The 288,358-nt window shown below is 39.7% G+C and overlaps 3 protein-coding genes across 7 annotated transcripts in view; 1 reads left to right on the top strand and 2 right to left on the bottom strand.

Moving 5' to 3' along the window:
• Nucleotides 1-70,526: 70,526 nt before the first annotated feature.
• LOC108707757 (involucrin-like) lies at nucleotides 70,527-78,976 on the bottom strand. Of its 2 annotated transcripts, XM_041581200.1 has the most exons (13): nucleotides 78,918-78,976; nucleotides 77,428-77,481; nucleotides 76,600-76,701; nucleotides 76,160-76,252; nucleotides 75,381-75,473; nucleotides 74,825-74,917; nucleotides 73,754-73,846; nucleotides 73,234-73,326; nucleotides 72,788-72,880; nucleotides 72,310-72,405; nucleotides 71,794-71,967; nucleotides 71,020-71,086; nucleotides 70,527-70,794 (listed from the first exon to the last, which is right to left on the bottom strand). In XM_041581200.1, the coding sequence occupies exons 1-13, from the start codon at nucleotides 78,957-78,959 to the stop codon at nucleotides 70,781-70,783; spliced, it is 1,107 nt and encodes a 368-aa protein (XP_041437134.1). In that variant the 5' UTR covers nucleotides 78,960-78,976; the 3' UTR covers nucleotides 70,527-70,780. The 2 variants fall into 2 exon arrangements, with proteins under 2 accessions (XP_041437134.1, XP_041437133.1); XM_041581199.1 differs by having other exon boundaries at nucleotides 70,527-71,086.
• Nucleotides 78,977-128,552: 49,576 nt separating this feature from the next.
• Nucleotides 128,553-262,264, top strand: frem2.L (FRAS1 related extracellular matrix protein 2 L homeolog). Of its 2 annotated transcripts, XM_018247633.2 has the most exons (24): nucleotides 128,553-133,850; nucleotides 138,406-138,495; nucleotides 183,514-183,660; nucleotides 186,540-186,770; nucleotides 192,100-192,225; nucleotides 194,220-194,471; nucleotides 229,149-229,298; nucleotides 229,989-230,198; nucleotides 230,367-230,564; nucleotides 231,172-231,336; nucleotides 231,424-231,606; nucleotides 232,459-232,589; nucleotides 232,947-233,105; nucleotides 233,553-233,856; nucleotides 234,142-234,273; nucleotides 235,189-235,520; nucleotides 251,300-251,492; nucleotides 254,227-254,331; nucleotides 256,882-257,009; nucleotides 257,927-258,061; nucleotides 258,678-258,804; nucleotides 259,795-259,982; nucleotides 260,168-260,314; nucleotides 260,866-262,264. In XM_018247633.2, the coding sequence occupies exons 1-24, from the start codon at nucleotides 128,873-128,875 to the stop codon at nucleotides 261,379-261,381; spliced, it is 9,327 nt and encodes a 3,108-aa protein (XP_018103122.1). In that variant the 5' UTR covers nucleotides 128,553-128,872; the 3' UTR covers nucleotides 261,382-262,264. The 2 variants fall into 2 exon arrangements, with proteins under 2 accessions (XP_018103122.1, XP_018103123.1); XM_018247634.2 differs by lacking the exons at nucleotides 258,678-258,804; nucleotides 260,168-260,314; nucleotides 260,866-262,264 and having other exon boundaries at nucleotides 128,554-133,850; nucleotides 259,795-259,964.
• A 12,437-nt stretch (nucleotides 262,265-274,701) lies between these two features.
• stoml3.L (stomatin like 3 L homeolog) overlaps nucleotides 274,702-288,358 on the bottom strand; it is a 22,054-nt gene continuing 8,397 nt past the window's right edge. For 2 of the 3 annotated variants that reach the window (NM_001096223.1, XM_041581115.1), the window contains 7 exon segments: nucleotides 274,702-274,994; nucleotides 276,283-276,417; nucleotides 276,560-276,763; nucleotides 276,993-277,075; nucleotides 278,206-278,278; nucleotides 278,366-278,469; nucleotides 281,096-281,179. In NM_001096223.1, coding sequence (NP_001089692.1) covers nucleotides 274,803-274,994; nucleotides 276,283-276,417; nucleotides 276,560-276,763; nucleotides 276,993-277,075; nucleotides 278,206-278,278; nucleotides 278,366-278,469; nucleotides 281,096-281,159 — 855 coding nt within the window. In that variant the 5' untranslated portion in view covers nucleotides 281,160-281,179 and the 3' untranslated portion in view covers nucleotides 274,702-274,802. 3 annotated transcript variants of the gene reach the window in all.

The raw sequence follows: 288,358 nt of genomic DNA, 5'->3' as shown, positions 1-288,358 counted from the left end.
TTCTAAAAGTCTCTCGAAAATAATTTACACACCACATCTAGTAGGCTAAGCATATAAGCAAAACGTTATTACAGATACAGTTTGTAAGAGAGTAAGATATACATCACCATTTGAGTATGGGAGAGAAGCCTCAGACAGTGCACAAAGGCCCTGGGCAGTCCGTTTGTTTACTCCGCAGGAGGACCACTTGGTCAACAACAGATGTTGCTTCCCATGTACTCATCAGGAGCTAACCAGGCTTCCAACAAGCACACCCAAAGCAGAGATCTTATCGGTTATTAGTATTTGAGTACATATTCTGCCCCTGAATATAATAATCATTTGCGGTGGCCTCAAAAAAAATCCAACAGATTTAAAGCAGATTATGCAGTTGGCCTAAATCAGAGCCAAACAACTTACAAGAAATAAGGCTGAAAATAACTGCTACGCTTGCGTAACTAATTACACTTATCACAAGACAAATTTGTGGCATTGCCCTTTAGTAAATATGCAAACCATGGTCATTTTGGCACAAGGAAATTCGCTACGATAACAGGAAATGAGTTATAGACAATTTTAAGAACTTTAGTAAATGGATGCCATGGTCATAGCCTGACAAAGCATGTTGGTCTTAATGTAGACAAGATGTATATATAAATTTTTTTTTACATCTTGATACTTTTCATGAACGTTAAATTCATTTTTACTGCCTAAGCAAGCCCACCTCATTTAAGGAGAAGAAAATTGTACATCACTGGGAGGTGCCAAATGTTGGTGAAACCCTGGGCCAATGCTTCTGTTAGCAGAAAACTGCCCGTCCTGGGGTATTTCTGTGCAAGCACCACGGAGTGATACACGTACTACTAGTTCCATGTTTGCTCGGGTGTGCATGCTAAGTAGAGTGAAAAGCTGGACTTTTATCATAAAATCCAGTTTTTTCACTCTTTTGCGCATGCATTTAAAGGAGAAGGAAAGCTACTTAGGCATTTTATTGCCAATAGATTAGCTGCAATAGTGCAAGCTTGAATGCTATATTTATTCTGTAGAATGTTTTACCATACCTGAGTAAAAAGCTCTAGAACCTCTCTGTTTTTTTAGGATAGGAGCTGCAGTAATAATGTGGTGTGACATCACTTCCTGCCTGAGTCTCTCCCTGCTCTGGGCTCAGATTACAGTAGAGAAGGGAGGGGGGTGGGGAAGAGGAGCAAACTGAGCATGCTCTTGCCCAGGGCAATGAGGTATAAGCAGAAGGCAGGAAGTCTGATACAGAAGCCCATGAGTACACAATAGAAGGAAAGAAATGCTGTGTTTCTTTTGACAGGGGACTCAGAGCAGCATTACTTTGGGGGTTTACTGGTATATTTAGATGGACCTTTCTGATTAGGCTTACTTAGTTTTAACCTTTCCTTCTCCTTTAAGAAGAAGTAGAAGAAGAGGATTGCTCCGTGGTGCTCGCATGGAAGTACAGGCATCCAAAATGCTCGGGACCTGGGGTTTTCCGGATAAAAGGACTTTCCATAATTTGGATTTGCATACCTTAATTCTATTAAAAAAATCATGTAAACATTAAATAAACCCAATAGGCTGGTTTTGCCTCCAATAAGGATTAATTATATCTTAGGTGGGCTCAAGTACAAACTACTGTTTTATTATTACAGAGAAAAAGGAAATAATATTTAGAATTTATTTTTGATTAAAATTGAGTCTATGGGAGATGGCCTTCCTGTAATTCGTAGCTTTCTGGATAACGGATTTCCGGATAATGGATTCCATACCTGTATCAGGTAAGCTATTACAATTATTGGGGGGGTGGATAACATTTGGCACCCCCAGTGATTTTAACTTTTCTTCTCCTTTAGGGTGGTGACACACGTTAAGATTCCGGAAAGATTAGTCGCCCAGCAACATATCGCCTCTTCTTCGGGCCAGCGGGATGTAAATCGCCGACGGGATGGCATTCGGAATGCTTTGATTTCCAAAGTGGCCTCACCAGGAAACTTCAAGCGACTTCGGATGACTCCCCCCATTTAGGGGAGATTAGTCGCCCGAAGAAGAGGCGATTTGTCGCTGGATGACTAGGGAATCTTATCGTGTGTCACCACCCTAAAGTACAGCTTTTTCATTAGAATAGAAGGGTTTATGCTGAAGGACAAAACATACTGTTTTCTGTTAAAATTAAAGTGCATTTTTTCCGAAGGCGTTTTTAAACCATCTGATAACTATTAAATGCCCAGCCAAATATGTAAATGCTCGAGTCAAGTCAAGAGCGACTGCTTCATGAAATGCAAAATATATCTCTTCTCGCAGATGACATAGATACACAGATGTGTTTGTACCTATGCTTGATATGCCTGACAGTGCATGGCTTTCCTTCCACGCTGATTACCAGATTAGCATTTTTTGTTAGAAAAACAAGTCACATTCTGCAAGGTACTGGTTTTGACTCATTTTAATCAGATTTTTTTTAAGTACTTAAAGCCAGTTTCAGACATGTTTTCTATCATTCCCTTCTTCCTTTTTGTTGATATTGTTTCCAGAGGGTCCATGAATCAGTGCAGAAATCAGTAGACCCCGACTGTGCACTGATGACGAGCAAACACTGGGATCCGGTTTGCTTCTCCTGCTTCATTGCCTCATAAGTGTTAGCCAGATTTTTTTTTTAATCTCGTCTCTTTATTTAGCATTTTAAACACATATTCCATAATAAACTGTAGTATAACCATCCAACAAAAGACTTTTGTATTATCAGTTATATCGTAGAAAAGAAAAAGACTGGGGCCAATTTAATAACATTTGGATTTCTTTTTTTTCTTCTTCACAGATCGTATTTTCTCTCAGTGAGTGGGGTTTCTAAACATATCTAAAACTCTTAAAATGTGATGAGATTTGTTAGGTATAACAACCACAAAAAACAGTAAAAGCAGTTGAGGTCCTAAGTCAATGGGGCTGCCCTTATCCTATTGAACCCTTTTTCTTTTTTTAGACATTGAGACTTTTAAGGGTTTTCAGATTTTTTTTTCCGCTAGTAACTGTCAAGAAAACTTGATGTTTGAGAGGATTTTTGGATTTTTTAGGGCATCGGTCAGCATTTTTTCCATTCTTACTGTTTTATTCAGATTTTTTAATACATTTCATGGCATTCGTGGTACAGGAATGGGACCTGTTATCCCGAATGCTCGGAAACCTGGGGTTTTCTGGATAAAGGATCTGTCCGTAATTTGGATCTTCTTACCTTAAGGGCAGAGACGCGCAAAGATTCAGGGAGATTAGTCGCCCGACGACAAAACGCCTCTTCTTTGGGCGACTATTTCGGGTGCATTAGTTCCCCGAAGAAGAGGCGATTAGTCGCCGGGCAATTAAAACTCCCCGAATCTTCACGTCTGTTTCTGCCCTAAGTCTACTAGAAAATCATATAAACATTAAATAAAGCCAATAGACTGGTTTTGCTTCCAATAAGGATTAATTATATCTTAGTTGGGATCAAGTACAAGGTCCTGTTTTTATTATTACAGAGAAAAAGAAAATCTTTTTTTAAAAAATTGGATTATTTAATTGTAATGGAGTCTATGGGAGACAACCTTTCCGTAATTTGGAGCTTTCTGGATAAGGGGTTTCCAGATAGCAAATCCTATACCTGTAGTGGTTAATGCCACTAAAATTTGACCATTAATAAATGGGCCTCCCCAGGCATTTACATGACAAAATGTTGCAGGTTAGAATACGTTTTCCTTCTCATGATAAATAAGCCCCACATCATGTAATTCTTGTGTTTTGAAGTTCCTGTGTTTGGAAAAGAGCCCAGGGGTTTTTTTGTCCTTTAAAATTGCAGAGAGTTTGTATGATCTATCTGGGGGTTCAGCTGGCTAATTGAGAGAATCAGTGGCAGCCAGTTTAATGCTATTACCCAGCAAACTGCTGCCAAAATCTGGGATGCCATTTTATTCTGTTCACGAGAACGATTTTTGGAAGGAAGTATTATCCTCAGGATCAGAAGAAACTTCAGTTTAAAATAACAGGGATATCAATTGGAAGGTTTGGGACCAGAATGCTTTCACTATAGGAGTGAAATAATCCCTTCAAATCCAACAGCCTCAAAAACAATTAGGAGGATTATTTGTGGAGATTTTTACCTGAAGTGGGAGCTCAGTGTCACACTACGGGGGGAAATTAATTAAGGGCGAAGTGGCTAACGCTGGCGTAATTTCGCCAAAGAGATAGACTCTGGTGCAACATCGCACTCTAATGCCAGGCGAATTTTTGCTCTGGCGAAAGAACGTTACTACGCAAATTCACTACGTTTTTGATTTTACTGACCATTACCTCTATCGCCAGACTTGCATTCGCCACCTCAAACCAGGCGAAGTGCAATAGAGTAGATAGGAAAAATTTTTCTAAGTCCTAAAAAACGCTGGTGTCTTTTCCTTTTTACAGGGTGATAGGCTGAAAAAGATTGAATTTTTTTTTTGGGGTACCCTCCTTCCCTCATACATTTGATAACTAAACTGTGGGCACATGTGTAGGGCATTATAACAACTTTATATAATTTTGTTAAGGTTCCCTGGCCTTGTGTAGTGTAATGTATTTGCTGCAGCATATATGTCCATTGTACTTTAACTGCACGCCATATGCAAATTAGCCAACGCTAGCGTAAACTTTGAACTGCTGAGCGTATTTTCGCTAGTGCAACTTCACCAGCATTCCTTAACCTGTGCGCAACTTCGAATCTTCGTAAATTAGTAAATTGAAGTGTTGCGATGTGTGCGAAGCCAGAGCTGGCGAATTTTCACCGGTAAGGGAATTTGGCCCTCGGGTCTATTTACTAACATTTACATTTTGTTCACAAATTTAATTATTTTTCTCTGAAAATTTGTGGGTTTTATAATTTCCATAAAAACTAAAAATTTGAGATTTATGAACTGTAAAAACCACGAAAAACTCTAATACAAAACTTTGCATGCAAAAGTAGTCGAGGCCCTATAGAAGCCAGTGGGCGCTGTGCTGATACCGTTGGACATTTTTTAGCCAATCAGACAGGTTTTAGTTTATTTTTGCTAATAACTGTCCGAAAAACTTGACTGTTTAGAGGTTTTCATGGTATTCATATTTTTTTTTTTTTGGATCGTTCAGCACTTTTTGTTGTTGTATTTTTATAATCAGATCTTTTAATAAATGACATGCGTGGTTTTAGAGAAAATTAATTTATTTGTGGTTTCAAAGAACCTCTTAAATGAGAATACTAATCAATGGGCCTCCAAATGTGAAGATCACAATGAGAAAGAACCCTTTGCATTTATCTTACGCAATTTTTCATACATAAGTTGCAGAGTTGTAGCTGGAGTATTTGCTGCTATTCCTCTGGTATGTAGCACAAAATGTTGATGAATTGATTGGAATTCTGGGAAGGACTTTTGCATTGTGGGTAACAACATTGAAAACCGTGCTGATGTTTTGTACTTTCCATTGCTTAAATAAATGAGCCTGCCACTTGATATTTAAACAGAGTATTTTAAAGGATCATTTTTTTTTTCAGACTTTGACACTGGTTCTCAATCTTGAGACCTGCCTTTAGATCTGTTACTAGCTGCTTGTGATTTTGGCTGCATGAGAGATAGAAGCATATTTATAGAATGCTGGGGTATATATATATCAAAGGGTGAAGTGGAACATTTCTGTTTACTGCAGAATTATGTCACTTTTGCGGTTCTGTCGCAACTTTCCAGTTCACTGGTCCAAAACCCACTGTGCCTAATTTGCTTGCAGAGCTAGATGAAAAAATTGCCAAATATAAAGTGTTTGTGTCTAGCACCCATGCACCTTTTGTACTTATTAAAGGGATACTGTCATGGGAATTTTTTTTTTTTTTTCCAAAACGCATCGGTTAATAGTGCTGCTCCAGCAGAATTATGCACTGAAAGAGCAAACAGATTTTTTTATATTTAATTTTGAAATCTGACATGGGACTAGTTATATTGTCAGTTTCCCAGCTACCCCTAGTCATGTGACTTGTGCTCTGATAAACTTCAGTCACTCTTTACTGCAAGTTAGAGTGATATCACCCCCCCCCCAGCAGCCTAACAAAAGAGCAATGGGAAGGTAACCAGATAACAGCTCCCTAACACGAGATAACAGCTTAGTAATAAATTATCCAAAGTCCCTGGGGTCCCCCTTGTTCTCCGACTCACAGACCAGAATTTATTTTGATAGATGGGAGTCAGTCAGCACTAAAGTAAGCTCAGGGAGACAAGTACACAGCACCAAAATAATATAATGTAGTGCGTTCTATATTCTCAGTAAAATTTGTTAGGTGAGCATCATTTTTAAATGTGGGCAGATTTGTGTATTGTATTTCATTGTATTTTAGTGGTTAGCAAGCTCAACGAAATAGACAGGCAGGGGGTTGCCTAGGCGACGGGCATAGAAAGGAGGTAGTCTGTGTTGACGCGTCACTATGGCAACCGGGTCCTTAAGAGAGAGTGTGATATACTTTATCAATAGTAAAATCCAGGTCCCACTGCGACACATTCAGCTACATTGAGTAGGAGAAACAACAGCCTGCCAGAAAGCAGTTCCTAAAGTGATGGCTCTTTCTGAAAGCACACGACCAGGCAAAAAATACATAGTTGGTTCCTTTATGTGTTGTGCCCATGTCTTTTTGCTCTCTTAGATTGTGTATAATTATTCTGTGCAACATGTGCCATATTTATACATAGAAACAGTGGGAGCTGCATTATTTAGAGGGCATGCTTTCAAAATGGAAGTTGCATTTGATCTGCTGGGTGCAAGCCTGGTGGGCCTATTGAGATAACCTTCTGGAGGGATCCTGGAGCTATGGCCAGGTCCAGGGTGGTCAGAAGTCCAGGGTTCCCCAACATCAGTATGCACAGTTGCACACCATTCATCAAAGGCAGGATGAACATATTGGCATGTGGAAGTGCAAATGTTTGTAGACGAAGAAGACCACCTGCAATTGGGGTGCATGTATTGTATTAATTGAGAATAGTCTCAATCATCTCTTGTTTTTTCTTGAGACCCCTTTGCTAGTGTTCTTTTCTTAGAGAGAAAGTTTTATATTTTTCATGATCATGAAACTCACAGATCAGAAGTGATGAAAGAGAGGCAGTTTGGTCTATCAGTTCAATGCTAGCACTAAAGGACACAAGAACGCCCTCTCTTAGATCCTGCTTCTCTTGGATATTTCCCTTATTAACAGTGATGGATCCAAACCATTGTACAGATGCCTGTGGCCATTTATAGACAGTTGCAAAGTACAAAAATATGGCTGGGCTCAGCCTTTTTCATAAGGCCATTATACGTATATCCATCTTAACATCTTGTTAAGCTTATGTCGTACAGAAAATTATTCACATCTATCCCAAACTTCACATTTATTGGAGGTTACCAAATCCTTGCTACGGAATTGCTCGAAGCTTTTATTTTTACTTCAATTCCAGAGTGACATTTTTACATTTTGCAGACTTCTGTTATCCCAGGCCAGCTTTACCATACAGTATATCAATGTTCTTGTTATTTATTCCCTGTCCCAGTGACCTAAGGTTTAAGAATTACAGAATGATCATAATGCTGAGCTGCAGAGCTGGTGTACAATAACAGAGAAGCACCAGAGTCCCCAAACTGTATTAGGAGCCTCTGTGTTACCATAGTGTTTTGTGATAAATAAAATACCAGTCTACACAATTCTCTACTGTAATATAAAGATTATACAATAGCTGGAAAACAATAGGCAAAAGATCACTAGCATTATTATATATTAAAAACAGAATTAGCTTTGCTAATTTATAATTGAGCTTGGACAATAAATATATAATGTTTTTTAAACATATAAGCTCACAAGCCATATCAAGGCCCTTGAGTAGACATGAGGGCTACATAAGAGTACTGGTGTTCTTAGGGGCAGATTTGTCAAGGGTCAATTTAGAGTTCATGGGAGTTTGTAAAAACTTCCATGAACTCCCATGAACTCGAAATTTAAATTAAAAACGACCTATTGAAATCTATAAAATAAATAAATCTAATTTTTTAAAGAACGAACTAACAACTGTGCATGCGCCGAAAGTCACGAAAGTTTTCCAGAAATGTTCGTGACTTTCGTTGCATGCGCAGTCGTTACCGGAAATTTACTCTCAACTGCAGTTAAGCACTAAGATGTGTTCATTTTCCCTAAGGTACAAGTAAGTATTTCTCCCCAGGTATATCTTAAGCTGGGGTTTAAAGGCTCCCCAGTGAATCACTGTACCAGCAATAGGATTTTTTATATGTCAAATTGCAACTAAACTAGCCTTCATTATGTATCTACTCTTACAGCTTAGTCCTACTCCTGGTCACATGCCCCAGCACCAATAATTCCATAGATATCAGTCATTTCTAACCAGACCGTATGCTCCAATTTAGTCTCCTGAAAATGCTGCTGCTCATTTACTTGTCTTCCTTCTTGTCTAACTTCTTATGCAAAATCTTATGCAAATCCCTTTAAAGGGATACTGTCATGGGAGAAAAAAATTTTTTCAAAATGAATCAGTTAATAGTGCTGCTCCAGCAGAATTCTGCACTGAAATCCATTTCTCAAAAGAGCAAACAGATTTTTTTATATTCAATTTTGAAATCTGACATGGGGCTAGACATTTTGTCAATTTCCCAGCTGCCCCTGGTCATGTGACGTGTGCCTGCACTTTAGGAGAGAAATGCTTTCTGGCAGGCTGCTGTTTTTCCTTCTCAATGCAACTGAATGTGTCTCAGTGGGACATGGGTTTTTACTATTGAGTGTTGTTCTTAGATCTACCAGGCAGCTGTTATCTTGTGTTAGGGAGCTGCTATCTGGTTACCTTCCCATTGTTCTTTTGTTTGGCTCCTGGGGGGGGGGTAAAGGGAGGGGGGTGATATCACTCCAACTTGCAGTACAGCAGTAAAGAGTGATTGAAGTTTATCAGAGCACAAGTCACATGACTTGGGGCAGCTGGGAAATTGACAAAATGTGTTTGCTCTTTTGAGAAATGGATTTCAGTGCAGAATTCTGCTGGAGCAGCACTATTAACTGATTCATTTTGAAAAAAGATGTTTTTCCCATGACAGTATCCCTTTAACCGCTCCCAATTTCCTCTGAAATTAAGCTCAGAACCAACACTAATATTCAAGGCCCTTAGCAATTAAACAAACGACCAAATTACCGCTGGCAGCGCTGGAAAACGTATCCACGGGAGACGGTAGGAATAATATCAATGTCTGGCTTTATTTAAACATACATTGTGGTTTCATAGTAGTGGGAGTGCTAAAAACTAACGCGTATCGTGCCCCACACTGGGCACTTCTTCAGAGTTAGCAATTAAACCTCTACTTAAATCTTAGCTCTAATCTCAAAATAAACTCCATCATGGTTCAGGTATGAGGCCTGTTATCCAGAATGCTCGGGACCTTTTCTGGATAAGGGATCTTTCCATAATTTGAATCCGTATACCTTAAGTCTCCTAAAAAGTAATTTAAATATTAATTAAACCAATTAGGATTGGTCTTAAATTTATTTTAAAAATGGGAATTATTTGTTTAAAGTGGGGTCTATGGGAGATAACATTCTGTGAAATTCTGAGCTTTCTGGATAACGGGTTTTCGGATAATGAATAAAAGCTATACCTTCACTTTTCTTCTCCTCCCATAACCTCATCCCACTCTTGACTAAAGATTTATCTTGAGCTTTTGTATTTGAAATTCCCTTCTGCAATCTGTTTGTATCCCCCCAGTCAGTCCCTGAAGGTTTACCTATTTAAAGAAACCTGGATTATCTGGTCAATATACCATACTTAAATCACCAAATCTATCCAATAACCTTATGTGTCAATTATACGCTCCTGTGAGCAGGGCCTTCTAATCCTCCCACTTCGTTCTGTAACCCTTTGTTACTCGTTGCGAAGTCTGCCCTTCGTCCCACTTATTGTTCATCATTCCAGCATCAGTTGGCCAAAACATATCCATGGCTGGTGTTTGAGGACCTGGAACTGCACATCATTGTAGCAGACTGACCAGTCATATCAGTGTAATCAACGTAGGAGGCCAATAGAACTGATCAGACCTGTTACTGGTTAGTTTTAGATCTTTAAAAATGATGCCTAAACAGGGTGCTATAAATAAAAGCAAATATTGACTCAACATATTAGGGCTCATTTTTTAAGGCAGCTCTAAATGCAACTGGTTTATAAGGAACACAGCTTCTTTGTGCCTTGTTGATGCAATTCATTAAGGTTACTTGCATCCAAAGATGCCCCGTATACCTTATAGATCCTAGCTCCCTGCAAGTGCGTATTGATGGAAAGGAACACTTTAGCAACTGTTACCTTCAAACTGGCAGTATTTACGGTGTTCTCTCTGAATCAAGTGCATACATTATTGTAATGCAGAACTCAAATGTTTTTTTGTTTTGTTTTGATTCATTGGGTGCTATTGTGGCAGCCACAATAATGGTGGAATTGTGGGGGGGAATGTATTGCAATATGGGTAAAATGTTGCAATTTGTGCTGGAAATTCCACTGCACTGCATTCATAAATGAGTCCTATTGTGTCAAGGCACATTGTAAGCTAGGTAATATTTCACACAGGTCAGGTTTGTCTGCCTAAAGTTCCTAAGGTAAGGATTTACATGACAGTTTATTATGGCCAGGGCTGAATTAAGGGCCTTTTTATAGACCAATATGCACCACTGCTAATGGACATTGTTTAAATCAAAAGAAAATGCAATTTCTAAACACTCAAAATATCTTTTAGCCCTATTACTCCATAACCCTCACCTGGACCCTCCCTAACACAGTTCTTCTTCTTCTCATCTTCTCGTTCTGCTCCCCCCAAGCCCTTCAGACTTTCATACTGCTGATGATTTCATATGAGATACCAGGAAATATTTATTACCAAAAACATAGGGAACTGAAAAGAGTTAAGGACTGACAGCTATTTAAAACCCACCACTTGAGCTGTCACCATGTGGTTCTCTCTTTATTACTAGCAGGAATAAGAGAGAGAGAGCAAAAAGGTTGACTTCTATTTCAGTGTCTTTCAACTAACCTAAACTGTCACATCTCAGCTCTCTCCTGCTGGGAAGAAAGTATGCTGGGTAACTGGTAATAAAATACTCAAGGACACTTGCTGTGGAGTTACAGCTCTATCTGTCCCATTATTAATCCATAGTTATTGACGCCAGTCTTCCAAAATACAGGACATAGGCATTAGGGATCTCATCATGTTTCACTTCATTAGCTATACATTTAAGAGAATCTCACAGCAGATACTGTATCCCATTGAGGGCCTGTTATTTCAACCTAATGTTTTATTGAACTGTTTTCAAATCTGTTGATAGCAGTTTTTTGGAGGTACATTGATGCACAATGTGGAGGATTCTCCTAAATTATTGATATGGTGTTCTGTTGATTCCTGATGGTGGCCCTGCTGGTATATATTTCCCCCAAAACACTAAAATATTTAATGCAAATGCACCAGGGAGAGTGACTATTAGCTTTATGTCTTGGTTTTCTCTATGTAATAGAGCAGTTAAGTACTTCCTTCTTCAACAATAGAGATGTTTAGGCTTTTAATGCCCAATATATAATACAGGAGCACACTATTATCATTACATCTGATTCTGTGATAGTATGTAAATAATTGGCAATTATATAATTGTGAGATACCCCATCAGGTGTGTGTTCCTACCTTTAGGCACATTGGTTGGTGGGTCCATTCAGGAGGCCTTCTGCTTACATGCGCTCTTAAGTCACTGCATGAGACATGATGCAATAACATCACAGTATGTAATGACATCACAAGTGTGCCTTGTTTATAAGCACAAGTCTAATTTTATAAAGATGGCCATAGACGCACAGATCCTATCGTACTTATCGAGGATTCATACGATTCCCGGATCTTGTGTGGAGAGTGCCAACATCTTTCGTCCGGCGGAGATCGTCATTTCGTCGATCGGTCAGGTTTGATTTTGACCCGACCAATGCCGCCGGAGCCCATTGCACATCGTACGATACGGCCATACGGCCGAACGTTCAGTTTACCCCCGATATAGCCATGATCGTTAATGGCATATCGGGGAAAGATCCGCTCGTTTGTCGATGTCGTCAAACGAGCGGATCTTTGCGTCTATGGCCACCTTAAAATTATTGGTTCCCTTCCCAGTCTTCTTATCTTCCCTAGCCTTCTGCCCACATGCGCACTTAAGTCACTGCATGAGTCGTGATGCAATAACATCACAGTATGTATATCTAGTATAGGTAAATTTAAAACAACTGGACTTGCTGAAGACGTTTCACTACTCATCCGAGCAGCTTCTTCAGTTGAGTAGTGAAACGTCTCTACTAGATATACCATGACCTGGATGAATGAAAATCTTCATAGTCATCACAGTATGTAATGATATCACAAGTGTGCCTCGTTTATAAGCACAAGTCTAATTTTATAAATTATTGGTTCCCTTCTCAGTCTATCACATGTATCCCTTATCTTCCCTAGCCCTTTAAATCATGCTCTCTCTGGCTTCCGGTTTCTCAGATCCGGCTAAAACCTGTGTTTGTTAGTTTTGACTCCTGCCTGGTTACTGGCTCTGATCCTTGCTGTCTGTCCTGACCTTGGCCTGTTCCTGTTTTCCGCCTCCTTGTCTGCACTGCTTTGATCTTGAAGTGTGCAGGCTCCTTGTCTGCTCTGCTTCAGAAAGTTCAGGGGCTCCAAAAGGGCGCTGGTGAAGACCAGGGTTGGCAGGGGTTTCCCTGTTACATGGAAGGGTTTCTCTCTCCAGCTGTTTCCCAGGGTTCCTTGCTAAACACACCATTATATTAATCATAAGTGCTAATATAATAGTTACATAGGTAACACCCCATAATAAACAACTGAATTCAACTGCTCAATGCAGTCAAATCAATTCTAATTGGCACAGTAAAAAACAAAACAAATAAACCATATAAAATTTGAACCACTTTCAGGATTCCCCAATTCAAATGTCCTTAAATCTGCCCCGATATATTATTATCAAAGGGAGGTCCGTGCTGCCCACATACTCAGTTCTTGCATGGAGGTTCTCACCTTGCACTCTCTCTTCTACTTGCTCTGCCAAAAAACTGTTGGATAAACTCTATTAGTAGTCACGGCACAAATGTTTTGCTGCAAAATCCCTCAACCTTTACCTAAAACCATATGCGACTGAACATTGTCAGGATACTGTGGGAAACATTTTCTTAGTAAAGTGAAAGCACTGCCAGAGCATCCAATGCCTTCTGCCAAAGAACAAGAGAGCGGATGTGTCAGCTTTTTTATAGGCAACTGACAAGCAGAGTTAAGGGAAAAAGCATATTCAGTGACTGATTAGGACTGACTGGCCGTAAAACAGAAAGTTTCACAGTTTGGGAATTTTTCCTGGACACGGTGTTTGCTCTGATTGTGTGTTTAGATGCCAAGACAGATTCTGATTTCAGGCTAAAATACAATTATTTGGCTTTCTGTGCCTTCTTGTTGAAGTTACTGTATAAAGCGCCTGTACAAATGAAATCAGATTTTTCTGCCACCCTAGTGAGAAGCCTACGAGCCGAGCCGAAGATTGTGCCCGGAAAATGAAATAAGTCTTAGCATGAGCGGTCTGATCTTTTTGACTGAGCAGATGGACCAGTAGCTTCTTAGGAGGATTAATTTTCTCATTTTAATGAATAAAATACTTCAAAGGCTTTTGCTGTAACTGCTTTTGTTATTACAAGACCTTCTTTTTTTTACTATTCATGCAAGTTTGTTATTCATTAAGTACTATCTATGTATTGGAGTATATGTTTGGGGAGGCAACAAGTAGATGGCTCCTCATGGAAAAAAATATAACAGTATATTTAGATATTACAGATGGTCTCTCTTTGAGAAGCATAAACCTACCCCAAATTTTATTATTCACCAGCTATGTTTCATAATGATTCATTGTAAGGTGTAATGGAAGGTTCAGCCAGAGCAGATCCAGGGAACCAAAACTCTTGCTCGGTCTTTTGGATTTTAGGCACATAATTGAGAATTTCAACCAACGTTCTTTAAAACATCAATGTAATTCAGGAATATATATTGTGACAGGGTGTTTGGGAAACACCACTGTCTTAGAGGAAAATGCACATAAAAGAGTGTGTTTAAACTGCATTGTATGTGCTGCAAAGGAATACTCGGCTCAGATAGGGTTAATATTCGCTCTCAGCCAGGTAATTAAGTGGCAGATGAGAGAGGATCTATCTGGCAATGTAAAAGGGCTGTGTGAGCACAGTTCAGGGCTCTCCAGGGAAGTGAGGGGCTGTGAGAGACGGAGCTGGGCAGAAGGAGCTTTGTGGCCAGCAAGAGAGTTCCAGAGCTTGGAGCCTAAAGGTGGCCATACACAGGCCGATAAAAGCTGCCGACAGACCGAGTCGGCAGTTTATTGGCCTGTGTATGGGGGCCCCCGACGGGCTTCCCCGATCGAGATCTGGCCGAAAGTCGGCCAGATCTCGATCGGATGGGATTAAAAATCCCGTCGGATCGCGGCCGCATCTGTTCGTTGATGGGGTCCCGCGATCCGACCGCCCGTTTGCGAACGCTAGGATACGATCGTTGGGCCCTAGGGCCCACGATCGGATCAGCCCGATATTGCCCACCTCAAGGTGGGCATATCGGAGGGAGATCCGCTCGTTTCGCGACATGGCCAAACGAGTGGATCTATCCATGTATGGCCACCTTAAATCCCTTGTGGGGAAAGAAAGAGGAAAGGACTGGCTAGTGAGTCTGAGTCCCAGGAGGGTAAGCCAGCAGGGCTGAGTGTGAAGCCCAAATACTTCAAAGTGCAAGAGGGTGAGAGTTTCCCTTATTCAGAGCATTCTTGATGTAATTAAAAATGGATAACACCATCACACTCTATTGTGTGTATTGTCATGATCAACGACAATATCAGATGACACACAAGTACATAAGGATTACTAGTGCCAAAGCTTATCACCGGAATGGTGTCAGTGAGGCTCAGTGGCATTAGCACCTTAACACTGATGACTAGCCACACCCACTAGATTCCAGACTTTCCAGTGTGTCTGATAGTGGGAAGTGATACTTAAAAACAACAAAAACACTGACACCCATGGACGTTGCTATTTTGTTTAGTTTCCATTCTGCTGGTCAGTATGTCCCTGGTAAATGCTCAAGATAACCTTGTTCCTAATCTGATTAAAGATTTAAGATGGCCTTACATTTTAAGATTGTTCACCAATATGCCCACCTTCAGGTTCTTGATCCTACTGCTTTGCCAGCATCAAGGGCCGCATCAACAAGCAGAATTAGACCTCAATCAAACTTGCCAGATATTGGTCAGATTGGTCCGTAAAGAGGCCACCTTAAGCCTGTTCCTATCTCTGCTTGTACACTACCTACCCTAACCAATTGCCTGGACTTAGAATTAAGCTTTGTTATCCCTTCCAGTACCTTGCTGCTTGTATGTACGTACCTAGCCTGTCTTACATAGTAACATAGTAAGTTAGGCTGAAAAAAGACACATGTCCATCAAGTTCAACCTTTTAACACTTTTTAACCTGCCTAACTGCCAGTTTATCCAGAGGAAGGCAAAAAACCCATCTGAAGCCTCTCCAATTTGCCTCAGAGGGGGAAAAAATTCCTTCCTGACTCCACAATGGCAACTTGACTAGTCCCTGGATCAACTTGGACTATGAGCTATCTCCCATAACTCTGTATTCCCTCACTTGCTAAAACGCCATCCAACCCCTTCTTAAAGCTATCTAATGTGTCAGCCTGTACAACTGAACTACAATTCCACATCTTCACAGCTCTCACTGTAAAAAACCCCTTCCGAATATTTAGACAGAACCTCTTTTCTTCTAATCGGAATGGGTGACCTTGTGTCAGCTGGAAAGACCTACTGGTAAATAAAGCATTAGAGAGATTATTATATGATCTCCTTATATATTTATACATAGTCATCATATCACCCCTTAAACGCCTCTTCTCCCGCATGAAGATCCCCAATTGGCCAGTCTTTCCTCATAGCTAAGATTTTCCATACCTTTTACCAGCTTAGTTGCCCATCTCTGTACCCTCTCTAATTCAATAATGTCCTGTTTGAGTGATGGAGACCAAAACTGTACGACATATTCTAGATGGGGCCTTACCAGTGCAAGAATGACCCCCTCCTCCCATGACTCTATGCCCCTTTTAATACAGTTCAAGACCTTATTTGCCATTGATGCTGCTGACTGGCATTGCAAAGTCTTGTCTTGTTCTTTTTCTATTACCTACCATGCCTTGACTCTACTATTTCTTTGCCTTCAAGTTAACCCTACCTGTGCTAGTACCTACCTTCTGCCTTGCCTTTTAACCATGCATGTGCCTATAGTATTTCAAGTGTACCAAGAACATATTCATTGGTTCTCACTAAACACTTTAAGGAGCCAAAGACCCCTGTTTCTTCACCTCATCAAGGCACACCTAAATGAGTGCAAACTTAAGGGTCTACTTCAACACTGCAGAGAAGTCATTGATTTTAAGCCTGAAATTCTCAGGTTATCACGACTAATGGTTTCTACTTTGCAACTAGGTGATACATTGAGGCAACAGTTCAGCATGGAGGAGCATAATGATTTAGGGATGTTTTGATGGTATTAAAATAGGGAACCTGCATAAAGGGGCACCATGCCATACCCTCCAGTATCAGAATTACTGTCAACTCTTTGGGATGCCACAGGATAATGATCCTAAGCATCCTTCTACGTTTTGTCAGAGCTACGTGAAAAAGAAGGTGAAGAAAAGCTGAAACCCCTCATCGCTTTGGAGAGGTCAAGGCTAAAAGGCAGGAGTGAACTTCCAGCCAAAATCTTACTTAATACTTAATAAAATGGCCAGAATTTGTTCTGCTGTCATCACTGCAAGAGGTGGCTATTTTGATGAGTTCGAGATTTTCACTGTTCTTGTTTACTTAGGTGATATTTTCCATTGGTTTTTTGGAAATGAATTGCTATTCTATAACTGCATTGTACAAGGCTCTGATAAGTTCTTAAACTGTAGTAAAACACAAAACTTAAAGTATCCTTTTCATTAGCATTATAAATCTCTTCTAGAAATAATATTTAAATGTTTATGGTGTCTATTGACTTTTCATGTACTTTATTAGAGATTCAATACAAATTTATTAAGGCTTCATTCATGAAATACAGTGCCGGGGCTTTCTAGTAGAATACTCCATGATATTTTTTACGATTTTACTGTTCTGTATAATTCTTCTTTGCCCTTTGGCATTCCTCAAGGTCCTTCTCTTGATCTAGAAACAACCCAAGTCATTTATGAACAAGTTAAGAGGACATAAAATTCAGTGCATGAACTTTAAGAACTGAAAAATGCTTTAGCTTTCTTCATGTAAAACAAATTTTCAAATAAATTCAAACTTTAAGATGCCATTATTCTAAAATTTAGTTAAGCAACAAAAATCAGGCAGTCCAGGAAACCTTCATACTGATCATTTATTAGTGGACAAGCACAGCAATTTTACTTTTTGATAAAGAATGTTGTTCAGAACATGTTGTTCTTCCTTTTTAAGAATGTATTAGAACAATTGAAGCAACTATCTAATGCTGCGGTGCTATTTATTCAGAATTGTCAAGGCCGCCGGGAGCATGAAGGGACGCGTCTGCTCCCGGCGGCAAAGAATCCAAAATGGCGGCGCCCAGTCGGCCCGGTTGCATGCGCAAACACGCCGGCGCAAGGAGCCAGTGACGTCACTATGGCGCCAAACTCACTATAAAAGGGCGCCCAGGACACCAGAAGGGCGCCCAAGAATAGGTTTTGCTACCCTGAACCTGGGTTCCTGTATTCTTGATTCCTGTTTCCTGTATCCTGATTCCTGCTCCTGCCTTGGTTTTGACCCCCTGCCTGGACTCTTGTTATCTGATCCTGATCTGCCTGCCTTTGAACTCTTGCCTGGACTTTGACCTTGTATCTTGCTTAACCCTTTGGATACCGCGACCTTGCACCCTCAAGAGGGCTTCCTCCTGACTACCTCCCTGGAGGGAGCTCCCGGCTCCCTGACAAGAATATCTGTGTGCATGCTAAAAGTCCAACACTTAACCTAAAATTATAATAATGCTAACATTAGGAGCTGTTCTCCTTGTCTTGAACATTACAAGATATTTTAAATACTATCAGTTTCCTCTTTAAATTACAAATAATAGCATTTTTCAGCTGAATGCTGATTCAGCTGAATCCAAGTGCCTGACCGATCCAAATCCAAACTGTTAAAATCATATGACTTTAAGTCACATAATTAATGAAATTGCGTTTCCGTGAGTGTTATGTGATTTGGCAAATCCTGTGTGAAATATTCTGGATTTGGCCAAATCTCAAAAAAGTTGATTCGGTGCACCTCTACCTTAGATGGACATTATACTTTCCATAAAACTGGACTAATTTATTGCAGCAAAGGAGAAATACTTGCCAAAAATGGACACAGACACCATGTTTTGTGCACTTTGTGCCCTGAAACAGATCTCTGACATACATTCCCCCAATGAATTTGGGGCCACCGTATTTTTGGGGGCAAATGTCACGTATTACAAAACCGAATTCTAGGGGAGTGACTGGATTCCTGTCTAGGCTTGATTTAATGCCTATGGCTTTGGCCCAGGTCCTCAGCTGCTCGGTGCCGCCAGGACTTACTGCACGAGAATCCAGCAACTCCCACAGGCAGGCAAGGGCACCACATGTTTACTGTAAGAAGGAGCAGGTAAGGAAGAAGATGAGCATAGTCAGACAGATCAGGTCAGAACCAGATAACAGGAGCAGAATGGTGAGGCAAACTCAAGGTCAGGAACAAGCCGGGGTCAGAATGGGGGACGTGAGCAGGTAGCAGGAGTCAAAGGAACAAGCAAAGCAGTATTAAGAGCACCAATGCACTTGACCTATAACAGGAAGTGAGTCAGTGCAGAGCAGGGGATTAATGGATAATAATTAATTAGGGTTGAATATCGAGGGTTACTAAACCCTCGAATTCGACCCCTCGAGGTAATATCCTACAAATTCGAATATCGAATTCTTAGGATTTACCCCAAATCCTACGATCGACCGATCGAAAGGAAAAATCGTTCGATCGAACGATAAAATCCTTCGAATCGAACAATTAGAAGGATTTTAATCGATCGATCAACGATTTTCCTTCGATCCTTTTTCCTTTGCGGTAAATCCTACGAATTCGATATTCGAATTCGTAGGATTTTACCTCGAGGGTCGAATTTGAGGGTTTATTAACCCTCGATATTCGACCCTTAGTAAATATATCGAATTCGTAGGATTTACCCCAAATCCTACGAACGAACAATACAATCCTTCGAATTGAACGATTAGAAGGATTTTAATCGATCGATCAAAAAACCTAAGAAACGTGATGAGGAAGGTCCCCATAGGCTAACATTGTAGCTCGGTACGACCCCTAAGCTTAGCTTCTCAACAGCTGCTCAGAGCCCACTGAGCATGTGAGTGTCACAGACACTTTCCAAGATGGTGACCCCCTGTAACACATTTGAAGTCCTGGATCATTGTTGCTATAGAAGCTGAAACTTTAGGCTAATGCAATAAGGTCATTATATAACATTTGGCATTTTTAGCCATATTCATTTTTAGGGTTCAGTTCTCCTTTAAAGGCATTAATAGAATCATCCATTCAGCATTCCACAATCTCACTGTCCTCACTATGAATAACCACCTACACTGCTTCAAGGGAGAGTTCTGTTCATCTAGTCTAAAGGGCTGAACTGTCATCATTGTTCTGTTCTATGGAATAAAATAATCTCCCACTATCTGTCTATAATGTCCTCTGATGTACTTGCAATGAGTAATCTAAGTCCAGCAGACAAGCACTTGAGAGAAGTCAGTACTAGTGATTGAGCAAATCTGTATTGATTGTAAGTAATTGAGCTCCCTGTTTCTAAGCATTTTTGGTGAATCTCCTCCATAACTGAAACACACAACTCTAATTGGCAGTCTAACTGGGATTCCAGATACTGTATGTATGTATGAGATTGCAAATATGTATTAGCCTCAATTCTCACCTTAGCTGACCTTCTAGGTGGGCTTGTCCATCCATTACTCCAGCCCCCTTTGTTGTTAATTGTTAGTTATTGTACAGGTATGGGATCAATTATTCAGAACGCTTGGGACCTGGGGTTTTCTGGATAAGGAGTCTTTCTGTAATTTTGATGTCCATATTTGAAGTCAACTAAAAAAAAAAATAAGACTAATAAAAATAAACCCAATAGAACATTGCTTCCAATAAGGATTACTTATATCTTAGGTTGATCAAGTACAAGGTACTGTTTTATTATTACAGAGAAAAAGGAAATCATTTTTTAAAATAAATTCTGTGGGAGATGGCCTTCCAGTAATCCATAACTTTCTGGCTAATGGGTTTCTGGATAACGAATCCCATACCCACGCCACATTTCCACCAGCTAAGTGGCAGTTGTATTCAAAGGGCTATGTAATAATGGTTCTAGAATCTGATTTGTGCTGATTTACAAAACCCAACCCTGAGCCAGGGGAAGCTGTGACTACACCCCATAGCCTGGGTATCACTTGTTCCAGGGGACAAAAGTTTCCCTTGGTGGTTTCAAATTGTAAAAAAAAACCCCATAATAAAAAGTCAACCCCAATATACAATTTTGCCTAATAAAAGAAAACTTCTAAGCATCTTTCCAAGATACATGTATTAAATAATGTTGGTGCTTTAAAAGTTATTTGTAAACACAGATGCTACTGAAAGCAGCTTTTGCTTAACTTCTTAAACAAAGTTGCAAAAGTCTTGGTTCCCCAGCAGCAAAGACAGGTCTGTTAATCAGCTGCCTTGTCTTACATTGTATCAACAGTCTGAGACACCAGGGCAGAGAATAGAAAGGGACAGACACTGCTTTCAGTAGCAATATGTATACAAATAACTATAAAACCATAGAACATTTATAATGAATGTATATTGCAAAGTTGCTTAGAATTATGTTTTCTTTTATTAGGCAAAAATATTTTTTTGGGTTGACATTCCCTTTAAGTAACCTTACAGGGCAGATTTCGACTTCGACCATTGAATAGGATACTACGACATCAAATTTACTTCGACTTCGATTCGAAGTAAAAATAGTTAGAATATTCGACCATTCGATAATCAAAGTACTGTCTCTTTAAAAAAACTTTGACTTCAATACTTCGCGAAATTAAACCTGCCGAAGTGCTATGTTAGCCTATAGGGACCTTCTACAGCATTTTTCTAAGTTTTTGAAGTCTAAGTAAAAATCGTTTGGTCGCACGATAAAATCATTTGAATCGTTCGATTACACGGATTTAATCGTTCAATCGTTTGATTTTACTTTGACCGCAGAATAGCCAAATTCGATGAAAAAAAGTTTGAATTTGATATTCGAATTCAAAGTCTTTTAATTCGATGGTCGAATTTAGAAGTACTTTTAATTTCGAAATTCGACCCTTGATAAATCTGCCCCTACATGTTGAATATTTTAATTTTATAATGTCATGGAAAAGAGCTTGCCTTTATATACAATATGTAACATTGAAGAATGAACTGATATCTTTGTTATACGTTATGGAAAGAGGATTTGAAACCAGATATAAGAATAAAGAACATTAAGAATATTGCAATTGTTGAAATGATGAATGAAACAATAGCCATTGCATAAGGGGCAGTTACCTACTCCATGAGAAGTTTAATTACATAGGCAAGCATTAGTTTAATTTGCATTGAACATACTGTATACGCTATGATAAGGTCAGTGTTAATGAACAGAAGAAAAAACGGAATGAGCGTTAAATGGTTTGCTGCTGGATTAACTTAATTACCCTCTCTATTTATTACAAGCTGAGTTTTAGATTTTAAATATACTAAGGGGCAGATTTATCAAGGGTCAAAGTGAATTCGAGGGAATTTTCAAAGTAAAAAAATTCGATATTCGAAGTCAAATTTTTTGGATACTTTGACCATCGAATAGGATACTATGACTTTGAATTTACTTCGAATTCGATTCGAAGTAAAATATTTCGAATATTCGACCATTCGATAATTAAAGTACTGTCTCTTTAAAAAAACTTCGACTTCAATACTTCGCCAAATTAAACCTGCGGAAGTGCTATGTTAGCCTATGGGGACCTTCTACAGCATTTTTTTAAGTTTTTTTAAATCGACGTAAAATCGTTCGATCGTATGTTAAAAACGTTCGATTCGAAGTATTTAATCGTTCAATCGAACAATTTTACTTTGACCGCAGAATACACAAATTTGTTGAAAAAAGTTCGAATTCGATGGTCGAATTTCGAAGTATTTTTTACTTTGAAATTCGACCCTTGATAAATCTGCCCCTTAATGCTGTGAGCATGAGTCAGACACTTGTCGGAAAAATGGTTAATTTTGTCTAACTGTAGTACCGTACAGATAAAATTCCTTAGTGAGGCAAAAAACAAGAAAAAAATAATCCCTGCGGGTCTGGGTGCTTTTTTATCATTCTTTATCATCATCAAGTTTTTTTGTGTTCTCTTGAATTTTATGAATTTGTTCTCAAAACGAAGGGTAAAAGGCTTTTGAAACAATGAGCATGTCAATGGTCTCAGTAAACAGCAGTAAAATAAATTTCACATGTAAAACGAAAGTTAAACCATAATTGTGGGGGTGTTTCTGCGAAACAAAAGGGGTCTGGGGTCTGACTGCCAAAAGAAATGTTTTTGTAAAATGAGACAAGAGTTTTTAGTACTTTCGAAACAGTATCACAAAAAAACATAAACTGCATCATTGGGTAGCCTAAATCAGTGCACTGTGTATGGACTATAAGGGTGAGATTTGGAGTAAATGATTTGATCTCTTCGATATTCCCAGAACTAATGTCACAGAGATTATCATGATGATGCTTTTTATCTGTCAATGGTTGATGCGACAAAAATGGACTGAAGATAGGTCTTGAAATCTAAAAATTCATCAGATACAGGTAGGGGAGCTGTTATTTAGAATATTCGGGAACTGGAGTTTGACAAATAATTTAGATCTTCATACCTCAAGTCTACTAAAAAAATATTTAAACATGAATTAAACCCAATAAGACTGTTTTGTCAATTATATCTTAGGTGCTTTTTTATTATTACAGAGAAAGTCATTTTTTGAAAAAATCAATTATTTGATTAAAATGGAGTCTATGGGAGATAGCCTTCCCGTAATTTGGAGCTTTCTGTATAATTAGTTTCTGGGTTATGGATCACATACTAAGTATTAGTACCAGGACTAGAGGCTATGGTACTCAAGCCCTATTACCCCCAAAAAACAATTTTTTTAGACTATTTAATTGGGAACCCCATTTTACTTTCTATCCTCCTTTCTATCCATTTCCCGTTCCATTGTTCTGCACTTTTTGCCTTGTCTTCCCTTTTTACGCATGTTCTTTCAACCTGTATTTTCTCTATTCCTTTTTTATATTTTCTTACCTTTCTTTCATTTCTTACACTTTCCAAGCCCACCTGCCTCTTAATAATTTTATCATTTCATATTACCGTAGTATAAAAAATATAGCCACTTATGACCAGAGAATAGTTTTCCATGCTGTATTCTAAGACACTACATTTAAGAATTTCAGTGCCTTTTTCTAGGGTTCCAGCGTAATCCACAAATGTTGCACATAGATCATTCATTCAGCCCTAATAGAGGCCTACAGAGCAGCCTGCAAGGATAAGTAGCTGTCTAACATTATTATCATTATTATTATAGTCCTCATTCTCCGCAATGCTTTACAGAACAAAGACATACACATACATTATAACATTCCCCATATAATTCCCTTTATTGACCACATGGCTAGTTCTTACTTATTCTACTGTCTTCTCCCACCCTTCTTCTTATTATAGGGAATTACTTTCCTGGTTTAAGACAGAGAGTAGTAACACAGACTGGCCCAAGTCAGAAGCAAAGCTGTTTACCAAGCTTGGTTTTGCTGTAGAACTTCAGTTCCATACATATTGTAATCTATTTCACCGAGTGCCCTCTACTACTATATGTAGATTATTGCATTTACACATGGCAATTGCATGGAACAATATAATTTTTTTTATTTTTTTTAGTACGTTAATGTAAGAGACCTAAGGAGCATTAACTGATGTTATTAACATTCTATCTGAATACAAGTTTATGGTATTATGGTATTACTGTTGGGGTTGAGCTATTCTGGTGACAACCCATTACTAACACATTTTTGAATGAATTCATAATAAATAAACATAATTCTCTTTGAAATCCATGAGCACCCTTCTACTCTCTATTTCTTTGCAAGTCTGTTTTATATTCTTCTTTGGCAATGCACCGAGCAGCCACCTTGATCAATTACGCATAGCATTGATTATTATAAATATAGGCACAGGCTAGTAAATAAGTTAGATACATCTGGCATATAGCAATTATTTACTTTCTAAGGTTTATGCAGTTAAGTATAAGAATTAAAAAGGTTTGTAGAACAGAACTGAGTCAAACGTTAAATATTGGGTTGATAAAGTAGTCCTTTGCTCTTATTGTCTGTAGCCTGACTACCCTGTAGGATAGAGAAAGGGGCTAGATAATGACCCGCTACCTGGTGATACAGTATGAAAGAGAGTTGGGGTGCTAGTTATTATACAGATTATAGACCATGTAGTCCAGTAATTTTACATTTCATTTTAATTCAGAATAATGCATTTGATTAAATTAACAAGGCAAGGCATTTACATTTGCTTCATTATTAATTCTGCCAATGCTAAATATACTTTGGGGCTAGATTCACTAAAGAACGAAGTGGCTAACGCTAGCGACAATTCACCAGCGCTACCATTCGTAGGGACATCGGCAATTCACTAACAGGCGCAAGCGTCAATTCGCTAGCGAAAGAGACATCGGTATCGTTCGCTCGCACTCTATCGCCAGGCAACTATATGCTCTGGTGAAAGATTGCTACTCTGCAAATTCAGTAAAGTACGAATTTTACTGAACATTACTTCTTTTGCCAGATTTGACTTCACCACCTCAGACCAGGCAAAGTGCTTAAAAGAAGCTCAATCTTCCTCACTTACATCATATCTTGTGTGCCGAAAATGCACTAAAGTTACAAAACTGCTGGCGACTTTTCCTTATTTTAAGCGGGATTGTCTGCTAAAGTCCTAACAAACTTTTTTTGGATAAGCGGTTTTCTCCAGACATTTCATAACATATGGAACATTCATTTTACAGTGGGCTCATGTGTAGGGCATGGTATAAATTCTCTACAATTTTTTTTAGCTGACCATACATGATCAAATTTGGTTGGGTGGCTTGGAAATGTTTACCATACTGGCTGACTGTCAGGCTATGAAGGGAACTTCAGAGGACCCAACTGTGATCCTTATAGATTACAATCATTGGTCTCTGCTGATACCAAAAATGTTAGTAATTGTTCCCCCTCGTTTTGATCTGGTTCTTTGAGGTCTTGTAGAAAATTATAGCACTCGAGAATGTAGCTATAGGGGTTCCCAATCTTTTTTACCCATAAGCTTCATTCAAACATAAAAAGAGTTGGGGAGCAGCACAAGCATGAAAAAAGTTCCTGTGGGCAAATAAAGAGTTGTGATTGGCTATTCATAGCCTATGTGGATTCACAGACAAAAGAAGGCCAAACCAAAACTTGCCTCCAAGCCAGGAATTCAAAAATAAGCACCTGCTTTGAGGCCATTGGGAGCAACGTCCAAGGGGTTGGTGAGAAACATGTTGTCCCGATCCACTGGTTGGGAATCACTAGGGAAAAGGTGTGTCCCAGAAAAGGTGCAACACAAGAAGTTGTAACATTTATTTCTATAAAAAGGAGAACACAAAGGAGAAAACAGAGGGAATTAGGAGAAAGTGTGAGAAATTTTAGGACGATTATCTAAGGGGGTTATTTACTAAACTCCGAATTCAAAAATCAAGAAAAATTCGTGATTTTTTTTAATAAAATCTGATTTTTCTGAATTTATTAAACCCTGAGAATGTAAAAGTCAGAATCTGAAAATCCAGCATCTTAGACCTTGCATATAAATCAATGGGAGAAATCCCAATGATTTATTGAAGTGCAATACCCCAAAGTTTTCAGATGAAAATTCTGAAAAAAAATGGAATGGAAAAATCCAAAAAAAAGTGAAAATCAGATTTTTTTTTCCCCTCAAAGCAAATTTTGGTGAAAACGTAATAATAAATAAACATAAAAGCCCAGAGTTTGATTTGATCGGAGTTTGTTTAAAATTCGTGAAACGACGCCGGCGTCTGGTTTTTGATGCCGGCGTCCGTTTTTGACGCCGGTGCCCGTTTTTTGGGCGAAAATCCATCGGCGTCCAAAAAACGGACGCCGGCGTCCCATTTTTTTTGACGTCAGCGAATTTTCGCGCCCGTTTCGTGAATTTATTCGCCAGCGGCGAATCACGCAAATTTGCGCCTGACGAATAAATTCGCCCATTACTATTTGTAGCAGAAAATATTGAGATAAATTTGGACTTTGAGAAATAACCCCCTGAGTATCATGCATAAAGATATCACTAAAAGCCACAACATTACCAAAATGTTGCCATGTGTGACTAAGTGTAGCTTGATTTTGGTAGGAGTCCTAGCATTGGGGCATAGCCAAACATAGCAAGATAATGTATAAATTAGGAGAAGAACAAGACAGGGCAATATACTATAGAACATGGTATATAGTTTAGATGTACAAGTATTCAATGTATAATGGACAACAATGTTCTGGCAACATCAACTACCGACTGCATCTTAAATCTTTTAATATCTTCTGTCGTACTTATATCTTATAAGGTATCTAAGATACATCTTATATACCTTAAATCTTATTTAATTTATCCATATCAATAGAACTGTTACATAGTGTTTATGAAAATATATGAATACAACGTTCTTTCAAGGAAAGAAATGTGGAGGGAAGGAAGACGCATGGCAAGTAGCAAATGAGAGGGAAATAGAAGAGAACTGTGATTTCATTATTTATAGGTTGAGCAATAAAAAAGTGGAGAGATATTTCCCCTAGATAAACCCCAAACCATGGTCCAAATAAACACAGAGGTTGCGACTGTATAGTCTAAATTGTCTGAAAGTGTTAAACTTTAAAAAATGAATCCACTATACTAGTTTAAAGGAGAAGGAAAGCTACCAAGGTAGTTTATTGCCAATAGAGTAGCCACAACAGTGCAAGCTAGAATGCCATTTTTATTCTTTAGGATGTTTTCCATACCTGAGTAAACAGCTCTAGACACTGTCTCTGTTTGTTTAGGATAGCAGCTGCCATATTAGCTTGCTGTGCCATCACTTCCTGCCTGAGTCTCTCTCTCTGCTCGCTCATAGCTTTGAGCTCAGGTTACAGCAGGGAGGGGAGGAGGGAGAGGAGCAAACTGAGCATGCTCAAGCCGTAGCCTTGGAAGTTTAAGCTGAAAACAGGAAGTCTGATACAGACGCCCATGTGTACACAATAGAAGTAAAGAAAAGTTGTGTTAATTTTGACAGACTCAGAGCAGCATTACTTTGAGTGTTTATTTATGTAGTAATACATTATTATGATAAAACTTACTTAGTTTAAACCTTTTCTTGTCCTTTAATGACTTTTCAGCATACACCATGTCAGCATTCCCTTCCCTGTTTCAGCCATATAATATTCACACTGAGATATCATTCTGAAGGTGCATCTGTCATACCTACTGAGCAGCGAGGTTGGCAGCTTTACACAGTACTGATCTGGGTTGTCTTATCGGAGCTGCTGCAACTCGGCTGATCAAATGCCTTGTGTGGCGACTGGGAATGACAGTGCTGCTTGTGATGCAGTGCAGAGTGGGTAATTCACAACTAATGTTTAATAATTAATGGTTTTATTTTGATGGTTCATACTTAGCAGGTACAGTAAGTGTCAGGGAAAGCTGATGTCTAAAATGGTATTTGATTTCATTAGATTCAGTACGACAGTTTTGCTGCAGCAATTACACAACAGTTGTTTACTCCGTTCCTCCTTATTATAAACATTAGGATTAGATTTGGGGAAAATGTGCCGTGTAATGTTCAGAGGGATGTATGTTAGTGATATTCAGAGGGGTTTGCACAGAGGGCTAAATTAAACTACTTTCCAATCTCTTTGTGTTCCAGCCTTAGACAATCAATAGAAGCTTCCCACAGGCAGTATTTCATAAGCAGCAGCTTCCTTTCAGGTCAGCACGTCTGTAACATAAAGAAATAATCATATGCTTGTGTGTTTGCCCAGTGTGGATATGACAGTGTGCACAGAATAATAAATACATTCTCATGGAATATAGCTCCACAGCTTGGATACATATGGGATTCGTGTTAAAGCAGTCCTGATTCCACAACCAAAGTTCATGGTGACTTAAAATAACTAGGGATGCACCGAATCCAGGATTCGGCCAAGATTTTGCCTTTTTCAGCAGGATTCGAATTCGGCCGAATTCTTGTGCCTGGCCGAACCGAATCCTAATTTGCATATGCAAATTGTGGGGAGGTCGGGATTTCACGTGACTTTTTGTTAAAAAACAAGGAAGTAAACCAACTTTTTCCACTTTTTCCTTTCCCGCCCCTAATTTACATATGCAAATTAGGATTCGGTTTCGGTATTCGGCCGAATCTTCCAAAATGGATTCGGCCAAATCCAAAATAGTGGATTCGGTGCATCCCTAAAAATAACAAATCATGCCATGCAGCTACAGGCAGGCTTCTTGCCGAGGCTGCTGCCTTCTTTCTATATGCCATTTTTCAAACCAAGAAGCAAAGTACCAAATAATGAGACAAACTCTGAGAGACAGATGAAGAGGTCAAGGCACAACCACAGCGTAAAGCACATGCATAGATCTCAACCAAAAATGACAGGCAAGAGATCTGCTGACACCAGGCACTCAAAGTTCTGGTTTATAATACTGGTAAAGTGCGGCAATAGGCTTCCCATGAACTTAATCAAATGGCTTCATAATCTGACAGATACTTTGTTGGGTGTTTCCGTTAAAGATGTAGTAGGAAATTTGTATAAAATGCCATTGAGATACATAGCCCATTCCCCTCATTTAATACCCTACTTTGCCCCCTATTTGTGAATTTCGAATAGGTACAAATCGGCAAATTTGTGATAACAAAAGTATGCATACACCAAATCTGTCATTTTTGGATTTGGCCAAATAATCAGTCCTCCACAAAAGATTCTGGAAAATAGTCAACTGAATCCAATCACAATCTGAAAGTCGTGCAGATCTTGATCGGGCAGGTTAAAAAATCGCGGCGGATCGCGGACGAATCTGTGCGTTTATGCGATCCCGCCATCCTACCGCCCGTATCGGATGCATTATGATCCGATCGTTGGGCCTTAGGGCACAGGTATATTTCTTAATTGTAGACATTGATAACTCTGAAAAGGATAGTACACTGTATACCCTGGGGGGTGTAATTACTAACACTGCACACATTTGCCCTGGTGCAGAAAGCCCTATGTCCAATAAGCAATTAGCTTTGATACCGCTACTGCTTTTATAATACAGGAATGGAATCAGTTATCTGGAAACTTGTAATCTAAAAAGCTCCAAATTGCAGGAAGGCCTTCTGCCATAGAGGCAGAAGTGGCAGATGCTGGCGACAATTCGCCAGCATTACCGCCCGCAGGGACATTACTGATTTACTAATGGGCATAGGCACCAATTCTCTAGCAAAAGAGATAGACGCTAGCGCTCATTCGAACTCTATCGCCAGGTGACAATTCACTCTGGCGAATGGACGTTACTCTGCAAATGCACTAAAGTGCGGATTTTACTGAAAGTCACCCCTTAGCCAAACCTGCCTTCACCAGCTCAGACTAGGAGTGCATAGATCTTCCTCAATCTTCTGTTACTTACATCATATTCTTTAGTGGAAAAAGCATCAAAGTTAAAAAAAACACTGGCGTCTTTTCAGTGATAGCCTGCAAAAGTCCCTAAAAATTTTTTTTGGGTAACCGGTTTCCCCCATACATTTTCTAACACATGGAACATTAACTATACAGTGGGCTCATGTGTAGGGCATTATAACAACTCTATTGTCTTTATTAAGATTCCCTGGACATTTGTAATTAACAGTGGAAATGGAATGTATTTGCTGCAACATATAACATAAAGATGTCAATTCAACTTCAAATTTTGCGACGTATGCAAATTAACCTGAGCGCAAGACCTCTAGCTATTTTTGCCTGCAAACCCCGGGGTATTGCACGAAACCCAGCACATATCAAAAAATGTTTGGGACGTCTCCTATTGACTTATATGCAACCTCGACAGGTCTGAGATGCCAGATTTTTAGATTCAGACTTTTTCCATCCTCAAGGTATAATAAATCCTGAAAAATTTGTGTTTTTTTTCTTTCCACTTGTAGCGCTATAATAAACTGACTTTACTTTGGTCAGTTTAAGCTACTATCAGTGTGTGGTTATACCACAAATGAGGCCCTCTCTCTCTCAGGGGTAAGCCCTCGCAGCAGGGTGTAGTGCAACTGTAACCAGGTGCAATAGCACAATGATGGGCGTCAGTCGTTCTTTAACTTGTTCTTCTTGAACTGTCTCTATTTAACATAGCACATATCAGATTTCCACAATGGAGCTTAGAACAATCAGACAGCATAAAGGTAGCATATACTCACAGAACCAGTATAGGCTGAATCCCTGCAGGCTAGGGAATATACAGCAGAGAGTGTTGCTTGTGAGGGGTATTGCCCAGTTTTCAGGATCTCTGTCAGTGGCAGTCTAGGGGTATTCCTATCATCCCTAGTCTCAACACTTTAGTCCCTACTCCGGGTCAGTAATACCCTGGATCTTAATCCCTCTAATATCCTCGGTGGAGCCTTGAGCTGCTCAACTATATATCCTCTCTATCACTCCTAGGGGCAAATTCACTTAGCGTCGAAGCGCCGAACGCTAGCGTTAATTCGCTAGCGTTTGGCATTCTCGTTACTGCACAAATTCACTAACGAACGCTGGCGTAGTTTCGCTAGTGTTACTTCGCACCCTTACGCCAGGCGAATTTTCGCTAGCGATGTAACTACGCAAATTCACTAACTTGCGCAGTGTACTGAACGCTACCTTTTACGCTACCTTTTACGCTAGACTTCCTTCGCCACCTCAGACATGGCGAAGCGCAATAGAGTAGATAGGGATTGGCCTGTTTTCTACATTATGGGTGATAGGCTGAAAAAGATCGAAAAATTTTTTGGGGCTCCCCTCCTTCCCCCCTACATTTCCTGACTCATGGCAACTTACCTAGACAGTGAGCACATGTGTAGGGCAAAATAAAATTTTTATTTTAAGATTTGAAGGTTTTCTAGGCATTTGTAGTGCTGATACGTATTCCTCCATTGAAATTTGAATTTCGTGCCGTATGCAAATTAGCCTTCGCTAGCGTAACTTCGCTTTACATAGCGAATCAACGCTAGCGCAACTTCGCAACCTTACGCTACCCCTGTGCGCAACTTCGAATTTTAGTGAATTTGCGGAGCGCTGGCGAAACTACGCCTGGTGAAGTGCAATGAAGTTGCGCCTGGCGCAACTTCGCATCTTAGTGAATTTGCCCCCTAGAGTGATCTATAAAAGAGTATGCTGACTAATTACTAGGGCCAATGCGCCTAGGGTCAACAATACCCATTCCCTTCTTGCCTGCTTGGTTGGGCTAAAGCAATGGACCCAGACCTCATGGTTCCCAAGACCTTTATACTACTGCACAGTTCCATCTGGTGTACACTGTGAGAACTACAGGGGTTACATAAGCACAATGTCCCCATAAGGACCCACGTAGGTATTACTAGGTCTGTAATGTGTAAGGGAGTCTAAATTTTCACATCCCTACACACTAAAAATTCAGATTTTAAACTAAAAAAACATGAATTTTTGCGTTTTTTGGTATTCCCTGTTTAGTAAATAACCCCTAAATGTCATGCAGGAATCTGCATTTAAAAAATAATGCATGGCTATGTTCATTAGAGGATTGGAAACAATCGCATGCCCTGACCCATGAGGTTATGAAGAATGGATGGCTCTGGGCTAAAAAATGTTCTTTACTAGATTTGTTTTTAGTTTTTAAGAAAAAGGAGTGAATACTAAGATACAAAGCAAGTAACAGTACAGCACATGCACTAGAGGATCTGTAAAGCTAGAAGAGAGCAGCAATACAATCTATGATCTTTACACAGGCACACCATAGACTTAGCGTAATAAAGAGCGCGTGGGCACAAACATGTTGTAGCGCTTGAATAAATCAATAAGTAAGCAATAATGTTCTGCCTGATTCTCCCAGTGAGTTATTTATTTTTGGATTAGTGCCTTTAGCTAAGGTAGATGCTGGGGATTGCAGCAACAGCATTGAGTCAAAAACAGTGGGATTTCCCAGGAATGTATTGTTTGGAGGCTTAGGCTACATACATGAAAACAATGAAAAATGATATAGCCAAATGTAATCCCATTTCCTTATATTTCTTACAGGCATGCTATAATTCTATTAGTGTCAATAAGGGCATGTCTCTGTAAAAATATCATATTCTTTTTATCTGCAAGTTACTACAGTTCCATTATCTGGAAACCCCTTATCCAGAAAGCTCCGAATCATGTGAACAGGCCATCTCCATAAACTCAATTTTAAGCAACCAATTATAATTTTTTATTATAATTTCCTTTTTCTCTGTAATAATAAAACAGTACCTTGTACTTGATCCCAACTAAGATATAATTAATCCTTATTGGAGGCAAACCCAGACTATTGGGTTTATTTAATGTTTATATTTAGTAGACTAAATGTATGGAGATCCAAATTACAGAATGATCCCTTATCGGGAAAACCCCAAGTCCCGAGCATTCTGGATAACATGCCTTATATCTGTATTTCCAATTATATTTCCTATGAGATATAAGGGCTTCTTTTTTTAAATGGGCAAGGAGCAAGGTGCAAAAACAAAGCACTATGTTTGCCGTCCACCATGTCTGTCGGTATTAGATCCATCAAAAGCCTTACTGAATGCACACGGAACACTAGCACTGCCCCAGGGGTACACATGTGAAAATGTATGTCATTCTATTGGATTTAAATTATCATATCAGCACTTGCAATTTTTTATTACAAGTCAGTCTGAGAATCCTCCACCTTTGATTGATCCGTCGGCTACTCTGATGGGACTGGTAATCCAGAAAGAACAATTAATGTTGAATGAGTGGCTTGTAGAACTATTTCCTTCATGCACGAGGAATCAGTTACTGCACTGCCAAAGGCAAATGCAAGTATTAAAAAATGTTTGTGCTGCTTGGGTATATATTTCTGGAATCCATAGATTAGAATTTCATTGCTCAGTCCTGTCAAACCATGTTATGTGATAGCCATAAAAATGCATCCGTCATATCTGGTTTAGTTTTCCTTTGTGGGCTGTGCTTTTCCAGCTTGATTGTTTTGGCATATTGTTCAAAAATAGCCCGATCAGCCACATTCTGTCAGTATGTAAATGAAGCGATGAGTTGGAAAGAGTTTCAGAGGAGCTGTCTCAATTTAAAATGCTTTGAAACAAGCTAGCGGGGGACTTATAGACTTAATTATTACTTATTTTATACACTGGTCAAAGATGAAGACCAAGAGCTTTATTTAATTAACTATACTTGATCAAGGATGAAAATATGGGAAGCCTATAGTTGTAATTTTTACTTTTTTACTATTTTTATGGGAAAAATAAACTTCTACTTTATTAGTAAGAGGGTCCAATGTTCTTCTCTAAATGAGTATGTAGGAAAATAGTCTACGTAGGAAAAACCCAAATTTCAATTAAAATTGGAGTGTATAGTCCAAGCAGATCTCAATCAGGGATAGTCTTGTCTAACAATCAATTGATGGGGTGCTTCAAAAGAACCGGATGGTCAAGCCAGGAGTGGTCTAAAAATAAATAAGTAATAAGAAGGGCGCACTCCCCTCGTGTCAAATCTTCTCAAACAATTTATTAATTGTAGATAAAATGCACTAACAATATTTGCAGGTATCAATTGCGTATAATAACACAATTGGAAGATTCAATTTCCATCAGTGTGTCTTCCAAAGATTCAAACCCCAGTCCCTCTCTACCTAGTTGTAGCTTACAATGTAGGTTTCCTTCCCATTTAGTGACCCAAAGACCCTGCAGACCTCACTCCAGAGGTGACTTCCAGGTCATAACCAGCCACTTCATAGTTCATAGCACTAAATTGTTTAGAGTTTAAAAAAATGTCTTACAGCAACACACTCTACATGGCAAAAAAAAAGTGAATACAAATGTATTTTAGAATATTTCTTGGGACCTTGAATAAAACCATGAAAAGTCACCAGAAAAAAGTTGGCAAAGGCTGGTGAAGTTCAATAGGAATCAATGGGAATTGTCTCTAATAGCTTTAATTATATATGTATTTTCCCACCTCATTAAAACTTTCAAGTTTTTAGCCTCACAGAAAAAGAATCAAACAATGTGATTCTCACTGGTGTGCACAAGTTGTAGTTCTTTTTTTGCACTCACAGGTTTTTTTTTTTATTGAATAGACCTTCATGATTTATGGCTATGGATGCATCAAATCCAGGATTCAGTTCAGAATTTGGACAGAATTCGGCCTTTTTCAGCAGGATTAGGATTCACCCGAATCCTTCTGCCCGGTCGAACTGAATCTGATTCCTAATTTGCATATGCAAATTAGTGGTGAGGAGGGACAGTGTCGGACTGGCCCAACGGGACACTGGGAAAAAACCCGGTGGGCCCCTGCCGGGCCAGACCACCTCTCCAGATATCGGGATTTGAAAAAAAATTTGGCGCAGTGCAGTGCCGCCTGCGCATGCGCACGAAGGAACGATGTTGCACATCCGCACCGAGCGGCTCCATGAAGAATTCAAGCTGAGCCGGCACATCACAGTAGGGGGCGGGGGGCTGGAGGGGGGCCCTGGACAGCAGTCCCGGTGGGCCCTGGTCTCCCCAGTCCGACCCTGAGGAGGGAAATCTTTTGACTTTTTGTCACAAAATAAGGAAGCATATCCAAATTAGGATTCGGATTCAGTTCGGTATTTGGCCGAATCTTTCATGAAGGATTCGGGGGTTCGGCCGAATCCAAAATAGTGGATTCGGTGCATCCCTACTTATGGCACACCGGATGTGAAGAGGCATAATGGTCAAAAGTGGTTTCTAACTTGAAATCTGGGGACTCCTATAAAAGTCTGATTTAAAATATTTAATTTAAGCCACACCTACTTTTTACCACTCACTTATAATCACACCCACTCAAGGTAATGGCCACAAAGTTCCATAACAAAAAAACCCCCAGAAAATAAAAAAGTGTGTATAATCATGTTATTCTTTGCATTTGCTAGCAATGCAAAATCAGCACCCCTACAGCAGAATCATGGGATGGGCAAGCCAAAAACAGGGGCATTCTTGAGGGATTAGCTGCAGGCAGGGCCTTTTTCATGGGGACCAAGGTCCTTAAATGGGAACCAGTGGGGACCCTTTAGGGAATGCCAAAGGGAGGATTCCCAGAAAATCTCCACCTGACAATGCCAGATCATTTTCATAGTCATTTAGATTGGAAGTGGCTGTAGGTGGGAGCTGCTCCAGTTCTCCTTATTTGCCAAAGGTCTAAAACACCAGACATCGCTTTTGTTACATTTATACGTTCCAAATACCATCTGTATACAAGTATATATTGTAATGAAACTCTAAACTAAAATCACAATATTGCAAACCTGTATGGTTTTCGTACTTTTAGCAGTAAAAATGTAATCACCGAGCCTAATCTTGAACATTCATCAGCTTGTGCTAGAATTACTGCTAATGAGAACATGGTTTAATGATATCCTATTTAAAAATAAATTACAATTAAATGAACTTCAACACCACTAGCAGAAATAATCATAATGAGCAATCAGTTGTGCAAGCTACAATGATAGATTATTCACTGTTTATCATCACGGGTAATTTCAGTTCATATAGAGATTTAGAAAAACAGTAAAATTCATTTTTAAAATGATTTATAGTTATTGAAACATTCCAGGGGTGGTTATGTGTGCTCCTGATCCTGAATCCCTGGCACATGAGAATACCCACATTAGAGGAACCAATGGCCGTTTTCCTGGAAGTGGGGGTAATTGTTCCCGTTTACAATACTTTATTTAGAATATGCAGTGAGAGGCCCCACATAGAATATGAAGTGCAGTTTTAGGGGCAAATTCACTAACCTCCGAAAATTCGCCAGCGAAGGCTTCGCTCACATCGCAACACTTCGCCAGGCATAGATTCGCCAGGACAATAGTAATTCACTAAAATCCGAAGTTGTGTCCAGGGCGCTGAATGCTGACAAAGTAGCGCTAGCGTTACTGCGCAAGAAAAACGAAGTTGTGCAAGCGTTGGCTAATTTGCATACGGCAGGAAGTTAATAAAATAAAACCAGAAAACCTTAATAAAAGAAAATAGAGTTGTTATATTGCCCTATACATGATCCCAGTGTATAGTTTATGTGCCATATGTTAGGAAATGTAGGGGGGGAAGCCAGTTACCCCAAAAAAAATTTACAATAATCTGCAGCCTATCACCCTGAAAAATGAAAAGTTGCCAGCGTTTTTTGGGAACAATTTTCAACTTTTTTTTGAGGAACTTCTATCTACTCTAATGCACTTCGCCTGGTCTGAAGTGGCGAAGGCAAGTCTGGCGCAAGAGGTAACGTTCAGTCAAATCCGCATCTTAATGAATTTGCGTAGTTACATCCATTCGCCACATCGCAAATTCGCCGCCAGAGTCTATCTCCTTCGCTAACGAAGTTATGCCAGCGACCGTTAATCGGTGAAGTAACAAAATGATGTCACACTGGCGAATTTTCGCTAACGTTTGCCCTATATTAAATCTGCCCCTAAGTCTCTGGTATCCAAAAAAATACATGAATGAAATAGTCCATAGAAGAGCATCTAAGCTGATAAAGTGTAAATAAAGTCTCAGTTATGAAGGAAAGCTGGTCAAGTTGACATTACCTTTTAGATAGGAAATATAATCTAACCTGAGACTGGTTACATTATACAGAAGGCAATTGGGGTAATCTAATCTCAATATAATACTGGTATTGGATCCATTATCCAGAAACCCATTAGCCAGAAAGCTCAGAATTTTAGGAAGGCCATCTCCCATAGACTCTATTTTATCCAAATAATACAACTTTTTAAAAAAAGATTTCCTTTTTCTCTGTAATAATAAAACAGTACCTTGTAGTTGATCCAAACTAAGATATAATGAATCCTTATTGGAGGCAACACCAGCCTATCGGATTTTCTAGTAGACTTAAAGGGAAGTATTTATAAAATGAAGATTTCTAAATATAACCAATTAAAAATTCTGTACCATTTTTGAAATGATCAAGTTTATCTTCACTAGCCCTCACTCAGCAGCTGTTTCACTTCATTCTATCTTCATGCAGGAATTGGGTGTCCTATTTTTATTGAATGTTAGATCCAATATATATTTTAGGGGGGCTCCCTTTCCCAGCAAATGTATTAGAGCTACATTAACTCAAATAACCAACTCCAGCACAAACATAATGTAACAAACTAACTGACTTTGACACAAACCCTGCCTGCAGAGAGATAGGATTTCTGGTGATTTTAATAGAGTGAGTTCAAAGACATCTTCTAGGCAAATTGAGCCCCCGTCCCCAAAGGCTGTATTAGACTTAACTGTAATTTAATATCAGACTCCCAACTCCTACATGAAGACAGAATGAAGAAAAACAGATGGCGAGGGGAAGAGAGTGAAGAATAACTTAAAAACAGGCCAGAATTTAAAATTGATTATATAATTAGTGATGGGCGAATAAATTCAGCAGGCACGAATTTGCCGCGAATTCCCGTGTTTCTCTGGCGAATAAATTTGCAAATCTCTCCCACAAATTAGCCTGTGAAAATTCGCCTGTGGTAATTTCTGATTTTTAAAATAAAATAGGAAATGTTCCCAGTGTATAGTTTATGTGCCATATGTTAGGAAATGTAAGGGGGAAGCCAGTTACCCCCAAAAAAATGTACGATCTTTTGCAGCCTAGCACCCTGAAAAATGAAGTCGCCAGCATTTTTCGGGACTTTTTCAACTTTTTTTTGAGGAAGTCCTATCTACTCTATTGCACTTCGCCTGGTCCGAGGTGGTGAAAATTCGCCTGTGGTAATTTGTGGTTTTCAAGATTTTTTCGTGAAAACATTCAAAATGCTTGTTTTTTTCGTGAAAAGGTTCAAATTGCTAGATTTTGCGTGAAAACGTCCGAATCTCACGAATTTTTCATGAACTTTCCGCTTTCACGATTTTTCGTGAATTTTTCGCCGTTTCGCGAATTTTGCAGGAAAAGGAAGAGATCCACCCATCACTATATATAATTTTAGTATGATGAAATTTGGATTTTAGCAATAGCTCCCCTTTAAAGTATGGAGATCCAAATGTCAGAAAGATCTGTTATTCAGCCAAGACAAAAGAATGACGAATTATTATAATTATGTAAAGTATCAGTAGCAAGTCTTGCTTTTGCTGAGGCGTTGGTGACTGTTCTGCAGTAACAAATGCTAACGCTGTTAACTAAACTAGATTTGGCATAATTGAGCAAATCTATAAATGCTTGTCCAACAGGGAAATGGAGCTCTTTGCTCCAAAACATGGTCCAGCCCACTGGACCCCAGTTGGACAGGCCTGTTGTAATGGAATCATTTTCAGACAGGGCTAAATAAAACAGCGGTGTACTTCAGACATCCATACAATATACATAATTAATGTTCAGTAAGAAATTCCTGATTATATAAATTCTTACAGATGATACATGCCCAGATTTAAAATGTTTATGATGTGAAAACTCACGGACGAAATTCAATTTGAGATGCAATTCAATTTAGAAAAGTTTTATTCGTTTTAATATTAAACAAGCCTGTTATTTGGCAGAATATTTATCACAGATTCGACAAAATCTACTAGTATAGAAATAAATTATAATAGCCGTACCAGTTATAATATTTGATCTAAACACACTAATCTAAACCAAGATTGCTCTGCTCAACATTATAACTAAAAGACTTAGGGGCCAATTCATTAACTTAGAGTGAAGGATTTGAAGTAAAAAAACTTCGAATTTCGAAGTGTTTTTTTGGCTACTTCGACCATCGAATGGGCTACTTCGACCTTCGACTATGACTTCAAATCGAATGATTCGAACTAAAAATCATTCGACTATTCGACCATTCGATAGTCAAAGTACTGTCTCTTTAAGAAAAAACTTCGACCACCTAGTTCGCCACCTAAAAGCTACCGAACCCAATGTTAGCCTATGGGGAAGGTCCCTATAGGCTTGGCTAAGTTTATTTGGTCGAAGGATAATCCTTCGATCGTTGGATTGAAATCCTTCGAATCGTTCAATTCGAAGGATTTCATCGTTCAATCGAACGATTATTCCTACGATCGCAGTATTTGCCCAAAATCCTTTGACTTCGATATTCGAAGGATTTTCATTCCCAGTAGAATATCGAGGGTTAATTAACCCTCGATATATTCGACCCTTGATGAATTTGCCCCTAAATAATGAAGACAACTTATCATTATTGTGAATGGATTGATATTATGGCATATATAGTATATATTATCCATACATTTAAGTATGAACTGCCTCTCTTTGTCATCCAGAATTTTCAAATAAATAGACCATATTTAACTGAAATGTGTTCTCAATGCTTGGTTTCCGGTTCTTCATTGTATAGCGTCTGGTAGACAAAGGTTATATAAGTATGATTGTACATTCTCTAAAGCAGGGACATTTTCCATAATGCAATATAAATAGATTGACTTGCGAGTTGCTGTCATTAATAAGAAACAGAAATTCAATATATCATCTGAAAAGTTAAAGGTCGAATTTTTATTTGGCAATTGAAGAGAATGTGTTTGGTCTAGTAAAGCAAATAGTGGAGCTAATACTATATTCACTTTAGTTTTATCTCTGAAAAAATAATAGCTCAATTTTATTCCATAGCATTCTTATGGTCAGGCAAGACCATAAGAACTAAAAAATTTCTATATTTTGCTCTTTGCATTTTGGGCAAAATGAAACCGTAAGAGAATCAGATAATTTTTATATATAGTACTATATCCAAGATGTATAAGCCTATATTGTTGGTCCCAATAATTTTCAGAGTTAATAAAATGTTTATAATTCTGTAATGTCGATAAAAGTTGCTTAGATGTGATATTAGATTTCATGAAGGAAGACCGTTTAACTCCCGCCTTACTTAAAGGATTGTTGTTTTCTGAAGGTGAATTAAAAAGCATTTGGGAGATTAATGAGATTTTATTCTTTAAAGGTTCCTCAATTATTTTTAAGAAGGAATCAAACAGATGATGTTCAACCAGTTGGGCAATATTTCTCATCTTAAAGAAGAAGGAAAGGCTTCATGCACTTGGAGGTGCCAAATGTTAGGCACCCCAAGTGATTGTATTTACTTACCTGAAACCCCAGGCAGGTGCTGCTATCAGTAGAAAACTACACAGGCCCGAGGTTATACCAGTGAGCACCACAGAGCACCGGCTTCTTCTTGCTTCAAATTTCCTGAGGGAAACGCATGCGCAGTTAAACGAAATAGCCAACTTTTTAGTTAAAGTTTGTCTTTTCGTTCTACTGCACATGCGCAACCGCACAAAGAAAGCGGAAGATGGAAGAGGATCACTCCATGGTGCTCGCTGGTATAACCCCAGGTAAGAGCAGTTTTCTGCTGATAGGAGCACCGGCCCCGGGTTTCAGGTAAGTCAATACTAACATTTGGCATCCCCAAGTGCACAAAGACTTTCCTTCTCCTTTAATCAGTTTAATATCATTCTTTAGTTGGGAATAAGTCAATCTGTCTTTCTCAGACAGCCCGTGTGTATTCTTAACTGTTCTTCAAGACAGAGGATCACCAGAAACTGTGGTATTTCTAAATTAAAAAATATTTTTTCATTCCAACCAAGTAATCTTATCCCTTTCCAGTTTAGAATTTTCCAAGCTATGATTGTGAATCGCCTCTATAAGTTTTCACATGATAAACCCTGCGATAACTTTTTCTCACTGAACTGAATGTAGCCCAATGTGTAGAATAATAAATTCATTGTCTAATGATAATAATATTGTATATAGTGATTTGAATTTCAGTGGTCATATGTTTTTTAGGGTAAAGATGCCAATGTTATTTTGAGACAATATGTTATGTAATTATATACCGTTCCTATAATAATGTTCTTTTTCTCAGAAATAATAAAACAATTCCTTGTACCTGATGGTAATTAAGCTGTATGAATCCATATTGGGGGCAAAACAATACTATTTGGTGTATTAAATGTTTAAATGTCTAAAATCCAACTTAAGGACAGATCCTTTACCTGAAACACCCCAGTTCCCGAGCATTCAGGTTAATAGATCATATTTCAGATTTCCCGAAAAAATAAAAATATTGGCAGAGGGGAAAAAAAAACGATTGTCAGTAAGCAGAGTTGAATGAAGAAACCACACTTAAACCAGGCCCATAGGGTTCAGGCATATTCAGTTGGTGTCAAGCAGCAATTGCAAAATTAATCTAGTTTTGGTCTATTTTGCAACCATAGATCAACTTTTTGGAGAAGAGTTTAGGGGGAAATTTTCTTTTTTTGCTGGCTTTAAAATCTACTAAAATGATTTATTATCACACAGCTGGGAAAACATAAGTTTTCATGGCATGAGATAAGCAATGCTTAAAGGGATACTGTCATGGGGAAAAAAAATTCAAAATTAATCAGTTAATAGTGCTGCTCCAGCAGAATTCTGCACTGAAATCCATTTCTCAAAAGAGGAAACAGATTTTTTTATATTCAATTTTGAAATCTGACATGGGGCTAGACATATTGTCAATTTCCCAGCTGCCCCAAGTCATGTGACTTGTGCTCTGATAAACTTCAATCACTCTTTACTGCTGTACTGCAAGTTGGAGTGATATCACCCCCCTCCCTTCCCCCCCCAGCAGCCAAACAAAAGAACAATGGGAAGGTAACCAGATAACAGCTCCCTAACACAAGATAACAGCTGCCTGGTAGATCTAAGAACAACACTGAATAGTTAAAACCCATGTCCCACTGAGACACATTCAGTTACATTGAGAAGGAAAAACAGCAGCCTGCCAGAAAGCATTTCTCTCCTAAAGTGCAGGCACAAGTCACATGACCAGGGGCAGCTGGGAAATTGACAAAATGTCTATCCCCATGTCAGATTTCAAAATTGAATATAAAAAAATCTGTTTGCTCTTTTGAGAAATGGATTTCAGTACAGAATTCTGCTGGAGTAGCACTATTAACTGATGCGTTTTGAAAAAAACATGTTTTCCGATGACAGGATCCCTTTAATATGTAAGTAAAAAAAAATAAAAATGTGGCTGGCCAACCTACCATCTGTATATAAATTCACAGGTAATGTAAAAACAAAATCACCATCTGTATAAACACCCCTGAGATTCCATATTACCTAAAATATCTATTTTTTTAATGAATTTATGTAACAGTTCATATACTGTATCAGTCCCAGAATTCATAAATGAAAAATTACAAAAAAATGTAAAAATGTCAGATGCTCAAGTATTCCTTTCTACTTTGATTATTTTTTTTTTAAAATGGGGGTTAAGCATTTAATGGACACATCATAACATAGTTCGACATAGGAACTGTTTTATAAATTCATTGAGATATTTTTAGATATTTAGAATTTTTGGGGTGTTTACACAGATTGCGATGTTAGGGGCAAGTGCAGTGAGCAAAGTGCAATTTCAATTGCAATCACCATTTTACTGAACATAAAAGAAAAAGTTAATCAAGCTAAATAAGTTGCCTAAATTAGCTTCCTTCAATCTAATTTATAGGTAATATTATTTATGATGATATATACATCCCATGTTAGTACAGGGAATTCTTCATGGAGACTACTGAACTGCAAGTAGCACAAAAACAATCCTTCATGGAGACTTTCATTCCAGAAAAAGAGGGGGGGTCTTCTTGAACGAGGTTATTAAATATGATGAATATCTTACATTCGCCCCCAAGTAATAACTGATTTACCACTTAAATGTATGGATTTATGAGATGGGGTTTTAGCTAATGAAATTGCTAATATGTATTTATTCAGGAAGAAATGTTAATGCCTTGTTAGGCTCAAGAAGAAATGATTGCTTTTTTCAGGATCAATAGGAATGCAATCTTCGTTAGGTTGAACTTCGGCTTTTCTCAGAATGATTCTCTTGGATGTTACAGGTTTTGAAATGATCTTATAAAGACGTTCCAGTGTTCCAGGGCCGAATGTTATAGTGCAGCCATTAATGTTCAACAGTTTAGTGTACTTCACTGTCACAAAAGGATCATTAATACAGCAAAGGTTAGTATTGTCATTGCATTTAATATATATAGGGGGGTATTTATTAAACTATTAATAAAACTATTTATCGCATTATTTTATTAAATAAACAAACCATGACCAAACTATTCAAATTAATTGGATCGGGAAAAAAACTGATAAAAAATCCAAATCTAAATTTGAGGTTTAGTATAAATTTGAGGTTTAGTATAAAACCCCCTTAAAGATCTCCATGTAAGGCCTTTTTCACTACCTACTCTCCAAATATGGCAATTTTTATGTTTTATCTTTTACCTTTTGGTTAGTGATTTTTGTCCCATTTCACTTCGCCAGAAAATTATCGAAGCGGCAAATTTTTTTTGAAATGGGAAAAAATTCACGAAATGGCTTAACATTAGCGAAACACATTGAAGACAAAGAGCGTCATAATAATTTTGACGCGAGCGACAATTTTTATACACGTGACTATTTTGTCCAAATGTATTAAAGTCAATGGGCGTCCGAATAATTTTGATGCAGCAATTTGACATGCAGCAATTTTTTTTTCTTGCGCCGGATTTTTCCCCGTCTAATTTTTGCCACGGTTTCGCAAATTTATTCGCCACCTATCCATGACTGGCAAATGTATTTGTCCATAACTACTCTTGGTTAAATGTATTAGCGCCCTTGTATCGTCTTACATACGTTGCCATACATTGCAATATGGAGTTCGAAGAACCTCTGTTCACAGCTGCTGATTTATCAAATGAGTCGTAAAGTTCTCTTGCCAAGAGTCTTGCACGGATACTAACGTTTTCTTGGCTCTGGTTTAGGATCTCATTGTGGACACCAGACTTAGTAAGTGCCTTCTGCTCTCCAAAAGACTGCCACAAACCCCTGCTGTTCTCATCTCATAACTGGAGCCTGTTACATCCTGTGGATTTGAATCCTAGGGCCCAAGTGACTGGTTAAACTGGATCCCTGGGTGATGTTAAATATATAATCCATCATTTACTTTGGTTTGCCCTCTCATAGTAAAGTGAATTTATAGTCACTGGTTCGGTTAAGACAGGGATCCCCAACTTTTACAACCCGTGAGCAACATTCAGAAGTAAAAGCAGTTGAGCAAGACAAGCATGAAAAATGTTCCTGGGCTGCCAAATAAGTGCTGTGATTGGCCATTTGGTAGCCCCTATGTGGATTTTAAGCCTACATTGAGGCACTGTTTGGCAGTAAACCTGGTTTTTATACAACCAAAACTTGCCTCCAAGCCTGGAATTCAAAAATAAGCTCCTGCTTTGAGGTCACTGGGAGCAACATCCAAGGGGTTGGAGAGCAACATGTTGCTCACAAGCTACTGGTTGGGGATCACTGGGTTAAGATATGTTAGGTATACTTTGTATTATTGTTGTGTAACTATATGTTAATGAAGGGAATAGGGTTATCCAAAATTCTTCCCAAGTGAAATAAGAAATAGAAGCTAATAGCAATTCTGTGTGTTATTAAGCGTGTTATGTAGAGTGTCAAGATATTATATGACTATATCAAGCAATATTATAAGCAGAATATCCAGACAATGCTGTGAATATTAACAGTAGATGTTCTGTCTGTTGGCTACATAAGTAAGAAGGTCATTACTTTTTTGTGGAAAACCAGTAAACTGCAGTTAAGCTTCCTGCTATAACAGCCTCTACTGTTCTGGAAATGATTTCCATTGGATGTCAGAGCAAGGTCATTTGTTTCCATTCAGCCCCAAAAGCATTAGTGAAGTCAGGTGCTAAACAGGTCTGGGTCACAGTCAAGTTTTCAGTTCATCCCACTGGTGTTAAGTTGGGTGAGGTTAGGGTATGTCAAATTCTTCCACTCCCATCTCAGCAACACAATTTTGTACAGACTTCAATTTGTTTGCTAAAACATGAAAGAGAATTCTGTTAACTGTTGTCACAAAGCAGGAAATTGAATTGCCAAGAATGTCAGTTTACACTGTAGCCTAAAGTTTTGCTTTCAATGGAACCAAGGGCCCTGGCCTAAACTGTACATAACAGCCCCAGACTATTATTTCTTCCTCACCAAATAGGAAGTGTTCTCCTGGCATGTGCCCAACTCAGCAATAAGAGTTCCAACTGAGGACAGGCCATTTTTAGATTTTAGGAAGGTCTGGTTACTTTTGGCTAAATACTGTATATTCCTAAGTTGTAAGGTTTGTACTTAGTTTCTCTGTAAGTTCCTTTCTGTTCTAGATTTCTCTTCAAATGAAAACTGTGTTGATTGATTAATAAAGGGAACTTAATTGTAATTTCAGGGTATGAAAATGATTTCACGGGAAACAGTCAAGGACTTTGAGAACCAACAGGAACATTTATTTGTATAGTACCATGCAACTCACTGATTTTTAAACGAGCAGCTCATTACCCGTAGGTACAGTACAATGCTTCTCTCAAGAAGAATTTAGAATTCAGTATATTTATAGCATGTACCCTAGTACTATGTGTTGAAATTCAGAGTAGAAGCTCTTTTCGCCCACGCAGGTGTTATTTAAATTAACCTTATACAATGTCCTTTCTGATATGTCAACCATCATGTTGAATATTAAATAGGGGAAGAAAGAGAGAACAATTTTTTAACCACAAAAATGTTACACTGGCATATGCTGACTATATTCAGAGAGAAACATATGCCTGCAAAGTTTTATGTAACTCTCTGCACAAGTTACTATGCCTAAACTAAGTGGCTCCTTTTTGCAAATATTGGGATATTATAAATACTGTAACCACTCTTGTAACAGGTAAACCTGTGTATCATAGCTGATATATGTGTGCAAAAGTTCTTATTAGACCCCCCCTCCAATTCTGCTACTAATACCTCCCTTACCTGAATCTTGCTTCTCTAACTGCCAGTTGGCAGATTGGGTGTTAAAGCACACTTAGCATCCTACAGTGGCAAATGGTTAGAGTATTCGCTAATCCACCAGCAGAATAGAAAGGACTATTGCTGACCAGGTACCGATACCAGGTAACAAAGTAATTCATAATTACATAGTTACAGTAAGTTTAGTTGGTAGTTAGCAAAGTAAAATACTCATGTCCCCTCGCAAGTGCCTTTTCTCCAGAGAAAACAACCCCAAGCTTGACAGTCTACATGTAGTACCAGTCCAAAGAGTAAAGAGCATAGGTCACTTTTCTTTGCTGCAACCAACTGGATTATTCAGCACAACATGTTTCAGGCGGCAGGTACCCTGTCTCCAATGCAAACTTCACAAACAATGTATAATCATTACTATCCCACAGGAACTGTGCCAACCCTCTCAAACAACGGTGACCCTTCAAATAGCACATTCAATCCAAATGCCCTTGTACCATATTATCCTTGACTGTTGTGCGATACCTAAAAATCTTCATATCATACATTGTAAAGCTAAATGTCATGTTTAAAATATCCACAAATATCCATAAGGATTACACATCGTTTGTGAAGTTTGCACTTGAGAAAGGGTCTCCTGTTTGTATGTGTCAGCTTGATAGTCTGCCCTAATAGTTTCATTCTTCCATTCCTTTTACCAATTTAGTTGCATGTTTCTCTACTGCAGCGCCAATTTATCAGTATCCTTTTTAAAGGGGACCTAAATGCATGTTCGTCAGGTTCTATGAAATACATATGTGAGGAGGAGAGGGATAGAGGAGCAAACTGAGCATGCTCAAGCCCTAGCCTTGGAGGTTTTTGCTGAAAACAGGAAGTCTGATAAAGAAGCCCATGTGTACACAATAGAAGGAAAAAATACAGTGTTTCTTTTGACAGAGGACTCAGAATTACTTTGAGGGTTTACTGGTGTATTATATATAGACCTTTCTGATAAAGCTTACTTCATTTTAGCATTTCCTTCTCCTTTAAGCTGCTTGATTGACACCTGGACTCATTTCAACCAGATATTGGTCAGGTAAGCTTGTCGGAGGGCCTCCATACACCGCATGTGTCTGCAGCTTTTATCGGCAGATAGCTGCTCCTCTAGTGTTCTGCGTGCCTGCACATATTCACTAATGATTACACATAGAAGTATTAATTACATTAGCTATAGTAAAGTAAAGCATACAATATTAGGGATAATGTAGTCTGAGTTTTCTGGGTTTAATTTTTTTCCTAAACTCTCCCTGGGATTAGCAAGTGCATAAGGGCTGTTAATTTTTTTTTATAATATTTTCCCCAAAGGATTTTGTGAATTCCAATCTCTTTTTAAATCACATATTTAGATTTTTCGCTGCATTTTTAATTATGTGAGATGTAAACTCAATTTAGTTATGCCCTGAATCTAGAGCACGTTCAGGCAACACAGAATTTCTAATTAAATATTTACGAGGGCTGTGTTTTCTTTCCTTTTTTGTTATTTACTTTATCACTCAAAACCATCTTATTAAGATTATTCATGGGGGTTGAGTATTTTTTTGTGTGTTCTTTTGTATTCACTTATTTATACAGTTTGTCACAGCGATTGAACAATGTAAACAATAACTAAGTTAAGGTTAAAAAGTGACAGTGTCTAGAAACCCATTGCAACCATTAACATGTTTGCTTTAAAAAAGAACAATGCATTTTACCCAGTGATTGGTTGCTAATGGGTACTAGAAGTTAAGCAAATATTAATTGTTTGTATTGATTTGCAGTAACAGCGATTAAAGCATTGGACATGTCACTAATAAACAGATAAGGAGGGTAAGATATAGGCTTTATGGCCTCATACTAGCTGGACAATAACAACAACTAATGGGAGGTGTAAAGGAGCAGAACAAGGAGAATAGAACAGAGAGAAAGAAGAGAGAGAAGCAGGTAATGAGGAGATGTCAAGTACATAAATTATGGAAGCAATGAAGAGATACGACATCTGCACATGTAAGCATGAGTCATGAGTTACTTGGAATGGGGGAATGGGACTAGGGGTAGAGGCAGAGAAGGTATGTGCCTGGCGCCCCTCCAGCTTTGTGCCCTAGGCACGTGCCTACTCTGCCTCCTACCCCTAGTTCTGCCTCTGGACAGATCAATAATGTTCATATCTCTTCCCTGGTTGGTATATGGTTTTACCTACCACACACCATTTGGTGAACCTTAAGGGTGCCAACAGTTTGGTGCAGATTTACTTAGGGTCTAATATTGAGGGTTAATTAATGCAACTTTGCCAGTGTTCAGCGCTCTGGAAGCAACTTCGGATTTTAGTGAATTAGCGTTGTCCTGCCGAGTCTACGCCTGGCAAAGTGGCGAATTTTTGGTGGTAAGTGAATTTGCCCCTCAGTTTCTCTGCTAAATTTTTTATATTCATAGATTTGTCTACAGTGAGGCCAGTAGGGTTGCCACCTGTCAGGTTTTGATCTGGACAGCCCTTCAAAAAAAAAAAAAAACAGCTGTCTGGTTTTCCAAAGGAAAACCGGGCAGGATTTCCTATGATCGATGCGGAGGCCAATCTCCGATCACCACTTCTTAGCCCCGTCGCTAATGTCACAACCCACACCCTGAGTGTCACAGCCCCACCCCCTGCCTGGATTCAACCGGGCCAAAGGTTGCAACCCTAGAGGCCAGCCCCCTTTGGTCTGAAGCACTGACAGGTCACTTAGACTGAAGGCCAAGGCCAAGGCCAAGTGGGTGAGAATTTGAGATAATGACCATTTAGTCTTCTAGATACACCTGGAAGAAATTTAAGATAGTATTTGCTATCCTTCTTGGAACTATGGCTAAATGACTGATAAAAAAATATTTCCTATATCTGTATGATTGATAAAACAATATTTCCTATATCTGTATTTTTTTCATAAGCTAAATATTTGCATTATATTCATGAGCTAAGGGAGGTCATGGCCAGTGGCTGGACCACCAAGAAGCGCTTCAACCACTGGTGTTTTAAGTACAGTCAGGTCAGTTGTTAATCAGAACCCAACTACAGACCAAAATTCCGTTATTGGGGCTCATGAGTTATCTAAACAGCCATTGCCCTGCTGTTCCTTCCATAAGTAAGTACTGCAAAATGTATTCATTGAGCTAAGCGGTTTTAAATTGTCATTCGGAACAGAAGCATTTGTGTTTTTCTTTTTTCCTGAAGCCTATTATGGTTTTTTTTTAACTAGCATTTGCCTAAGAGCATTATCCACAGGAAAAAAAGCAAAATCTTCTTATTAACTTCTAAATGCTTCAGTGCAAGAAGACATTTAAGTTCCATTTCATCATTAGTAAGTGAAATAATAGTAAGAAGTGCAAGCTCCCGTGACTTGTGTGATTTGCTCACATCAAAGTATTTCGCAAATATATTCATGAAGAATTCAGTGTAGAACTGCAGCTAGGCTTTCATAGAAGCTATAGTTTTGACTTTCTATAACGCATTCTGTATTCATTAGTCAGATCGGCAAGTTAGAATTGTCATCCTTAAACGATTTGTTTGTGTGTCCTGCAGACTCTAATTGGAGTCACTTTGGTATGAAATATTTACATTATTGCTTTTTCCTGCGTAAATTGTATATTACTTTTTTGGTTTTTAGTTTTTGAGTACTGATGTGCTACATCAAAGGGCTTGTTCACCTTAAAAGAACTGTGAGTGTGATGCAGAGATAGAATTCTGAGTAGGTTTGCAAGTGCTCTTAAAACAGATATAAGAAGTAACCATTCCTCCCACCACTGGGAGGAACCAATCATAGACCCGACGCGTTTCACATCCATTTGACACACAGTTGTAGGTGCCTATGAATATTTGTCAACTGGACACAGAATGCGTCAGGCCAATTATTGAGTTTAATCACATGGAATAAAGATTGGTTTTACAATAAAGAACAGTGGTAGAAGGAATTTTTGTTTCCCATTTTTGCTTGTATGAACCACCTCAAGCTGGAGTTTATATCCACCACATCAGGTGAGTTCAAAAAGGCTTTATACTATTAATTCAAATGCTGAGTCTGAGGTCTGTGCCCACCTGAGATAATGTGTTTCGCAGCGCCGTTTCTGTATGCATTGCCGCCTGAGGCGGCTCCAGTAATGCCGCCCCCCCAGCCCGATTCGATTTCCGGGGGGGAGGCAGCAACGCTAGTGCGGAGAGTGCAATTGCGCTCTCTCGCCCTAGTAAAGCCGAATTTCCGGTTCAAAAACCGGAAATTCGGCTCTTAAAGGCACCAGGAGCGGCTATTTGCCGCCCCTGGAAACCTAGCTGGCGATGCCGCTGAGGCGAGCGCCTCAGCTCGCCTCATTGGCGGATCGCCCCTGGTGTTTCGTTATTCACTTTACTAAAACTATAATAAAAACGTAAAAAAATAATCATTTGCAAAACAGCGAAAACTCACTGAAATGCAAGTCTATGGCCGACAATTTTTCTGACGCGTAACCCATTGGATTCTATGGTGTCATGATCATGGCGAAACTTGGCAAAAAAATTCGCTCATCAATATATATAATAAAACTGAAGAGAACCTGCAATATCTATGACGCGAATTTGAGGCGAATTCCCGCAATTCGCCTCGGGCGAATAAAGTCACGAAACCGGCACGAAAATTCGCCAGCGAAAACTTCGTTGGTGAATGTGCACCGGCATCAAAAAAATGGGTGCCGGCATAAAAAAAAACGGACGCCGCCGTCAAAAATGAGACGCCGGCGCCGTTTTTCGAATTTCGCAGGAAATCTGCAAATTTTTCTACGAAACGCCACACAGGGGTGCTTCGCAAATGAGGCGAGTTGAGGCTGTCGCCTCAGGTAGCAGTGCCCCACTAGTTACCAGGGGCAGCAAAAATGCTACTCCTGGTACTTTAAGAGCGAATTTCCGGGGGAGGGGGGGCAGCAGCAATTGCTGCTGCCTCAGGCGGCGGAGGGGCCAGGATCGCCCCTGACGCCACAATTATTTGTATGCCAAACCCCATTCATGTTAATAGCAGCCTAAGGTGGGCTTAAAAAGTCGCTGCTGCCTGTTATGCCCAAATTATAACAGAAAAATGTGACAGTGAAAAAAGATACACAGCTTGATAAATACACTGCCTTTAATATGGAAATATGTGGTGTATTTGATAATTAATTTTCATATTGGTGTGTAAATGTGTCTTTTGCAGCAATTGTCTGAAATTGCAGGAAAAAAAATCTGGAATTTTAAGAAATATGCCCTTGTATGTTCATGCAGTAGGGAAATTAGACTATAAACTCCCCCGTCGAATTAAATGATGAGAATAATATATCATCTTCTGTAATTTGTTGATTTCTAAATGAACAACAGGTGTGTATTAATAAATAATTCTAAAATAATATGTTTAAGAAAACAAACATTGTACAGGTATGGTATCCATTATCCAGAAACCTGTTATTCAGAAAGCTCCAAATCTTGGGAAGGTGGTCTCCCATAGACTCCATTTTAATTAAATAATTCAAAATTTGAAAACCTATTTCCTTTTTCTCTTTAATAATAAAACAGTGACTTGTACTTGATCCTAACTGAGATATAATTAATTATTATTGATGGGAAACAATCTTAATGTTTAAATAATCTTTAGGTATGAAGTTCCAAATCATGGAAAGCCCCTTAGCCGAGGCATTCTGGATAACAGGTCCCATACTGGTAATGAAATTCCAAAGCCCTAACAAAATCATAAATGGCGTGAGGTCATTTTTTTCATCAGTTTCCACGTTTTTGAGACTTGATTTCCAGTATGATATGAAATGCTGAACACGATACTGAAATTCTATTTCTTAAATGTCAAGAGGCTCAGTTCGGTTTATAAGAGGTCAAAATCATAAATGGCATTTAAGGAGTCAGAGGCTTGGATAATCTTATATCAAAAACACATTTAAAATGAAGTAACAAGGGCACTGCTCCCCTCTCTTTTCCCACAGCAACATAAAAGCATAAAGCAACACAAAGCAAAATAAAAAAAAATACTGTAGCAGATGATTATGGCTTTCCAAAAATGTCTCATCATCAGGTCCGGATTTGTGGCGGATCCACAAAGGCCCGGGCCTAGGACGGCTGAATAATAGTGGCGGCATTCCGCCCAGTCGCTTTCCGGGGAGCACAGCCCCCAGCGCTCCGGTGCAGGCCCGCATGTGTGCTTGCACCGGCGGGGGGTAGGAACGTGCGATCTTGGGGCGGCCGCCCACTAAATCCGGCCCTGCTCATCATTATGTACCAACTCAGGTGCCATATTCCCTAGAAATGCCTTCCTTGTTTTGAAAAAAAATTCTCATTTGCTAAAATGTAATTACAAGTATGGCATCTGTTATCTAGAAACTGGTTGTCCAGAAAGCTCAAAATTATAGAAAGGCCATCTTCCGTAGACTCCATTTTATCGAAATAATCCAAATTATTTATAATTATTTCCTTTTTCTCTGTAATAATAAAACAGTAGCTTTTACTTGATCCCAACTAAGATATAATGAATCCTTATTGGAAGCAAAACCAGACTATTGAGTTTATTTAATATTTACATGATTTTCTAGTAGACTAAAGGTGTGAAGATCCTAATTACTGTTGTTATATTTGTACCTCTATGACCTCGTACGTAAAGCAAAACCACGAAATAGTGCAAGTTCAAATACAATGAGGTCGTTTATTGTGTCCAAAATACAAGACAATAGGTTTTGCCTGGGGAAGCAGTCGGTGTGTCACCTGGGTGGTACACGAATGCTTGCCAAAGATACTCCCACATAACATAAGTTTATATACCCATTTTGATGTCATAGATGGGGGTGATAACAAATGGGGGTATGCCAATACCATACATAGTCTGACTCCTCCTTGTACAATTAATGTCTAGATGATTTGCTTAGTCTTACAAGTTTTTCAGAGAATATTGCAACATATTGTTCTTAGTTACAACGGTCCACAGCCTCGCAATCAGCTATTGGCTAACCATGGCCATTGTGGTATTTCCAGTAACTTGAGCAACACTTCTGCAAAAAGGGGCCCCACTAGACAGGCTGACATTATGCTGGCACTCTGGAATTTAAGTAACAGAGTGGTGATCATTTATTTGTATGGCCTAGTATAAGCTATATGACTGACCATTGTCCACAGTAGACCATTAGCCCTTATAGTCCATCCTGCCTTGGACCCTATAGCGTTATGGCGTCATAGAGGGCGGGGGTGACAACTATCAACCCTCTGACACTAGCCATTCATCCGTTTTAGGATTTAGACCGTTCCAGATATATTTTATAATAACATTACTGAAAGATCCGTTATCCAGAAAACCCCAGGTCCTGGGCATTCTGGATAACAGCTCCCCGTATTTCTTTGGCCGTGTTTCTTTAGGTAATTTCTCAGAAGGTTTCCAGTAGTTTACAGTTTCTGAATTTGGAAGTAAATCTCTTACAATATAAATATGAAATAACTGTTTCTGGATTTGTGCAGAAGTTTTAAGTCTTGCGGTTCATTCTGGTTAATATAATGCATTGCATTAATGTGTTTTATTGTAGAATGCCCTTTGTTTCACATATAAAATACTGTTTGCTCCCCGTGGATAGAAACTATATATAATTAAATTGAGTTTTGATGAATACATCATGCACCCTCACATTATTCTATGTGCAAGTGCCATTATGTTCATGCTGATACAAATATTTTCCTGTGGCTTTTATTAAATAAAGTTACCTGGAGAGTGGGCGGCAAAACATTCTCACTACAACAATAAGGCAACGGGGTTTTTTTTTTTTTTTTACATAAACCACCTGTGTGACTTGTTCTAAAATTGTGTTTAAATTGTGTTTTTAAAGAGACTGATTTTTTTTTGTATAAAACGAATAGAAACAGTTATAAGAATCAATATTAAAACATCAGCACCCTCTGCTGGATATGGTTTGTACTTAAGGTATCCACTTCTTAAATATACGTTCTTTGCAAATGAAAATATAACATTTTGTTCTTCAATCATAGTTTGCATATGTAAGTTTCCTGTAATGCAATTGTAATAAGTATTGTAATCTATTATGAATTTAAACATTGCTAATATCTTGAAAAATAGAAAAAAAATAATTGGTGTAAAACTTTTTGAACTCATTTTTATAGGATTTACATTTTCTTTATAGTCACACCATCACAAAGATATAAAAATGTTTATAATGCTTTGTTCACCTACCATTTTTAATATTTACTCTTTTTACTATTACCTGATAATATAGATATTGTAAATGGAAATACATGGCAGGGCTTTTTTTTAATATGTATTAAAAAAAAAAAAAAGGTCAGAGGCATATGGGGCTGATTAAGGTGTTTTTAGCATTGTGTTTATTGTGTGGATTTAAAAAACATGATTATGAAGTGCTGAACCAGCCCCCATAGATAAACACTGAAGTTGCCCAAAGTACTTATCCGGCCATTTCAGTGTTAGTCTATGTGGACTGGTTTGAGCAGCATAGGGTCATGTTTTCAAGTAACTGAAGAAGGCCATGCTATACTGCCCAAAACAGCCCTGTGTGTGTTGACTTAAAGGGGTAGTTCACCTTAAAGTTAACTTTTAGTATTTTATAGAATGGCTAATTTCATGCTTCTTTTCAATTGGCCTTCATTTTTTATTTTTTAAAGCTTTCTTGTTCTGACTTTTCCAAGCTTTCAAATGGGGTCATTGAACCCAGCTCTGTAAGGATACACATTTAATTTTGATAAATCAAAATTTATCAATTTTTTTTTGTTAAACAAAGCGTGACCGAACTCCCATCCATGATTTTGTTTTATTTATCGATAGAATTAACCAGAAACCTGAATCGAACAATTTTTTCTGGACTTTTCTCCTGCATTGCTCAATTTTTTCTGGTCATTGCCCGAAAACCCCCAATTTTTCGGATTATTGGGCTAAACCCAACGCAAACCACAAAATCTTCAAAAGGGGATAGGGACATCTGCCATTGACTTCTACATGACATTAACAGGTTTGAGATGACAGATTTTTGGATTCTGGCTTTTTGTAGCATTGGGGATAATAAAACTCAAAAAATGTAAGTTTTTGCCCCAAAAAGCCAGACCAGAAAAATAACTCCCTTATTGTTATTGCTACTTTTTTATTACTCATCCTTACTTTTTTTATTACTGTGTCCTCTACTTTGCATGTTTTAGTCATTATTCAACTCAATGCATTGGTGCTATGGTAATTTGAGCCCAAGTAATCAGATTGCTGAATTGCAAACGGGAGAGCTGCTAAATAGAAATAACTCAAAAACCACAAATACTAAAAAATTAAAACCAACTGCAAATTGACTTAGAATGGCACTCTCTACATCATACTATAAGATAATTAAAAGGTGAGCAACCCCTTTAAGGCCATTGGTACACAAAGCATTGGCTCCACTGCTCTCAGCCTGCATATATTTTTTTTCAGGTTGAGAGAAGCAGATCCGCTCCCTCTGAGGCTCGCCCAAATACAGTATACGAAATCAGGCATTTTCAAGCTGAATGCCACTCCACTGCATGTGACTGCACACAAGAGGGAGTAGTTCAAATGAATGGAGATGGCGCACAGAGCAGATCCACTTCTCTGAAAAAATGCCCAGTCTGAGAGCAGTGGAGCCAACACTTCATTTGCCCATGGCCTAAGACTCCACTGAAACCAACAAACCAAAATTTGCTTAGGCAACAACTGAAAGATTCCTGAATGCAGCAGCGCTGATAGTGAACACACTGCAAGAAATACAGTGACTTCTACTTCAAACATCTTTACATATACAGGATAGAATTACCCAGTATGCCAAGACTAAATACATTTTTTGGTCTTCATATCCTTTGACCTTATTCTTGTATCATAATATTTATTTGTTTAATTTTAATTGAAAACCATATGTACACAAAAGATTTTGTCAATTCACATCTAAACACACTCTTACCATACAGACGCCTTACTGAATGCTTCCTCACTGTGCAGCTTTGGGGATCACTATGGCCGCAAACTCCAGGAGTGTTTGGGGGGAATACATGGTCCCTCCATGTCTAAAGGTGGCCATAGACGCAAAGATCCTATTTTCAAACCGGGGAGTCCCGACTTTTTTCGTCCGGCGGAGATCGGTCGTTTGGTCGATCGGACAGGTTTGATTTTGTCCCGACCGATCCCGGCAGAGCCCAGTGCGCTCTCATTGTAATCTGATCGTTCGGCCATATGGCTGAACGTTCAGATTACCCTGATATAGCCATGCCCGTTAGTGGCATATCGGGGAAAGATCGGCTTGTTTGGCGATGTCGCCAAACGAGTGGATCTTTTCGTCTATGGCCACCTTAACTCCAGGTGGGAGTTTCTACAAGAAAATATTTGTGAACATAGAATTTTTCTAAGGTCTACATATGTACTGAGAAAAGGGAAAATAAATACTGTATTGATTCTATTCTTGGCTTTACACCTGCAGAATATAACACGTATCTGACAAAGGTTATCAGAGATCAAACAATCTGCTTTAGATCTCTGTGTCTCATTACTAATCCCTGCAATTTAGTACTACAAACATCTTCAGGGATGTTGTCCAAGAAAGGAGCTATAAAAGTCAGGATTCATCATGTTTATGGTTATGATGTTTGGTTTCAATATCAATTAAATCTACTTGCAACCCAAGCAGTTTGGCTTGTCTAAAATTGTGTCATTTCTTATACAGATGAACAGAATATATTGGGAATATGGTCTTCATCTTCATGTTCTGTTTTGAATCAACTTGGCACAAAGACCAGAAAATTTCGTTCCAAGCTGATTCAATGCAGAAAAGAGAGGAGGCTGCTGCCCATGGTAAGGTGGAAATCAGCCAATGTATTTCATGTAATTGTCCCCCCTCTGTAACCCTAGCCTAAAACATATAGGGTTTTATGTATATTCAATATTGATCATTTTAATATGGATCGCTCATCTTCCCACAGTTTAAAGAGGTAATAAACTGTACTTATTACATTTCTTTATGAAGACTACTAACTAACTACATTATAATAATAATAATTTCTATTTTTCCAAAAGAAAAGTAAAAATTTCTAATTCCGTACTAACAATATAAATGGACCATACAAATATTCTTATAAATTTAAATGTATATTGTTGTCTATCGGAGTCCTGAGCAGTGCAGCTCAGACAAGAGGTTGCCAAATCATCTCTCACTAATGCCATTTAGTGTAGGAGGTTGCGAATGCTATTACAGAATACTAAAATAAACTCCATTGTCTGCCAAAACTGCAGCAGCTGCCACTATTAATTTAACATGTTCTATGAATCTGTGCTCTGTCACGGGGTCTTAAAGGTCTTTAACCTTGGGATAACTTGTCAGATCTCCTCCACAATGCCAGCTGATTTATAATGCTAATTTTTAGAGTATATTATTTTTCATTTCAAACAGTAAACATGTTCAGTTTGCATATTCTTGCTACAGTGATTTTGGCTCAGCCATTTGTGCTTTAGACATAAAACACATAATTATGTTGCCTTTGCAGACATTATCTTATCTTGCCTTTGCTCCTCTTCCTGCCATGCACTCATCACTTCGGCAGCTATAGTATTATGGTTTACAATGTATGGATTTTTAAACTGATTAACCTATGATAAAATATATGTGTGTATGTAATATAAATGTGTCTAGGCCAGTGGTCTCCAACCTTGGAGATGCCTCCTCTAGGGGGTTCAAATCAGTAGCAGTGTGTGGTGGGGGGTCCAGTTTGAAGGCCAGTTATAGTGACATTACTGTCTTGGGTATTTCCTTATAACTCCCTTAACCAAGAGCTAAAGTTAAACCAATTATACAGGTATGGGATCTGTTATCCAGAATACTTTGGACCTTGAGTTTTCCCGATAACGGATCTTTCTGTAATTTGGATCTTCATACCTTGTTTTATTATTACAGAGAAAAAGGAAATCATTATTAAAGATGTGGATTGTTTGGATCAAACAATCTATGGGAGACAGCCTTTTAGCAATTCAAAGCTTTCTGGATAATGGGTTTGCAGATAATGGATCCCATACCTGTGCCTCATGTACATTTTTAAATCAGAATCTACCAGTTCCGGGAATATTCCACTCACTATTTTCCTACCCCAACCATGGCATAAATCTGTTCATTGGCCATAATGTTTCTGAATCTCTTTAATTTTCCTTGGCACCCTATTGCTATCTTTATAGTTATTTTAGTTATAGTTATTTTCTACACAAACATCACAGCATATTCTTTCTTTTCAGCTGCTCCTGGTAACCATTGTTCCATGAAAGCTTCTGGTTGACTTAATTGTGGCCAATTATTCTGTGAACAAAGACCTTGCAACTGTATATTTAACTAGAACTTCATGTAAATCTGAACAGACTCTATTATGTTCAGCTTTTCAGGGGTCCCTTTATTTTATTGGCTTTTATTCTGCTTCAAAATGTTTGTTCTTTGTAAAGGAGAAGTTAATCCAAATTCTCTGGGAGGTACAAATATGTTAGGCTTCCCTCCAGTCGCTAAATTTATTCCCAGGGCAGTAACAAATGCACTGCTCTATCACTGCTCTATTTTACCAGTACTACCCAGGCTTAGACATTGGAATAAACTGAAAAATGACTGTATCCACCATGATTACCCTGCCTCAAATCTTTTAAATATAAAGAGTAACTCAAAAATATTTCTAAATTTGGTTTTGTAAGATTTATTGATAATAGAAAGAGATCTGAATAAATGTGTCTGTTTACCTGCAGTAGTGCCGATGACTAACACAGTTATATGATTTAGAACTGCGGGGGATAGACATGAGGCCATTACAAATGTGAAATAAGGTCAGTCGGGAATAGCAGATTTATTAGTCCAATGGGAAATAGGCAGGCGAGACAGACAAAGAGGTTCGTATCTGCTGTTACATTCATTTCTAATATTATGTAACATTGGCATAACAAATGTTTGCAACAGATAGCTAGAACTACACAGGTTTTATAGATTTTCTGTCTGGCACTTAGAAGTAAAAATGACAAAGAAATTACATTTTGATGCTCAGTGAGGCAAGTTCATCATAGTGTTGAGTGTATACGGTTTCTGCACACAGTTAAGTCATTTACAAATGAACGGACATCAGCAATAACATGCCCATTAGATGCACTTAGCTGGATTGAGCACCATCGGCCAAAAGACAAACATTAGATGCATTAAGTTGGTTTGGTAATCAATCCAAATATGCAGGTTTGATGTAGTCAACTGCCCTGAACACCATCAATTAAAAAATCCCCATAAGATGCTTTTGTATGAAGTCATTGACTGACTTCTGGCCTGTTCCTGACTATCCTTGTCATTGTACTTGATATCTGACTCCAACTCTGTTCAGATACCTTGTCTTTGGACTTTATGTCTGATGAGCTGGACAAATGCCAGAAAAATGTTAATAATGGCAAAAAACTAACAAAATTGCAAAAATCCTAAGTGACACCTAGAACAATTTTTACATCAAGGGGCAGATTTAACAAGGGTCAAATTTAAAATTCTAAATTGAATTTTCAATTTTTTTTTATGGTCAAAACTGTCAAATTTGACAAAGCAGTCTTTCAAATTTGATTTGAGTTTTTAAAAAAATTCAAATCATACTCTGACCCTTTAAGAATTTGAATTTGACTATTCGAAATCTAAAACCTGCCAAAAGTCAACGGGAGAGATGCAGGGATCAATTTGGAGATGTTTGCAGCCTTCCTGACATTCGAGGGTTTTTTTCAGAGGTAAAAACTCAAAATGAATTTGATTGAATTACAAATCGAATTTTTCGGGTCTAAAAATTAGAGTTTAATAATAAATTTGACTATTCGAATTTATGGGAGTTTTAAAAAACTCACATGAATTTGAAATTTGACCCTTGATAAATGTGCCTCCCTGTTTATATTCCCATCACTGTACAAATATTAATGTGCCTTTTTCATACTTATAGGCAGATTTATCAAGGGTCGAAATGAATTTTCGAAGTAAAAAACTTCGAATTTTGAAGTAATTTTGGGGTACTTAGACCATCGAATAGGCCAAATTCGACTTCGATTCGAATTGAAAAAACTATGAATATTCGACCACTCAAAAAAAAAAGTACTGTTTTTTTAAAAAACTTCTACTTTGACACTTCGCCACCTTAAACCTGCCGAATTGCTGTTTAGCCTATGGGGGACCTCCTAGAACCTATCTGAGGCTTTTGGGCAAGTTTTGAGAAGTCAAAGTTTTTTTTGTATTGGATTAAATTGTTCGATCGTATGATTTTACTTCGATAGAATACGGCTGTTTTTGCTGGAAAAAATACTTCGACTATCGATGTAATCAAATTCGATGGTTGAATTTCGAAGTTTTTTTACTTCAAAATTCGATCCTTGATAAATATGCCGCTTATTGTAAAGTCCAATTGTGCAGAATTATAGTGGGTCAAACAAACATAACTGCAGAAGACACAGTGTTGTCATATTTCATACATTTTTTCTAAAGAATTATTGTCATGGCAACCTTGATCCAAAAAGATACTCTTGTGTAAAAAAGCTAACAAAATGAATTATTCATGGCAAAATTTCACTCATGCATGTGACAGTGCCTGTGAGGCACATATTGCCATGTTTTGTGCATCTCTGATATGAAAATACTGCCAGAATATTCAGTTAGATCATTAGTGTATAACACAGGAAACGGAGAGCTACACGAGGACACAAAAAGAAGAGCCTTCAACAGAAACACCAGTGTGTTTACAGAAACAATGAAGGGATGGTAAATCAAGTATGGGCTTTTTGCTTGGTAAATAAACACGTTTAAAGAGCAGAGTCCTTAATAGAGATGTCGCAAACTGTTCGCGGCGAACTTGTTCGCGCGAACATCGGGTGTTCGCGCTCGCCGGAAGTTCGCGAACGTCGCGCGACGTTCGCCATTTTGGGTTCGCCATTGTTGGCGCTTTTTTTTGCCCTCTCACCCCAGACCAGCAGGTACATGGCAGCCAATCAGGAAGCTCTCCCCTGGACCACTCCCCTTCCCTATAAAAACCGAAGCCCTGCAGCGTTTTTTCACTCTGCCTGTGTGTGCTGAAGAGATAGTGTAGGGAGAGAGCTGCTGCCTGTTAGTGATTTCAGGGACAGTTGAAAGTTTGCTGGCTAGTAATCGTTTTGATACTGCTCTGTTATTGGAGGGACAGAAGTCTGCAGGGGTTTGAGGGACATTTTAGCTTAGGTAGCTTTGCTGGCTAGTAATCTACCTTCTACTGCAGTGCTCTGTATGTAGCTGCAGTGGGCAGCTGTCCTGCTTCTGATCTCATCTGCTGACTGCTGCAATAACAGTAGTCCTTGTAAGGACTGCTTTTATTTATTTTTTTGTTGTTTTACTACTACTACTACTACTACTATAAGAGCCCAGTGCTATTAGTCTAGCAGTGTTGGGGAGTGGGACTGGTGTGCTAATCTGCTGCTCCTAGTAGTTCAGCAGCACCAACTTTAATTTTTTTTTTTAATATTCATTTTTTTTTTATTTTACTTTTTTTTATTTTACTACCGCTGTAGTAGTGTATAAGTTGACCTTTTAGGCATTATTTGCCCTGTAGGCATTATTTGCACACTGTTTTCTTCAACCCGCCATCTAGCTGTGTGACCTTGTTCACATTCTGTCTAAATATCCATAATATTACCGTCTCCAGAAAAAACACCGGAGTGACTTTTTTCAAGCAGCATTCATATATTTTACGTAATCCGTATCCACCGCTGTAGTAGTGTATACGTTGACCCTGTAGGCATTGTTTGCCCAGTTTTTTTGGCCGCAGCCACTGAAGCACAGAGGCCAGAAAAAATATGCCATATAAATGCTGAAAATAGTCATTTTTTGCCATACGTTGACTCAACGTATATGGCAAAAAATGACTATTTTCAGCATTTATATGGCATATTTTTTCTGGCAACTGTGCTTCAGTGGCTGCAACCAAAAAAACTGGGCAAACAATGTCTACAAGGTCAACGTATGGCGAAAAATGACTATTTTCAGCATTTATATGGCATATTTTTTCTGGCAACTGTGCTTCAGTGGCTGCAACCAAAAAAACTGGGCAAACAATGTCTACAAGGTCAACGTATGGCGAAAAATGACTATTTTCAGCATTTATATGGCATATTTTTTCTGGCAACTGTGCTTCAGTGGCTGCGTCCAAAAAAACTGGGCAAACAATGCCTACAAGGTCAACGTATGGCAGTTGTTTAAAGAGAACAGTAGATTACTAGCCAGCAAAGCTACCTAAGCTAAAATGTCCCTCAAATCCCTGCAGACTTCTGTCCCTCCAATACAGAGCAGTATCAAGCAGATTACTAGCCAGCAAACTTACTATCATCTGTCCCTGAAATCACTAACAGCTCTCCCCCTACACTATCTCTTCCAAGCACACACAGGCAGATTTTTCAGATACATTTTTGCCCTTGATCCCCCTCTGGCATGCCACTGTCCAGGTCGTTGCACCCTTTAAACAACTTTAAAATCATTTTTCTGGCCAGAAATTTTTTTTTTAGATGTTAAAGTTCGCCTTCCCATTGAAGTCTATGGGGTTCGCGAACCGTTCGCGAACCGCTCGCGTTTTTGCGCAAGTTCGCGAATATGTTCGCGAACTTTTTTTCCGACGTTCGCTACATCCCTAGTCCTTAAGGTCTGGCTAGATGATGATCTAATTCTAATGAGTGATGTAAAAGCCTGATTGCAAAGGATTTGAATGGGACATGAATTAAAAGTAAACCTTTAAAATACATGAATGTAAAATTGATTAGGGTGCTCATCTATTGCAAAGTACATTCATGTAAATTCCAAGATACTGTATCAAGGGATAAATTTACTGTTAATGTGAATGCATTTTGTTACAACATCTGCTGCTCAGTTTCCAACCATTCTGAACACCAAGGGGCAGATGTATCAAGGGTCGAATTTCGAGGGGTTAAATCCCTCGAAATTCGACTGGGGAATAGAATCGAATAGGCAATTCGGGCGAATTTACGCGCTGGCGAATAGTCGAATGGGCGAATATTTGCCCGGCGAATAGTCGTACGATCGAATATTCGATCGAAGGATTTTCATGCGATTTAATTATCGATCGAATGCCCTTTTATTCGATCAAAAACTTAGAAAAAAAGCCTATGGGACTTTCCCATAGGCTTTTAAAGCAATTCAGTAGGTTTTAGGTGGTGAAGTAGGCAGTCGAAGTATTATTAAAAGAGACAGTACTTCGACTATCGAATGCGCGAATAGTCGCAGCGTTTTTTCGCTCAATCTATTCGAATCATTCTACTCAGGCGAATTTACACCAATTCGATAATCGAGGAGCACAAAATTTTTTTCCCCCCTCTATTCATTCACCCGAGCTTGGTGAATGTGCCCCCAAGTAGTCAAGGAAGTTGTCAGGAGAAATAAAGAGGCTGGGCTGATGTTCTTCTGGTTGAGAAAGGTTTCTAATTTTTTTCCTAACCAGAAGAACAACTAAGCAGCCCTCTTTCTTTCTCCTGACAACTTCCTTGTCTACTTGGTGTTCAGAATGGCCGGAAAATGACCATTGTAACAAAATTCATTCATATTAACAATACAGAACCTCTTAATACCTTGGAAATCAAAAAATAAATAATGACTGTGCATTGCAAAAGTTCTTAGAATAGCATCCTCGACAATTTTATATTGACTCATTTTAAAAGTTTACGTATCCATTAAGGAACATGAGTATGATAGAAATATAAATTAATATAAATATATAATATAATAGGAAGGAGCAGAGTCCTTAAGATCTGGTTAGGTAAGGATCTAGCTACCCTGAGAGTTTTCTGATGGAAAGGGCAACTCTTTCTAGTTTGAATGGTTGTAGGAAGAACAGATTCTAAACAAATTCTATGGTATAGCGTTAACAGGGAGATGGGAATAAAACAAGGGAGACATCTGAACTGAAGAAGAATTTTAGTAATAAGAGTTTTGTTTTTAAATTAGAGTTTATTCAAAGTAGATAAATCTATACTAAAATTACACAAATTGTAATTTTGGTAAATAGGCCTTCAAAAGTTAGCATGATCTCACATACACCTGATACAAATGTTTTTTTTCACTCTGCTGAACCCTGCTTCAGAAGACATTTAAAATATATTGAGCTTGAGTCTAGACCCATAAAAGTTTATGTATAATGCCCTGCATAGTGAGGCACCAGTGTAGTTTCAGTGCTGTCTGGAAATAGCCAGCATAATGTGCCAAATCTGCATTTTCTTTGCTTATGTGGATTTCACATGCCAGACACCTTACACTTAATACAGACCCTCACAATGTACAGGAGGAATGGTATTACTACATGCTGTGCCACATAACTGGTTGTAGAGTTACTGAAAATTCAGTAATGAACTTCCCGGTTGTGTCGCTTCATGTGATAAAAGCCAAAAATGTAACTAGGTCTAGTACAGGTAAGGGATTCATTATTCAGAAATCCATTACACAGCACATAGGCTCCTACCTGCCAGCCACTCACCTTTGACCAAACCTGACAGATGCCTTGTACTTGGTCCCACCTAAGATATAATTTACTTATTGGAGGCAAAACCAGCCTGTTGGGTTTATTTAATCTTTAAATGATTTTTTAGTAGACAGATGGTATGGAAATCCAAACTATAGAAAGATCCCTTATATGGAATACCCCAGGTCCAGAGCATTCTTGATAACAGGTCCCATACCTGTATGACCATCACCAGCTTGGTGATTAACTTCAGTGTTACAGAATTTATTTTGTCTCTTGCCAGAGTGAAGCTTCCTTCCTCAGTTGTGCAAAGGAAGAGGTTTATATTTTGTATTCATTTTTCTAAAGCAGTGCTGTCCGACGTATGTGGTACTGAGGAATGGAATTTTTCTGGCCTACATGGTGGAGGGCCGATAATGGAAGCCAGTGTTAGCCACTCCCTGTTTTTAAACCACACCCACTTTAAACCGCACCCATGTTACCACAAGAGCATGTCCGCATTAATGGTGGTAGCACACAAATAGTTGGTGCTCACTGCAGGGATATCAATTATCACTCATATGTGAAAAAAGTTGTCATATTAAGGCATACCCTTTAATCCATATGCCTCCTCCTCCCCTGTGAATAACACAGCACCGGGCCCCCAACAACAATTTTCAAATGATAACAAATCCTCAGAATAAACTCCTACCAGTCTTTCTGATCCACATGCAGAACAGAGCACACACAGGGAGTGTAGGGCAGGCAGAGTATGGCACACATAGAGGGTATAGGGCAGACACAACAGAGCAGAAGACAGGGAAACCTATCAGGTCTACTCTAAGATGTACTACATATACAGTGCTGGTGCCCCTTCAGTATTTTGTGTAAAATGTGAACAGGTGAACTATGTGGGCAGTTTCAGTTTGTGTGTGAACAGTACAGGGCTTTAGGTTATAGAGGTGTTACAAATGTAAACAATGCAGGAGTTTATAGTCTGAATTTGAGGTGTAAACAATGCAGGGGCCATTTAATCTCTGTAGTGATATATTTTTAAATTTACACATGGTAAGCAGACACAGTAGTTACATTGAGTAGGAGAAACAATATTTTATCTGTAAGCAGTTCCATTGTGATGTTCTGGCTCTTTCTGAAAGAAGATGACCTAGGATGGCTGCCTACGCACCAATATTATAGCTAAAAAAATAGATTTATTGGTTCAAGAATAACATTTTAAATGGTAGAATGAATTACATGCAATGTACACAGGGCAATTTAGTAATAAATAAAGTGGTAAAAAAATGAAAGCAGGTAGTACTAAACAGTCTTTTTGACTGAAAGAATTTAAAGAATAACATTGCAATCAGACTAGTTATACCCTTTGAACACCAACATTCTTAATTCATTGCCTCCAGTATCCTCTGAATATGTAAGTAAATATTTCCAGTATATAAATGACAGTATTGTATTTTATTTCTATCTGTTGCCGTTCAGCAGCTGAAAAGTCTCACATTTTGCTGAACTTCCCATGTTTTACATTCTGCAAATTAGCATTTTACATTTGAAAGTTGCTTTAAGCTCAGGAAGTATTGTGTAAAACAAAGTATTTCTGTTTCATAAACTGGCTATAAAAAGATGCCCTGCTGGTTTCTTATGCAGCAGAAACCAGAGAGATTAGGGCAGTCAAGTGAGTCCACAATGTTCTGAAACTAATTTCCCGGATCATCCATAATTACCCCATGACAAATGTTCTCTTTTTGTCAATCAATAGTCAAGCATGGAAAGTTTACTGCTGGGTGGGTGCCAAAAATAGGAAAAGCAACAGAAAGTCAACCTCATGGCGGCTACAGTAGAATGTCCTAAAGTTGAGGGCTGAAATTTATAGTTGCCAAGACCTGTACAGTAATATAGGATGCTTTTTAGTAGCCCAACATGGAAGATAAGGAAGATTTGATATCAGTAATAGATGGAAACTACAGTCACAATCAGCCGTTTTCATCCATTATTTTTATACAGAGTTGTATTATTTAAAAAGGAAAAAATGTGAGCAGAGGAATTGAAGGAAAATCAAAATCAGGTTTAAAAGTTAAAATTCCCAAATGCAGTCTTTTCTTATAGAAGAAATCTTTTGAAAACTCTTTCGTACCAAAAAGATTGCGGCCAGCAGAGTATAAAGAAAACTTTTTATTTTTACCATCATCTGTCTATTCCAATCAGATGTGAAGGAGGGGAATTGAAATGTATCACAAGAATATGGACATAGAGTGGTTAGAAGTCTGCATTGCAAATACTTCCATTACCGCTACATCAAACAAAATACCTTAGTGAACCTAAAAAGGCAGTAGTCTCGATGGTTTTGTGATACTACAAAAGAGTAAAGTGAAGACATTCTCTGTAGGGTGCAATTATCTGTGAGAATAGGCCCTGCATTCAGATCTGAGTGCATAAGCTTGTTGTATAGCTTTGGGGCTGAAGCTAGCTGTGGAATCTCTTGAGAAGAAATCTGACTTATAATATCTCTATAAGACCAGAGTAGCAAAAAAAGCAATATACTGAAATGAATTAAGAGATCTATCGATCCAATATTTCTTTGAATATGACATATATTGTGTTTCTTTGATGGCAAATATCATTTAATACATTTCCCAACAGCAAATATTCTTGGCCACTACTAATACCTCCTTACCATTACATATAATAACCCATGTGGGTGTTTTTCTGGGTCCTTACCAGACCCCTCCCTCCAAGGTTCCCCTTCAAGAACGTGGCTTGATTCACTGTTTTGATTTTGCATGCCCTTTTTCCAGTGTTGGACTGGGACACCAGGGGCCCACCCAAAAACCTTAGACCAGGTGAAAACTCAGTAATATTATTCTTCCTCTCCTCACTCAACCTCTATTACCCTATTCTCTCTTCTTTACATACTAATATTCCATACACAGTATTTAGCCTCTTTGTTCTCATAGAAATAGGTAATGACCATGAAATAGGCCAAATGTTTAGCAGCAAGAAGCCCACTGCTAGTTTTCCTAATATCTTGGGGGGCCAGTCCGACACTGCCTGTCCACCTCATTAATATACATACTGAAGAACAACAAAAGATTTCTGTTTATAAAAGCCCCATAACTTGTATAATGTCTGTTCTACTGTTTTTCTGATTCCTTAACCGTCTTTTGTTTCCTTTACCTCTTTGTGTCTAAACAGGGATCATGGTTTCAGCTAGAGCTGTGTGTAAAAGTGCTAGTAGTCCCCTCATCTCATGAGTGATCTAAATAATGGATCACTTGGGTGCCTCCAAGGAGCTAGACAGGGTGCATATTGAGCATGGCAAATAACTCCTTAGACTCCACCCAACAAGAAGCTATGAGAAATATGACCATTCAATGAAGCCTGAAATAGTTATATTAACTGATTTTACTTACTGATCACAGAAACTACTGATTTAGGGTGGTCATGTATGCACAGATTTGGCCAAGCCATCTGGTGAATGGTATTGCTCTACAATCTGGGCATGTATGGTCATCTTAAATTAATAGTATTTTTAAGAAAAAACAGTGGATAACAGTACTCTAAAGCCTTATCATTAGTATATTAGGGCTGAAATGTATTCTATTTGGTATCAATATTATAAATGTCTCTTTCTTATGGGTCTAGGGGCTGCTCCCAGACCACCAAAGTGACTTTATGAATGACCCATCTATGCACATTGTTTGTTTGAGGCCTATCCATTAAGAAATGGGTTCTCATATGCAAAGGGCTTTGGGCAAAGCACCCAGGCATCAATAAGCCCATTTGAGATCATTTAGCTTTATGCTTGTGAATTTTGGAGTGCCACCATATTTAAGCTAGAATTATAAAAAAAAAATGCTATATCAATGAGGTTTAAACCTTATAGGCACCTACCCACACAAAGGTAGAATAAATAGCTCATTCTGAAGCCATTCTATTAATTCCTGGTACTAACTACAAGCCTCACAATTGCAGGCCCCAAAACCAAAAATAAAAGATATAATGCATATCTATACACAGGCCTGGATTTGTTGAAAGGCCACAAAAAATCTGCATTGGTTCAGAAGCACTGGGGATTCGCAGGAGATACAATAGTTTTTTAATTTTCCTTTGCACAAATCCATAGTACTCCGGAACCAATACTGTAAATTTGCAAAAGGAAGGGGACAGGGCAGGGGCGATAGAGGGCAGAGAGCCTAGGGGTGCCCTGTCTATACAGCTGTATATCTATACACCATATCTTTGTGAATAAGAGTTTATTTAAGAGGAACCAACAATTACACAATACAATATCCTAGAACAATACCACAGAATTAGCTAGAGGGATTTGAGCTCCAATACACTGATCTGAACAAAATACATAGACATCATAGGAAACCAAAGTGGTATTTAGGGCATTCTTACAAAGAAAGGACAACATAAGAAGACTAAGTAGTACTTATATCTTACATAAATAATCCATTTGACAAAATATCAAAATGCTGCTTTCATTTAGGTCCAGTATGATGGGTGATTGGAAGAAATTGTTAACGTTGTTGTAATGTATATTTGTTATTGGTTTAGTGGTGAATAACATGGAAGTCTAATACTTATAACAGCTTACATTCGAGTAAAGGCTGGAGGGATGGAGAGAGATATACTATAATGTGATAAGCCACATGATGTCGTTTCCATGATTCCACAACATTTTATTTACATTTCCCTTATTGTCTTAACACATAGGGGCAAATTTACTTAGGTCGGAATTTTTGCTTCGGAATGATTCACCTCACTTCGCTCAAATTGTCAGGCATTTATTCTCAGCAAATATGCTTAATTAACAAAATGTGAAGGGGCATTTACTAAAGGGCAAAGTGGGCTTTGCTAGTGAAAATTTGCCAAAATGACAATTCACAGGGACATCGCCAATTTACTAAGATGCAAGGAGGACAATTCACTAGCAAAAAAGGTCCTCGCTAGAGAAGTTTTGTTATAGTCATAAAACGAAACACAAAACGCTGGAGTTTCTTTTATATTTTAATATGGGATTATGTTTAAAAGTTGTAACTGTAAAAACAGCATTTTCACCAATTAGTATGTCACTAATAAAGACATACTTATAAACTATATGCACCCACCATATATGTATTGACAAAAGCGTAAGTATCTTAACAAAGTTTCACTAGAAAGTAACACTAGCAAACATTGGCTTAGAAATGCCTGCACTGACACATTTTTGCTGGCGTTCATCTGCCGAGACAAAACATTGGGGCAAATTTACTTAAGTGCAAATTTTCACTTAGGAACGCTTTGCCATTTATGTTAACTCATTTTTCTCTCGGCAGATGAGTGCTGGCGAAAATTCTTTAGCAAATTTTTCTAAGCAAGTTTCGCTAACATTACTTTCTTCCTAGTAAAACTTTGTTAACATACTTACGCTTATGTCAATTTAAATATGGCGGGTAGATACAGGTTATTCTATATGTCTTTTTTGTTGGTGACCAACACTTTTTTGTGTTTGTCGCCAACACTGTCAAAGGTCACTGTGCAGGGGAACTTGAACTGAATTTATTATTTTCTACAGCAGAAAGCTAAAAGTCATGAGGTGAAATCCATCACAGCTGTAGACATTGTACCACAAAGAAAAATCAGCCCTGTCTCCCATATATTAGGATTGTCCCTCTTTTAAGGAAATACAGCATTGAATGTCATTTAAGAACAGTCATTGTATACATGTGTCAGTATACAATAAACCATTTCTTGGAAAACAAAAAAAAACAGACAAAAACAAATTAATGATAAAAGGTTTATTCATCATTTCAAAAGAATAGATGTTGTGATCTTCTGTTTCTTTCTTGTAGGCTACCATCGGGGACCATGATGTTATATTGGGGCCCAAAGATGACAAATGGGCCCTTGTGCCCCCGTCCCTCCCCCCGATGGTTGCCTCAGTTCTTTAAAGGAGAATTCAACCTGTAATAAAAAAACTGGTAGGGTTTTTTTATTACAGGTTGAATTCTTCTTTTATATCTCCAGCCTCAGTGTTTTAATACCTCCAGCCTAGGGAAAGACAGTTCAGTGTTAGACATATAGTAGTAGGTTTGTGTAGAAGAATTCTGAAATTCATTTGCATTTATAATTTTATCAATGTCATGTTTTAAGTCACATGCCTTTTTCTGTTAATTTAAAGGTTGACTATATCTATAATAACATTTTCTTCTATCTCAGTTTTGTAGGTTTCTCTCCATTTAGTGAGCTATAATGAAAATGAGCAATTTTCCTTACCTCTTTGACGCTGGAAGGTCTTTTTAGAGGCCTGTGAATACTGGCTGTGGCCAGCACCCATTTCATTCTAAAGGCAAACAAAAGAAATAAAGTTAAATAAAATAAATACAATTAACATTTAAAATACCCAACATAGTTATGAACAATTACTGATTCTAAATACAGCTACAACAGTATTTATCCACTTCTTTTCACAGTTACATGGTGATTAGGGGTCATTTATAAAGACTCCGAATGGAAGTACACAAGCACTAAGGAGCACAAAAAGCTTGAGCCTTAGTGATTGTACAGGGAGTGCTTTTACAACAACTCCCTGCCTTTCATGACATAAAAGACCCTTATTGATTTTGGGGAAAAAGATGCACATTCATCAGGTTATTGCCAGCATTCTGAAATGCTGGTAATATTTTTGCATCTGCTAAAGCCACAGATATTGTCCAAACTACTGTGTTTGTGCCCATATTCAAACAGAGCTAAAGAACATGGTGCTTAGTTGTTATTTTTTGCCATGTATTTTCTGTTTAAACCCTCATTGATCTAGCATTTTTTTTATAATTATATCTTAAATATGGTGGCACTCCAAGTTGCATCTGCTGCAGTTACACATGATGGTAAATATGGGTGTACCTTTTTTATTTTGATCATCTGTGTATTTTGAATTTGGGTATGGGGGTACAGGGGCCTACAGAGTAGTCTGTGTGGTTTGATTGAATGGGGGGGCTGTGTTGGGGCCAAATTAATTTTTAAATTGTTTAAAGTTAAATAAGCTCAAACCTCAAAACTCTCCTCCTGATCTTCATCATAGTCGTCACCATACTCTGCCTCATACTCTTCATCATAATCATCCTCATAATCGTCCTTATAATCTTTCTTACAGAGGTAACTGCCCAGAAATTCTTCTTCAGGGCATTCCTGGTCGATGAAGTTGCCAGTTTTAGTTGGTGACACCTGGTAAATAGAAACAATTTGTGAACCATCTTTATTTCTGATGAACAATCTGAAAAACAACTAAACTGAAGAAAGTGTTTAGAAGGTGAACAACCCCTTTAAGACAGAAAAGGAACAAATATTTGCCATGTGTTGAAATCTAGCATTTTTCTCGTGTGGTTTTAGCTTCTACTTGGTGTATACCATATTAGACTTGCAACTAAGCTGTTTTGTGATTAAATACTTGCAGTCTTTTTTACCAGGCTATTCCTATTTCCATGTAACATACAATCCAGTATTAATGCTCTTGGTTAGAATATTTGGTGCATAGAGGTTTACCTATGTAAATAAACATTTCCTTACCCATTGTTCTTGATGATGCATGCTCCTTACAGAGGCCTGGTAATAGCATGCACCAAAAGAGCGCCCGGTATAGCAGGGGCGGAGTTGTATTTCATTCTAAAGTCAAACAAAAGAAACAAAGTTAAATAAAATGAATACAATTACCATTTAAAATACCCAACTTATTAATGAACAATAACCACTTCTAAATACAGCTAAAACAGTATTTATCCACTTATCTTTACATTTATATGGTGATTAGGGGTTATTTATAAAACCCCCGAACAGAAGTGCACAAGCACTAAGGAGCACAAAAACACGAGCCTTAGTGATTAATCAGGGAGTGCTTTTATCAGTGGTCTAGCTTCACTCCACATCACACTTGCCAAAAGCAAGCATTAGGGCAGCTCTGTTTTGGCCTGTGCCAATTTATTGTCCATGGAATGGAAATAAGTTTAAAAGGGTTTAAAGTTATATAAGCTCAACTCTTGATACTCACCTCAACCTTTTGCTGGCTGAGGTTTCTGCCCAGATGGTCTTCTTCTGGGCTTTCTTTCTGGCTAATGTTGTTGCCAGTTTCCAATGATGACTCCTGGTAAATAGAAACAATTTGTGAACCATCAGTTCAGGTAAAGTGCTTAAAACTATCGTTAAAGACATTGATTATCACATCCATTTGGAAGTTGTTTAAATTAATATTATGTAGCTCAATGTGATGCTGAGTTGGTGACCTTTAAGTTGCATTTGCTGCAATTGGACATGACAGTAGCTATAGATACAATTTCATTTTATGTTGAGCGCTAGTGCATTTGGAATTTAGGTATGGGAGGGGGAACAGGGGCCTACAGAGTAGTCTGTCTGATTTGATTTTAAAGGTGTCTGTGTTGGGGCCAAAATAAGTTTAAAATGGTTTAAAGTTATATAAGCTCAACTCTTGATACTCACCTCAACCTCCTGCTGGTTGAGGTCTATGTCCAGATGGTCTTCTTCTGGACATGCTTTCTGGCTAATATCGCTGCCAGTTTCCAATGATGACTCCTGGTAAATAGAAACAATTTGTGAACCATCTGTCGAGGTAAAGTGCTTAAAACTATCCTTAATTGATTATCACATCCATTCAGTAGTTTAAATTAATATTACGTAGCTCAATGTGATGCTGAGTTGGTGCACTTTAAGTTGCATTTGCTGCAATTTGACATGACAGTAGCTATGGATACAATTATGCTTTCATTTTGAGCGCCTCTGCATTTGGAACTTAGGTATGGGAGGGGGAAGGGGCCTACAGAGATGTTTGTGTGATTTGATTGGATAGGGGGCTTGTGTTATTCTCTCACTTATACTTACCTGGCAGTTGTTGTTGCCAGTTTCTATGGGGGAACACGGGCCTACAGAGTAGTCTATGTGTTGGGGCCAAAATAAGTTTAAACGGGTTTAAAGTTATATAAGCTTAACTCTTGATACTCACCTCAACCTTTTGCTGGCTGAGGTTTCTGCCCAGATGGTCTTCTTCTGGGCTTTCTTTCTGGCTGATGTCGCTGCCAGTTTCCAATGATGACTCCTGGTAAATAGAAACAATTTGTGAACCATCTGTTGAGGTAAAGTGCTTAAAACTATCCTTAAATACACTGTTTATCACATCTATTCAGAAGTCGTTTAAAGTGGACCTGTCACCTACACATAAAAACTGCATAATGAAAGTCCTTTGCAAATTAAATATGAAACCCCCAAAATTTTTTTCATTAAAACATCCATACCTGTTATAAAGGTGTTTAAATATCTAAACTGTCAATCAAATATTACCTGCCCCGCCTCTATGCCCGTGGCATAGAGGAGGGGCAGTTAATTACTTTCACTTTCCATTCAGCACTTCCTACATGTCACTGCTCTCCTTACATTCCCCCTTCCCTCCTCAGGCTCTATAATTGTGTAGGGCACTGCAAATGGACATTAGGTCTCCCATTCTGGTGCATACACTAGATTTTGGAGTGATAAACAATTTCCCTTAATAACCGTGTCCACAAAATGGCTGCTGCCTGCTTGCTGTGATTGTATAATTCTAAGACAGAAGGAAACAAATTTTAAATAATAAATACAGTGTAAGTAACATTTATTTTGCTCAACTAACATGATAGAAAAGAATTTGAAATTATTTCTTAGGGTGACAGGTCCCCTTTAAATTAATATTATGTAGCTCAATGTGATGCTGCGTTGGTGCACTTTAAGTTGCATTTGCTGCAATTGGACATGACAGTAGCTATAGATACAATTTCATTTTATGTTGAGCGCTAGTGCATTTGGAATTTAGGTATGGGAGGGGGGACAGGGGCCTACAGAGATGTTTGTGTGATTTGATTGGATAGGGGGCCTGTGTTATTCTCTCACTTATACTTACCTGGCAGTTGTTGTTGCCAGTTTCTATGGGGGAACAGGGGCCTACAGAGTAGTCTGTGTGATTTGATTTTATAGGTGTCTGTGTTGGGGCCAAAATAAGTTTAAAATGGTTTAAAGTTATATAAGCTCAACTCTTGATACTCACCTCAACCTCCTGCTGGTTGAGGTCAATGCCCAGATGGTCTTCTTCTGGGCTTTCTTTCTGGCTAATGTTGCTGCCAGTTTCCAATGACGACTCCTGGTAAATAGAAACAATTTGTGAACCATCTGTTGAGGTAAAGTGCTTAAAACTATCCTCAAAGACATTGATTATCACATCCATTTGGAAGTTGTTTAAATTAATATTATGTAGCTCAATGTGATGCTGAGTTGGTGCACTTTAAGTTGCATTTGCTGCAATTGGACATGACAGTAGCTATGGATACAATTATGCTTTCAGTTTGAGTGCCTGTGCATTTGGAATTTAGGTAGCGGAGGGGGGGAACAACACCTAAAGAGAGGTTTGTGTGATTTGATTGGATAGGGGGCCTGTGTTGTTCTCTCACTTACACTTACCTGGCAGTTGTTGTTGCCAGTTTCTATGGGGGAATAGGGGCCTACAGAGTAGTCTGTGTGATTTGATTGGATAGGGGGGTGTGTGTTGGGGCCAGAATAAGTTTAAAATGGTTTAAAGTTATATAAGCTCAACTCTTGATACTCACCTCAACCTCCTGCTGGTTGAGGTCAATGTCCAGATGGTCTTCTTCTGGGCTTTCTTTCTGGCTAATGTTGCTGCCAGCTTCCAATGATGACTCCTGATAAATAGAAACAATTTGTGAACCATCTGTTGAGGTAAAGTGCTTAAAACTATCCTTAAAGGAAAACTATCATGGGAAAAAAAAAATTTTTCAAAATGAATCAGTTAATAATGCTGCTCCAGCAGAATTCTGCACTGAATCCAAGCCTCAAAAGAGCAAACAGATTTTTTTATATTCAATTTGGAAATCTGACATGGGGCTAGACATTTTGTCAATTTCTCAGCTGCCCCAAGTCATGTGACATTTTGAAAAAAAAACATGTTTTCCGATGACAGTATCCCTTTAAATACATTGTTTATCACATCCATTCAGAAGTTGTTTAAATTAATATTATGTAGCTCAATGTGATGCTGAGTTGGTGCACTTTAAGTTGCATTTGCTGCAATTGGACATGACAGTAGCTATAGATACAATTTCATTTTATGTTGAGCGCTAGTGCATTTGGAATTTAGGTATAGGAGGGGGGACAGGGGCCTACAGAGATGTTTGTGTAATTTGATTGGATAGGGGGCCTGTGTTATTCTCTCACTTATACTTACCTGGCAGTTGTTGTTGCCAGTTTCTATGGGGGAACAGGGGCCTACAGAGTAGTCTGTCTGATTTGATTTTATAGGTGTCTGTGTTGGGGCCAAAATAAGTTTAAAATGGTTTAAAGTTATATCAGCTCAACTCTTGATACTCACCTCAACCTCCTGCTGGTTGAGGTCAATGCCCAGATGGTCTTCTTCTGGGCATTCTTTCTGGCTAATGTCGCTGCCAGTTTCCAATGATGACTCCTGGTAAATAGAAACAATTTGTGAACCATCTGTCGAGGTAAAGTGCTTAAAACTATCCTTAAATATATTGTTTATCACATCCATTCAGAAGTTGTTTAAATTAATATTATGTAGCTCAATGTGATGCTGAGTTGGTGCACTTTAAGTTGCATTTGCTGCAATTGGACATGACAGTAGCTATGGATACAATTATGCTTTCATTTTGAGCGCCTGTGCATTTGGAATTTAGGTATGGGGGAACAGGGGCCTACAGAGGCGTTTGTGTGATTTGATTGGATAGGGGGCCTATTTTGGGGCCAAAGAAAGTTTAGATGATTAAAAGTTATACTGGAAAGTTAAGCTCAAACCTTTTCACTCTCCTCCAGCTCCACCTGGCTGATAGTATTGCTCAGGTCTTCTACCGGTGATCTTTCTTCCTGGTTGATGTTAGTACCAGTTTCCACTATTTCCTGTAAAATAGAGAGACAATGTGTGAACAATTTAGGTGCAGTGCTTACAAGTGTAATTAAAAACATGTTCTATCACATATATTCAGCTCCCTGGAGAAGCTGATAAAATGAATATTTTGTATCTCTATGTGACAATTGAATGGAAATTTTATCATAAATGTGTTGTTATTTTATATAATAAAATTCTTTGCTGATTTTAATTTGCTGCCATTAAAACAGTTGTTTGAAATTGTAGCACTGGGCCAACTAGTGAGGCCCCTCTTTACCTCTTGTGTTAGTTAACAGTTGTATTTTATCTTTTCTTGTATGATTAAAGTATACAACCATTTATTATAGAATCTTGCAGAATATATTGCATTTTATAAATACATGTTAATAATAATACTATAATAATAAGGATACATAAACACAGGGTGTGTAGGGATAAAGTCTGGTGTTGATCAAAGGCTAAGGGGCTATTCTATTCTTGCCAGGAGAGGAAAGTAGAAATAATGAGGAAATGTGGCCAGTTTGAGAATAAATTGACCAAAACCTCATTATAGTTTTCTATAGGATCAGCAGGAAGTGGAAATGTATCTGGTGCAGCTTTATCAAGTGTTGAATGAATGAATGAAGCTGCATATAAATCTATAGTGTATATAGAGTAAATAACATGGTTTAAATAGCACAAATAGTTGTGACAATTGTTTTATTTCTATTTATGTTTGGCAATTCATCTCCACTTACCACAGTAACTTCATTCAGATCTGTAGATTTTCTTGATTCTGTCTTGTTTTTATTCTATTGAAGAATGAAAAAAAGTTGCAATGAATTAATATTTTCTGAATGGAGTAAACTTAATCTTATCAATCTTGACCATTGTGTTACTTTACAGTAAGAAGACTCTGCTTCCCCAGGCAACAACCGGGCCCAGATCACAAGGTCTCCTTCCTCTAAAGTTACATGGAAATCTCCCCTCCCCAGTAACTCTCCTAATTGAGAGATGGCAGGGAGTGAAGAAAGCTGGGGGGCAGGTGGGAGGGGTAGCTGTGTGGACTGGCCCCTCTTAAAAAAATGTAAGACTTGCTATGGCATCTTACTGCAGAATCTATAGATTCCCAGTCTGGGCATGACATTTTCCCAGCATTTGTTCTTAGGATTCAGATTTAGTGGACACTTAGGGGCAGATTTGGTGGACACTTAGGGGCAGATTTATAAAAGGTTGAAGTCAAAATTTGAATGAAAAAAATAGCTAATTTTTGTGCACTCCGACTAGGGAATAGTCCAAATTCCAAATTTGAAAAAACATTCAAAGATTTGAATATCGAAATCTATCATGTACTGTCTCTCTTTAAAAATTCGACTTCAACCATCTAAAACCTGACCTGACCTGAAATTGCCATTTTAGCCTATGGGGGACCTCCTAGAACCTATCTGGAGTCAATTAATGGACTTTGAAAGAAAACGTTTTTTTTTGGAAAGACGTTGCATCTAATTCGATCGGATGCACTGTACTTCTAATTCAAAACTGACCTATTCGCCCAAAAAAAAAAAATTTTTTTGGATAAATTTCAACAAAACTACCTTACTTCGAAATTTAACCCTTGATAAATCTGCCCCTTAGACAAACCGAATCTGGACCCTTAAGGCCCCATACACGGGCCGATAAAAGCTGTGGATTCAGCCAAATCTCTCTGCCAGGCCAAACGAAAACTGAATCCTAATTTGTATATGCAAATTAGGGGCGGGGATGAACTTTTTGTCATAAAACAAGGAAGTAAAAAATATTTTACCCTTCCCACACCTAATTTACATGTGCAAATTAAGGTTTGGATTCGGTTCAGTATTCAGCCGGGGGTTCGGACGTATTCAAAATAGTGGATTCGGTGCATTCCTATCACACATTGACCAATATATATATATAAATCATCTAGTAACAGAATTTGAGGTAAATTTCCCTCGATATTCACAAATAGTGATGGGCAAATTTGGGGCATTTTGATTCGCCGAAAAATTCACAAATTTTCCACGGAAAATTTGCAAAACGGCAGCGTCCATTTTTGATGCCGGCGTCCGTTTATTGGCAAAATTGCGCTGGAGTCCAAAAAAACTGCATCCATTTTTTTTTGACACCGGCGAATTTTCGCGGCGGTTTCGCAAATTCGCGACTGTCGCATAAATTCGCCCATCACTATTCACAAATGAAATATGTACAGTACAAAGAATGAAGTCCTTACCTTGCGACAGCAAGAAAAACAAGCTTTTATTCTCTTCCACATTTTGAATTTAGAAAATTCTTTCTATGGAGACAAAAAAATAAACATCACATTTGTTATCACTTCTTTGCACAATCCCTATAAATGTATTGTATAACCACAAGTATGCATCTAAAATTAAAGTAGGATATATGCCAATATACAGTGCAGAGCCGAGCCACAGATGATGGAGCCCAAGATAAACTCCTGCCTCCCCAACCCTTACTTATAACCTCAGCCTCCACCTGCACCTCCCCTGCAACTTGTACACTAAATTCCCCATAACGAGACATCAGGTCATGAGTTGGGGGGATTTTGTGCACCAAAATTAGAGGTAGGCAGACAGAAGAGGTTATATGCCAAGCAACCCCCACTGCATGATTCCACTGCAGCAGGTATAATACATATACATACATGTAACAGTGGCATGATTGTACAACCAATATTTTACTACAGAGACTTTATTGTATGTCACTGATATCAGTATAAGGAATGCAACTTCCGCTTGTACGTGATATTAACTGATCTAGCTGAAGTCTTTCTGATTGTAAAACAATCCTATCAATTAAATATATTTTAGTTTCCACTAGTGATTGACAAATAAATTCGCCAGACACTAATTCTCAGGAATTTCTGCATTTCGCCATAAGCGAATTAATTCCCGAAACTGAAGCGACAATTCGCGGGTGAAAAATCCAGCACGTGAAAAAATATTTTTATGGGCATCAAAATTGACGCTCGCATAAAAATTGTCGTGCATCAAAATTATTTTGATACCCATGCAAATTTTTTGCCATTTCGGAAATTTCACTGTAAATTTGCAAATTTCGGCACAGATTTGCCCATCACTAGTTTCCACTCCTGTCTATTTAAACTAGTATAGTGATGGTGCCATAATATTAGCATAGGGAATGCCATAATATTAGCATAGGGAATGCCTCAATTATTGTATATAGGCCAAATTCCAAATTTCACCATGTGCAAATTTTTTTGCAAAACTGCAGTGAAAATTCACTGCGCCAATAAGAAAAAATGCCCATTGACTTTAATTCGCCCACAAAAAACCTGGACGCCCATTGATTTTAATGCATTTGGACAAAATTGTCGCACATATAAAAATTGTTGCTCGCTTCAAAATTATTTTGATACCCATTGACTTTAATGTGTTTCGGGAAATTTTTCGCTGTTTCACGAATTTGGCGGGAAATTCGAAAATTTCAGCACAGATTTGCCTATCACTAGTTTCCACTAGTGTCTATTTAAACTAGTATAGTGATGGCGCAACATTAGCATAGGGAATGCCACAATTATTGTATATAGGACTAAGTACAACAAAATCAACTTCATTCTAATCATTATAACATATTCTAAAATATTCACAGTATCATTAGCAGTCTCTAAGCCCAAAAAGTAACAGTATTAAAAAGATTATTTTTGCTAATATTTTCACCCAAGTATCCTGACTTCTACTCACCTCAGTCGCCTGAAAAAGAATCAGACAATCTGGGCTGCTGCTGTACACTTTAACTCTGTCCATTATGACATCACACTATTCACAGTGACATCACAAAGGCAGCCCAAGTGTGGGCTGGGATCATATTACTACTGCCAGATTCACATAATTGTGACATAATATGTACAGCCCAAGGTGGGAAATGTAGGTTATATAGGACTAAATATAACAAAATCAACTTCATTCTAATCATTATAATATATTTTAAAATATTCACAGTATCACTAGCAGTCTCTAAGCCCACACAGTAACAGTATTAATAACATTATTTTTGCTAATATTTTCACCCAAGTATCCTGACATCTACTCACCTCAGTCGCCTGATCAAGAATGAGCCAATCTGGGCTGCAGCTGTACACTTTAACTCTGTCCATTATGACATCACAATGACATCACCTAGGCAACCCAAGTCAACAAACGTGGCTTAGTATTATAGATAATGATTGGTGGGAGGAGTTATAAAATACACTGGTGAATTAGTATCATAAAAAAATGATGTATTTGGAATAATCTAATAGATTGTAAAATCTTTGGGTCAGTGACCTCATCCCAACTGCGTATTGAAAGCGCTAAACTCTTGAGTATAGATTTATCTATTTTTACTGTATAACTTAATAAAACTATATCTCTTTTTATAACTTGTAAAGCACTGCGTACAATTGTGGTACAGGTATGGGATCCATTATCCGGAATCCCATTATCCAGAAAGCTCTGAATTACGGAAAGGCTGTCTCTCATAGACTCCATTATAATTAAATAATCCAAAGTTTTAAAAACAATTTCCTTTTTCTCTGTAATAATACAACAGTAGCTTTTACTTGATCCAAACTAAGATATAATTAATCCTTATTGGAAGCAAAACCAGCCTATTGGGTTTACTTAATGTTTACATGATTTTCTAGTAGACTAAAGGTATGAAGATCCAAAAAATACCTAATGATCCGCTATCCGGAAAACTTCAGGTCCCGAGCATTCTGGATAACAGGTCCCATACCTGTACTATATAAATAAATACATAAATACATATTATTGATATTGATAGTAGATTGCTGATGTAGAAAATTTAGATTTTTGGCGACAATTTGACTTTTCACAGTTCAATAATAATGTCACACAGAGTAGTAATCATTTACTTATTGTGGTTCAGTAACTGATTTAATTCTAGCATTATCTTCTGTCATTTCTCTCATATAATAGCCTATGGACATTTAAAGGGCAACTATATCAACAATTTTTGGTTGAAGGAGACAATAGTTTTTTTAAAATATGACCACTAATTGTAATTGCTAATGGAATGTTTTAAGCCATTTACCTACAAAACATTTACGTAATTGTTTTCCTATTTATAACACATTAGAAATAGAGAGCAAAGGGCAAACAAGGGATGCAGTCCATCTTGTTTCTTTTAATCTCTCCCCCAGCCCTGCAAGTTAAATGAATTTCAGAGTTAAAGGGATTGTTCATCTTTAAATAAACTTTTAGTATGATGTAGAGAGTGATATTCTGAGACAGTTTGCATTTGTTTTTTATTATTTGTGTTTTTTGAGTTATTTAGCTTTTTATTCAGCAACTCTCCAGTTTTCAATTTCAGCAATCTGGTTGCTAGGGTCAAATTATCCTAGCAACATGCATTGATTTGAATACGAGACTGGAATATGAATAAGAATGGGCCTAAATAGAAAAATAAGTAATAAAAGTAGCAGTAATAGTAAGTTTGAAGCCTTAGAGAGCATTTGTTTTTTAGATGGAGGCAAATAATTCCCAAACTATAAAAAATAAATAATAAAGACCAATTGAAAAGTTGCTTAGAATTGGCTAGTCTATAACATTGTAAAAGTTAACTTAAAGGTGAACCACCCCTTTAACAGGGCAGTGCTCCACCCCATGAATACAGAGCTGCTTTCGCCAGTGGGTAGGTATCACCTGGGTCAGGTGGGAAGTACAGGGTCCCATTGTGGAGGGGCAGACACTTTATAACTTGTCAGTATAAATGAAGTGCAAGTTGTGGGACGAACCACAAACCTATGAGAAGCGAATGAATCCCCTCCATCCATTTTGTTCTGGCAGGCAGATGGGTCAAAAACATATAAGTGACCTAGAAATAAAATACAGTTGGTTTAACAAGATGGCATCACTAAATTACCCTAGCAATACAGAGAAATGAAAACATATATGAAATATTATCAAGAAAACTGTTCTAGCAAGTGTGCGGTAAATGCAAATGTTTGTGGTACTGCTGAATGCATCATGTATAGGAGCATTAGAACCTATATATATTAATTTATTTATTGATTGCAATAAACAATGCAGAACTGTGAGACTGAAATCACTTCTATATTATATTGTATCCCACCTTCTTGGCTCTTTAGACAAATGTTGGTATTTATAGGTATTCTATAACTTAGATACCTGTTCAAAGTCAGACTGGGCCAACAGGGCACCTGGAGAAAACCTGGTATTCCCCGGCTCTCATGGGCCCTGCTGACCCAGAACCACTAACGGCCCAGCCTCTGTGGAGCCTCCATCAAGGTCGGGCAAGTTGTAACTGGTTCAAGTTTGTGGCAGTGAGTAGTGTGAAGTGAGTAGTGTGTAGTGTGTAGTGAGTAGTGAGTAGTGTTGCAGTGAGTAGTTCATGACTGGTGTGATGGTGCAGAGCCGGGCCAACCCGGGCGGGTGCCCTAGGCAACCTGGCTGGCCAGGGCTCCGGCTCAGTTCATGCGCAAAACTGCGCTCCAGCGCACATGCGCAACGCTGTGTCCCACCACTCATACGTGAAGCTGCGTTCCAGCCCGCATGCGCAAAGCTGCATTCTAGCGCACATGCGCAGAAACACATTGACACGTTGAATAGAAGCGGCAGTCGGGTAGACACGGGACCGGACATGAGGTAGGCGACTGAGCAGGTACGTGTCTGGCGCCCCTCCAGCTTTGCGCCCTAGGCACGTGCCTACTCTGCCTACCCCTAGTTCCGGCCCTGTGATGGTGTTTTTGAGGTGGTGAGTGCTCAGATCTGACAGTTGCCTGAAGAAGGAAATTAAAGTAGAGGGTTGATGGAAAGGAGGAGGTCAGATGAGAAATAGAGTTTTGAATATGGATGCAAGGAAAATATTATTTAGTTGGTAGGAACTTTGTTCCTGAGAATATTCTGATAGATACAACAAGCAGTGTATAGTATATAAATTTGCTCATGAATGACCACCAGCCAAAGACCAAAGGTGTAGGAAATGTGGTCAGAAGCCATTTCAGTGTCTCCAATGCACCGATTTAACAGTTGCCGGGAGTGCTCTTCTGAGCCCTTGTGCAATTGAAGTTAACGTCCTTCCTTTGTTTTCAAGATATTACCAATTTTACACTTAAGGATCAGGACAGAATAACTGAGGAATACAAATTTACTGGCAAGTACATTTATGGTAAATTTATGGTAAACACTGGCCTTTAATGGTATTTGTCCAGTAAAACTCTCCAGGTGCCGAATTCACATGTTCTGAATCTGATCATCAATTATCCAACAATCATAAGTGCTGTGTGTGAAGTGCAATTTTGGATGCAGATTAGCATATTATTTATCCACAATGCAGTTTTTATCCCATAATTCCAGCATAAAGTTGTATTAAATCAAACTCAGTCGGACGTGTAGATGGTAACAAAAATCCACATTTTCAGAGTTGTGTTATGACTTTCCTATCCCAACCTGATGTTAGGAAGAGCTGCACATACACGATCTACAATAAAATCCTAACTGCACTGACAATCTGCATCATCAGACTGGGGAACTGGAGAGACCGATTACTGACACCATTATGGCAGCCCTTGCAGGAGAAATATAAGATAAATGGATGCTATTTAGAGTAGCACTAAGGGTGCTGTTATAAGTGATGTGCTGGTGCATTGTATAGACAAAATAAGAATACAAAAATAAGAAATGATATCTTGGAATAAGAATAGAAATGGAAAAGAGTATAGGTGAAATGTGCAAAGGGAGACTTTTTTTGCGGGCAAATTGACTTAGGTCCGAATTTTTGCTTTGGAGCGTTTCGCCACACTTCTCGCTTATCAGACATTAATTCACAGCGAATGCGCTTATTTAACAAAATGCAGTTTCATCTTGGCAGATGAACGATGGCAAATTTTAGCCAGCGAAAATTTGTCAGCACAGCATTTCTAAGCGAACTTTCACTAGTATTACTTTCTTCCTAGTGAAACTTTGTTAACATACTTACTAAGTGGCCACTTATTATTAAGATTTCCAAGGAAGCAATATAAAGACAAAAAAGATCCTCTATTGTCCTAGACATGAGCCCACCCTAAACAAATGGGGCATGAGCTTCAAATGGCTAAAAAAAAATTTTTTTATATATATATATATTATATATTTTTATGACTCTTTGCATACAGGATATAATGTCACTGACATAAGATTGTTGCTTTATCTTTTTATCAATTTGCCAGGTATAACCTGGTGAAACAGACTTTGGTAAAAATGTTAGGGGCCGATTCACTAAGGGTCGAATATCGAGGGTTAATTAACCCTCGATATTCGACTAGGAATTGAAATCCTTCGACTTTGAATATAGAAGGATTATTCCTTCGATCGAACGATTAAATTCTTCAAATCGAACGATTCGAAGGATTTAAATCCAACGATCGAAGGAATATCCTTCGATCAAAAAAAGTTAGCCAAGCCTATGGGGACCTTCCCCATAGGCTAACATTGACTTCGGTAGCTTTTAGATGGCGAACTAGGGGGTTGAAGTATTTTTTAAAGAGACAGTACTTCGACTATCAAATGGTCGAATAGTCGAACGATTTTTACTTCGAATCCTTCGATTCGAAGTCGTAGTCAAAGTAGCCCATTCGATGTAGCCCAAAAAAAACTTCAAATTCGAATTTTTTCAACTTCGAATCCTTCACTCGAAGTTAGTGAATCGGCCCCTTAATGTATTGGAAAATACAAATTTTGATGAATTTGCAGAGTAACAATCATTCGCCTGGCAAAACAGAGCAAAACTTCTCTAGCGCTGAGCGTTTTTGCCAGCGAATTGACCTCTTCGCCTAGTAAATTGGCCATGTCCCTGCATAAAAAAGCCCACTTCAGCCTTTAGTAAATTTGCCCTATAAAATCTTAACAAGGCACAAGGCCTCAACTGGATGATGGATATAAACACAATTCAGAAGCCAAAATGAACTGAGATTTCATTTGACATGAGTTATAACACAGAATACATGCTCTTTTTCATTTGATTAAAAGTAAAATCTAAAGAATATGGGTAGAAATGTCTGTCAAATACCGAACTATCCCAGAGGTTTAGCAGCTCTTTAGAATTTTCCATGTCTTCAAAGATGTCCACATCATCTTCCCATCTTTCCAGTATTATTAGGGATTTGCTCCTGAGCAGTAACTCATATCAAGCAATCAGTAATTAACGTTGTTTACCCAGCTGCAGGAAAAGCGATATAAGAATACATTTGATTGGTTGCCATGGTTTTCAGCCATAGTGTCCATGCTCAGTGTGCTCTGGGCTGTGGTTGATAAGGTAAGCTTAGAGGTTATTGGAAATCATACAAACATTAGCAGAAGTGAGATAAGATCTATCACAGGAGATGATGTTAGTTATGAAGGTAGCTAATGACCAGCCATGAATTGTGCATTTCATATTGTGTATATACTTAAATACAAAGTATAAGCCTTGACAAAGCTAACATAGCGAAACGCGTACGCCTTGACAAAGCTAACATAGCGAAACGCGCCTCGGCGTTTCATTTCCAGATCTGGTTATCTTTTAAAACTATATACTTAACTTGGGGTCAAACAATTTTCGGAGGGTGGTGGAAAGAATCTTTGCTCGGTTCAACTCCTTCTCTTTCTCTGCAATACTAAACTCCCAGGAGACCGTGGAATTGTGGTTTTATAGGATATCGTAGTCTCTCAAATCAGCTTAGGGCTTAGTTAATTACGAGACCACAGTCCCGGTTACTCTGCCTTCTCCACCTTTGTGGTGTCCCAGGGATAGAAAAAATTAGGTAGTAGTTTTGGGACAACTCCACCTTCTCTTTTTTCATTTTCCTCCTTTCCTCATGAATTTGAGCATTGATTTTTAGTTTTTATCCTATCTAATGGCAGCCTAGTTAATTAACGAATTGAACCTTATTAATTAGGAAGGATTACTAAATTCTTTCAGCACTGTAGCACTTTATAATCTAATGTATTCAATATTCTCATTTTAGTCAATCAATTATAACTATCAACTTATTTTCTTTTAGCATTACTAGTAATTTAGAAATTGGTGATCAATTTTGGTATCACTTTATTAATTGCCGAATATTATTGTGGGAAAGAAGAAATTTGGCCTTCCAAGCTCCTCACTAATAATCCTTTGCACTGCACTTTATAACTTATTGCACAGCACTTTATAACAATTTAATAAGTGGCATATTCAGCCTCATGCACTGATTAGTGGTGTTTATTCAAGTGTTTACTAATTAACTAACTATAAATAAGTGTGTCAATAATACTTTGTGACTGCCTGAGTTTAGTCTGTTCTAGTGGGGGTTCTTTTCTATTCTTTGGATATTGTGAAATTGTGTATATACTGTTTATTAGGAGTCTGCCCTTAAGCTCAGCAACTATTGGTAGCAGCTTTGAAGGCACAGATATTCACTGCTAAATCACTGTGATGGCCTTGGTTTGATGCAGAAGCCTAAATGGTAAGGTTTAGACTCTCTAGTCTAATTCTTAGTTTAGTATATTTGGGTTAACATGAAAAATCATTTTAAATCACACAATAGAGGTCATTCTTGACTCTGGGGGGGGTAAAGAGTGCCCAACTTAGTGCTATAGAAGTCCAAAATATAATGTACAACATTCAGGAGCTCAGAATAGAAAGCAGCATCTGGATGCACAGCACTGTCTTAGGGTAGACAGTAAGGACAGGGCCCCTATGTAGGGTTGCCACCGTTTTTTCTTGCCAAAATGGGCAGGGGGTGGGCCAGTGATGTCAGGGAGCTGGGTGGGTGATGTCAAGGAAAGGACTGTTTGCCATGTCATTTACTTCAGTGTCCTGTCCACATTTAATAATTTACCAAAAACTGGGCTATCCAGGTGAAACCCAGGCAGGTGGCAACCCTACCCCTATGTGGGCTGCATGTCTTACTGCTCCATTCCTTGTGCATCTGAATGAAGTGGGTGGGGGGCAGGTAGAGGGGTGACCACTTCTCTTTTATCCCGTGTTTAAACCAACCCAGTCAGCACTGGGTCAAAAGGCTGTGACTCCATTTGGCAGACAGACAAACACAGAGGGGCAAATTCACTAAGATTCGTAGTTGCGCCAGGCGTAACTTCACCGCACTTCGCCAGGCGTAGTTTCGCCAGCGCTCCGCAAATTCACTGGGTAGCGCTCATGGGTAGTGTAAGGTTGCGAAGTTGCGCTAGCATTGATTCGCTAAGTGAAGCGAAGTTACGCTAGCGATGGTTAATTTGCATACGTCGCCAAATTTAAATTTCAATGGAGGAATAGTACAATCACTACAAATGCCTGGGAAACCTTCAAAACATCAAATAAAATTTTTTTTTTGCCCTACACATGTGCCCACTATATAGTCAAGGTGCCATGAGTTAGGAAATGTAGGGGGAGGGAGGGGAGCCCCAAAACAATTTTCAATCTTTTTCAGCCTATCACCCATAATATAGAAAAAACGCCAGCGTTTTTTGGGACTTAGAAAAAATGTGAACTTTTTTTGAAGCAATCCCTATCTACGCGTTAGTGAATTTGCGTAGTTACATCCGTTGCGAAAATTCGCCAGGCGTAAGGGTGCGAAGTAACACTAGCGAATTTACGCCACTAGCGAATTAGTGAATTTGCGAAGTAACGAAAATGACCAACGCTAGCGAATTGACTCTAGCATTAGGCGCTTCGGCGTTTAGTGAATTTGCGAAGTACAATAAAAATGCCAAATTTAGCCATTTTCTGCTCTCTACATTTGGCTTCACAAATGAGCCCTTTTATCCATCAAGCCTGTGTTTAATACAGAATAGAACTAATGGAATTTAAAAAATAATGTCGAATAGATTTCCTCTAACACAACCTAATCTTAGTGAGCAATTAGCAGCCGTGTTAATATTTGCCATGGGGAAAGCTTGGCTGTTTTTGCGCATTTCTGCCTGAAATGTTCTTTTTTGCCAGGATTGGAGATGATGAAGCCCAGAGTGTAAGATGGAGACTTGCTAATGTCAGGTTGCATTAGTCAAAGTGATGATCTTTTTAGAGGAAACAAGGGCAGGTTTTATTTAAGTGGGCAAAAGACTGAACTGAATGGGCATGTATTTATTTTCAGCCTCATCTTCTATGTCACTATATTACCGTATATACTCATGTATAAGCCGACCCGAGTATAAGCCGAGGTACCTAATTTTACCTACAAAAACTGGGAAAACTTATTGACTCTTGTATAAGCCTGGGGTGAGAAATGCAGCAGCTACTGGTAATTTTCCTCCCATGCTACATATGGAAAAACAAGCAGTCCTCTCGATTTATATTTAAATAGCAATTCCATGCACTTTATTCTACACACAGCCCAAAAGACTGAGGCCAAAGCAGTGGCACAGACAGATTACACAGTGCTGGGAGTTGTAGTACATATAGGCCATAGGGTGAGGATGCCTGCTCCAGCAGTTCACAGCAAGGGAGAATACAGTAGGTGAATAACTTACATCCATGCAGTAGAGGAAAGGGAGGGAGGTGAGGGCACGGTGTAGGCTTTCCAGGAGATGACTGCAATGAATCCAGCAGAAAATCATTGGCTTATACGTTCCTTAGTAGAAACACTTTTGTTGCCTGTCATTCCCTTTTTAATAAGGCAGCTCCCTCATTGCGCAGCATAAAGTGTTCCTTGCAGCTGCATTGACACTGCACAGCAACATGATGGGGCTTGCTGTTATTATTTGCCCTGCAGGGGTACGAGCCAATCGAACAAGCTAAGCGATCGCAATCGAACAAGCTAAGCGATCCGCCCTTCCCTGACGTGCGGCTGACGGCGGGACTGAGTGATGACAGACGTCGTCGTAGGCAGTCAATCACGGGTCGCTAAGGAGCGGCTCTTCGAGTAGAGGGCGGTGCTATAGGAGGCTGCTGTGCTAGGAGATGCGCATAATCAGGAAGTGTGCGAGCTGCCGGGGGAGCGTCGCGTTGATCAACTAGGTACCGTAATGACTCTAGTATAAGCCGAGGTAGACTTTTTCAGCTTATTTTGGCTGCTGAAAAACTCGGCTTATACTCGAGTATATACGGTATATGCTATATAACACAGATATGGGATTCGTTATCCGGAAACCTGTTTTACAGAAAATTTCAAATTACAGAAAGGTTGTCTCCCATAGACTACATCCATATTTAAATAATCCAAATTTTAAAAAATGATTTCCTTTTTCTCTCTCATAATAAAACAGTTATTAGACTGTTAATTATACTCTGTCCGGCACTATTCTCGGATTTCAAAATATTACCCTAAATAGTCAATATATGGGATCCGATTAAAATGTTAAAAAACACGGGGAATGAATCAAAAAGCCCTTCACGCTGCTCACCCTTCAAAACTTGTGGTCCGGGTTTTTAACGCCCCGGACCCGACGCTATGATTCAATAACCGGTCAAGTTGGCTCTGGCTCCCCATACACAGTATATTCACTTTAAATGCGGTACAATGTAAGTCTTACCCCATCCACGTTGTGACCCGGGTGCCGCCGCCCTGAGTCCATCACTGAGGAGACGTTTCAACAGCACATCACATGTTGTAGCAGCGCACTCCGGTGTCTTTGAAGAATCGCACACTCGCTGATTATGGATAAAAGGCGTAAATCTTTATTTTAACATCTTGATTAACAAAACCCAGCACCTGAGGTCTAATAAAACTGTAACTTGTACTTGATCCATACTAAGAAATAGTTTCTGGATAACAGGTCCTATATCTATATATATAATGAATAACAGTTTAGTGAATTAAGTGAAATTATGCCTGATATTTCCTGAGTTTATTACATTAACAATATTGGGTGACTTATTTTAAAGGGGTAGTTCACTCTTAAGTTACATTTAGTTTACAATCTTTCTAGCTTTCCAATGGGGTTCACTAGCACCATTTATTAAAAAAATGATCTATAAGGCTAAAATGTATTGTTATTACTACTATTTTATTACTCATCTTTCTATTCAGGCCCTCTCATTCATTTTCCAGTTTCATGTTCAAATCACTGCATGGTTGCTAGAGTAAAATGGACCATAGCAACCAGATTGCTGAAATTGCTAACTGGAGAGCTAAATAACTCAAAAACTAGAAATAATAAAAAATTAAAACCAATTGCAAATTGTCTCAGAATATAATTCTCTACATCATACTAAACGTAAAAGAAATTTCTGCGGGGTGTAGCTGCAACTGCTTATTTTGTGCCAATTCTTCCTTGGATTGCCTGCAGGGGAAGCACTGCACACCTACACACATTGCACAGTTCCATGTCCCGTGACACACGCTCTAATGCATGGCCAGCATGCTAATGGAAACCAGTGAGGCTAGGAGAAATATATAGCTCCCAGAACACAACTCGCCTCCATTCTCACACTCTCTTCCTATGCTCTACAAACCCCCCTCCTTCCCTACCTGTCTCATTCTGGCTGTCTCTAACTATTCACCCACAATGATATGATACCTATAATTTCTGTAACCCCATCTAGGCTAGGCTAGACCCTTGTCCGGCTAGAAAACAGGCAGAGCATATGTTACATTTGACCCTCTCTCCACAGGTAGAGTTGCCACCCGGCCGGTATTTTACCGGCCTAGCCGGTAAAACACTTGCCAAGGCCGGGGCGGGTATTACAAATTTACTGGCAATGCAGTTGCCGGTAATTTGTAATACCCTTTAAAAAAAGCCCCTGGCCTGCCCCCAATTCACACAGAACTTACCTTTTTTCCAGCGCTGTGGACATCGCTGTGATGTTGCTCCGCCCCTTTTGCAGCATGCCATTTAGCCCCACCCCTTTTTGCATCACGGACAACCCCCTTTTGGTGCCTGCCCCCCACTGGCCGGTAATATTTTTCAGTAAAGGTGGCAACCCTATCCACAGGATGGGCTGCTCTTGCTAAACTAGTTCTATCTGTCTCACTTTCCTAGAAAGTGCTGTTACAGAGAACTACCCTGTCCTGACTTCACCTCATTCACGGGGTCCCTGTATCCCCAACTTCACTAAAGCCTCCCCCTTAACTGAGGCCTAAGCTCCCGGCTCCAACACATCCACTCCCTCCTAGGGCAGACGAAAGAGGAAGCTCCACCCTCTGCCCAACACTATACTGAAGTGTGGCAGGAACTAGTCATCAGCCTCTGGGCCAATGATACACTGTACACAATATGCTAATAAGCAAAAATAGATACATGGGCTTTTGCCCAGCAACTAGAGAACAAGGAAGTGTAGGCATTTAAAGCCATAAGGAGCGTTATTTCCATTCTCTTTTTTTACTAGTAACGATGCCACAGGCACTAACAAATTCCTATTAAAGCAGTCCATGATAGTCTTTTTTTTTTAGATAATTCTAAACATAAACCTTGACCAGCATTGGACTGGGGGGCCCAGGGCCCACTGGGCCTGCAGCCTCAGGGGCCCCACGCAACATCCCATGGGCCCTCCAGCCACAAAGTCCTCTCTGCACTCCCACCCGTAGCACACACGTAACTTTTGTCAGCACAACCGGGTTCAGAGAGGGAGTGCAGGGAGAGGGAGTGCAGGGAGTGGATCTGGGCCAGCAGATCTGGGCCAGCAGGGCCCAAAACAGCTAGGGCCCATTGGGTTTTTTCCCAGTGTCCTGCCGGCCCAGTCAAACATTAACCTTGACACATTGCTGTTTAATAAATTGGTGTAATAATCAGGCCCAGATTTGCGGCAAGTCCGCATAGGCCCGGGCCTAGGGCGGCAAAAAATAGGGACGGCATGCCGCCCTGCCGCATTATGGGGACGTTCGCGTCCCCATTCAACTACACCAGCGAAAACACGCCAGCGCGCTGGGAAGGCGGGCGCTAGGACTGCGCGGCCTAGGGGCGGCCGGAGAAGAAATCCGGCGCTGGTAATAATGATACAGCACATTCAGTTTTAGTCCATTTGTAAAACTCTCTCGATAAGCTCTGCACATAGATTTTATATATTGTGCTGTTTATAGGCTGTTCCTTGCACTGGACTTTCTTGGTTTGTATTTAATTGACTTTAGCTCTTCGTAGTTTCCTTGTAGACAATAATAAATAAATGAAAATAATAAAAAGCTTGGGGGTTTTTTTCTTCTTTTCCAGGGCATTTTGTGTAAACACGTAAAAACTCAAAATTTAATAAATAAAACTCAGTTTTCTGGATAAATGCTTGAAGGTAAAAGGCAATGTTCAAATTGTATTAACTAGTTACAGGTATTCCATATATTATGTGTTGCTGCCATCCAGTGTGGACAAAGAAATGTCATCTATACACAATCATAGTGGTATGTCTAAAGCTGAGTTACCTTGAATATAAAAGTGGTATTGCATTGAACAGCATGTATATTGCCTACAATTTTTCCCATAGCAACCAATCACATATTTGCTTTTGTTTTCTAACTTATAAGTGGCTGTTCAAATCTAATTGCTGATTGGTTGCAACATCACCGATGATCAGCATCAATAGGCCCAGCACAATTGCTCCTAAAGAATCAGTAGCAGACGTCACTTGCAGAAATTATAACAGACGGACTGTGTAGTTGCGCCTGCTTTGCAACAAATGCACACGCAGGTGTGTTCATTTTATTGAATCAGACACAACTGCAGTCAAAGCAGCGCAATAGCGCCAAGCGCATTGCTCCCGTGTGATCATAATAATGCAGGAATTTTGGAAATTGCGGGAAAAAAATGGCCAGTTGTGCTTGAAATTGCCCTTTGTTCACTGTACATAAATGAGCCCTATTGTTTCTCCTACTCAGTGTTATTTCACCAACTTGGGTGTCTCCTATTTCTCTTACTTGAGTGATATTTTCTACCACAAGGTAAAGTATGGGAGCGCATATAGCAATATAAAAGATTTTTGACTACATTTTGATCTATAAAATATTGAGAGTTTCTCCAGCCTTCAGGTATCCGCTTTTTAAAAAGGGTAATTAGAAGAGGAAGGGACAGAATAAAAGAACTTCCAAAAGATGGAAGAAAGATGAATATGGAAGTTGGAAAGACATCATACGGTTTATTTATTTATGAGCATGCCCCTTAGTGCTCATCTAATAAGTACTTGCGCCCCACGGAATGCGGCAATCTCCATGCTGAAATGAAAATCTGAATGTTGCATGTTAGGGGAGGAGAGGCAGCAGGAGGACAAATGCCATGAATATAACTCTTACTAATGTAGTCAGCACTACCACAGGGCCTGTTGCAGAGACCCATTTCAATTTCTTGTACATGTATGGGATCCATTATCCAGAAAGCTCTGAATTATGGAATGCCCATCTCCCATAGACTCTATTTTATGCAAATTTTTTAAAAATTATTTCCTTTTTCTCTGTAATAATAAAACAGCACCTTGTACTTGATCAAAACTAAGAAATAAGTCATCCTTATTGGAAGCAAAACCAGCCTATTGGATTTATTTAATGTTTAAGCAATTTTATAGTAGATTTAAAGTTTGAAGATCCAAATTACGGAAAGATCCGCTGTCCGGAAAACCCCAGGTCCTGAGCATTCTGGTTAGTAGGTCCTATACCTGTGTTAACATTATGTGGGGTGAGAATTGTGTACTCTTACGAGATTCCAGCAGATGGCACTGCAGCCTAGCCCATAAAAAGATAGCCTTTTTTTGTATCAGTAGCTTGAGTAGAGGCTGCGGGCCACAAATCATTTGTGCCAATGCCCTTAAGTGTTGCCAGTGTGCTACAGGTAAACCAGTGAAACATATATTAACAGCTGTTGATTTCATAATCTGTTGCCACACCACTTGCTCTGCAGCCTCTTCAATTTGCTCCCAGGTACACACAGGGAACAGAGACAGTGAAATTTTCTAGGGGATTTGGCCAGAATTAAATCAGTTATTCTTGATTTAAAGTTGCAGTAAGTGCATAAGAGAATAGAGAACACATTGTACCACAATGAATGTGTAGACAATTCCCTTTTAAGAGCTGAGGCCCTGCTTTAGGGATGTTACTTTTGGCCATTTTTTGTTCAGTGACGCAGCTGTAGCTCAGGGCAATAGTTTATTGTTTGTGGATGTGAGAAATGGTTGTATGGTAGTGTATGTTCACTTTACATTGATGACAGAAGAGTTGGAACCTAAAGCAACCTCTTTTTGCAAGTTTTGAGCCCAAGCCCAGGCCTGGAAGTCCTTAATTTTATTGATGACGTCCTCCAACAGTCAGGAACCCAGAGAGTTTTGTTACAGCTGCAGCTGAATTGATGCTGGATAACAAGACATATATGATTTTTAATGTCACTGCTATGAAACAGACGTATGGATTTTTTGTCCTTGTCAGCACACGCCACACACATCTGTGTGTCTATGGCCACCTTAAAGGAAAACTATACTCCCCAAACAATGTAGGTCTCTATTAAAAGATACTGAGTAAAACAGCTCATGTGTAAAACCCTGCTTCATGTAAATGAACCATTATCATAATAATATACTTTTTTAATAGTATGTGCCATTGGGTAACCATAAATAGAAAATTGCCATTTTAAAAAATAAGGGCCGCCCCCTGAGATCGTAAGATTCACTGTGTACACATACAAACCACATGTTAGGTCACATGAGCCAATTAACAGACAGAGTTCTGCCTTTTGCTTCCTCACTTCTTCCTGTTACAGTTAGTGTTGTAGTATTTCTGGTCAGGTTATCTCTGAGGCAGCACAGATAGAGTCACGAAATGGTGGTTCAAGGCAAGAGATGTAAAAGGGCAATATTTATGTAAATATATATTCCAGTTTGGTAAGATTCTTTAATATGTCATTCAATTTGATATAAACTATCTGTTGGTTAAGTATTCATTTTGGGGGTATAGTTTTCCTTTAAGTGTCATTGGTACTTATGAATGTTTGTCTGCTCAGAGTTATATTAGGGTCCAGTTCCATACAAGGCACCAGACCTCTGACCAGACCCTCACAATCTGGCACACTCACAGCACAATTATGGGAATAAGAGCATTTTTTAAAAATACAATACAAATAGGTGCCCATAAAGCTAATGTGTCAATAGGCACAACTGCACAAAAATCTGAATAGGAGTCAGACAGTGTCACCGAGCGCATCCATACAGCAGCATCAGGCCATGACTCCCATCTGGTCTGCAGGAGGCAGAGGCCTCATATGATATGATCATTGGTCGAGGTTCTATCTAAACAATGGGATCAGCTCTATTTGTCCCAACAATCAGGAATCAATTCAGGTAGGTTCCCCGAGAATAAACAGGTGAAAATCAATGGAGAATGCATTATTTTCATACTGATGATTTGAGCAAGCGAATGTCATTAACTGTAGATAAATGGTAAGTTATACAATTTGGCAGGGGAAATAAGAAATATATTTCCTTGCAGAATCTTCCATGGGTTACAGAAACCTTGACAGTAGAATAAGGAATAGAGTTCAATGCTGGGCAGCAAATGAAATGCTAATAAAAACTTGTATAAACAGCTGCAAGAGATAAGGATGCCATGTGGGTATATATATCTGTAGCTAGATCTCAGCCTCAATGTTGGGTTCGTTTTTGGCTCCAGTGCACAAGAATACACTATTCCATCATGATCGAGTTCAGAGGAGGACAACTAAGCTTTAATAAGGGGTGGAGGCCTAGAGCTTAAGCTATAAAGATAAGCTTTGACTTGTGTACTTTAGATACAAAGCACCTTGGACTGATATGATTAATGTATATGAATACTGTACATCCAGGCTCAGTCCAGGAACCTCCCAAGGGAACATTTTGGTGACACGGGGCCACAACTGGCAGATGATGAAGAAGATTTCAGCAATACAAAAGGAAGAGGTTCTTACAGCAATGGGATCCTGGAAATGCTTGTGCATTAAGTGTGACACATGATTCAGTAGGAATATTAGGGAAGCTATCATATTTTTAGCTGAATAAAGGCATCTAAGATTATTGATAAGGTCACAAGTCTGACTATTGATTCTCAGAGGAAATCTGTCTGATCAGAAAGGGATTGATTTACATTTTATTTCAATTCTCTGCAGCAATATAAATAGGGATCATACAACAAGTGTGGGATCCATCATCCAGAAACCTGTTATCCAGATAGCTCAGAGTTATGGGAAGATCATATCTCATAGACTCCATTTTGATCCCATAATTCAAATTTTTAAAAACGAGTTCCTTTTTTATTTGCTTGTACTTGATCCCACCATATAATCAATCCATACTGGAGGGAAAACAAGCTTATTGGGTTAAATCAAAGTTTCAATGATTTTTTTTAACTGCCTACAGTATAGAGATCCAAAATTATGGAAAACTTCTCTTATTTGAAAAACCCCATAACAGGTCTCATACCTACATGATGGCCTGATATAGCATATTTAGTATATTATAGAATGGCTAATTTTAAGCAACTTTTCATTTGGTCTTCATTATTTATTTTTTATAGTTTTTTAATTACTTCTTTTCAGCTTTCAAATGGGGTTCACTGACCCCATCTAAAAACAAATGCTATGTACAGCGCAGAAATTAGTGGGCTTGCGCCCCAAGGCCACACAGTCCTAGCCTTACCTTACCTCCCAAACTTGGCTGCCCTTTTATTAGACACCAGTGGGATCACCTGACTATAGTTGGGAAGGGTGGGAGCTACAACATGGAGCTGGTCACTGCTCCTGTATAACTATAACAAACAAGGGAAAGTTGTGCTCACAATTCACAAGAGGACGCAGCACACTGTTCTTTTCCTTTAACGGCCTCTCTCTCTATAGGGACATTCCCTGGAAGTGCCACTTAGGAGAACCTACTCAAGAACCTTCTCCTAGGGAATTGCCAACAGCATCATCTAGTGACTGGAACAGATATAACTATTTAAATACGGTAAATAAACAATTCTACCCCTTAGATGCTATAAAAATAAACTACAACAGTTGAATTCCTCTGGCTGCTAATCTTTGTCTATTCTTCTCTTTGATGTTAGGAACAGAGGTGTTTTACTAGTTCAAACAACGGCCATGAGAGTAGGGAGCAGGTTTATGGAGTCCTGTATATCTGCTCTTGTCTCTATGGAATGTCAAATGTGCTGAATGTTCTAGTTATAATCTCTGCCTTAAATTTCACAAGCAAACTGGCATAATCAACACCATAAATCAGCTATAAAACAGCTAGTATCCACTTATATATTTTTTACTGCATCAGGGCCGGAACTAGGGGTGGGCAGAGTAGGCATGGGCCTAGGGAGAAAAGCTGCCTGCTACCCCTAGTCCAGTCCTCTCTCTGCTCTGGTCCCCTCTTTTCTCTGTACTTGTGCATCATTTCGCCAATACACATCTATCCATGTATGTGCACAATCGTTTATTCACGCATGAGCATAAGTGTCCAATGACCGGCGAGGTTGCCTAGAGCACCTGGTCGGCCCGGCTCTGTACTGCATAAAAGCAATTTTTCATTGTAATGCTGCAATACTGTCATATTTTTGACTGCTCGTGTGAGGTTACTGTAAGTAAGATGTCAGAGCCCATTTCCGAACACAAGTGGAGTGTGCAACGTGCAATGTCAGGCAAGAGTCACCATATTTTTTAAAACTACATTGCAAGGTTTCCCCTCACAATTCCAGCATCATTGCAGTCAAGTGCAGTCTTGCATTCACTGCATTTGCTCCCGATATTTCAAACACAATTGAGTCAGCGTGGTCACTTGGGAATGGTATGCAAGTTGCAGCTCAAATTTTTGTAGTGGGCAAAGCATCATTTTGGACAAGTATGATGCACCCATTGATGCAACACGCTGAAGAAACCCTAGAGCTACCACCACTGCAGCCATCTGTGAGTGACTAAACCTGCAGTTGTGTATTGTAAATAAGCCCTGTCATCTGAGTTCCACCTGCTTTGTGGACCAAGGGCACAGTTTGTATTGATGGACTGTCTGCTGTATTCCTCCATGTGCCATATGCTATAGTACAATGATATGAAACCCAATTATAACCTGTAACGAGCAGGACCCTTGGATCCAGTGTCATACTGGGGGAGGTGGGGCCCACCAGAAAACCCAAACAAAGGGCCCAACCATGCTGATTGCATTCCCCCCCCCCCAACTAAGGGCCCACCACTCCTGCTAACCATCCTACCCCAGATGATTAACGCTTTCACCAGTGCACAGTAGATCAGCGCCCAATGCATTCAGACCCTCTAGCGCTCCACCGCTGCATGCACCACACAACCTGCCCATGTGCCTGGGCTGGGGGGTCCAACAGGGGGGACTGCTCTGCTAGTCCTAAACTGCCTGGATTATTTATGATATAAAGCTTCTTAACCTCTCAGTCAATGCTGTAAATCCAGTATATAAAATACAGCATTTTTAATGCCGATCTTTCCCAGGTTTTAGTACTCCTTTGAGTAAAATCAAAGCATTTATAAACATTACAGAATGCAATAAATGCAAAATATTTTGAAAGCAGTAATAGATAATGACCGATTGGCGAGAAATTCTTCAAGCAGCATAAAAAGGCTGATCCATTGCTCTGTGTTTAACATGCCATACATTCTTCACAGCTTTTCCAAAGTGATCTTATTGAGGGGGGAAATAGGGGCAGGATCACTGGCAATAATTCTATCTGCCTCCATTATTCCTTTTACGTTTCATGTAAATGAATGAATATTTTCTTAGCTTAGTTGAGAAAGGATTGTATATGCAATAACTCACTCTCACCTCAGCTTAAACACAGGATTAGACCTGACTCTGAAGGGAGACAGATGCTATCAGTTAATTTCATCTATATAATACTTTATGCATATACTAATATTTGTTGAGCCGTTGAATGAATGCAATCAATGAGTGTACATACTGCTTCTCAAAATCTGTTTTTAAGACATAGACACAGATTATTTGTCACGCAATACAAATAGCGCCATTACTGAAATGCACATTTTTGCCCGTATAGTAATAATTATACAGACCAGTAGAGGGCAATGTTACAGAAGTTAACAGAAAAGAAGAACATAATTCAAAGACTTGACCTAAAGGATATTTCAAAGTCAAAGTAAGGTTAGACCAGAGTTTTCTGAAGGTTCATTATTTTTATAAAATAAGGGAGACCTTAGTCAAATATAGTTAAGAGTTAATAAGAAGCAAGGTGCCAAGGCGCAAGTGTCAATAAAGGTCTCATGGAGCAAAAAGGATAATGCTGGGCTCTAAGGATAAACCTAGATAACCTGGAAACTATCTGCTTTATTTGGCATCTATTTAAAGAGTCTTGAAGAGGTGGTACATCCAGTGCTCCCTCTGTGTGTTGTGCCTACACATGCAACTGACCAGTGTATTGAAAACTAATGCCGTTTATGGCACTGTGGGTATCAGCATACCAAAAACGATAAATGCCTTTGGAATTACAATTGCTATTGGTGCCCAATTTGCCAAAGTGTCTGCCTCGGCAATTCACATGCAAGTAGAAGCACGCAGTATTTTGGTGTTCTAAGTTTTTAAGGTGGAATTCTCAGAAATATGCTGTAATGTGGGCGATTTTGCATTTATTGTACTAGGTTAGATTATAGTGCATAATTTGAGCCTAGCAGACACATATTATTGCAGAAGAATATGAAATGCAGGCAATGTGTGAATTGTTCATACAATGGAGTAAAGCATCAGACCCAGAAATAGTGGTAGGCGGCAGAGGAATATACATACATCACAATTTGGGGAGGGGGGCACAATTTTTAAGGCAGCGGTAGCAGACACAACTGATTAAATGAGCAGCGTGGGGCAGGCATATGGGTCACCAGGCAATTGGGTACTTGGTCCTGTTCTGCAAAGCATTTTAGTTTTCCCTTGTTACTGTCCTTTAGTGTTATACTTCAGTAAAAAGTGGTTTCACTCTAATCTGTCCATCTTTAACACCTCATTGCTTCCAGGGGTTCATCACCACTGCCTGTGCTGTGTATTCACCCCTATTGATTATTCAGATTTAGTTTTAGAGTGATGCCATGTGATAGAGTGTTGCATTTTCATGCAGACCAAATACCGATGCATTTCAAGGTAACTATTAATCAATCAATTTTGATAAAAGTCAATGGGGGACCGTTTCCGGCTCTTTGACACCATGTTTTGGTGCCATATATAAAAATACAGCACTGAAAATGCCACAAAGCACCCTGTTTGCCACTATCCCTAACTCTGTGTCCCTTTCTGAGTGGGTCCATACATTTCTTTAGTATAAAGGTTCATCCCATTACAAAGAGGCTTTTATCATTGGCAGAGCTGTGCTCTTGTACCCAATCTCATTTTAAGAACGCACTAACTGCATGACATGTACAGATAATGATCTGGGACTTGTATTTGTTCCTGGAATTTGCAGATCATTGTGAAGTTTTACAGATTAAAATATTGTTATATCCACAAAAAAAGCACTGATGTTTTTGAAAGAAGCTGTCATTGTGAGCAATTACTTGGACTTTTGGCATATTGCCAAGCATAACTCATTCCTACAAGCTTAATTTCCTTCAAGTAACTCCATTGCTCCCATACTAGCCCCTCTCAGTATCACAGCACTTCAGCTAGGTGTTTATCTGTGTAAGGTGTAACCAAAGTGCAAAAGCAATAACTCTGATTTAATTGTTCTAAATCAATTTCTATAGCTTGATGGAAGAGAGAATAATAGGGCATTATTTCCAAGAGTGAGGAAAAAGGCAAAACATAGGCAACAAATCGAATGAAGTGGCACGCATGAATATATAATGGGACTGAATGAAAAATCAGAGGTATAAACTACAATTCCATTCAACGTGACTATAGGATGTGAATGCAGCAAGCTGTGTCTTCATCCGACAGTCTTATAGGTGTAGTTTATACCTGTTCTGTCCCATTATATATTCATGCATGCCACTACATTTGATTTCGCCTGTGTTTTGTCGTTCTGACATGATCCGATGGAAAACGCTTGTGGAGTTCAGCCCTTAGTAAGTGTATACAGGGTAGTCAACACAAAAATGATGGTTTATTGCATTGAGTGATCCTATGAAGACCCTTAAAATAAATATTAAAGGGATCCTGTCATCAGAAAACATGTTTTTTTCAAAACGCATCAGTTAATAGTGCTACTCCAGCAGACTTCTGCACTGAAATCCATTTCTCAAAAGAGCAAACAGATTTTTTTATATTCAATTTTGAAATCTGACATGGGGCTAGACATATGTGTCAATTTCCCAGCTGCCCCTGGTCATGTGACTTGTGCCTGCACTTTAGGAGAGAAATGCTTTCTGGCAGGCTGCTGTTTTTCCTTCTCAATGTAACTGAATGTGTCTCAGTGGGACATGGGTTTTTACTATTAAGTGTTGTTCTTAGATCTACCAGGCAGTTGTTATCTTGTATTAGGGAGCTGTTATCTGGTTACCTTCCCATTGTTCTTTTGTTTGGCTGCTGGGGGGGGAAAGGGAGGGGGTGATATCACTCCAACTTGCAGTACAACAGTAAAGAGTGATTGAAGTTTATCAGAGCACAAGTCACATGATTTGGGCAGCTGGGAAATTGACGAGATGTCTAGCCTCATGTCAGATTTCAAAATTGAATATAACAAAATATGTTTGCTCTTTTGAGAAATGGATTTCAGTGCACAATTCTGCTAGAGCAGCACTATTAACTGATTCATTTTGAAAAATAATTTTTTTCCCATGACAGTATCCCTTTAAATGCCGCATTGGATAAGTTTATTTATAATAAAAAAAAATCATTGGATGGGCCCGCTGGCCCTCTCCTGCCCCCTTCAGGCCCATTCTCTTGCCTCCCTGCGTCCTCCCTCCCCAAAGCCCCTGCTCAAAGTTAGGCAAGCAGCTGGAGGAATTGTTTAGAACTATAGAGGAATTGGGGAATAAAGAGTGCAAAAGCCAGTTAGTAGGGATTTAACTAATACAGGTACAGAGAAAATGAAAACATTTACTTTTTTTACTCTTCATTCATTGCACCTAAAGAAAGTAATTAGCAGAAGTAGTCAAGCTCCTAAAAATGCTGTATATTCTTTTTTAATTTTTACCTTGTGCTGCCGATCACCATTATGTTTATATAATTCAGGAGAGGCCTTATTTTGTGCATTCACTTTATTCGCTTCAGGTCTATCCCTGCTTTCAGCTGAGTCTAGTTAACAATATAAAGGCCTACAGCAGATACGAAACAGTCAGTGCATATTCACATTCATTGATAACCTAAAACTGAAGAATGGTGTTTAAAAGAAGAATGTAAAACTCCCCTGTCATTAGGAAACACGTTTTTACCCAAGATCATAGGATCCATTGTTCAAAAGGACAAATGATGGGAATTGATTGCAGAATTGTTCACATAAAACCAGCTAAATACTTTTGGGTCTTTCATCTTCCTTCAGAGACAGCTGGTACCATCTACATAGTCTGAGTCCAGGGGTACCAGGTGGTCACGCTTAGAGCAAAATGAATGACTTACATCTGGGGCATTTAGAAGCATATTAATACATTTCAATTAATTTATCCAAAATGATGTACATAGGCATGCATACATTATCCACTGAAAACTGTATAAACTTGTTTAAAAGTCTCAGCGGTCAATCATATTTTGCCTGCCCCTCCTCTATGCCTGAGGCATGGAGGCGGGGCAGGCAATTACTTTCACTTTCTATTCTGCACTTCCTATATGTAACTGCACTCCTCTCATTCCCCCTCCATCCTCACCATCTAATTGTGTAGCCAGTGCATGGGCATGGGCATCAGGTGCCCAATTCTGGCACATAAACAAGATTTTGGCACGATGCAAAGCTTGTCCTAATAATAGGCACCTGCCTGCTTGCTGTGTTTGTGAATTGTGAAAAAAGAAGATTTAAATATTTTTATAGTGTTAGTAAAATTTATTTTGCTTGATGAACATCATGAAATAGGATTTGGAAATTTTTCTTAAGATGACAGGGCCCTTTAATTAGATTTCCCCTAAAGGGTGTTATTCTTGCTCCAGGTGCACTGGAGTCAATTGAGATTTTTTTCTTGCGCCAACTGTATTGAAGTCAGTGCACTTTTTTTGCAAAGTTTATAGGCGATTTTGCTCGCATTTCTTCTCACACTAAAGGCATTAGTGTCAATGGAAATTTCTTTTTGCACTAAACGCATTGGAGTCAGCGGGAGTGGCAAAATTCTAGTGCAAATTTGCAAATTTATAGTCAGTTGCAAAAATGCAAATTTCGCAGGCAATCTGTATCAAGTGAAAAAATCAGCATATCCCTAATGACAATATATGAATGAGCCCATGCTGCTCTTCTGTCATGTAAAACACATAGAGCTGCGGCACAGAGATACAGCACATTAATAAAACGGGGAGAGCAGCATGATATAAACATTTGAAATAAAGAATGTTAACAAAGCGGTGCTTTCCTATTTATCATAAACATTGGATCCCAAGGTCAGTGTTAGACCAATGTTACCTATTCATCACAAGCACTTTCTCTTTGATTTGATTTTTAACCCAAATATTGCTGTAATTCCATTCTGCAGAAGATATAAGAATGTAAATTGTGTTCACATTTTTGGACACAACAGTAAAATAAATCTTGTCACTAAAGTATCACATTCTTCACAGTTTGCTTTTAAGTATTTTACTCTATCACCATATAGAGCAACACCCTTACAGCCAGGCTTTACATAAAAGAACCTGAAGAATGTGATGCTGTAGTGATGATCAGGTTTGTTATTCCATGGCTATGATGAGCTATAATACATGTCGTGCTGAAGATGTATGAACTTTAAGGAGAGCTGTATCTTGATATATAGCGCTTTGCCACTGGTCAATTTAGTTGTTGCTTAGGGATAAGTAAACTTTTTCAGTTCTGTGCTGAAATTCACGGTTTCACCGTTGCCAAAATTTGTCACAGATCCAGTGGCGCTTGGTTTTCTAAGTTGCCCGAAGTTTCCTTGTGAGCTGTAGCATAGTGGAAAATAGTTTCTCTAACATAGCAGGGTAATGTATATGATATTGCAAAGCTAAAAATGCTTTGACTGCAATTTAATTTTGCCTTCATATTGACTCCAATGCATTGCATATACACTGAAGATGTGCTAGCGTTCATTTCTGCCTAGCGAAATTTCGCTAGGGATCTTGCACTCAGGTCCATTTAAATAGATTGGGACATTTAATTCTTTATGTTAAATGTTGGTGCATATACTTACAAAAAACTCTGGAGAAATAGGTAACGTAACGTTCACTAAAATCCACATTTTAGTGAATTTGCGGAGTTGCCTGGTGATAGAGTGTAAATAATCGCTAGCTCCAGTCTCTGCTTGTGAGCAACATGTTTCTCACCAACCCCTTGGATGTTGCTCTCAGTGGCCTCAAAGCAGGTGCTTAATTTTGAATTCCAGGCTTGGAGGCAAATTTTGGCTGCATAAAAACCAGGTGTACTGCCAAACAGAACCTCATGTAGGCTGCCAGTCCACATATGGGCCTTCAAATACCAAATTACAGCCCTTATTTAGCACCCCCAAGGACTTTTCATGCTTGTGTTGCTCCTCATTTTTTTTTTTACATTTTAATGTGGCTCACGGGTAAAAAAGGTTGAGCATCCCTGAATAACTGATACCACAGACTGGTGCTCCTGTTAGCAGAGCCAATTCTTGCCCCCCCCCCCACCACACCGAGACAGCTTTCTAGATGCCTTTGAGCTTTGAGCTCTCTGCACTAGAAGAGGCAAATTTCCAATATGATAAGTAGAAAATAGGCTCTTAAAGGTACTGTTCACCTTTAAATTTAGTATGATGTAGAGAGTGATATTCTAAGACAATTTACAATTGAGCTTAATTTTTTATTACTTGTGGGTTTTGAGTTATTTAGCTTTTTATTCAGCAGCTCTCTAGTTTGTATTTTCAGCAATCTGGTAGATAGGGTGCAAATTAACCAAGCAACCATGCCCTGATTTGGATAAGAGACTGGAATATGAATATGAGAAGACCTGAGTAGAAAGAGGAGTAATAAAATGTAACAATAACAATAAATGTGTAGCCTTACAAAGCATTTGTTTTTTAGATGGAGTCAGTGGGGCTCATTTATCAACACTGGGCAAATTTTCCCATAGGCAGTTACCCATAGCAACCAATCAGTGATCAGCTTTTTAAATGCCAACAATGAATGCAGCAAATTGATTGGTTGCCATGGGTTACTGCCCATGGTCAAATTTGCCCAGTGTTGATAAATGACCTTCAGCGACCCCCTTGAAAGCTGGAAGGAGTCAGAAGAACTATAAAAAAATAAATAATGATGACCAATTCAATTTTTTTTTTTAAATGGGCCATTTTATAACATACTAAAAGTTAACAGAAAGGTGAACCACCCCTTTAAATTTACCCAGAGGGGTAACTAACTGGGGGGAACCTGATGCCCGGGGTATGTTTATCAATTTGCCTCTTTGGTGCAGCACTCCTGAGTCCTGACTGCACCGGCCCAGGATACTTGCGTGCAATCGATCCTCTTCCATCCTTCTTCTTTCTTTAAGATCCTGTGGCAACACATTCTCAATACAGCGAAAAAGACAGCTTTTTTGTTTAGATTCACCTTTTTACTCCCAGTGCCTTGCACACCTCTGCAAAGAAAGAAGGAGGAATAGTATCGGCTCCCAACGGCACTGAGCTCTGCATGTAAAACCTCTGTGCATTAATTATAAATAATGCAGTGTTGCACCTCCTAGTACTTTTTCACTTGCATCCAAGTAATAAATGAACCCCACTCTGACATTTTTAATGAGGACAGACATAACTGTCTTCCTCCAATCTGCATGCACCAAAATATTTTGTAAAACCCACAGGGAATAGGGGGTCTTTGAATTGCCCCTACCAGAAACCTCTGCAATTAATTTCAGAATTCTATAGTGAATATTTTGGCTTATTCCGCTGTCTAATAAACAACATTATGAAAGTCAGCTTGCTATCTACAGAGTACATCAGAATGTATACATCTGGGGGTAGTTTTGTTTAAAGTAGCTTCTTGTAAAATAGAGTGTATATAATGCCTTTGTTATGACGACCAGCATTTCTCTGGTGGAGAGAAAGAATATCATTTTACAGTGCCACTATCATGGCATTATTTCATTTGATAGTCCTATGACTTTTTTCCATGTGAGTATTTTAATAAAATATATGTTTTCCAGGAAAAAATGTAATGCTGTTTTATTTTGCCAATTAGATATCTGCAGCGAACAACTGCACTGCTTTCTATCAACTATAAAATGTTACTTTGTCTTGTTATCCCTGTATTCTGCTCCAAAATCTACAAGATATAAATGGTGAAGACCAACTGCAATTTGGCAAAAATTCTACAAAATATCAATTGCTACCTCTCTTGTACTACATGATGCTAAAAAAAATGAAAGGTGAACTACCCCTTTAAAGTTAAGGCATATACCGCAAACCTTGAAATCCATAGATGACAATTATTTAGACTATTTAGGCAGCAATTTTGTTCCATGGTAATTACAGTACTTCAGAGGGTTTTACAGGAATGAAGGAAGATATGGTAGAAAATTCTTAGTATGATGGTCACTAGGAGATTAATGTAGTTGTTTGTTATTGCAGGCAGGGCACAAAGTGCCATCGTTTATAGCAGGGGGTAATGATAGAGCTGCTTTGCATCCACCAGTGCTGCTCTCTGCACCCAGAAACACATTTCCAATCTGGTGCAAGGTGCAGACAAAACCCACACACAAGGAGGCCCTGTAGAGATCTAGCATCTGATTCATATAGAATGACCCTTAAAGGTCACACCTAATAATGAGCTATCCCTTTTCACTTTGCCGAAAAATTTGATAAACTGTGGGGAAGATTGTGAAAATTTCCCAAAACACATTAAAGTCTAGGGGTGACTTTTTAGTAGCAAAATTAATGGGTATGGGTATTTTTTCTGCTTTGGGCTACCAAAAAAAATTGTGTTAATGAAATCTGCCATGTTTCACGTTTTTTCAAAATTCTTAAACCGGGGTCAAAATTTACCAAATTGCATTGGAGTCAATGGGAGGGCAAAATCACTCACTATCCTGCTACACACATGACTTACATTGTTAGAGGACCTCTTATCCACTGTGCCACAACTTTTTACATTTTTCAATCTATTCAATAAATTCGCCATCTAAAACCTGCAGAATTGCTGGTTTAGCCTATGGGGGACCTCCTAGAACTTATTTGAAGTCAATTGGTGGACCTCAAAATCGAAGTTTTTTTTTAAACACTTTGAATCAAGTTCGATCTTACTTCGATTCGAAGATCAAATACAGCCTATTGATCCGCAAAAAAGAAAGTTCGGTTGGTACTTTTTTTTTTTCGAATTTCGAAATTATGGGAGTTCAAAAAACTCCCATTACTATGAAATTCGACCCTTCATAAATCTGCCCCTTTATAAATCTCAAAATTTTAGAGCTTTTTTTTAGAAAAAAAATGAGAAAACCACATATTTTTAGAAATATGTGGAAAAAAATTAGATTGCTTGTAAATGATCCCCTTAGTAACTGTTGCTGTTTAACCAAAAAGTACCAAATACAGTTTATATATCACTAGCTTGCAAACACAGGCACAACTAATAAATCCGACTACCAACAGATAATATTTGGATGTTTAAATCCCAGTTACTGAAGGAGGGGGGAAGATAATATGATGCACATATATGAAAAGGACAATTGGAGAGCCTATTGAATCTTTTGGTGTAGTTTTATTGAAGCACTACATGTTTCAGTTTAAACTGCACCCGAGGAAGGACCCGTGTGGTCCGAAACATGTAGTGCTTCAATAAAACTACACCAAAAGGCTCTCCAATTGTCCTTTTCTTATATGTCACTATTTTGGAGGTGGCTACTCTTTCTACTGTTGAAGAGCCAAATTAACTCACATCTAATGAGCTGTGGATCCAGCAGGAAAACCCAAAATCTACATAATATAATGCACATTTTTTTCTTGCAAGTCTCTTTTGTCTACTTCAAGCTATTTTTGTCTATCATGCATCTATTTTTTTGTGAGCAAAACTGACCATATGCAGCGGCTGCTGCTGTCTGAGGCAGCAGCACAGATGCCTCCCCCTCCTGCTCGGCGCTTTCAACTTTTAGTTTCGGAGTGGGGCTACATCGCTAGTGTAGTCAGGGCCGCCATCAGGGGGGCACTGGGGGTACAGCTGTACCGGGCCCGGGCCTGAAGGGGGGCCCGGCTCGGCTGTGTTACACTTTTCAAATTAGCCGGGCCCCCCTTAACAGCGCCGAAGGTCACGGTGCAGCTGAAGATTCAAAGCCGCTAAGACCTGCTGCTGCTCACGCTGCTGAATTGTCACTCACTAAGCTCCGTGCGTGCGGCAAGTACACTCCCCTGCTCTTCCGGTACTGCTGCTGCTGACAGGCTGATGTGGGCGTGGAGAGAAGGAGGGAGGGGGAAAGGAGCAGAAGCGTTTAACCCTGCAACTCCAGACTGAGCAAGAGTCAGGTATTATAACATTGGCACTGGAAGCCTCTCTTTCCAGCCTGTATTTGTGTAATTATTTTAGCACCAGCCTAGTGTTGCTGCCATTCTATCCTGTTGTACTTATTATTTGGCAGATCTTTCTAGTGATCATGTTGCTTGCTTATTCTATCAGTTAAAAAAAAGTTTAATTTTTCTAATAGAACCATAAGCAGCATTACTAAAGAAATAAAAAGCCTAGCTTGAAAGTTAGTTAAAGGGGTTGTTCACCTTTACATTATCTGTTAGTATGATGCAGAGAGGGATATTCTGAGACAATTTGTAATTGGGTTTTTATTTTTTATTTTTTTTTGAGTTACTTAGCTTTTTATTCAGCAGCTCTCCAGTTTGCCATTTCTGTAATCTGGTTGCCAGGGTCTAAATTCCCTTAGCAACCATGCACTGATTTAAATAAGAGACTGGAATATGAATAAGGGAGGACCTGAATAGAAAGATGATGTTTTTAGCGCTGGTGTCTGTGTGGACTTTTTAATGTGGTGTGGGGTTGGTGGGTTCTGGGGTGGGCGGGGCCAGGGGGCCCAGAAAATTTTGCTGTACGGGGCCCCGTGATTTCTGATGGCGGCCCTGAGTGTAGTGAGCGCTATTGTGCTCGCTCCACAAGCAGAGCTGAATTTCCATGTTAAAAAACAGAAATTAGGCTCTTAAAGGAGAGGCAGCTTATTGCCGCCCCTGGTAACTGCTCGCTCCATGCCATCTGAGGCAAGGTTTATGATTTATTTGCGTTATTCTTCTGACTCTTTCCAGTTTTCAAATGGCGTTCACTGACCTCATCCAAAAAACTAATTTTCTGTAAGGCTTCAAATGTATTATTATTGCTACTTTTTATTACTCACCTTCTATTCAGGCCTCTCCTATTCACATTCCAGTCTATTATTGAAATGGATGCATGGTTGTTAGGGTAATATGGCCACAAGCAACAAGATTGCTGAATTTGCAAACCAGAGAGCTGCTGAAAATAAAGCTCAAAAACTCAAAAAACACAAATAATAAAACAATTAAAACTAATGGTTTCAGGATATTACTCTCTACCTCATACTGAAAGTTAATTTTAAGGTGACCAACCCCCTTTAATAACCCAACTAAGAAGTGAAAGGCTCAGGCCTGGATTTGTGGAAAGGCCACCTAGGCCCGGGCCTAGGGTGGCAGGATTTTAGGGGGGCGGCATCCTGCCCAACCACACCCACATTGGTTCAAAAACACTGGGGATGCGTTGGAGATACAATGATTTTTTAAATTTCCCCATTGATGATGAAAATTTGCACGAATAAAGGGGAGAGGACAGGGGCGACGAACGGCAGTGGGCCTAGGGGCGCTCTCTATGTAAATCCGGCCCTGGAAAGGCTAAGGATAAATGCATAAGGCTCCAAGTGCCACCTGATAGAACCTTCCAATGATAAGGACTTCCATAATACTGGATTGTGGTTTTTTGTTTTTTTGCATTGCTGAGGAAAGAGAGCACCTTCTATTAGTTTGTGAGATCCATCAGATCCATCAGTTCTAATGAACTCCATACATAGCAAACATATCAGGAGTTGATGTTACCTCTTAAGTCTAAGTTCCAACCTCCATCTTCTACACCATGCAAGACATTGTTATCTGTATTTCTAAGATAAAATATTCCAGTTGCTGTGTTTGACATTTTTCTTCTGGAAAGAAAAAATGTCTTTTAGACACCCACCTATAACCCCAACAGTAGTTAGGGTATTAATGTATTGAATGGGCAGGGCCGGCCTTAGGCCAATTGGACCAATTGGGCCCAATTGGGCCCCGCACCTCTGGGGGCCCCGCACTGCCCCTTTCCTTTCTATTTTGTGCCTGTATGCCCTTATTTTCCTAAATACTTGCTGTGTCAGTAGCCAGCAACACTTTGTCTAGGGGCCCCGCCAAAATGGTCCCAATTGGGCCCCACATTTAATAGGACCAGCCCTGTGAATGGGATAGGTATGTGAGACCTTGGTTAAAACAAATTGGAAACCACTACATGGGGGAGAGAAGCCATGCTGATCCATTACAGAGGGCTGGTGGGAAGGAAGACTAATCATATGAAGCATAGAAGCTACTGGAGAGGAGAGGTTGTGCTGATCCATTAGAAGGGGCTCTGGGGAAAGAGAAGCTCCACATTACAAACACTAATGCAGAAGATAAGAATGTTGGAGATAATTCATTATAATGCGAGAAGCTGAGTAATGTCATTTTCCCTATTCAAAGGGTTTTCTTGGTTTTCTATTCTGGAAAAGCATAAAGGTAACAAGATCTGTTTTAATTTAATCACTGGCTTTTCTACTTATTAGGGCTGTGACCATAGTATAGGCCCCAAACCCCTTGTGAATATACAGTTGTGGAAGCAACTCATCCAATTAGCACATCACAATTTATTTGTACTTAGTGTATGGAGTTTTTTGCCATGACTTTCGATATTTATCACACTGCAAGTGCCAGAAATCTCAAAATTGGAAATCTCACAATAGAAATGGGAAGAGTATTCTTTTTTTTTTTTTTTTGAAACTTGAAAACTCAAATTTTAATAAATACACCACCTAATGCAGGGCCGGATTTACATAGTGGGTGCCCCTAGGCCCACTGCCGTTCGTCGCCCCTGTCCCCTGCCCTTTATTCGTGCAAATTTTCATCGTCTGCACTGGAGCAATGGGGACATTTAAAAAATGATTGTATCTCCAGCGTATCCCCAGTGTTTTTGAATCAATGTGGGTGTGTTTGGACAGCATGCCGCCCCCCTAAAATCCTGCCGCCCTAGGTCCGGGCCTAGGTGGCCTTTCCACAAATCTGGCCCTGACCTAATGCTGTTAGGCATAATGCAGCATTGGCATGAAAAAGTATACTATGTGCTACACTCATTCCCACACTAAAGGTTATTTATCAAAGTCCTAATTTATCTCAATATTTTCTGCTAAAAACATCCGCTCCAGTTTTTTTACGCTTATTTATTATCACATTCAATTTTCACAAATTTTTCTGACTTTTTCATCCGATTTTCACAAATTTCACAAATTTTTTATAATTTTCACCCGAAAACTTTGGGGTAATGCCTGAAACCCATTGCACATCAAGAGGGTTATTTATCAAAGTCCGAAATATTTTCTGAAAAAAACTCCAACCAAATCCGCACAGGTTTTTTGGGCTTATTTATTAATAAACTTTCCCAAAAATTTTGTTTGGGTAAAAAAAAACGCTAAAAATCAGATTTTCATGGTTTTTTTTGTTTTTTTTACCTGAAAACTCCTAAAACCCAGCGCACATCAAAAAATCATTGGAACTTCTCCCATTGACTTATATGCAACCTCGACAGGTCTGAGATGCCAGATTTTCAGATTCAGACTTTTCCCATCCTCTGGGTTTAATAAATTCCGAAAAATTTGTGATTTTTTTAAGTCAGATTTTATTTAAAAAAAACACGAATTTTTTGTGATTTTTGCATTCGGAGTTTATTAAATAATCCCCCAAAAAATCATTGGGACTTCTCCCATTGACTTATATGTAACCTCAACAGGTCTGAGATGCCAGATTATCAGATTCTGACTTTTTCAACCTCAGGGTTTAATAAATTCCAAACAATTCGTGATTTTCTAAAAGTCCGATTTTATAAAAAAAAAAATCAAGAATTTTTCGTGATTTTTGGATTTGGAGTTTAGTAAATAACCCCCCAAATCTTTCCTTTCATTATCCTTGTACAGGTATAGGACCTGTTATCCAGAATGCTGGGGATGTGGGATTTTCCAGAAGGGGTCTTTTCATAATTTGGATTTCCATTTAAGTCTCCTAAAAAATTATGTACACATTAAATAAACTGTAAATACATATAAACATTACATATAATTGTTTTGCCTCCAATAAGGATTAATTATATCTTTGCTTGGATCAAGTACAAGGTACTGTTTTATTATTACAGAGAAAAAGGAAATCAGTTTTTAAAAATTTTAATTATTTGATTAAAATAGAGTCTAATGGAGTTGGCCTTCCCGTAATTTGGAGCTCTGTGGATAACGGGTTTCCATATGATGGATCCCACACCTGTAGTAGTCTGATCTAAGATAGTTGCTGATTTGCTGGTACTGCACTTGCAAAATCCAGAACTTGGGTGAGTACATGGTTCTCTGGACTCCGATTGTATTTTTCTGGTTAGATCACTTACCTATAGACTAAAATGACTTGATATATTGCATAGCCAACACGAATATTTTCCATTCTCTTCCATATCTGTGACTAACGGCAGGGAAAGCCCTCACAGCTAATCTCTTTTTTTCCAACAGAGCACTGGAGCAAAGAGCATTCTTTAAGAAAAATCTTTGGGCATGTAGCAACAAGGGACCCTGCTGTCGGTCCCTCCTCGACTCATATATTTTTATGTTTTGTTTTAGACAGAAAATGTGGAAAATCCTGTCTGGACAATATAAATAGTTGCAGCTGGTGTGTGTCGTTGTTTCCATGAACTTAATACGGTGAATTAGGCATAAGCCATGGACTAATGTCAACATAATATTTTTGCATGATATTTAAGGATCAACAAGCAATAGCAATGCTTCTGGGCCGTATGAACAAATCCAAGCACAGGCTTCCCATAATGGGAATAAAAAGGACAAATGTCAACTTGGCAGAAAAAGTATAATCTAAATATATAACACACAGTATAGAATTCAAATAATGGTATTAACTGATTAGAGAAACTTGTTTTAAATTGCAGCTTCCTGCAAATCACCAGGCAGGGGCATAACTACAGAAGAAGCAGACCCTGCAGTTGCAGGGGGAGGGGGCACAGGAGTAGACAGTGACTCTGCTGGCAAAAAACATGGAATCAGTTCCCATACAATGCAATTGTAATTATCTTCGATTTTAATCAGTTGTCCCAATAAAAAAACAGTTGGGGTTGTCACCCACCTGACCCACAAGTCCACTGTGCAGGTCTAGGTTTCTATTGAAGTGAATGGGACGTGACTAACTAAATGCTCAGAAAACAAACCAATATGCCATTGTCCTAAATAAATACACAAATGAGTGCAGATTCGGGGTCACTAGGGTCTAGTTAGAGAAATAAGGACTGAGGAGGAAACATGTACTTGCAGGATGGACAAGACAAGCACTGACACAGGCAGGACGGGATAGACGCAAAAGATTGGCAAAGTTGAAAGGGTTAAGTAAAGTTCTTGGGCAAAGTTCAGGCACAGATCAGGGCAGGCAGCAAATAAGAAGAGTAAAGATAACAGGGCAACGTCAAACACAGGAGTGAAGAAAGTAGTAGGAACACATAGAAATAGGGAAGAAGGACCTTAAATCAGGTTTTGGTGATAGTACAGAATTTATATACTTGTAGTTTGTGCCAAATATGCCTCTGATGCCCAGTAATAACATCATGCTGCACCAGTACATGCCCTGCAATCCCTCCAGGAAAAAGGCACAGTGTGATATTGATAAAAAAATTTAAGTGACACTACTCATTCATTCTAATTGTTCTTAACCCTGTGAAAATCTACAGATATAAGAAAAGTAGAGCTTGTCCAGGCTAACGTGTAGCTACTAAACCCCAATCAAGCTCTTATGTGAGGTTGGGGGAGGATTCAGCCTTCAAATTGAAACCAATGCTCAACACACACTGAACACATGTAATGCTATTATGCAGAGAAATTTTTCTTTTTAAAATAAGTTAGGGACCGCCATATGGGGTTTACTTTGACGTGGTATGGTGGCTTTTCAATTTTATGATCATAACTTTGGTAACTAAAAACCCCTGTTTTGTAAACATGCACTTGCATTTATACTGAATTATTTATGAGACAGGGGCCCAGGGAAGTGCATTGTAAGTAGCACTTCCATTATATTTAAATACATCTTGATTTAGCCTTGAGTGCTTCCACAATTTTCCCTCTAATATCTTATGTGAGGTTGGCCAAAATACAATTAGCATCACAATGGTCACTCGCAATATGACTGACCATGTCATTATTAATGATGTCTTGGCAGTAGTTTCTCTCATGAACATCTGTCTGCCTCTTTCAGGTGGCACAAGGTTTAGTATTTCTGCCTGTCATCATTGTTCTGAGGTACAATTCCATCCAGTCAACTATGAGCAAGGAGTTTGTATTCTCTCCCTGTGCCTCCATTGGTTTCCTCCAGGCACTTTCAAGGGCCTCACACATGCACCGATAAGCTGACACTTGGTTTGCAGGGGCCAAATTGGCAGCTTTTGTAGGTCTCTGTATGGTCAGCTTTGATTGTAATCGACAAAAAATAGAAGGAGAAGAACATAGTGTAATGGGACTCACTCCATTGAGACAGGAACTGATGTACAATGTATGTAAAGCAGAGCTGAATATGTTGGTGCTAACGTATAGTACTAAGAATACATTCCACTGCCATGTGTATGCATTTGCACAAGCTCTATCTGCCCTTACACGAGAATGATCTGCCTGAGCCTGTCTCTACACTTGAAAACTAAATATAGAAGGGCAGGTGAAAGCAGGGTTGGTTAGTGTGGGCCCCTAAAAATAGAAACATAATACTTTGATTATTAATATTACAATTTTCATGCAATTTTCATGCAACATTCTTTCCAAAAGTCATTTAAAAGGAGAACTCCAAACCAAAATGTAATAAAGAGGCCCACATAACACAGAAACCCCAAATATACCCATCACAGTTACCTGTTTCTTCAAAAAGTATGAAATCCAGCTGGTTAACAGTTCTTCTCATTCTGCATCATTTGAAATCCTGGCAGGGAAGGAGGGACTAAACACTGATGTTACAAATTGTAACAACTTCTCCACAGCTTACAGACAGCATGCAGGAACTACATAACCCACAATGCATTGCACTGTGATGTTCCGTTCCTTATTGAAATCACATGTGCAGGGAATTGTGGGGTTTAGAGGATGAAGGCTGAGGACAGCTGGCTGTTGATACAAAGAAACAGTAGTCAGCCAGCTCACTAAAGTAGTCAGAAAGATCAGCAGGAGAGCAAAGGGCTAGGCTTAGGGAACTGTTCCAAACCATTCCGAATCATGAAAAGTCTGCATATTTTTTTAATTGATGTATGTTGCTTGAAATTGTGTTTACGTTTCAAAAAGCTAAAGTTATGTTTTTGCGGAGTTCCCCTTTAAAGTAATATCTTACTCTGGAAGATTCCTTACCTAGACATTTTGGCTTGGAGTGGGAAAACCATACAGAATATGATTTCCTCTTGGAAAGTCCTTGTGTACTCAGCATACATGATCATGTGATGAGCACTGGGCAATGTCATACATAGCTGCTTTATTATCCGCATGTATATTTTAATGGAAGTGTATTACTTAAAGACAAGATTCTTTTCTCAACATGTATTTATAGTCAAAATATATGTGTATGTGTGTATATACAGTATATATACTGTATGTATATATTTATTTATTTGTATGAATGTATGTATGTATGTATGTAGAAGATGAATTCTTCATTGATACGTTTGCATGTGCATGGAGAAAACCAAACCATCCTTGCAGTGATCGCTGCTAACTAGGTCACTTGTGTTCAGCAATGTTCCTGCGCTACTTTTTGCCAACTAGGTCAATGAATCTGTCGAGTAGAGAGAACTTTACAAAGCGTGATGCTCACTATAGGAAAACCAGAGGGAACGATGGACTTAATGATATATAAATGTATGACATCAATCTTTCTCTATTTACAAGGATCTATGTCAATACAGACAATGTCTGCAGTTTGCAGAGTAGCAAGTAATGGTTGGTATCTAGAAGGGAACGAAGAAATTACTAATTTTCCAGGTCAGGTACGTGGTGCCAGTGCTGTGCCAGTTAAATACTAGGGCAACCCAGTCATAAACCAGTATAAAAGCATCTCCTGTGTTCATTTATATATTAGCCACAGACCATCACGTGTTACGGGTGTTAACATTCTCTAGGGCTTATTTACCTGCAAAGGTGCATTGTCCTAAAAAAAGATTACAAACTGTTCATCTATTTTTATATCAATGCCATTGCCATCTCCTGTAACAGAACAGATATGGTTATCCACCTGCATTACTGGCTCCACCCATTGATTCTTCTAATGTTCATCTTCTACATTTTAATTTTATAATACGTGAATCTACGAGAAATGGGGGTTTTAATGAATGTGGGTGAGGTTTTGACAACTAGAAATCCGTTGATGAATCCCCTGCTCTTGATAAGTGGCCAATATTGTGACAAACAAAATCAATGTTTGCTTTCACACTTGTGACAATAATGGTTCCTTTAACTCCCCAGAGCCCTCAAAGAAATGTATCGCCTTCCAGTAATAGGAATCTTTCTTTTCAAGTGGTCTCAGTTTGAAAACCAAGCAGAATCCATTTCTTGGGGGCAACATTATCAGCGCTCTTTGATGTGGTCGTGTTGGATTGCAGCTCTGAGAGACACACGGCTTAAGCACCAACTGGTCCGACTATTGAGTGGAGCCATCCTACACCTGTTGACTGACATCTTTAATGCTGCATACGAGACTCACCAGTAGAGAAAAGTTCAAGTCTTCATAAATAACGCCGCTTCCTCATCTCTTCCAAAACCAGACACATATGTTATTTATATTCTAACTAATTAGCTATACATATAAATGAATGCTGTAACTATCACTGTAGCAGACTCCAGAAACACAGGGGGGACCAGGGTCAGAGGGGGTTATACAACAGCAGAGGGGTGGTTAGTGAAGCAGACTGCACTACTGTTTGCACCAATTATGTGAATCGGAAGAGGACCTAAATTTCTGTTCTTGCTGGAGGGCCTGGACCCATGAAGTTGCACCTCTGATGTGGCTTGTATTGGCATTTTTAGACTGATGGCACATACGGCACCTCCTTTTCACTGAAATGGAAAAATGTGCCAATACATGTGCTACTGGAGGGAGGGAACATGGAACGTTAAACTAAAGAAGTAGGCTAGAAATGTTGTACATTATACTTTGGGCTTCTGTATAAGCCCCAGGCAACCAATGCCCTTTAGCAGTAAAGATCCAAAGATGCCCCAGTAGCTCCCCATCTTCTTTTCTGCTGATTGACTGCACATGCTCTGTGCTCTTGTCAGTTACCGAGCTTAGGGACCGACTCAAAATATACAGAACGCATAGAATATAAATGTCACAATATAAGGCTGATTAGTAATTAATACAGATAATTACTACATGACAGCACAAAAACCAGTGCAACTAGCATCAGAATTTAATAACAGCCCTGTAGCATCAGCTTATATTACAGGCCAACCTCATTTTCTGCTTGATAATTTGCAACAACCCCTAAGCTTAGCTTCTCAATAGCTGCTCAGAGCCCACTGAGCATGTGAGTGTCACAGACACTTTCCAAGATGGTGACCCCCTGTGACAAGTTTGAAGTCCTGGATCATTGCTGCTATTGAGAATCTGAAACTTTAGGCTGGTGCAATAGGTTCAGTATATAAAACATGGTATTTTTAGCCCTATTCATTTTTATGGTTTAGTTCTCCTTTAAAGGTAAACAACCCCTTTAAGGTGCTGCTATCAGCATAGCATCTTTTTAGGTCTTCTTTAAAGGGGTTGTTCACCAAACACCTTTTTCAGTTCAGTTGTTTTCAGATTGTTCCTAAGAAATAAAAACTCTCAATTGCTTTTCAATTTTTATTTTATACTGTTTATACAACATTGAAATATAAAGTTAAATGTTTGTGTCTCTGGTGTTTCAGTCTGGCAGCTCAGTGATTCAGCTGCAGATTCTGAACTTTTACAATTTGCTACATAGGTTTATATATTTCTCAACAGCAGCTGTGCAATATTCTATTGTATCTATTCTAGCCTTTAATGAAACTCAGGGATTCAGTGCTGCAGGGCCAGAGATAAAAAAAAATGTATCAACTAAGGTGCAGATTTACTAAGCTTGAGTGAATGGTTAGAATTTCAAAAAGTTTGAATTTTCGAAGTAAATTTTTGGGTACTTCGACCATCGAATAGGCTATATTCGACCATTCGACTTCGATTTGAACGATTCGAAGTAAAAATCATTTGACTATTCGACCATTTGATAAACAAAGTACTGTCTCTTTAAAAAAAACTTCGACTTCATACTTTAAATTAAAGCTACCGAAGTGCAATGTTAGCCTATGGGGACCTTCCAGAGCACTTTTCGAAGTTTTTTTTGGTCGAATAGAAATCCTTCGATTTAATTGTTCGATCGAACGATTTTTATTCGACCACAGGATTGCCAAATTTGTTGAAAAAACTTTGAATTCGATGGTCGAATTTTTAAGTTTTTTGTACTTCGAAATTCAACCCTTGATCAATCTGACCCTAAGGGGCAGATTTACAAAATTAGAGTGAAGAATTCGAATGTAAAAAAATTCGAATTTCGAAGTATTTTTTGGGTACTTCGACCATCGAATTGGTTAAATTCGATCGAATTCGATCGAATTCGAACGATTCGAAGTAAAAATCGTTCGACTATTCGACCATTCGATAATCGAAGTACTGTCTCTTTAAAAAATACTTCGACCACCTACTTCGGTAGATAAAACCTACCGAAGTCAATGTTAGCCTATGGGGAACGTCCCCATAGGCTTGCCTGTGATTTTTTGATCGAAGGATTTTCCTTCGATCGTTGGATTAAAATCCTTCGAATCGTTCGATTCGAAGGATTTAATCGTTTGATCGATCGATCGCAGGATTTGCGCAAAATCGTTCGAACGATTTTAGTTCCCAGTCGAATATCGAGGGTTAATTAACCCTCGATATTCGACTATTGATGAATCGGCCCCTTAATGTATCAATTTAGAATAGTTATAGAGTCAGGGCCCCGTTTAGAAAGACATAAGAAGGTGAAAAATTTAACTTTACACAACATTAGCAATAAAAAAGTCTTTATTTCTGGTGAACAGTCTGAAAACTGAACTGAAAAAAAGTGTTGTCTGTAAAGAGACCATTATTATTATTATTATTAATTGTGATGCACTACTGGGCACAAAGGCAAGCAATGCCACTTTCAATGTCATTAATAAAGCTTAAAAGAAATCCTGAGATAACACACCTAGATCATTGGTACAAGGGTAGAATGTCCAATTAATCATGCCCTGCATTCTCCACATTCCGCCACATTCACATCCCAGTAAAAATAACAGCACTGCCCCCATGCTTATATCCTCCATAGAAACAAACACAGGGCTTTGTGAATAAGTGCTGCCCAGCTTCAGGGACTTGTATGATATACAGTATAGTAGAACTGTGGCCCCCAAGCTGTTAAACTTTGAATCATTCCAAGCAGGCTTCTGCTGCTAAAGATGATGGGGCAGAGGATTTATATCAGCTGGAAGGTGGAGAGATTCACATCTTTACATTTCCCACCTTGAGCCAGTCACAGAAATTCAGTCTAATTGGATAGAGATCATGAAGGAACAGTCAGTGTATGTCTGCCCACTACATGGCTTCATCACGGTATGATGTACTATATGCCAGCAGGGCAACTAAAGCTTATTATCACTTGTTAGTTCCATTACTTCTTGCTGAATTCCTTTGCCTATGCTATTCACCTTGTAAACTGTAGGATCAAAAGTCTTATCCAAGAGCATTTTTCATTCTCGGCAGGATTTGAATTTGTCCAGATCCAAATACCTGGTCAAACCGAATCCGAGCCCTTGAAATTATGTGATGTAAGACATATGTGCGTAATATGTTGGCACTCTTAAAATACATGTTAATAACAATAATAATAATAACAGTGTGACAATGAATAGTGAATAGTGAATAGCAAATACAAATTAGGCTGGTTTGGATTCATTACAGCCAAATTCACTGTGAAGGATTTGGCATTTGACACCTTTAATTCAACTTTTAGTATGTTATAGAATGGTTAAGTCTAAGCAACTTTTCAATTGGTCTTCATTATTTATTTTTTTTATATTTTTTTAATTCTTTGCAGTCTTCTTCACTGACCCCATCTGTAACGCTACAAATGTATTGTTATTGCTACTTTTTATTACTTATTTTACTATTCAGATCCTTCCCTAATTATATTCCAGTCTCTTACTCAAATCAATTCATAGTTGCTATGGTAATTTGGACCCCAGCAACCAGATTGCTAAAATTGCAAACTGGAGAGCTGCTGAATAAAAAGCTACAAATAATAAAAATGAAAAGCACCTGTTTTATTTGGTGAACATTCATGATTGCAAACCCTTGTTCATAAATGTAAATTAAATAAAAGATATTTGAAAGAAAAATTGCAAATTTTCTCAGAATATCACTCTCTACACCATGCTAAAATGTCATTTAAAAGTGAACAACCCCTTTAAAGAAACAGTAACATAAAAAAAATGAAAGTTTTTTTTAAAGTAGTGAAAATTTCATGTACTGTTGCCCTGTACTGGTAAAACTGATGTGTTTGCTTCAGAAACACTACTATAGTTCATATAAACAAGCTGCTGTGGAGCAATGGTGGAAACTGAAAAAAGTCTATATGGCACAGGTTAAATAGTGGATAACAGATAACACCATTATGTTCTACAGAGCTTATCTGCTGTGTAACCTGAGCTTTTTCTGCTTTGAATGGCCCCCATTGCTACACAGCAGCTTATTTATATAAACAATAGTAGTGTTTCTGAAGCAAACACAGCAGTTTTACCAGTGCAGGGCAACACTGCATTATATTTGTATTACTTTAAAACTCATCTTTTTGATGTTACTGTTCCTTTAAATAGCAGAGACAAGAAAGCTTAGTTGGGCATAGGAAACTATCTCTCCCACTTGCCTATTCTTTCCTTATTTACTTCTTACTTTGCTTATAATACCTTATATTCTTTTTCATTTCTTGTTCCTTTCTTTAGCTCTTCTTTTCTCTTTTTCTTTTTTCAGAGCCAGCTGTTACTGTCCATCAAGACAAATTGCAAGTTCTGGTCCCTTGTGCCACATTCTCTTCCTTTCTTCTCTCCATTTATAATCCCTGCTTTCCACTCCCTCAGTTATTGCTGCACCACTTCCTCCCACCTGTGTTATTGTCCCTTTCTTTATATTCCTTTTGCTTTATTTACTCTTGATTTTTACTTTTTCTTTCTTTAGAATTGCGTAGTCTTGTCACCTCTAACTGCAAGTTTTATGCAAGCGACATTTAGAGAATGGGCTGTGAGAGATCACTTCTTGGAAGTTCTTTTGAAAAAGTGCAGAATTCTGCAGAGCCAGCACTTATACATGTGTATTGCCAAAGGCAGTAGCACTGGCAGTTCAGGTGGAAAATTCAGACAATCGGAAGGGGTTTCAGAAGGTTCAAAGTTTAATAAAATGCGACAGACTATAGAAAGATGAATAGATTTATACTGAAGTTAGTAGAGGTTTCAAGAGCGATGATTGCCCTAAAGTGTTTTTAAGTTTCTTTCTACCTCTGCTTTGTGCACAAAAGTCCCTCATGAGAGCAAGAACAAAGCCCTATGGTACAAGTGCTACAACAGGTGATAATACAACTGTACACATGGTTGACTTATACTATTATTCTGTATACCTGGTCATGTGGCCCCAACAATTAAATATATCTAAAGGGGTGGTTCACCTTTAAGTTCATTTTTAGTATGTTTCAGAATGGCTAAATCTTGGCAACTTTTCAATTGGCCTTTTTGTTTTTTCTTTTTTTGTACTTTTTGAATTATTTGCCTTCTTCTTCTGACTCTTCAAATGGGGGTAACTGACCCCATCTAAAAACAAATGCCTTGTATGTTTACAAATGTATTGTTATTGCTACTTTTTATTAATCTTCTTTCCATTCAGGCCTCTCCTATTCCTATTCCAGTCTCTTATTCAAATCAGTGTATGGTTGCAAGGGTAATTTGGGCCCTAGCAACCAAACTGCTAAAATTGCAAACTGTCTCAGATTATCACGCTCTACATTATTCTAAAAGTTAAAGGTGAACTACTGCTTTAAGTTTAAGGCAAATGTAAACACACATTCTCAAGCTGGACATACATGGAGAGACTGGATGGCTGATCTGTCCCTTCAGCAAGCAGTTACACCAATCTATACTTCTATTCTTTACAATATGATGAACCTTCCATCAACAAGTTTTAGGGCCATGGGTTAAGGGTCCCAGTTTACAGGGAAAGTTGAGAAACTGTGCCATAGAACACCCTTCCTTAAGGTCCCCAGAGACGCCAAATGATTTTAGCGAAGTCCGACCAATCCGTCAAATTATCGTGAGGTTAGTGGGATTTGAACGATCGTACATCTTACGATTTTTCGTCCGACATCTGTCAGAAAATTGAAAATTGATCGGCCAGGTTGAAAAATCTTTATCGGCCCCAGTGCAATCTATCTATGTTTGCAGGGCCAAGCAGGCAGCTACCCTCAGTTTTGCTGGCAATATCGCCAGAAATGGTCTTTTTAGTTGCAGGACACATCGTACATTCAAACAATCATTTCGAGATAATCGTCGTCTCACGATGACGATTGGATCTTTTAAAAATCTTCCATAGCTTAACATACAGGCTGATCCAATCAACATTTTCGTAGCCATTTCAACCTTCAGCTGGACAGCCCTGCTTTAGTCCATTAGTTACAAACGTGAACTTGATGAACTTTGGTCTTTTTTTCAGCCCAAATTAACTATGTAATATATTCTCTTTCCTGGTATAGATCATATTAATTGGCTAAGACGGTTGAAGAATGACATGCAATGCATTTATTAGGGTGATACATGAGTGTCTCCAGATGTTCAACCCACACATTACTCTTACATTTAATGAATTGGTAAAAACAAGTAGGTGTGTTTAAGCTTCCTTAGTTAAAACATCTCTTTCAACCTGAGAATAATCTTGCCCCCAGTTTGTTAGAAGTCTCTATAAATCACTGGTGTCAGTGGCAGCGAGGGAGCTACCAGAGTCAGACATAGCTTAGGCCCACGGGTCACTATGATGAGTCAGGCACACACCATGATATTGTTAATATGCAGAGCTACGCTACCCACAGGAATGACGGAATGTCAGACAAATAAATCTGGACAGCCAGGTCCAGATTGAGAATTGAAATAGGCCCTCGTATTTCAGGTACACAGAGGCCCAATCAGCCCACACAGAGGCCCAAACAGCCCCCACCAGCCCCCACCAGCCCACTAAAAACTGACTTTCTATGGCACCTTATAGCAGCCCCTCTGGCATTTGCCAGAACCCACAGATTGCCAGTCCGGGCCTGTGGACTGCAGAGGACTACTGGTTTATATGCAACCTTGACAGGTCTGAGATGCTGGATTTCCTGATTCGAAGTTTTTGGGATTTTTGCATTCAGAGCTTAGAACTACTGGCAAAGGAGTCTGGGCTGAGTCACCCGTGTTAGTGCCTACACGTTGGGTAGAACTTTAGGAATGGAGGTGCATGTAGTTGGAATATCTAATTCCTCAGAATAAAAAACATCTTCCCAATCCACCTTGTGAAACAAGTAAACAGAAGGTTTATAATTTGTCTAACATTGACGTGTTCCCTCTAGTCTAGTATTAAACCAAGGGAGGGTGAGGGGAACAGTTTATCTGCAGGACTAAAAGTACGTACATGTGATAATTTAAAAGCTGTTGCTTCTCACATTGTTTATTTATTCTGTAATATTTTATAAAAAAAAATAATAAATAAATGATTTGGGGTAAAAATCTAATTTTACTTGCCCAAGGAGTGATTAAAAAATTACATGTACCAAAATGCATACATGGATTAACGTTTCCTTTACAAACACCACTAGGTAATACTATAGTATACTAATTGATACAGTTCTTGAAGATTGATACCAGTTGAGGTACTGTAGCCCACAGTTATTTCAATAAGGAGAGTCAAAATATTTTTTTATACGTTATTCATGGAGAATGAAGGGCAATTGACGTGGTCTTGTTTACATGAGCTGTGACTATGGGACATTAGAAGGACACTAATCACATGGGAGGATACTAAATTCCAACCACACTGAACAACTTCCGATTTAGTGAATTATGGAAAAGAAAAGTGGAAAGTAATAGATAAAACACATCCCGCACCTTGTGCAGTGGGCGAGGGGCACAAATGCAGAAGACTTTCCTGGATTCCCATTCTGCCTCTTCACGTCCATTGGGCTAGTAATATTGATCTTCTTGCCCAGGGGGAGGACAGAATAACAGTGCTGCCTTGGATTGATTAGAGAGAGGAGTATAAAACCTGATCCTTTTGTGGTAGCTGGGAGTTCTAAGGAGTAGCCTGATGTACCTGTTAAAGTGCAATTGATGGACATGCAAATGTATTCCTGTGTCATGCCTTTTACTTTACAGTTGCAAGTTGTGTGCATTTGTGCAAAAAGTACTAGCTGCCACAATCCTTTCTGCCTCTGGAATCTGAAACATGGTTTTGCCCTGGTTGTGGGGTGACAATGGAATGCATGGAAACAGGGCCGCCATCAGGGGGGCACAGGGGGTAGAGTTGTAGGGGGCCCTGAGGGTAAGGGGGCCCGGCCATGCCACACTCACTTGATTAGCCGGGCCCCCCATCTTTGTGAGAGCTGCTGACTTTGGGAAGGCATGGACGTTTAAGGCGCCCTGGCCACTAATTTTCTTATAATGGGGGGGGGGACCCTGGCCACCAATTTTGGCCACCAATTTTTTATTAACATGTGGGAACCCTAGCCACCAATATTTTTTTTGTTTTTTTACTGTGTGGTGGGGGGCTGACCTGTGGGGTGGGAAAGGCGGACCTGTAGGTGGGGTTTGCGGTGGGCGCAGCCCAGGGGGCCCAGGAAATTTTGCCGTTTGGGGCCCTGCGATTTCTGATTGCGGTCCTGCATGGAAAGCATGGTGCATTGCACTGATATTTAAACTATGCACTATTAACAAATGAGCTGTGGAGTGCGCAGTCATAAGATGGAGACTTTCATGCCCATGTCAGTGGCACCCACTAGGATAAGCATAGGCAAAATATACAGGTATGGGATCTGTTATCCAGAATGCTCAGGACCTGGTTTTTTCCAGATAAAGGACATTTATGTAATTTCAAACTTTATACTTTAAGGGGTTATTTATCAAAGTCCGACTTTATCTCAACATTTTCTGCTGCAAGTTACGATCAAATCCGCTCAGGTTTTTTACGCTTATTTATTATTACATTTTCCTGAAAACTTGCTTTGCGGTGGGAAAAAAAATATGATTTTCATGTTTTTTTAGGATTTTTCTTATGCTTTTTGCCTGAAAACTCTACAAACGTAGGGTATTGTGCGATACCCAGCGCACATCAAAAAGTCATTGGGACTTCTCCCATTGACTTATATGCAACCTTGACAGATCTGAGATGCCGGATTTTCTGATTTCTGAATTTTTGGGGATTTTTGCATTCAGAGTTTAGTAAATAACCCCCAAGTCTGTTAAAAAAATTTAAACATTAGATGAAGGATTGTTTTTCCCACCAATAAGGATTCTTTTTTCATAGTTACAAGGCACTATTTTTATTTAAGACAGAAAAAGTTTAAAAGTGTTAAATTATTTCATTATAATGCAGTCTATGGAAGACAACCTTCCCATAATTTGGAGTTTTCTGGATAATGAGTTTCCAATAACAGATCCCATACCTGTATACGTCTTGTGGGAGGTTGCAACTGCTGTCAGCAAAAAGAAAAACACATTTACTTCTATATACTTCTTCAAATAAATAGGGTGGCAAATATGGGGAACACAACTGGGGTGACAACACTGTTGCAAATGAAGAGATGTCTGATTTCATAGAACTGAGCTGCTTGTTCTCAGGTTTTGCTGGCGGCCGGTAAGAGTAACATAATTTTTTATGCTTCTCTCAGCATCAGTTTCATAGCAGAGGCCTGAGGGAACAATGAGCAGAGAACACACCAGGCTCATACACATCCCACAGCTGCTTCACTGTTTGGTTTGTTCAACACAGATCTGGGTTTAGGGGGACAAGGAAAGTTAAACTAAAGAAGTAGCTAGAAATGCTAGCCAGTAGCTAGAAATGTTGTACATTATGTTTTGGGCTTCTGTACCAGCCCCAGGCAACCACAGTCCTTTAGCAGTGAAGATTTGTGTGTGTCTCTAAAGATGCCCCAGTAGCTCCCCATCTTCTTTCCTGCTGATTCACTGCACATGCTCTGTGTTGCTGTCACTTACTGAGCTTAGGGGCTGACTCTAAATATGCAGTACACAAAATGTCACAATATAAGGCTGATTAGTAATTAATACCGATAATTACTACATGGCAGCACAGAAACCAGTGTAACTAGCACCATGATTTAATAATCAGCCCTGTAGCAGCAGCTTACAGACCAACCTCATGCTTGATAATTTGCAACGACCCCTAAGCTTAGCTTCTCAACAGCTGCTCAGAGCCCACTGAGCATGTCAGTGTCACAGACACTTTCCAAGATGGTGACCCCCTGTGACAAGTTTGAATTCCTGGATCATTGCTGCTATTGAGGAGCTGAAGCAATAAGTTTAGTATATATAATATATATAATAGTATATATAATATGGCATTAAAGCCATATTAATTTTATGGTGTAGTTCTCTTTTAACTCACACACCGGCTGTGTATATCCAGCCAGAAGGAATCCAGGTAAGTTATTGTTAATGTACAGTCCATAATGTGTCTGATGCTGGGGGCCCAAAGCAATTTCCCTCTCAGCCCTATGTTACAGGAATCTTTATACTAAATCTCAGGGCAGCAGCCTAAGCCATCACTGATTGCAGGAGTTTGTTGTGTTTATGGGAAAATCTTTTTTCTACCTGTCTCTCACAGAAAACAAATCTGGAAACTAACATGTTTAGCCCTCAATCCACCTAATGTGGTGTTTGGCAGAACTGTAAATGAAAGCTCCAAGCCCCAAGAGGTTCTGCAGAGGCTGAAGCATTTGAAAAATCCCAACTGCACGGAATAGCGGGCGATTAGTTAGGAGGCTTGAGAAACTGCCCTAGGTCCCATGGTTCATGGGTATTTGGAAAGTCAAATCGGAGCTCAGTAAGTCAGGGTTGTTGTAGGTGGTGTAACAGTTGAAGCATCTCATAGAGATTCCCTGGTTTGCAGAGTAAATGCTACATCTACCCATAGACTCTTCTTTTTTCTGATTTAACCATTTGGGAAAAACTGGGATTTGAAAATGTAGCTCAGCTGGAGGGCTGGTGTTTATGATAAAGGAGATTGGTCAGGGGGTGGCACCCTAAAGCAGAGGTGCCCAGTCTGGGGCTCTTTAGTGGTTGTTCTAATACATAATCTACCAGAGGCCACAAACTGTGGGAATGTTGAGAGTTGTAGTTGCAACCAAACTTCCCCATAAGCCAAACTAAGCGTATGACATCAGAGACAGGCCAGGTATCGTATAAAGACTATGAATTAGAGGAGAGAGAGGCCCTGGCAAGTCTGGAGTCTCCCTCCTGGGGGGAGTTCTATAAATCAGACCTGCAGCACTTCACAGTTACATTTCAGAAAGAGCCGGACATTCCTTATGTTGTATATAACATTCTATGTCCTTTATCATTCGCTATCATCAAGGGCCAATGTGTCCCCTGGGAAAAGGCCTGAGCTTAGAGTCACCTGCCACTGAGTGACCGCACACCGCTGTCCTTTCCCCCCCGCAGGTCCCTCCCTCTGACAACCTGTTGCTGTTGATTGCCGCCTCCACCGTCCAATCATCGTGCGATAAACTGATGCGCCCTCCCCCCCGAGCGCTTGGGGAGTCTGGATGAAATCCCCGGCGATTAGTAGTGAGTAGTGCCTGGGACAGTCGCCTGACAGACAACGGGAGCTCGTCCATGCCCGTTGTGTAAGTGCGACAGTCGCAGCAGCTGAGAGAATGAGCTCACACAGGGCGCTGCTGCTCCTCGGGATATGGCTGCTGCTCCGCGCACAGACCGGGGTCGCTGACGACTGGAACTTGTCCTACGGAGCCGTGGAAGACACAGAGATCCTTGCGGCCAACAGCGGGATCCGAGTTCCGTTCGGCAGGTCAGTCTTCCTGGATCCCATCCACGACCTGGTGATCCAAGTGCGGCCGGGAGACAAGTGTCACGTGACCGTGTTGGGCAACGACCCCCTGTCCCAGAGGCCCGGCCGTCTGACCCCCGTGCGGTTCCCGTGCGAGTTCGGCTCCCAGGAGGTCAAGTACTCACACCTGGGCGCCCGCAGCCCCTCCAGAGACCGAGTGAAGTTGCAGCTGCGCTATGACAGCCCCACCCGCACCCTCATCATCCCCTTCCTGCTCGAGGTGGAGGTGCTGTTCACGCAGCTGGAGGTGGTGACCCGCAACATGCCGCTGCTAGTGGACAAGCTCCTGGGCACCAGTCCCCCCATAGACAGGAACATCCTGGAGTTCACGTACGACAAGAGCTCGGAGCTGTGCCGGGTGAGCCCGCTGCCTGGCCTCTCAGGACTGCCTCGTTATGGGACTTTATTCAACGCCCCCGCGCAACTAACTGACTGTGAGGAGTTCCTCCTGCGCGGAGCCCGCTACCAGCACACCGCTTCCTCCCAGTCTCCCAACCGAGACTTCATCCCTATGCAGGTGGAGCTGCACGACCGAGCCGGCAATGTGCTGAGACAGGAGCACTTCCACCTGCTGGTGCGGATCCGGGAAGGGCTGGAGAACACGCAGCCCAAGCCCAGCTTTGTGGCCATGATGATGATGGAAGTGGACCAGTTTGTCATGACGGCCATCACCCCGGACATGTTGGCTGCAGAGGACGCGGAGTCGGAGCCGGGGTCGCTCATCTTTAACATCACCTCGTCCTTTCTCCCGGGCCAGGGACAGATTGTCAGCACCGACGATCGCAACTTGCCCATCACGTCTTTCTACCAGCGGGACCTGCAGGAGCTGCGCATCGCTTACAAACCCCCGGCCCAGGACTCGGACAGAGAGCGCATCTTTGAGATGGAGCTGGAGGTGGTGGATACGGAGGGGGCAGTCTCTGACCCCTTCTCGTTTATGATCGTGGTAAAACCCATGAACACCCTGGCACCTGTCATCACCCGCAACACTGGGCAGCTGCTGTATGAAGGACAATCCCGGCCGCTCTCCAGCTCCCATAACCTACAAATTAGTGATGAGGACAACCTGGAGGAGGTTCAGGTGACAGTGCTGGATGGACTAAGACATGGACAACTTACCCTGATCAACTCACCTCCAGGGGGCTCCAAGTTCTTCACTGCCTCAGACTTAGACCAGGGAAGGGTCATCTACCAACATGATGGCAGTGACACTTACAGTGACAACATTGTGTTCCGCATGACTGATGGGAAACATGAGGTGGAGTTCCTCTTCCCCATCACTGTGGTGCCAACTGATGATGAGCCCCCTTTTGTCAATGCCAACACAGGATTAATGCTCTTGGAGAAGGACGTGGCCCCTGTCACCCCCTTTGTCCTCAGTGCAACAGACATTGACTCAGAGGACTCCACCATTCTTTTTACCCTGGAGCCTCCTTATTCCACCCTGGGTGTAATGGTGTTGAGACAGAATGAGATACCGGAGGATATGTCTCAGTGGCATCTCATCCCTGAATTGAACTTGTTTGAGAGAGTGGTGAAAGTGTGGTCTCAGCAGGATATTGTAGATGGCAAACTGTACTATAAACATGTCGGACCACACAATACTGAATCTGTGATGGACCAGATCATTTTTAGGGTTCAGGATGACAATGACCCTCCAAACCAGTCAGGGGAGCACACCTTTTTAGTAAAAATAAATCCCATAGATGACATACCTCCTGAGCTTTATCCTGGTACCACTCTTAAAATGTTAGTCCAAGAGTACCACCTGACCCCTTTTAGGAGGAAGTTTTTACGTTACACTGACCAGGATTCTGAAGACAGAGACCTGAAATACACAGTCATTTCCCCACCATCTGACACTGACGAGAATAACCCAGTTCTTATGGGATTCATTGTTCTGAAGGAAAACCCAGACCAGGTGGTGACTGAATTCACCCAAGCCCAAATCAACCACCTCAAGATTGCCTACAAACCCCCAGATTTGGAGCTCGGAATCACCCCACACGTGGTTCAGTTTCACTACACTGTGGAAGATGCATCTGGGAATGTAGCAGAAGGAGACTTCACCATTTATCTAGAGCCAGTAGACAACAAGCCCCCAATTATTATCAATACAGGGATCACTGTACAAGAGAGAGGAACTCACGTTATCACCAAAGCAGAGCTGGATGCAACTGATGCTGATACCGGTAATGACAAAATCTCTTTTACCCTTACTCAGTCTCCAAAATATGGCCAAATCCTATATTCCAGCCACGTCATGGAGGTTGGGGAAGCATTTGTTCTGGATGACATATATAAAGGAAGGATTGCCTATACTCATAGTGGGGAAGAGTCTGCTGCCGACTCCTGTACTCTGGATGTAAGTGATGGGGTTCATATTGTTACAATCATCATGAAGGTCATTGTGCGCTTGGTGGATGATGAGATACCTAGATTGATGCTGCCATCTGGTACTATAGGGTCCTTTTTAGATGTGCTGGAGGGGAGCTCAGCAGAGATCACATCAAATGTCATCCAGGGCACTGATGCAGACACAGATGACCTAATGCTGACATTTATTGTGGAAGATCCACCTCTGTTTGGAGAAATTCTTGTAAATGGCTTCCCTGCCGAAAGATTCTCCCAAAGGGACATTATTGACGGCTCAGTTGTATACAGCCACACATCAGGGGAAATTGGTTTGCAGAAAATTGAGGACTCCTTTAATTTAACCCTCTCCGATCTGTCAGAGGAGTGGACTATTGGAGGTAACAAAGTCAATGGGGTTCGGATTCAAGTGTCTATACTGCCAGTGGACAATCAAATCCCAACAGTGACTGTGGGGGAGCAGTTTACAGTTATTGAAGGTGAGAAAGATGTGATAACCCCTACACATTTAAGCGCTTTAGATGGGGACACTCCTAATGATGATATACTGTGTACCATAGTAGTTCAGCCATCCTCAGGTTACATTGAGAACATTTCTCCAGCACCTGGTTCTGAGAAATCCAGGGCTGGGACAGCTGTAAGTGCTTTCACCTTAAAAGATATCAGACTTGGTCATATTTACTACGTGCAGAGCATTCACAAAGGTGTAGAGCATGTGGAAGATAGATTTACCTTCAGCTGTTCTGATGGAATCAACTTCTCCCAGAGACACTTCTTCCCTATTGTTATTATACCAGCCAACGATGAAAAGCCTGACATATTCATGAGGGAATTTGTAGTCATGGAAGGAATGAGCCTTGTTATTGATACCCCTATACTGAATGCTGCAGATGCTGACATCCCAGCTGATGATCTCATCTTCTTTATCACAAAGCCCCCCAATCACGGCCACATAGTGAACCAGCTTACCAATGGAAGCATACCTGTCATCACTTTCGGTCTCGAGGACATCAAGGAGAGTTCCAGTATTATATATGAGCATGATGATACAGAAACCAAAGAGGACAGCTTTGAAATCAAGCTTACTGATGGAAAGCATACTGTGGTCAAAACTGTGCTCATTATGGTCATTCCAGTCGATGATGAGACTCCTAGAATGACCATCAATGATGGATTAGAAATTGATATTGGGGAAACCAAGTTGATTAATAATAAAGTCCTCAAAGCAACAGATTTAGACTCAGAAGACCCTACTTTAACTTACATTTTACGTTATGGTCCTGGTCAGGGTCTGCTGCAGAGAAGGAAGCCACATGGTGACCTAGAGAATATCACCATTGGCATGAACTTTACTCAGGATGAAGTTGATAGGGATCTAATACAGTATAGACACTTTGGCCAAGAGGGTATCAGGGATCTGTTTAAATTTGATGTTACCGATGGCATTAACCCTCTCATTGACAGATATTTTTATGTTACTGTGAGTAGCATTGATATGGTCTTTCCAGATGTCATAAGCAAAGGTGTGTCATTAAAAGAAGGAGGGAGAGTCACTTTAACCACTGACCTGCTAAGTACTAGTGACCTGAACAGCCCAGATGAGCACTTGGTGTTCACTATTACACGTGCACCTATGCGTGGGCACCTTGAATGCACAGACTTGCCAGGGGTGCCCATAACTTCCTTTACTCAGCTCCAGCTTGCTGGAAATAAAGTCTATTACACTCATACCTCAGATGATGAAGTGAAGATGGACAGCTTTGAATTTGAGGTCACTGATGGCTACAACCCAGTATTCCGCACATTTAGGATTTCTATCACGGATGTGGACAATAAAAAGCCAGTGCTAACCATTCACAAGTTGTTGGTGAGAGAGAGCGAGAATAAATTAATAACCCCGTTTGAACTCACCGTGGAGGACAGGGACACCCCTGATAACTTTCTCCGGTTCATTATCACTCAAGTGCCGGTTCATGGAAAGATCATGTACAATAATAGCAAAGCTGTGACTTCTTTTACCAAGCAGGACCTCAACGACAACTTCATTAGCTACAAACATGATGGCACAGAGTCTGGTGAAGATAGTTTCTCCTTCACAGTCACAGATGGTACCCACACAGACTTCTATGTCTTTCCTGATACTGTCTTTGAGACAAGACAGCCCCAAATGATGAAGATCCAGATCTTGGCTGTGGATAATGGAGTGCCCCAGATAGTGGTAAACAAAGGTGCCCCAACTCTACGCATCCTGACCACTGGCCATTTGGGATTTTTAATCACCAGCAAATCCCTGAAAGCTGAGGATAGGGACAGTTCCCACCTTTTTCTGCGCTACCGGGTTACTCAAGGTCCCACTCACGGATTTCTCATGAACTTGGGAAAAGGAAACCAAAGCATCAACCACTTCACGCAAGGTAACCCTTCTTCTTTCTTTTTTCAGTGCAGAGCACCACAGGCATTTGATCTATAGCCATGGGCACTAATGTAACATTCTTAAGGGCTTCCTTATCATTGAAATATATCTTATCTGCAAATATGGCAAGGGATAGTATATTTGTATAAGAAATCATGTAGGTATGTAGAAAGCCATGAATGATATTTTTCCTCTTAAATTAGGGATGTTCAACCTGCAGTCCTTCAACTATTGTTGAAATACAACTCCATGCATTCCCGTTAGTTTTCAGCTGAGGGTCTCCTCTGATGTTGGATGTCAAATGTCCTCTCTGCCCTACCCTTAAACTGCCCCAGACTCATGTTCTTCAATACAAACCATAAAGACTAGTATACTAGTGTTTCTTAACCTTTTCTTAAGGGATTGAAAGCTTCCCTAAACTGGACTAGAACAAGTAATTTATCTCATTTGAATTACTATTCTCTAAGGCATTAACTTTACATAGCTACAGGGGAAAATGGGACCCGTTTTGGCCCTACACTCATACATACTAGCCCTTTATTGCAATCTTGTTGGGTTTTGCTGAACTACAGCTCCCAACTTCCCAATAGTTAGCACTTGGATTTCTAGTTCATCAATACAAGGTTGGTGATGGCTATGCATAGCTTTTAAGTGGTTGCAAAGTCGGGCCACATAGTATTGGCACCCAAGGTAACACTACTTGGCCCAGTGCCCTGAGTGCATATCTCCGCTCTATCCCACCCCCAGCAGTGCTTGCTCACTACTGGCTTCCATCTCCACCGATCTCTCCCCTAGTAATTGCGCCCCCTATCTGTTTTTCCCCAGGCACATGCCTTTTATGCCTACCCCTAAATCCACCCCTGAGTGGTTGGTGGTTTCATATCCTTTATATCAAACTTACACATCCACCCCAGCATGTATATACGTCTTATATAAGTGGAATGCATTGCAGTAAAATATTAATGTAACTATTGCCGCTTAGATTTAGTATTGGTGATATAATAAATGTACCCACTTATTGAAAAAGGTGAAGAGCCAGGCTCTTAATATTCTGTATACTTAACTCAAGCTCTCTCTGTACTATGATATTACTCATTAATATAGTTACATCTTATATAGTAACATCTGCAGTATTTATTTAAGATTTGCAAGGAAAGGAAGGTTGTGTTTGTAAGATCATTAACCACAGACACAAGTTTCCCAAGATGCTTTAAAGGTTGCTTGTGTTTTCCTTTCATTTGCAACAATGTCAATGATTTGTGGCAAATGCTCTTTATCATATTCCTTCTGATCTCCTGACTTGAACTCTTTTGTAACAATTAATTTCTAAACCAACTTTTGAATTGGCAGAGCGTCAGAAGAAAATTGTTAGGGGCAAAGTATATTTAAGGATAAGAACAAAAAAAAAAAGGTGCTGACATCAGACAGGCTTCCCACTGCTGAATCAAGCCCGGGCTAGTGCTTTGTCATGCAGGGTTATGGTAAATTGGGAGTTTGGCTGAAAAGGGAATTTTCGTTTCTTGAAAGCAGGAATACTGTACTTTACTTAATAACTGTCCCTATATAAACAGTTGCTGCCTGCACAGGTCTCTCTCACCAATTTCTCCAAACAAAAGTGCTGGATTCCCCCCCCCCCCATACTCAATGTGGAGCTCCATGTCCGAGCAGTTCACATAGGGTTCCCACATCCCATGGTAGTAATTGCAAAGCAAAAGCTTGTGCACTGGAAGCTGCTGCGTCTCTATCCGTGTAGAATACGTTGTGTACTATAGTTCTTATTTTAAATCGAGCTCACTTTTAATTATCCTCATTAGAGTAAGTACAGTATGTGTTCAAACTAGAACATGGGTCAGGGCAGGTTAGTGGAAAAGATCTTCTTGGAAAGCAGAGTGGTTTGGAAGCAGCAGAGACAGTATAGTACATATATAGTGATACTGGCCATACAGTGGCCCATAAATGATGCTGACTTGGCCCTTCCAGACCAAGCCAGCAACTTTTTGGTCTATGGGGCCCTTGGGAGTTTCTTCTTGAACAATATAATTTGGAAAATCTCACCATTGCAGCGCGTCAATGTGGTCCTCGTCCATAGGGTCGCTATAGGTCCCTTTGTTTAATCTTCCCCATTTGGCCCACCATGTGACAAATCAGACAATCAGCAAAATCCGCTTATTTGGCTGGGTTACCAAACAATTGGATCTTTCCCCAATTTGGCCATCTCACATTGAATAGCCAGATCAAAGATCATGGATAATGGAAGCCTTGCCCTGCAAATATATTTTTGGCTGATTTAAAACCCTATTACTTCTTAGCCCATTCCCAAAGGCCTCTTTCCAGTCTGAAGGTAGAATTGCACAGAGAGATATGCTCATGAAGTTTGAACTCTTTTAGCCTCCACTCCTTCATCCATCACTCCCTTAGAAGGCAATTCTGATGGGCCATTTGGGATTCTAGGGGTATCTGGTTTGTCTCAACCTGCACATCATGTATGGCCATCGTACCAGTACCCAACTATCTAGCATGAGGACGAATTGTTAGAAAACCTTAAAGTTAACAACACATGCCCTCCACTAATAGCTCCCTTTTATATCTCCCAGGCCATAGAACAACGATGGTGTTGCTGTTTGAACTTAGACTGACTTTATGCAGAGGCAGTCAGGGAAGTTTGTAGATGATGCTCTCCTACTGCAGTTAGATCAGATAGAGGAATATTGTGTTCACATGTAACTAGTGTTGCCACCTTTTCTGGAAAAAAATACCGGCCTTCCTTAGATTTATCTTTTTTCCCTATTGATAACATTGAAATCAACCATGATTTTTACGGGCCAGGCCAGTAAAATACCGGCCAGGTGGCAACCCTACATGTAACCTCCATGGAAGATTGTTGCCAGAGGAGAGGTACGTTGTGGCAGAAATAGGTTCCAGGGGCTTCGGTCTCTGTATGTCTTGAAGTGGGTGCTGTTAAATCATCACCCTTTTTTATGGAAAGGATCCCAAAAGTTTTACTGGCACTAGTGACAAAACTGCTAATTGCACGTTTACCCAGTAACTGAATCTCTTCCATAATTGCAGAGCAGGTAACTTGAGACTTGAGCAAGGCCAACACACAGCGAGTGAAGTGCACAGGGGGAAGGGTGCTGACACTTTCTTTCTTTCACACTTGGATCAGGGTTGTCTCCTCTCCCTGGGTTCTATAGCAAGTGTCAGAATGAGAGTATTCACTATACTTTCATGGACTGTAACCACAGGGCTAACCAGTGTTCTTTTTTTTTATAACGTTGTGACACTGCAACTCCCTGCTTCCCCAACACCCAGAGCTATCAGTGGGATGCTTAGATTTGCAGTCCAACAACATCTAGTAGAAAGGTTTCTGTAAATATAAAACAGATTAGCTAAAAACAATAGTTTCCTACATCCAGTAGTGTAACTACTTCCCTATTAGTATCAGCAGCGGGGGCATCACGGCTGACCCGCAATATGTTTGACTGGGGTTTACGGGTGACCCAAGAGTATGTGCAGCACATGTCCTTTTAGTTATCAATGCACTATTCACACAGCACAGGCACTAGGCAGCTTTCATTTACCTGGATATTAGGGGCAGACTCAAAATATACAATTTATATACAATATAAAAGTCAAAATGCAAGGCTAATTAGTAATCAATTCAGGTTACATGGAAGCTCTGAAACCATCAGAATTAAATAATCAGCCCTGCAGCCTCCGCTTCTATGACAGATGAACCTTATTTTCTGCTTGATGATGTCCGTCGATCCCTAAGCTTAGCTTCTTAAAGGGGAAGGAAACCTAGTCGGCGCAAACCCCCCCACCCGTTTGTTGCCCATCCTCCCTCCTCCCCCCTGGCCTACCCGTCCCGCTGGGCAAATGCCCCTAACTTGTTACTTACCCTTCTGCGCAGGTCCAGTCCAGGGAGTTCACAGACGACATCTTCTTCCACGCGATCTTCTTCCTGCTGTGAATGGCGTTTTGGCGCATGCGCAGTAGGATCAATTCGCCGGTACGGATCTACTGCGCATGCGCCAAAAGTCACACGCATGCGCAGTAGATCGTACTGGCGAAATTATCCTACTGCGCATGCGCCGTTCAAAGCAGGAAGAAGATCGCGTGGAAGAAGATGTCGTCTGTGAACTCCCTGGACTGGACCTGCGCAGAAGGGTAAGTAACAAGTTAGGGGCATTTGCCCAGCGGGACGGGTAGGCCAGGGGGGAGGAGGGAGGGTGGGCAACAAACGGGAGGGGGGGTGGGGGGTTTGCGCCGACTAGGTTTCCTTCCCCTTTAACAGCTGCTCAAAACATACTGAGCATGTGCAGTGTCACTGACACTTGTAACACATTCCAAATGGGGAGCTCCTGTGAACAACTTTGTTATATGGCGGCTGAACCCCTGGGCCGGTACAGTATGTAAAGTATATATAAAAAAAAATATTTCTAGCCATAATCATTTTTAAATCCTTAATACATTGTTTTAATACATTGTAAAGTTTTAATAAATCATTTTTACATTTTAAATGTAAACAATAACCCTCTTGTTACTTTCCACAGGGGACATTGATGACATGCAAATCTGCTACGTTTTACGAGACAAAGAGAATGCAACCAGTGACATTTTCTACTTTACTGTTGAAGACAACGGTGAGTACATTGTGTATTATTGGTCCTAAGACGGTTGTTTTACAAAAGTTAGAACATCAGGGGAGAGTGTATGTGCTAATGGAAAATCGTGCAACAGCTGCCCTAAGATTGCCATTTCCCAAGCAAAGTGCTGCAGATCCTTGCGTGAAAATGAATCCTTCTTCACTGGGTGTTATATAAATGCAGATGATCAAATGTATTACTCTTCTCTGGAAACAGCTGAGTCTGCAAGAGTTTGACGTGCCACGGAACAGAAAATGAATGTGCGTTTTGATATAAATGACTGCAGTGCAGGGCAACAGTTGGATGTGCATCTGTGATCTTTTTAATCAGATTTTATTTCTTCTGTTGATAGACAAAGGTAGCGTTGGTGTTCAAGTGATCATGCTCTCGTCTTCTCCCAGCCTGGGAGAGAGAAATGGATGAAATGGAACAGACTTGTTGTGTGTGTCATTGCTCAGATGTTACATTTTTATTGGGTTATGTAATAAAATACACTTAGTTTGCCCATGTACAGTAACCCATAGCAACAAGTTAGAAGCTTGCATTTACTGGTCACCTGTTTAAAGGGAAACTAAGTGTCTTTTATTACATATGGATGTTAGTGTTGTTAAAGAGAAAAAAAGTAGAATCATTGGGGGTGACATTGTTAGATTTCCGTCGTACTTCCTACCTGTGGCCTGTTCTCCTCTCCCTCAAAAAAAGGTACTCACCTAGGTTTCTTTCTGTGAGCATCACTTTGCCATATTGTTCCGAGTCTTAAGGTGGCCATACACTATAAGATTTTCTCGTTTGGCAAGGCCACCAAATGAGGGGATCTTTCCCCTGACACCCCCACCAAAGACGGGTGATATTGGACTAATCCGATCATTCAGATTTAGTTCAAATGATCAGATTACAATGTTGGGAATAGGCAACGTTGCAGTCCTCAATAGGACATTAAAATCAAACCTACCTGATTGACATCTGCCTTATTTGTGATCAGATATCCGTTGGGGAGACCTGTTGGAGGGGCCCATACATGGGCAGATAAACTGCCAAATTGGTCAGCATCTTAAATCTGCCCATGTATGGAAACTTTTAGCCATCCCTTGTGCTATCCTAGGAGAGTCGACATGCAGTACAACAATTCCCTAACTTCTGTTATACGCATGCACCAAGGTGCATGGGGAATGCTGAGGGCAGCCCAATATTCAGTACCCTGAGCTGGTGCATATTTCAAAGAAGAGGAGCCCTGGAACTGGGGAAAATGAAAGCCACTAGAATTGTTATGGGGGGGTCTAATAATTGGCACCCCAGGTGATTACATTTTGGCTCTTTACTTATTAGACTTACTAGACTTAAAGAACTACAGATGCACTATGGGCAAAGGATGTGTAAACAAAGGTTGCTCCATCTTTTGGTGAAAAGGTTGAAAATAGAGCAAGATGGCACACACAGAATGTATAGATGGAGCTCTTATTCCTCTGCTTAAGCAGACTTGATTTGGTAATAGCATTCAAATGGAGCAGACATTATTGAAGTTTGTGGGACACACAACCGCAGTTTTTCCCTGTTTAGGGGTTGTTCACCTTCCAACACTTTTTTCAGTTCAGCTGTTTTCAGACAGTTCACCAGAAATAAATTTTATTTGTGACTGTTTAAAGTTTAATTTTTCACCTTCTTATGTTTTTCTGAAGCAGCTCTGAGAGGTGGTCACTGACTCTGTAACCTGTTCTTAATTCATACATTACTTTAGACATTTTTATCTTTGGATCTTTGTATGATTAGTCCGGTTTTGTGTAACACTGGATCTCAGAATGAAAACTTGGGTATTTTGTGTAGTCACATTGTCTTAAACAACACTGACACCTACACTATCTCTACTGAGATTGCTTTATGATCCCATTTTCACTGTATTTAATATTATTTTGGACCCAGAGCTAAGATATCATTTGACAAGTATTATATTTCACACATAACTGAATGGAATTGCAGCTGTTCCATACATGGCTGAAGATTGTTATTCCTTCTGCACCTGAATGAGTGCTGCTCGTGCTCCCATAACAAAAAAGTATTCCATGAATGGCTGCAGCTAAACAAATAACCAGATATACATACAGATGTGCAGGTGAAAGCAAGTCAAATATACCTAAGCACAAGCAAGTAGAATGCTTCTGTTCTTTCACCTTATTGTCCTGTCTGAGCTTTGAGCTCATGTTTGTAGGAGGCCAACTGGGTGTACCAATCTACCTCAATACGGGTCAGAAACTGACCTGAGCAGCTTTCCCTATATGAAGCCTTTAGTTTATTGAATCCTTGAGCGTTTGATGTGCCACTTTCTCCAGTCTGACAAGTCTCTTTTACATGTGGTTCACACCCACAATGACCGTATAGTAAAATACACACTGGTTAATGTCTTGGTGTTATTGGACTGAAATTAATATTTCAATAATATAAACCAGATCATAATACTATGTGTACACTGTGCTAGATAAATTCAATCCCTGGCCTGTGCCAGTTTATATATGTTAGATAGTCCAACATACATTGAAATAAGAATATTTTTTATCCGTATGGTGCCTGTAAGATAGAGTGATACTATTTGTCTTTGTTCTGGATACATTGGGAACAATACTGGCAGTCTTTTCGGTATCTGTTATTTCATTTCAGAATAAAATGCTTATCTCTCCATGGTTTTCTGCCTCCCCCTTTCCCAAGAGCAGACATCAAAGCCCAGTGCAGTGTGGCTCAGGTAGATACTGGCAGAATGTCAGCAGCATAGACATTGGTTTCTATGTTCCTGGGAAGAATCCAAATTCTGAATGAATAAACACACTACAGAGCGCATTCAAGGACTCTTGTCTGAGGACAAAAACTGCTCGAATGTTCTTAGAATTTCTTTATCCCTCTGTGCTCTTGACTTTGGGGACTAGTTGTTACATTAATGCAGGTTCAGGCACCACAATCTACCTGTCGGTGATCTTTGTGCCATGTCGTGCTGCCCACTACAGAGCAGCTGGTCAGTTGATAAAATACAGATGAGTGAATTTTTGAAATAGTTTCTAATTGCACAACTCCTTTTTCTTTCCTTGTTTGGTTTCCACCGATGCCAAAAGATTCTGCTCGGTGTCATGCTGTTCCATGTATAATAGGCAAGTGATTGCTCAGCAGTGAATGCTGGTAATTTGGATGCTCAATTGACCAGATCTCACAATACCGTTCATTTTTAAATTGGAGAAACAGTATACAGCACCGGAGAAAGAGGAGAAGGGGCTCAGGACAATGCAGGAATTTTATCCCCACCACCCCACCGTGTAAATCAATAGCCAAACTGCTATCCTTCAGCTATTCAGCAATAACAAGTGTAGCCCTGCAGTCCTACTTGCTAATGGTGTAATGTAATTACAGGTGAAATGTTTGCTCAAGGAACGCTAACTAATAGCAAGCAATAAGATGTTGCTTTAGCGGGGCAGTGTACCCCTTTATGCAACGTGCTACTCGATGCTCCAGGTTGTGAATTGGGTCAGCACTGGGTCTGCTGCTTCGGAGGGCAGCAGGGCCAGAAGCACCCTTGGGGTATTTAAGCATTTTATTTTTTCACCATGTATGACATATTTGTGAGCTGATCCTATACTTGTTGTTTGTCCTCACCTGGTAGAACACAGCAATGCTGGGAGTTGTAGTAACATCATAACTAGAAGTCAATTAGTAGCAGATCCCTTATGCAAATTCTAAAAATAGCAGTTATTATATAATATTATAATGTGTAAGTTGTACTTTTGCCAATATCATTTGTTGGGCAAAAGCCATTGGGTAGATGCCCCCCTGCATCTAATAGAGTATAGTATATACACAGCTTCACAGTGATGTTTGATATCCTAATAAGAAACCAGAGTAGATGCCTAGGAAGTACTTAGCAATAGAGCTTTGTTCAGTGAAGGGTGAGCGGCGTTTCTTTATTAAAGGGAATCTCTAGCATGTCTCTTCTACTCAATTGAGGATTATTCAACAGTCAATCACAAGTGTTCATTTTATTAGGTGTTTTTGTTTTATCCACTAAGGAACGGTCTAGGCAAGCAAAGATCAGAGCTGTGAATCTATCTTCTCTGTAGTAAGAGAAAACCTTCTGATTCCCCTCTAATCATCTACTTTTTTGGCCTGGACACTATGTGGAAGGCCAAATTAGACTCATCTACTCATTTAGCCTAAGACCAAACAGATCCCAAAACAGCTAGAATGGGATTTTGGCTCCTGCCACTTTCAGGTCGATCAACGACCTTCCAAACATGCTGATGGGATCCAATGGAAGGCTGCATTATTATCCAATAGGAATACAGGATGGAGGCATCTTCCTCACAGGTGGATGTTCAGGGAATTTGTGATTGCCCAAACTGAGGAATATTGTGCATACAATATTGAGACAGATGTTTCCATAAGGTGTCATGTCCCGTCATGCTTGGGGGTATGTATATAAAAATACTAGACAAACCCAGATGTTCAATACCATCCATGCAGACCTCGTGGACTTTGAAAGGATAGTCATTGCTGGGATACATTTGGCCCTCAAGAATAGTTGAGAGCCTAACCTAAGACATTATGATTATTGAGTTACGTTGCATCGTGGAACTTTCTGTTGACTCATTTGTTAAACTTATTTGTGTATATGGGTAACTGCTTTTCTCCTACCCCCCCATCGATGGACTGTTTTAATTTAACACAGTTTGCAAATACCCACTCTTATTTTTGCATGCTCTCTTCTTAGTTACTACATTTATTAAATACTTCAGAATCTTTCAGCTTTGGAATGAGCATTAAAAAAGTATGTGGCACGTGTAAGGTTACCGCCGCATACCAGGTCTATATTTTATATCTCCATAATGCCATTCCTGGAATCTCCACATATTCATCATATTCATCTCAAAATAGAATGAAATGGAATCTGCTGCTGTGCACTCAACTACGGGCAAACAGGCAGCAGCGTTATTAGGGCTTTTATATTTGAACACTAAGAAACTGATATCCTGCAAACTGAAAACCATAGTCAGGCCCGGGCCGGGCAAGGGCTTCAATCAGTGCCCCCCACCCAGTCCTGCATTGCCATTTCCCACCTTACCATTCATATTGCCCCCTGTACCTTTGCCAGCTGCCATCATGTTGTCTTATGTACCTGTGCCAGCACCTATCATTTTGCCCCCATTTGTACCTGTGCCAACGGCGGTCAATCCCTCAGATTGCCTCCAAGCCCACAATCTGTACCTGTGCCAGCATAAGCCAACTATCTAAGAAAACACTGGCACTCAAAGGCAAGCAAAAGCAGGGTTATACCCTTGCGTATTTATTCTGCAAACGTGCAACGTTTCAGGGTCAGACACCTGCTTGACAAAGGGGTCTGACCCCAAAACGTTGCACGTTTGCAGAATAAATACGCAAGGGTATAACCCTGCTTTTGCTTGCCTTTGAGTGCCAGTGTTTTCTTGGATAGTTTGCTGAGGAGGGTGCCGATCCCTACAACACCGTGCACCAGGCGCTGAACTGCCGAAGGCCAGGGTGTGCGAGCGGGCTACAACACATTGCCAGTATAAGCCAAAACATCCATCATATTGTCACCCCCAATATTTACGTATGCCTGCGGCAGCCAAAAAGAGTCCATCATATTGCCCCAAACTTGTGTTACCTGTGCCAGCAGGCACCATATTGCCCCATGTACCTGAGTCAGCAGCAGCCAGTCCCTCATATTACCCCCAATCTGTACCTGTGCCAGAAGGAGCCAAAGCCATAATATTGCCCCCAAATATGTTTCTGTGTCAGCAGATTGCCTCCAAGCCCCCAATCTGTACCTGTGCCAGCAATAAGCAAAAATATCCATCATATAGTCATCCCCAATTTGTACGTATGCCTGCGGCAGCCAAGAAGGTCCGTCATATTGCCCCAAACTTCTGTTACCTGTGCCAGCAGCCACCATATTGCCCCATGTACCTGAGCCAGCAGCAGCCAATCCCTCATATTGCCCCCAATCTGTACCTGTGCCAACAGGAGCCAAAATCCATAATATCCATAATATTGCCCCCAAATATGTTTCTGTGCCCCTAATCATCTGTTTACCTGTGCAAGCAGCAGCCAAGATATTGCCCAGAAATCTGTACCTGTGCCAGCAGATGCCAATAGGGAGGCGTGGAGTGGCTTCAGTATGAATCACGGGCAAGAGGGGTTTGAAACAGGGTGTTTGAAATTGAAAACTATTAAAGGCCAAGCAAAACAGGGTTGTGAAAAAAGAAAAAAAAATCCCCTTAAAAGTGGGCCCCCCCCCATGATTGCACGATAGGAGGTGCCTACTCTGCCTACCCCTCGTTCTGACCCTGACCATAGTATTGTTGATGAGAATATTCAGCACCATACTTGCAGGATGTACATGTTCCATTATGCCTTGGCCAAGATCTGTCTGTTGCACCAGTATCCTAGCACTGTGCAGCAAGTCAAGTGCATAGCCCTCACTGCAGGGGGCAATATGGAATCAATTGGAAAACCACAGGAATTTAATTTTAATGGACAACCCTCTTTTGTTACTTCCTCATTTCTCAGTTTGTGAATAAATGCTAATTTATTACATCTAGGAATTTATTATTCAATGGTATAATATCACTTGCTGATTTCACATATGATTTGAATTCTTATCCCTTACTTCAACTATTTTGGTTAAATCCGCTGTCTACAAGGAAAGAATTAGTGCTAAGTATTGTAAAGAATAGGAAGGGGTCTTTTTTTTCCGAAGTCGGAAGGGGTATTTTATTATGTGAATGGCAGAGTGCAAAGTACAGCAAATGGGCACATCTAACATTCTCCTTGTACAATGTTCCCTGATGCTTGAAAAATTGCCATCGGTCTCCATGTCCTCCTCATGAATAAATTGAAGCATTGAAGGCATCCCTGCTCTCACCTTCTACCTGTCCCCTAACTTGCAGTCATTCAGTGGCAGTAGGCATAGTTCACAGTGGAGCCCTGGCTGCTTTGCTCCCAGCCATCTGCACTGAGTTCTGCACCTAACAAGCAGAGTGCAGACTCACCTGAACACAAATGCTTTTAGAGTGAGCCCTACAGGTGTCTGTAAATGATCCCTATGGTTTCTCTTTGTATCTTCCCATCATGGTTGGGTTACCGCCTGTCTGATATCTCTTCTTGCCACCTCTTCTTCTGGCACGTACTGCCGGCCGATTACATAAGGGGTGGGTGCGAGAAAGGGTGGGGTAGTGACGTTGCAGGTATGATGTTGTAATGGCCAGGGAGCAAGGCTATCCTAACTGGACAAAACTGGAATTCAATGAATAAGCAGAGTTTGGGGGGCATACGGGGGCGGGGGAAAGGGGTTTGGGTGGCAGTTTGGAGACCGTGCAGGGGCCAAACAACTAGGGATTAAAAATTTACTGGCAATATACTATACTGGCCCTAGCCTTGGCTGGTAAAAATGATGATTAATTCCAATGTTACTAATAGGGAAGAAGGTTAAATGTTTTGGAAGACCAACTTTTTTCCCAGAAATGGTGGCAATTCTATCCACAGTCTGTCTCAATTTTATAATGTTATTGCTAAACATATGAGAATAAATAGCTGTAGCCATAGCCAGGTATTGCATGTTCTAGACATAGGATGGTCCCAGTAGTTGGTTCGACAATGGTGTAAACACAAACCACCCTTCAAAAACACATACCAGAAATGTTTCTTTTCATTTTTTTAACACAGAGATGAAATTGGCTGATGAGGGACTGACACACGCACAGTCATTATGGTATGAGCAATCCTGGGAGATGTGTAACATGACTGAAGGGCACAACACAATAAAATGGCAGGTGTATGTTACACCTGGTAGGAGGGAGAGCAGGAAGGGTCAAAAGAGACAAAAGGCTCCAAGGGAGATGCTTCACAAGATTACAGTGATTTATTAAAGATCTGTCCCAGAAAGCCCTTTTTACAGCCCCTGAAACAGAATATTCAGCACAGTTTAACACATATTTGTTCCATCTGGGAAGCTTCCCAATATTCCAGATACATTTACCCCAGTGCATGATCCATAGCAACCAGTGACTTAATTTCATTATTCGGTTCTGTTGCGCTCCGCAAATTCACTAAAATCCAAAGTTGCGCTCAGGGGTAGCGTAAGTTTGCGAAGTTGCGCTAGCGTTGATTCGCTAAGCGAAGCGAAGTTACGCTAGCGATGGTTAATTTGCATACGGCGCCAAATTCAAATTTCAATGGAGGAATATGTAGCAGCACTACAAAATGCCTGGGAAACCTTCAAAACATCAAATAAAATTTTTATTTTGCCCTACACATGTGCCCACTGTATAGTTAAGTTGCCATGAGTTAGGAAATGTAGGGGGGAAGGAGGGGAGCCCCAAAAAATTTTTTGATCTTTTTCAGCCTATCACCCATAATATAGAAAAAACGCCAGTGTTTTTTGGGACTTAGGAAAAATGTAAACTTTTTTTGAAGAAATCCCTATCTACTCTATTGCGCTTCGCCTGGTCTGAGGTGGCGAAGGAAGTCTAGCGTAAAAGGTAGCGTTCAGAACACTGCGCGCGTTAGGCGCTTCGGCACATAGTGAATTTGCCCCATAGTACTGACCATGTGCCAACGTCACTGCCTCCCCTCTGATTTTGGACAATGGCTTCAAAGTGCTCAGAATCACCTCCTGCTTCTTGTGTTTGTTTCTCCCATTAAACACTAAAATAATAAGAAAGCGTTGATGAAGCAGAGCAAATAATCTGCAAAAAAATGCAGGAAGCAGATCCGTTATGTAATAGAATATAACCCAGAGCTACTAGGCCTTCTGTGAAATAATTAAATCCAAATATATGTCAAACGTCAAAAATTTCACATGAAGAATTAAAACTTCTGTGATACGTGATATGTTTGAACACATCTTTAAAATATGTGTTCTCCCATCCTGCTGATGGAGATTCACTGAAACAACCTTGCGTGTTGAAAAGCTGGTATATATATGGCTTTAGGAGTGTAGGAATAATGTTTCTACGCCATCATATTGATTTATCTGTATGTGAATGGAAAGATTTGGGGTTAACAGTGAATTTAAAGGGATACTGTCATGGGAAAAAAAAATTTTTTTCAAAATGAATCAGTTAATAGTGCTGCTCCAGCAGAATTCTGCACTTCTCAAAAGAGCAAACATATTTTTTTATATTCAGTTTTGAAATGACATGGGGCTAGACATATTGTCAGTTTCCCAGCTGCTCCAAGTCATGTGACCTGTGCTCTGATAAACTTCAATCACTCTTTACTGCTGTATTGCAAGTTGGAGTGATATCACCTCCCTCCCCCCCCCCAGCAGCCAAACAAAAGAACAATGGGAAGGTAACCAGATAACAGCTCCCTAATACAAGATAACAGCTGCCTGGTAGATATAAGAACAACACTTATTAGTAAAAACCCATGTCCCACTGAGACACATTCAGTTACATTGAGAAGAAAAAACAGCAGCCTGCCAGAAAGCATTTCTCTCCTAAAGTGCAGGCAGAAGTCACATGACTTGGGGCAGCTGGGAAATTGACAATATATCTAGCCCCATGTCAGATTTCAAAATTGAATATAAAAAAAAAAATCTGTTTGCTCTTTTGAGAAATGGATTTCAGTGCAGAAGTCTTCTGGAGTAGCACTATTAACTGATGCGTTTTGACAGGATCCCTTTAAGGAGAGAGAGAGACTAACATAGTAACTTTATTTCTTAGGGTTCATAAAGCCAGGCGTTCTGCCCTTTCAACCTCTTCAGGGTGTGCATTCCACATCTCAACTGCTGTCACAATAAAAATTAATTCCTTAGCTGGAGGGGATGCTGACTTTTTTCTAATTGCATGGGATTGCCTTATGCTTATTGGGATGATGCTGTGTTCTATAGACTCCCAGAGCTCTGTGGATAGTATCCTAGAGTGTTGCTTTGTGCTTGTGTCTTTTATAGATCCATATAAAAAGTCTTATTTCTCCTTTGGCGCCTTTTCTCCCCTGAAAACAAAGCCAACTTGGGCAGTCTTTTTGCAACCGGCTTCTGTGTCTTGTGCTCTGCTAAACAGAGTATCCTGGAAATGATGTTAAATGGCGCTTCTTTGATTTCCTTGATGGTCCGTAAATGAACTTGCCACTACTTGAGGCAGTAAGTAGCATAATATTGTATGGCATTCTTACCCTGTAAACTAAGTGCATGCAAATGTCTGAGATGTTTGTTTCAAGAGTTATTCCTCCATCAAACAGATATAGCATTCTACTATTTTCATGTGAAATATGTCCAGTAGGGAAACTCTTTCCCTTAAAATTATTTTTTATAATAAGATATAACATCTTTAGCACTGCCATTTTTACCCACAGTTCAGTCTTGACCCTAGAATTCCAGCATAACTAAACCCATTAAGACACAAGTTGTAGGACAAGGGTGCCAAGCACCTACAGCAACTGCATCCAACCTTATTTACCCCTGAGCCACATTCGAATGTAAAAAAAAATTGGAGAGCAACATAAGCATGCAAACAATTCCTGGGGGTGCCAAATATTGGCTGTGATTGGCTGTTGGTACCCCCATGTGTACTCACAGCCTACAGAAGGCTCTGCCTGGCAGTGCACATGGTTTTCATGCAACAAAAGCTTGCCAGGAATTCAAATATAAGCACATGCTTTTAGGCCACTAAGAGCAACATCCAGTAGGTTGGTGAGTAGGGATTTGCAAATTTTTTCGCCTTGTTTCACAGAAAAAATGACGCCCATAGACTTGTATGGTGTCATGCGTCAAAATAAAAAATACGCGCGTCAAAAAAATAATTTAGCCGCGCCACAAATTGTTTTTGACGCCCATAGGGGCAAATTCACTAAGATGCGAAGTTGCGCCAGGCGCAACTTTGCGCAACTTCGCCGCACTTCGCCGCACTTCGCCAGGCGTAGTTTCGCCAGAGCTTCGCAAATTCACTAAAATCCGAAGTTGTGCACAGGGGTAGCGTAAGGTTGCGGAGTTGCGCTAGCGTTGTTTCGCTATATAAAGCGAAGTTGCGCTAGCGAAGGCTAATTTGCATACGGCGCGAAATTCAAATTTCAATGGAGGAACACGTATCTGTACTACAAATGCCTAGAAAACCTTCAAATCTGCAAATAAAAATTTTATTTTGCCCTACACATGTGCCCACTGTCTAGGTAAGTTGCCATGAGTCAGGAAATGTAGGGGGGAGGAAGGGGAGCCCCAAAAAATTTTCGATCTTTTTCAGCCTATCAGCCATCATATAGAAAACACGCCAGCATTTTTTGGGACTTAGAAAAAATGTTGACTTTTTTTTAAACAATCCCTATCTACTCTATTGCGCTTCGCCAGGTCTGAGGTGGCGAAGGAAGTCTAGCGTAAGGTAAGGTAGCGTTCACTACACTGCGCAAGTTGCGTAGTTTCGTCGCTAGCGAAGATTCGCCTGGCGTAAGGTTGAGAAGTAACACTAGCGAAACTACGCCAGCGTTCGTTAGTGAATTTGCGCAGTAGCGAAAATGCCAAACGCTAGCGAATTAACGCTAGCGTTTGGCGCTTCGCGCCTTAGTGAATTTGCCCCATAGACTTTAATGGGCGTCAGCGACATTTTGCCGGCAGCAAATAAACGAAACGGGTCAAATTCGCCCATCCCTATTGGTGAGGAACATGTTGCTTGCGAGGTTCTTGCTGGGGATCACTGACCAACAGATATAGCTTGTAAAGGGAACTCTTTACTTGGTGCTACCCTTTTCATGGTTTACTTGCACCTGAGCACAATGCACCTTTCACCTGATGTGCCAAGTAAGGCTTAACAGGCAAATCAACACAGGTCGCCTATAACAGAGCATGAGCGTGTGTTTGGAAGGTGTCTTAATGGAAACGGTTCTGAACTCATTATTGTGTCTAGTGCTGTGTCCCTAATATAAATAAGCCTCATCATTTTCAAAAGAGAACCAAAGTTGGCAATTTTATTTCCACCACATACTGCATCCATTCAGCAGTATACGCCATTCTGCACTTTGGGATAATTTTGGGGTTGGGTAGAGAGGGAGTGCACCCTGGGCTGCCAACACCAGAGGGACTCACAAATGAGACTATTCAAGAGGTGATGGGGTTGTAGCTTAACAGGTATTATTTACATTCTTTATTGACTGGGCTTATACTTCATTAATTCCCACAATTACCCATCAAACTGCCACAGTGGCAACTATTTAGTCTCAAGTTCTATAAGTAGATGATAATGAATTTTCAGGGTGAATTATTTATTTATAATATATATAACACTTGTTTCTGAAGATTGTCTCCTATGTCTCTTTTCACTGAAGTTTACAATCCAAAAAAGCTTTCAGATGGACGAAAATTCCTTTAATGGCATTGCTTTGTTATAGAATTGCTGTTGATGTTTGTTGATAGAGCTTGGTTCTTCTCAGTGCAGTTTACACTTTCACTTTCTGGAGGAATTAAAAATATGTTGCATAATTAGGAAAAAGTCCTTTTTGTACTTGCTCACTCACATGCACACACAATCTATTATCTTTTGTTTATTTGGGTTCCTCCTATAAATGATAGACTGGCATTTTGGATTCGTTTTTTGGCACGTGCTGTTGGCATGTGGAAACTCTATGTTTTTATGCACTATTGACTTTGCTACTGTGAAACAAAATTTATGTGGGGCCCAAACATTGTTGAACTAATGTATATAAGTGATACAGCTGAAACTGCCCAGATATTTAGCTGGCAGTGTGTGGGTAAGAAACTGCAGTGAGTATATGAAGCAGCAACTGAGATGAACTAATATGTTGCCTCCTAGCATTTTCATCTATCAGCTAAACCCATATTATTGGCCATTAAAAAATATAGGGGAAAGTAAACTGGCTCCTCTTTACCAGAACGGCGGTTTATGGACTATGTTGGTAAGGCCCAATTTCTTGTGGTTCAGTATTTGCTTAGGCCCCATTTTTATAACACTTGCTTTTATTGGGGTTTTCCATTAAGATGAGATATATTGTAAGTACAATTGTATCATAGCTTTTACATATGTTGCATCTTGCATTACATTTTGTTGGACATATATTCGTACATTATGACTCATCTAAAATTGTATACAGTAATTTGGGTTTTAAATTTTGCTAATCTTAATCTTAAATGGGTATCTAGATATATCTGGTTGCTCTTCAATTGAACATATATTCAAGCTAAATCTGCTTCTATAAGGGGTTAAGTGTTATTAATAAACAAGTTAACTACAACAAGTTGTAACATAAAGAACAAATAGATTCCTATACATGATCACAAATGTAATCTACTGAGGTTTGGTTGTTGTGGCATCAGAGTCTGTTAGATACTGAATATTTTGACCTATGCATGTCAGGAGAGACTTGGTATCTTTGGGGTCAGCCCACCCGAGCAGATTCGGGGAGATTAGTCGCCCCATCTACAAATCTCCACTTCTTGGGGGCGTTAATCTCCCCGAACTGCCTTCCCCCTGCCGGCTAAAATGAAAATCGCCTGCGGGGAGATTGTCGCCCCGAAGAAGAGGAGATTTGTTGCTGGGGCGACTAATCTCCCCAAATCTTCTCGTGTGGCCTGACCCTAACAGTGACAAAGTGGCTTGGTTAAATCTGTGTGGGAATTTGTATTTAATCCAGGGGTCCCATACTTTGTAGAATCTTTTTTGTTTATTTTGTAGTACACTAGTTAGTTTCTCCATTACAAAAACTGAATTTTTATTTTTATTATTTTTTTGTTGAGTAGAGCTTGTGCTGGATGCTTGAGTAGATTGATGTTAAGCACGTAGTACAATATATCAGTTGATATACTCTGCACCAAAATCTTTGTGCTTTTGTGCAGGACCACTAGATGTGGCTCATTGTGACTTCTAAAACAGCAGGGGTTAGTGTTAGGGTCCCAACGTGCTTTATGGCTGGTACCATGTACCATATGCTTAGTACTCGTAGGAGGTTTCCTTAGCGTATATGTTTATAGAGCTATAGTTTGTTTGTTCTATTGCCTGTAACCAGTCAGCTTCTTCCATGTCCAGTTGGAGCTTTTGAGTCCAGTCCTGGATGTATTTGAGTTCCATTATTGGGGCTGTGTTGGTTAGGTAATTGTATAATGGTCCTATCAGTCTTCTGCTTAGGCCCCTTTTAACTCATAACCATGATAAGTTAAATGGAAACATAAAAGGTATCCATATAGTATAACCATTCCATAACCAGTGTTCATACTGGCCAAATCATTCACTGCTCTGGTTGTCCCTCTCTGGCAGGTAGAAAAGTTAGAAATGTTCCCTTTAATATCGCAAAGTGGATATTGGATAAGCCCAGCACAGGCCGGCAGTAAGGGCCTCAGATATCCAAGCTTTGAAATCAGGCTTAAAATAGAACATTGACCAAATCTACTGATCTATTGTTTGACAAATATTCTTGTTGAGTTAAGCTATGCCTTAATGTTGTCTGGGGGGAGTTGGACTTCCATCATGTTGGAAGTGAGCTTCAAATGATTAGAGGTTTGAACTTCAGTGTTTAAAATGTATTCTTCATGCGGCAGTTCTAGTGCTGTGCACAGCTTGGCTCAGGGTGGGGGGGGGGGTTGTTCAAGTCCCATTGATCTTAAAGTCAGTGCTTAGTTCTGGGGCAAAAGAAAATATAGCAGCCTTGCTAAAATTTATGAGCCAGGGACACAAGCCTCAGAGAAATAAAAATATTAAAAAATCATACCCCCCCTGTGTACTATCAAATTTTCCAACAGAATTATTTTTACTACAGGGGTTATAACTGTGCTGCCATGAATGGTATCCCTTCTGTATATCGTATAAGAAAACCCCACTCCCTGCTCTGGAGAATTAGATTTGTGCCATTATTTTACATGGTCATACTAGGGTTGCCACCTTTCTATGTGGGGAAATCCTGGCAGGGGTATGGGCACTAATGTCATAGAGGGGGCAGGAATGTCACAGGGGGGGAGGTGACATAATGGGGCCTATGACATGACAATTGGAGATGGCAACCCTAGTTCATATACTTCTTGTAATGAGATTGCAGAAGAAGTTAGGCATTAAAGAAGTTTGTAAGCTGTTAAGGCAGACATACACTGGCTGAGTTACATAGTTACATAGTTAAATTGGGTTGAAAAAAGACAAAGTCCATCAAGTTCAACCCCTCCAAATGAAAACCCAGCATCCATACACACACCCCTCCCTACTTTTAATTAAATTCTATATACCCATACCTATACTAACTATAGAGTTTAGTATCACAGTAGCCTTTGATATTATGTCTGTCCAAAAAATCATCCAAGTCATTCTTAAAGGCATTAACTGAATCAGCATCACAACATCACCCGGCAGTGCATTCCACAACCTCACTGAGTTGGCAGCTTATTGGTCTGTATTATTGGTGTATGGGGCCTTTGATTAACCTGCCTGACTGATACCTGGCCAAAAACAGGCTGATATCAATTGGTAAGGTTTTAATTTCCCATTGGGGCAAGGGATGCATTGGTGCATTGATACAGTCCTCTCCTGCTAACCTGCATTGACACCCATTGTTGGCCTGAGGATCAAATTATCATACCAGCCCCATACATGAGGAGGACGCATATCAGCATCCTCGTCATGCAAACTGATCATTAGGAGTATGGCCAGCTTTGCAGAGGTAGCCACTGCTTAGACAAGTCCAATAATATACATATTTAGCTCCATGGGTGTGCTCCATAGTGCCCCCCACTACCGAGTACATATAATGGACCATTTCAAATGTAACCAAGGGTTTGACAATGAGCAGTTGAGTGGAGCTAGGAGCTGTAGATCTAAACCAGATGGCCAAAGGTTGCCCACCTCATATGTGAATAATGTACATATGTGTGTGTGTGTACTGCCAAAGTATAACAGTAATGCTGCTGACCCAGTGAAATTCTGATTATTTTCTCTGTAGAGCACTTAGTCATACTCCATTAATCCTGTGTGCACTTTGACATAATTCTGCATTACTTAGCCTTTGGTGGTTTATCACGTAACTTGCCTGCACAGTATATATGTGTGTGTATTTCTCTTCATGGCAGAGTAAGTATAGGAAATTCTTTACAGAAAATCTGATAAATGTAATGAAATACAGTACGTGATGGGCAATTGTTCCTCTAAAAGGCGTGCAAATATATAAAACTAGAAATATAGATGGTATATGTTTAAAACTATATAGAATATGCCTTTTTCTAAATATTGGTTGTAAGTGTACTTCTCTCCTTCCTTGTGCTAGCAATAATTTGAATTACACATGCGTACAAGGTTAGCCAATCACCAACCTATATTCTTTTCCCTTCATTCACTTGAACTAGGCTTTGCTTGCTGCCAATATAGTACATTATTTAGATATAACAAACAAACAAACAAACAAAACAGCAACTCTGGCATATCAGAGCAATATCATTTTCTGCATATATATATATATAGAGATAGAGATCACATGTAACTGAACCTTTAATTTTGAAACACTGCATCATAATTAAAATGTCAAAATTACAAATCTAAAATTTTATTAGGCTGTCTCAAATTTTGAACATATGACATCCGCTAAGAGCTAGCCATCAACCACTAGAACTGGTTAGGTCACACTGGTGAGCACTGGTATCAGAGCACTGCTATAGTTTCAGCAATCTGGTTGCTAGGGGCCAAATTACCCTGGCAACCATGCATTGATTTAAACCAGAGACTGGAATATGAATAGGAGAGGGCCTGAATAGAAAGAAAGCTGGAAATAGTCATGATTAGGAGGTAAACAATTCAAGAACTATAAAAAAAAAGAAAAAATGAAGGCCAATTGATAAGTTGCTTAGAATTAGCCATTCTATAACATTCTAAGAATTAACTTTAAGGTGAACAACCCCTTTAAGGCGACCATACAATCTGCTGTTAGACCAAGTTGGCAGCTTATTGGCCTGTATTTGGGGCCCTCTAACAGACTTCCTTTTTGGAGGAAGGGCCGCATCTACTTGTTGATGCAGTCCTTGTTTCAAAGGCCTGTGTCTCCGTTGCAGTGATCTGACCATTGGGCCCTAGGGGCTTGATGATCAGATGAGCCTGATATCGCCCACCTCAAAGTGGGCATATTGGTGAAAGATCTGCTAGTTTGGTGAGAATATTTTAATATATGTCGAGCTCTTCTTGAACATGATCCCTGACTCCCCTGACTGTTGCCCTGACTGTTGTCCTGACTGCCTTGATGTTACTCTGCCCTTCCACCTACTAAGCTAATTGGATGCGGTGTTGCATGGAAAATGGATTCGTAATTTAACACTATTAAATTCCACTCGTTTAGCAAGGTTGCCAAAGCCTTGCCAAATCTCTCCCTGATATGCCCACCAAAGGCAGGGCGATATAGGGCTAATCTGATCGACCAAACAATCAGATTATTATGATGGATGAGGACCGCATCAACTAGCCAATGTGGTCCTCAATTGCAAGGGAAAGTCAAACCTGCCCGATCTATATCTGGCTGATTTTTGGCTAGATATCGATCGGGAAGGCCCGTCGGAACATTCCATACACGGTCAGATAAACTGCCAAATCGGTGTAAAGGACTGATATCGGCACTTAAATCTGCCCGTGTATGGCCACCTTTAGACTTGATAATATTCATTGGGACTATATGGAGCAATTTACTTTTTCCATGCAGTGTTTTTTCTAGTCCAGCCCATATAGATACAAAGGCATGTGCTGTTGGTTATAATTATTAACATGTCGGCTGGCATGACTTGTCCTAAGGGACTGTTAGTCATTGCTTCTCACATACGTATGTAATATTAGAACCTTGAGCCCAAAGCTGCACGTCTCTATCTCATATAAGCCCCTTACTTTTATGTACCGCTGTGCCATTGATTTCTTCCACTTGATAAGCCCACGCCGCCATCTGGACTAAAGCAACAGGTTTCTGTGTGTTCCTGACCAAGGCATCTCTATAAAATAGAGACACAATCTCTGTAAAGGCAGCTCGGGGAGAGAGAGGTATCTTAATGGCTTGTGGATGCTTTAGTTAAAAGCTTAATGTGTTTGCTTTTGTTTCAAACTTTGCCATTCTTCCCTGGAATTCTTTGCATGCCTGAACTGGTGCTCTACCTGCCAATAAGCAGCTCTTCTCTCAAGGCTCATCAGTGCAGGAGTTCTCCGCTCCCTTTGACCCCGGTGTTAACCAGGCAACCACATTCCCATTCTGCACAACCCTGTTATCTTACAAAAAAGCGACTTACTCACCGAGAGAAAATCCATCTGTCTTATGAAACATAAAGCATAGGCATTGAAACATTTAGTTTCACCTTTAAGTTAACTTTTAATATGCTATAGAATAATCAAGTCTAAGTAATGTTGCAATTGGTCTTCATTATTTATTTTTTATGTTTTTTAAAATTATTTGCATTCTAATTCTGACTCTTTCCAGCTTTCAAATGGGGGTCACTGACACCATCTAAAAACAAATGCTTTGTAAGGTTACCCAAATGTATTTTTATTGCTACTATTAATTACTTATCTTTCTATTCAGGCCCTCGCCTATCCATATTCATTCAGTCTCTTATTCAAATCAACATATGATTGCTATGGTAATTTGGGCCCTAGCAACCAGATTGCTGAAATTGCAAACTGGAGAGCTGCTGAATAAAAAGCTAAAAAACTTAAATACTACAAATAATAAAAAGAAAAAACATTTGCAGATTGTCTCCGAATATCACTCTCTACGTCATACTAAGGGCCAGATTTATCAAAGGTCGAGGTGAATTTTCAAATTAAAAAAAATTTGGATTTTTGTGTACTTCGACTAGGGAATAGTCCAAATTCGATTTGAATTCGCAAAAAATCAGAAAATTCGAATATCGAAATTTATCATATACTGTCTCTTTAAAAGTTCGACTTCGACCATTCGCCATCTAAAACCTGCCGAATTGCTGTTTTAGCTTAAGGGGACGTCCTAGAAACTATTTGGAGTTAAAGTGGACCCGTCACCCAGACATAAAAATCTGTATAATAAAAGTCCTTCTTAAATTAAATATGAAATCCAATTTCTGTTTTTTATTAAAGCATTCATAGCTGTTGTAAACTCGTTTAAAAATATCAGCTGTCAATCAAATATTGCCTAGGCATAGAGGCGGGGCAAGCAATTACTTTCACTTTCCATTCAGCACTTCCTAGATGTCACCGATCTCCCCACATTCCCCCAGTTCTCTTAACGATTTAATTGTGTAACCAGTGCATGGGGATGGACATTGGGTCCCTGTCCCCTGGTGCACAAACAAGATTCTGAGATGATACAAGGCTTGTCTTAATAACAGTGTCCACAAAATGGCTTCCCAGACTGATGGAAACAAGATTCAAATAATTTATACAGTGTAATTAAAGTTCATTTTGCTTGACTAACATGATAAAATAGGATTTGGATCATTTTGTTTGGGTGACGGGTCCCCTTTAATTGGGACTTTGAAAAATCAAAGTTTTTTTGGGGGGAAACTTTGAATCAAAATCGAATGCGCTATTCCTTCTATTCTACTTTTCAAATTCGGCTGAATACGGACCTATTCGACCCAAAAAAACCTTCGACTTAATTTCGGTTGGTCTTTTTGAATTCGAAATCGAAGTTTTTTCAATTCAAAATTCAAAGTCAAAGTTGAACAACCCCTTTTGTGGCGTAACTATAGAGGAAGCAGACCCCGCAGGGCCCGTGGAAAAGGGGGCCCTGGAATGTAGGGTCTGTTTTCTCTCTAGCGTTCATATCCCCCTCCCCGTCGCTGTCTTCTTCTTTCAATTACTGCGCCTATGCGCACCAGGCCCTCTGAATATTTTCTGTCAGGGGGGCCCAGCGCACTCTTGTTATGCCCCTGCCCCTTTCATTTGTTTCTCAGCAACTAGAAAACATAAAATTCATAGCAGTGTTTTAGAAATCCTAATCAAATATTCTCCTGATTTTGAAATTAAATGATTAAATGGACATCAGACTAATGAGCAATTATTGATTCTGAAAGAATTTCAGACTCTTTTCCATGTATGGCAGCTAACATGCCCATAAACTCATATCCACAGGTATTTTTTAGGGATGCACTGAAGCCCCCGAGTCCTTCACGAAAGATTCGGCCAAATACCGAACCGAATCCTAATTTGCAAATGCAAATTAGGGGTAGGAAAGGGAAAACATTTTTTTACTTCCTTGTTTTGTGACAAAAAGTCACGAGATTTCCCTCCCCGTCCCTAATTTGCATATTAGAAATTTTAAAAATTAGAATTCGGTTCGGCCGGGCATAAGGATTTGGCCAAATCCAAATCCTGCTGATAAAGGCCGAATCCCAAACAGAATCATGGATTTGGTGCATCCCTAGTATTTTTATGCAGTAAGTAAAGTTCTGCTAAAAAATATAAAGGCATAGTGGCCCTTTAACTGTTCATAAAAAGCCACTGTACAGACAGATCTTGCACTGTATGTTGTTATGTAGGTTGCGTGTGTATGTATGTGTGCATAAATGCCTTTTTCAAAGCTCTAGTTTGCCCTGGTGTGTTCTGTGTATTCACAGTAGAGGTGAGAAAGGGACCCCTTGCTGTGAATAGGAACACCTGGAGCCACCTGCCTACAAGAATTCAGCATGTGAGTTCAGATGGTGACTTTTGGATTTAGTTGGATTCTGGCCAGGTGCCCAAAGGACAGGTAATCCAAAGGCGCTCTTTTTGGAGAGCACACCTGCATTTCACCCTCCCTCACAGCAAGTCTTGTTTGCACCGTGACACATGATAGCGTGCTTGTACAATGTCACGTGTCATTTTGTCAAACTTCTAAAGCAAGAGCACACTCTTTAGCTCACCTAGTATTACCTAGTGGCTGCATAGGTTTATGCTTATGATACTGTATATAAAATTGTTCATCTTCACGTTAGGCTGCTGTTGGTACTTTAAGAGCGAATTTCCGGGGGAGGGGGGCAGCAGCAACTGCTGTTGCCTCAGGCAGCGGAGGGGCCAGGATCGCCCCTGGTGATTCTCATGGCCATACTTCATCCATTCACAGACCCTCTCTTACACTATTTGTGCCCTTGAAATTCCTGCGTCATAATGAAATATGGGCTTTTTAGAAGGCAGGACTATCCTTAGTTGCAGCAGGATTCAAGGTAAAACTTTGCTCATTATGTATTAAAGAGGAGGTCTGTCCAGCCATTGGACCTTCAAAACTTCCACTACAATTTCCAGCAACCACGAACAGCTCTCAGCTGTCAGTGTGTTCTAGGAGATTTTGTCAACAAATAGGGGATAATTTTGTGTAACACAGGGTACTAAGTGCAAAAAATTTTTTCAGCACTTTGCCCCTTAAAAATGACTGTTGCCTGGGTCCTCCCATTCTATGAATACAGCATTGCCTATGTTTGGCAGTGCTGCATTCCTGTGGGGTGGGCAGAAAGAGGCATCCAAGTTAGGGATTGTCCTATATTTCTGAAATGATGTACAGTATGTATGCTAGATACAAGCTCTTGATTTTCAGCTAGTTTATAAAGTACATGCAGTTGGCAATTTATCCTATGTAATAAGGATCTCTATGTGTGGAGGAACACCCCTGCCTAAGGATTCTATATTCATGCATTCACTGCATACATAGTCTACCTTGTAGTGGTGTCTTTTCTGCATACTGCCCGGACTGACATTCTGTAGAGTTTGAATTGCCCTTTATCATTTGCTTTCACTTCAGTTGGGGCCTGGGCCTTCTTGCAGTTCCCAGGGCCTGTGCATCTCTTTCCATGCCCCAGACAAAATTTATCCTACTTTATAAATGTGATTCCTCGTCCCTGTAGAGCTACACAGCACAACTACATAACACAACTCGTTCTGCTTAGTTATTCTGTCTGCTGCTAAATGCCCTGCTGATGACAGGCAGAACGGCGATTGCGTGTGTTTGTCCCATTTGTCTCTTCGTTTAAAATAACACCGATATAACTTTAAATATACAGAATCCATGACAGGGAGCATTGCTAATCTTTTACTAAGTATATGTTTCCATTAAATTCTGCACTGATGTTTTCAGCAAAGACCTTTAAAATAACACCTCCAAGCTGTTGGGTCCATAACACACGCACATAGTACTCAGTGCTGTCTAGCCTACCAATGTGCGCATTGTGTGTGGCTTCTTTAAGGCTGTCATCTCATGAAACTCCACACATAGCCAAGGGGGTCAGAACAGTAAGTTCCAAGTATTATCCCTAAGCCTAGAGTCAGTAATGCTTGCTTCTATTAGCATTCTGTAGTCTGTGCTATATAAATAAAGGATAATATTAACCATGTCAATTTATATACCTGTATTTAGGTATTTATGGCAGCCATGACTGCTGCAACAATCATGTGTCACTTGAGGTTGTTACTTGTGTAGACCACAGTATGTCATATAATGTGGGGGACATGGTGTGCCTGTCATTCTAATCATATAAAAAGGGGTGTGTTTCTGTTTATTTGAAGGCCGCTCTGACTGTGTCCCTAACTGAGCCACATCACTGGTTCCACCTCACTAAGGGGGTTAAGTCCGAATGCCAAAAGCTCAAGTTTTTTTTACTATAAAATCTAATTTTTAATGGGGAAAAAAACACACATTTTTTAAAATTCCAAATCCAAAAATACTCCCATCTCCAAGCTGTCGGAGTCCTGTAGAAGTCAATGGCAAAGGTCCCATTTCAAATTTAAAGATATCACGGTCTTTGCTGAGTTTAGGCGAAAAATCCCACAAATTTGGGGGTTTCACACAATTTCATGAAAAATTTGAGGAAAAAACCCCAAAAGGTATGTGTTTCTGTTTATTTTGAAGGCCGCTCTGATGGTGTCTAACTGAGCCACATCACAGGTTCCACCTCACTAAGGGGGTTTAGTCCAAATGCCAAAAGCTCAAGCTTTTTTTCTATAAAATCTGAATTTTTAATGAGAAAAAAACCATCAAATTTTTCGTGATTTTGAGGCTGCTAAAAGTCGAATCTAGAAATACTCCATCTCCAAGCTGTCGGAGTCTTGTATAAGTCAATGGCAAAGGTCCCATTTCATTTGAAAATTTTGAGCATTTTTGCAAAAAACCCCAAAAATGTTGGTGTTTTTCTTGCAAAAATCCGAATTTTTGGAGTTTTTTTCCCGAACCGATTCTATCGAATTTTCTCAATGATAAATAAGGTCAAAATGTGGATTCTAGTTTGGTTGTTTAAATTTTACTTAAAAATTCAGAAAAAAACTGTTTTTTGATAAATAAGCCCTATCTGTGATCCAGAATCAGAAAAAAAATCTATCATTGGCAGCTTTGGGGCCTAGCTGAAATGCCTAAATCTGCAGTTTTATTAGATTACAAAATTTTGCCTTAGGTGGTACTTTATTTGGGAGGAGCAAAAAGCTTCCCCTCGTAAGCTTCGGGTTTTTTCTTTAAGTAGAATTTTGTCTCTTTATAGAGTAGGGAAAGAAAGCACATCAGCTACAATCTATCAAAGTGAATGCACAAGCCTTGCAAAAACATGTCTTTGTATTGTGCTCTCCGCCTCGCTTAGTCACTTCGGTAAGCAAAGAAAGTGCCCTGCAGAAATGTATTCGGAGCTTTATCTTGCAAACTATAAAATGATTTTACATTTAGTTTTCCACAGGGGGTTGTATGGTTCTTTTCTCGAGGCTAGTAAGTGAGTACATTAATCCATGTCAGATCACTGACAGGGCCCAATATTAACTAGCTGACTCCCTCCAGCTGTCAGTGGATCAGTGTGCAGAGCAGCGTGACTTAACCCTAGGGCCACTGACACAGCAGCTCTGAATGAGTGCGGCTGAGACCATAGGCTGGTAGAAGCAGTTTGTATCTTAAAGGAGACATAAAGAATACATGTAAAACCCCTATTTTATATAGGCAATTGTGTATACTATATGGTGCTGGTTTCACATTGTGCTAAGAACTTATATTATCTTTAAAAATAGCCCCTTTATTGGAGCTCCCCATAGATGATCTCTGGTCTCTGTCCATGTTTCAAATTAGGGGTGGGCTTGTCCTAATAGTCCCTGCCAGAAGCACAGTAGGAGGGGGACAGCCAATCACAGCCCTGCAGTCACATAAGCCAATAAATGCTTCAGGTGAGCCTAGCTGCTGATTGGTTCCTGTCCTACAGTGCAGTGTGCTGAGTGCCACAGGCTCCCCTGCAGAGCCTGGGAAAGAAGGAAACAGGAAGTGAAACAGATTGGTGGGACTAGTTGGGTTTTTGCAGAACCAGAAACAGAACTTTTTAAAGCACATTCTTCTATATCAAAAAGAGTAAAATGCACTGGTACATTCTTGTTTTTTTTTACATAAAATGCCTCCTTTAATAATGACCAAATAATAGAAATTTCAAGTCAACTGCAGAGAGCTGTAGGTCAGCAATATCTGGGGATCCAAATTTAAAATAGACAACTTTAGAGGAAGAAACACACGTTTTGATACATAGGTGACCTGTATCCGTCAGCAAGCGATGGCCTGTCAGAAATAAACGTGTAGCTTGTCAAATAAGTGCAACTATCATTGCGCTAGAACAGCTTGTAACCAATCAAAGCATTAAAACCTGTTGAACTGAAACTTTAACTGAGCTGCCTGTTCAATTGAAACACCAACAAACTTTTGAAAAAAATCATCTAGTGCTACTGTAATATAGAGTCTGAAGAGCAGAAGCTTGATCAAGTGGCGAGTCACCTCATGCTGATTATATTTACAAAACTGTCAGTTAAGTAACTGTTGCATTGTCATGTTGTTTTGTTTTCTATTGCTCCTCAGGCTATAGATACACATACACTGAAAGATCGGGGTATTCACATAAATCCAGCAAATGTCTTGTAGAAAAGTATGGTGTATTTTTTATTGTAGACGTAGTAGTAGTAGTTTCATAAAATATGCAGTTTGCACTGTTAAAGAATAAAAACACTCTCCATATTGTGTGACTAATGTCTCCACCATAAACTGAAGATTTATGGTGTCCATACACTGACTGTCCAGCCACAGTACCTGGCCAGTTGGCCCACAGTCTGAATTGAAGGATTCCGTGTGACTGACAATACACGTGTGATCCAAACTGCAGGGGGTAGAGATTAATTTAAACTGGGAGTTAGGCAGTACACTTAAAGCTGCCAAACTACCCAACCAGATTTTGTCATGTATGGGCAGATTCATTGGTTCAGTAGGTTATGGCTTACACATATTTAATGGGGATGGTGCTTGTCTTGGGAGCCTATAACCTTAGGCCCAGCACTGCCCTAGTACCCAATTCATAATGAAATAGTTGAATGCTTGCATGACTTTATTATCCAAAAGCTTATCAAGGAAGCACAGTACTAGTTATACATTCACCTCAGGTTCTTAGCTATTGCTGATAGGAATCATCAAAGTTTGAATGGAGTAGTTTCTCATAGAAAGAATTTGCAAAGGGTAAAATAAGTAAATTAATGGGCATTTCTGGCTTTTTGCCAGGCCTACTGGAGCATCACATGACTCAAGGATCTCCACTAGTCATAGCAATGGGCAAAAGCTATTATTTTATGTATTCTGGATCTGACAGCAGGTGAAGTTGAGCTACGACCCCTCACGATTCCTCAAACTATGGCCAACATGGAAGGAAGGGAATATTTTCAGTTTGGACAAATCAGCAGTTTGTTGATGATCTGTCAAAAAAAGTCTTCTGCCTTAAGTGGTATATATGCTAAGACAATTGGGTAATATGGACAGAATCAAAATCAGAACATGTATGGGCAGCTTCTGCGAGAAGAGAGTAACAAAATAGGGAAGCAAGAGACAGGACTGTGGCAGGGGGTAAAGAATGGTGCTGTGTACAATGCTACTTGGCTGTGGTTCCTGCCCATTTTTCTCTGGCAAAGACCCTATTTGAGGTTAAGTATAATTCCTAGTCCTTAGAAATAATCGCCTATTGATTTGAAAGCCCTTTGAAGAACTTGTACTCATTTTAAGCTTATTACAGATAGAGAAATTCAGGCATATAATATTTTTTTAAAAAAAACAGTTTTGAAGCTGAAAAACATTCAAATGGTATGAATTGAAAGGTTTGTTGTCTTTTATGCCAGTTCTTTTGTTCTGACCCATTTTAGGAGCATTATGGTTCCCATCTGAGAATCAGGCCGACTGTTCCTATTAGTGCAGGGAGCTTATAAAGTAAGGTATAAAAAGGCTGGTAATAATAAGGTTTCTCACACAGCTTTACTCCGCTCCATCTCCGCAAAGGCTCTCACATGCTGCATCATAACTAGAATTTGCTTGTATTTTTCCAGAAAACAGACAGACCTTTTAAAATAAGCACGATGGGAACACAAGGGCATTGCTTAAAGCTGATTATTCATGCTGTGCCTTTCAGCTAAATTAAGTATTATTCTTTCACACAGCCACCTCATAGAGACTTTGTATTCCCTTTGATTTAAACATTGAATTACTATATATTTTCCTTGCCTTAAATATATTCATATAGTCAATAGCTAAAGAGTGTTGCTAACCCTGTAAAAAATTAATCGTTACAAATTCATGGTTAACTTACCTTTTAGCATGTCGCAGATATGAATCTAAGCAATCTTGCAACTGGCAAACATTTTCAGAGAGGAGTTGGCATCAGCTGTGCCAGTGCATTAAATACAGCATAAGTGTCCAATTCACTTGCCACAAGTCTTTAGCAGCTATTGAGGTGACATAGGAACCCTTCATCCAAGCTGGAGATTTCCCAGGGTTTTCTTGCATTAATGCAGGGATCCCCAACCTTTTGAACCCATGAGCAACATTGAGAAGTAGAAGGAGTTGGGGAGCAACACTAGTGTGAAAAATGTTCTTGGGCTGCCAAATAAGTGCTGGGATTGGCCATTTGGTAGCCCCTATGTGGATTGTCCACCTACATTGAGGCTCTGTTTGGCAGTGCACCTGGTTTTTATACAACCAAAACTTACCAGAAAGCCAGGAATAGAAAAATAAGCTCCTGCTTTAAGACCACTGGGAGCAACATACAAGGGGTTGGAGAGCAACATGTTGCTGATGAGCTACTGGTTGGGGATCACTGCATTAATGCATACGCTTGTGCTTAATTCATCAGGGCAGGCTGTATGGCAGTAAGTCAATGCATGTTCAGTTTTGCACCCATTTGTGCCCTTTGCACACTGTACTTTATACTTTCATTTGTTTGCTAAGGTTAGTGAATGCAAACTGATTAATAGACATGATGCCATGCTTGTAGGGCCAATAAGACTAGTACTTACCTCCCTAATGTCCTGTTTTGAGCAGGAAAGACCCGCAGTCCCACATTTGTACTGAAATGATCTGACTTTTTCTTTCATCTCCTGCACTGAACAGCCAGAAAAAGATACAAAGTTTCTAACTTAATTGGCTTTTGGCAGAGAGCCCAGAACAGCCACCAGGTGTACTAAGTTACTTTTGTAACAATTTTGAGATAAGCAAATTAGTAATTGTAACAATTAAGATGAAAAATGTCTCTTGGGAGAATTCACCTTCATTAGCAAAACTATAATAACTGATAAAAAAAACAGAGAAATGTGTTCAAACTTTCATAACCAGCCAAATATTGTAAAATGAACATGGTAATTAGGGGGTGTGGCCACAAAAATGGGCGTGATCAAAAATGTTGCTGCGCTGCACGCAGCAACTCTTTTTGTCCCTTTTTCTATTTCCAAAATGTTGGGAGGTATGCTAGCAGCTTAATTGGAGTTTATTTTATTGCCTGCATAATATTACAAATTAATTGTAAGGTGAATGGATTCTTTAAAGGATTAAATGGATTCCTTATTGGAAATGAAGTTGTGCCCAGTATACAGGAGGTCTCATAAAATGCACATCCATGAATTTTCTTTACCCAGGAACTAACCTTTTGAACATAAAATGCATTCATTACTAATTCAGTACCTACAAAAATAAGGGGTATTACTTTGAGGTCGTTCTGTGCTTGATCTGTAGCAATATCATGGTCTTAAAAGGATGTTTGGAACATCCAAGTGCTAAAATAACAGGCAGACCTGTTAGGTCTTGCAGGTTGATTACTATCTCCGATTATAATCTCATCCAATCCTACTGTGTTAAAGACAGGCTATGATCTCATCATAATGATGATGATATATGTTAATAGCAACTTTAGCCACAAAGATGCCCCAGCCACTGCCACTTCCTCTTTGGCTATAGATCAGAAGCTTGTCGGATGCTTTCTGTTTGCTTTCCCTCCCCTATCTGTCACACTATGAGTCAGTGTTTTGAACAAAGCAGATAATCTTACTATAGCAGCACCCCTGTAAAAACCTTTGTCTGAGGATTCTAGAACTTGTAGCTCCCATAAACAATAGATGCATTATTAAATATATGTCTCAAACCCTTGGGATTATGTAGAAATAAACCATTTTCTATCCCAACCTTAAAAAGAGAATCTAGAGAAGTAGATGCGTCATGTGATAAAAGCACGTGGCCTATAATGGCAGATGTGGCTAGGTTAGATCAAACATAAACCTCAGTAGGAGAGGCAGCTTCATCATTTGTGTCCATCCAAGACAAGAGCATAAGCTTCCCATTGACATTCTCTGTTACGGTTGTCTGATGAAAGGCGGCCTTTCCCGGTGAGCCTAGGACAATGATGGTGAAAGAAGAGTGTTTGGGTTACAGAACAAGGGATGTGAGCTTCAAGAGACCTTTAATTGGGCTCCTGTCAAACATGTTAGGGAGGATGATGGTTCTTTTGCTAATTTAAGAAAGCCTTGTTAAAACATTACCAATATTATAATATTTGCGTTATTTGTGAACTGCAATTTTTGTTGTACTCGATTATTTTAGCCTCTTGCATATATTTTCAGAGATATCCAAACAAAGGCTGAGTTTTAGGTAGGGATGCATTAATTCAATACTATTTGGCCAAATACTGCATCCTCCACAAAAGAATCCAGCCAGATACTGAAATCAATCCAAACCCTATTTCACATATTCAAATATAAGAATTTTTTTAAAAAAATCATTACGTTCAACTGTATAGTCAAATAACTAAGAGATTTGGATTCAGTTCAGATGAACATAGAATCCTAGATTCAACGCATCCCTGCTTTTAAGGGACCCAGCAAATTATAGCATACATTTGACTGTTATACTTATTCAGGTTGGTTAAATCTGGGCTAGATTATATAGACTGCATTGCATGCAGTAAACCTATTACAAGTCCCTCTCATTAACGGATACATTGATTATACTGTACATTCAGACAAACAACGACTGAATAAGTAACTTGGGGTGAGACATGTAACCTAAATGAACATGACACATACAAGGCAAGTGGTAGGAGAGATCAAAGGCATCTGATTTTTAACATGGTGGGACCCTGCTCAAGTTTTAGTGTCCCAGTGGAAACACCTTCTGTGGTCTATGGGAGAGAGTATTGATCTAGACTGATTATTAGGTTTTGGTCATTTTTGAAAGCAGAAGCTCAGATGAAATATGAAATGGAAGCTCTATAGCACATGTTGAATGCGTCCATTCATTCAACTGGAGTGGACAATCAGATCACAAGAAGTGTTGCCCCACCAGGTTACAGGATAACCCTTGTAATATCTGTGGGTGTTTTTGGTCCATCATATAATGGGTGTCAAGAGGAAAAACAACCCAGCAGTTATGGTGTATTCATTGTACTGCTTTCTCTTGTGGTGATGTGTGCTCGATTACTTCCCAAATGCAGTTCTCACCCCTGTGTGTCATGATGGCATAACGTGTGCCATTTTTGCTTGTTTTGTACTATGACATTTGCAGTTTATTATCTTTGCTCTTATATTACTTATGATTGCACCCTTGTGGAACATAGTTATTCAGGCGCAGCAAGTCGCGGCTCCGTACAGCTTTCAGTGTGGTGTATGTCAGAGGTTCAGAGAGATGAAGGAGAATGCCAAAGTGACTGACAAAGTAGCTGACATACGAGTCATCACCAGGGACCAACCAAAGAACCCTTTAAGCTGGAACATCATGCTTGAAATGGCCATTCCTTCTCCTGTCCCCTGCAGAGCTCCTCACAGTGTCAGACTGGCCCTCGGGGACACCAGGAAAACTCCCAGTGGGCGCAGGTGTCAGTGGTCCCTCGTGCTGCTAAACATTTGGCTTATTTCATGGTCATTCCTTATTTCTATGAGAACAAAGAGGCTTAATAGATGAAATAATAGATTATAGTATGTAAAGAAAAAAGACTAGGAGAATAGAGGTTGAGTGAGGAGAGGAAGAAAATAGTACTGAGAGTAGACCCAGAGTCTGAAGTTTTTTGGTGGGCCCTTGGTCTAAGGTTTTTTGGTGGGCCCCTGGTGTCCCAGTCCAACACTGGCTCCTCATTAATCTGTATATTCAGCATTTACCCTAGGCTGCCAAATATCACATGGACCCCTTGGTTGTAGATAAATGTACAAAGGGCTTATTATACTGTGTAATAATTATTAGTTATTTGCAGTATACACATCAGAGGTGTCCTCTCAGTACCTGCAGTAAAGATGTTGGTAGCTGGAGGGCTGCATATTAAACCTCATATATAAAATGTCTCCCAGTCTGGATAAATTCAGATTTGGTTGGGACCAGCCTTGATAGCAGAGGCCTTAAGTCTTCTTTGCACTTTCTGTACATCACAGCAAGGCATCTTTGTTTGTTCAGAATATTTGCAGATGTCTGTAATGCATATTCATCACGCCCCATAGCCAAAAGGCATGACTGCAAGCAAAGTCCTAAGCGCATTTCAGCAGGCGCTTGTGTGGTCTCTTCCCATCTTTCCATCAAACCAACCATTAGCTCATTCACCTGATGACAGTTGCAAAAGTGCAAACATTACCTGTGGGATACCCTAATTGCTGTGACGATTGAAAAAAATGCCCTGCCAGTTATATATAAAAGTATATGCAATGTGCAGCTCCCACTAAAAACGGGCAATCTTTTCTATAACTCCAAATCATAGCTCAGGCTTTAGTAAAGATGTCATTACCAGCTTTATAAAAGTAATTAGTGGTTTTTACTTCGGCACTCTCTTCCCGTCTAATCCTTTCTTTGAACTTCTTAAAGCCGGTGCCCTTTTGTGGCAGAAACCACCGTAGCATAGCTGGGCCACACTAAGGTGAAACACATGCCTACTGTGGATTATATATATCCCCCAGGATGAGATTTTAACCCCCACGCAGTTTTTCATTAATTTCTTGGAAACAGTTAAATGAAAAATATTACAGGGAAATGTCACAGTGTTGCCCTCTAAATCACCCACCGTATAAACATCCATGGCATTATTTTCTATTTACTGCCCTTTTAGTTACATTGTTCATACATCATATACAGATACAGTATGGGATCCATTATCCAGAATCCCCTTATATAGAAAGCTTTAAATTATGGGAAGCCAATCTCCCATAGAAATAATTTACATTTTAAAAAATGATTACCTTTTTCTCTGTAATAATAAAACAGTACCTTGTACTTGATTCAAACTAAGATATAATTAATCCTTTTTGGAGGCAAAATGATCCTATTGGGTTTATTTAATGTTTAAAGGGATACTGTCATGGGAAAATGTTTTTTTCAAAACGCATCAGTTAATAGTGCTGCTCCAGCAGAATTCTACACTGTAATCCATTTTTCAAAAGAGCAAACAGATTTTTTTATATTCAATTTTAAAATCTGACATGGGGCTAGACATATTGTCAGTTTCCCAGCTGCCCCCAGTCAAGTGACATGCTCTAATAAACTTCAGCCACTCTTTACTGCTGTACTGGGAGTTGGAGTGATATCACCCCCCTCCCTTCCCCCTCCCCCTAGCAGCCAAACAAAAGAACAATGGGAAGGTAACCAGACAACAGCTCCCTAACACAAGATAACCGCTCCCTGGTAGATCTAAGAACAGCACTTAATAGTAAAATCCAAGTCCCACTGAGACTGATTCAGTTACATTAAGTAGGAGAAATAACAGCCTGCCAGAAAGTAGTTCCATCCTAAAGTGCAGGCACAAGTCACATGACCAGGGGCAGCTGGGAAACTGACACTATGTCTAGCTGCATGTAAGATTTCAAAATTGAATATAAAAAAATCTGTTTGCTCTTTTGAGAATTGGATTTCAGTGCAGAATTCTGCTGGAGTAGCACTATTAACTGATGCGTTTTGAAAAAAACATGTTTTCCCATGACAGTATCCCTTTAAATGATTTTTTTAGTATATAAATTAAGGGGGCTATTTGTTAAATCTCGAATTTGCCACATGTACTTGCATCCAAAGCTACTCCTTGCACTCCCTTATAGTTGTGGTCAGTGCCGGTGCATCCATATAACCAGTCTAAGGTTCTCATTAAATTCATTTTCACTTTTTTTCTGGGCTAATAATTATGAATGCATTGATAGCATTTTTATATAATTTGATTCTAGCCGTATCACAATGCATCACTTTTGTATTGGGACTTGCGCCCTGGATGCACAGGAGCTGCTGTCTTCATTCAGAGTTATGATAGACATATGATAAATTCACTTCATTTTGCTTATAAAGACCTCCAATGCTTTCTCCTTGCACAATAACCTGCCAAGATGTAGAACTGAGAGGCAATAGGATTTTTTTGGAGAAAATAAATCTGAAAATGTATCTGTAGTATTCAAAGAACATGCGCAATTAATTTTTGCCTACATCCCTAAATATTCACAGTAGAAATAATTAGTTTTATTATAATTAAAATCAATATAATTATGCACAAATAAATGAAACTGTCACTTCAGGTTTTCTTAGCTAATACACATACAGTGTGGGCAGGTTTTTTTTTTTTTGCTGCTCTGTATTATTATATTTTTTGTCCTTGTTATGAAATTTGTCATACTCTAGCCCTTTAAATAGGGAAAAGTTTGGTCTGAAATGAAAAAAAAAATCCTTGGACTAAACTGTCAGAATTAGTGAACTGAAACCATGATACCTTCCAAGAACTCACAGGCGCTTCTAAGTACAACCAGCATGTTCGTTATTTCATTCCTAGGTTGGATTCAGCTTGGAATTTATGTTTTTCTTTTAGGAATTATAGTTTAACTTCGCTGAGGTATGAGCACCTCTATAGCCAGTCTGTGCCACCTTCAACATCAGTGATTTCTTCATCATTTACCCATGGTTTAGTAACAGGCCTCATGTGAACCTTCTGTATATTGACATCTAGAACAGCAGATAATGGTTTTTGACGCATTGCAGGATGTGTTTTGAATTTACAAATATGACAAAAAATGTTTTTGTTTATAGTGTAATATCAAAAGGGTAATTTATGAATGCTGTTGTAACCTGCTTGTGCTGAGTCGGACTGGAGGGGCCGAGGCCCACTAGGACTGCTGTCCTAGGGCCCCCCTCCGACCCCCGATCCCCTACTGTGATGCGCTAAACCGCTCCGGCGCCACACGCATGCGCAAACGGGGACACTCGTGCGCATGTGCAGATGGCGATGCACGGCTCTGAAGAATTTTTTTTATAACTCAACCCCAATATCGGGAGAGGGGGTCAGTCCAACACTGTGCTTGTGTAGACATTTTGGTTAAGGGCATTCCTGATGTTTTGCCATTGCCTTATGATTAATATTTCTGTCTAAGCTTCCTGTCTAAGCTGAGAGCAAGAATGAAGCAGGTCCTGCTATGTTCTAATAAATGTACCAAAAGTTTCTGTCGTTTTCAGACTGCTTCACCTGAACTAACACAGTAGAATCATTTAATCATTGCTAGCCAAGCAGTATATCAGAAATGCATTGCAGTATACAATGTGCAATTTCCAGACACAAATCACCATGTTTTTTACATGCAATTCAGCAAAGGAAAAACACTTTTGTAACAAAGAGCAAAGAGATATAGCACGCTAAAGGTGTTGAAAAGTTTGTTAGGCAGAAAAATCTGTGGGTGTGGAATTGTTAAATTTAGGAATTTACAAAGAACAGATCAGCCATTAATACTAGAGAAATTCAATTTTTACCTTTACTACTACATACTGTATGGTGAAATGTGAATTTTGTATTTCTCTGCCAGGGGAGATACTTTTTAAGATAATTCAGGGTACATATAATTCGTTTAGTATCAGAAATATTTTAGTTTTTTTCCTATTCCACTCAATAAAATGTTAGAGTAAAGAGATTGTACAGCCCAAACTGTAGGCAAACACCGTAGCTTAATCTAAAGGCTGTACATGAGGGATCTGGAACAGTCTCCAAAGATTTAGATTTTCTATGAACATTATTAATCTTAAAGCAGGCACTAATTAATCTGAAATAGATTAAAAATAGCTCCAAAGAACACATAAGGCATTTACTCCAAAGTTTCCAGGGACACATATGGCTGATACATTGCCAAGACGCCATGGTCAATGCTAGAGCCAGAACAAAGAGAGATGTTGATGAAGAAGATTAAAGAAAGGCATTGCGGGGGGAGGGGTATTATTATGAATGCTAAAAGCTAAAAAAAACAAAAAAAAAACGTTTTTTTTACTATGAAATCTGAATTTTTAGTGGAAAAAAAAACTCGAGTTCTATTGTACCCCTGAGGCTGCAAAAAGTCAGAATCCAAAAATTTGCCATCTCAAACCTGCCAAGGTTGTATATAAGTCAGTGGGAGAGGTCTCTATCCTATTTGGAAATTTCTGTGTTCTGTGCTGGAATTAGCCTGAAGATCCAACTATTTCTGGCTTTTCGGGCAAAAATCCTAAAAATTCGGGCTTTTCAGCGAAAAAGCCTGAAAAAATCCAGCAGTTCGGGAAAAAAATTATATGATTCTGGTTTTCACTCAATTGTATCGAGTTTTTCTCCGATCCAATGAAGTCGAGCTTTTTTAATAATAAATAAGGTCAAATCGTGGATTCTAGTTTGGTCTGACTTTTTTTAACTAAATAATCAGAAATAAGATTTTGATAAATAACCCCCTGCAAGAAACATTTTTGGAAGCTTAGAAAAGTTACAGTCAATATTAGAATAGCAGCAGGAATGCAGGTCTTATTGGGCCCTTATTTGGTGTTGGCCAGCGCCAGGTTTAGCTGTATAGATTAGTACATGTATGGAAGTATGGAACCTGTTATCCAGAATGCTTGGAACCTGGGGTTTTCGGATAACGTTCCTTTCCGTAATTTGGCTCTTCATACCTTAAAAGCCTAGTAGATAATTATGTAAACCCAATAGACTGGTTTTGCATCTCATAAGGATTAATTATATCTTAGTTTGGATCAAGTACAAGGTACTGTTTTATTATTACAGAGAAAAAGTTTTGGAGCTTTCTGGATAACGGGTTTCCGGATAACAGATCCCATACTCTGACTAGAGAACCTTGCTTGTGTGGCTCACAGCACTCTTGGTCTTTAAACTGTCATTTTATTCCCCTGCACCCTGTATATGTATTATATGTTATTATAGGGCCAACATAGTACCCATCCATGTTGCAGTCTCCCCTCTGGAAGTGCCAGTGAAAGACATACTGTAACTTTTCTAACTTTTCTATGCCTTGGATTGACTTTGCCATGCATTTTTATAAGCAGGTTGCTTGAAATAAATACCATGGCATGTCCTTGTATCTCACTAGGCAGCACTTGATAAAGGGGAACTGTCGCTAAAATGAAAATTTAATATAAGCTTCATCATACTAAAATAAGAAACTTTCAATATATAATCAATTATATAAAACATATACTTATTAAAAATTCTATATCTGAATTAAGCAAGTTTATCTTCACTATTTCAGGACGTGTTTCTCTTCATTCTGTCTTCATGATGGAGTTGGGTGTCAGATTTTCAGTATATCTTTTAGGGGTGACTTCCATTCCTAGCAGAGCTATTAGAGCTCATTTAAATAACTGATTCCAGTACAAAATAACTCAAAATAACTGACTTTAGCACAAATTCTGCATGTAGAGAGACAGGATTTCTTTTGACTTTAATAGAGTGAGCTCTAATACATCTTCTAGGCAAAAGGAGCCCCCTTAAAATATATATTGGATTCCTGCATGAAGACAGAATGAAGAGAGACAGATGAGTGGGTGATAATGAAAAGCAATATGATTATTTCAGAAACAGTTCAGAATTTTTAATTGATTATATTTAAAAAATGTCTTATTTCAGTATGATGAAGCTTAAATGAAATTTACATTTTTGCATTAGTTCCCCTTTAAGCTTAATTACTGTCTAAGGCAGGAGTTCGAGTTAGGTGTAGTCCAAGGCAATAAGGCCATAAGCTACACTGGCAACATTTTCATGGCTGAATGATTCCCATGCTTTAAGACCGTGATCCCCAACTAACATGTTGCTCTCCGAACCCTTAGATATTGCTCCCAGCGGCCTCACAGTAGGTGCTTCTATGTGTATTTCTGACTTGAAGGCACGCTTTAGTTGCATAAAAACCAGGTGTACTGTCAAGCAGAGCCTCCTTCAGGCTGCAAGTCCACACCTACCAGTAGCCAATCACAGCCCTTATTTTGCACTCCTAAGACCTTTTTGCATTTTTGCGTTCTCCAACTATTTTTACATTTGAATGTGGCTCACGCGTTTAAAAGGTTGGGGACCCCTGTTCTAAAAGAACCACAAGTACCTTGATGTGTCTTCCTATTTCATTGCATTGGCCTTATAAAAGAGTGATTCCTATTTGCCTTGGATTATTTTCAGACTTCCCAATGAAATACAAACATTTTTACTCCTATAATTTTTTTTAATATGATGTGCATATGAATTATTTTGTTGATTTATCATCAATTATCAATTCTCTCCATTGTCTACTTCAGCTCTAGTCTGGTCTGCAAGCCCATTATTTTGTTTATCACTGGAGCCCTTTTTGCTTTAATTTCACGCTATCATCCATTACTAATTAGTATGCTGATACTTTTGCATTAGCCAGCAGAGCAGAATAGAGCTGCCATTTTAATTGCTGTCATCTACCCTGCAGAATGGGCTGGGACAGCACGTGTAGATATTATTGCAAACAATAATATGCATTGCAGGTAATAATAAACTGAGATTTGAAATAGAAAATAACTTTTTTCACTAAGCAGCTCCCAGTAATGGCAGTGCCCTCAGTTTACTCAGCTATAAAAGCATAAGATGCAATGGAAAGGGCAATGCAACCACTTATAACAATAATATGATTTATCGACAATAATTCTACAATGTGTGATCATTCACAATTGGGAAAATGTTGGGCATGGAGATAAATCCCTCTCACTTGGAGCAGAATTGCCTTCAGTAATGTTCTACAAGTTTTTGTCTGTAAAGGTGGCCATAGACGTACAGATAATATCGTACGAAACAAATTTTCATATGATATTCACTGCGTGTATGGTGGATAAAAAGCCGACTGATATCGGCAGAAGGCTTGGATATCAGTAGGCTTGTTGATGGACGGAAAATTTTGACTGGGTGCCTTTGAAGGCACCCACACATCAGCCATTGTTAGTGCTGAATTGTCAGATACAGGCAGAATTCTATTGTTTCGATCTGTATATCTGACGATTCAGCTCTACACGTGTGTATTGAAACGAACGCTCTTTCTTGGAAAGGTTTTTTTCAAGAAAGATCGCAATTGTTAAGTCTATGGCCACCTTTAGACCAAAGTTGTGGTTGTTTTACTCCCAAGTCTGAAATGTTTTTGTGCAGACTGACATGTTATGAGTTAGCAATGCTCATGAGGCCTGTCTATGTTGCAATGAAGGTACTTCGATGACTAGATATGGTAATTTCTGTTCTTGGAGACAACCTTTACTCCTTCACACCACTTTTCCCTTACAGTATCAGGTCCTGTCTCCTCTCAGTCTTTATGCTTGCCAAGGAATGTTAGGAATCTGATCAATGTAATCAATAGCATGGAATGCATTCCTTGGTTTTAGTGATTTACCTCCAAATGGCCTAAAGCACAAAAATCCTAGTTAATATTTATGAAGCCTGCATGCCACACATATAGCCCACTAGAATTAATCTTGCTTGCCATTCCTGTTTAATGGCTACGGCTAATATTTTTTCCAAGCCAGTTACATCACGACATAGACAGACAACTCTTGTTTTCACTCTTACAATAATTTGACATTGGGCAGGAAATAGTCTGGCGCCACCGATGGAATTACACTGTCGTGTGAACATATACCTGCAGGCTAGAAGATTTTTTTCCCCTCCAGAATGCATATCCAGAGGTTTAACAAAGAGCTTGTAGGCGCACAGTGTGTATTTATGTCTTTCTTACCCAGGTGTTTTCTCAAGGAACTAAAGCACAGGGTGTGGACGTCGGCATTGACAAATGATTGAAGTGCGTTGTTGTAATGCCCCAACTTGTCTGGGATATCTTATCCTGGCTGGCTTTTGTTTATATGTTACTTGTCATTTAGGCCTAAATATCAACATGGCACTGCTTCTCTGCTGCCTGTACGACACACCAGTTCTACAGAGCAGTTCTTTTATGCAATCGTATAGCAGGTGTGGGTGGCTTTTTGGTGTTGTTTTCAAGCTAAAAGGACGTAACTGCCTTGTGAAGGGGTGTTTTATTATATACCCGTATAAAAAAGCTATTGTTGTTCACCTTCCAAACACTTTTATCAGTTCAGTTGTTTCCAGAGTGTTTACTTGAAGTAATAACTTTTTTCAGTTGCTTTCCACTTTTTATTTTTTACTGAGACAAAAGGTTACATAGTTAGTTAGTTACATAGTTAAATTGGGTTGAAAAAAGACAAAGTCCATCAAGTTCAACCCCTCCAAATGAAAACTCAGCATCCATACACACACCCCTCCCTACTTTTAATTAAAATTCTATATACCCATACCTATACTAACTATAGAGTTTAGTATCACAATAGCCTCTGATATTATGTCTGTCCAAAAAATCATCCAAGCCATTCTTAAAGGCATTAACTGAATCAGCATCACAACATCACCCGGCAGTGCATTCCACAACCTCACTGTCCTGACTGTGAAGAACCCTCTACGTTGCTTCAAATGAAAGTTCTTTTCTTCTAGTCTAAAGGGTTGGCCTCTGGTACGGTGATCCTCCTTATGGGTAAAAAGGTCCCCTGCTATTTGTCTATAATGTCCTCTAATGTACTTGTAAAGTGCAATCATGTCCCCTCGCAAGCGCCTTTTTTCCAGAGAAAACAACCCCAACCTTGACAGTCTACCCTCATAATTTAAGTCTTCCGTCCCTCTAACCAATTTAGTTGCACTTAGTCTCTGCACTCTCTCCAGCTCATTTATATCCCTCTTAAGGACTGGAGTCCAAAACTGAACTGCATACTCCAGATGAGGTCTTACCAGGGACCTATAAAGAGGCATAATTATGTTTTCATCCCTTGAGTTAATGCCCTTTTTTATGCAAGACAGAACTTTATTTGCTTTAGTAGCCACAGAATGACACTGCCCAGAATTAGACAACGTGTTATCTACAAAGACCCCTAGATCCTTCTCATTTAAGGAAACTCCCAACACACTGCCATTTAGTGTATAACTTGCATTTATGTTATTTTTGCCAAAGTGCATAACCTTGCATTTATCAACATTGAACCTCATTTTCCAGTTTGCTGCCCAGTTTTCCAGTTTAGACAAATCACTTTGCAAAGTGGCAGCATCCTGCATGGAACCTATAGTTCTGCACAATTTAGTATCATCTGCAAAAATAGAAACAGTACTTTCAATGCCCACCTCCAGGTCATTAATAAACAAGTTGAAAAGCAAGGGCCTAGTACAGAGCCCTGCGGTACTCCACTAACAACACTGGTCCAATTAGAAAATGTTCCATTTACCACCACTCTTTGTAGTCTATCTTTTAGCCAGTTCTCTATCCAGGTACAAATACTTTGTTCCAGGCCAACATTCCTTAATTTAACCAGTAACCTTTTGTGTGGCACTGTATCAAATGCTTTAGCAAAGTCTAAGTAAATCACATCCACTGCCATCCCAGAATCGAGGTCTCTACTTACATTCTCGTAAAAAGAAATTAAGGCACCACATTAGCACTCTCTCGGCACTATGCCAGATCTCAATGAATCCTGAAAAATGAAGTAAAGAGGTTTGGCAATCACAGAGCTAAGCTCGCTAATTACCCTGGGATGAATACCATCTGGCCCTGGACCTTTGTTAATCTTAACATGTTCAAGTCTCTTTTGAATTTCTTCATGTGTGAACCATGCATCATTAGTTGTATTACTAGAATTGGGACTGAAAAATGAAACTTTAAAAGTATTATAAAAACTGTCACAGATAAAATAAAAATTGGGGAATGTAATGCTTTGTTATTGCCTAAAAATATTTGCAAACAATTGCACCCGTTTGCGATCATGTTTGTGCCATTTTTGACTGATTAAGACCTCAATGACTTCTTCGCAAAGTTTGCGACCAAACTGCTTTTGCAAAACTTTGCAGTGTATGTAATAATATTTTGCAATCGCCAACCGTTTTTTGCAACAAAAACAAAACTCCAGTGCAGGTGTTAATGGTTTGCAGTGTGCTATTAAGATTTGCAATGCAATAAAAGCCTAATGAAGAATATTACATTGCGACAGGCGAATTTTTATTTGCAAAGTTTTGCTCTTTGAAAAAAATATAAAACATTCCCCCCCATACAAAAATGATTTAAACATTTAATAAACTCAGTAGGCTTGCTTTAACTCCACTAAGGATTATTTATATCTTAATTGGGATAAAGTACAAGATACTGTTTTATTATTACAGAGTAAAAAGGAAATGATAAAAATTGTAATTATTTGATTAAATGGAGTTTAAATGAAGATGGCCTTCATGTATCCTCTGGATAACGGATCACATACCTGTAGCTATAAACAGTGCATAGAGGCGGTGCCAGGTCAAATCATTAGTGCACCCCAGGCACAGCACTGTCGCCAAACCACCCTCCCCCTTGGTATGTGCACATTCGATTCGGTGTGTGGACATGCTCATTTGGTCTCTTCAAATAACGTGCAACAGGAGGGAAAGGCAGGAATTCCTCTTCAGGAACTAGGGACAGCCAGGGAGAAGAGGTACGTGCTTGGCACCCCTTTACCGTTGCGCCCTAGGCATGTGCCTCTTCTGCCGACCTCTAGTTCCGACGCTGGTCACTTGCAAAAATAATACATTGATAAAATGAAAAATATAAAATAAGATAAATCTGCCTCTTTGAATATGGGAAGCTTTATGGAATTAGCTTGTTGGATCTTTTTCAGGGCACTTATGTGAAGATGTATTAATTGTAGAGCCAGAGAGGAAAATTTCCCATGGAGTTTTAAATGGTGCAAGAAGTATGCAAAATAATCTGCCTCTATGGCTCAGTCATCAGATAGAGTTCAATGAAGACTAGTGATACAGTAGTAATTGCAGTCTCTTTGCTTGCCTACTCCGAGGTTGGAGCCAAACAAAGGGAGAAGGGAAGGTTGGCAGTCACCAATCAGAATACCCCGAGCTATTCCTTTCCTCCAGACCATTGAATTAACACTAAGGGGCAGATTTAATAAGTAAATTTGAATGTGAATTTTCAAAAAACAAATTTGTGTCAGAATTTACACATTAGAATTTGAATCCCCCAATTTGAATGTGAGATCACACCTCGACCATGGAAACAGTTTTATTTCGAATATTCACCACCTAAAACCTTCCGTGTTCATTTACAAGTCTGTTGAACCATTTGAATATGTTAATTGCCTTCTTGACATTTTCAGAGGGAAAACTCGATTCGAATTTTCAAATCGGAACTATTCGATCGAATATTAGATGTTCACATTTTTTCTTAAATAACCTTCAATTCAAGTTGTGAATATATTCTAATTTATTCAAGTAAAAAATAATAATTCACATAAATTCGACCTTTCATGAATCAGCCCATAAGTACTGTCTTATAAATAATATATTTTAGATAAAATTTGTATTTTAGGACATTCATTCTAGAACAAAAGTTCTCCCAAGGTTTCCCGGACCTGTTCTGTTCCCCACCACCTTCTTATGTTTGCATTGCAGCAATAATATTTAACCACTGTAATTCTACCTTAAGCGCCATTATTAGCATTTCTAAGGCTTGACAAATAATGTGATGTTTTTAAATGCGTGTGAAAGAATGAACGAAAGACAATCTCGTAGGTTGTGTGAGATGTATGATATTCCATACAGTTTATAACCTGAAATGACTTGCCAGTACTACGGCTCATTGAAATCCACTGCACAGCCCTTGTGCTTGTGTACTGAACCCTCTGTTGATAATCTTATTCCTGCACATCCTCTGCAGACGTCATAGACTCTATGCTCCTGTTACTGTTTTTATGGCACTGAACATTCAGCAAAGGCTAAATGTAACTGGATGCCAGTTTCAGTGCATGCCAGTCAATGGAGTAGGCTAAAAATACATCGCTTGGGTTGGCTTTCTAGTCTTTGTGTGAGCACCAGTTTCTGCTGCTGTTTAGAAACCAGGCAGGGTTGGGGTCACAGTTAAAGGGAATACAACTCTCATATATTTATGGTTAGAATAAGAGATACCTTTGCAAGATATATGAATGTCTATGCATGCTATGAACCAACATATGTGATCATCCCTGTTGCTGCTTGGCTTGGCTTTTGCAATGACCAACATTTCTTAGAGTTCACACCACCTTGGTTTCTTCTCTAAGTGGACTATCAAACTGTCTGAATTCCATCCTTCCCATCGTAAATGCCATTTAAGCTTTACACTGATCCCATCCATTCCATACTGATATAGAGACGGCCTTTCTCATATGGAGTAGCTGTCCACACACCTTATACAATGGCTTTTTAGGGTTAGGATTAATCACTGGCATGTCCCATCCAGTAACTGAAAGCTTTTATGGCATACATATGGACAGGCCTGCTGAACTGAGTGATAGCAAAAGGAACTGATCATCATTCCTGAAATGCACTGAAGCATTAGCCTTTAACCCTTGTGGTAAAAATCTAATTCTTTATTCATCCCAACAAAGGGTTTTTCTGCAGGAGCATTTGCCATGTGATAAGAGTCAGATGCTGAGATTATCCACCATCAACTGTAATATTGAGACAGAACTTTTGCACTACTCATCTGGGCATTTTAATCTACAGGTATGGGACCTGTTATCCAGAATGCTCAGGACCTGGTGCTTTCTAGATACCAGATCTTTCTGTAATTTGGATCTTCATACCTTAAGTCTACTAGAAAATCATGTAAACATTAAATAAACCCAGTAGGTTGGGGTTGCCTCCAATAATGATTCATTAGTTGGGATCAAGTACAAGGTACTGTTTTATTATTCTAGAGAAAAAAGGGAATCATTTTTAAAAATTTGGAATATTTTGATAAAATGAAGTCTATGGAAGACGTTCGTTCCGTATTTTGGAACGTTCTGGATAATGGGTTTCAGGATAATTTATCCCATACCTGTATTATTATTATTATTATGCCATTATAGGCCATAATCCAGATTTTCATGGTAATCGGACATATCCAAAGAGTAGGATACAATAGAACTATATATAAGGTTAACAAAAGCCGTCTGTAGATGGTGTGCTTTTGGGAGCACTATTACCTCTGCTCAATTAAGCAGTATGGCAGCTTTCAATGAGAAAGTATTTAATGTAATCGATAATGTATATCTTTGAAGTGTGCCGTCTATATAATATTACAGTTTTTCAAAGTACTGTATGAAGTTTCCTTGTAAGAGCATTTTCTGATGGGTTTATAATGAAGCTAAAAGAGGCTTTGTTGAAGTTTTCCTTATGCGTTAGCTGAAAAAAAGGCAAAAAGAATATAGATAGAGACACTGAAAATATAATCCCCACTGAAGTCCCGAAATTATATACAGCTAAAAGGGCAAATGCAAAGCTATTTTTCCTGTGGAAGATAAAGAAATCAGTGATGCATTTCCCTGTCTTTTCACGAAAAGCTTAATTGGTATAAAGAAGGGGAAAAAAACCTAATTGTATTTCATGTCTTCCTTTTCCGGCTTTAGCTGATAAGACTTTTCTCATTATTAATTTTCCAAAGAATTCAGGGTAGCTGTGCATGCATGATTGGCGGCTGACCTAAATGGGACGTGCACAATTCATGGTTTCTCTTGCTTTTGCTAAGAACAATTGTTGTTGCCTTTCAACCTTGGAAATGGGAAACATATATACAGTATATATTTAGATAGATAGATAGATAGATAGATACTGCTGGTTGGGTTTCATTATAATAATCAATGCCAGGGGGCTATAACTAAGTGTTTATTTATAGGCAGAAAAGGTAGCACAGTAAACACGTGTGGAGCTTCACTAACATTGGCCCATGTTCAGGTCCCTTCAAAGGCACCAGATACAAAGGCCCCAGATACAAAGGTGCCAGATACAAATTTCCTGGCCAGCCCAATCGACAAGCCGACCGATATCCAAGTCTTCTGCTGATGTTGGTGGACATGTCTCCCAATAAACACTCACTAATGTTTGTAAAATTCGTTTCGTACAATATTATCGGTGCGTCTATGGCCACCTTAAGTTCTCAGTGTGTGATAACATTTACCCTTCTGATCTTTGCCTTCCAAACTTGGCCTGGTAATTCCACCTCTAGACTATAAACATTTAAACACCTACTCATGAATCTGTATGTGCCTGCCACAACTTTCTGGGGTATGTACATCCAGACTCCATGTTTCCATTGGTAAGCTTTATCTTCTTATAAGCTGTATGAATCCTTTTAACTTTGCCTTTTGGTTAACCATCATTCTTTACCGTTTCTGTGTCTCGTTAATTATACTGTAACTCCTGTGTAAGAATTTAGAGAACATTTGGTCAGGGCTGAAGATGCAACAGCTATAGAATAGCCAGGAATTCAAGTGCACTGCACAGTACTGTAATATTGAACCCATGACTGCCAACTCTTGGCCTGGCTGTCCCACAAGAGGTGAATGCTAGCAGTCTTGGCATTCTGGTTATTTCGGTGAAGATCTAAAGATAAGAATATGTTTTTGCAAAATTGAGGACATTGTTGTTATGTTTTAATATGTACTGTGTAATCATGTATGCTGTTCTCAGTAGATTCAGCTGTCTAACTTGAAGTTTCTGTAATGTAAACATGTTTTTGCTTTTTATTTTATTTATAGGAGGGAATAAGCTAAAGAATCAGAACTTCCGGCTGAACTGGGCTTGGATTTCCATAGAGAAGGAATACTATTTGGTGAATGAAGATGCCAAACATTTAGAGGTTATATTGAAGCGTAGAGGGTACTTAGGAGAAACATCATTTGTCAGTAAGTAGAATTTCTGCCGTATTGTTTATTTATTGGTATGATACATAAATTGTCCAACTGAGGACACATTCTGGTAGTTTCTGTCTGCAAACGATGGTTTTCACCCTTTTTGAGTTAAATCCACCTTTACGGTACAACATTTGGTTGTACCATAAATGTTGCCCACTTTAGGTCATAACATAGTAACAGAAAATGTTGTTCAGTCACCTTTATATAGCTTTATTACTAGATAAATATCTAGAAGTCCTGAGGATAACTCTTAAATGTTCACCTCGAAAACTTTATGGGCCTTCAGGTGGAGCTTCCAGAAGCATCTAGAAGAACATATCAGTGTTTGCCCAATATTTATGGCTGTTACAAATTACAGTTTAATTGGATGCTGTAAGTTCAAAACCAAAGTAGGATATTGTTTTCTTCCAGAGAGTTAATGGATGTAACTAACATGCAATGGGTTGGCCAACCTAGCAAAATGCATGCCAATTATATACATATTTTTGTTATAAGATGGTAGCAATGGAAAGCTGCCAATGAGTGCATGTTGAGAATACTTGGAACTCTGGAGCCACCACTGTAGTACTTGCCCAAAAAAACATGGTAACATATAACATATAAAATGAAACTCTGGTTTCGTGGCTGCCATATTGGAAGACCCCCCCCCCCAAAGAGCTGTAAATTGCTAGAGAAGGTTTATCACGGCTTAGCCTGTGTTCCCTGAGGTGCCGTTCCAGTTGGCTAGCAAATGAGAATTTGTAGATATTAGAGAAGTGGAAGGAAGCAAACATCAGCAAGAATGCAATGCTTGCCAGGAATTCTGCTGTGAACTGATTTCGTCAAGTAGTGACATACCTCCTGATTCCCTGAAATAGTCTACTGTATTTATTTTTCAGACTTTTTGGCAGCCAGAGCTGATACAAGAGGTGTTGAAAAGTAATCAGTAACCAATGAGCCAAATGGTAGAAATGAACACACTATCATGTTCTACAGCCTGACATTTATTTTTGGCTCCTGCTGGGTGTTTTTCAACAAATTCTGTTAACGGGCTGATTCACCAGTCACAGTTCCTTTCATGATCACTCCGGGAATCGGAGAAGGAGAGAGCGGCTGCCTCGTAATCTGTTATTGGAGATTTTTCTTCTTCTAAACTTAATGCTGATTGGCATTTTCTCCAGTTTGAGCATTGTATAGGGCAGGGATCCCCAACCTTTTTTACCCGTGAGCCACATACAAATGTAAAAAGAGTTGGGGAGCAACACAAGCATGAAAAAGTACATTGGGGTGCCAAATAAGGGCTGTGATTGGCTATTTGGTAGCCCCTATGTGGACTGGCAGCCTACAGGAGGCTCTACTTGGCACTATACTTAGTTTTTATGCAAATAAAACTTGCTTTCAAGCTTGGAATTTAAAAATAAGCACCTGCTTTGAGGACCCTGAGAGCAACATCCAAGGGGTTAGAGAGCAACATGTTGCTCACGAACTACTGGTTGGGGACCACTGGTATAGGGGCTGGGCATTTCTAATGCAGGAAAGTACATAAATATGTCACGGCAGGTCAGCTCCTGAGAGCTTTAAGGGCACACACCAGGTACATAATCTCCACTTCACTGTGCCTGTAGTTCTAATGGGAGGAAGCAGTGGAAAACATCATCATCAGCTTATCAGCCCCATTGATCAGCAAAAAATACAGCTCCTTATGTTTTAGGCTTCTGTTCCAGCCCGAGGCCACCACACAGCCCTTTGGCAGGGAGGATCTCTGTCCCCTAAAAATGAGCAATATATAGTATTAAAAGCATTTTAAGAGGGGAGGGGGGGGTACCCTCTTCTCATTTGTGTCTAAATGTGAATGAATACTTGGAAGGAAACCAAGTTTTATAGGATAAGGGGCCTATTTACTAACATTCGGATTTCCTTTTTTTTCCCGAATCGTATTTTTTCTCTAAAAATTCAAGTTTTTTGTAAAGTTTCTATAAAACTCTAAAAATGTGAGATTTATTAAGTGTAAAAACCACAAAAAACTCTAATATAAAACTTCTCCAAGTAAAAACAGTTGAGGTTCTATTGAAGTCAATGGGAGCTGCATTGATCCTATTGGGCTTTTTTCTTAGCCATTCAGACTTTAAGAGGTTTTCGGGGGGGGGGTGGGTTTCCCACTAGTAATTATATGAAAAACTAAATTTTTTTGAGGTTTTAGAGATATTTGTATTTTCTGTTCCAGCTTTGGGAAATCCTACTAGTCTCTTAAAGGGGTGGTTCACCTTTCTGTTAACTTTAAATATGATGTAGAGAATGATATTCTGCGACAGTTATCATGGTGTGTATATATATATATATATATATATATATATATATATATATATATATATATATATATATATTAGGGATGCACCAAATCCAGGATTCGGTTCGGGATTCAGCCAGGATTCAGCCTTTTTCAGCAGGATTCGGCCGAATCCTTCTGCCTGGCCAAACTGAATCCGAATCCTAATTTGCATATGCAAATTGCGTGACTTTTTGTCAGAAAACAAGGAAGTAAAAAATGTTTTCCCCTTCCCACCCCTAATTTGCATATGCAAATTAGGGTTCGGATTCGGTTCGGTATTCGGCCGAATCTTTCGTGAAGGATTCGGGGGTTCGGCTGAATCCAAAAAAGTGGATTTGGTGCATCCCTAATATATATATACTCCTTTGTTGTCAGTTAGGTAGCTATTTTTAAAGACAAAAGTGTAGTTGAAATTACAAAATGAAATAGACACTATATAATAATCGATAAATAAATACAAAAAGGTGATCAGATTTGATTGCATTGTGTTAAGCATCACTTTCTTATTTACAAACCACTATACCCCCTATTCTAACATATTTCAACCCTCTCTTGCCTAAAGGTATTGGTACTGTTGATGGGACGGCAGAAAAGGATAAAGACTTCAGAGGGAAGGCCCAGAAGCAAGTGCAATTCAATCCCGGCCAAACAACCGCAAGCTGGAGAGTGCGCATTCTGACTGACGGCGAATACGAAGAGTCTGAAACATTCCAGATTGTTCTGTCGGAGCCTGTTATGGCTGCTCTTGAATTTCCAGAAGTTGCCACTGTGGAAATCATTGACCCTGGAGATGGTAAAAGCTACTTTCCAAGAGTGATACTGTTTTATAACATTAGATCTCCAGAATACCTTAATGACTTAAATTTGGATACGCCATATTTAAAGGGAAACTCCACAAAAAACATAACTTGAGCTTTTTGAAAAGTAAATATAAATGCAAGCAACTTTGCAAGATACATCAATTGAAAAATATGCAGACTTTTCATGATATTTAATGGTTTCTGACAGTTCCCTAAGCCTAGCCCCCTGCTCTCCTGCTGATGCGTCTGACTACTTTGCTGAGCTGGCTGACTACTGTTACTTTGTATCAACAGTCAGCTTTCTTTAGACTGCATCCTCCAAACCCCACAATTCCCTCCACACGTGATTTCAATAAGGAAAGGAACATCACAGTGCAATGCATTGTGGGTTATGTATTCCTGCATGCTGTCTGTAAACTGTGGAGAAGTTGTTACAATTTGTAACATTTAGTCCCTCCTTCCCAGCCAGGATTTCAAATGATGCACAAAAAGAAGAACTGTTAAACAGCTGGATTTCAGCATAGAAATGGCATTTATTCATATTTTTTGAAGAAACAGGAAACTGTAATGGGTATATTAGGGGTTTCTGTGTTATGTGGGCCTCTTTATCAAATTTTGGTTGATTGAATTGTATGAAAAATCAATATATCTTTCTCACTTTGGCCATCGTTATATTCACAAATGAAACACATAGGGAATATTTATTTAGTAAAAAACTGTTTCAGTGGGTGCTTTGAATTCATTTTTAGAATGATGTAGACAGTGATAATCCCAGACAATTTGCAGTTGGCCTTTGATTTAGAATGATATAGCTTGTTGTCCAGCATCTCTCCAGTTTGGAATGTGAGCAGCTATGTGGTTGCTAGTGTGAAATTTAACCTAGCAACCAGCCAGTGGTTTGAATGAGAGCCAGTTGAAAATGTGCTAAGAATAGGACATTCTATATAGCATACTAAAGAGGTAAAGTACATATTTAAATCTCAGCCGTTGTGCATACATCAGAAGGCAGGAGAAGGCCTTTTGAGCTTTCAGTATTATAAGAAGTAGTCATATCTTTAAGGGGTAGGTTCTCCTCTAAGATAACTTTTAGTATGTTATAGAATAACTGCTTCTAATCAACTTTTCAATTTTCTTCATTATTTATTTTCCATAGTTTTTAATTATTTGCTTTCTTCTTCTTCTTCTTTCCAGTTTTGAAATGGGGACACTGACTAAAAAACAATTGCTCTGTAAGGCTACACAATTATTATTAATATTGCAACTTTTTATTATTCATCTGTCTTTTCAGACCCTCTCCTATTTATATTCCAGTGTCTTATTCAAATCAATCCATGGTTGTTAGGGTAATTTGGATACTAGCAACCAGATTGCTGAAATTGCAAACCGGAGAGCTGCTGAATAAAAAGCTAAAAAACTCAAAAACCACAAATAATAAAAAATTATTTCAGATGATTGTCTCAATATCACTCTCTACATCATACTAAAAGTTAACTCAAAGGAGAACAACCCCTTTAAATTTTAGCCCTTGTATATGCATCAGAAGGCTAAGGAGCTAAAAAGTAGTCGTATTCTTAAAAATGTATTATACTACTGTGCACAGTTCTAGAGTTGAATTAATAGAAGAGGGTATTAAACTGATTAAAAACTATAAAAAAGACAAGTTATTCAGGATAGTGGTGTTTTACTGGGTGTGTAGGAGCACATAGCACAGGACTAAGGAACAGAGATTGCAAAAGAAGACTAAGCACTAAGCAGAGCATTTACAGCCCCGGCTGGTCCCAGAGAAAAGCATAAAGAATGAAGTGTCATGTTTAGAAAGCTGCAGATGGACTAGTTTACGTAAGGTGATTCATGTAAAGGCTTTGGAGTGAAGAAGTGATAAAACAAGAGAGAAGATAAGTGATAAAGAAGGCATGCCTTGGCACCCAGCCTACTCGGCATCTGTTTTTTATTTCTGCACTTGGATCAAGACAAATGCTAGAATCCCATCGGGCAAGATTAGAAGTTGTAGAAGGAGTTTGGGGGCTGTTTTACACTACAGTTTGTGATGATGGCTGCTAGGGAAGTTATATACTCCCCCCAAAGCTGTTGCTGAAATACAATTCTCAGCCGACTGCTTTATATTGTGAGATGTCGATCATCAGCAATTGAGGGGATTATTTATACCAGTTATGGGTGGGCAAATGGCAAGAGGTTGTCTGATTGAGCGTTATGAGCATCCCACTCATAGCAACGTCTGTAGGACTGGGAATCCCCTCACTTCTTATTTATTTTGAAAATGTTTTATTTGATTTTCATATTAAACAAGTAATAACATTATGACAGCAAATATTATGCAGATGAAGAAAGACATGTATTCAATATGATGGCATAGTGAGATTGAAAACGGAATACAATTTTAAAGGAGAAGGAAAGGTTAAAACTAAGTAAGCCTTATCAGAAAGGTCCATCTAAATATACCAGTAAACCCCCAAAGTAATGTTGCTCTGAGTCCCCTGTCAAAAGAAACACTGCATTTCTTTCCTTCTATTGTGTACACATGGGCTTCTGTATCAGACTTCCTGCCTTCAGCTTAAACCTCCTTGCCCTGGGCAAGAGCATGCTCAGTTTGCTCCTCTCCCCCCACCCCTCCCTTCTCTGCTGTAATCTGAGCCCAGAGCAGGGAGAGACTCAGGCAGGAAGTGATGTCACACCATGTTAATACTGCAGCTCCTATTCTAAACAAACAGAGAGTTTCTAGAGCTTTTAACTCAGGTATGGTAAAACATTCTACAGAATAAATATAGCATTCTAGCTTGCACTATTGCAGCTAATCTATTGGCAATAAAATCCCCCCGTAGCTTTCCTTCTCCTTTAAGAGACTGACAACAATAAACTGAAAATAACAAAAATTAACTAAGCCAGTGGAATTAAACATATTGAAAGAAAGAAAAATGTCCATTCGTTGACTGGAATGTCTGAACACGTAACTTACAAATGAAGAAACCGTCCTATTTGTTTACCTGAATTAGACCCCTTTATACTTTCCAACACATCGGGCAAGAGAAGATCCGCTGAGTGGTGGATTAGTCAATATACAAATGTGGAGAAGACAGTTGATATAAGGGTTAGAAGCAATAGTTGTGTATTATATACAGATGAGTACCCCGCGTCATTAATGGGATGGTTCACCTGTAAGTCGGTTCACCTGCCAGGCAACCCCACAATATTCTTTTGCTAAACTACAACTCCCTGAATTGACCTGTTGGCTATCCTTGTTAGTTTATATCCCACTTACATTTCAACCCTGCTGAGAGATAGAATCGATTTTAAAAGCTCACGCTGAGCAACCAAAGAATTTGTGATATTAGCAGTGCTTGTCACCTCCCACATAACATGTGTTTCCTTTCAGCACTTGCCCAACTGCATTATCAGCCCGGGGGCTTCTCACATCAGAGACCTCCAGTTTATTTACAGATCTCAGCAGTGCTGTGAATGATGGCCTTTCTTTCATTGTGTAGTCATCCATTACGACCCAATTACCCATCGAGGAACACTCAAAGTTAGCGTAATGGGGATATTTTAACATTCCCTCGAATATATTTTTGTTCTTGCAAGCCAAAAATGCTCTTTCATATACACTGTTAAAATCAGTGAGAGGTGGGTGGGTCTGAAAAAGTAGTTAATAATGTGTTTTATTACAAAATGCTGTTGGTATATATGTGGAAAATTTGCATTGTGGTTAAAAAAACATGACACCTGTGTTCATAAATGAGCCCTAAATGAGCTATGGCATTTGTTGTATGGACTGGTTTTAAAACATGTGTTTGTTTACACACGCGTGCAGTTTACAGCAGAGCAGTCCTAGGGATATGGCAGATAGGGGCAGCTGCCATTTGCCCTGAGAGTCAGTGGTGGATCCAGTTCTGAATGCACATTCAACTGCTTATTAAAGGGATACTGTCATGGGAAAAAAAAATTTCCAAAATGAATCAGTTAATAGTGCTGTTCCAGCAGAATTCTGCACTGAAATCCATTTCTCAAAAGAGCAAACAGTTTTTTTTATATTCAATTTTGAAATCTGACATGGGGCTAGACATTTTGTCAATTTCCCAGCTGCCCCGGGTCATGTGACTTGTGCCTGCACTTTAGGAGAGAAATGCTTTCTGGCAGTTTGCTGTTTTTCCTTCTCAATGTAACTGAATGTGTCTCAGTGGGACATGGGTTTTTACTATTGAGTGTTGTTCTTAGATCTACCAGGCAGCTGTTATCTTGTGTTAGGGAGCTGTTATCTGGTTACCTTCCCATTGTTCTTTTGTTTGGCTGCTGGGGGAGAAAGGGAGGGGGTGATATCACTCCAACTTGCAGTACAGCAGTAAAGAGTGATTGAAGTTTATCAGAGCACAAGTCACATGACTTGGGGCAGCTGGGAAATTGACAAAATGTCTAGCCCCATGTCAGATTTCAAAATTGAATATAAAAAAATCTGTTTGTGCTTTTGAGAAATGGATTTCAGTGTAGAATTCTGCTGGAGCAGCACTATTAACGGATTTATTTTGAACATTTTTTTTTTCCCATGACAGTATCCCTTTAAGGGAGGGCACACTGGATAGCTTGCCCTGGCCCATCAACTTCCCTGCTCAAATGGACATTGTGATAACTGTGTAAGGCTAGTGGATCACGGGCAATGGGAAACAGTTACATTATTGGGATACACACTTTGCTTGCAGTATAGTTTGAGAGTGGAGAGGAATGGAAATACATTAGACAACTTTTGGCAATGATTAGATACCCTGGATTAACAACAGCAGTGATGGTCCAAAATAAGTGACTTGTACCTACTGATAATGTAAGGATCCTTGTAAGGGTGCAATATCATTACATCTTTGCAGAATAAAAAGCGGGCTGTTGTGATCAAATACTTATCTCCAAATTACTTGGATAGAATAGACAACACCCTTCTTCAACTCAAATGGATCATGGGTCTTTGACTCTTAATCGATCAGTTGCATAAATAGAAGGTTGTTCATTGTCCGGCCAATTTTACACTGTAAATTAGAAAATTAGGTTCTTGAACAATGACCAGTGCATCAGGTTCTATGAAATGGGAAGGGAAATACAGCAACACACCAAGTTAATTAATACTAATTATGCCCTATGCTAAAACAAATGTAAAAAAGGGTTTTAATCTCCAACCCCCACATAGAAGTAATTCTGCTGTGAAATACTTGATTCAATACATCCAGGATAGATATTTCGAGCCTAAAGGATGACCGTATTTTGCATGTTTTGGTTTTACATCCAGTTCAGCCATTTACAGTGATCTTTTCTATTTTTCTGCAGAGTCAACTGTGTTTATCCCAGAGCCAATTTACAAAATTGAAGAAGACATTGGGGAGCTGTTTATTCCGGTCCGGAGACGTGGAGATTTGAACCAGGAAATGATGGTTTTGTGCTATACACAGCAAGGTAAAACTTTACCTGCCTGACCCTTTGATATAATCTCTTTTATGGAAAGGGCAATGACACATAGGACTTTGTGCTATAAATGTTAATTCTCAGGCGATAAAATATTTGAAATGCCTTGTCATTGCCGCAATGTAAGTCACCACAAGTCATGTAACTGTTCAAAATTGCCCCCAATGTTATTATGGAGAGATTATGTTATATGCAGATTTTACCCGCAGTGATTAACATTGCATACAATAATACTGTGTTACAAATGTTTTGTCCCCCATAATTTAACCCAGGTAGCAAAAGTGCCTTGTGCCTCAGTTCATCTGTACCTATAGACCAGGGGTCTCCTACCTTTTTTTAAACGTAAGCCACATTCAAATGTAAAAACAGTTGCAGAGCAACAAAAGCATGAAAAAATGCCAAATTAAGGATATGATTGGCTATTTAATAGCTGTATGTAGACTGGCAGCCTGCAGGAGGCTCTTTTTGGCAGTACACCTGGTTTTTATGCAACGAGATCTTGCCTCGAAGCCTGGAATTCAAAAATATTTGCTTTAAAGCCTATGGGAGAAACATCCAAGGGGTTGGTGAGCAACATGTTGCTCATGTGCCACTGATAGGGGATCACTGGAAAAAGTCTGAAATTACCACCACCTCCACATCAAGGAGTAGCTATAGAGTTGCCTCATCTCTGTGTATCAATAGGCACAGAGCAGTTGTGTCTAAAAAATTGGGTGCACATGTTACTTTCATGCTGGAAATGACGTCAACTGGACTCGGAAGACTTTCAGTGCAATTGCGTCCAATTTATGGCAAAGTAGAAGTGTTAATGTTGACACCTTGGCCAACACCCACATGCGACTGCCACAACACTGGCATTTGGGGGGGAGGGGGGGTGAATGCAACATTATGGGTAAAAAATGGCAATTTCACTTGAAATTGCACTTTGCTCACTGCACTTGTGGATGTAAATGAGCCCTCTTATATTCCAACTAAAAACAAATACACAAAAAAGGCTGCATAATAACAAGCTTATAATATTAGTAATAGTGGTATAGCTGGTATTAGGGATGCACCGAATCCAGGATTCGGTTCGGGATTCGGCCAAATCCTTGTGCCTGGCGGAACTGAATCAGAATCCTAATTTGCATATGCAAATTAGGGACAGGTAGGGAAAGCACGTTACTTTTCATGACAAAAGAAGATTTTTTTCCACTTTTTCCATTCCTGTCCCTAATTTGCATATGCAAATTAGGATTCCGTTCGGTATTCGGCCGAATCTTTCACCAAGGATTCGGGGATTCGCCCGAATCCCAAATACTGGATTCGGTGCATCCCTAGCTGGTATATACTGGAGAATAACCTAATGCTCAGGACATTGGTGTGGAAGAAGGACACTGAAGGTTTAAGATGGTTTCACCCTATAACTGAGGTCATGAATAAGAATTTATAGGCCCTAAGAAGGATGGGTGATGACAGGGTTTGAGTTCTTAGGTCCATATGCTCACGATTAGTCAGAATCGGCAGAGAATAAAGCCAAAGTATTGCATTTAATGAGGATGTAATCAGTGGTGTAACTAGATGTTACTGGGTCCCACAGCAAATTAATTTTAGGGGCCCCCAACATATGTTGAATATATGTTGAAATTGTTCATTAATTAGGGCCTCATGGGGCCCCTATATCCCTGGGCCCCCGCATGGTCTGCTTCACAGTAGTTATGCCCCCCTCTATGTTAGGGTAGCCATATATGATTTTGTTGTTCTCAGGTGAGATCCTACAATGATTCAGTGTAAGCTTTACCATTAGCCAGAATTCCTACATCATTGCTTTCTATCATAACTTTGGTGAAACACTTAGATATCAAAGCCAAAGAGATAAGCAATCATGTTCCCCGTAACTATAAGCAATTCTTGATCATGCTTTTTGTTGTTGAGCATTTGCCTTGAAGACATATCAAAACCTGACAAATTGCAAGTATAATTTGGATTTCATTCATCTATTGCAGGAACGGCTTCTGGAACCGTCCCAACATCCGTTTTGTCGTACTCTGATTACATATCGAGGCCTGAGGACCACAACAGCGTTCTGAGATTCGACAAAGGGGATCGGGAGAAAACGTGCCGAGTGGTTATCATAGATGATTCCTTGTACGAGGAGGCTGAGTTTTTCAATGTCAGTCTGAGCATGCCCATGGGTGGGAAAATTGGTTTGGATTTCCCTTCTGCTCAGATAGTCATTCTGCCAGACAAGGATGATGGTAAGTAATTATGAAATCTGATAAGGATGATATCAATTTGATGCAGTTTATATCTATCGAAAACGATACCTTGAATATATGTGCTGTGCATATGAGAATGTATTTCATAATATATTCAGCTGGTAAATGTTCCTGTATTTAACAGTGTTAATACAAAGAGATGCAGAGCTCACTCCCTTGGAAGTAATTTGTCTGCAAAAAGATCATTGTTTAGTAGACATATATTGTATGATAAAATGTTCCCACCATGCTGAAAGTGGGGACACTGAATGGATTTAAATAACTAGGTAATAGTGATGTGCAGACAGACCCGAAACTCGGGATGGGCAGGTTCATGCCATCTTTCACACACAGTTTGTGGGTCACTGCCATTCCCAAGCTTCTTATTTTGCATCAGCGTCTATTTATAGGCATACGCCTGCCCCACCCCCATTTTTTGCCATCAGAGTTGGGCAGGTCAAAGACGGGCCTATGAATAGAAGTGCCGGGCGGGTTTGGGTGGGTGTAAATTGGGAGTGAACGGGTTAGGGTCAAGTGCAGGTTGACTTGCACATCGCTACTAGGTAAGGCTTTCCACCAGATGCTTGAACATAGATGCTTGAACATTATTTTTGAACTTTGCTCTAAGTGGCCACTTATCTTTTGGGTCAGGTTCGATTAGCATCAGATTTTCAGTTCATCCCACAGGACTATATAAAGAATTTTCTCAGGCAACTATGATAATAAAAAAATCACATTTATTATAAGTGAAAATAAATCAGTCCCCACAAAAGCCTATCTGAGTCCAGTTGGGTTTAAGTCAGGGCTCTGTTCTGACCACTCAAGTTCTTCCACTTTTATCGCTGCAAACCAATTCTGTATGGACCTTATTTATGCTCAGGGTTGTTAACTTGCTGAAACAGGAAGGGCCTTCCCTAAATTGATTCCACAAAGAATCATGGAATAGTCAACAATCAGTGGCGTAACTAGTTGTTACTGGGCCCCATAGCAAATTCAATTTAGGGCCCCAAAATATTTATAAGTTGGCCTATTTTACCAAGATATATTAAAATTGCTAATTAATTAGGGTCTCACTGGGCCCCCTACACTCCTGGGCCCCCTGCAACCGCAGGGTCTGTTTCCTCTATAGTTACGCCCCTGTCAACAATGTAATTGTATGCGGTAGCACCACCTGTGTTGGCTTTGATATGTGTTGGTATAGCCATTTCCAGTAATTAGAAGGGTTGTCCACATACATTTGGCCATTTAGAGAGCCATTTTCCATGTCTTATTTATGTGTAGGGTTTATAATGGTTTTATACACACCATACAAGACTAATACACTATTACCAGTATTCTGTGTGCATTGAGAGCCCAGCAGTATAAAGGCCTGGGCAGGGAACCTAACCAATCATTTATATAGTGAATAAAGTACCCTCTCTTGTAAAATATAAGGATATTATAAGTTACCGAGGAGTTTCATGACCATATAAAAACACGAGGCCGAAGGCCTCGTGTTTTTATACAGGTCATGGAACTCCGAGGTAACTTATAATATTCTCATATTTTACAACTGGGGGTACTTTATTAATTATAATACACAAATTTTAGTGAGTCATGTGACAGAAATTACATCACTACTCACCGTTTATAACTGATGACATCACTACTCACCGTTTATAAGGATATAATTTACAAGATATTCATGGCTTTTGTGTATTATATTAGTATAATACACAAGAGCCATGAATATCCTTTTAAATTATATCCTTATAAACGGTGCTTAGTGATGTCATGGGTTATAATCGAAGCTTAGTGATGTCATTTCGGTCACATGACTCACTGAAACGTGTGTATTATAAATAAAGTAACCCCTTGCAAAATATGAGGATATTTGAAGTCACCTCAGAGTTCCACGACCTTCGGCTTCGTATTTTTATGTGGTCATGGAACTCTTCAGTAACTTATAATATCCTTATATTTTACAAGAGGGGGATACTTTATTTACTATATAATACACAAAAGCCATGAATATCTTGTAAATTATATCCTTATAAACGGTGAGTTCTGATGTCATCAGTTATAAACGGTGAGTTCTGTCTGGTGTCATTTCTGTCACATGACTCACTAAAATTTGTGTATTATAATAAATAAAGTACCCCCAGTTGCAAAATATGAGGATATTAGAAGTTACCTTGGAGTTTCATGACCTGTATAAAAACACTCGGCCTTCGGCCTCGTGTTTTTATATGGTCATGAAACTCCTCAGCAACTTATAATATCCTTATATTTTACAAGAGGGGGATACTTTATTCGCTATATATTTGAAAAGCAGGCCTTTTTCTCCAAGGTTAGAGACTGGGAAGGGTAAGTTGGAGGCTTGTCTTACTACTGTTTATAATAATTATAGGTTACTATATAAAAAATGATTTTCCTGAATTTAGAGCACTGCCTTTTAGATCCTGTATAAAGGCATTTACAGGTTATACTGAATACACTAAGGGAATTTAAAAATAACTGTTTGAGTTATCCATGCACAAGTTACTATGACCATTGATATAGTATATAATATACGTTGTACTTGCTACTAGTAATGGGCGAATCTCTCCCATTTAGATTCACTGAAAGATTTGCGAATTTCCAGCAAAAGTTCGCGTAACGGCGAAAAATTTGCAAAAAATTGTGAAAATGGAAAGTTCACGAAAAATTTGTGAAATTCAGATGGTTTCACGAAAAATTTGTGAAATTGGACGTTTTCACGAAAAATTTGTGAAATTCTGAAGTTTTCATGCAAAATCGAGCATTTCGAATGTTTTCACCAAAAAATCATAAAAATCGGAAATTGCTGCAGGTGAATTTACTGGAGAATTTTCACGAGAGATTCGGAAATTTATTCGCCCGCTGTTATAACACGGGAATTCTGCGCTAATTCGTGCCTGGTGAATTTATTCGCCCATCACTACTTGCTACTGTAATTTATAAAGATTGATACACAAAGGAGTTCTGTGGCCATATACAGTAAAGGCACAGGGACTAAGCTATTTCTCTTTAAACAGAGTGAGTCACCAAAGCTGTAAATAAATGTCCATCTGAGAACCCTCGGGCCTGAATAGTTTTGGAGAGACTCTAAAGTGATTTATCAAAATTGGCGTACCGTATATTCTTAGTTATGTATTGAAGTTTTTTTAAGGTTCGCTTAAAACCTGTTATTTGGAATCCTGAATGAAATGTCAGCTTCTAATGGCTGAGCACTCCTATTTTGTTTCTCTTTCTCCATTACATTTAGATTTGCCTGTAACTCAAACAGTTTAAAAAGCAGAGTGGCCTTTATCCCTACCACCCCATATATAAAGTATAGAGGTATACAACATATTTCATTTAATCATAACATTTACATATATGCCTGGCTCCAAGGTACATCAGTTGATTGAATGTGTATGGTACAGTGATTAAATCTTATTTTAGAATACTTCAGTGACTCCTTGACTTTACCGAAAACTGGCTCCCACTTATTGCATTGCACAAAGTCAGCAATTGCTGGTAGCAGGGGAGGAGGGCAAAGCCTTAAAGGTCTGGTACGGTTCATTAGTGCTAAGCAACAAGGGAACATTAAAAACAACACAGTTATTTGTACAACATGGGGGACAAGTAAAAGCTAATTTCTACAGCTGCCCTATAAGGTCTTCAGAGAGAATTCCCACAATCCTCTGCTGTGTGGCACCTGCTTGAACAAACTAATGTGCAGCTTAGTGATGCTCTGCTAGACATGGTACTGTGGGGTCAGCCTTAAGAGATTTAGCAACACATCATTGGTAACTTGAGTTACGGTCAATAGATCAAAGGGATGGTGCCCAATTGGAAATGTCTATCTTTCCTAGAAGTATACGCTCAACTGTCATGGAATCTGTGGCTGCCGTATAGACTTTTCACTTTTGTTTCAATAATGGAACTGGCCAGTTCCAAGCATGTACCATAATAACGAAAATATCTGAGCAACACAGGGATGGAGAGCTAGAGATCAAGGCAAGGAAAAGGTTTTCGGTGGTAGTGGTTTGATTGAGTAACAAGAAGATAGGTAGGGTTGTTTGAGTAGTAGCTTGAACTTGATGGATGTATATAGCTTTTTAACATCAGTCCTATTTACCCATGGAATGTACATGTTATTAATGATAATAAGACCTAAGGCTAATGTCAGATGAAGCGTTGGTGGAAATGTTGGTGGAGAAAACGAGAATACTGTCAGATGCCACCCAGTGTCTCTTAGCAGTGACAATGGCATCTACCTGCCACTGTGCCCATGGGGAGCTTTTTAATCATAAAACCATTTTTGGGATGACACCTACCTTGTCTGCAAAGTGGCAGGAGGATGTCATTCCAGGTAAAAAATGATTCAAACATTAGGCCAGATTAAATTCAGAGTGAAAAAGCTACAGTATCTCATGGTTTATCATGGACGATATTTAATTTGAGAATAATCTCCTAATTCGGTTCTAGTTTTTTCCCATATACTTCAATAGAGTTTCCATGTGATAAACCGTGAGAAGTTTTTCTGAATTAAATTGCATCTTAAATTGAATCTTCTCCATGAGCTTTCTTTTATAAACCTTTTTTTTTTTTACTGAATTTAATCCAGGCTCAGACTGGGCTGGTGGGACACAGTTTAAAAACCCAGTGAGCCCCAGCCCTTGTTGGCCCTACCCACCCAGACCACACCCGCCTACGGCCTACCCTGATCGCGTCCCCACAGCCCCAATCGCAGCCACAACTACAGCACAAGTACACAAGTACCCTGGAGGATGGTTGTGGCTGGAATGGGGCCTCTATGAGGGTGTCAACAGTAGTAGGGGGGCCCAGAGGAGGGGTGGGGGAGCCCTGAGGGGGAGACATGGGGCCCTGTGACAGAAGCTCTGGTGGGCTTCCAGTCCGACGCTGATTGAATGATTGAATCTGACCCATAGTGTCAAATGCAGATGGAGCACATAGAGATGCCAACACCCTCTATATTGACTACTTTAACAGAGCATCTATAGCAGTACAATTATATATTCAGCCTAATGTGCTCAATAAAAATATTACCGAAGACCATGCTTTCCCCTAGATGTTTGTGGAACAACAAGGCTATTGTTGTGTGTATATAAATCCAATGAACAGTGGTGTATTTATGTATGTCACTGCCCTAAGCACATAGAAGCTGATGCCCTTGTGTCCCTTGTCTGTGTTTCCAGATCTGCAGAAACACTATTGCCCATATGCCAAGCCAGTAGGAGTATGGCACTCCCTCCCACTTACCTTTGCCACCAGCTTTTGTTGCAAGTGTCTGGCAGCCCAAGGGGAAGCACATAAAAAATGTTTTCCCTATACATGTATGGGATCTATTATGTGGAAATACATTATCCAGAAAGCTCAGAATTAAGGGAAGACCATCTCCCATAGGCTCCATTTTTACCAAATAATACCAATGCTAATTTTTCAAAATGATTTTTCCCTGTAATAATAAAACAGTCCCTTGTACTTGATCCAAACTAAGATATAATTAATCCTTATTGGAAGCAAAACAGTCCTATTGGGGTTAATTCATTTTTGAAAATGTAAACATTAAAGAAACCCAATAGCATCGTTTTTACTCTAATAATGATTCGTTTTATGTTAGTTTGGATCAAGTACAAGATAATGTTCCTTTATTAAAAAAGGAAATCACGTTTTAAAATTGTAATTATTTGATTAAAACAGAGTATATGGGAGATGGCCTTCCTGTAATTCAGAGCCTTCGGGATAACAGGTTCCCGGATAATAGATCCCATACCTGTATTGGGTTTCTGTTTAAATTATTCTCTAGTACACTTATGAAGATTATGGAAAGATCCTTATCCAGAAAACCCCAGGTCCCGAGCATTCTGGATAACAGGTCCGTGCATAGGCACCCATGTGACGCCCCCTAGAAAATACAGTCCTGAAAAAGAGTAGGTGTTTAGAACAAGCTCTATTTGGCCCTCTATTTAAGGGCAAAATTTGAAGATTAATCCTACTAACTAATACATGCAGTATAATTTCCTTTTAAGATACGATATCTTAAAATGAATGGACCCTTGTCAGGCGAGTAGGAAGCAGACAGATATTGCAGTCATTTTCAGTAACATTTTAGTTGCGCTACACTATCACTCCTTTTTATTTCAGTGAGTGGAGAGGTGCCAGAGAAAATAGAACTGTTGGCAAGTGCGAGAACACAGGGAAACCCAAGGACAGCTCTTGCTCATTTTAAAAGATAATTTGTTACAGGAACAGAAGTGGAAGATAAAACAAATGACATTCGCTTGGCTAAAGTGCAGGTCTCGTGTAGAATGAATGGAGCGGCCTTAGCTTTGCTTGCTGATAATGCATTAACAGGCTCACTGGACTGTACCAACACAGCCTGTCTCGCTGTTTTTCCCCATTAGTATTGCACGGGGTCTTGCCAAGTTTCATAGTAAGCACAGTTGGCACATTCTGCTGGTCTCGATTATCAGGGTGCCGAGCAGACTCAATTTTTTTTACATCATCTGTTTAGGAAGACAAGGACATGTGGGTACGGCAGTTGCTTGTTATAGGTTTTCAGCTATTCTTTGGCAATGTATTAAAGCGATACAAAGGTCCAAATAAGGTACACCTCAAAATAATGCATCATTTTATATAAATCAGTGTCCTTTTCAAAAATGCATTATTTTACTCCTAAATTGAGTATCCCAATACTTATGGGCAGAGCCTGAACTAGGGGTAGGCAGAATTGGCACCTGCCTAGGGTGCAATGACAGGGGGGGCTCTGGGCAGGTACCTTTAAAAAATGTTCTGCCTACTCCTACTCCAGGTACTCCTGCTGGCACTCTCCCTGATCATGCCTGCTGTCATGGCATCATAGCTTAAGCATGCACATATTCACTTGCACACAGGGGGAGGTGAGGTGACCACCTGGGTTGCCTAGGGCACCCGGTTGGCCCATCTCTGCTTATAGGGTCTAATTACTAAAATTCGAATTTCTTTTTTTTTCACAAATCTAATTTTTTTCTCTAAAGATTTGCATTATATGTAATTTCTCAAAAACTCATAAAGTGGAAACACCACAAATAAAACAAGTTATTCTTCTTCAGCTGGGAAACCCACGAGTGGTACACAAAGCTTCTGCGTTCTGTTTGTGTCCAAGTATTGGAGAAATTATCTAAACAGCTCAATGGTATTAATAATAATTACATTCAGTAATAACTTTTAGGCCTGTTCATGTTTTAACCTGAGCCACTCTTCTGTGCCCCTTCATTTTTAGCACCACAACAAACTTTATTTATTTGGAGAAAATAGGTAAATAGTTATGAGTTTAACAGTTCTGAAACATGGATGTTATCCAAATTACTTCTCTAAACAGGTCAATGTACACGTTTATGTAAATACATATATATACATATATATATATATATATATAATATATATATATATATATATATATATATATATATATTGGGAGTTAATCAGCAAAAAATCCATACATGTCAAGTTAAAATGTAACATGCTTGAGGCACCAAAATGAAGAGGTTGTAAATTTTAAATTTTTAACTGTTTTTAAGGAATTCCATGGTGCCTATATGAAATACAACTTGTCTGTTGCAAATATCTTCCTGGGGCTGTATTGATGGCCTCATGGTGCCTAACAAACAGCTGCAGCCAGAAGCACCCTATGTTAGTTATCAAAGTCATCCCTATATGATGTAATCAAAGTTGCAGAAAGGGCCACATTTAGTTACAATGCCTCCAATATCACCTTGGACTAAATATGCTGCATCAGAGACAGTAGTTATTTGTATGTCAACTTAAAGAGATATTGTCATGAGAAAACATGTTTTTTTTAAAAGTGCTGCTCCAGCAGAATTCATTTTTCAAAATAAACTGACTTTTTTTATATTCAATTTTGAAATCTAACATCAGGCTAGACATATTGTCAGTTTCCCAGGTGCCCCAATCATGTGACTTGTGCTCTGATAAACTTCAGTCACTCTTTACTGCTGTACTGCAAATCTGAGTGATATCACCCCCTCCCCCCCCGCAGCCCATCAGCAGAACAATGGGAAGGCGATCAGATAACAACTCCCTGACACACGACAACAGCTGCCTAGTAGATCTAAAGACAGCACTTAATAGTAAAAATCCAGGCCCCACTACGACACATTCAGTTACATTGAGTAGGAGAAACAACAGCCTGCCAGAAAGCAGTTCCATCCTAAAGTGCTGAAAGCACATGACCTAATGACCTGAGATGGCTGACTACACACCAATATTACAACTAAAATAATACACTTGTTGGTTTAGGAATGACATTTTATATTGTAGAGTAAATTATTTGCAGTGTAAACAGTGTCATTTAAAAATAAAAACGACACCATAAAAATCATAACAGAATCCCTTTAATAACCTGTATCCCTCGATAGACTGAGCTGTCCTTAGGAGGTGCATGGCGGCTGCCCTACACATATTGGGGCCCAAAGAGTCTTCTTTTCATAAAGCTTTGTATTCTTATGCTTGTACCCCAGTTATATGTAAACTAAATATTGCTTTTCCATGTCCACTCCCCACCACTTGTGTTCCCTATGTGCAGCCCCACCATTCCCTCTCACATTTGTTGCAAAATAACTGCTCGGCACTGCAAATAATCGCTTAATCGCCCCGAACCCCTGAATCCTTTGCAAAGATTCAGCCGAATAACGAACCAAATCCTAATTTGCATATGCAAAATTAGGGGTGGGAAGGGGAAAACATTTTTTACTTTCTTGACAAAAAGTCACGCAATCCCCCCTAATTTGCATATGCAAATTATGCATATGCAAATTAGGATTCAGATTCTGTTTGGCCAGGCAGAAGGATTCTGGATTCAGTGCATCCCTACTGTAAATGTTAGGAGTAAACCACAAGGAAGAGCATAGGACTGTTATACACCTGCAAGGTACCCCATGTTTATGCAGCCAGTGCCTTACATTTTAATAAAGGCTTTTAATGCCCTCTAATATGTTGTATAAACTATTTTTATCCTGAATTCCCTCTATGCGTGCATTCAGCACTCATTGATTGCACTTATGATTTATGACATTTTATTGCTTTCTGCTCTCTTGCCTTTTTTTACCCTCCCTGCCCTCTCAAAATAAACATTTCTATGCTCTATAAAAACACACATTTCGGCCTTGTTTCAAAAGAAGATTTGCATACATCCAACTGATTAAAAGCTAACCTAGCCGCACAGGAAGGATAAATAAGACTTAAGCTTGTTAATATTAACTGGTCGGTGGAGCTGATAGTTTACCAGCCTCTGTATGAGCATTTCACCGATTGCTTTGATCTCACCTGTACAAAATATGGATTTGGCCTCTTCAGTTTGAGGCATGAGTGCCCAAAAAGTGGGAGATCATTATGTACCAAGGTACCTTAGCTGCAAACCTTAACGGTACAGTAACACCAAAAAATTAAAGTGTTTTAAAGGAATGAAAATATCATGTACTGTTGTCCTGCACTGGTAAAACTGATGTGTTTGCTTCAGAAACACTACTATAGTTCATATAAACAAGCTGCTGTGTAGCCTTGGCAGAAATTTAAAAAAGACTATATGGCACAGGTTAAATAATAAATAATAAATAATTATGTTCTACAGAGCTTATCTGCTGTGTAACCTGAGCCTTGAATGGCTGCCCCCATTGCTACACAGCAGCTTATTTATATAAACAATAGTAGTGTTTCTGAAGCAAACTCAAAACAGTGTATTTGTATTACTTTAGAACACTTTCATTTTTTATGTTACTGTTCCTTTAAATCTTACACCTTCTTTATAAGTGTCCAGCTGCTTTATTATGTTAGCTACTCAAGCTTCTTCAAACTTAACCTCGACAAAACAACACTCAGCATGTTTCCACCCACCAACACATCTCCCACTCGTGTTCTCACAGAGATACATTAAAGTTTACAAGCTTGTTGCCTTAAGCAGATCTACTGTAAATCTTAACCAAAACAGGTTAGAAATGCAGCTCCCAAGCAGAACATAGTATACAGGTATGGGATCCATTATCTGGAAACCTGTTATCCAGAAAGCTCCAAATTACGGGAAGGCCATCTCCCATAGACTCTGTTTTAATCAAATAATTCTGATTTTTAAAATTGATTTCCTTTTTTTCTGTAATAGGTCCCATACCTGTATAATGTGCAAAATATATTTCAATCTGGCACAAGGAGTAAAATGCAGATTACCCTGGGGCATGTTCAGTGTCGGACTGGGGTGCCTGGGGCCCACCAGGAAACCTTAACTCAAGGGCCCACACCCCCTCCCTACAACCCTGTTAGAATAGAACTCAATAGTAAAAATCCTGCTACGACCCCTTCAGTTACATTGAGTAGGAGAAACAGCAGTCTGCCAGAAAGCAGTTCCATCCTAAAGTGCTGGCTCTTTCTGAAAGCACATGCCCAGGCAAAATAATCTGAGATGCATCTACACACTAATATTACATACCTCCCAACATTTTGGAAGTAAAAAGAGGGGCAAATCATTTTTTCACACGTAGCACAGCAAAATTTGTTGACCACACCCCTTTCTGTGGCCACACTCCCTAATTACCATGTTCATTTTACAAAATTTGGCAGGTTATGAAAGTTTGAAAATATTTCTCCTTATCTAAATAGTTTTTTTTTGTCTCAAAATTGTTACAAAGTATCTTATTTGCACCTGTTTGCTGTTCTGGGCTCTCTGCTAAAAGCCAATTAAGTTAGAAACTTTGTTTCTTTTTCTGGCTGTTCAGGGAAGAGAAAATAGGGACTTTCCAGTACAAATGAGGGACTGCGGGTTGAGCTGTCAAAATAGGGACTGTCCCTCCGAAAAAGGGACAGTTGTGAGGTATGATATTACAGTTCCAAAAAAAAACTTGTTGGTTCAGGAATTACATTTTATATATTAGAGTAATGTATTTGCAGTGTAAGTAATGTTATTTAGAAATAAAAACTACACCATAAAAATTATGACAGAATCCCATACAAATGTTAGCATGACCCAATTTGCAATTGGTCTTCATTTTTTTTATTATTTGTGTTTTTTTTTTATTTCTTAGCATTTTGTTCAGCTCTCCAGTTTGGAATTTCAGCACTGATCTAGTTGCTAGGGTCTAAATTACCTTAGCAACAGGCAAATAATTTTAAAATTATACAAAATGAAGACCAATTGAAACGATGCTAAGAATTGTCCATTTTATAACATAGTAGAAGTTAACTTAAAGGCATAATACCCCCTTGCAACTTTTTTTCTGTTCATCCCCACCCTAGTAAAAGTCAGTGACACACAGAACATTTTAAGAAATTTTTCAATATTTTTATTTTTTATTTTTGTTTAGTTAGACTTAGACCGAAAGTCAGTACCTTCTGTGATGCAGCAACAAGGGGTTCAATTGGAGGCTTCAGAACCAGTGAAGTCAGCCAGTCCTTGGTTGGTTAAATATGACGTGCCAGTGCCAATTAGGAGGACAGGGAGTGCCACTGTCAAGCTGATGCTGCCTGGTGCGGTGCCTGCTGAACTGTTGTAAAGAAGAAGATGAGAGGAGGATATCAAACCTACGATCGTCGCTTCCAGTTCCAGAATGTGCACGAAAAATCCGCACCTAAATGCGCATGTCAGGTTTGCTGGCTGCCTCCTGCCTCAATCGTACATTTAACGTGCAGCCTGCAGCCAATAGCAAATGATGACACACACGCACATCACGTGACAACAGCGGCGGCGTCTTCAGTCAGCAGCAGCCTGAGCCTCGGCTTCAACCCCACAGCAGTACTGGCAGTCTCAGGCAGGCAGGCTCGAAGGGCGGAAGTGACGCGACGATCAATGGACACTACCTGGCTTCTATTGACAAGGGAGGCGGTGCGTGGGCCCACTGCCAAACACCGGAGCGGTGCACTTCTGATTTTGGTGAGGCCCACACGCTGCCTGCATGCTGCATTCCAAATACGAAAGGGGCATACCATTTCCTTCCATTACATCTTGCACCGCACGCTGAACACAAAATAAATAATTTTTATAATGCAGTCGCAGGTCATTAAGTATAGGTCCAAGTGGCCCACCAAGGCTGGGGCCCACCGGGATTCCTCCCGGTGCCCCGGGAGGCCAGTCCGACCCTGGGCATGTTCTTGTGTCCCTTAGCGCTCCCTTGTGCCCCAGAATAATGTAAACAAACCCTTTTATGTTTTTGGCTTCTTTGCAAGCCCAATGTGACTTTACCACTGAAGATCTTTTCCGCTTTTTTTCTCCTTTAGGGTCAGGCCACACAAGCAGATTCGGGGAGATTAGTCGCCCAGCGACAAATTTCCTCATCTTCGGGGCGACAATCTCCCCGAACTGCCGTCCCCCTGATTTCCCCCTACCCTAGTCGCTGTGGCGACTAATCTCCCCGAATCTGCTCGTGGACCTGGGCTTTTCTGGATAAGGGATCGTTCTATAATTTGGATCTCCATAACTTGTCTACTAAAAAATAATTCAAACATGAAATACACCCAATAGGATTGTTTTGCTTCCAATAAGGAGTAATTATATTTTAGATGGGATCTAATACAAGATACTGTTTTATTATTACAGAGAAAGGGAAATACACATTAACACTTTTAATAAATAGATTAAAATGGACTGTATTGGAGATGGCCTTCTGGATAATGGATTTTCGGATACCTGTATTTGACGCCACCTTCTCCTTCATTATATATTGATATTGTTGTCACCCAATGCAGTAATGCAAAAATTGCAACAGAACAGCACACATTTTGGGGACACATTTCAGCCTCTGCATGTCCCAAAGCAACTGTACAGTTAGTCACCCCTTCAGGCCCGGACTGGCAATCTGTGGGTTCTGGCAAATGCCAGACGGGCTGCTATAAGGTGCCATAGAAAGTCAGTATTTAGTGGGCTGGTGGGGGCTGTTTGGGCCTCTGTGTGGGCTGATTGGGCCTCTGTGTACCTGAAATGTCAAGGCCTATTTTAATTCTCAGTCCGGGCCTGCACCCCTTTGTTTTGGCTGTACGAATTTGGTTGTATCCCCTGAGAGGGATAACATGAAAAACAAGGCTTGGAATACGAAAAGTCACATGATTTTAAGGATTCGGATTTGGTTCGGCCAGGCACAAGGATTCGGCCAAAACTCAGTAACATAGTAAGTTAGGTTGAAAAAAGAAACACGTCCATCAACTTCAAACTTTTAACTATATTTTAACCTGCCTAACTGTAGTATCAGTAGAACTCACAAGAAGGCATGAATTCTTATTATAGAGTTCATTTCTCTGATCTCAGTCAAGGACAAGATTCCAAGACCATTCATGCACAAATGAAACCGATTTCAGTTCAAACCTTAAATAACAATTTTGCCCTAATTCCATGGTTATTAATTCCCATGATTATTATTTATGGGATACATGTAAAACTTTTGTTTTTTAATGAATTAATCACTCATTTACAGCTCCCACTCACATACCTTCCAACAGTTGAATATTAAAAGCAGGAACAATTTAGGCCAGGGGGGTGTGGGAGCCCCTGTGGTAGCAGCCCCAGTGGGATTCACACCCCTCTCTGACCCTGTAGTCAAACATGTTCCTTAAACAATAGCATATAGTACGTTAGAGTTTAGGCAATTTAACTTAAAGAGTTTGTTCACCTTTAAATTAACTTTTAGTATGATATAAAAAGAGACAATTTGCAAGTATTTTTAATTTATGGTTTTTCAGTTATGTAGCTATTTATACAGCAGCTCTCCAGTTTGCAATTTCGGCAATCTGGTTACTAGGGTTCAAATTACCCCAGCAACCATGCACTGATTTAAATAAGAGACTGGAGTATGAATAGGAGAGGGTCTGAATAGAAAGATGAGTAATAAAATGTAGCAATAACAATAAGTGTGGAGCTTTCAATTCATTTGTTTTTAGATGGGGGTCAGTGACCCCCCCCCCCCTTTGAAATCTGGACATAGAAGAAGGCGACTAATAATTCATATATATACATAATAAAAAATGATGTCCAATTGAAAAGTTGCTTAGAATTAACAATTCTGTAACATACTAAAAGTTACTTTAAAGGTGAACCACCCCTTTAAACTTAAATGCCTGCCAAAATTTATTTTGTCTGATTATTGCCTCTTAAAGAGATACTGACACCAGAAATTAAACTCTTTTCTATCATCTATCATAATATTGCCTTTGAAAGCTACTTATAACTGTCGGATGCCCGATGTTCCCCATGTATAAGGGGGCTGCCATATTTGTGCAGCAGGAGTCCATTAGCATTAGAAACTCTGACAGGCTGAGATGGGATAGTCAGGTTGGCAAAACAGTCAGGTTTATTAACTTCAATTTACAATTACTTGCAAAAACAAACCTCTCAGCAAAAAATGATCAACATGACCCATAGGTAACTTTTAATGTACATTCATATTTTAAAAAGTAGTTTTTTTAGTGTCAGTATCACTTTAAAGGACAGTTTTCAGAAAAAATTGCTAAGTTAATTTCTGAAATGGAACCTCCGTATCTTAACTGTTATCTAACTTGTATTAAGATATGGAAACAATTCCTGTGTGCTTTGATGATCCAATATCCTCTTTATGGTACAGCTTCTGTTTAAATGGTTTAATGAAAGCTTCTATGATGAAAGAACAACATAGGGAAAGCCATTTAAAAAGCTAATATTTGGATTTGTAACTTTGCAGCCAATTATTGGCTCCAGTGTAATAGCTGAAGTCTTTGGAATGCATTTCCCTAACTGAACAACCCATTCTGTTAGTGCACTACATTTCCTGGAAATTACTGAAATAATAGTAAGGAGTGCTAAAGCCCCAATCCTGTAGCATAGGGAGCTTGATACTAGAATGAGGAAGGGGGAAAGGGGGACTACAGGTATGGGATCTGTTATCCAGAATGCTTGGGACCTGAGGTTTTCCAGATAAGGGATCTTTCCATAATTTGAATCTCCATAGCTTAAGTCTACTAAAAAAATGTTTAAAAATGAATTAAACCTAATAGGCTGGTTTTGCTTCCAATAAGGATTAATCATATCTTAGTTTGGATCAAGTACAAGCGACTGTTTTATTATTACAAAGAAAAAGGAAATCATTTTAAAAATGTTTAATTATTTGATTATAATGGAGTCTGTGAGAGAAGGCCTACTCATAAGTCATAGCTTTCCGGATAACGGGTTTCCAGATAACGGATCCCATTATTAGATATTCATTATGGAAAACAAACACCTTTTGTATTCTCTTCATATGCACTTTATGCCACCGCAGGCAGTACATGAGTAAACATTGGTAAATAAGAATCTGGTTTCCTCCCACACTCCAAAAATATACAGGCAGGTAATTGGTTCCTGATCTTATTGACCCTACTGTCTGTAAATATGATAGGGACCTTAGACTGTTGATCCACTGGGACACCGACTTATGTAAATGACGTATAGTCTCTGTAAAGCGCTGCAGATTATGTTAGTATATATAAATAAAGCATAATAGTATGCTGTCTTATTTTCCCTCCCATACATTAAAGCATCAAATCTCCCAGCTGTACTGCAGGACCTGAGCAAATCCTCACATTCTGAAAGTGCTGCAACTTAATATGTTTAACAACTGCAGGAACAATAAATAGAATTTGGCCACTCGGTTCTCCTGATTCTATTAATGCTACTCTGATCAAATTCGCTATTCGCGAGTGCAATTTAAAACATTCATGCTAATTTGGTGAGCGCTAGAAATACCCTTTAAAGGCATTTTTGAAATTACTTATAGCACAAATTTAGCATTTTTTTTAATCTTAAAACTGGCCTTATGCTGACCTGTAGTTACTATCATTAACCAAGAGTGCTTAATAATATGCTCAGCAATCTGGAAGCAGTAACTGATTTTAAACGAAGAGCTCAACTTAACATTAACATTGTCATGTAGACAGTGGAGTTATATTGTAGGACTTGAGTTTGGCATTTAACCCATTATTTAACAACAATGTATAAAGTCGCTCCTACACACAGGGAACCTGTTATGTAGATTCTAAGTATCCAAATTTCTTCTATGGTTTGTATATGGTCTGGGAGGTCCAAGCCCAGACTGGCAATCTGTGGATTCTGGCAAATCCTAGAGGGGCTGATGTAAGATGCAATTAATAGTCATTCGTTATTGGGCTGGTGTGGGGCTGTTTGGGCTTCTTGAAATGCCAGGGCTTATTTTGAATCCCAGTCCAAGCCTGCTGCCGTCTCAGGGGCTCGTACACCTCCCCAGGCCTCTTAACCCAAATAAATATCAAAAGATAAACTTATAGTTAGCTAAACTCAAGAAATCTAAATTATGTACATCAATGCTAATGATAGGACATGAAAGAGTTCAGTTGAGGTTAAATATAACTTTATAACTCTTTTGCCAGCTATGCTAACCCCTATTAAAAAGTTGTTTTTAACAACCTGAAGGGTATTTAAAGCCTTTGATATTCAGAAACTAAGAATACACATAATCGCCAATTAATTTTCTCATCGGAATCCCATATCCTCATTAGGAGAAGGAGATAACATGATTTACTGTAGCAATTCTGGACTGAAATCTTATCTTCAGGATTCCCAAGCTTCCCCAGGTCACCCTGGAATAACCACGGATAATAATATCTCTGATGGGCTGGAAGTACTACTCTTAGGTGGTCTCATCTCCCAGCCTATAATTTGTCCAACAGGCTCTCTCAATAAAACTACAGATCAAATGTAAGGCCTCTTAAACTGTCACATTATATGTTAAGAGTTCATGTTCAAGTTCAAGAGTTTTGCTGTGCTAAATGTTCTTATCTCTCACTTTCTCAGCTAAATCAGATCTCCATAAGCAGCATTGTAGAAAAGAAAACTTTCAGATGAGTCATTGATTTTCTTTATACCTTGTGAGACTAGTGCACTGCCCTGAGAGGTATATCTGAAATCCCTGCCATAAAGCAAGACAGGTCATTTTATTTATTTATTTATTTATGTATTTTATTATGTATTTATTTATTTAGCTTTTTACCAAGAAAGAAGTTGAAATAGTCACAAGGACCAGGATAGTCATTTCTTTTTAGAAGTTAACGCTATAATTTATTTCTAAATTATATGTCTATATTTCCACTATAATAAAAACTCCTTTTGCTTCAGTGGTAGCATCCATTTAACTAATAGGTTATTGGAAATGATTGGCTTATTATTTCATATTATAATTATTTTATATTATTATCTTTTCTTTATTTCATAAGTATTTCTATTACCCTTTTAAGCACTGGAGACCACAGCTGCTCGATAAATTTCTAGATGGCGCTTTACCAGTTCTTTGTAAAAGGGAAGAATAACCCCCCCTCCCATCTATCTGTAACCCTATTAATACAGCACACTACCTTGCTAACCCTTGCTTCTTCTGATTGCTGCTTCCCCTTCCCATTAGGATTTACTTACATTAGTCCAATTTAGGGGTCTTACACATGGGCTGAACACAGGTGAAATGCAACACGCTGCGTTGCTACTTACATGTGTCTGTGTCAGTACAGCCCCCTTCACAATAATTGAGTGCGTCTGCTCTTGCGCTTCCCTGCGGTTGAATGGAAGAAAGCGCAGAGGAGCCCATGTGTAAGAGCCCTAAATTGGACTAATGTAGGTAAATCCTTGATGAGAAGGGGCTCTAGCAATCAGAAGAAGCAAGGTACTGTGTAAGAGCCATTAAAGGAATAAGGGCTCTTACTGACGAGTGGCTGTAGCTGCGCTCCCCTGCTTTCCGTTTTTCTGCGTTCAGCCGCAGGGGAGCGCAGGAATAGACACATTACATTTTTTCCAATGGGGCTGTACTCACACAGGCGCGTGTAGGCGACGAACGCAGTAAAAACGCAACATGTTGCGTCTCAACCTGCGTTCGGCGCCTACACGCGCCTGTGTGAGTACAGCCCCATTGGAAAAAACGTAATGCGTCTATTCCTGCGCTCCCCTATGGCTGAACGCTGAAAAACGGAACGCAGGGTAGCGAAGCTTCAACCGCTCGTCAGTAAGAGCCTTAAGTGAGCTACATATATTAAAATCCAAACCTTACATTTATCAATATTGAATCTCATCTGCCACTTAGCCGCCTAGATTGGCAGTTTGTCAAGATCCTGCTGCAAGGATGCTGCATCCTGGATAGAATTAACTGCCATTTTTTTAATTCCTTGGCAAACAGATAACTACTTTCTAGGCTTTCCTCAAGTCATTAATGAGCAAAATAAAATGAAGTGGGCCCAATACAGATCCCTGTGAGCCCTCTCTAAGAACCTTACTCCAAGGAGAAAATGTTCCATTGACAACCACCCTCTCTACCAAATTCTGTAGCCAGTTTGTGATCCACGTACAAACCACATTACTAAGCCTAACAGACCTCAGTTTAGAAAGCAGTTGTTTGTGGGGCACTCTATCAAACGCTTTGGCAAAATCCAGCCCAGAACAGTCAGCAGCTGCACTTAGATACTTTTATAACAATTTAGGATAAGCAAAGATACTATTGTAACTATTTAAGATTAGCAGGTCTCATAACCTGCCAAATTGTGTAAAATGGACATGGTATTTATGGGCGTGGCCAAACATTTCCATTGCGCTGTGCACAGCACAAGTCTTTGTCCCTCTTTTCATTTTTCAAAATATGAAATTGGCTAAAGAAAAAGGATAAGAGTAAGACAGTAATTGGTATGTATTCGTTCCCTTTAAAGGAGAAGGAAAGCAGTACAGTTTATTTTACAGTTTAGGTTTATTGCCAATAAAATAGTCACAATAGTGCAAGCTATAACACTGTATTTATTCTGTAGAATGCTTTACCATACCTGAGTAAACAGATCTAGAAGTTCTATCTGGTTGTTTAGGATAGCAGCTGCCATATCAGCTTACTGTGACATCCCTTCCTCCCTGAGTCTCTCCCTGCTCACTCATAGCTCTGGGCTTAGATTACAGCAGGGAGGGGAGAAAGGGGGCGGGAGGGAGAGAGGAGCAAACTGAGCATGATCAAGCCCGAGCCCTGGAGGTTTAAGCTGAAAGAAGGAAGTCTGATACAGAAGCCCATGTGTACACAATAGAAGGACAGAAACGCAGTGTTTCTTTTGACAGAGGACTCAGAACAGCATTACTTTGAGGGTTTACTGGTGTATTTATATAGACCTTCCTTCTCCTTTAATGATTGGGTATCTGGTTATGGTGCCCTTACATCAGCTGCAGATTCAGGTTCTCTTGACTGAAGTGACATCCATTTGTCCCGTGTATGAAAACAATGCCCATTCTGTCCTACCCTAATTGATACACTGATATCAAGACAAATTTACTTTTTGTTTGTACAAATAATGCCAACAAAGTCGAAAGATGCCAAGCTCACTGCCCAGGACCTTAGAAGCTGATTTATACCGCATCAAACACAAAGGCCTGGCAGTCTCACCAAAGCTTTCCACTTACAATCTGCAGTCTGACCGCAGCAGCGACCTTCAGCTCTGCCCTGTTTCATTTTCACTTGGAGCCTGACTGAAATTGAGTTTGACTAATTAGAATAAATGAAACATAAATGGCTTCAATTCAGATTTTGCCAGTTTTCCTGTGAAAGGTAGTCTAATATTATATGCACATGTTATCTGTGATGTGGTATGGTATAGAGCACACCTGGGGTAAAGCACTTTACTGCTTGTGAGCCATTTGTTCCAGGCCACTTGCCATGGCAACTGGAACGCTGCTTTGTATTACTTTAATTTCTGCGGAATGTGGAAACCTCACGTGCCATGATATTTTGACAGCAATAGCAATGTTATACATGACTAGTTTTCTAATATCATGACTAGCTTAATTGGGTTAAAGGGACACAGGCTAACTGCCTCTGGTGTGACCACTGGAGCACAAATCTTAGTTTAATATAAGCAACAAAAGTTAAGAGGAAGATTTATTAAAGGGATCTTGTCATCGGAAAACATGTTTTTTCAAAGCGCATTAGTTAATAGTGCTACTCCAGCAGAATTCTGCACTGAAATCCATTTCTCAAAAGAGCAAACAGATTTTTTTATATTCAATTTTGAAATCTGACATGGGGCTAGACATTTTGTCAATTTCCCAGCTGCCCCTGGTCATGTGACTTGTGCCAGCACTTTAGGGGAGAAATGCTTTCTGGCAGGCTGCTGTTTTTCCTTCTCAATGTAACTGAATGTGTCTCAGTGAGACATGGGTTTTTACTATTGAGTGTTGTTCTTAGATCTACCAGGCAGCTGTTATCTTGTTTTAGGGAGCTGCTATCTGGTTACCTTCCCATTGTTCTTTTGTTTGGCTGCTGGGGGGAAAAATGGAGGGGGTGATATCACTCCAACTTGCAGTACAGCAGTAAAGAGTGATTGAAGTTTATCACATGACTTGGGGCAGCTGGGAAATTGACAAAATGTCTAGCCCCATGTCAGATTTCAAAATTGAATATAAAAAAATCTGTTTGCTCTTTTGAGAAATGGATTTCAGTGCAGAATTCTGCTGGAGCAGCACTATTAACTGATTCATTTTGGGAAAAAAATTTTTTCCCATGACAGTATCCCTTTAAACATTATAAAAATAAGCAAAAACTACGACTTTTTACACACAGGTAAAAAATTATTCTCATTATTGGGCACTTAATAAAAGTTTATAGGTTGATTTATTTGGTATGCACAGAATCCAGAATTTGGTTTTAAAATCCCAATAAGGCTAGAAATATGGGCGAAGCATAAGCAGCAGCTATTAGAGCGAGCAGAGGTTGTGTGCAGACCAAGTGTGGGAGAAGGGGCAGGTGGCATGTGGACCTTGGGCTCCAGTACTACTTTGCCCAATCCTGAATCCCACAACTTTTTGTCAGGAGTGCCAGGAGGGTAGGAGCCACTGGAGAAGAGTTTAGCAGTTAAAACTGCTTTAGTGTACAGCAGGAGCTCACAGGTGGTGGTAGCAGGCCGTGTTAGAGTAGAGAAGAATCCGTAGACAGGCAGAGATCGAAGGGCAGGCGGAGTTCAAGCAAACCAGAAACAGGCCGAGGTCAGAAGGCAGGCGGAGTACAAGCGGTAGTCAAAACAAGCAGGGTCGATAGGCAGGCAGAAGTCAAGCGGTGGTCAGAAACGGGCCGAGGTCAAAATCCAGGAATCAAGTTCAAAGAGAGGTACAACAGCAAAGGTTCAGGAGCAAGGAAAATAATCACCAAGCGCTGTTTGCTTTTTTCGACAAGGATAAATAGGGACAGATTGGCGCCAAACGTAAGGACGCAGCATCAGGACGCCGTGCGTCAACTTTAGCGCGCCCGCGACCGTCGCGACGCGCGCGCGCCCGAATGAACGGACGCGGGCGCCGGAAACAGACGCCAAGGATGCGCAGAACCCTGCACACCCCTGCGCCTGCGTCCACGAGAAGACTGAGCTGCGACCAAAGGTACCTTACATTGCCCCCCCCTGAGGGGCGGCCTCAGGACGTCAAAAGCAGGCTTGTCAGGATATTTCCTATGAAAGGCTGTGGTTAACCTCGGAGCATGAACATTGTTCTTTGGTTCCCAGGAATTCTCTTCATTTGGAAAACCTTTCCACTTGACGAGGTACTGCAACCTTCTGCCACGAACTCTGGAGTCCAAGATCTTTTCCACTTCAAACTCAGCCTCGCCTTGACAAGAGATAACTGGAGGAGGTGGAGACACACGACCTGGAAAGATGTTAGGCACAAATTTTTTAAGCAGAGCAGCATGAAACACAGGATATACTTTAAGAGAGTCAGGAAGTTCTAATTCAAAGGACACAGGATTAATGACCCTCTTGATAACGAATGGACCCAGAAACTTTGGAGCCAACTTCTTGGAACGAGTAGCGAGCCGAAGATTCAAAGAAGAGAGCCAAACCTTGTCACCACTCTTGAATTCAGGATCCTTCCCTCGTTTTCTGTCTGCGAAAGTTTTGAAATTTTGTTGAGCCTTACTTATCTGTTCCTTCAAAAAAGACGTATTTTGTTTAAGAAACTCCAAACGATCTTGTAATGCAGGAAGGGTCACCTCAGAAAGGACATCTGGAAACATGATAGGATGAAAACCCAGATTAGAAAAGAAAGGAGTCTGGCCAGTAGAAGAGTGCATAGAATTATTATAACAGAACTCAGCACATGGAAGAAGTGACACCCAATTGTCCTGCAAATAGGAAGAAAAAGTACGAATGTATTGCTCCAGCGTCTGATTAGTCCTCTCGGTCTGCCCATTGGTCTGTGGGTGATAGGCTGAAGAACGAGACAAAGAGATACCAAGGGATTTACACAACACAGTCCAAAACCTAGATGTGAATTGGGTACCGCGATCAGAAATAATTTCTTTAGGAAGACCATGTAATTTAACTATTTCTTTAATGAACACATCCGCAGTCATGGCAGCAGAGGGGAGCCGGGGAAGAGGGATAAAATGTGCCATCTTGGTAAGGCGATCGACAACCACAAAAATAGTATTACACCCATTGGATGGAGGCAGTTCAACGATAAAATCCATGGAAATAGAACTCCAAGGTCTCTCAGGAAGGGGTAAGGGACGGAGAAGACCCACAGGTTTGTTGCAAGAAGACTTGGATCTAGCACAGGACTCACACGATCGCACATAAGCAGTGCATTCTTTTATTAACGAGGGCCACCAAAAAAGACGTCTGGCCAATTCTAAGGTCTTTCGAATACCAGTGTGCCCAGCTAAAGGATGATCGTGAACTATTCTCAAGGCCTCCACCCGAAGATTTGGTGGAACCACCAACTTATTGTTCCTCAAAAGTAAATCATCTTGAGCAAAAATATCTTCAACACCAGGATAATCTGTTGGAGCTTGAGGAACCTTCTTTAGACGATCAATAAAAGAAGACTGCAGAAGTAAAAAATGTCCAGACTGAAGAATTGTATCAGGAACCATGGACACCTTCTCCACCGGAAAAACTCTGGACAGGGCATCAGCCTTTGCATTTTTGGCCCCAGGTTTGTAAGTTATATGAAATTGGAAACGAGAGAAAAAGAGTGCCCATCTAGCTTGACGAGGATTTAAACGCTTTGCGGATCTTAAGTATTCCAGATTCTTATGGTCAGTGAAAATGATAAAAGGATGGACAGCTCCTTCCAATAAATGACGCCACTCTACCAAAGCACCTTTAATCGCCAACAACTCACGATCTCCAACATCATAGTTCCTTTCAGTAGGAGTTAACTTCTTAGAGAAGAACGCTACCGGATGTAAGTTGTCTTTGGGGCCAGCTCGCTGTGAAAGAATTGCTCCAATAGCTACCTCAGAGGCGTCCACTTCAAGAACGAAAGGTTTGGAAACATCGGAATGGACTAAAATGGGAGCAGAAATAAAAAGTCTTTTAAGAAGTTCAAAGGCTTGTTGAGCAATTGGGGACCAGGAAAATTTAATTTTACAACTTGTAAGATCTGTGAGAGGTTTGATGATGGAAGAGAATTTATTGATAAACCTTCTATAAAAATTTGCGAATCCCACAAAACGTTGAACCCCTTTTCGGTCATTCGGGGGTGGCCAGTTAATAATCGCCTCAACTTTCTTAGTGTCCATCTTGAAACCTTGACTAGAAACTCGGAATCCTAGAAATTCAATGTGAGATCTCTCAAACTCACACTTAGAAGCTTTGGCGTAGAGAAGATGTTTCCTAAGACGAAGCAGAACCTCCCTCACATGAGAACGATGATCTTCTAAAGAATTGGAGAAAACAAGAATATCATCCAGGTATACGATGACAAATTGATCCAGTAAGTCATGAAAAATATCGTTGATAAAATATTGAAACGTGGCAGGAGCGTTACAAAGGCCAAAGGGCATGACGGTGTATTCAAAATGACCATATCGGGAACGAAAGGCAGTCTTCCATTCGTCCCCTTCACGTATTCGAATCAGATTGTAAGCACCCCTCAAGTCTAACTTAGAAAAAACTGTAGCACGACCAAGTCTTTGAAAAAGATCAGAAATGAGCGGCAACGGGTAACGATTCTTAATTGTCACCTTGTTGAGTTCACGAAAGTCAATGCAGGGTCTTAGGGAGTGGTCTTTTTTCTCAACAAAAAAAATACCTGCACCGGCAGGAGAGGAAGAATGACGTATGAAGCCTTTAGCCAGATTCTCATCAATATAGTCCTTCAAAGTAGCTAACTCAGGCTCAGATAAAGGATATATTCTTCCAAAAGGGATGGATGCGCCAGGGAGAAGATCGATCGGGCAATCATAACTCCTATGGGGAGGAAGTGAGTCAGCCGCTTTCTTGTTAAAGACATCAGCGAATTCATGGTAGACTTGTGGGACAAATTGGAGAAGTTCATCATCGGAAATGGTTGCACCCAGCATCTTTGGAGGAAAACAATTCAAACGACAGTAATCCGAGTTGAAGAAAACTGTTCCAGCCTGCCAGTCAATAGTTGGATTATGACCCCTCAACCAGGGAATGCCAAGAATTACGGGAAAAAGAAGGTTTTCCATCACATCAAACTTTATTAACTCAGAGTGACCTCTTAAAGAAGAAGCAAAAATATATGGGGTTTCTTGCGAAACAGAACCAGAAGAAACAAAATTACCATCAGCCATTTTAACAGGTATTGGCTGGGCCTTGGAAATAAAAGGAATCTTGTATTGACTCGCGAAGTCTTGGTTTATGAAGCACCCACAAGCTCCGGAGTCGATTACGGCATCCACCTCAATCTTTCTTTGGTTCCACTGCAAAGAGAGACGTAGAAGAACATAAGACTGGAGAGAGGGAACCAAGGGAGTATTAGAAGATTGCTGTGAGAGGAAATTACCATTGGGTCGAGTGGGGCAATTCCTTAACAAATGTCCAGAAAGACCGCAGTATAGACATAAATTTAGCCGTCTTCGTCGCAGTCTTTCCTCCGTGGACAGGGTCTTGCGTACCACCCCGATTTGCATGGGCTCGCCATCAGAAGAAGGAGAAACAAGGACTGGAGGAGGAGCTGTAGGAAGCACCCATTCATGGCCCCATGCCTGACTTGGCATACTGGACCCTCTTTCCTGACGTCTCTCCCTTAATCTTCTGTCAATCTGGATGGCAAGAAGAATCAACTCTTCCAAAGAACCAGGAAGACCCACTCTAGCCAACTCATCCCTGAGTTGATCGGACAAACCCTTGCGAAACTGATGCCGGAGGGCCCTGTCATTCCACAAGGTGTCTGGTGCCCAACAACGAAAGTCCGTCACGTATTCTTCCACAGGTCTACGGAGTTGACGTAAATTACTGATAGCCGCTTCAGCAGTCTCTACTTTATGAGGATCCTCATAGATCTTGGATAACGCCTGGATAAAGGAATCAGTGGAGGCAAGAAGAGGGCTATTCTGTTCCAACAAACGATGGGCCCAGGCTTGTGGTTGTCCTTGCAAAAGGGAAATCATAACCCCCACTCGGATTTGATCTGTGGCATGAGAGTGGGGCTTGAGGGTAAAGAGGAGGCGACAACCATTAATAAAAGTTCTAAAAGTCTTAGGATCGCCAGAAAACTTGTCGGGCATCGCTACCTTGGGTTCCCCATGTGATGCACTAGCAGCTGCAGTTCCCGAATCCGACTGTCCTGAAGAGGAAGGAGGCGAGGCAGCAGTGGACATCCGAATGTCTTGAAGTTGTTCTTGGACATTCTGATAGTCTCCCCGAAGATCCCTCACAACGTGGGTCAGAGCAGCAATCTGTTGAGACAGATCGACTAGAGTTGGCAACTCTTCTGATGGCTCCATTCTGGCTTGGTGATTCTGTCAGGAGTGCCAGGAGGGTAGGAGCCACTGGAGAAGAGTTTAGCAGTTAAAACTGCTTTAGTGTACAGCAGGAGCTCACAGGTGGTGGTAGCAGGCCGTGTTAGAGTAGAGAAGAATCCGTAGACAGGCAGAGATCGAAGGGCAGGCGGAGTTCAAGCAAACCAGAAACAGGCCGAGGTCAGAAGGCAGGCGGAGTACAAGCGGTAGTCAAAACAAGCAGGGTCGATAGGCAGGCAGAAGTCAAGCGGTGGTCAGAAACGGGCCGAGGTCAAAATCCAGGAATCAAGTTCAAAGAGAGGTACAACAGCAAAGGTTCAGGAGCAAGGAAAATAATCACCAAGCGCTGTTTGCTTTTTTCGACAAGGATAAATAGGGACAGATTGGCGCCAAACGTAAGGACGCAGCATCAGGACGCCGTGCGTCAACTTTAGCGCGCCCGCGACCGTCGCGACGCGCGCGCGCCCGAATGAACGGACGCGGGCGCCGGAAACAGACGCCAAGGATGCGCAGAACCCTGCACACCCCTGCGCCTGCGTCCACGAGAAGACTGAGCTGCGACCAAAGGTACCTTACACTTTTGTAGGATTTGAATCCTAAGTGATTGGCCAATTAGAATTCAAACCCATAAAATCACATACATTTTGAAAGCTGGAAAAAATACGTTTTTCTGGTTTATTATTCATGCAATTTTAGATGCAAATTGTTCTCAAATGGGAATATGAAATACAGGTTCAAATATGAAAACTAAAAATACAGCTTAAAGGGGCTTTTGTGCACAGACAATCATAAAGGACTCCCCATGTGAGTTTACTAATCACACAGAGTTTTGTGCAGAAAAAAAGCTTGGCAATCTTTGTAAGTTAGCCCGAACAAGCTTATGTAACAAGGCAAAACATCAGCAGTTTTTTTTAGTTAGTGTCATCAATAATAGGTGACAATTAGTGGTTTTGCTTGAGTTGAATGACTAAATAAAATGTGTGTATTATATGAAATATTATATGAAATAATACCACCTGCACATTAGGGTTGAATAGCCCCATAAGGCTGCCAGTGTTGATGCGCACATTTATAAGGTTATCCTAGAGAGTATTCAAGAGTTGAGCAGATGCAGTTCTAATTCATGGTTAGGCTAGGGAGAACGTGGGGTCTTAAATGCTTGGCTGGTTGTGTCCAGTGTCCCAGATTTATTTGGAATTGAATTTACTCTTTTAATGTGCACAAAAAAGTAAGTTGTCCCCATAGATAACAGTAGCACCCTTCTGTTAAATAATTTTGGTGCAGTGGTTGGCACCTAATTAACATGTTACATTGCCGGACCTCTTTAAAGATGTCTGATTGGTTTTCAGCCAAGTTTCCCATAATTGGTGGGCACTTATTTAGAATATTCAGTCTGCAGAAAGTTGAGTGCTAGTGTTCAGAATACCTACTCTCAAAATCCCATAGACAAGAGTTGAACATTTTCTTTTGTTCCCATAACCAAACATGGTCTTTAAAAAAGAGGTAATGTGTTTGGTTTGGGGGAGGGTGCTATTCCACGATTACATGTACATGGTAAAAGATTGCTGGCTTTTTGGACAAATAAGAACAGGATATAAATGAACAAAGACGAGATTTAGGTTCTTTATCTCAGTTAATACAAAGTGCCTGCCTTCTCGGTTTACTAATTGGCTCAGTTTTAAGCCTGTCCTTCCTTTCCTCATTGCTGACAAATCTACTTTACATACTTACAAAAAGCTGTTTCCCTCTGTAAAGGAAGGTCATTAATATTTGGACCTTATTCATTGAGACGGCTTACTAGATAAAAGCTTTGCTGCATCTGAAACAACACTCATTGTATAGGGCTCCCTTTGTGACCTCTGGATTGCGGAGCATCTCTGTACTAATCATGGCTTCTAAACTTCCTCGTAGATTTGCAGCGAGGAAATTAACCGTGAAACCGGAGGCAGGGGCAGACACCAAGCTCACATTTACAATGAGCAATCTTGTTCAACAAATCTGGATTTTCCAAGCAGGTGGCTTTGAATGTGCAAAGTACATGCTCTGGTTATCTTAAACATCATGTTATAACTTCTTAGAGTCACACCATTGATTGCCTTGAAGGGAAATCTACATTTGGTATCCTTATCTATATTGGTGCTGTGCAACTTTTTTATGTGGGTGAAATCTGGCCCGTAGGGTAAACATATGGATCTCTCAGCCGGAAAACTCTTAAGTGTGCATTTCCTTCCCGAAATCCACTCAGAGTGTGGGAATCTAGTCTTATCAATGCACACAAACACGGAGCAGAGAGGAGCAGAATATTCAACTAGCTAAAGAGAAACACAGGCTGAAAGCAGTGGAAACAGTGCTCTGTGAGCCCTGGCCCGTACTTACTAATAATTGTATGATTACTTCAGTACTGAAAACAAGCGTAGTCTGGGTTTATTAGCTGCCACTGCATCATTTTTGTTTTTGCTTCTGTGCCTCCATGTTTTTCCTGCTATGTCCCAGCATTCCTAGAGAAAGCACAAGGAATGTCCTGCACGTGCCCATAACCTCTATCACAATACATCCAAATATTGCATTAGGTTCACCTCATATATCCACATACTGCTTCACCATAAATGAGACCCAAAAAATGTTTTGCTCAGCTTGGTGCTAATTCCCTGAGGATTATTTTATATTACACATATAGCTAGAAATGACTCTAGAGCAAGAATGCAGAGCCAGCCAAGTAGAAGTGACACCCTACTTGTGCCCTAATTCTGGCCCTGAGTGTCGGTTGGTTCCTTGGTGCAAAGTTTGTTACAGGTCTAGTAGCCCATAGTAGTCAAAGCATGCAGCAGTTAATGGTCAATAATCTGATTGGTTAGAGGGTAGATGCTGATTGGTTAGTATCGGCCATAGTATTGGCCACATTTTAACATGTGTAAAAGCCCATTGTTCTGTGAATATATACATGGATACAGAGATATTCCTTGTACATCACATACCAGATGGTATCCGTTAGATTGCATGGGGTGATCCAGTGACCTAGAACTGCATAGACTGAACTTCCACTTATTGATCTGACCAGCCTGTGGGCTGAGAAGTTGGCATGTGGAATTTATTTGGATTTGTGTGCGGGAGGCCAGATTTTACATTTGACTTCATGTGGCCGCACCATAATCTCTGTGGAAGAAATTCATAGTAAATGCCATGATTGCCTCAATTACCGCAACCTTCTGTAGGAAGCAATATAAATCCAGTCAGAATCCAAAAATGTGGAATGCAAATTCCACCCTGCGATCACAAGCTCTTTCCCAACATGCCCCTATTTGTTGAGAATTTCAGGTGTCCAGACTGTAAAGCAAGTAAATCTGTCATTTGTGCAGAGTTTTAAGATATACGAGTATCCTCAAAGTCATGGTTAGACTTAGAGTTATTATCTGTCTAACTGGAGGTTCTAATATTACCCTCCATGAGATTTTTATGGTCCTCAGCTTTTTAAATTCTCCATAGACTTATTTGTATGACATCATAATTTTAATATAAATGTGTTTTATGTCAAATAATTGGCTAAAATGGATAAAGTTGGACGGCGCTTATAAATAGAAGCATTAGATACATTTTATGCTCACTTTATAAGCAAGACCTGCTGTACAGATAGATGGAATACATTTTCAATTCATCCTGGACAGGGCTATTTAAGTGGGCAATATACCGAGTAGAAGCTGAGTGCTTCCATATATTAGGATTCCTTTATTCAAGAGTTCCTTAATTGTATATCCAGTTAAGCATTTTACCATTTCTTATGATCATTTGGCCATTGGTGGCTCTGTTACATTGGAGTCTCTTGGGGGCCAAATTACCAAGCTCGAGTGAAGGATTCGAAGTAAAAAAACTTTAAATTTCGAAGTGTTTTTTGGGCTTCTTCGACCATCGAATGGGCTACTTCGACCTTCGACTACGACTTCGAATCGAAGGATTCAAACTAAAAATCATTTGACTATTCGATAGTCGAAGTACTGTCTCTGTAAGAAAAAACTTCGACCCCCTAGTTCGCCACCTAAAAGCTACCGAACTCAATGTTAGCCTATGGGGAAGGTCCCCATAGGCTTTCCTAAATTTTTTTGGTCGAAGGATAATCCTTCGATCGTTGGATTAAAATCCTTCGAATCGTTAGATTTGAAGGATTTAATCGTTCGATCGAAGGATTATTCCTTCAATCGTTCGATCGAACGATTTGCGCTAAAATCCTTCGACTTCGATATTCGAAGTCGAAGGATTTTAATTCCCAGGCGAATATCGAGGGTTAATTAACCCTCGATATTCGACCCTTGGTGAATCGGCCCCTTGGTGTTACTTCCCCCTCGTAGAGATAAAAGATAGACAAATAAACATTTTGTACAGTTTCTGATCAAAAGCTGATATATTGCCTGGTTTCATTGCAAAATCTTCTCTAATAACCCAGAATTTCCTAAATGGAAGTTACCCCCACTCTTACAGTAAGGTGATAAGAGCTTCCATGGGTTCTTTTATTTCTTTAACAATCTAAAGCTGATGGTTCCCCTGAAAGAAGCCCAGCCTGATGGGCAGTCGCAGACATGATTAGATTTTGGGGGTGGAGTAACTAAATATTTAGAACAATATAAGAATGGGTGTTTGTATGTGCAGGTATTTGTAATTTTGTCATGATCTCAGTGGGACCAGATTAAATTCTGGCTCACAATGGGGCACTGGAAGTTTGAAACTTTTGATAAAAAGTATACAAGGGCCATAGCCTATTTTATTCACAGAATATATTTCCGTATACATATTTGTGACATTCACATAAAGCTTAATGGATCAGAGCCATTTGAGAGCAACTGTGATAATGTCAGTAATGTCATCGTAATGCCGGGTGACTGCGAGCAAATGCGCCCATAGATGCACAATTCTTCCACCAACTGGAGAATGGGTCTGCAGGACTCGGATTAGTTAGATCTGGCTTTTTCAACACTACATTAAAAATAATCGCTTTTCCTTTGACTCCAAATGAAAAGGTTCCTTTGATTTATGTAACAGCTGGTAAGGCACTGTATTCCTCTGGCACAGCTGTTCATCCTGAAAACCATATATTACTCTTCTTTGTCTGTGACAGTGTTTCTTGCTGCAGGCTGAGGCCATTACCCTAAACTACAGTAGTTCTTCTCCTGTCAGAGCAAACCTAGTGATTTATCCAGACTTTGTTTTGGGGGCTAAAAGACTCCCACAGCTATTTGTTCATGTTTGTAGAATGAATTTAGCCTGTGCCATCCTGCCTCTAGGCCTTTCCTCCCTGAATGGTGACTACACATTCCACAACGGCTTGTAATAAAGGCTCAGACTCCATAAAAAGTAATTATCCTCTACATCTACACAAACCACAGTATATATATTCGGTATTCAGTAATGGCAGGCAATTAATTAACATGTTGTTTAGTACAGGTATGGGACCCTCCATCCGGAATCCATAAAGCTCCAAATTAAGGAATGGTCGTCTCCCATAGACTCCATTTTTTTCCAAATAATCCAATTTTTTAAAAACAAATTCCTTTTTCTCTGTAATAATATAATACAACAGTACATTGTACTTGATCCAAACTAAAATATAATTAATCCCTAATGGAAGCAAAACCAGCCTATTGGGTTTATTAAATGTTTACATGATTTCCTAGTAGACGTAAGGTATGAAGATCCAAATTACAGAAAGATCCATTAATCGGAAAACGCCAGGTCCTGAGCATTCTGGATAACAGGTCCCATACCTGTACCAAGAAATCCTTTATGTAATATAACACAACTAATTTTCTAAGGGCAATTTCTGTGGGTGACTAAAGGTGGCCATATCTTTCCCCGATATGCCATTAACAAGCATGGCTATATCGGGGGTAATCGGATTGTTCGGCCGTATGGCTGAACAATCCGATTACGATGTGCCATGGGCTCCGATGGGATCGGTCGGGTCAAAATCAAACCTGACCGATCAACCAAACGACCGATCTCCGCCGGACGAAAGATGTCAGCACACGCCACACACGATCCGAAAATCGTACGAATGCTCACCTTAATACATGCGTCACTTTGTTTTCCGAAGTTGCAAACGTTTCCTCTTGAGGCAACTTCAGATGACTTTGGGGAAAAAAAGCTCTGCATATATTTTACCACCAGCTATTCACTTTTATCGCCAGTGGGAAATCATTTTGGGGGGGATTAGTCCCCACAGAAGAGTAGACTAATCTCCTTATGTGTCATTGCCCTAAGCATAGAGTATATAATATATGTCTGGTTTTGAATGCATCGAGAAGTATACTGACTTGTCCAAGGCCACAAACATTAAATGGGTAGTTCTCCTTTAAGTTTTAATATGTTACAGAATGGCTAATTCTAAGCAATCTTTCACAATTGGTCATCATCGTCTTTCTATTCAGGCCCTCTATCCTATTTGTATTCGAGTCTCTTGTTCAAATGAATGAGTGGTTGCTAGGGGAATTTAGACCCTAGCAACCAGATTGCTGAAATTGTAATCTGAGAGCTTCTGAATAAAAAGCCAAATAATTTAAAAACACAAGAAATACAAAATTAAAACCAATTGCATATTGTCTCAGAATATCACTCTCTACATCATATTAAGGGGTAAATTTATCAAAGAGTGAAGTTCTGCCACAGTTAACTCAGAGGTGAACAACCCCTTTAAGCAAAAACCTTTTCAATTCAGAGTGATTTTGTTAAACTGGCGGTACTTTTAAAGATCTGCTGTGGTCGCTAAACAGGTGGAACTTTGCTCAATTTGGACACCTACATTTTTAGCCTAAATGGGCTGATCCAATTGTTAATCCCCCGTGCCAACAATCAGATTGTAAAGGAGGCCAATGCAGGCTCAACAGAAGACAACAGGGTCAATGCACAGATGCAGTCCTCGCCCAATAGGATTTCCAAACTTTACCGTGGAGTAAATTCAAATATTTGCAGAAAATGTGCAATAAATATGCATTAAAATAGTTTCTACAACATAAATACGAAAAAAAAAAAATGTACCCATAGGTATTCACATGAATATACTTTGTACTCCCAATTTGACATGAAAATATATTTGATAATTCAAGGAATGTCTATGATTTAGCTGACTCAGGAGTTTTTTTAAGACTGTTAAGATAATATAGTTATATACAGCCAGACCAAAAGTTCAAAATGCTGATAAAGAAGGAATAAGAGATTTACTGTGCTAAAAAAAACCTGAGTTTAAGTAAGGTTGGCTGGAAATCTGAAAGCACAAATAAAAAAGAGTCTGCCAGAAAATGAATTGTGGGGTGGGATGCGTTAATATTACTTGCCAAAAGCCGGGAGAGGGTTAGAGGAAACAATACACAAGACAGGGGTATATACACTTAAATAACTACCAGCAAAAAAGAAGAATGAAAAAGGTAAATATAAGAACGATGGGGATGACACTTAAGCTGGCCATAGACACAAAGATCTGATCATACAAATCAATACAATATTTTCAGACCATGTGTGGGGAGTCCCGACATTTTTCGTCCGGCAGAGATCAGTCGTTTGGTCGATCGGACAGTTTAAAAGATTAAAAGATCGGCTGCGGATAATATCTCTGCGTGTATTGCCGATCGTACGATTTTCAGTGGGAAACTGTCACCAACTTTTGTCGGACATAACTTTCATACGATTGCTGTCAGGGGCAAAACATCGGCTGATCTGTTCTTTTCTACTTTATTTGATCTGAATGGTTAGTGGCAGGTCGGGAGATGGGAAAGTCCGATCGTACGATTCGTACAATCGGATCTTTGCGTCTGTGGCCAGCTTTAATCAGAAACCAAGTACAGCTTTACTGGAAATACCCAACAATAGCTAAATCAGATAATGAAATCTAGCCCTTTCCATTGATTCACTATACTACATTATGGGTGGACAGATCACAATAAAATGTTGACGTCATCAAAAGAGGTCAATATATATATATATATATATATATATATATATTGGATGAATGTGCATTCATTTTTCTTTGCAGCAAAGGACATTAATAAACATTTCTTGTAAAAATAAAAATGAAATATAAACCTTAATCTCCAGCTACCTTGTGCAATGCACTTACATGTCCATGGGTACATGCCTTGAGGCCCCGGTGGTTGATATATTTTCCCTGCCAGTGCATTATACTTATATGACCAGGCAGCTTGTCTTGTTACCTTTCTGTGGCCCCTAGAATGTACTTTCTAGTGTTGGCACCCACAAGTATTTTGGCTGTCTCAACCTTACTCCAACTTAGCTGAAAGCTATGGTTTGAAAATGCTGTTTTGTCAGCACCATCCTTATGTGGGAGCCATGGAATATTCTGAATTACAGAAGCACCTCATTTGGCTTCTATCTCCACATAACACATTTGTGCTTTTGTCCTTCTGGCTTTGGGATCTCCAACCTGCAGTAAGTACAAACTTCTTCAGCCTCAGCCAAGATACTGAGGGCATCCCTGGTCCAGCTCCCTATGTGTTTGTCTCAGAGTGCTTTAGTTGGCATAATGATAGACATCCCAATGCATTTGTCTGTCTCTACAAGTATCAGCATGCATACTCACAGAAACTAAGGACTCAGCCCCAATGTGTTTTATTTAAGTACTTAAACACACTGTGTTAAGTTTAGTACTTGCAAGCACATAGCATCATTGGTTTCCACCCTATTCACTTAGCATTAATATTTTTTTATGTATAATACACCTTGCCCCTCCCCTGGTCACCCACTATCAGATAATGGTTGATAAAGAATTGGATGGATTGATAAAGCCGATAGTATTGTTATAGCAATAGGAGTCATAAGTCATTCCATGTTTATTGTCAATATGATGTTGGGGTGCAATAACAAGTATGCTACAAGTCTTCAAGTTCATAGCAAATGTATGAATATAAGTCTAATGCTGCAATTTCTTATTTTTTTGTTTTTACAGAACCTGCCTTCTATTTTGGAGATGTGGAATACTATGTTGATGAAAGTGCAGGTTTTATTGAGGTTCGGGTGTGGAGAACTGGCACAGATCTGTCTAAAACGGCAACTGTTACAGTGCGGTCCCAGAAAACGGAGCCTGTGTCAGCTGTTGGTAAGCGACCAAGTTAAGACAACAGGAATCATTTACCCAACACAAGTGCTAGGGTCCTTAGTGCTCATTTGCCCAGCAGTTGCTCCTTGGGCATTCTTTCATTTGCACTCCACACAAAGGTCGGAACACTCCAACCCCCCTGCTGATTTGTAAAGATCTAAACCCAAGTGCATATGCGGGGTAATTAAATACGCCAACTTTCCCTTAAATTATTAAAAGGCAATTCCCCAATGGCTCACCAAATGGATAGTTTGGTTCGGGTCATCGTGCCTGAACCGAACGAATGGCACGCACTAAACGGGGCAAGCAGCGGTAAAATTCAAATAGCTTTTATTTACACAAACATATTTTGTCCTAACGCGTTTTGGTCAGTGTTGATGCATTTTTTAATTTGCCCCTTATTCTGGATTAAAAAAATGAATGACTTGTAAATAAGGGAGTGTTTAGGGGACGGCACGGGGGGAGCGTAGATGCCTATGCCAACCTACCCCTCATGAATATAGTGCTGCCAAATGCAGGCAGTGCTGTATTTATTATTAAAGCACAGGTTCTTGTACTCCATTCTGGAGCATGTGGGTGCTTATGGCAAGGAGAGGGTACAAAAGTGCCTGGCTAAATTCATACAGTAATTTTTGTTACCATATCGTTATAGAACACAAACTAACATTATCTCATTCCTTCCCTATTTAGCTGGAACTGACTATGTTGGTATTAGTCGAAATCTGGATTTTGCACCAGGTGTGAACATGCAGACTTTCAGTGTAATCATTCTGGATGATCTTGGAAAGCCGGTGCTGGAGGGAATAGAGAAGTTTGAGCTGGTGCTCCAGATGCCAATGAATGCCGTCCTGGGAGAGCCCAGCAAAGCTACAGTATTTATCAATGACACTGTTTCTGACTGTAAGAATCCTTTTTTATCTATTGTTTATTAAATACAGACAAAGTCCATTTAAAATATGAAGAATTTTAGCCAGAATCAGCCCAATTAGCCAGAATTTCTCTGACACACCATAGACCGAAATTTTCTATCAATTATATTCTCATCAATTTTACTTTACGTGCTTTCAGTGCCAAAGGTACAATTCAGAGAGCCAGTGTACACGGGAAATGAAAATGATGGGCAAATTGAAACAAAAGTTTACAGGAGTGGAGATGTCAGCTACAAGTCTACGGTGCGCTGCTACACAAGGCAGGGATCTGCACAAGTCATGATGGATTTTGAAGAACGTCCAAACACTGATGATTCCATCATAACCTTCTTACCTGGTAAATCATTGTCTTGTGTGTATGATCTTTTTGTTTGGGTCGGACAGATGACACCATTGTGTTCCAGCACTTGGTGTACAAGTAAAAGCCAAAGAGAATTTGTTGAGGTTGATATATTGTCAGATTTTACTAAGCCCTACTTTACCCAACCAGACTTGGTGGGAATCTTATAAACATAGTCACTATGATAATTCTGACTTTAGGGAAATAGTATGTTTAAAATACTTCTATAGTACTCTGTATAGTACTCTATAGTACCATGTCATCTGTGACATCACAGCAGTAATTGTTTTGATTGGCTGGTGTGCTGGCTGCCCTGTTTGAATCTAATTTCCATGAAAAGGCCCAGTCTGTATTTTCATGACAATGGTCAAATGGTACCGTATGTGCTAAATTCCTCATTGAATTCACCCATTAACTCTGCAACCAAGGGCATTATTGAAATACCATTCTGCAACAGTATGGGCACTTTGCCAGTGAATACAAAGAAGACCAATTGCAATGGCATGCATCGTATTTGGTCTAATCAATCTAAATATATATCGTCAGTGGATGCTCAGTCTTTGCATTTAAAGTGCTTCCTTCCCTTTGTATATTCGGCTTCCAGGCGAGACGGAGCGTATCTGCATTGTTGTGCTGATGGATGATACAATTCATGAGGAAGATGAAGAGCTGCGCCTTGTTCTGGGCACTGCAAGAAGCGAGTCACCATTTGGAGCTTCCATTGGAGAACTGAATGAAACACTGATAAAGATTAAAGATGACGCAGATAGTAAGTTGACTCTATAAATTGGACTTTATGTGGCAGGATGACAGTAGTTTTATTTCCGTATTAAATGCCGCTTTTTTTCCTTTCCAGAGGCAATAATCAAATTTGGAGACACCAAATTCAGCGTCAATGAGCCAAAGGAACCGGGACAGATAGTGGTTGTAAAAATTCCTGTGGTTCGCCTGGGAGACACATCAAAGGTTTCTATTGTGCGAGTGCACACAAAGGATGGTTCTGCAACTTCTGGAGAGGATTATAACCCTGTGTCAGAAGGTATAATGGCTTTCACTGCCAAAAGCTGAACTTTCCTCACCTGTAGAGTATTCAGTCTACGTATTTATAAAGCATCAATATATTGTAACTTGAATACAACTCCCAGTATCCCAACAGCATGTCACCATTATTATATATATATATACTATTCACTTTGTGAAGCCAGTAAGTTATTGTTTTATATATTTACAAAACAATGATGGATATCACTTGGGACTGTTGCACCACCATACACGTACCAATAAGTATTACTGGTAACCTGTAGGGCCACTTTTAATGGCAGGCAACACTGTTTTGCTTTAAGTTGATGATAGACTTGCTTTAAGATTATTTTATTCTAGGGGCATCCCACTCGCACACTTCTAGGTTGGTCGTCTTCATGCCAAGATTCAGCTGGGCAGTTTGGCAGATTTTAACATTACTGCCTGCTGATCTGGTTATATAATATTATTACATTCCCATTTAAAGTGTCAACATATTCCAACACACACACTGTACATAAGAGTTCATACCAATAGACATAAAGATAAAATGAAGCAGTAGGTAGTAAAGGCCCTGGCCACTAGGGCTTGCAATCTAAAGAACTGGCACCTCCAGAGATCAGTACTGGCAGACCATTTAGTCCTCTCTGATCAGAGACTGTGTTCCAGATGGACTGGACATTTGTCAATGCTCCTTTGTTGTATAGTGCATGTGAAGAAGAGCCACCTCAATTGGCCTAAATAAACAGGTCTACTTCATTTACAAATGGTTCCACGGTGGTCAGTTGGATGGGTTAAAAAAAAACAACAATACTACCCTAACAGAGAAGTAACTAAGGAGCCATATCTAAGTGATGCTTTATTTTTGCAGAAATTGAGTTTAAGGAGGGAGAAACACAGCATGTTGTGGAGGTTGAAATTCTTTACGATGGCGCAAGAGAAATGAGGGAAGCTTTCACTATTCACCTAAAGCCCGATGAGAACATGGTGGCAGAAACTCAGGTAACCTAGAAGCGTGTGTTTGCATTCTAAACCTGCTACTTGATCCATCACACCATGTTAGTGAATAAGCAATGACTATTTATGATATGCTATTTCCTTTTTTGTGTTCCATGTCACACAAGGTGCTGATTATAAGCCATACAGCTGAGCCACTTTCCCGCCATATGGCATAATTCATCATCGTAACTAATATGGCACTGTCATAAATACATGTGCGTTGTCAGTTTTTTCCATCTATTTATGGCAGGCACATGTACAAGACCTGCCACAAACAGGATGATGGGTTATCAGTATCAGTAGTAGTGCTACCGTGAATTATATTTGCTAATCAGGCTCTCATTTTTTAAACGTTTACAGATGACCAAGGCCATTGTCTATATCGAGGAGATGAACAGCATGGCTGATGTAACTTTCCCATCAGTGCCCCAAGTCTACTCCCTTCTGATATATGATGACACTTCAAGAGCTAAAGAAAACCCTAATCCAGTTGCTGGTTATCCCGTTGTCTGCATTACAGTGAGTACTGACGTGGTATCCAAAATCGGACCTGATACACTTGCACAGTTTCAGTTTACAAGCAATATCCCTTTACCTTTTATGCATTACATATTATACTCGATTGTGCTGTTTCTAAAAGTGCCCCATACATCTCTAAACACATTGCCAAAAATATAAAGAAAAAAGGAAACTGCATTGAGTCTTGCTTCAAATTTACTGTTGACCATTTAGGGTATTTTACTGGGGTGTGGGAGCCTATTGTCATGGTTATTTTGTTCTGTGTTCATCTAAACTTGAGATAAGTGTCAGCCTAGAACCAACCTATACAAATCAGATCTAGCTGTAGATACCCGATGAAATAGAATGCCCATGACTCTAAAGCCAACTGTGATAGGAACAGTCATAGCAATGTATGAATGAAACACACCTCTATAAAAAATTAACAACGTTTTACTTGTTTTTCAGGCTTGCAACCCCAAATACTCCGATTATGACAAAACTGGTTCCATATGTACAAGTGAAAATATAAACAATACCCTGACACGATACCGCTGGCTTGTTAGTGCACCCACCGGGTTGGATGGAGTAACCAGTCCCATGAGAGAGGTGGACTTCGATACGTTCTTTACTTCGTCCAAAATGATCACACTGGACTCCATATATTTTCAAGCCGGCACTCGGGTACAGTGCGCTGCTCGGGCAGTAAACTCAGATGGGGATGATGGTTTGGAGTTAATGAGCCCAATCGTGACAATAAGTTTAGAAGAAGGTAAGTATCAGTGTTTCTCTGAATAGCAACAGACTTTCCCCCATATGTAATATACGGCACTAAGTTTGCCCAGGAGCACCCATGGCAATCAATAAGATGCTGGTTGGTAGCTATGGGTTACTGCCCCAGGGCAAACTTAGTGTCTTTTATTACATGACCCCATTGGTGTAGTAAATCAGTTTGTTAGAAAATGAGGGTACCTACCATCTCATATCTGAATTATCAAGAGGAAAGTTTGTGTTATTGAAACTGGTCAAGATAATACATTTTGTTTTATTCTTGTAGGCCTTTGTCAGCCTCGAGTGCCTGGTGTTGTCGGAGCTGAGCCTTTCTCTGCCAAGTTGAGATACACTGGGTCTGAAGATTCGGATCATCAAAATCTCATTAAAGTGACTGTCACGCTCCCTCATATTGATGGTAATAATCAGCTTTCTTGCTAAACTTTCAACTGGAATATGCTCAATAGAGTATGGTAAATCTACCTCAGTACATTGGATGTAAAGCAAGTAATGTGAAATGACTACTTGATAATATATCACATGCTGCATATATATATATATATACAGTGGTACAGGTATGGGACCTATTATCCAAAATGTTCAGACACTGGGGTTTTCTGGATAAGGGATTTTTACGTAATTAGGATCACCATTCTTTAAAGGAGAAGGAAAGCTACAGAGACAGTTTATTGCCAATACATTAGCCACAATAGTGCAAGCTATAACACTGTATTTATTCTGTAGAATGCTTTACCATACCTGAGTAAAAAGCTCTAGAAGCTCTCTCAGTTTGTTTAGGATAGGAGCTGCCATATTAGCCTGCTGTGACATCACTTCCTGTCTGAGTCTCTCTCTGCTCACTTATAGCTCTGGGCTCAGATTACAGCAGGGAGGGGAGGGGGAGAGGAGTAAATTAAGCATGCTCATGCTGTGCCCTGGAGGTTTAAGCTGATACAGAAGCCCATGTGTACTTAATAGAAGGAGAGAAATTTGGTGTTTCTTTTGACAGAGGACCCAGAGCAGCATTACTTTGAGGGTTTATTGGTATATTTTACTTAGTTTTAACCATTCCTACTCCTTTAAATCTACTAAAATAATTTAAACATAGAATAAATCCAATAGGATTGTTTTGCCTCCAGTAAGGATGAAATAAATCTTAGCTGGGCTCAAATATAAGGTGCTGATTTATTATTACAGAATAAAAGGAAATGCATAAAAACATTTAACTGTTTGAATGAAATGGGCTGTATGGGAGATTGCTTTCCTGTAATTCAGAGCTTTCTTTATAACTGACCCCATACCTGTACTTGACTTATGAGAGTCTCTTTCCTAGGTATGCTACCTGTTGTTTCAACCAGGGAATTGTCCAACTTTGAGCTTACCCTCAGCCCCGATGGAACAAGGGTTGGAAACCACAAATGCTCAAACCTCCTGGATTTTAGCGAAGTGAGAACTCGTCATGGGTTTTTGACCGATGCAACCAAGAATCCAGATGTGATAGGAGAGACCTCTCCTTACCAGTATAGCTCACAGCTCAGAGGAGCCAGTACTCTGCGATTTTACAAGAATCTTAACCTAGAGGCTTGCTTGTGGGAATTCACCAGCTACTATGACATGTCTGAGCTTCTTACTGAATGCGGTGGCACCATTGGCACAGATGGACAGGTAATTTGTTTATTATTAATAATATATATATATCTTCTCTGGGTGCATTATCTTGTTTTTAATTGCACTGTTTTCTTTGTTGGTAGTTATTCCTTGTGTATAGGAGAAATTATTCGAAATAATTAGGGGCAGATTTATCAAGTGTCAAATTTAGAGTTCATGGGAGTTTGTAAAAACTCCCAGAAACTCCCACGAACTCGAAATTCAAAGAAAAAAAACGACCAATCGAAATTTATCAAAAAGTTTTAATTTTTCAATATCGGGTGAATAGGATCGACCCGCAAACTCCAATCGAATTCGAATCTAATTTGATTCGCGTTTTTTCTCCGGAAAGAAACACGATTTTCAGGAAGGCTGCACACAATTCCAAATTGATCCCTGGACGTCCCCCATAGGCTAAAACAGCAATTCGGCAGGTTTAAGGTGGCGAATAGTTGAATTTGAATTCCTAAAAGGCCAGTACATGATAAATTTCGAAAATCGAATTAGAATTTTTTTTAAAACTCGAATCGAATTTGAACTATTCCCTAGTCGAATTTCACTTAAAATAACTTGAAAATTCTAATTTGAAAATGACCCCATACCTGTACTTTACTTATGAGAGTCTCTGTCTTAGGTATGCTACCTGTTGTTCCAACCAGGGTAGTTATTTGAAATACTTAGGGGCCAGTACATGATAAATTTCGAAAATCAAATTCTAATTTTTTTAAAAACACGAATCTAATTTTAACTTTTCTCTAGTCGAATTTCACTTAAAATTATACTCAGAAATTGGAATTAAAAACTGACCTCATACCTGTACTTGACTTATTAGAGTCTCTTTCCTAGGTATGCTACCTGTTGTTTCAACCAGGGTAGTTATTTGAAATACTTAGGGGCCAGTACATGATAAATTTCGAAAACCAAATTAGAATTTTTTAAAAACTTGAATTGAAATTTTAACTATTCCCTAGTCAAATTTCACTTAAAAAAACTCGAAAATTGGAATTTTCACTTGATAAATCTGCCCCATAGAGCAGCAGAATCATTTGAAAGCCCATAGTTGCATGAGGATTTTGTGCTGAAAAAATTATAAAATGCAGCATATATATTGGGGGTAAAGAATTTTAAATACAGTTACAGGGGTGGATCTAAATGTTGCTTCCCTTCTTCATTATGTATTCCTGCAGTTTAGAATATAACTGCTAAACTGAATGATATGAACACTGCCCTGCATCAACAGTGACTCTTTTTTCACCTTTGATTCAGTTGTACATTAACCTCCACGTCCCAGTATTTTTATTGCCTTTCTAAAAACTCACCTTTGAATGACAGTTTAAGTAGTATTTTAGTTTTTTTATTTACCCTGGTTTGCTCCTGTTCATTCTTGTATAGCTATGCTAGTCGCACTGCTAAATAGATTTCTACAGAATCTAACAGTGACAAGTCTGATGCAAGTCCAGTAGCTTTAGACTTATCTATTTGCCCAAACTGAGGTGGGCGATATAGGGCTGGGAATGGGAGGACATACGGGCGGTCGGATCGGGGGACAGGTCTGACTGCAATTCGACGGGATTTTTTACCCAACTTTCGGCCAGATATCGATCAGGGAAGCCTGTCAATGGCCCCACACACGGGCCAATAAGATGCCAACTCGGTCCGTGTATGGGGGCCTTAAGTGCTTATCACTTTTGCCTCGCAGCACTGTATTTCTGAGTTCAATTCACATCTTGCCAGTACCTAAAAAGAGTCTGCATGTGTCTGTGAGAGTTTCCTTCATGTTCTTTGGTTTCTTCACAGTTGAAAAACATACTAGGGGTCACTGTACAAATTTGCACCTTGGAGGTAATCCATGGTAACCAGTTAGTTGTGTGTTCAACCTGCAGCTAGGTGAAAGAACCTAATGGCTGATTGGCTGCTATAGATAACTGCCCAGGTGCAAATGTGCCCAGTGTTTATAAATGAGTCCCGCTATCAGGGTTTGTTTCTTTTCGTTGCCTCCATAGTGTTTGTGTAATGAGATGATCATTACATCATGGTTGTAGCTGGACAAAAGATGTATAATATACAATTTCATGGAACAATAGCAACAAAAGGAATGGGACCATATTAGGCAGCATCTTTGGGTCTGGTCTGTAATGGTTCTGTTAGACGGGTGTACGCTTCTAAAAGGAAGAATATTACAGTCTGAAATATATTCATGTAAGAAATCCAGTGGCAACATCCACATTGATTGCTACTGCATGTTTTCTATGAATATATAATATTATATATAATGGTTATGTCGGAAACATTTATCCCAAACACTATATGGGTATATTGATCATTGGTAAGAATCATTTTCCTCATGGTTCCCCTAAAGATGTTTGATGGTTAACTTGTATAAGGACTTGTAAATCTCCACATAAATGTCTCATCTCAGACCACACATCCCTGTCTGGAAAAAGCTCATCCTTTTATTCCTTCGCCTGACAAATTCTTCACGTGACCTTGAACGGCTGTGATGGCTGCCCCGTAGTTTTTGTCTTTTATAAACTCACTGTCCTGATTTCAGTCTGCAGACAAAATAATTGCCCTGTGTGTGTTTAACAAATGTGGTCCAACAAAAAGGGACAAGTCTGAGACAAATGCACTTTATTCATTGCTTTAAATCAAATGCGGTCCTTCTCTACCTGGTTTGTAGACAATACAACCCAATGTGTTCATACCAAGGCATTAAATGTTATATACACAAGCAGTTAAACTACTTCTTCTACTTAATTATTTATTGAAAGTAAGAGTTACCATGCAGCCTGTTATGTGAAGGAACCGACCACAGACAGCTTCCAAGTAACCAAATTAGCTTTTAAGAAATGGTATAAGTATAAGTTTAGACATCCACTACGCTGTAGCAATCTGTCCTTCCTAATCATCTAATTCAACATAATATATTATTTCTAGGCTCAGGCAATCCTCTCACCTCTACTATTCTAGAAAACTGGTGGGGGAGGATCTAGTTGGATTTGCCAAGTGTTAACTTTTACAAAATCACACACAACTGAACCTCAATTAGAATTTGCCACCAAGTTACTAAATGTTCATCTGGTACAGCCTGGTGTCTTTCTCCCAGGGTGCAGAGAAGTGCAATAGAGGACATTGATGTCCAGTTCATAACCCTCTAGATGTTGCAATGCAATTATTAGAAAATACCCCAAATTTAGTTTTTCACTGGCGCCCAGGGTCTGCATCTCTTGGCACTTGGTCAGTAGAATGTAATAAAATGAAATATAGGTATGGGATCTATTATTCAGAATGCTCAGGACCTGGGGTTTTCCAGATTACAGATTTTTCTGTAATTTGGATCATCATACCTTAAAGGAGAAGCAAACCCAAAAGTTAAAAAAACCCTACCCCCTTCTCTATATAGATCCCCTCCTTCCTCCCCCCCCCAGCCTAAGCGTTACCCCGGGCAAATGACCCTATCTTTTTACTTACCCCCCGGTGCAGATTCAGGCATCAGAGTTCACGGGCGGCATCTTCAGCTGCTTCGGTTATCTTCGGAATGAGACAGGTGCTTTGACAATTTTTGTGAGTTACTGCATGCGCAGTTGGTGCGAAACAGAAAATTGCTCCAACTGCGCATGCGCCACTCCACTGGTCTTATTCCGAAGATTACCGGAGAGAAGAAGAAGGCGCCCATGAACTCCGCTGGACAGAATCTGCACGGAGGGGTAAGTAACAGGGGGGAGGAGGGAGGGGGTCTATGTAGGGTAGGGGAGTAGGGTTTTTTTAATTTTGGGTTTGCTTCTCCTTTAAGTCTACTAGAAAATCATGTAGACATTAAATAAACCCATGGGAATTTTTTTGCTTCCAATAAGGATTCATTGTATCTTAGTTGGGTTGTATTATTACAGAGAAAAAGGACATTTAAAAATTTGGAATATTTGGATAAAATGAAGACCATGGGAGATGGCCTTTCTGTAATTCCGCTTTCTGGATAATGGGTTTCCAGATAACTGATCCCATACCTGTACAATTCACTTTACACCAGTTATTCTGCTTATTTAGTTATGACACATCATATCACCTAAGGTGGAGGTGGATAATATAGAAGTTCAGCAGTAGAACAATGGTTCGGATACCTTTCTTCTCAATCAATAATTATGCCTTCTTCAGCTAACCTGCACTGTGGATAGAGCTTTTCTTGGCAGCAGAGCTGAACAGATCTTTTAGAATATACAGTAGGTGCAAATTACAGTTAACACGACCATTTATAACATAATATAATGTACTTATACAGTCTATGAGGATCTTGACTTGTCATAATTATTGATTCACATGAAGTGTTTGTTTACTATTAAATATGCTGTATCGACTAGCCAATAATTATAATATATTAGATATTAACTTATACACATTTATCTTATTGTTAACATGTTTATTAGTGCTCTGTTTCAGATCCAGTACTGATTTGTTTCTGGTCCTCTCTGCTAACTTTGTTATCTATGCAATGTCAAGATCCCTTAATACTATAGAGACCATACATCTAAATATATCTACAAAGCAGGCAAGCAATGCATAGATAAAATTATCCGATTTCACTTTGAAGATACACTTATTTCAGTGCACAACAAGCTAGTGAAAGGGCATTGGTGAAAGTATGCAATACCCTGGGCTAAATATATCTTTGGCTGCTGTACCTCTTAGCAGTGGAATGACATTAATTAAACACCACAACAAGATCCAATGTTTTTTTTGTGCAGTAGAAAACATGTAAAGGGAAAGTCATAACTGGGGCAGGACAGTGGTTCAGTGGTTTGAGTTCCTTGCTTGTAGCACCAGGGTCCCGAGGTTGATCTAACCAGGGCTCAATCTGCAAGGATTTTGTATGTCTGGGTCCCATACCTTTTTTACTTGTGAGCCACATTCAAATGTAAAAAACATTGGGGAGCAACACAAGCATGCAAAAAGTTCCTGGGGTGCCAATTATGGGCTGTGATTGGCTATTTAGTTGTTCCTGGCAGACTACAGGAGGTTCTGTTTGGCAGTACACCTGGTTTTTATGCAACCAAAACTTGCCAGAAATCCATAAATAAGCACTTGCTTTTAAGCCACAGGGAGCAGCAGCTAAGGGGTTTGGGAACAACATGTTGCTCACAATAAACTTGTCGCATAAAGGAATTGTTGGTGTTTGCAAATGACATTGAGAAAAACAATCTGTCATCAGGGCCCATGTTTGTCTAGTTATTTTAAGTGTATATATATATTAGAGTGGTGAAATAAAGAGGTACCAATGCCACCTACAAAGTAAAACTGAGCAATATATAATTTTTACACTCACATATTGTATACTATATATGCTGTATGTGTATATGTGGATCTGTACATGTGTGTGTGTGTATATATATATAGAGAGAGAGAGAGAGAGAGAGAGAGAAAATGAAGGAAAACGGCACTCACGAAAAAGTGATCGAAATCGCCTGGGTGCAGTCCTTCACGATAGGAATGTACAAGGATTGTAGAAACCGCACTCACAGGTCTTAGATATGTAAAAAAAAAAAAAAGGTTTTTAGTTGTGGAAATGGCTGACGTTTCGGTGATACAACAGCCTTTCTCAAAGTGAAGAGGGGGATAAAACAATCGGAATAAATACATGGTGTGGCGGGAAGAAAACGCCGATCGACAAGGGAAGTGATGCAACAGTGACATCATACATAGAAAAATACGTTGAAAATGGTAAAAAAAAAATTAAATCGGCACACAAATTATAAAACATATGGCAATGTGTTCATACGTTAAAAAAATGATTTTTGCAAATCTAAAACCTGTGAGTGCGGTCTCTACAATCCCTGTATATATATATATATATATATATATATATATATATATATATATATATATATATATATATATATATATCAATTCTCAGTCTTAGAGGCTGAGAGCCACAGCACTCGAGTTCTGTTACATAAACCTTTAGAAGTCTATGAGCTCCTAAAACTCTAACCATCAGTTCAGATATGAACCTATTTAGGTTCTAGAGTCAGCTTTTCTGAGGGATTCCCAAAGCTCCATGTCTTAGTTCTAATTATGTGATTATATAACATTTGGGCCAGGGGTCAGTATCAAACCTCTCGCAGAGCGTGGCAAAAAAAAAAAGAAAAGACTATGCCCATTTTGTGGCCACACCCCCTAATTACCATGTTAATTTTCCAAAATGTAGCAGGTTATAAAAGTTATAACATATTTCTGTGGTTTTTTTCAGTTATTACAGTTTTGCTAATGAAGGTGAATTGCCCTTTAAGCTGTGAGTCTAATTTCTCCCAAGGGACCTGTTATCTTATATTGTTACAATTACTTATTTGCTTATTTAATACATTCGAATTGTTACAAATGTATATTTTCTGTGGCTATTCTAAAGCCAATTAAGTTAGAAACTTTGTTTCATTTTCTGGCTGTTCAGTGCAGAGAAAAATGGGACTTTCCAGTACAAATGAGGGACAGCAGGTTAAGGGACTGTCCCTCTAAAAACAGAAAAGTTGGGAGGTATGGTCAGTATCTGATCTCCGAGATACTGCTTAGAGGGCTGGCTTATTGCTGTTATTAAACCCAAACAATTTTGCAGTTGATTTGATCTGTAAACGTAACTTTGTTTTAGGATATTGCTAGAAGGGTCTGGTTGTAAACACAGCAAAATGCTCGTCACTATAATGTTTTCTGGGAAATCAAAGGGAAAAAAAATCTTAATTCTATTAAAATACTATTTATTAATTTTAAAACATGTTTCTCTTTGTGCAATTTGCAGACACCAAACTATTATGATGAACAGATTCATTTTCACTATTCATACATTCATTCATCCTTTCTTTCATTCACTGTGTCGGCCTTTCCCTTCCCATGACCCTGTCGGGTCACCAAAGCCAAGTGCTTGCGGAAGTCTGAATAAAAATGATTTGTTTTATTTCTTAGGGACGCGTAACAGATTTCCATAACAATGAAATAGTCTGGGAAAAGAATATATCATCAATAGTTCAGTATGAATACGTAAACTGTATTAAAAAGGTTTTATAAATGATACATAGGTTCATATATATATATATATATATATATATATATATATATATATATATATATATATATATATATATATATATATATATATATATATATATATATATAAACATGGAGGAGCACACCCTAAATTTGCCCGGGTTATGGTAAATAAAGTGACATAGTACCTCACTCAACGGGGAAAAAAAAATCAAGATTTATTGAAAAATCCTAAGAATTAAAGAAAGACTTAGTTTTTTTTTTTTTTAAATTGCTGAATCAAAATCCATTCAATGAATGTATATTTTGTATGTAATGCCACAGCATTCACAAAGTTTTGTCATTATGAAATATAGTCCGGCAGTATTGGAATGTATTAAATGTAGAGATATTTCAACAACCCTACGCGACAAATAGTTATATATTATAGGAAGTGTTAAAATTCAGTGATGAATTAACATGGACAATTCTCATTGGCATTGGTATTGTTTCCTTTATTTATTATTGTAATCCTTTATATATCCAGCAAAATATCCAGCAATACTTTAAAAGGGTTGTTCACTTTTAAATCAACTTTTAGTATGATGTAGAGAATGCTATTCTAAGACAATTTCAATTGGTTTTGATTTTTTATTAATTGTGTTTTTTGAGTTATTTAGCTTTTTATTCAGCAGCTCTCCGGTTTGCAATTTCAGCAATCTGGTTGCTAGGGTCCAAATTCCCCTAGCAACCATGCACTGATTTAAACAGGAGACTGGAATATAAATAGGAGAGGCCTGAAAAGAAAGATGAGTAATAGAAAGTAGCAATAACAATACATTTGTAGCAATTGTGTTTTAGATGGGTGACCTCCATTTGAAAACTGGAAAGAGGCAAAAGACCATAGTCAGTAGCACAAAAACTATAATATATAAATAACAAAGACCGATTGCAAAGTTGCTAGGAACTCTATAACACATACCTCCCAACTGTCCTGTTTTTTGTACTGGAAAGTCCCGTTTTTCTCTGCACAGCCAGAAAGAAACAACGTTTCCAACTTAATTGGCTTTTGGCAGAGAGCCCAAGATAAGATAGATTTGTAACAATTCAAATGTATCAGGATAAGCAAATAAGTAATTGTAACAATATAAGATAATAGGTCCCTTGGGAAAAGTTAGACTCACAGCTTAAGGGGCAATTCACCTTCATTAGCAAAACTGTAATAACTGAAATAAAACACAGAAATATGTTCAAACTTTTATAAACTGCGAAATTTATTAAAATGAACATGGTAATTAGGGAGTGTGGCCACAAAACTGGGCGTGGTCAAAACACTTTTTTTTGTCCCTCTTTTTATTTCCAAAATGTTGGGAGGTATGATAACATACTAAAAGTTCCCTTAAAGGTAAACCACCCCTACAAGATAATCGCAGAATTCTAGTGCTATGTCACTTGAGCATTTTCTCGCTCCGGAGAGGGGAAGAAGATACTATAAATTTCCCCCTGATTCAAAGCCAGTGGGAATCAGAGCCGGGCCAAGCTAGACAAGCGCCCTAGGCAGCCTGTCCGGCTGCTGCGCCAGCTGGTTGAGCACTTCTGCGCATGCGCGAAAAGACGCTTCTGCGCATGCGCAAATTGAGCATGCATACTCGCACAGATGGGAACAAGTGGGCAGTCGGCAGAGAAAGGACCGGACTAGGGGTAAGAGTAAGTACATGCCTGGCGCCCCTCCACCTATGCGCCCTAGGCATGTGCCTACTCTGCCTACCCCTAGTGCCGGCCCTGGTGGAAATCATAACCAAGCATAGGGGTCTGTCCAGGGGCACGCTGCCAACAAGGCGAGCTGAGACTCTAGCCTCAAGGGACAACACCGGAGAGGTTTCCAGGGGCGGCAAAAAGCCTTTAAGAGTTTTTTTAATTTGGCAATTGCGCTCTCCGCATTAGTGTTCCTGCCTCCCAACAGGTAAGTTGGCGAGCCGACTCAGGCAGCCCTTAGGTAAGAATCGGTGCTGGGTCTGTCTAGTGACAGGTGTGTAGGACAGTAGTAGGACCAGGGCCAGAGCTAGGGGGTAGACAGAACAGGTAGGTGCCTTGGGCACAGCAATGGTGGGGCTGGGGCTCTGGCGTTTGACCTTGTTGGGATCTGGAAAGGGGGTTGGTGTGGCAGGTAGATGCTGTTGTCAGGTGTGGGGAGGATTTGATAAGTGCAGGCAGGTTCAGTGGGGAATAGCCTTGGGTGCCCTTACTTTTTAGCCCAGTATGAGGGAATAAGGCATTCCATTGGCTTCTAATAGGGGACGGTGGTATTTTTAGGCTAAACCTCAGTCTCAGCCAGTGGAAAAGCAAAGGAAAAAGGGAAAAATAATAATTATAGGTTCGTTTCTAAATATTTCCATTAGACAAATAATTTATGAATATAGAACATAGGTTATGACTGAAAATTATGCAATATGATGAGGAATATTGGAAAATGTCCTGGAATTCAGATCAAGGAACAGGGGAACAGAAACAGTTAATAGAAAAGTACATTCTGACAGATTAGGAGATTCCAGTTGGGCTGGAGGCAAAGGTTAAATGAATTGTGAGGAATAAGGTCACAGAGAAGGCCAACACCTCCCTCCCTGATAGTTTGTGTGGATAAAACCCAATCTCCTGCACAAGCCACCTCTGACCCTGCCTGAAGCCCTGATGTTTCATACTAGCACAGCCCCGGGGAAAGACAGTGATCAGTGAGAAAAGTGTGGCACAAAATCCTTACTAATAGTTACTTCCTCTCAGCCAGTTATATTCAGAAACATAAAGTCAGTTCTATGAACTGCTCTGGTGGTTTCAATGACTTGTTTTCAGAAACACCCATATGGAGGTGTAGCCTGCAGGATAATAACATCACGGATTCCAGAAACACCCATATGGAGGTGTAGCCTGCAGGATAATAACATCACGGATTCCGGTTATCAATAAAAAGTTCCATCAATATGTTATTATACAAAATTCCAGGATTGTTCTGAATCTTACAAACACAAGAGGTTCTCTGCACTCAATCCATTATTAATATATTAAGGACATTGAGACATTTTGTGCATACTGCTACTGAAAAATGCCTTTCCCTTTAAACAAAATAGGGATTGTTTGTCCATAAATTGCAATATATTAAGCTGGCCAACTACGTCACAGTCATCCATTCAGGATCTCAATTACTAGAGGCACAAGCCTAGTGATAATGACATGAAAGTGCAACATTTGGAAACAAAAAGAGGGACAAAAAAGTTGGCGTGTGTAACCCCCTGATGCCATGTTCATTTTACAAAATTTGGCAGGTTATGAAAGTTTCAACGTATTTCTGTGTTTTTTTTTCACTTATTACTGTTTTGCTAATGAAGGTTAATTGCCTTTTAAACTGTGAGTCTAACTTTTCCCAAGGGACCTGTTATCTTATATTGTTACAATATATTTTGCCTATCTCAAAATTGTTACAAAAGTATCTTCTCTGCTGCTCTGGCTGTTCTGGGCTCTCTGCCAAAAGCCAATTAAGTTAGAAACTTTGTTTGTATTTCTGGCTGTTCAGTGCAGAGAAAAACAGGACTTTCAGTACAAACAAGGGACGGTGGGTTGAGCTGTCAAAAGGGACTGTCCCTCTAAAAACGGGACCAGTCAGGGTGAGAGTATGAATATCTCTCTGTATGAGATTTAGGTCATACTTACTATGATGACTTAAGGGATCACTGAATTAAATCCTCCCAAACAAGTATAAATTTAGTAAAACATCAGTTACAGAAATAAGTACACTCAGGGCTGGATTTTTCTTTCCGGCGCCCCTAGGCCGGCCATGGTCCTTTCATTCTGCCCCCTCCCTGCCTCCCGGTGCGCACCTTTCCCCTATCGGCACCGAGGACTGCGTGCACCCAGTAAGGAACTAGAAGATTTGCCTTGCACAAAGTCCTCGGTGCACTAGTAGATGGCGCGGCTGGGCGGCATGTCACCCCTGAAATCGTGCCGCCCTAGGCTCGGGTCTTTGTGGCCTTGCCACAAATCCAGGCCTGAGTACACCCCTCCCCAAAAGAATCAAGTAGCTGTAGCTTGCTACAACCCCATTATTGCACCCATTTCTTAACAAAGTCAAATCCCTTCTCTCTAACTTCAGAACCTACTGTGTTACTTGCCCATTATCCAAAACCAGTTTAGTCATGGTTATGTTCCCCGCCCATGTAACTATCAACCTTATAGAAACACTATTCCTATTCTCCTCCTTTATAAAGTAACAGGTTCTCTCTCTCTCTATCCATTACCTGTTCATTACCATTTCCATTAAATTACTTAACTACATGCTCCTACTGAAACTGGCCTTTCTTATCCAGCCTCACGTGCTGCCCGTCCTGCGATTGTAACTTAAGGCACTGTTCTTATATACTGATGTCCTGGACCAGCCACATTTTATAGCAACATACAGGGTAATGTAATAAAAATGATTAAGTTTGCCCACATCTAGCTGTTTGTTTTCATACAGCTGACCAGTAAATGCTACCTTCTGATTGGCTGCTATGAGTTTCTAGACAAGTAGCAAATGTAAAACCATATATATTACATTACCCTGTTAGCCGTTTAACTTTCATGTTGTTCATCTGATCCCTGGTGTCATTAATATCCCCATTAACAATCAAGGCAAGACTAGGCCGGCGGGACACCGGGAAAAAACCTGGTGGGCCCCTGTTTCTTGCTCCCAGCACGAATCATCCTGCTGCGACCTCCCTTCTTCATGCCCGGTCACGGCAAAAACACAGTGCACACACACATGCCCACACGTGCAGTGCAGCACAGAGGGGGGCCGTGGAAGAACTAGAGTTGTGGCCCCCCTGTCTGATCCTGCTAACAATCCTAATGTTCCAATAGTCTCTATGCTCTTTTCACTAACGTTCACCTTTGAGGTCATTATCATCACCTATCTGTCCTAATTTAGCAACCTCAGTCTATTATGGCACATTCACTACTGCCCTTAATGAGCTTACCCCTGACAGGTCATGATCCACTAAACCTAAACTCCAGCCTTAGCACATAGCTCAGGCCAAAGACACGCCTGGATTTCCTACACGGGCACCCCTAGTCAGGGCTGATCCTATCAAATGTGGGGCCCAATTGGGACCATGTTGGCGGGGCCCCTAGACAAAGTGTTGCTTTCTACTGACACACCCAAGTATTTAGGAAAATAAGGGCATACAGGCACAAAATAGAAAGGCATGGGGCAGACAAGGTAAGAGAGTGAGAGGGATGAAATAGGGGCACATAATAGGGGCACACAGGGTAAGAGAGAGAGGGAGGAAATAGGAGAGTGGACTGGGCCAATTAGTTTGGGGCAGGCTGGACCGATTCAGCTTGGGAGCAGGCTTGGTTGGATTGGGGGTAGGCAGGGCCTATCAAGGTTGGAGGAAAGCTGGGCCTATGAGAGTTGTGGGCAGGCTAGACCTATGGAGTTGGGGGATAGGCTGGCTTATCAGAGTTGAGGGTGGGCTGGACCTATGGATTTGGGGATGGGCTGGACTCTCAAAGTTGGGGGCAGGCCAGGCAGCATCATGTGCTGAGGGAAATATTATCTGTGCTGCCCTGTGGTGCGGGGCCCCCAGAGGTGCGGGGCCCAATTGGTCCAATAGGCCTAAGGCTGGCCCTGCCCCTAGGGCACATGGTTCTAGCTCAGCCCACCTACCTTCACGCGTGCAACCTGCGTGCTAATTAGCCATGCAGGCTGTGGATTCCATACGTGTTCTGGATGAGGTGACAACCCTACCTTGCCACAAATCCAAAGCTCTTTAAAGGTTGTCACATAATCTTGAGTGACATTGATGCAAATCCTGATCAGGTCCAGATTTGCAAGAATACCTGCCTTTGCCTGTGATGGGGATCCCACATGGGGTGTGGGAGCCCCTGGGTTAGCACATCCCAATCCAACACTGATCTGCTTTATGAATAATTTCCTTTCAAACTTCAAAAACTCTCGGGAAATAAGAGTAAACACAGTTAGCTTGCAGGCTCTGATAAAATAAAGAACATACAATTTCGAATGGAACTTTTATATGTAAGACCTTTATGGATGTCAGATACTGCATATCTTTATATGTATAACAATAGCTTTTCCTCCCGTATATTGTTTCTTATTATAGGGCACGTTTTTTTCCTTTGCACTTTGTCCCGTGCAGAGAGTAAATATTGAGGCTTGTTAAACAGAAGATGTGTAAAGTCTGTGGGTCTCATAAATGCCCCTCTGATATTGAAGCCTTTGTGCCTGTCTGTTTGCTCACTGCTCTAATGATTGCTGTGGAACAATGATTTGTTCTTTGGGGCAGACGTAGAACTTCTTCTGCCTTTTTATTTTTCTTTCTTGCTGTTGGTCTTTTTCTGTTGTAATTGGAGCTCCAAGCCACACGTGGAGCAGATATACTGTAGATACAGTACTACAGGTATAGAATCCCTTATCTGGAAACCTGTTATCCAGAAAGCTCTGAATTATAGAAAGGCTGTCTCCTCCATTTTATCTAAATAATCCAAATTTTTAAAAATGATTTCCTTTTTCTCTGTAATAATAAAACAGTACCCTGTACTTAACTAAGATATAATTAATCCGTATTGGAAGCAAAACCAGCCTATTGTGTTTATTTAATGTTTTCATGATTTTCTAGTTGACTTAAGGTATAAAGAATCAAATTTTGGAAAGATCTGTTATCTGGAAAGCCCCAGGTCCCAAGCATTCTGGATAACAGGTCCCATACCTGTACCACCATTTTCAGTTATTATTTGTATATGCATTGAACTTGAATGCTAAAAAAAATAGATATAGACAAACAAAATTTGCTTTGAACTATTATTAAATTGTAAGCTTTTCTGAGCAGGACCATCTTTACTTCGGTTATCAGTTGTATTTCTGTATGTTCGGCATTTACACCCATTTATTGTACAGCGCTGCAGAATGTGTTGGCATTTTAGAAACATGTGTATTCTTGATCTTATTGTTATTATTATTTATACAAAAATAATAAGGGCATTCCTGCATGAAATCCAATCAACTGGACAGATATTACAGAAGCGGGAATGCATAGTATGGCTGCCTTTTCTACTTTATTTATGAACACGTATTGATAAAGCGCCAACATGTTCCACAGCGCTGTACAATAAATAAGTGTGTGCATTGAACATACAGATTACATAGGAAAATACAACCAATAACCTATACAAGAGGTAAAGAGGGCCCTGTCCAAAAAACATTTCAATCCATTACTGTTCCACAGCCAACAGCCCAAATGACTGGAACAGCAGCTGCCGTTTAGACACGGGGAGAACATATTAACTCTGATATTGTCCTGTCTGGAATTGAATTTAGGACCCAAGTGGTACAAGGTGACAGCTGCACCACCATATTTTGGGGACATAGAACAGCATAATTTTAGACTCCCCAGAAAGGAAAGTTTGCCTTCCTATCAGAAGTTGTGGACAGAACTCTTCCACTGATATCTATCTATAGTATATATACTCTGCACCTGTCCTGTATTATCAACAAAGCCCAACAAACCAGCCGAGTCTCCAAAGAGTCTGCTTCTATTGAATGCGTCAGCACCGGAGAGCAGCTGATTTCCTTTACTGGCCTCGTGATCCAGTGCTGAAAACTGCAAGCCTTTTACTGTTAATATTTGTTCTAAATCTAAATGCACAGCCGGTCATCAGATGAGTTGAAGGGAACGTGGCACAAGTGCAGCACCTGCTTGATCAGCATCCAATACATGTTGCTTTTAGCAGACTAGAGGCAAGCCTAGAATCTTGTGTATAAAATAATAACAGATGTTTAGCCCATTTCCCACCTTGAGCCTATGTACTGCATTGAACATTGCCACCTAGTGTTCATGTGTGGCATAACCTTCTTGCAAAATACAGCAATAATTTTTTCTGAAAAGATAACTTCAAGCTTTACAAAATGCATTTCTGCTAGAATGACAGGGGTGCCTTTTTGTGCCCCAAGGTGAACAGTGACTATGCCTTATATCTCTTGCTTATGTAGGGGGGGAAATCAAATCAGGCAACTGATGACTGTCAGGCTGTGGGCAGAACATCAGATAATCCCATTGAATTGACAAGGACACAATGTGATAAACAGCCTGTAGACACATTAGTTCTTAGCTAGCATTATATTCTGTATATACGGTATATACAGACTCTCATACATCCTCTTTATCTGTAATAACAGTCCACCTGTCTATGGGAGGCAGTGTAGACTATGCTTACGCTACACTCCCAAACAATCGGAACATTTGCTTTCAGTTCGCGATTTTTTGTAGATTACATTTGGGGGCCTATTTACTAAGGGTCAAAGTGAATTTTCAAATTTCGAAGTAATTTTCGGGTACTTGGACCAAATTCGACTTAGATTCGAATTGAAAATACTTTGAATATTCGACCATTCGAAAATCGAAGTACTGTCTCTTTAAAAAACCTCGACACTTCGCCACCTTAAACCTGCCGAATTGCTATGTTAGCCTATGGGGACCTCCTAGAACCTATAGCCAAAATTTGGCTAAGTTTTAAAAAGTCTAAATCGTTCTACGATTTCTACGATCGATCGAACGATTTAAATTCGACGGCCAGAAAAATTCAAAAAGAAAAGTTCGACTATCGAATTTGGCCAATTTGACCCTTGATAAATGTGCCCCTTGCAGTCAAAATGATTTGTTCATTTGTTGACAACTTTGGTGAATTTATTGTGATGCCAAGTCAGTGCCACTAATGACGTAAACACATTTTTTTCTCTTTCTCTAAAGGTCCTAAACCTTGTTCAGTCCTACGTAACCCTGAGAGTCCCCCTACACGTGTCCTATGTGTTTCACTCACCCGTGGGCATTGGCGGCTGGCAGCACTTTGATCTGCACTCGGAACTGCGCCTGACGTTTGTGTACGACACTGCCATCTTGTGGAAGGACGGTATTGGCAGCCCTCCAGAAGCAGAACTCCAAGGTGAGAAGAACAGCCAGTCAGTAATTACTTTCAGCTGACTACAGGTTGAATACTGAAAGGAGGTCTCTGATTGGTCGACATTAGTTTTCTATTAGTAAATGAGCTCCTTTACAGAGTATAATGCTAGCTAAGAACAAATGTAACCAAACCTTACCAGTACACGAATACTTGTTTCAATTGTGCATTTCCTCAATGTCCCCAGCATAGTCAGTGCCCCTTCAAATTTCGTCTAGTTAATCCACCTTTTTGAATTCCTGGATGGTTTATCAATGTTCAATTCAAATTTTTGCCACGATATGATTTTTTTGCACAAAAATCGCAAATTCAATCATATTTATTAAGCACAAAAGAAACTTGAAAACCGCGAATGTAAAACGTTATCATCTAAAAGCTTGCAGCTTTATGTAGAAGTCAATTGGAGTTGTCCTATGCAAAACTCAAGCCATTTTTTGAACTTGAGTTTTTTTGAGCTCGCAAACTCACAAATTCGAGGTGTTTGCGTTTTCTTCCATGATTGTATTCAGTTTTATATTTGGATTGTCTAATAAATAAGCAGACATTTGAGTTTATTCGAAGTAGAAAAAAAACTGGAATAACTCATAGTTATGAGATTGCACAAATGACTCATATTCAGACTTTCTGAGATCCCCCTTTTGTGGTTTAGCATTGCCTCCCCTATTAGCAAGATTACAGATATATGAAAATACTGTTGAATTAATCACCCACCAGGCATATATAGGACAGAAAATGAAAGACAGGATTTATCCATTTTCGAAAAACTGCAATAGAAAAAAGAGAAAAGAAAGAAGGAAACCCAATTGGCAACAGGAATTGCTTTGTTCCATTAATCTTCAAAGAGTATGTAAAAAGTAGTTCAAAAATAATCTCAAAAAATAATTGGGTTTTATCTGCCAATTTTTTGTCATTTGAATTGCTTGTATAGATAAAGGTCAAAAACTGGAATTTTTGTGAATTCTCAAATGGTGTAATAATTTCCCTTAGGTGTTCACTTGAAATCTTGCCCTAAATTACCTTTAGGATGAGTTTTTTTCTTTCAAGGAGGGTACAATAAGATTCACCCCAAATTTCACCCAAACTACAGGCACTATGATGCTCCTGTTGTCTGTTGTGTATTACTGACCAGTCATAGTTTCCCAAATCTTGTTGTTCCTACACAGGGATTATGTGTTAAAGGGCACCTGTTATAATAAAATATTTTCCCCCACCATAATACAGATGATAGAGCCCACATTCCGGTTGGTGTAGTAGTAGTTTTTCTTTAAAAATGGCCCCTTGCTAGCGCTAGGACACCAATACCAGGAGGGGACTCCCGGTTCGAGTGGCCATGTTGGGCCATAATAAACGAATGCCACATTGCTCATTATGCGCTTGCGCTCTGCAGAACATGGCCGCTCACTGGCAAGGCCATTTAAAAAAAAAAACTACTACTACAAACTGGATTGCTCTATCAGCCCTCACCTTTGGTGGGGGAAAATATTTAAGGCAACAGGCGCTTTTTTAATTTAGCAAAACCTTCATTATTGTACTCAGCTAATCAAGGCTCATGAACTAAAGAGGAAAAAAAAAACAGAAAAATTTAAATTTCAGCAAAACGAACTGGAGGGCTATGAAATTTGAAGTATGAAGTTTGAGTTTTAAGGCAAACAAAATGGACCAGAAGTAGTGATGAGAGTATGTGCCTCTTAAAAATTGGAGAAACTGCAGGAAAATTAGTAAAAAAAATTTGCACACGGGTTGAAGTCAATCAGCATTTTTTAGGCGTGTCTTTTCACGCAACATACATTGACCCCATTGGGCATTTTTTTGCAGCAAGTTTTGCTACGCAAAATACATTGAATTCGAAGGGTGTTTTTTTTTTGCAGCGACAATTTTGCGAGAAAAATACATTGCAGTCAATGGACTTTTTTCACTGCAACTTTTTTGTTGCTACATAAATTGAGTCAATGGGCGTTTTTTGCAGTTACATTAAAATATTCGCAGGTGCAAAATTTTGCTGCACATCCATGTCTGGCGAAAAATTTAATCAGAAGTTCCTTAATTTAGTTTTGCCCTAACTTTGTTACGCTTATTCCCATAAGCACAGGCAAGAGAGAATTAATGATAATGAAATTATTGATGTCAGATCATGTCCACTCCTAGCCTCATACATTTAGGGGGTTATTTATCAAAAGTTCGAATTTATTTCAGTATTTTCTGCTGTATACTCCGATCAAATCCGCTCTGATTTTTTTACGCTTATTTATTATTAAATTTTCCCGAAAATATACTTTGCGCAAAAAAAATCTGATTTTCACAAATTTTTCAACTTTTTCATCCGATTTTGCAATTTTCAGGTTTTTTCTGTCATTTTCACCCGAAAACTCTGAAAACTTTGGGGTATTGCACGAAACCCAGCGCACATAAAAAAATCATTGGGACTTCTCCCATTGACTTATATGCAACCTCGACAGGTCTGAGATGACGGATTTTCAGATTCTGACTTTTCCATCCAGAATTTTTTAATTTTTAAAAAAAAATTTTGATTTTTGCATTCAGAGTTTAGTAAATAACCCCCTTAGAGTCTTGAATTCAAAATAATGGTACATTCTTTATTTCAATTTGTATTTAGTTCTCCTAATAGATCATCCAAGTGTTTGTCAGTGGCAGGCTTGTGAGTATGTCCTGTGTACGATTTGATGGACACTACACGATTATTATTTTTTCTTCTTTTCAGGCTCCCTGTACCCGACTAGTATGCGAATTAACGAACAGGGGCGTTTGGTTGTCAACTTTAAAACAGAAGCTCGGTTCTACGGTCTCTTTGTAATGTCACACTCAGGTAAGGATGTTTCATCTGATTTAAGTTTTTGATGAAATTGAAAAAAAAATCATTTTCTGTACAAAAATAAATCTTAACATGAATTAATAGCAACAAATAGAGCACAGTGACAATGCTGAGCAGCCTATACTGCATTATATTTCTCACCAATAAATAGGGATGCACCGAATCCAGGATTCGGTTCGTGATTCGGCCAGGATTCGGCCTTTTTCAGCAGGATTCGGATTTGGCCGAATCCTTCTGCCTGGCCAAACCGAATCCGAATCCTAATTTGCATATGCAAATTAGGGACGGGTGGGAAATTGCGTGACTTTTTGTCACAAAACAAGGAAGTAAAACATTTTTCCCCTTCCTACCCCTAATTTGCATATGCAAATTAGGATTCGGATTCATTTCGGTATTCGACCGAATCTTTTGCGATGGATTCGGGGTTCGGCCGAATCCAAAATAGTGGATTTGGTGCGTCCCTACCAATAAACAATACAATAATATGCTCACTATAGAAGTGCAAGTTTCCTCTGTATATTTGTTCTAATTCTCATTTCTCCATTCCTAACATGATGCAGTTAGTAGTGCAACTATACTTCTCAGCACACCCACCCCTCCTACACACAGTTTTAAACAGCCTGCAAATGTTAGCAGAGTTCTTGCTCCATTTACAATACAGACATCAAAGCTAAAGGCATGTAACTTGTGTTTGGTTTTCCAATGAATAATGAGGATGTCTGACCTCAAAACACATACTTGTTTTAATTAAAATGCCATTTTACCAGCCCCCTAAAGCCTTCCTTCCCTTAAATTATACATATTCTTAGCACCCTTCTCTTCTTATATTTATACAACAAAGCTAAAGGGGTTGTTCACATTTAAATAAACTTTTATTATGGTGTGAAGAGTGATATTCTGAGACAATTTGCAATTGGTTTTCATTTTTTATTATTTGTGGTTTTTGAGTTATTCAGCTTTTTATTCAGCAACTCTCCAGTTTGCTATTTCAGCAATCTGATTGCTAGGGTCCAAATTACCTTAGCAACCGTGTATTGATTTGAATAAGAGACTGGAATATGATAAATAGAAGAGGCCTGAATAGAAAGATGAGTAATAAAAAGTAGCAACAATACAATACCTTTGTAGCTTTCCAGAGAATTTGTTTTTAGATGTGGTCAATGACTCCCATTTGAAAGCTGGAAAGAGTCAAGAGAAGAAGGCAAATAATTAAAAAACTGAAAAATGAAAAAATGAAGGCCAATTGAGAATTTGATAAGAATAAGTTTTTTTTTTATAACATACTAAAACTTAACATAAAGGCGAACCAACCCTTTAAGGAGAACCTATTGTTACTCAACTGCTTCTTAAAGGGATACTGTCATGGGGAAAAAAAAAAAATTCAAGATGAATCAGTTAATAGTGCTGCTCCAGCAGAATTCTGCACTGAAATCCATTTCTCAAAAGAGCAAACAGATTTTTTTATATTCAATTTTGAAATCTGACATGGGGCTAGACATATTGTCAATTTCCCAGCTGCCCCAAGTCATGTGGGTTGAGTGCAGAGGACCTCTTGTATTTGTGTATGTGTATATATATATACACATACACAAATATATATATATATATATATATATATATATATATATATATATATATATATATATATATATATATATTGAATAAAGTACCCCCTCTTGTAAATTATAAGGATATTATAAGTTACCGAGGAGTTTCATGACCGAAGGCCTCGTGTTTTTATACAGGTCATGGAACTCAGAGGTAACTTATAATATTCTCATATTTTGCAACAGGGGGTACTTTATTTATTATAATACACAAGTTTCAGTGAGTCGTGACAGAAATGAAATCAGAACTCACCGTTTATAACTGATGACATCAGAACTCACCGTTTATAAGGATATAATTTACAAGATATTCATGGCTTTTGTGTATTATTACATATAATATATATATATATATATATATATATATATATATATATATATATATATATATATATATATATATAAACGAGCCTTACTGATTTGGGTCTAAGATTGAACGGAGAAGCAATATCAGTGGGATTGTTGGTTGTTCAGCATCTGAGGTTGTATCCACGGTGGGAATATAGTAGATACATTAGACAGAAGACATACTGTAGCAGCACATTCCATCTTAGATTTAGCTATTTATCCTTTTCAATTGGGACTACCTAATGAAAAGTAGGACAGCTGGAAGGTATGGAGATAAAATAGTTTATTATTGGAATACCGACACAAGACACAGGCATTTGCTAAGTTTCAAGTAAGGGAGAATTCTTAGCTGGTTCTCTTTGGTCACATACAAAACAAAAGGTAAAACGAGGGGTGTAACTTCAGAGGAAGCAGACCCTGTGGCTGCTGGTTGGCCCAGGAGGTATAGGGGCCCTATGAGGCCCTAATTCATATATACCAATTTAAATAAATATTTATAAAACAAGTCAACCTCTAGACATTTTGGGGGACTGGAAAATAATTTGTGTGGTGCCCAGTAATATCTAGTTATTCCTCCTATTTCTTCTAGCATCTTCACTGAGTTCCATGATCATGTCGGCTGATCATCCAGAACTGACTTTTACTCTCAGCCTGGTACGGAATGAGCCTTCATTTAATCAGCCAATGCAACAGTGGACCTTTGTCTCGGATTTTGCAGTAAGTACAGTACATATTTACATCTGTTTTACTGCACCTGTAGCTATCATCTGTCTATCATCTTTATATATCATCTATCTATCATCTTTATCTATCATATATCATCTATCTTTCATCTTTATCATCTATCATCTATACCTATCTATCTGTCTATCTATATGTCTATCATCTGTCTATCATCTTTTTCTATCTATCTCACTGATCAACTGTGGATCATCTTTAGCTATATATCTATCCTCTGTCTATCAAATATGTATCTAACATCTATCTGTCTATCATCTGTCTATCATCTTTATCTATATATCCATCATCTGTCTACCTGTCTACCATCTATCTATCATCTATATATTCTATCTCTCTATCTATCATCTATCTATTTATCTATCATCTATCTGTCCATTATCTATGCTTCGTTCATTTGTTCTTTTGCATTTGGGTAACATGGATGGATGGGCAGGAGGTAACTGATCACATCACAATCTGTCAGTTTGGCATGGATTAAAGAATATTAATCCTTGGGTGTGCTTGGCCTTTGCCTAACCCATGATATTGGGTTAGGCAAATGCTTTCTCTAACTATATGTGCAATGAAAATCTTTAGTGCATACTTTTAAAAATGCTTACCAGAGAATTTGTATTTGTTGTGTTCAGCGAGGCTGCTCAGAATAAGCACTAAATTATATGTTTTGTATTGTGCTCTGGTGCAAGCACAATTGTACAGCTTAGAGGGAACATTAGTATGGGGATATTTATTCTTCATCACTCTCAAAAGATGAATTAAAATGATCCTCATCCAAAAGGCTAATGGGCAAAGTCTGGGTATCTTGGTAATACAAACACTAATATATGCTGAACCAACGTAATTATACGACCAGATTAAAGTGTAAGCAAAGATCTAATGTTGTGTTTATTCTATAGGTCCGGGACTACTCAGGAACATACACAGTGAAGCTCATCCCTTGTACTACTGCTCCTTATCAAGAATACAGTTTGCCTGTTGTGTGTAACCCTCGCGAGCCAATATCCTTCGATATCGATATCAGATTCCAGCAGGTATGGTAGTTCTAAACGACTCCCCTTCTGCCTTTAAGGCTTTGCACAAATAAGGGGTTTTCTCTTCCATTTGTTATATATTCTGGTACTGATTTCTGGAGTTATGCGCTAGAACTGCCATGTTTGTGCTGAAAAAGAAGTCCAGTATTTCAAGTATTGTCCCACGCCCATTCCAAATACTTCCAAATACACTCTTGCTCATTTGCAAACCCGAATGCAGCATGCAAAGTACAAAGGAAAGCCACAAAGGAGGAGTGTACCTCCTGGTTTTGCTCTTTGCACAGACCACAGCATTTTTAATCCAGCACTCCGTGCAAAGAGCAGCATACACTTGGATGCAATTGCTTCATAGATGTGCACTAGGGGGCTCACTCTTTTGCCCCTTGCAAAACCAGCATGAATAGATATAAATATATAAAGGTAAAGCAAATGGTCATTTTACTGTCATCAGAGGGATGAGATGCCTTGCATTTTTGGCATTTTCACTTGCTTCTTCCAGTATGTAGCATGTATCAATGCTCTGTAGGTACTAGAATGTAATATACGGTAGGCTGGGGTCTATGTAAATGCATAGAACTGGTTGCCATCCAATGTCACACTGTCATCCGTTACCCAGGTCAGCGACCCAGTGGCTACGGAGTTTAGTTTGAATACACAGATGTTACTTCTATCTAAGAAAGTTCTCTGGCTCTCCGATGGATCGATGGGATTTGGACAGGAAAGTGATATCGCATTTTTGGAAGGTACAATAATCTACTTTGGATTTATTGGTAAAAATGTTGCCATATTCTCTGTGATAGAAAAGATACTAAAATATGGCTTATATGGTGCAGTATACCATTATACAGGCAATCAGGTATTCTTGATACCCCGACTTTTCAGCAAAGGTATTTTTATAATTTAGACCACTTTAAATTAAGTCTATTACAAGGCATTTAACAGATGTTTAAAAAGCCTACAGGTTTGTTTTACCACCAATATGGATTAATGCAACTAAAGGTGGCCATACGGGGGCCGATAAAAGCTGCCGATAGACCGAGTCAGCAGTTTATTGGCCCATGTATGGGGCCCCCCGACTGGCTTCCCCGATCGAGATCTGGCCGAAAGTCAGCCAGATCTCAATCGGAAGGGACTAAAAATCCCGTCGGATCGCGGGCGCATCTGTTCGTTGATGCGGTCCCGCGATTCGACCGCCCATAAGGCATTGTTGGGATCAGCCCGATATTGCCCACCTCAAGGTGGGCATATCGGGGGGAGATCCGCTCGTTTGGCGACATCATCAAACGAGCGGATCTCTCCGTGTATGGCCACCTTTAGTTACCAACAAGTACAAGGCATTCATTTGCTTAAAATGGACTCTATGGGACATGGCCACATACCTATTCTGCCTAGTCTTGCCCATAGTTCCCACCCTAATTGCATGGGGAGGAGGTAGAATCAGCTAAGTGTGTGGGGGCAAAACTTTAGAGGGTGACGAATCACCAGCAGGAACTGAGAGCAGACAGAGTGTCTTTAGGTCCAGGCTTTTTCTTGCAGTGAGTGGTGGGGCGATGGGCTAAGTAGTATAGCCTCAGGCACATATAATATTTCACCCAGCTCTCTGTACTGACAAGAAGATCAATTACCACTAAATCATGAAATAAATACTTGTGAAATGTCTTATTTCTCTGTTTTTAGCTTCTGCTGAGTCAATTAATTAGATAAATAATTGGTACTGTTTCTCCCTTCCCCAGGGGATATCATTTATGGCCGTGTGATGGTGGATCCTGTGCAGAACTTGGGGAATTCATTTCACTGCAGCATTGAGAAGGTTTTCCTATGCACAGGGGCTGATGGATACGTTCCAAAGTATAGCCCAGACAACAATGAGTATGGCTGCCTTGCAGACTCTACATCACTCTTGTATCGTTTTAAGATCTTGGTTAGTACTGTATTTCACTTTTCAGTATTGTATTTCACTTTTTCTTTCATAAAATGAAATATGTTTCCACCATGAACAGTTTTAACTTTCTCGGGTTCTTCTTGTGGTCAATTGGATATTCTGAACGAAAATCGCACCTGCAATTTATCTTCTCTTCTTATCTTTTTTTTATTCTTGATGCTCAGGATAAAGCTCAGCCCGAAACACAAGCTTCTAAGTTTGGCAACGTGAATTTCAATGCAAAGCTTGCTGTTGATGACCCTGAAGCTCTACCACTGGTCCGGCAGCCTGGTTCAGATGGTTTTAAAGTAGACTCAACCCCTCTATTTCAGGTAAGTGACATCTAGCAACCATAAAGCTGATAATTTTCTCTCTTGTTTATCTTCCGATGGATTTTAAGGTAGGCATCCCCTATGATGAAATAATGTTTTTTGTCTTTTAAATGTCTTCTTTAGTGATTTTGATGCTCTACCCCAGGGGTTCCCAACCTTTTTTACCCATGACCATTATTTAGATGTAAAAAGAGTTAGGGAACAACACTCGCATGAAACATGTTCATGGTGATTGGCCATTTAGTAGGCCCTATGTGGACTCGCAGCCTACAGGAGGCTCTGTTTAGCAGTACACCTGGTTTTTATGCAATTAAAAGTTGCATCCAAGCCAGGAATTTAAAAATAAGCACCTGCTTTGAAGCCACTGGGAGCAACATCCAACGGGTTGACGAGGAGCATGTTGCTCATGACCCACTTGTTTGGGATCACTGCTCTAAACCTGTGCTATAGTTTGAATTTCTAATGGTTTTGCAGCACAGGAGTCACTGAGCTACAGTGGCCTGATCCTCATTAAGTTCATCATCACTAAAAGCTTTTCCTTGTCCATCCAGGTCTCTTTGGGTCGGGAGTGGTACATACACATGATCTATACAGTGAGATCTAAAGAAAATGCCAACAGAGGGATTGGTAAAAGAAGTGTTGAGTATCAATACCATTCTCTTGCTTCTGCTGTCCATTCTGGATCTTCCATCACTAATCGTAAGAAAAGAGATGTTGATGAAGCCCCAGCAATCGCTCAGGAAATAGGCATGGATAACAACAGAGGAACCAACATTCAGCACATTGCCTTGGAACGCAATAGCAAGAAACAGATCCCTCAGAAAGAAGTGACTCTTGAGGGGATCATCCCTAGGGAACTCAACCATAAAGATACTGAGGTCAACGTGGTCACCATCGTAGTCATCATTGCTGCTATATTACTACTGGCTATTTGCTTAATTGCTATTATTATTGTATTAATGAAACGCAAGCAGAAATCAAAAAAGAAAGAGGATGGAAGAGAGTCTGGAAGCAACGAGCCTATGATGCCCTCTCGGGGATATAGCACTGACAGCTCAGAGGTTTGATGATAAACTTTATCAGAAAGGAGGCCAGCATATGAACATTCGAGTAGACCATCGTGCTGGGCCTTGTGGTCACTGCTCTTGAACACTTCATGATATCGAAAGTATTAGGACCATGTACTTTTCAAATGGATCATTCACGCAAAAGGCCTCTATTTTATATAAAAGCCGACAGCCTTAAAACATGCCTTGCACAAAAAAAAGGTGCTGAACTAAAACTATAAAATAATCATTCTTAAAAAAACATTTTTTTTAATTATTTAAAAATTAAAATATGCAAAGGTGCTGATAGCTCTGTTCTTTGTTTTTAGGGAGAGCTTATATTAATGTTATCCATTTAACTTTGGAGGTTCAATGATCCAAAATATATGTCAGCTGGTTGTGTATCTGGCCATGTGTTTGCTACCCCTAATTTCCACAAGGGACTTGTCTGGTATTTAAGCTAAAGGATAAGTAAATCGTTAAAGTAAGTGAAGGTAAAATTGATGAGGTGGGGCTATTCAAAGCACTTTTGCAATGTACATTTGTTTATTTTTTTAATTCCAAGATATTAAAGGATACATGTTCTGTAACATGAATGATTTCTTTATAACAGCGTCATCTGCTGGTCATTTTCCGATCCTTTTTAAACACCAAGTAGTCAAGGAAGTTGTCAGGAGAAAGAATGAGGGCTGGTTCTTCTGGTTAGAAAAGATGTGAGAAAGGTTTCTAGTTTTTTTTTCTTCTTTTTTCCTAAGCTGAAGAACATCAGAGCAGCCTTTTTCTTTCTAGTGATAACTTCTTTGACTGCCTGGGGGTATATTTATCAAAGAGTGAAGTTAATAGTGAAGTTCTGCCACTAGAGTGAAATTCCGCCACTCTCCATTCATTTCTACGGGATTTTTATAGGCGTATTTATCAAAGGGTGAACTTTCACTTTCCCCCATTGATAAATACGCCTTTCAAAATCCCATAGAAATGAATTGAGAGCTGCGGAATTTCACTCTAGTGGCGGAACTTCACTCTTTGATAAATTTACCCCTTTGTGTTCAGAATGGTCGGAAAATGGCCAGCAGGTGGCGCGGTTATAACAAAATTAATTCATGTTAACAGTACATATATCGTTTAATATCTTGGAATTTGAAATAAATAAATAATCAATGTACATTTTTATATTAGCCCTTTCATCAATTTTGCATGCATTTATTTTAAAGGTTTATTTATGTTGTGATAAGGGCTTTTCCACATGTGTTACATATTTATCTGATTAGTGGGTGAATATATGGTAATGTCCAGCCAAATCACCAACCATATACATCTTTACTGTACCCTACAAAGAGAACCACACTCCCTTTTGTAAATCCAGTATCTGACTGCATTTTAATAGACTTGGTAGCATGAGTAGGGATCAGGGATAACTACCAAATATCTCTTCCACATTCTTGGCTTTATGTAATGGAACACAAGACTACTTTGGGTGGTCAGTCCCAGCATAGCCGTAATGGAACACAAGACTACTTTGGGTGGGCAGTCCCAGCATAGCCTTTAAATGCTATTAGTGACGGCTTTGGGCACTTCAAGTCTTCATTTGCAGGCTTCTAAAAACACAAAGATTAAAGTGCCTGAAGAAATCATTGAAAGGACAAGCAATGGATAATACACTGGGGGTGCCAATATGTTAGGCACCCACCTAACTGTATTAAATGCAACTTTTTCTCCCAAACTGATCCTGATGTTTGGAAAAAATTGCACTGATCTGGGGATCTACTTTACTGTGTGCCATGCCACCATTTTACTTATATTACCCAAGGCTCCTTTACAGCTTCTTCAGACTCCTAGACTTAAGGTGGCCATACATGGAGAGATCCGCTTGTTTGGCGATGTTGCCAAACGAGCAGATCTCCCTCCAATATGCCCACCTTGAGGTGGGCAATATCGGGCTGATCCGATCATGGGCCCTAGGGCCCAACGATTGGATCCTAACAACGGATCGCGGGACCGCATCAACGAATATATGCAGCCGCGATCCGACGGGATTTTTTGTCCCATCCGATCGAGATCTGACCGACTTTCGGTCAGATCTCGATCGGTGAAGCCCGTCGGGGGGCCCCATACACGGGCCAATAAGCTGCCGACACAGTCTGTCGGCAGCTTTTATCAGCCTGTGTATGGCCACCTTTGGACCTTGATGGCGGCAATGCACTAGGTGAGAAAGATCCGTGTACTGGTCCATTTTTTTTTTCAAACAGGAGCAGTAGGTTTATAGATTTAATGAAGTTGTGTGTGCCTAACATAATGGCACCCCCCCTTTCCTTGTCCTTTTATCTACAGCATACCAAAGATTCCGTTAGTGGTTACTAATGTAAGAGAAGTGAAAGCTATTTGATTTCCAGTGTTCAGTATATTTTGTCTTAAAGGGAAATAGGCAAAACAAAACCATTTTGTGCCTTTCAGTACTGTGTATGTAGCATTTAGCAGGGGTTTTTTTTGTTTGGTCTTGTACAAAGATTTTTTTTCTATATGTTATTATAGTTTTGTTGTTTTATTACGCCTTATGACTGTGCTGTTTTCTATGTGTTGGTTTATTATACATTTCTGTTTGTGTGCTGGCTGATGATGTGACGAGTGCCTGTTATCCAGCTTCAAATATTAAAATATTGCTTTATAACACACAGATGGTTGTTATACCCATTTCCTGCAGATGTACACAGACTGGCAGGATCAGTCTAGGAACCACTAGGAATAATCACTATAAATAAGTGTCAATGCCTCAAATGTCAAAAAGAAAGTATTGTAAGAAGAGAAGACGTATTCTAAGAATAATTATAGTAGTTACAAAGTCTAGTGACTATAAATACTGATCATGCTGTTTCTCTGCATCATTAATGGCTGCACTGAAGTCTCCATCTGAACTAAATCTGTCCGTTTTCCCTTATTATATGCATTTTTAACATTTATTTAGTCATGTTGATTTCAAAAAGCTTTTAAAGTTCTGTAATAATTATGTGGGGTCCTTCCTACAAAATGCAATTGCATTAAATGTAATTAAAGGTCTAGTAACCCATAGCAACTATCCAGATGTTTCATCCAAACAGGTGAACCATAAAAGCAACCTTATGTCATTGACTAGACCTGTTAAAAGGTTTTTATTACATTACCACATTCATGTCCTACTGGGAGATGTGTGCCTGTTTTTGTAGCTCTTTTGCCTGTATGTAACCTGCTTTCAGTGGGTGAGGCTAGATACAACCTATAGCCAGTCTATACTCTACCTCAGAGTATTTAAAGGATAAGTAAACCTTAAAAATAAGTGAATGTAAAATTGATGAGGGGGCTATTCTAAGCACTTTTGCAATGTACATTCACTATTTATTTTGTTTTTATTCCAAGATATTAAGGGATACATGTACTGTTAATATGAATGAATTGTGTTACAACAGCACCACCTGCTGTTCATTTTCTGACCAGTCTGACCACCAAGTAGTCAAGGAAGTTGTCAAGAGAATGAAAGAGGCTGCTCTGATGTTCTTCTGCTTAGGAATAAAATTAGAAACATTTCTCACATCTTTCCTCAGCAGAAGAACATCAGAGCAGCCTCTTTCTTTCTCTTGACAACTTCCTTGACTACTTGGTGGTCAGACTGCTGGGAAACTGACCAGCAGGTGGCGGTGTTGTAACAAAATTCATTCATATTAACAGTTCATGTATCTCTTAATATCTTTGAATAAAAACAAAATAAATAATGTTTGTATATTACAAAATGTCTAAAAATATCACTCATATCAATTTTACATTTGTTTATTTTTAAGGTTTACTTATTCTTTAAGGATTCACCTAGCAAGGTCAACCTCTAGCCAGTCAAAGCATTATAGTATGTACCTAGCTAGACCTGCCTCTAACTAGTCAGAGTATTTACCTAGCTAGACCAACATCAATATGAGTATTCCATGAAAATGGAAATTTTAGGAGCGATACTAGGTTACCTTCCCAGAATTCCTTCTGTTTTGCATACGAATGAAGATGTCTCTCCTCAACCTTAATGCTTTTCTAATGGATTTAATGCCCTGGTTCTACATATGTTGATTGGAAAAATTCTACATTGCATGGATTAGTCCCAGTAAAAAATAATCAGCATATGTCCTGGGTGTGCTCAGCAGCATAATGATATGCCCCCCTCATTTTCAGGAGTTAGAGAGCAGCTATAGAGGAAGCAGATCTTATGCCTCGGCCCCCCTGTCCCCCGGCCCCCCTTTGACTCCCCCTCCCCCTTAGGGTCTGCTTTTTTTATAGTTATGCCATTGGCTGTACTTTAAAATACAGTGGGTAAGACTCGGTCTCTAGGGTATTCCACATAAATGGAACTTTTAGGAGCAAACCTGGGTATTCCTTTATCAGCTGATCAGAGTATTTTCATAGCTAGACCAAGCCCTAGCCTGTTAGATCATTAGAAAATTCACATGACCTCACTAAATTGTAGCCAATCAGAACAATGGCAGAGAGCATTGCCAACTGCTGAATTTAATGAAAACTGCCATATTTTCTATATATCAGACCTAAATCCTATGTATAACCAGTCCCAGTTATTTTAGTAAATCCATTTCAGCCAAAAGGTTTCTACATTTTATGGCAATATTTCTGACTCAGCAATCAGTGGTAGGTGGGGGGTAGTAGAACACTTGAGTCAGTACTGGACTGGCAATCTGTGGATACGTCACTACTTATTGAGCTGAGAACTTTGAAATGCCAGGGCCTATTTTGAATCCTTGTCTGGACCTAATGTAATGGTATATTAATTATGATGGTACTATAACTATTAACCTGTGGATATTGAGTGGATATTGAGTGTAATGATGCACTATGATACAGAGTTTAATAGGATAAGATACTGGCAGTGGCTCTACAGAGATATTATTATAACAGTGACCATATTTCACATAAAGATGTCACAAACTCAAGGACAGGGAGAAATGGCTTCCCTCTCTAACATAGATCACTTGTTTCAGAAATCATTTTGGATCTTGGACGCTGATTTATTTCAGGGCTGGTTAAATAGAAGTCATTTAGACTATCTGCTGGTTTGCAATCAGGATTGGCCATAAACATCATATCAATGGTTTCCCACACATCATATACAGGCAGATAGGTAAGGATTGGGGATTTTACATGGAACAAAATTAGTTTCTCTATGGCTTAAAGGGGTGGTTCGCCTTTGAGTTAACATATATTACAGAATGGCTAATTCTTAGAAACTTAACAATTGGCCTTCATTGTTTATTTTTTGTAGTTTTTTTTAATTATTTGCCTTTTTCATCTCTTTACAGATTTCAAATGGGGATTACTGACCCTATCTAATAAACAGATATTCTGTAAAGCTACAAATGTATTGTTATTGCTACTTTTTATTACTCATATTTTTAGTCAGACCTTCCCCTATTCATATTCCAGTCTCTTATTCAAATCAACACATGGTTGCTAGGGTAATTTGAACCCCAGCAACCAGCTTGCTGAAATTGCAAACTGGAGAGCGGCTGAATAAAAAGCTAAATAACTAATAAAAAAAACACAAATAATAAAAAATGAAAACCCGTTGCAAATTGTCTCAGATTATGACTCTGTAAACCTCAAAGGTGATTATTTTAAAGTAAGACCTAGAGACACAGGCAAATTAAGCATTGTGTACACTACAAATGAAATCGCTGCTACTCTATTGGACAAACAGGTTTGTTTATCATACAAGACACAGTTCACTAGAGCTGAGTTAATGGAATGATCATTTTAGCAAATTATCGCAATAAACTGATAATGTTGTTTATAGAAATGTAACAAAAATATTAGGGGAGCAATTAATTTACTTTGGGTAATCATTGAGCCTCCTACAGGTTGTGTTTATATGTAATAGCATTTTATTTGTAATAACATGCACAGTATAAATGTATATATATATATGTATGACACTTGTATGATGAGAATGCTTTGCTAGCATGGCGTGACTATACGTGCGGCTAGTCTATGCAAGTTTCCCATGAATGTTCGTGCCAGTGGGCCCTTCCATTTGAAATTCTGCAGACTGTTAGATATTTCTATTGTGTAACTAGGAGTCTTTATCTAGTATGTACATTTTGTTTGGAAAATACCTAAGTCATCAGTCATCTTAGTGAAAATGTATTAGGCGCTTCTTGTTTCTGCTTGTTACGGTGCATCAGATCTCTATCCATCTGTACCGGCCTACTTTGTTGGTTCCTCAGCAACGGCAAATGGACTGGAATTGTAATGGGAAACAATGCGGAAAACCTGTCGTGGGTCAGTGTACTGTGATGGGCTCATCCGTTGTGAAAGTCATGTCATTGCCACAACGTTACACAATTTCTATATTCTATTGTAGGACAAAGAGTACAGGAACCAATCATGTACTTGGCTTGCTTCTCTCTTCTCTATCTCTTAGACCAGTGATCCCCAACCAGTAGCTCAGGAGTAACATGTTGCTCTCCAACCCCTTTGATGTTGCTCTCATTGTCTTCAAAGCAGGTAGTTATTTATGAATTCCAGACTTGGAAGCAAGTTTTATTTATATAAAAACTAAATATTGTCCCAAGTAGAGCCTGCTAGTCCACATAGGGGTACAAATAACCAATCACAGCCCTTATTTGGCACCCCAAGGGCTTTTTCAAGCTTATGTTGCTCCCCAACAGTTGAATGTGGCTCACGGGTAAAAAAGGTTGGGGACCCCTGTCTTAGTGCGTTAGATTAATTCAGGAAGCTTTCATAATTAATTAATAGTTTTGGCTTATGTGAAATGTCCATTTATACTTTATTAGACCAGAGACCCTCCTTCCAGGCTCAGTGTTCATCTTCCGAGAATGTTTGGCAAATCCGAACCCACCACAGTTATCTGTTATATTCTAAATACAGTCAAAATGGTATTTGTTGATCTGTCGTGCATTTCCATTGATTCATTATAGCTGGAGTTTAATAGCACTTAAATGTTATACTCATTTTAATAGATTTGCCCCCTACATTCTGGGCCAAATCGAGCTGACCCAATTATTTGATCCCTGCCCAATGATCAGATTGTAATGGGTGTAGCTGGGAAGTGAGGAGAGCAGCACACAAATGTGCCAATGTAGCGATGAGTTGTGGTAGTAATTGTGACTTGTGACTATGTTGAAAGGTGTTAGGTAGGACTATTTTGTTGGTGAGGATACTAATGATAGAGGGTACTTGTGAAAAGGCTGCAGCGGTGATCACAGCTGCCCTACAACAAGGGAGGTTGGGCATGGGACAGTCCACTCACAGTGACTCGGGGGTGTGCTGCCTGGGAAGGGTATGAACATAAAACTGTGTCTGTGTCCTTTACACTTGGCATGTACTTATCTTAAACATAAATGTAATAAATCATTTGCCATTTATGTTGATGAACTATTACCATTTTATATGCCGTTATCAGAACCCTTTATTTGCAGTAAGGCACCTCATGCATAAGCAAATATCGAATCCTACATTCTGATCTCACAGAGAAATACCCATATGTAGCAAAGTGCCTCTAAATTTATTTCTTTTGCAAATAGTAATAGCTGAAAAATGTGCCTTAACTGGTTAAATGCAGTTATAAATAAAGTACCTTATCTGTACAGTCCCTGTACATTTTTACAGTATTGCTTCAAAGTCCTTTGTTCTGTTCATTTACATGCAATGTTTTTATTTTTTAGATTTTAGGAATTGTTTTTGAAAAGGTATTTTTGTTTAATCATTTATTGTTATTACTTGGAAAATTATTTTATATAACCAGGTCCCCCCCCCCAATGTGGTCTTCAATAAACAACAGTTTTTCCACTTGTGATAAATCTATCATTCATTTATTCTGTGGGTATCCATCAATATGTGTGCGAGGACAGTGTCGGACAGATAAAACACCATTGTATTGGACAGAGCGTATCTGTTATGTGCTGTGTAACCTGTGCCTTGTCTCCTAACATAACTTTGTAACTAAAAACCCCTGTTTTTCTAAATACATGCACTTGCATAGATACTAGATTGATTTGAGGCAGGGGACCAGGGAATGTGCATTGATCAATCTCCCTTCTTTTTTTCTATGTTTGTAGTTAATTTGGCCAGATCAGTAGCACTTCCATTGTATTTAAATATATTTTTACTTAGCCTTGGAGTGCTCCCACAACCCCTCTTTTTTGCATTTTTATGTAGCAGAGTTAATCTGCCGGAAGTCTAGCAGTTATGCTGCAGGCCAAGCTTCCATGTGGTTGTAGCAAACCCACACCCGTCCATTTAAATGGTGGTACCACGCCTTTAAAGGAGACATATAGGATAAATGAAAAAACTAATTTTGTAGGCAATTATAAGTAATATGTGGTGTTGCTTTTACATGGTGCTAAAAATTAATATTATCTTTAAAAATAGCCCCTTTAAAAAGCCTCACGCTTATGATGTACTGGAACAATACTATTCCCAGATTAGCTCTCACCACTTTACAACTTCCAACCCAGCAGGGAGGTTTAGCAGCCCCCAATCTTTTCCTTTATTATTTAGCAACACAGTTGGTGGTTGTGAGGAATTGGGCCATTTCTGATGACACAAATGCGTCCGTAATACTTGAAGCTAAACTGGCAGGGTCCTTTGAAGGATTAAAAAATCTACCATATCGTGGTGCCTCTTACAATATCACGATCTCCCCCCTGATGAAAGAAACAATAAAGGCCTGGCAGTTGGCTCTTCAATATTATCCTAAGCAACAACATCAATGCTCCAGCTTTACCCCACTATGTGTAACCCCTATCTAAAGCAGCTAGAGTTGATTCCAGACCCTCAGCTCTGGGCACAATATAATATAAAATACATGTCTAATGTCATAGCAGACGGTAAACTTATTGGTTTTCAAGCTCTGAAGGAAATTTATACTTTACCGAATACTATGTTTTTCAGATATCTGCAATTAAGACATGCTTTTGTAACTCAATTTCGTTCGGAGTGAAACTGTAGACATCACACTGAATGGCTTGGAGGCTGGGATACATAAACAGGTGTTAGGCAAGCCACTATCGTATTTTTATGCGCAATTACAGAATGCTAGGGGGCAAATTCACTAACATTCGTAGTTGCGCCAGGCGCAACTTCGCCGCACTTCGCCACACTTCGCCAGGCGTAGTTTCGCCAGCGCTCCGCAAATTCACTAAAATCCGAAGTTGCGTACAGGGGTAGCGTAAGATTGCGAAGTTGCGCTAGCCTTGATTCGCTTAGTGAAGCGAAGTTACGCTAGCGAAGGCTAATTTGCATACGGCGCCAAATTCAAATTTCAATGGACGAATACGTATCAGCACTACAAACGGCTAGAAAAGCTTCAAAACATCAAATAAAAATGTTATTTTGACCTACACATGTGCCCACTGTCTAGGTAAGTTGCCATGAGTCCGGAAATGTAGGGGGGAAGGAGGGGAGCCCCAAAAAAATTTTCAATCTTTTTTAGCCTATCACCCATAATGTAGAAAACACGCCAGCGTTTTTTGGGACTTAGAAAAAATCTGACTTTTTTTGAAGCAATCCCTATCTACTCTATTGCGCTTCGCCAGGTCTGAGGTGGCGAAGGAAGTCTAGCGTAAAAGGTAGCATTCAGTACACAGCGCGCGTTAGTGAATTTGCGTAGTTATGTCGCTAGCGAAAATTCGCCAGGCGTAAGGGTGCGAAGTAACACTAGCGAAACCACGCCAGCGTTCGTTAGTGAATTTGCGCAGTAACGAAAATGACAAACGCTAGCGAATTAACGCTAGCGTTCGGTGCTTCGGCGCTTAGTGAATTTGCCCCTAGGAGTGTCCCACTAAACAAACTTCGAACAAAATGGCAACGTGACATCCCTGAGATCACGCAGGAAAACTGGGATGAATCACTTAATTTCATCTTTGAGGGAGTGATTAGCAGTAAAGACAGAATGACACAAATCAATTACCTGCATAGAGTGTACTTTACCCCACATTGTCTGCATACAATAAATCCAGCCATTGGCTCGGAGTGCCCCAGATGTCAACACTCACCTGCAGATTTTTTCCATATGGTGTGGGTCTGCCCTGTGATCAAAACATACTGGAGGGCAGTTGTGCAACTCATTACAGCAAAAACTGACATCTTTGTACCATTAGAGCCCAGAGTACTTTTATTGAGTCAGGTAGAAGACGTGTCTCTGAGGAGGGCACACTGTACATTAATTTCTATACTCTGTATGTATGCTAAAAAATTGATTGCACTAAACTGGAAATCTAGGGGTGGACCCAGGGTTCATGACTGGGAACAGCTAGTGGAAAAATCTCTACCAATGTACAAACTTACATATATGAAAAGGGGCTGCCCTGAGAAATTTAATAAGGTATGGGGATTGTGGATTGAACAGGACCCTGAGCTAGATCCACCTTGACTTACTAACTGAATACACTGTGCTCCCAATATCCTTTACCTGTATAATAAAATCCGGGGGCAGATGGAAATGCCACGGGACCGACTGCTGGTTTACTACCTCTTCATTGTGTTAAACTTAACAAGTATTGTGGATAATATCACGTTAATAACTGATGGGTTAGGAACAGATTTACCGTATATTGTTTTAATGGTGACATGTTGCAAAGTAATAAAGGTTGTTGTAAGGTAATAGATACACTGTGGTTACCTAGGAATGCTGAGATAGAACTGTATTGTAATGACAATCAATGATATGATAAGGATCCGAGGAATCTCACAGACACCATGTTATTGCTTTTGTTGTTTATGTTTTGATTTTAAAACTAAAATGCTTACATGATACAAATAGTATGGAACAAAAATTGTATCTATGACAGATGTGTTAACTGACTGTACAATAAGTTTCAATAAAAGAATTGTAAAAAAAAAAAAAAAATAGCCCCTTTAGATGTTCACTGGTCCCTATTTCAAATGAGGGGTGGGCGTATCCTAACGGTCTCTGCCAGAAGCACAGTAGGAGGGGGACAGCCAATCACAGTCCTGCATTCACACAAGCACAGACAGGCTTCAGTTCCCTATCAGGTCTTGCTAGCTGCTGATTGGTTCCTGTCCTACAGTACAGTAAGCTGAGAGCCGCCGGCTCCCCTGCACAGTCTGGGAATTCAGGGAACAGGAAGTGGAAGGGAGGGATTATTAGGGTTTTTGCAGAAATATTCAATAAATCAGCCTGAAACACTACTTTTTTAAGCACAATTCTTCTATATCTAAATGAGTATAACGCACTGGGGGTAATTTATCAAAACTGGGCAAATTTGCCCATGGGCAGTAACCCATGGCAACCAATCAGATTGCTGCATTCATTGTCCTACTTGCAGCTGGCTTCAAAAAGCTAATCACTGATTGGTTGCTATCGTTAACTGCCCATGGGCAAATTTGCCCAGTATTGATAAATGAGCCCCAATATGTCTCCTTTAAAAATAGGTTTTGGTTTGGGCAGTCTCTCTTAAAAGACGCAAGCGGGGAGGATTAAGCCTATAGAACCAATGCTGTGGTCTAGGCAATCTCTCTCTCTTTTAAAAGCTAATGGTGGGGGAGGACTAAGCCCTCCGGCTGAAACCAATGCCCAGGTCAGGAGACACTTATGCCAAGAAATTCTACCATGCAGAGAGGTACAAGCCTTTGAATACTATGACTGGGGGTAACTAGTTAGGGACTGCCATATGGGGTTTACCTTGATGTGGTATGGTGGCTTACCAATTTTATGACCATAACTTTGTAATTAAAACCCCTGTTTTTGTAAATACAGTACATACACTTGAACAGATACTGGATAACTTGTGAGACAGGGCACAGGGAATGTGCATTGATCAATCCCCCTTATTTTTCTATATGTTTGTAGTTAATTTGGCCAGATCAGTGGCACTTCCATTGTATTTAAATATATTTTTACTTAACCTTGGAGTGCTTCCACAACCCCCCTTTTTTGCATTCTGTGACTCCTGCAGCCTGGCCATCTTTGGAACTGTGCAGCTACCTCCAAGAGTTGCCATATCTAATAAACATGAATAACAAAAAACACATACAAATACAACTGTGTGTCCATTATACAATATAATTAACTGGAAAAAACAGCAATGTGTCCAAACAACACACACTAACTGATAAATAGATTCATTAATACAAAGTATTCATTCATTCAAATACCTGGATGGGATAGTTATGTTATACCCAAAAATCGCCGGCAGGATGGCACTTGGAGCGCTTCGTGTATCCAAGTCGCTGAAGTTTCCTCGTGAGGCAACTTCGGGCGACTTAGAAAAACGTTGCCCACCAATTGCCATCCCTTCGGCAATTTACATTCTAGCCAGCGGGAGGCAGTTTGGGAGATAAGTCGTCCCGAAGAAGAGGAGATTTGTCGCTGGACGACTAATCTCCCCAAATCTGAGTGTGTGTCTCTGCCCTATATGTGACAGCCAGGCTGCCCCTTTGTCATAGGTTAATAAGTGCCTATTCATAGATAAAATGCAGACTACTGAAGCCCGAAAAGTTCGAGAACCACCAAAAAACTGTTGCAATCTATGCATTAGAAGAATATTCAAATGTTTACTGTATTTAAGGGATACTGTCATGGGGAAAAAAATGTTCAAAATGAATCAGTTAATAGTGCTGCTCCAGCAGAATTCTGCACTGAAATCCATTTCTCAAAAGAGCAAACAGATTTTTTAATATTCAATTTTGAAATCTGACATGGGATTAGACATATTGTCAATTTCCCAGCTGCCCCAAGTCATGTGACTTGTGCTCTGATAAACTTCAATCACTCTTTACTGCTGTACTGCAAGTTGGAGTGATATCACCCCCTCCCTTTTCCCCCCAGCAGCCAAACAAAAGAACAATGGGAAGGTAACCAGATAGCAGCTCCCTAACACAAGATAACAGCTGCCTGGTAGATCTAAGAACAACACTCAATAGTAAAAACCCATGTCCCACTGAGACACATTCAGTTACATTGAGAAGGAAAAACAGCAAACTGCCAGAAAGCATTTCTCTCCTAAAGTGCAGGCACAAGTCACATGACCAGGGGCAGCTGGGAAATTGACAAAATGTCTAGCCCCATGTAAGATTTCAAAATTGAATATAAAAAAATCTGTTTGCTCTTTTGAGAAATGGATTTCAGTGCAGAATTCTGCTGGAGCAGCACTATTAACTGATTCATTTTGGAAAAAAAATGTTCTCCCATGACAGTATCCCTTTATACTTATTTACAAAAAACAACCAATTATCAATACAAGAGGCAAAGAAGTCCCTGCCCAAGCAAGCTTACAATCTAAAAGGAGGAGGAGTTTGAGTATAGGGTGTGGGGGATGGATAATAATTATAAGTAACAAATAACCACAATGAAATGTTTATTCCTAGAAAACAGACTTATTTAGCTGAATGGAGAAGCCTGTGGTATGTAAAGTGTTGAGTTTGTTCATGAGCTTTGTGATTTACTTTCTGTTAAGCAATCCTTGCATCAACTCAATAGGGAGAGGGAAGACAATTGTTGAGTTGTTCTCTGCTGCAATTGTGTTGAGTGTCTGCAAGTAACGCAATTGAAGAGCTGCTGGAGATTCTGATAAGACTAGAGAAGCTTCTTTGAGAGCTCGGGATGCGTTCATTTCACCCTCAGCAGCCACAACCTGAGATGATACAAAATCAGAAATTGGAACCTAGTTATTTTTTATTCATAAAACATAGGGGTGTAACTTCAGAGAAAGCAGACCCTGCAGCTGCATGGGGGCCCAGAGGTATAGGAGCCCCATGAGGCCCTAATTCATATAGATTTTCAATAAATAATGGCAAAACAGGTCGACCTCTAGACATTTTGGAGGCCTGAAAAATTATTTGCTGAGGGGCCCTGTAATATCTAGTTATGCCACTGTATTACAGATTGGTGCATTATGTTCTTGGCTATTATATTTATTTTTCTCGGCCTCATGTGATTTGGTACAAGGGGCTTGGGGGAAAGCTGATGCTGTTCCAATGTTTATAAAGAATTTATGCCTTTACAGTCTCAACCTGGCAAATATAGACCAGTAAGTCTGATGCTGGTAGTGGAGTGGACATTTGATGAAATTACATTCAAGATTATACCCTGGAGAATGACATTGTAAATAGCAATCAGCGTGGTTTTATGATGAGCCCATTTATTAAAGGTCAGATTTTAGTGTTTTTGATACCATGATTAAACTTTATTTCTCTGAAACCACCAATGCCATGAAAGTAATACAAAGATCAGAATACAAAAAGTATCAACAGAAAACAAAATTGAACGATATGCTAAAAACACTATTATCTCTAAAACCTCTAATAATTTGAGTTTTTCTGTCAAGTACTAGAGAGAAAAATCCAAAAACCTCCAAAAGTCTGAATGGTTAAAAAAAAAAAGGTCCAGTAGGATCAGTGCAACTCCCATTGACTTATATGGGACTTGCTTTTAATTCGTTACGTTTTTTGTGGTTTTTACACTTAATTAATTTTAAATTTTTAGAAATGTAGAGAAATGTAAAAAAGCGAATTTTTATAGAAAAAAATATGATTCATGTCCGAATGTCAGTAAATAGTCCCCATAGTCTACTTAAATCTTGCCGAATACACTTTTGATTTCTGTATCAACGAAGTTCACATTCATGGAGAGACAGAAGGGTTGTAATAATAATAATTGGACAAGAGTTATAAGTGGTGTGCCGCAGTGTTCTGTATTGGGTCCGATTTCATCTGTTTATAAATGGCTTTGAGGAGGACATTAAAGCAATGTATATGCTGATAACACCAAACAATGCAGAACAACTAAATCTATCCAGGATCTATCAGTCTTAAAGGAAGACCTTGGCACACTGTTGATCAGATGACAGATGAGATTTAAGGACATACTTATCAAACTTCCAAAACTATTTTTTCACCAAATCTCAACCATGGGGTAATTACCTTTGCTCTAGCCTCTCGTGTAGCTTCTGCTTCAGCAGCCATAGCTCTCTGCATCTGAACTGGCAGGCGCACATCTCTCATCTCCACACGATCCACCTTCACCCCCCATTTGTGAGTTGCGTTGTCCAGGATCGCCTGCAAAATATTGAGGGTACATCAGATGGTGCAAGGTAAAAGAATCGTTATGATGGCAGCAGCAGCTTTACTGGAAGAATACTTTCTTTTATGTCTGTCCCAGCATGATAAGCAAATGCAAAGTGGAATAAATAGGCTTTACCTGAATATTGTTGGCGATTTCCTCCCTGTTGGACAGAATGTTGGAAAGGGTTTGTGTTCCCAGGATGTTTCTCAGAGTCGTCTGCGCAAGCTGCTGCGTGGCTACATGAACATTACTCACATTAGCCACTGCCTTTATAGCGCTGTCTACACTGTAATAAACAACGCCATCCACAGTTGTAGTCACGGAATCCTTGGTGAGGATCTAAACCCAAATGGATTGATTGATATGCGATTAATACAGTATGAACAAAAGAATCGACATATCTTATCTTAGGTATGTAGAAGCAATGTTCTAATGAAATGATTGGCTACTGATCGCTTCAGCCTCGTCCTGACTTGCATAGGCAAATACGGAAAAAAACATACTAGCATATCATAGAAATCTGAGTAAACCTCTCAGCAGTTTGAGCCTATTAATAGGGGGTACTTACCTCTTGTGGTGGAATTGAAAAGGAGATAATTCTGAGGTCAACCCTTATGAAGGTATCTGTGCAGGGCAGCACCAACATCAAACCTGGGCAAACACAGAGGAATGTAAGCGCGATCTTAAACAAAAGCACATCTGATACAGGTCACATATCTGATTAGGCCCAGATTTGTGGGAAGACCTCCAAGGCCTAGGACGGCAGGGTCCTAATGGGAGCATGACGCTCAAGCCACATCTGTACTGGGCACTGGGCAGTATATTTAAATTGCTCATCGTCAAAGTCTTGCTAGTGGCATTTACTACTGTTTGAAATCTGATTTGTTGCTATGAATTAGATAACCCAGAGCCAACTTTGATCCAAGATGGGTAGGGAAGGCTGGTGGTTGTAGTTTGAGTGACTGGTTCAATCAGACAAGGGAATGTAAAAAGAGACTAGTGTAAATGCATGGTACCACTGTGTGGATGCCTGGGGCCGTTAACCTGAGAAGAACATAACTACTGGAGGAAACAGTAGGTCCAGGGCAGAGGTGGCCCCAGCAAGGCCATTTGCATTTGAGCAGGCAAGGAGCATCACATTTTGCATCACTGAGTACCCACATAAGGGATGGTAGGGCCTGCAAACTGCTTTAAAGGACCTTGTGATAGATTCTTGCACAGGTCCAATTGGGCAAACCCGTGCCCAACCTGGACCCACAAGCTGACCCGCACCTGCCACTGACTATGCCCCACCGCACAGACCCTATACCCGACCCAACTGGTAAATAGCTCACTTACTCCCCGTCCCAGCGCCTGCAAAACCGTAAGCGATGTAACTTTTAACTGGAATTGCGAGGGACCCAATTCCTCTAGGTAAGCAAAGAAATCTTACCACAAACTCAAGGGAAGGTGGGAGGGATCAGTCCTGCAATGTAGCTGGGTACCCAGACGGGTTACCTGTGGACTACCCACACAATCAGGCACTCTCTGCCCAAAACCCGGCCACCTTGCGGGTATTCCACGACTAACCGTGGGTACCTGACCCAGTGCAGGACTTTACCTTTTGATACTGGCCCAGGACAAATGTCCTCTGCCAAACCTTAAAATTGGCCTGGGAGCTAGGGTTGGACATTGCTTGTGAGGCACAGCTGCCAGTGGCAGAGATACTGACTGAGATGATTCATCAGTCTGAGATTTCCCAGTGTATTGTCATATTAATATTGAAATAAAATTTGATTTACCTGGCCCTTTTGCTTTTCCTGAAATAATGCGACCCAAGCGAAATACAACTGCACGCTCGTATTCTTGAACAATCTGTGAAAAAAAAGATATGCCAGCATACACTTGAGATTCAGTTAGCAAAAACCTTCTTCTTGGGGATGTTCTGTTCCTTTTACTTACCTTCACGCAAAACCATATGGATAAGGGAAAAGTAACGGCTGCCAAAAAGGCTGATAGAATCAATATGATCCAACCACAGACACCGAGACTGCCATCTGCAGAGTCTGGAAATGCCAGGAAAAACAAAAAGCTCATTTTCAAAAACCATTAAAGGCCTTTTCAATTAATATGACATAAACAGTTTAATTCTAGGACATTCTGGTAATTGTCATTATTTTTTTTTTCCTTGTGTATTTTGAAGGCAGTCTCAGAATAATTTTATCTTCTGCTGTAATTTCAAGTTACAGAGAGGCAGAACAGAAAATTTTAAAAAAGACCAATGGCAAGTTGCCTCTAAAAATCCTATCACATTAATATATCATTCTCACTTGAAATTCCCCTTGAAGTGGGTATAGTTTTGAGATAAGAAAACTTGTGGTTCAGATAGAACTCAACTTTTATAAATTCCACTGACATGTTTATTGCAGCTAAGGGTAATGACTACCAGCTAACTTGAATGTAGCATTTTTTAAGTAGCCTACAAAAATGAGGGATGAAGCACCCAAAATTCCTGCCCAATAAAATGCATTATAATCCCCTGCAATTCCTTTACCAAGCACTAGTCAGGCAATAGTTGCATTATGACCCCTTGTAGCAAGCCCACTGGTGGACGAGGAGATTAGTCACCCCTTGTGCAGGCCACTAATGTCCTCCAAGTTTCTTCAGAAAGTAATTTTGGGTGACTTCAAAAAAGCAGCTCTTGTGTTTTTCCACCAGTGATTCACGTTATCGCCAGAGAGATAGCATCAGAGAAGATTAGTCGCCCGTGGTAGAATAGATTAATCATGGGTTGCGTACTCACATTGTTTGTCAGGGCCCTGGCCAACAGGAAGATTAGTCACCCATGATAAATATGCATGACCAATCTCCCCAAAATGCTTTCCCACCAGTGATCATGTGAATCGCCGATGGCACAACGACACATTTGTTTTCCCACTGGTGAGTCACTTGATCAGTGGTGGGAAATCATCAACATTGAATAAACGTATGGAGACAAATATGTACTGGAATTACATCAAATTTGGGATTTTACGATCTTATTCCACCACCCTACCACTTATAAGGGACAGAAAAAAATACATATGACAATCCCAATGTTTCTGGATTATCAGAAGTTATCTTATTGCCATATTTTCCTTGTCATGTTCATTTTATACAGTATCTAGTAGAATTAAGTCAAAGGCAACATTTAGAGTTTTTGCTCTTGAAAACTTTTCACCACTCATCATTTAAACTCTTGAGGGTCGTAAAGTCACAAATATCCAATCACAATGGTTCCACTGAACTTCAGTAAGGTGTTGGCTCAGATGTGTGATCCAGTCACAATGGTACCATGATTTTCAATGACTTTTTGTAGAGAAGCTATGGTGATCCAAATTACAGAAAGACCCCTTATCTGGAATCTTTAGGTCTCAAGCATTTTGTATAATCAATCTCATACCTGTCATTGAAGCAGGTATTAATCTTTCAATGACTGGAAGTGGGAATTGTTGTGAAAGGAGCTCTGAAAACTTGTGGATATCCAAACTGGGCCTTTATCAAAATAAGATCTAAGCCAAGCAAAAAGACCAAACTAAGAAATAGAGGGGGGGAGCATAGCAGGCAAAGTAACATCACCATCACATATGTGGCCGGAACATTGGAAAAACTTATGAGAACTTTCAAGAAACATCACATTCCTGTGTATTATAAACCCAGCAACACCCTAAGACAGAAGTTGGTGTACCCTAACACTTGTAAAAGAATGGCCCAACATAGTAGGGCTAAGTCTTCAGGACTAGACTCAGCAATCGATCTACATCTAAAGAAAAAAGGGGCAATCCTTTGAGGACAGCAATGTGCACTTTTTGGAAAGAGAGGACAGATGGTTTGAAAGAGGCCATGTATGCCAAAGTGGAGAAACCATCCCTGAACAGAGGAGGGGCCTGCAAAACCGATTGTCATCAACTTACAATGCCGCTTTAACATCCATACCCCAGTGGCTTCACAACAATTTACACTTCCAGTCATGTACATTGAAAGGTTAACACTTACCTCAATGAGAACCATGGTACCATCTGTGAGTTTTCACCTTACTGAAGTTCAATGAAATCATTGTGATTGGATATCTGTGACTTTACTACCCTCAAGGGTTTAAATGCTGGGGAATTCCCTACCACTTCGATTGAGCTGAAGAAGCCACTCGGTGGTGAAACGTTTTCAAGAAAACTCGAAATGTCTGGTTGCCTTTGACTTAATTCTACTAGATACTGTATATCATGACCTGGACAAATGAGAATCTTCTTTATTTTGTGGTTGATTCGTGTTTGACAAGGGGTCTTTCTGTAATTTGGATCACCATAGCTTCTCTACAAAAAGTCATTTAATAATTTAATAAAGCCAATAGGGGTTTGCCACCAATATGCATTCATGCAGCTTAATTACCATCATATACAAGCTACTGTTTTATTATAACAAAGAAAAGGGAAATCATTTTTAAAAATGAGAATTATTTGCTTAAAATACTGTAAATTTGGAGCTTTTCTGGAGAACGGGTACACGGATAAGGAATTTCCTACCTGTATTACGTTCAGCTCTAGCAATGGAGATCAGTTGGCAGGCATTGCCCCAAGAGACTATATAGTGTCACTAAAGTGATTGCACTTCTCTATTATAATGGAACAGGCTGTCCAGCCATTGTGTATCACTTACCCACTAGCCCATCCTGCGACGACCTCTTATCTGGGGAGAACCGAGACTCCCTTTGCGTTTCCATGTCTAAGTGGTTTTATAGTCCTGTGGAGACAATGTATTCCTTGGATCAGTACAACTATCCTAATCAAACTGAACTGAACTCCTTCTTATCCCTGTTGCCTGAGACACTGGCAGGACTCGAGGATAGGGCAACTCATGGCATAGAGATGATTGATTTAAGGGAGGGAGGAAATGTATTAAAAAAAATAATTATTCTACGTAATAGAAGATTCTGTTCATGGTACAACCAAGGGTTCACTAGGAATGAAAACACTTCCACAGGAGGGGATCCATTTCATTGAGGTGTAGCAATACCTCCAAAGACTCATCTCATTCAGTTGAGTTCAGTTTACATAAAGCTTTCTCAGAAATGCCCACCCAAACCAATGTCAGATACCAAACAGCAAGTCTGCGTCGAAGGAGGCAATTTCAAAGGCCACCATGAGTGTACATATCCATGATTAGAAACATGGTGAATAAGGGTTTCCTCTAACTATAAGACCTGGTGGCATCCGAGTAGCAGAGGGCTCTTCCCGAAACGAAAGCAGGAGCCAAGACTGGGACCTTGGGGTTTGTTCTGGGATTGGGATACCTCATGTAACATTACTCTTGGTTTTGACCCCGGCTTTTAACCCTGACTACGTCCTTGACTCCTGATTTAGTATCGACCCAATCCCAATCTCGGCTCATGCTTGTGTCTATAACAGACGCCTTTTGCCTCGGGAGAAGCCCTCTGCTACTCTGATGCCACCAGGTCTTATAGTGAGAGGACTAAGGAGTGAGTTCTGGGCAGACAAGGGAACCAAACTTGTGCAGGAAGAACGGGGAACAAGGAATGTGGTCAAAGGACAGGCTGGGTTGATACCAATCAGACAGAGCAGGACTAAATCAGGACTGAGGGACATAGTCACATGTCACATGCAAATCAGCGAATAACAGAAGAGTAAACCGCAGGTGCCCAGCCACACCACTAGACCAGAAGGTATTCTCAGTGGCGTAACTAGGGAGGAAGCAGACCCCGCAGCTGCGGGGGGGCCCGGGAGGAGAGGGGGCCCGGCCGAAATTGATGTCCTCCTGACCTCCTGGCTCTTGGCTGATGAATGCAGCCAGGCCAGCATCGCATCGATCTGTCCGTGTCCGTCAGACTCAGACGTGACTGTGACATGATGACATATTCCGTCGGATCCGTCCCCAGTCCTCCCCACTGCCACTGGCCGGGCCCTACCTCCTCCAGGCATACTCCATACTGTGTTCTTCCTTCCGGCTTCCGCCCTCCCTGCTCCGTACTGCGCCGCTAAGCCGCATGTTACTTCCGCCCTCTCTCTGCTCGTCTGACGTCTGCGTCTAGCCAGGCCCTCCCTCTTCCTCTGTGTAATCGCGTGTGCCGTGTGGACGCAGTGCGCACGTTGGGAGTCGGACGGTGCAGGTGAGGCAGGGAGAAGTCCGCCTGGCTGCCTGTGTGTGTAGTGACTCACTGTCTGTCTGCAGAGTCGACCTAAAATCAATGTGTGGGAACAGGGAAAGGAATACGAATGATGCTGCAGGGACAGGGGGGGTCAAACGTTTTGAGGGGATTTGAAAGTGTGAAAACTACAGATGGGGGACAGGAGGAGAGAATTGGGGAATGGAAAATTGTAAAAAAAAAAAATTGAAATAAATCATAAGGAAAGAACTAAGAAGAGACCAGATAGAACACAAAAGGGGAGCAGTATAAAAAGTGCTATAAGATATTTTAACAGAAAAGGAACTGAGATTAAACAGGTAAAGGGGTTTTATAGAAAGGGAGAGAAAATCATTATTATCATTAATAACTGGTTTCCTATTAATAAAATTGGGATCATATCACTGGCCTTCATATATATTTATCTTTATTCCCTATTAATAACAAGTCCAGGATAAGTTGGGGGGCCCATAATTTTTCTTTTGCAGGGGGGCCCTGTTACTTCTAGTTACGCCACTGGGTATTCTCACACTTAAAGGCCCCAGTGGAAATGTTGGGCCTAAAGGGCACAACTGGGAGTGACTAGATGGTTCAGGGGTGTGGCCTAAAATGGCCCTGGGTCTCACTGCCTCTGTCCTGCACCCTAGTGTATGATGAACTACCTTCATCTCTAAATCATGGAAACATGCCTGGCTTAGCAGTTAGTACCAGATTGGCACTAAGGAGCCCACGGTAGCCCAGAGCATTGCCTGACCATAGTCATCTTGGATTGGATGCTGGGAAAACCTATACACAAAAGAGGGTTAAAGGATGGTTCACTTTTAAGTTAACTTTTAGTATGTTATAGAATTGCCAATTATTAGCAACTGTTTAATTGGTTTTCATTATTTATTTTTATAGTATTTTATTTTAATAGCCTTTCATCTTCTGAGTGTCCTGATTTTCATGGGACAGTCCCAATTTGAAGAGCTCGGCCCACTGTCTTGAATCCTTATACAAATGCTTATACAAATTAATCTCTGTATATGATATGGGGGATTTTGGCACAGGGCTTAGGGCAGAGACACACAGACAGATTCAGGGAGATTAGTCGGCCGGTGATAAATCTCCCGATCTTCGGGCCGAATAATCTCCCCGAACTGCCTTCCCCTGCCTTCCTGCAGGCTAAAATGAAAATCGCCGGTGGGATGGCAATTGGAATGCTTCGTTTTGCCCGAGTTGCCCGAAGTTTCCTCAGCGGGAAGGCAGGAGAAGGCAGTTCGAGGAGATTAGTTGCCCCAAAGAAGAGGAGATTTGTCGGAATTTGGCATATAAACAGTTGTGTAAGGGTTAAAGGTATATTTTGTTTACAAGTTCTAGCTAAAAGTGTAATTTGAAATCTGACCAGTAGATGGCAATACCTCCCATGTTAGGCCTAGGAAGTTTCATGTACAACTGAACTTTTTAGGGGAGGAAGAGCACCTACATGCTTCCCCCCCCCCCACTCCCACTACCCAGCACAACCTCAGGCAATTTCGCGTAAATGACTCCTATCAGTGATAGGTGAATATAGGTAACATTTCAGAATCATAAAGTAGGTTCTTCCCTAGCCCAGGCCTAGTGCAGCAGGTCACCCTTTGTCAGGCTAGCTATCATCAGGTTAGTCCTGATAGCTCAACTTTAAAGATGAGGGGTAGTTCGTTTAGCTAACAAGGGCTACTGTGGCCCCATCATTATTGTGTGCGGTAACCCCCCTGGGCAGGGTCAGACTGAGCCCCGGCAGCCCAGACTCAATCCCTGCCTAAAACCATTGCAGCTGCCCCTGACTTCCCTCCCTGGCCCTGCTTGCAAATGTGAGAATGGCGATTGTTTTGACCACGCCTATTTTTATGGCCACCCCTCCTAATTACTATGTCCGATTTACAAAATTTGGCAGGTTATTAAAGTTTGAACACATTTCTGTGGTTTTATGTGTTATTACAGTTTTGCTAATGAAGGTGAATTGCCCTTTAATCTGCAAGTCACAGTTTCCCCAAGAGACCTGCTTGTCTTAAAAAAAAAGTATCTAGCTATCTATCTCTCAAAAAGCCAATTAAGTTAGAGACTTTGTATCTTTTTCTGATTGTTCAGTGCAGGAGATCAAAAAGAAAGTCAGGACATTTCAGTAAGAAACCAGGGACTGCAGGTTGAGCTGTCAAAATCGGGACTGTCGTACAAAAAACGGGACAGTTGGGAAGTAGGCATCATACTATACAGAATGTATGTGCATATGATCAGTCTCACATCTCCTGCTAAACCTATTATGTAGTAGTTAAATTATAGCTAAGCACATTATTAAGAGACTGCTAAAAGTTAACTGGTGCAAGATTACAGCTATATATCATATACAAAGCTTATGACTGACTGAGAGTTTGTCAGATGTTAGTGAGGGGATGTTAGGCCTATTATAATGATTAGGTTGCAAGATAAATTGTGATAAATTGCTTGTCTGGTAGTGGATTTCATGATTCTGCTGTGTTAGTTCATGTAAAGCAGCCAGACAAGAACAGTAAAGGTGGCCATAGACGCAAAGATCCTATCGTACGAATCGAGGTTATACATTTATGAGACAGACAGTTTGTAAAAATATACAGAATGGAGTTTGTAATATAATGATATCCTTTTATGCACCAACCATATTTTGTTCTTATTGTTTAATAGAAATAAGCCTATGGATTATGATGAACACTCAAAGCTATGAAGGTCTGTTCTTGTGGGGTTACCCATTGATAGTAAGGTAAAGGTATACAGCCCCTGGCATCCAAACATAATAAACAGGTTTATTGCGAGGCACCAGGAACAGTGACATACAGCTGCTACATCATCAGGAAAAAGTACTGAAGCAGATAAGCCTAAAACATTATGAGCATTGGCATCTGCCCCACAGGGTTCCTTTGATGAAGAGTTGCCATCTTTTGGCCCGGCTAACCCAGGGCGATTGGCCAATCGCCACGTCAGTCATTGAGAATCCTGCCCGGTTTTCCTAATTTGGAAAACCAGCAGGCAGTTTTGACTCGGACTGCCCTTCAAAAAAACGAGCTGTCAGGGTCAAAACTGGACAGGTGGAAACCCCAGGGGCGCTCCGCTAATGGGGTGAGTTGAGGCACTCACCTCAGGCGGCAGCGCCCCCCCTGGTTACCAGGGAGGGCAAAAATGCTGCTCCTGGTAACTAAGAGCCAAATTTCTGGTTTTCAACCCGGGAAATTCGTCTGTTCTAGTGCAGAGCACGCAACTGCCCAAATTGTAAAACGAAGCCCGCCTCAGGCGGCGAAATGTGCAAGATCGGCCCTGGGAAACCCTACTTTAATGTTAGGGTCTGGGGTAAATATTCTTTCAGCCGTACTCTAACACAAGCCTGACCTATGTTTAATAGGCCTTCATTACAACCCTCCTACACTTTCTGGATCAAACTTTGCTATCTGGCAGCGTAATTATCAGGGGTGGAAAATATCACCATGGTGCCCGGGCCTGGCAGAGAAACAAGCACAGAGGGAACAGAATGTGACGCTGCTCAAACAAATGGGGAATGGAGAGAACAGTAGCCCAGTGGTATTACTCCATGTTGGTACTCCCTGCATCTTCCCCACAAGGGATGTCAGCACATTGTCACACACAGCTCCTTGCTGTCTCACAGGGAACTTATAAGGAATAACAAAAAACAACAGAGAAGTTGTAAATACAAGTAGGGATCGGGGGCACGGCAGGAAGGGGGAGGCTACCAGCTTGCATAGAATAAAGCTGATTGTGTCATGGATGTCTAGTCTGCAGTATAAAAGCTGCTGTTAAAGGGGTTGTATACCTTTAAAATAACTTTAAGTATGATGTAGCGAGTGCTATTCTGAGACAATTTGCAATTGATTTTCATTTTTTATTGTTGGTGTTTTTGAGTTATTTTGTTTTTTTTAGTTTGTTATTTCAGTAATATGGTTGCTAGGGTTCAAATTACCTTAGCAACCATGCATTGGTTTTAATAAGAGACTGGTATATGAATAGGAGAGGGACTGAATAGAAGGATGAGTAATACAAAGTAGCAATAACTATAATTAGCCTAAGGGCTCTTACTCACGAGTGGCTGTAGCTGCGCTCCCCTGCGTTCCGTTTTTCTGCCTTCTGCAGGGGAGCGCAGGAATAGACGCATTACATTTTTTCCAATGGGGCTGTACCCACACAGGTGCGTGTAGGCGCAGAACGCAGAAAAAATGCAGCATGTTGCGTCTCAACCTGTGTTCGGCGCCTACACGCGCCTGTGTGAGTGCAGCCCCATCGGAAAAAATGTAATGCGTCTATTCCTGCGCTCCCCTGTGGCTGAACGCAGAAAAACGGAACGCAGGGGAGCGCAGCTACAACCGCTCGTGATTAAGAGCCCTTACAGAGCATTTGTTTTTTTAAGATGGGGTCAGTGACCCCCATTTGAAAACTGGTCAGACGAAGAAGGCAAATAATTCAAAAACTATAAAATAGAAAAAAACAAAAACCAATTGAAAAGTTGCTTAGAATTAGCCATTCTGTAACATACTAAAAGTTAACTTAAAGGTGACCCGTCCCCCTTTAAGCTGTAACTCTCTGCAACCTCTGTAAGATGCTCTCCAGCTGTTTTTTGAACTAGAACTTCCCACAATTCCTGAGACATGACTGTAATTGTACTTGAACTCTCAGCATTGCCCTAGTCAGAGAGGACCGTCAGTTGTCAATGACATACATCTACTGCTTAGAGAATAGTTGGAGGGTAGTTGCCAGGTGCTGAGTTAGAATGTGTATATGTGTTGAGAGTTGTAGTTTAACAATACCAGGTATAAGGAATTTGGATCTAAATAATAAAACACAGACTTATAATTCATGCCCAAAAATGTCAAAAGTACTTTTTAACCTAGGATATTTTCTGGCAAAAGGACAAGGTAAGCAAATGTTTTCTCTTCTGCCCTGCCCTAAAACTAAACCTGATAACACTGTTTGTTTTAATGCAGAAAGATATGCTAATATATACTATTGGCTGCAGGGAGAACAGTGACCTGACACAGTAAATCACATTGCTACACACACACACTGATAGTCAGGGACTAGTCACAGAGAGACCAGTTGGGGGTGACAGGTTAGTATACCCGTTTGTTCAACATGAGTACAATCAATAGGAATGTGCTTATTGTTTTAATAAAAAAAATCTATGATTTTGTTATATTGTACTAAACAGGACAAACAGGAAAACTGATCCTTTGCCAGGTAAAAAGATTTCCAGTATAGTAAAGTGACTGCTTTGGTAGCAAAAGCATATTAGGCAGAGGGTTCCTCTGTGCACTAATAAATTCATTATCTAATTTATAAGGACGTGGAGTCGTTTCAACTCTCTGATTGTCCAGTTTAGCTTAAAGGGGTTGTACACCTTTGAGTTAACTTTTAGTATGATGTAGAGTGTGATATTCTGAGATAATTTGCAATTGGCTTTTTGTTTTAATTACTTGTGGTTTTTGAGTTATTTAACTATTTACTCAGCAGCTCTCCAGTTTGCAATTTCAGCAATCTGGTTGCTAGGGTCGAAGTTACCCTAGCAACCATAAATTGATTTGAATAAGAGACTGGAATATGAATAGGGGAGGGCCTGAATAGACAGATCAGTAATAAAAAGTAGCAACAACAATAAATGTGTAGCCTTACAGAGCATTTGTTTTTAATAAGCGTTGAAGTTTTGAAAGCTGGAAAGTCAGAAGAAGAAGGCAAATAATCCAAAAATTATACAAAAGAAAGCACGAAGGCCAGTTTAAAAGTTG

Source organism: Xenopus laevis, chromosome 2L (genome assembly GCF_017654675.1).
Source record: "Xenopus laevis strain J_2021 chromosome 2L, Xenopus_laevis_v10.1, whole genome shotgun sequence".
In the NCBI taxonomy this organism is placed as follows: domain Eukaryota; kingdom Metazoa; phylum Chordata; class Amphibia; order Anura; family Pipidae; genus Xenopus; species Xenopus laevis.
Note: the sequence above shows the minus strand (reverse complement) of the source record. Positions and strands in the feature narration are given on the sequence as shown.

What these genes read in the sequence shown, in the direction of transcription:
- LOC108707757 (XM_041581199.1), bottom strand. Translation starts at nt 78,959, where the DNA reads ATGTGGAAGAGAATAAAAGCTTGTTTTTCTTGCTGTCGCAAG. An exon ending in TCAACCAGCAGGAGGTTGAG is followed by an intron (nt 74,918 to 75,380) that starts GTGAGTATCAAG and finishes TCTATTTACCAG; the next exon opens with GAGTCGTCATTGGAAACTGG. An exon ending in TCAGCCAGCAAAAGGTTGAG is followed by an intron (nt 72,406 to 72,787) that starts GTGAGTATCAAG and finishes GTTTGACTTTAG; the next exon opens with AATGAAATACAACTCCGCCC.
- frem2.L (XM_018247633.2), top strand. Translation starts at nt 128,873, where the DNA reads ATGAGCTCACACAGGGCGCTGCTGCTCCTCGGGATATGGCTGCTGCTC. An exon ending in CATCATAACCTTCTTACCTG is followed by an intron (nt 230,565 to 231,171) that starts GTAAATCATTGT and finishes TTCGGCTTCCAG; the next exon opens with GCGAGACGGAGCGTATCTGC. An exon ending in TCCAGAAGCAGAACTCCAAG is followed by an intron (nt 251,493 to 254,226) that starts GTGAGAAGAACA and finishes TCTTCTTTTCAG; the next exon opens with GCTCCCTGTACCCGACTAGT.